The sequence below is a fragment of the Eucyclogobius newberryi genome, unplaced genomic scaffold, assembly GCF_026437365.1.
Source record: "Eucyclogobius newberryi isolate DKJ021-1_F unplaced genomic scaffold, fEucNew1.0.hap1 SCAF_2, whole genome shotgun sequence".
Classification (NCBI taxonomy): domain Eukaryota; kingdom Metazoa; phylum Chordata; class Actinopteri; order Gobiiformes; family Gobiidae; genus Eucyclogobius; species Eucyclogobius newberryi.
This window is the reverse complement of record NW_027315834.1, coordinates 36,683,590-36,971,947: the sequence shown is the minus strand read 5'-3', so window position 1 is coordinate 36,971,947 and position 288,358 is coordinate 36,683,590. Positions and strand designations below refer to the sequence as shown.

The window sequence follows — 288,358 nt, the reverse complement described above, 5'->3', positions numbered from 1 at the left end:
GTGTTTGATCTATGATTGTTATGGATTTTTATTTCAAAATAAAAACATTTTAATCGTTTTTCAATTTGTTCCCAAGTTTGAAAAAATCAATACAATTAAAATATATATATATATATATATATATATATATATATATATATATATATATATATATATATATATATATATATATATATATATATATATATATATATATATATAAATTCATATATGAAATACAGCCTCAGCGCATGGTTTTGTTTGTTTCACCTTTATTTATTTTGCAGTGGAGCGTATGTCCGTGGGCTTTTTCCCAGTCTGCTAAAACTAAACCAAGTCTAAACCAGGTCTAGAACCCAGGGGCGCTGAGCGCAGAATGACCCACAGTCCGCGCAGCACATCTCTGCTTGTAAACTTGACTTGTGATACATAAGGGCCCACAGAAGCGAATGATCCCAAAATGCCATCCCCAGACTGCTGCAATGACCTGCATTAGTCCCGGTGCCACCCTCAAGTGCAGCGATGAGTTTACAAGAGATGTCAAGCGCGGACTGCGCACACAAGTTTTGAGCCTCCCCCTTTAGGTCGGCACAACACAAATATGAAGGTAGTAAAAGGTATTTTCATAGTCTTTTTTTGCATGTGGCAACTAACCACTGGTGTAATCACAGCCAAAGTAGTTATTTGAACTAAGTTGCAGACCTACTCAAAGGACTTCTCATTATTGTCAGGAGGGAACGTTATTAATCAACTATTGAACAAGCTTTTGTTGAAGAAGCAGTCCTCTGTAAAATGGTGTAAACAAACAAAGCACACTTTTTCCAATGGTGGGCTGTCACCACAATCAAACTCTAGTCACTTTTCACCGAGTTGCCTTATCCCTAGGGAGTTTGAAAAGACGTGCTTTCCAAATACACTTTCTGCTCGGACTCATTGTCAATAAGAAGCCCAAAAGAAAAGTTGTAGCTGTGTACCGCTCTCTGCTGTTCGGTTCTGCGGGAGCACTGCAGAGACTTCCTGATTATAAGCTGTGCCTTGTACATAATTAGAATACTTTGGGATAGTGCCCGGGAGAGATCCAAGTTTACTCAAACAGTCATATATTAAATCAAGTCAGGCATGTTTCTGATGAGCATGATCTTTGGCATTCTTATCTGCATTTACCATAAAAACCCTCCTCTGGCAGCGGGCTCCCAAAGTTATTCCCAAAGTCAGGATACACAGTCCAGCGTGTGTGTGTCCTGTGTGTGTGTGTGTCCTGTATGTGTGTGTGTGTGTGTGTCCTGTGTGTGTGCGTGTGTGTGTGTCCTGTGTGCGTGTGTCCTGTGTGTGTGTGTGTGTGTGTGTGTGTGTGTGTTCTGCTTGTTTGGATCAGGCGGTTGTGTGGGAATGTTTTTAAGGCACTGTACTGCACTTTGGTGACTATTTTGCATATTACCATTTGCGCCATGACAACAAATAATGTATTTAAATTCATCATATTTTGTTTCCAGATATGTTTTTATGTCAGATACACTTACGTCACATCTGGTGCAGATTCCGTTATACTTTGTGATATTTGCATGTGTGACTTATATATTGGCTCATTATTCAATTATACTATACCAGGCCAATCTTCTTTATTTCCCTAATCCCAGCATGTGAGTGCGTCCTCACTCTGAACATACTCAAATCATTAGCATACGGCATTGGGCAGATGAATCACAGCATTGCAACAAACTCTTATTTGCGTGTACGTTTGGCTGGTAAATTACCTCAAGGGTCCAATCGTTTGTGCCAGAACGTTGATGTTATGGCTATAGATAGTTTCAAGAAGAATGCCAGACTTAAATGTCCCATAATATGCAAAATCGACTTTTCAGAGCTTTTAACCTTCTTACATTGCTATTTGTGCTTCATATATGTACCCAGAGTGTTTTTTTTTATTGATTCCCTCAGTTTTAGCTATAGTACAGACTTTCCTTTCCCTCCTTTTCTCCTTTCCTCGAATCTCCAAACTGACGGGCGGTGGGGCAAGACCGCGTCATACCCACAGGCACGCGTCATCATCCCCCCTCACCCTCCCCCCTCTCCACCCCCCTCCCGCCTGCCGCCTCCCGCCTCCCGCCCCCTTCCCCCCGGCTCCGCGCTGCTGCAGGCTGCTTCGATTCACGACGAAACACGGCTCAAAGAGGCCCAAAACGTCATTAATGATATCGCACTCTTTACTGTTATCACAATGGTGAAGGTTTATGTGGCAGTTGATGCAGCAACCGGGAAAATAAACAGAGAGAAGTTCTATCCGATTCCGAAAAACCAGGATGCGCGATGGACATAAGACTTTTTATATATATATATATATATATATATATATATATATATATAGTCTTATCTATAGATCTATATCTGTTCTGCGCACGCTGTAGAATAAGCACCAGATTTATTTAGTCTCAAAGTAGTGTTGATCTGAAGTTCTATCGTTTCTCACTCACTGGTGCGCATCGCGGAGCAGACAGCTGTGGGGCAAACACTACGTCACGGGTGGGCGGGGCACACACGCGCTCTGAGACTACGTCACGGGTTGGGCGGGGGAGCAAGATCGCTCTTCGCAAGGGTGGGGGCGAATATCAAAGTCCAAGGTCTGGGTGATATTTCTTAACTATTATGTTAAGGGTGTTGCACAACCCTTATTATTAGCAATTATACACTTAGGATAGACTACGAAACGCGAAAAAAAGCATGTTATGGCACCTTTGATATTACTATTCCACACTCGTGAATGACCCCAATGTAGAAGGGCAGATCCATGGTCACCACCAGGAAGTTTGTCACCCTCTCTACCATCTCAGAGCTGATAGAAAGGAGTCATGGACTTCCGGATGTTCAGGACCGGGTTGTTGCTGTGACACAGTGACACCGGATGTATTCTGTTGCATTGTCATTGTTGATGAGTCCAAATACTGTGGGACCGTCAGAAAATTTCATAATTCGATTTTTCAGGAGGAAGAAGCAGAACAGTCATGCAGTCATGTGTGTAGACAAGGGGCTCAGCACAACCTTTGGGGTTTGATAAAATAAGGCTGCAGTTATTTTATTACTTGGTTTATTGATTTTTAAATGAAATATATTGAACAGGCGGACAAAATATAAATATAATTTCAATTTCAAAAGATTTTTTCTTCCGGGTTTGCCCAAAACGCACCACGGGTGCGGCGCGCAGGAGCGTGTAACAGTAGATTTAGCGTGTTTTGAAACAGACAGAACTGACGTTTAAGTGTGCACCCTCCCCTACCCACCCAGTCATGGCAAAACGCGCTGAAGAAAATGTGTTAAACAGGTTTAAAATGTGTATTTGCGATATAAAGGCGCACAGCTGCAGGGAAATGGGCATGCGCGCTCTCGCCGGGGTCGCGCGCAGGGACGGCGCCGCTCCGTCACAACAATGCTTTCCAAAATAAATGACTCCCGCAGGAGTTTGCCGAGAAATTGCTTCACGCAATCTTTTGACTTAATACCGCTTTTTACATTTAATTTAATGCTATTTTGCGTTTTCGGCGGTACTTTGTAGAAATCAATAATTTAAGTGCGGCGGATCCGTAAACCAAGTAATAAAATAACTAAGGCCTAATGCTTTTAAAAAAAACATAAAGGGCTGTGGACACTCTCCATGCAATTTGTCCACAATCCAATTGCACAGCGAGATGTTTATTCCAAGACTAATTATGTTGGGGACTGAACTAAAAATCTCCTGATTCTGTCCTAAATTAAAACTACCCTTCAGTCAGATTCACTTTCAAAAAGATTGTAGCTAAATTATTCCTCCCTAACTATTCAGTAACATTCAAAAGACAGACGTTTATGTTGTTGCTAATTTGTACAATTATCTGCTGTTTTGTTCAGACTAGCTCTTAGTTCAGTTCAGTTCGGTGGTTAGATGCGGCATTTTCATTTTTCCTGGACTTGATAGTGGTAGGTTTTTCCTTCTTGAATCTATATGGATTTGTAGCTGTTAAAAGGGGAAAACAAAAAATAAAACAATTTATGGAACCTTTAAATGTTTTATAATGTATATAAATTATTCCCAGCCTAAAGAAACTAACCTATTAAACTGGTGATGATGCAGAAATTAAATACAGAAAAGTTCAAAAGTCTGCTCTCTTTTATATGCAGCATTTTGCTCTGTTTCACCACTCTAATGCGTACACTCCGCTGCAGGGGATAAGTCAGTAATATTAGAGCCAATTACACTGTGCTCGTATTTGTAAAAAATGGTACACGCAGAAATAAGCTGCTTTTAAATTACAGTACAGAATGTCCTCTGGGCAACGATTGGCACATAAACACACAATAACATACTTTAATATTTGTAAGGAAATCTCTCCTGTGGGTATTCTTAAGAGCAGGTTTGTTGTACCCGAGACAATTTAAAAAATATGACTGAAAATGTCTCAATTTACAACAAACACTGAACTCACTGCTGAATGAAGAAGGCAATAGAAATACTGAAACATACCGATGGGGAAACTAGTCATTTTTACTGTCACACACCTGAGATGCTGTTCTGAAGAAGTCTGGCTGCGGATGGCGCTCACTGCACACACACAAAAACAAAAACAACTTTCTTAAAATAAATTCATAAACTTGCATCTAATTCAGGCTGGTGTGTGTTCCATCATTGAATAATGACTCCGTTTCTGGACATCATCTGTTTTTGAAAAAACAGTGTCCAGCTGAAATCTTTTCTACGATTTACACTTAAATAGTTTTCTTCAAATTACTTTGACATTTAGATTAGTTCAAAGTAAAAGTAGAAATATTGATTCAATACTGAACTGAGTAGTGATCATCTTTAATAACCAGACCATTGGGGGAAATCTACCTCCATTTTTTGGTTGGGATAAAATTAACAAAACTGTGTTGGGTTAGCTGTATTTAACATATGGGTGAAATATATTATAATAGTTCCCTGCATCACATTTCAGGTATAAAGTCCGCCACCTGCTCGTTTAGATGTTATTACTTTACCTGGAATGTTCCACAATATGGCATTAAACTAAAATAAGCATTCTAACTTTGCAGGTTTGACTCTCCACAGATCTAATCAATAACTTGGCATAGTGTCGTCACCTGCTTGTCTCCATGGAGATATGCAAGTGTTTTGCCATAGTGTGTTACTTTCTATGCAAAGCAGTAACATCTCCATGGAATTAAGCAGATGGTAGAAACTTCTACCAGAAAAGAAAAATGTTTACCGTCAAATAATTGCAGTGTTTGGCTAATTGTGACAATTCAAATTCAAAGTGATTTTGATTTAATTTCAATCAATCTTGCACCTCTAGTGCTCATACAAACATCAAACTCTACTTTGTAACCAATTCTGCTTTTTAGCATTCATACAGTCATAAAGATGAAATGAACTTGCATACAAACATTCATCTGGAATACATGCGGAGTACCAGTAACTGCTATTTTGAATTTCCATAAGAATGCATTAGCTTAATACAGTCACTAACATCCTTGGTCAGTGCTTTTATGTCAGATTTCCTTAAAGCACACGGCTATATGTAAACAAATCATACTTTCTGTCACCGTATTGTATTGTCACTTCCCTATACATGAGCACACAGTCATATATCTGTCATTCGGTCGTCGGCTCTATCTGTCAGAACAGAATCTATACTCTGATAAAGGGCTTGATTTATGGCAAATACACAACGGAACCAGACTTAATATGCAGAACCAGTGGTGAGCCCCTCCTGCCAGGGGATTGGGAAGATTCCACCATGTCAATGTGTCAAGCCAGTTATAAATGAGAGGTCTAGGACAGAAGCCAAATCAGAAAACCAGGATGCATTCAACATTGTTGTGCAGGAATGTGTTTATTTAGCTCCCATATTAATTTGTGGAGGTTTGTGGGAGTACAATTTAATTTATAATTACTATGTTCACACTTCAAAAACATAATTAATTCATTCGTGCTTGTATTTGACAAAGAATATATGTGCCCGGCCGTATGAAACCCAGTTACATGTCTACCCGGAGACATTTTGAGTTATTCACAGATTCTGAAAGTGTGAATTCAAAGCTTTCCAATGATGTCTCACTCATGTAGATCTGATAATATTTGAGTAAGTTGTGGTCATTTGAATGTATACAAGTCTCAAACCCATTCACTGAGAAAACGGCTTCCAAAGTTTCTCACCTGAGAGAGCCCAGAGTCACAGGGGGGCTCATTTGCATCTCATTTAGATAAGCCCTCCCCCCTGTCACACTGACACCACCTTCCCCTACAGCTGTCACTGAAGACTCAAGAGGAGTGTTGTTATTGATGGTAACTGGACTTGAATCAGAATTAGAAGTTACTATATTAAAATGGAAATACTTGGATTACAAAAGGCCCTGAATAGAATCAAAGAATCAGAATGAGAATAGGGTTCATTGCATTTGTCGGTAAACATAATTCACAGGTGATTCAGTGCACCAACAACGGTGCACTGAATGATTCAACACAAACAACAAAAGATAAGATAAGATAGCCTTTAATGTTACAACGCAGTAGATACAGGGGGAAAGGACAGATAATTTATAGGAAGTTTAAAAAACACCCTCAATAGAAGAACTCTTATAAACAGATGCCAGAGCCAGGTATACGAACTGCAACATATGAGATAATAGACATCATAGGTACACCATCAGAGTCCAATTACGTCCGCAGCCTCTTTTGCACATTCGTCTTCTGTGCTGTGACTCTCGGCGCTGGGCATGTGATGTCTTTTGCCTCGTCAGCACAGAAAGGCCTGATTTTTTCATGCAGATAGGTCTGCCTGTCAATGTTCAATCCAGGTGGGACCAGGACATGGAGATTGTCAACCGGAGGCAGAACAGCTGTAGTGCGTAGTAGCTGAAATTCCACTGGTTCGGCCTTAGTCACATGGGTTGGGAGCAACTTCACATGCCAGTCCTTATGGCCAGGATGTAGACCAGGTAGCATTATGGAATGGACTTCTGCATAGTTTTTGATAAACTCTACAACGGTGTGGATGACTTCATGGCTGATGAACCTGCGTGAACGTGGCTGTGGCTGTGCACGCTTCTTCCTCAATCGTGGTGTTGCTCCATTTTCATCATAGTGTTTAATTATGTCAGTCAGGGTGTCTTTGCCAATTCTGAAAAGGGGGAAAAAAAGGATTAGGGTTGAGAGTAATATGGGAATAACACGCTTCACGTGGCTAGCTAGCTTGTGATATCATGGCTCACCAGGTTTAGACCAAAACAGGCACTCACAACACAAACACGACCACAACAGCACACCAAAACATAACTTTCAAGCGTGTTTGTGATGCCATTTATTCTGCATTATTCACATTCTGACGTTTACGTCGTATTTAAGACTTAAAACGCGGAGGAGCGGGTACGGCCGGGGCTAGCGGCGCTACGTGGCTAGCTAGCTTGTGATGGCTCAACAAAACAGGCACTCACAACACAAACACGACCACAACAGCACACCAAAACATAACTTTCAAGCGTGTTTGTGATGCCATTTATTCTGCATTATTCACATTCTGACGTTTACGTCGTATTTAAGACTTAAAACGCGGAGGAGCGGGTACGGCCGGGGCTAGCGGCGCTACGTGGCTAGCTAGCTTGTGATGGCTCAACAAAACAGGCACTCACAACACAAACACGACCACAACAGCACACCAAAACATAACTTTCAAGCGTGTTTGTGATGCCATTTATTCTGCATTATTCACATTCTGACGATTACGTCGTATTTAAGACTTAAAACGCGGAGGAGCGGGTACGGCCGGGGCTAGCGGCGCTACGTGGCTAGCTAGCTTGTGATGGCTCAACAAAACAGGCACTCACAACACAAACACGACCACAACAGCACACTAAAACATAACTTTCAATCGTGTTTGTGATGCCATTTATTCTGCATTATTCACATTCTGACGTTTACGTCGTATTTAAGACTTAAAACGCGGAGGAGCGGGTACGGCCGGGGCTAGCGGCGCTACGTGGCTAGCTAGCTTGTGATGGCTCAACAAAACAGGCACTCACAACACAAACACGACCACAACAGCACACTAAAACAGGCGTATTTAATATTAATCATTACTTACGCCATGAGGAACAGGAAAGTACTTCTGCAGACTTCCGTGCCTCCTATGAAAAAGCTTGTCCGGGCAAACTTGCGCTTCTTCTGGGGCTTTTTCGTGGACGTCGTCAGCTCAGAAGTGACGACAGAACGTCTGTTTGCTTCCATATGTCCGATAATCCTCATATCCTGCCACTCTCTTTCTGCTGCTAATGAGTCGCTCCGTAGCTTGTACATGAGTTCTGGAGAGAGTTTCCCGCTACACGATTTGCTTGAGAGTAGAGAATTTTCTTTTCTTCTTGAGTAACATTTGCAGTCAAAGTTACGGATCTTTTCCAACTCTTCGTTCTCTCCTGCAAAAGTAACCGTGGCTATAGCGTCTGTTATTTCACGCTCCAGCTCTTCGGCGTGACCGGGCGCTCCTTCCTCTGTCCAAAACCCATCTTCCTCCTCATCTAAGGTCAGCCGTAGACTAGGGATATTTTCCAGCTGGATGAAATCACGTTCGTCATCTGTGAGGTCATCTTCAGATTCAGAACTTAGATAGTCATCTGGATAAGCGGACTTTTCGCAGAAATAATCCAAAAGCGTGGAGCTGTAACAACCTCTGTTAAGCTCCGAAGCGATAGCAGAAGGATCCATTTTTCAACTGATGTTACACAGCGCGTGTTGCTCCCTGTGTTGCTGCTTATCAAGTAGCCATGCGGCTGGCGGCTCAGCCCATTGGCTGACTACAATAGCGCAGCTGTTCATATGGAAATGCGGTCACACCCCCTCTGCACGTCCAGAGAGCGCCCGAAAACACCACATTTTAAACGGCTTTATTTATGCTTTTAATGCTGCAAATACTGTTATCTGATACATCGAATGGCTGGTCCATATCTTCAACTAGCACATTCTGCAAAAAAACGAAAATCACAAATTTGGGGAAAAAAAAGTAAAATGCTGTTTTTCTCAGTTTCACCGAGGCCGACATGGTCCGACAATTCCGGTGGCGAGGCACATATTTGTTGGTGAGATGTTGATGTTGGTTATGACACTAACACACCATTTAAACATGCTCTTTTTCAAATAGAGGGCAACACAGACCTAATTCAAGAACCAGCACACAACAGTTTTTGCAAGAGATAAATCAATTGATTGACAGGGGTCCAGAAAAATCTGTTCTGTTCAAATCTTTTTATTTGCATTTGTCATTTTTTTTTTTTTTTTTAACTCACTTGTGCAGCAGGTTGGTACACACATTTCAAGTTTTAACTGTTGTCGATAGAATTGGTTAATATAAGTAACATGACGGCATGCTTGTACCCTGTCTAGGTCACAAATAACTCAAAATGAAAGTGATATTATAAAAGAGAATGTTCAGTGATGGTTCTGTGATCATGCTGTCTGTTACACCACAGTGAGATGTGAGAAAGCATTTTACTGAAGTCCCTGAAGAGCAAAGGGCAACACAGGACAATATAACAATGGGCCTTCTGAATTTCTAGCAGCTGTCCATCAACAGGGGAGTCACCCTAAACAACTTCCAACAGCAACTTATACCAATGCAGTTGAAGCGTTTTATTCATGTCCCTGAGATTTATTTCAAATGGAAAATGGTGACAGGACGTATCACCCACTTGACTGACAGGAGCTGTGATTCAGGTGCATTTACAGTTTTTTTTAGTAATTCACATTTAAATAAAACTCGGTTAAAACTTTATATTCATTATTATTTAGCCCTCCAGTCGCTCTGCTGACAACGGCAGATATGCAACTTAACACCAAACTTTGAAATATCACGAGCAATTGGGTTTTATAGATCAGATAGAGGTACCAAATTTTGAATTAACTGCCTCATTAACAAAACCCTGCAGTGGTAAAGTACAGTTTATGTTGCAATTCTTTTGGCCTCTACACTGTGTGCTTTTAAAACCCTTTAACTGTACAACAATGTCTTCACAGGAAATTTGCAAATGAATGTATGATAAATGAATGAATTGTAATTTACTTACCTCTTAACTCCAGAAGTGGACCTTAATGACGTACTGACACATATTAGTTCACCGTCCCAGATTGGTGATCCACTCTCCTCATCCATCTACATCTTACATTGCTTTTGTTTGCTTTCTGCACCATCTCCCTCTTCCCCTCCCTCACCAGTGCGCATTAAGTTAATCACTGGGATTGGATCGGTCAATATCCGGAAGCACAAGGCAACCCTGACTACCTCAGCACAAATTCTCACAAATCTAAATGAACTGATTAAACAGGGGCTGGTATAGAGTACTACAGTTTTGGTTCTGGTGGTTGGGGGTTGTAAAACATTATATTTGGAAAATTAATTTCATCTTTTTGAAAGATTACAATTGCACACATCAAACAAATCATACGTAGGGTAGAATTAACCTGTCTTATGACGGTTAATCTTTGAGACAAGCATGTGCTTGTGTTTTCCTTCTAATAAGACAGATGGTATTAAAAAAAGCTATGAAACCTTCAAAGGCGGACGTCCCACCGGCGAAACGTATCAGGTAAATGGGCTCATAAAATTGTTATAACTTCAGTCAAGAAAACAGCTGATGTTATTGTAAAACAGTAGAATTTGTGCATACAAGTACTCATGGCATTTTAAAAGATTTTCTTCCTCACATTTTCAGCCAAGAACACATTTTGTGAATGCTAAAGATATTGGTAAGAATGCCCTAAATACAAAACACATTAATGAGGCCCATTGTTCTGTGTAGATGGAGGTGCTCAAACAAACAAACATAATATCTAATCCAAACAATGCAAATCCTCAAACAATTCAAATTGATTTGTTTTTGTATAGCTCAATATGACGGCAGCAGTTGCCTCATGGTTCTTCACAAAAATGTTAATTTAACAAAAGGTGATTAGGAAAAAAACAAAAACAATTAAACAGTCACCGGTCAATAAAAGCTGAGCAAATTGAACTTGAGAACTGTGCCCCTCCTGTCATAACACCCTCTTTCTCTGCAAGAAACTACAATGAAGGAGATTTCCTCCCACTCCCACAGACAGACAGGACTGATACAGATCCATATGCTAGAGTTCAAATCTATAGAACAAAGAGTCTACTGTCCACATGTCAAGGTCAGGTCATCAGTCATCACTTTTTCATGTTATGTTTTAACATGTCTTGTCAATGTCTTAAATTATCAGCTTTTAAAAAAAAACTATTATTATTATAATTTTTGGGGCTTTAACTGTATGCTCTGGCAGATAAATGTCAAATAAATATATAATTGTGGACAGGCAGCAAATAGACTCTACCTTAAATTAGGTTTCACGTGACAGTTATTAGAATTAACAGTCCAATATAATTTTCAGGTACATATTTAACAAAGCAATTTGCAGCCTCCTCCCAGAATTGTGAGCCAAAAGCAATTAAAATACTTCAGCTGCTTGTTTGAGTCATGTGATAATCACTGCTTCTCTCCCAGGATGCTCTTGTCTGTTGCTAAGCATGTGGCTAATTTGGAGATGCCTAATCACCCTGCAGGGAGATGACTCCAGTTAGCAGAGCACATTTTATCGTCCCCGTCCTCTGGGAGAAGATAAACAAATACAATGAGCTAACCTTCCCAGGAGAGACTAGTGCTTGACTCAAGAAGGACCCCGGGAAGTCACTCTGCTCTTCAGCCATGTCTTTATGATATACTTGAAAGTTATGGCATCAACATACAATTTGCAGAATGTCGATTAATATATTTTTGTCTTATATGTAAGAAAAAGAAGTGTTCTGACAAACACTACAGCAAAGTAGTCGGTTGCTGTCGGTTAACGTTAGGTGTCAGAGCAGAAGGTTGCGGGTTCAATGACACATACTGAAGTGTTCCTGTTTAATGTGTCTTGTTGCAACAGGACGCGAAACTGGCAGTGGCATAGAACTTTGCCAAATATATTCCAAGTTGATACAAAGACTAGCATAATTGGTGATACAATTGTTTCTCATGTATGTCCCGTTCTCTCGTTTTTGAAGCAAGATTCCATGACAACTGGCTGAGAACCAATATAAACTAAGACAAACAGCATCTTGTATTATCTGCTGAATAATTTGAATCAGTTTGTATAGCACAATGGCTTCCTAAGAACGCCCTCAGTTCAAGCACTGAGTCAAAAGTGTCCGACTGCGACATCTTTTTTCTTAGTTTGTATTTTACTGAGGCCATATATAAGTGCTTACAGTTCATCCTAAAGTTTTCACTTGTTCATCATTTTATTATGTTTCAGCCTTATTCCAAAAAAATATTAAATTCATAATTTGGCTCAAACTAACAATAACCCCCAATGAAGTAGGTCGTTTGAATTCTTTGCAAATTTACTTAAAAAAACAAAACTCATGGACCTTAAAATTCACAGTGTTTGCCATGATATTCAACATTGAGCTTTCCACTGATCATCCTTGAGGGTCTTATCTGTGGTAAATGCAGTTGTTTAGCCATGATCTGAAAAATCACACGCATGTCTTTATAAGGTCCTGCAGTGATGTCAGAGCACAAACCAAGCCATGAAGTCCAAGAAACTGTCTATAGACCTCCGAGACAGCATTGTAGCACAGGCACAGATCTGTAGAAGGGGACAGAAACATGTCTGCAGCATTGAAGGTTTGTATGAGCACAGTGGTCTCCATCATGCGTAAATGGAAAAGGTTTGAAACAAAAATGTAACTCTTTGGCTTGAATAGCAAGCATCATGTCTGGAGGAAACCAGGCACCAGTCATCATCTGGCCCCTACCATCACTACTGTGAAGCGTGGTGGTAGCAGCATCAGACTGTGGGGACTGCAAAGGTTCATCTTGTAACAAGACAATGACCCTAAGCACACATCCAGGATAACAAGAGTGGTTATAAGACTTGTGAATGTCCTTAAGTGGTTCAGCCCGAGCCCAGACTTGAGCCCAAAGGCTAAGTATATTCTCTGGATGTACTGTACATGAAACACTAGTGTATATGAAGTGGTGACCTATAAATGTATTTTAAAAAACCTGCTATAATCTGAGCACATAGCAGCATTAAATACTAAGACTGTGCAGAAATAGGCCACGTGGAGGGGGCACAGCGCAGTGAAACACGGTTAGACAGCAGAATGTTCAAAATGTGATCTTATTATTATCGTGTCACTATTGCTAAATACATTCATCACACTGTCAAAATATGTTTGCTATTGCTATATTTAGTTGACACTAAGTTTGACATTTAGCATCTTACAAAATAGGCTTATGAACAAACTGAATATTCTTTACGAGAGGTGACGACACACTCCCGATCTCCATATCTGCCCAAGCAAAGTTAAAAAAAACAAAAACAAAACAAAACTACAAACTATGGCTGTGATCTCATTCCATTTAGTATCGTCACCACTGACTTTTCCCTAGACAAAGATTCAAGCAGCTTTTGATGGAAAAGTCCCCTTAGATGTGCCGGCATTGTTTGACAAAGAAATAGAAAAAACAAGAGAGTGCTTTTCTTCTGCCTGTATTTACACTCTCATTATTCCCCAGTCGAAAGGCTTTTAAGCTGAAGCGGAGGTTAAATGCAGGAGGAAGGGGATGATAGGTAGAGGGGCAGGAGAGCAGCAGAAGCAGTTTGTTGGCTTGGCTCCAGTGTGCTCATTGAAGGAGAGAGTGATGTCAGTTTGGATCATGGTGACAGACAGCTCAGTGCTACTCAGGGCTCTGCTGGCAAACACATGCACACACCCCCCAACACGCATGAGACTAACAGGAGAGGGGCCGGAATATTTAAGCACTGTCTGAGCTATACAGCCCACATTTAAAGTAGATACACTGTGTTTATAAGATGTTAGCTATTGTAAGAAAACTCACTTTCCTGCACATAGTCACCTTAAAACTGAAACTTTTCCTGTAGTTTAGTCACATACATTTAAGAACAAGTGATACATTATTAGTCACCCCTGATGTAATGTTTTCATAAAGAAATGCTAGAACATTTTATGTGTAATTTGGCCAAAATAGAACCTATTTGAAACATTTAAATCTAAAACAGAGACAGAACCAAGTTTACATTTCTTTTTTTTGTTGACATTAGATACAAACAAATATACAGAGGGGAGTTTGGATTTTGTATTTTGAGCTGACTAGAATTTGGCCTAAAATGTCAAATTTTGCCTATTAAAAATAATTTAAGATTTAAAATTAAACTTAAAACTTGAATAAATCAGACTTGGAAAAAGATATCAACAAATCCTTCAGCGTTCTGCCAAAATCCTGCTAAATACAAGTTTGGAGAGAGTTTGGTGTGTGTAGGTTCTACTTTAAGGGGTGCTCTTTATGCCCCTATGGAAAAAATATTTTTATATATATATATATATATATATATATATATATATATATATATATATATATATATATAATCTGCAACAGTTACTAATAAAATGTAGTAAGGAATTAAAAGGAGTTAAAAGTTGAAACTGAAACAAAGCCAACAATAATTGGCAAACACTCCTTGTGGCAATAGCGCACATAACCCTGGCTGTAAAGAGGAAATGCTGATGAGCCATATTATATATGGACTTTATTAAATGCATTTAGTTATAACTAGACCTCCACAAATGGTGCAGGGTAAACTGTATCAGCATTTTTAAGACTTAAACCAGTACACAAAGCCAGCTTTTAAATGTACTACTGCACGCACAACTAATGTGTCCCAATTATTCATTAAAAGGAAGTAAACAGAGTCTAACTTAAAACAAATGCTTTTTAACATCACCTCTAACAGTAGAATCAGCCATGTGTTTAGATAAGAAATATTTTTCCTCGGGCTATCTTCCACGCTCTCCTTGTTTCCACCAGCTTGAGAAAACTAACCCACAAAAGTCAGAAAAAGAGTCAAAAAGGTCTTTGTCCACAATCTTATCATTTGAAATTATCAAACTGCTGGGCTATGAAAACATCAAAAGAAAGCTGTAAAACTCTTATTTCCAGTCTAATCAAGGATTTTGGGGGGAGGAGCCAGGTTTAGTTTATACTTCAAACCAACAAATTTAAAAAATGTGACACAGAAAAGAAGAAATGACTATAAAACAACCCACACTGACACTTGACACAATTGCAAAGTCCAGTGAGTCTGATAACAACCCCACTGCTCAGCCCTGTGTAATAACATCTCATAGGATCCATCTTTCTCCTGTCGGTTACTCTGAGCCTCTTCTCCTCTCTGCTCCTTATAATGATGACACTGGTGGCCTCCCTCGCTGGTTGCTGCCCTCCTGGACCCCCATCACCAACTAAGGGGAAAATCCTGCTAAAACCCTCATCCAGTAATAAGGGAGGCCCGATGGGAACGTGCTTGAGGAGAGATGAGATCCTGATCACTTTCTGTGTAGTTTGAGTAGTAGCACAGTGAGGAGAGAGGAGAAAGAAGAGAGCATGGCTTTGTATTATGGGTGTTCGGAGAAAGCTGGAGTACCACAACCCAGCCAGGTCATTTGAAGGCTGGTTTTTTCACCTAAATCCCCCATTTTTAGGTTTTTTTAGGTTTTTTAATTCAGGGCTTAGTAGTCAAAAATAACACCCACACAGCATTTGTTATTTAGTAGAAAAAGCTTCAGTTGTGGTCATCTGGACTCAGTTTGAAAAAATAGACGTTTCGACTCTCATCCAAGAGTCATTGTCAATAACAGAATTTAGGTCGAGAACTCCGATATTAATACTGTTCTGTGGTAAGACCCGCCCATTGGGAGGAGCCTTCCTGAAGTAGAAAGAGTTGTTTGTTTCAACAGAAACTCCCCCTTGTATCTACCGAGCTAGCCTATTCAGAATCTTAATGGGCTATTAGAAACCTCTTTGTCTTTGTGAGACCCTGGCTCAACCACCCTGAGTACCTGATTAGCATCTAAATGTCCTGGTCCTGGTCCTCTACCTTTCCAGGGGTTCAGTAACCCATTATAGATACCAGGAAGATTGAATCTTGGCCCTCCATTCCTGTTTAAAGAAGGTCTTTCTTTTTTAACAAAAATAGCTTCCTTGACTCCTCTTTCAAACCATCTTTTCTCCCTGCTTAAAACCTTCACCTCACCGTCTTCAAACGAGTGATTAGAGGCTTCAAGATGGAGATGCACGGCGCTCTGAGGTCCTGAACTAGTATTTCTTCTGTGCTGATAAAGCCTCTTGTGTAGAGGCTGTTTCGTCTCACCTATGTAACGTTCTTTACAACTTTCTTCACTGCATTGGATCGAATAAACTACATTGCTCTGTTTTTGAGTCGGCAACTTGTCCTTTGGGTGAACCAGTTTTTGTCTTAAAGTGTTTCCTGGTTTAAAATAAACAGGGACTTCGTGTTGTCTAAAAATTCTCTGCAGTTTTTCCGACAGGCCAGACACATAAGGGATAGAAACACCCTTCCTTCTCTGTTCAGTTTCCCTTTTGTCCTGCTTCTTGGTTCTCTTCACTCTGTTGAGAGCCCAAGCGGGGTAACCACAGGCTGAGAGGGCATTTCGGACATGTTTTTCCTCTTTCTTCTTGCCCTCTGAGCTGGTGGGCACACCTTGAGCTCTGTGTTGTAAGGTTCTGATCACCCCCAGCTTATGCTGTAGTGGGTGGTTGGAACCAAAGAGCAAATACTGGTCCGTGTGTGTAGGTTTCCTATATACTTCTATTTGGAGTTTCCCGTCCTCTCCTCTGATCGTGGAACAATCAAGAAAGGCCAAGCGATTCTCCTTAGCGTCTTCTCTTGTAAACCTAATATGTGGGTCCACCGCATTGATGTGATCAGAGAAGGTTTCCAGCTCTTGTTTTTTGATTGTTACAAAAGTATCATCGACATAGCGGAGCCACAGTTTTGGAGCTATGCCTGAGAATGAGGACAGTGCCTTCTTCTCAAAGTGCTCCATGTACAGGTTGGCCACTATGGGAGAGACGGGCGAGCCCATGGCACAGCCATGAATCTGTCTGTAAAATTGTCCCCGGAATTGAAAGTAAGTGGTGTTCAGACAGATGTCCAACAGTTTACATATGTGTTCAGGTGTCAGTTTTGTCCTTTCCTGTAGGGTGGTGTCTTCCTGCAGTCTGGTCCTCACTGCTGCTACTGCATCAGTGGTCGGGATGCAGGTGAACAGGGACAAACCACATATTAGGTTTACAAGAGAAGACGCTAAGGAGAATCGCTTGGCCTTTCTTGATTGTTCCACGATCAGAGGAGAGGACGGAAAACTCCAAATAGAAGTATATAGGAAACCTACACACACGGACCAGTATTTGCTCTTTGGTTCCAACCACCCACTACAGCATAAGCTGGGGGTGATCAGAACCTTACAACACAGAGCTCAAGGTGTGCCCACCAGCTCAGAGGGCAAGAAGAAAGAGGAAAAACATGTCCGAAATGCCCTCTCAGCCTGTGGTTACCCCGCTTGGGCTCTCAACAGAGTGAAGAGAACCAAGAAGCAGGACAAAAGGGAAACTGAACAGAGAAGGAAGGGTGTTTCTATCCCTTATGTGTCTGGCCTGTCGGAAAAACTGCAGAGAATTTTTAGACAACACGAAGTCCCTGTTTATTTTAAACCAGGAAACACTTTAAGACAAAAACTGGTTCACCCAAAGGACAAGTTGCCGACTCAAAAACAGAGCAATGTAGTTTATTCGATCCAATGCAGTGAAGAAAGTTGTAAAGAACGTTACATAGGTGAGACGAAACAGCCTCTACACAAGAGGCTTTATCAGCACAGAAGAAATACTAGTTCAGGACCTCAGAGCGCCGTGCATCTCCATCTTGAAGCCTCTAATCACTCGTTTGAAGACGGTGAGGTGAAGGTTTTAAGCAGGGAGAAAAGATGGTTTGAAAGAGGAGTCAAGGAAGCTATTTTTGTTAAAAAAGAAAGACCTTCTTTAAACAGAAATGGAGGGCTTAGGTTTCATCTTCCTGTTATTTATAATGGGTTACTGAACCCCTGGAAAGGTAAAGGACATTCAGATGCTAATCAGGTACTCAGGGTGGTTGAGCCAGGGTCTCACAAAGACAAAGAGGTTTCTAATAGCCCATTAAGATTCTGAATAGGCTAGCTCGGTAGATACAAGGGGGAGTTTCTGTTGAAACAAACAACTCTTTCTACTTCAGGAAGGCTCCTCCCAATGGGCGGGTCTTACCACAGAACAGTATTAATATCGGAGTTCTCGACCTAAATTCTGTTATTGACAATGACTCTTGGATGAGAGTCGAAACGTCTATTTTTTCAAACTGAGTCCAGATGATCACAACTGAAGCTTTTTTTCTACTATGGAACACGCCTGGACGAATGAGGGATTACACCGACAGCATTTGTTATTGTAAAGAAATATTCATATTGAGGAACATAAAATGGAATACAAAGAGAACTCAAGTATCAATTCAAAACAAAAACGTATGCCTTACATGACCAGACTCAAAACGTTATAGAACCACCTGATGATGTGGTCTTAATGTGGCATATTGGATTCAAACTGTGCTGGGACGTGTTTCACAGCGGCTCACATTCCTGGTGTGGGTGTGTGTGTTTGTGCAACATCTGGACAGGAAGGTTAAATAGAGAGGAAATCCATTACGTTACAGAAGAGTGGATCGATTCACAAACCTTGTTAAAGATCTCCTGTGCGCCTGGATAGCTTTCTGAGCTTTCTTTTTTCACAGAGACATTTAATACAAATACAGAGCTCTCGTCCTCTGACCCAAAGTATGCCTTTAATATTGTATATGATCGAGGAATTTATTTGAGAAGCCTTTTTTTTTTGATGGGTCTTGAAAGATATATGGATTTTTAGGACAATTAAACTTCTATGATTGATTTGCTCAAAAAAATTATTGATGGCATTGACTATAGAAAAAAAAAACAACTACATTCTTATCAGTTAATCTCTTGATCTGTAGTGAGCAGGGCCCCAGACATTCCTGCCTTGACTCCGTATGTAGGAGAGGCTATGAGAAACGAGGAGTAGCACTGGGAATCGTGTCATGACCGTAAAGGATCAATCTCACAAAATCCCTCCTAAATACAATAACATAAAATGTATACTTGTAAACCAACATTCTGGAACAGTAAAGCAGCCCTCTTACCATGCTTTCGGTGATTGGACTGTCCCTCGATGCCCAGACTGATTAATAAACATGTTTTATAGGGGAGTGACGCACAGACACATGTGGACTTCCTGTTAGAGTGTTCGCCTTTCATTAAGATTGCAACTGTTTATTGCTTCTGCCTCCTCTTAAAGACACTCATGGAACATGACGCAGGTTGGACCTGTCAGCATTACTCATTGTGTATTTCAAGACCTGAAAATCAAACATTACACACAATTAGTCTCATAAAAATACAGCTTTGGGAGGTGTGTGAGAGGGGGTTCCATTATGAAACTGCCAAAATACAAAATACAAATTTTGAATAAGTCAAAATACATTATTTTATGTTTAAACATGTATCAGTCAAATGCATTTGTAGAGCACAATTAGTGCTTTAGAATGATGAAAAAGACATTAAAACCTTAATACAATACAGAAATCATCAAGGCACAGCAAAAAAAAACAGTTTTTAGCTTAGATTTAGACTTAGACCAGGGTGGGGGCCTCAACCTCGATAAGGCTATTCCAGGGTTTGGCCCCATAGAATTGGAAGGCAGATTCCCTGTGTCTGTTGCTGACTCTGGCACCAGCAGGAGGCTGGTCCCTGAGGTCCTCAGAGTCCGAGATGGTTCATATGGCACTAATATGTCCGACATGTACTTTGGTGCTAGGCCATGGAGAGACTTGTACACAAGCGGAGCTGCTTTAAAGTCTCTTCTCTGAGCCACAGGGAGCCAGTGCAGAGACCTGAGAACAGGACTAATGTGATCATACTTCCTGGTTCTGGTCAGGACCCGAGCAGCAGCGTTCTGGATGTACTGCAGCTGTTTTACAGCTCGTTTGGAGAGGCCAGTGGTCAGGCCGTCTAATCTGCTGGAGACAAACTGTAGATTTATGCCAAACACTTTAGCAATTTACTTTCAATTTCAACTCCTGGATTAGGCGCCCCATGCGGGCATGAATTGGGAGTGAATTATTTAGAAAAGGAAAATGATCAGCTCGGCTACTGAATAACCTGTTCCAATTAAATCATCTGGGGTCTCATTTATAAAGTGTTCACACGTTTACAATAGTTGCGTATGCGACTTTCCACGTTAAGTTTGTGGTCGCTGAAAAGGCAACTTAACTTCAAAATACACTGTCTGGTCTCAAAATTCAAACCAGAGGTCGATTTGAGAGAGTTTTTTGTTGATGTTGCGTTTAGTCAAAATTCCACATAAATTGTTGTACATGAGATCCCTGGGTGGTAATATGAGTACTTTCTGATTTACTTTTGAAACAAAAAATTGCCACGTTTCTTCTTTTTCCAACAAGTCTTTTTATTTATTTATTTTTTACCAGAATTAATACACAAAATTCTGCCCAAAAATGCAGGGACAATGAACATATTTCTGATCAAACATTAATTTTAGAAAACAAAAGTGTTGTCATGTTATATTAAAAAAGTAAATTAAGCAAAGTGACAGTTAAAGCACGCACATTTGAATTCATTTCAGTGATTTCCGAGGCTCAAAGCAAGAGCCTCTTTTTTTGATGAGGGAACATTGCAAGTCCTTTAAAGATTGTTTACATAAAATGCATTTTAAAAACTCATATTTAGCAAGCATAAGCAGGAATCATCTGATAAAAAATACCATTACAATCCAACAGAGACGAGCAATTGTTATATAAATATACTGTCCCCACGGAGACTTTCAGACAATAACAACTGTCCCTGACGGTGTATTGTTTTCAAGAAAGAACATCTGCTGTAAATAATAATTGGGCTGTTGTTCTACTAGTCATGTCCCCCAGTGTGCTAATCGCAATGGCAGCCTGTCAGGAAATTAACATTGGTAGACTGCACAATAAACAGGTGTATTTGTTTGGATAGATCTTTTATTCTGTGTCTTCCTGCGTTTTCGGTTTACCCCATGGACATTGTCACTGTAACTGTGGCATATGTACATGCCTGCAAATATTGCTTGCTGATTGATGTTGTGGGAGAACGTTTGAATCAGCAGAGAGCCTTTGTGAATATTATTGTTGATGGGGTGTAATTGCATTTTATAACTTATTCCTGTAAATCATGGACTGCAGAGCAGATGAAAACTAGCTGTCTAGCTATAATATGGTGCAGAACATTTCTGTTTTATGAGCTTAATGTCTCTTCAAATAAAAACTAAACCAATGTGTGATCTTGACAAATTTTACTAGATCACTATTATAACCCCATTTCCAGGGTTATGATAGTGGTTTCCAGCCAAGCAACAGATATAATTAGCTTCTTTTGTTTTTTTGCATTTCAGAACCTGAAAAGAAAACAAAATATACACAGATTTAAAGTGGACATACACTTTTTTGAAATGTGTTGTGCTTTTAGGTCCAAAAGACTCACGTTGAGCAAACTTGTCACATTGCATTGTTGTTGATGTTTTCTGGACTTAGATGTCTGATGTTTTTCCAAGGATCTGCTGTAGCCCCTCCTCCAGTTTGGGGGTCACTCCCCCGAGTGCCCCGATGACCACAGGCACCACTTTTACCTTCACCTTTCCTCTGGCTCCTCTCTGAGCACTTGGTATTTTTATACAAGCATTATTTTATGTTCTGTAACATAATCGTATATGCCAAGAAGACCAAAAGCATGGGTAAGAAAATCTGGTGAGAGTTATTATTCATGGACATGTCTATTTGCGGGTCATGAAATTTTTTTATTCTGATTCTTTGAACATCTTCACACTTCCTGGACATGTCCCCATGTGACAGGGACAGCTGTTTGGGCATCCATTATATACATGTGATAACCTAAAGCAAAGGTTTATATTTAGATATTAGAGAGTAAATGTACAAAGTAACTCATTCAGACGTGCCCTTCCTCTTTCTACTCAATGTAACATGTACTGCTTATAACGTGATATGATGTGATGTCATCCTCAAGCAGACGAGGGATTCTTAAGGCATTGAGCGTAAATGCAAAGAGAAGATAAAGACATTTGGCAGCAAGAGTCAAGTAGAGAATGATGAACCAATGATGCCACATATGTGCAACTCCTTAAACCACTACACCACCGACAGTCATTTGTGTGGAAAACATCTCAATTTGTTTGGAAGTCAAGATATTTTGTATCAGTATCATCGTAATAAATAAAGCGTCCTAAAATATGCCAGAACTTCATATTTAAGGCTTCTTGGAGTGGAATTTAAATCAAGTACCTGTTGGAAAGAATTGCGGCATAATACCATCCCCATATTATTTAATATGTTCTGGAGTGCCCGCTCCCTGCTTATCTCCATGGAGATAAAGAGATCACGCCACCAGAACAACTAACACACTCTCTCAAACCTGCTTTCTTAAATGTGACTCTCTCCTGTAGGCCATAGGCTAGCTCTCAGAAAGGGCCTAGAAAATGACTTCCGTCCAAGGGTCCTGGGTAATACTTTTTGTTATGGTTTCTATGAAGTAAAATAGTTAAACTTCTTCCACCAAAAGTTCCTCAAGCGGGAACTTTGCACTTTGTGGGAAAATCGTCTGTTGAAGTTAGGAAATGTACGAAAATATGCAAATATTAGCCTCTCATAGCATTTTTCACTGAATTTATCTCTGAAAGTAAAAAGGTCACGCTCTTCATTTTTTGCACATAGACAGACCATACAATGAATATTTGATATGTGAAATATCAGGTCGATGGGCGTGGTCGTCTTGAATTGTCATATGTTAAAAAAAACATAATTTCAAAATGATCTCATATTGAAACAAGCTCACCATTAGGGTTGTGTTCAAAATATCGATACGGCGATATGTCGTCACGGACTCCATATCAATACTGAGTCACAGTATCGAGATTTTTTTGTTGTTGTAGTTGAAGTTTTGTGGCCCGTAGGTTTTAAACAAGGTGGACTAGTTCTTTTAATATGCTGTTGTGCCGTGCTCCTCTCGGTCGAGGTGACAAGGAGCTGTGGACCTGATCAGAAGCTGATCTGTGCATGTTCAGACCATGAAACATGCAATACTTTACTAGAATATGTTCCTTATATTTCTATTTGGATCAGTTGGTTGGATGTATCAAGTTATTAGAGCAGAATGGATTTATAAATAAGTGCTTTGTGGATGAACATGAAATTTCATACATTTTTGTGTCCAGAGTAAAACCATTACCCATTTGGTACATTTTTAAGACCCTTTTTTTCAAAAATGTATCAAGATACATATCTCGGTGTAATCCCTCATTTGTCCAGGCATGTTCCATAGTAGAAAAAGCTTCAGTTGTAGTCATCTGGACTCAGTTAGATATTTTTTCTAACTGAGTCCAGATGACTACAACTGAAGCTTTTTCTACCAAGATACATATCGTAATGAGTGAATTGCATCAGAATATACAAGTATCGGGATACATATTGTATATGTATCGGGATACGTATCGCATCGCAAGGGTCTTGGCAATACCCAGCCCTACTCACCATGGGTTTTTTGACTCGCCAATTTTTCACATACTACATTTCAGATTTGACTTCATTAGGCCCCTTAACTGATACTAATAACAAAATGTTAAAATAAGTTCAAAATTCTTTATAATAAGTTCAACATTCTTTAATAATAAAAAATATCCCAATGTACACAAATTCAATAATCAAACAGTTAATATCACAAGCTCCACAATAGGCTACTAGCAGAAAATAGTTTAATTATGCATAACCATCGGCCACTATGAGGAATACTCTGGATACAAAAATGTATGAAATTTCATGTTTATCCACAAAGCACTTATTTATAAATCCATTCTGCTCTAATAACTTGATACATCCAACCAACTGATCCAAATAGAAATATAAGGAACACATTCTAGTAAAGTATTGCATGTTTCATGGTCTGAACATGCTGCAGAAGCATCTTCTGCACAGATCAGCTTCTGATCAGGTCCACAGCTCCTTCTCACCTCGACCGAGAGGAGCACGGCACAAACAGCATATTAAAAGAACTAGTCCACCTTGTTTAAAGCCTACGGGCCACAAAACTTCAAAAAAAAAAAATTACATTTTAAATTAAAAAAATATCGATACTGTGACTCAGTATTGATATGGAGTCCGTGACGACATATCGCCGTATCGATATTTTGAACACAACCCTAATGGTGAGCTTGTTTCAATATGAGATCATTTTGAAATTATGGCTTTTTTAACATATGACTAATTCAAGACGACCACTCCCATCGACCTGATATTTCACATATCAAATATTCATTGTATGGTCTGTCTATGTGCCAAAAATGAAGAGTGTGACCTTTTTACTTTCTGAGATAAATTGAGTGAAAAATGCTATGAGAGGCTAATATTTGCATATTTTTGTACAATTCCTAACTTCAACAGACGATTTACCCACTAAGTGCAAAGTTCCCGCTTGAGGAACTTTTGGTGGAAGAAGTTTAACTATTTTACTTGATAGAAACCATAACAAAAAGTATTACCCAGGACCCTGGGACGGAACGACAAGATACAGAAGCTAGCCGATGGCCTACTGTTTGAGCTCAGACTGAGACTGCATTGCATATAAATTAAATTGCCTTTTCTAGATGACTTAACGTGGAAAGTCACATATGTTACATTTTTGTACGTACGTATGCATGCACGCTTTAAAAAGGAGACCCCAGATCTGTGAGAGTCAACCCCGCTCACTGTAACCTCTAATTTACACCAAAGCAGTAACGCAGCATACGTGGTGGTATCAGCTTTAATTGTAAATTGCTCAAATTAGATTGGAGATAATTTTTGATGGAATGTAAACAGTATAATGTGAGGAAGCAAGCTATAGTTAAGCATATTTGAATTCCTCATTAAAAAAAAAGTTTTTACTTTGATTGATATCTCCTTTTTCCTTAAAATGTGTGACTAGCTTGAATTACAACCAAGCCACGATGCTTTCCTCTTTTTTCTTTTTCTTTTAACAAACAATAGCTTGTAGGGTTTCTGCCCTCGCTGTTAAACCTGTGAAATATTTTAACACACATACCCCCCCATAGCCCCTCCCCTCTGTCCTCTCTTTTTCTGCTGCTCAGTTGGCATCAAAGACGGGCAGAGAGAAGGGAGTTCTGCCCCTGAGTGCCAAGCCCGCTGGATGGTGATGAGTGATCCAGAATACGTTTGGAATATTAAATATTGCGATTTTGAGCCCACATTTGGCCTGGATTCAGAAGCGCTTGTTCAATCCATCTTGTATCTTGTTTGGTTGTTTTTACCTTGCGTCTCCATCTGCATTTGTCTTTTCTTTTGTGAATATTAGACTAGCGACCACATACACATATTTAATGAATATAGACTAATATTAACTTTATAATATTTTTTTTTAATCAGCTGCCACCCAAAACTTCCCCATACTCACTTTGAGTCCAATGGCTGCCACCCGGAAGCTATTTTCAATCTGAAGGTACTAGAATTTGTATTTGTTATCCTTTATTTAACCAGGTAAGAACACATTGTGATTGGGATCTGTTTTTCAATTACACAATTAAAAGACATTTAATGTGATAAAATGTGAATATACGAGTATATTTCTGTGTTGTATTTTATCTGCATAATAGTGATATTTTATCTGCATCATTAGTCTAAGAGAAGAACGGGTGTGTGACAAACTGCATTTGTGAAGGGGTCGTAAAGATGGGCCAAAGAATGTTTACCCGAGGAGGGGGGGTGACAGCCCAGAGGAGTTTGGGTAATGTTTACCCAAGGCTTTATCTCTACGGAAAAATACCAAGTGCCTTGATGTGAGGCTGACCAATGAGAAATGTGACCCGCCTATTCCAGAATATCTAATAAAACCAACCAGCATGGGAAAAAACGGGGTGAGACGCAGGAGGATCACGCAGGCTGCTTACCACAGCTTGCGTGATCAGTCCCCGCGTTTTCTCCCATGCATGCCATACAAATGTCTGACATTTCTGTGTCGTTTCATATTCTAAGTTGAATTGTGTTCTCTATGTGTTAAGGAATAGCATCGGTGCATGTCTCATCCCAAGGACATGTTTGTCTAATTCCATGACATTTTCTGGTCCTATCGAGCCGGACGACCAGCTGCCCTTCGTGGAGATTGACGGGTGAATCGGCGAAGTCTGTGCACAGCTAAAAGAAGTCCACTTTTCCCCGTGGCCGCCCATCACACCTCATTCTCCGCGAGGAGAGCGCGTTGTTTCGAAGCAGCAGGAGAACACAGGCGACAAAGAAGGTCAGACAAAAACATTGTGTGTGAAAAAGAGTTAGCCATGAATCGTTTTATGCATTAGTTTGATATTTACTGGAAAAATATTGAAGGCTCTTATTGAAGGCCCAGTTTAGGTGTTACTGAGGAAATACCCAGTTTAATATTACTGAGGAAATATTTTAGCTCTTATGCCCAGTTTAGGTATTACTGAGGAAATACCCAGTTTTATATTACTGAGGAAATATTGTAAGCTTATGGACGAGATAAGTTTCTCACATAAGCAAGGAGTTTGATTATTGCTGGAAAAATATTGGTTGGCGTTGTGTAGATAAGTTCTCACATAAGGGAGTTTAAATTGCTCACCACGAGTTAAGTTTCTCACCGAAAGAAAGTCATGAAGCCTTATGCCGAGTTGTTACTGACATAAAGATGTGTGAATGTAAGCGCTGTGCACGAGTGAAGTAAGTAAGAGAGAAGTGTGAATGTGTGAATGAGGATAAATAAGTGATTAACTAACAAGTGTGAATCACAATTAATCATACAAGGGTCACAAGGCGTTATTCTGAGAGATCTAAAATTTGCAGTCATGGATGAATCTTAAACACCACGTTTATGTCCGGAGGAATCTAATATGGAATTTTCTCTAGAAGCTTGACATTGACCGTGACTGTAAAGCAAGTAGCATTTCTCTCAGACGACTGAGACCACATAATATCAGAATTATCACCCCAAACTGTAAAAAGACAAAGGAAAAGTCATAAGAGGATTTTGGAGGGAGACTTCCAGTATGCTCAGATGACGCGGCAGAGAGGGGGAGATAAGGGGGGTCAACAAGGCAGGAGAATGGGGGGAAAGCAGTTCAGAGGACGCTCTGAACTGATGAAATAAGTAAACCAAACCCAGCTGGTTTTAAATATTAGTATTTGAGAGCTCTGTAGAAAAAAAATTGGGTTTTTGTTTGGATTGACGACAATCAATTATAAAGATTTTGTTAAACTTGATAAGAGATGAAGATTAATTAAGATTTTTATAGATGGCCAATATTTTGGGGAATGTGATCACAGACGAAGACAGGACACTTCCTGTCCCCGACATTGAAGACAAAAGTTGTGTTTTGTTTTTTGAGTGCACAGAACAAAGCTACATTTTGTCCTTAATGCATGACTAGATGAAAGTACAGGACGAAAAGACAGAGGTGTTTTTAAATTTAGGATCAAATACAGGCACAAGCCTGGGGAGTGATAATATGGGTAAATGGGTGACTACTGATGTTTTTGGACATAGGAGTAGAACGGGCAGTAAGTAAAGTGATAGTAAAAGTATATCAGTAACTTATTTATTTGTATTATCATGAGGAAACCTCGTATTGCATGTAGACGTAAGTGAGGGAATAAGTTAAATAGTGACGTCAAATGCCCTCCCAGTAAAGACATGACTGTGTCATTAACTAAGGCAATTGATGCAGAAGTGGGGGGACATGGGAGGATATGGGTCATAAAGATAGTCAGAGATAAGGGGCTATTGACTGGCAAAGACTCTGGAGGAGTGTAGAGCAGCGTAATGCAGGAGAAGAATAAATTGTACGAGACCCGCAGATTACCTGAAGATAGTGAAAACTATAACCAGGGGAAGGTTTAGAATCATTTTGATTTGTATACACATAGACTTGTTAGAACAAACTAATACACAATGTTTGTTAAGCACCACATGAGCAGGTGTGAGAGATTGAGTTTGAAACTCACCTGAAGCACATATTACATTAGATGGGTGACCTTATGCAGGCCACACCCACAGAGGAGATGTGAAATTCTATCTTAATTATGTGAAAGTTGTGAACTGACCCTTAAGGCCAGCTCAAAGGGGGAATTATTGAGATAATTATTATTGTTTGATGTATTTTGAATTACACACACACACACACACACACACACATACATACATACGCGCGCACACGTGGAGACCAAACATTTAGAGTTTGAGGATACGAAACATTTATAGTTTGAAACATTTAGAGTTTGAAACAAATGGTGGTAAAACAGGTTTGGCAGTATCGGATTACAGACACACAGGGGGGGCCCAGCGCCGTGGAAGGGGGGGCTCAGCCAGGGATGTGGCCACTGAACTGTGAAAGGTCAAGAGGTGACATTGCGGAGTGGAGTGACAGACGCAATTCCATCTCTTCCTTGCGTACATCCTGGATTAGTGAACGTTGTAAACTATCTGGATTATTTAATTTTGTTTAAATGTAGTAGTTTGAGAAATGGGCAAAGCCATATCTCAAAAAGGGGGGATGTGTACGTGTAAACAAATATTCCGAATCAATAATTACAAAAAAAAAAAAAAATGTAAACAAGAAAACTGTTTAAAATACACTGAACTGTCGAAAAGACTTTGTTTATCACCGCAGCGAGATCGTGTTGGAGATGTGGTGTTTACAGAGACGGAGCCACACCGTGTCGTCCTCACACCGACCATTGGAGGGACGAGAACATGGGTGCTCTCATGGGAAAGTGAGAGAAATGTCTGGACAACACAGCACCAGATCCATAAGCAATCTGCAGGACGCAGGACTTCGTTTGTATTCTTCGTTTTTGTATGCAGAGACAACAGACAGATTCTACAGTACGCAAAGTGCTATACTCTGCTACGATGAACGATAACTCTTAGTTAGTTTGCACTAACTAAGAGAGCTTTTTTATCTGCTACAACATAACTACATGCAATGTTAATGAGATTATGAATTGAGATGGAAAATGTACCAGTTCATATGTGTCATAGGTGTGACCGAAGCGAGCAGCGGAAGAAGGTCTCTTAAGAAACCAAGCGAGGACGTATGGTGGTGTGGGGACACAGTGCTGAGAGGGCACTTGGAGGGACTAGGACGTTGTGCCTATGTCTCTTTTGTGACCAGCATCACCCAGAACCATACCGCAGGGTCAAGGTCGAGAGGTTGGTGGACAATCTGGTTCCAGTAGCACCTGATACTACGTATTTGATTATATTGGGGTGTCCAGAGAGGTCCCTGACGAGTCAAACTGACTGACCAGAGAGCAGCGGGTTTTAAGGGCTTTCCGCTTATACTTCTATATTTCCCATCACACCGCACAAAATTATAGACAAGATAAATTGTCTGTTTGTCAAATTACAGAGATTGACCAATCTGACTCAACATTTAGGACAGTAATGCTGTAGAAATGTTGTGGGCCGAGAGAAAAGGAGTGTGTTCAATGTTGAGAACTGTGCATCATGTTTTGAGTGTAAAAGTGTCATTTTAACAACAATATGAAAGACATGTTGAAAACTGAAAAGAGTAATGTGTTTGGCATGTGAGACAGTAGACCAGGGGTGTCCAAACTTTTTGCAAAGAGGGCCAGATTTGGCGAGGTGAAAGTGTGTGCGGGCCGACCATTCAGCCTGACATTCCTCACATGGAACACAAATAAATTTAAACAAATTTTACCAAGTCACTCATTTCATATTTGCCTTTTTTATTTATATTTTAAGAAGCTTAAACATTCTTAGGTTCATTTGAAACATGACATATTATTGGAACTTTTAAATTCAAAAACAGAAATAGCTTATCTTATTCAGATGTGCAAACATTGACCACAAGTCTCAGTGTATATATATTTATAATTGTAGTTTTGACACAAAACAAAATGTATTCACTGAGATTTTAGAATGTAGTCGTCTCAGATGACAGAAGACTTTCCTGCACTAATGTGAAGGGTGATACTGAGATCTGGACTGCAGGTCATAGGTCAGGTCAGGCTCAAAGGCAGTGGTTTTGATGCGCAAGATGTCACGCAGGTGAGAGTCAGTTAGTCGTGTCCTCACGCGGCTCTTGTTAAAGTTCATAACCGAAAAGGTCTGCTCACACAAATATGTCGAGTCGAACAAGCTCAGCATTTTCTTAGCAAATGTTGGAATCTCTTGGAACCTGCCTTCATCCAGCTGGCGGTAAAAGTCTGCAAGAGAGAGCTGTTGGTGTCGACTGCGACACTCGGCGTCACACTGCAGCTCAATGAGCTCCAGTTGCAGGTGGTCAGGAGCAGTATCAGGGGCCACGGAGAAAGGAGAGGAAAACATCGTGATCTCCTTCTCAATAGCTGCAAAATCCCGAAAGCGATGTTGGAACTCCTCAGCCAGAGATGAGATGTCTGCTGCATACCTCCTTGTTTGTGCGTTGATATTTCTCTGTGGAAAGCTGGTCATGATTCCCTGCAGCGCCGGGAAGTGTGTGGCATTGGGCTGTGGTTGAGACAGGTGCCTTTGGAAAAGTTTCAGCTTGGTTCCAAAGGTTTGGATGTGTGAATACAGTTGGCTTATCACTGCATTTGGCCCCTGAAGGCTCGTGTTCAGCACGTTCAGGTGCTTTGTTGTGTCAACTAAAAAACCCAAATCAGCCAAACTGGGTCACTTAGTTCTGTGATTGATTGTCCCTTTTTTGCCATGAACTCTCCGATTTCCTGCCTAAGAGAGTAGAAGCGCTGCAGTGCAGAGCCCCGACTGAGCCATCTCACGTCGTTGTGATAGACAACATCTCCATATTCAGCCTGGATGTCTATTAGAAACTGTTGAAACGGTGGCACAGGGCTTTGGAGCGAATATAATTAATAGCCTTTATTACCGGTTTCATAACATGATCATATTTGAGATGTTTGGCACACAGAACTTCCAGGTGAATAATGCAATGAAGTTTTATAGCTTTACCTCCGTGTTCGACGACTTTTTCGCAAATGCGGGTTGATAATCCACTCCGTTCGCCAGCCATGGCAGGTGCGCCATCCGTAATGATCCCAGAAACTTTATTCCACGGGAGTTTCATGTCATCTACGGCCGAGCAAACAGAAACGAATAAATCTGTTCCTCTTGTTTGGTTTTTAAGGCTCTGCAGGTCAAGTAGCTCTTCAGTCACGTTCATGTCGCTGTCCACTCCTCTCAAAAAAACAAGTAATTGAGCGGTGTCAGATGCGTCCGTGCTTTCGTCGCAAGCTAAGGAAAAAAAGTCAAACTCCTTTCCTCTGGCCCCCAACTGTCTCTTAATATCTGATGACACATCTACAATTCTCCGTGCCACAGTGTTACGAGCCAGGCAAACATTGGCAAACTCTTGCTTCTTCTCAGGACAGAGTTTTTCTACCATTGTCATCACGCAGTCTTTGATAAATTCACCCTCGGTAAAGGGTTTGCTGTGCTTAGCGATCAGCGTTGCCACCTCGTAGCTCGCCTTTGTGGCATTTTCATTTGACTCTCGGGCTCTTGTGAAAAATCGCTTCCAGTTGCTTCAATTTTTCGCTGCGTTCGTTCCCCGTTAGCTTGTCATACATGTCCGCATGTTTCGTCTGATAGTGTCTCTTGACATTGTATTCCTTAAACACAGACACAGTCTCTTGGCAGATTAGGCAGACACAGTTGTTTCGTATTTCAGTGAAAAAATAGTCCAATTTCCACTTGTCCTGGAAGAGCCGACGTTCAGTGTCAACTTTCCTTTTTTTTATTTGCGGTCACCATCTCTGAAATTGTCCGGAAGGATCACACAGGTGTCACGCAGCCAGAGTTCAACCGAGTGCTGCTGCCCTCTAGTGGTTACATATAAAATAGCTTTTGTAGGTGTGCATTTTATGCGCTGGTCAACAGTGGTGGCGCGGCGGGCCACATATTATAGATTTTATGACAGAGGCTGCGGGCCTGATGAAAATTGACCAGGGGCCGCAATTGGCCCGCGGGCCGGACTTTGGACATGCCTGCAGTAGACTAATGCTTTGATAAACAGGAGGGAAATGTGATAAAATGTGAATATATGAGTATATTTCTGATGTATTTTATCTGCATAATAGTGATCTTTTATCTGCATCATTAGTCTAAGAGAAGAACGGGTGTGTGACAAACTGCATTTGTGAAGGGGTCGTAAAGATGGGCCAAAGAATGTTTACCCGAGGAGGGGGGGTGACAGCCCAGAGGAGTTTGGGTAATGTTTACCCAAGGCTTGATCTCTACGGAAAAATACCAAGTGCCTTGATGTGAAGCTGACCAATGAGAAATGTGACCCGCCTATTCTAGAATATCTAATAAAACCAACCAGCATGGGAAAAAACGGGGTGAGACGCAGGAGGATCACGCAGGCTGCTTGCCACAGCTTGCATGATCAGTCCCCGCGTTTTCTCCCATGCATGCCATACAAATGTCTGACATTTCTGTGTCGTTTCATATTCTAAGTTGAATTGTGTTCTCAATGTGTTAAGGAATAGCATCGGTGTATGTCTAATTCCATGACATTTAAGAAAACACAATCTACATTTAAAAGCACAGACATGTTTTTTTTTAAAAAGATTCACTCTCTTTGTCTTTTAAAATCAAACAAAAAAACCCTAATTGAGACCATCTAACACAATCTCAACTCCAAGCGGCAGCGGCAGTGTAGGAAAAAGTTTGTTTCCCCCAGTCAGTCCTGACATGAGGGACAGACAAACCAAACAGATCGCGTGAGCACAGGGCATAATGACCCTCCGTGCTCCTCAAGCATCCAATGTGTGAACCTCCTGGCACCCAAAGAAAGCTATTCAGCCTTGGCAGAGAGTTCACAGCGATGGGTGAGCCTCCCACAAGTTTTAGCATCAGTTTTTTTAAACAGTTTTTTTAAGTGAGCTTTAAAAGAAGAGCTCTTGGTACAAAATAAAGTCAAGGTACTTAAAATTTTAAACAAACGCAATAGGGTTTTCCTGAGAAGTCATCCTGCACAGCACGCTCAAGTGAGGAGATCATGGCTTTTGTGTTGTTTGCATCCAGTACTAGTTTTAAGAACTGCAAACGAGACTGCACTTCAACAAAGGGAGACTGTGATGTCTCATTGGCTCGTTCTAGTGATGTTGAACAACTGTAAATTACTGCATTGTCGGCATAAATATACATATGCATGACATCAGACAGCTCAGCACAAAGATTATTAACATAAATTAAGATTAAAATTGGTCCTAAAATACAACCTTGGTTATACACAAGAAAAGAAGAGGAGGGCCCTGCCAATTTCACACATTGTGAACTTATTCGGCCAACTAGTTTAAGGCCTGGCCAGAGATGCCGTGCTGCTCGGGATTCTAACTAAAAGCTGAGGATCTACACTGTCAAAAGCCTTAGAATAAGTTAATGAAAAGTGCAACACAATCTTTTTTTTTTTTTTTTTAGATCAGAGCTTGCAAGAAATCATCTAGAACCCCAAGAGTAGCTGTTACCATGCTATATTTCTTTCTTAAACTGGACTGAAAGTTAGATAAAATATCATAACCATCTGAAGAGTCTTTCAATTGGATGCTGACCAGTTTTCAAGAATTTTGGCTAAAACACAAAGTTTAGAAATAGGCCTGTAGTGGTTAACTTCACTTGGATCACCACCTTTACAAATGCAGATCTTAGGAAGTGTACTTTAAAAAGTACAAATGCAGATCTTAGGAAAAGTCGCACTATTTAAGCTTAAATTAAAACATGTGGTTAGCGGTTCAGCTGTATAATCAGCGTCCAGTTTCAAGAAAAAGGGTACGAGGTTATATGGGCCGGCCGACTTATTTGTGTCCAGGGATCTCAGCTCACCAAGAACCAAGGGACAATGAAGTAAAGTTAGAAGAGCACATAATAGTTTATTTTTTTTTTTCATTTTACTACTTTCCAAAACGTCTTAGCACCATTTAAGTTCTTGGTCATTTCTGAGAGATAATAGTCAGACCTAGCTTTATTGATAGTGGAGGTACATTTGTTTCGCAATTGTCGAAAAAGTAGCCAGTCACTCTCAGTCTTAGATTCTCTTGATTTAGACCAAGCAATATCCCTTTCCCTAAGAAGGTTTCCAATTTCAGAGGAAAACCATGGGTCTCATCCTAAACATGTGCAAGGAATGTCTTCAGTTAAAATCCTGGTCCACAGTGGGAGAGGTCACATGAGAATTCTTGCTCATTAGAGTTTTTCCGGTCAATCAAGATTTGGGGTTTTGGTTTTAGCAATTTGGCATTTCTAACTATACCAACGGTTCAGTGAACGCTCAGATCATTAGCAAAAACACCTGAATTCCTGTGGATTTTTGTTCAAGGATGGGTCAAGCACATTTAATGTTTGGTCGAGTAGGACTGTCAGTTAATTGAGACAAGTTTAAAGAGTCACAAATACATTTTGATGCTTCTGATGAAGATATCAACTGATCAAGGTTTAGGTCTCCTTCTAATATAAACTCATTAGATTTTGCCCCGACAAGCTGATTTAAGAGTGAGGTCAGAGCTTCATTACAGAGCGAGGGCGATAAAAGCCCAAGATTGGGAGTGACTGACTGACATTAAATTCAAATGTTATGCCTAAAAGTTCAAAATGTCTGGGTATGGACACCGAAGCTAAAGGAGTAACATGATAATTGTTTTTAGTAAAAATGTCCACTCCTCCACACTTTTAGGGCGATTACAGCAAAAAACATTGTAGCTCAGTATCAAAATATCATTGTCTAAGAACAACCAAGCACAGGAACATCAGTGTCAGAGTTTAAACAATGTTTTTTTCTTTTTTGGGAAACAAACATTTTATTGTCCATGGGGGTCTCAATGTCATCTAATGGGGGACCTGGATTTAGCTGGACATTGTCAAAGAGCAAAAGAAGTAGAAAGATAAAAACCCTCTGCTTGATAATTGGTTTTGTCCTATTTTCATATACACTGGCCAGAAAACGACACTTTTTCAAAAGTAGGCCGTGCTAACGGCCTCTAGGGGCACTCAAGGACAGGGGGAACAGTAGTGTTTAGAAGTGTTCTCTGTATGTTAAGCTTCAAAATGCTGCAAGTTTTATTACAATCCCACTTATAATCACTGAGAAATTAGTTTGATGAAGAACTGAATTTAGACACGTCTTAACACAAAGATAAACCTACGATATCATGGGCTGAATTTTATAGCCCACCCAGCAATGAAATGAGGTCTTGCGAGTTACCCACAGCACCTGCAGAACCAGTGAGACCCGAGGGTCAAAAGACTACCAGCGCATCACTACCATGTGCCATCTTTTTGTGTCAATATCTCATGTTACAATGTGGGCTTGTATATGTATAAAATACGCCGAGAGTCACAGCACAGAAGACGAATGTGCAAAAGAGGCTGCGGACGTAATTGGACTCTGATGGTGTACCTATGATGTCTATTATCTCATATGTTGCAGTTCGTATACCTGGCCCTGGCATCTGTTTATAAGAGTTCTTCTATTGAGGGTGTTTTTTAAACTTCCTATAAATTATCTGTCCTTTCCCCCTGTATCTACTGCGTTGTAACATTAAAGGCTATCTTATCTTATCTTTTGTTGTTTGTGTTGAATCATTCAGTGCACCATTGTTGGTGCACTGAATCACCTGTGAATTATGTTTACCGACAAATGCAATGAACCCTATTCTCATTTTGATTCTTTGATTCTATTCAGGGCCTTTTGTAATCCAAGTATTTCCATTTTAATATAGTAACTTCTAATTCTGATTCAAGTCCAGTTACCATCAATAACAACACTCCTCTTGAGTCTTCAGTGACAGCTGTAGGGGGAGGTGGTGTCAGTGTGATAGGGGGGAGGGCTTATCTCAATGAGATGCAAATGAGCCCCCCTGTGACTCTGGGCTCACGCCGGTGAGAAACTTTGGAAGCCGTTTTCTCAGTGAATGGGTCTGAGAGTTGTATACATTCAAATGACCACAACTTACTCAAATATTATCAGATCTACATGAGTGAGACATCATTGGAAAGCTTTGAATTCACAATTCAAAATGTCTCCGGGTAGACATGTAACTGGATTGGCCACGTTCAGTCACATATATTCAGGAGCGCTCTATAGCTATATTGTTATGGGGGAAACAATTGATTAAGTCTGCTCGTTCATTTAGTCTGGGCTTGCAATCTAGAGAAAGATATTACGTTGTGCATAAGAGTCAACAACTTACCAAGGCAGCAGTTAAGGCAAAAGAATGAGCTTGAAGAGACTCTTACACAAACACACCACAAATCCTGAGCATGCAGCTTTTGTAAACCAATCAATATGGCACCAGGCCATGCACATCAGTCTGATAACCCTCTTATATGACTTCCAATATCTTTTCAACCTGCTGCCATTGACTCACGATTTGACTGACAAATGCAAGAGATTAGTAAAGAAAAGAAATGCAACAAAAATGTTTATCACAAGTTCATTTACATGCACCGCTCCGACCAAATGAACGAAAAATAACAATAATGTCTTAAAAAAGAAACATACACGACAGTAAGTTTTTTGAATTCCTTCCTAAACTTAATAAGCGACACAATAATATTCTTAGGTAGCCTTAATCCCTCAGAAATGCATACACATTTACTACAACCAGAATTGACCCTGCCAAACAACACACCTGATGAATTATTTATTATTTGAAAGCTTTCCACAGTCGCTGTGGTCCACGGCGTGCAGGTGTCCAGGCTTTCCTCCTGTGTACACTGTGTGATCAGCTCTTCACTGATTGCACAAGTGATGCATGTGGTCCTCTCTACCGCAGCAAAAGTAGACGCAGCAGAATTTACAACGTGATAATTTAGTACAGCACTCCGCTAGCGCTAACAGCTGTTATGCATGTTTGTGTGGTAGAGCAAGGATGCGCCGCGCGGGGGGAGAGAGAAGTGAAGTTATTTACAGTAAAATCAAAGTGTGCTGTATTGTGCGGCAGTAGGGCACGCAGCTGCTCTGTGGCACTGCAGACTTTAACGAAACACTACCCAGATGTTCAGACAAAGTGAAGTTATACACATAAAGTGTTAGCATAAATGCTCTAAACACAAAGACTTCTGATTCTTTAATGAAAGCCAAATTCTTTGAGTCTGTTCCTTTCAACGTGTCGTTTCAACTGGCTTGGTTTTATCTATTGTCTTTAAAAATATATATATTTTAGGCAGCATATAAGAAGCAGATGTCGAAGTTTAGTCTATAACAGACTGCAGTCTGTTCTCAAGGTCTTTATTTGATGAAAACAGGGAAAAACAGGCAAAACAGTAGCATGTTGTTCATCTTCCAGCTGAGATTCAACTTTCCACAAGATTTAACTGCGTTTTATATAGCTGTTGCTTGGATCTGATAAAATGGCATGACAATGGCAAGACGTCAGCTTTAAGATTGTTTATACCAGTCTTTAAGATTGTTTAGTCTTTAAGATAAGTCCACAGATAATCAGAAAGTACACAGAAAGTTCATAGTGACGCATATGCAGTAAGATCATCGTGACCCATGATAAATAGGACACAGAAATATAATATAAATGCATGACAATGATTTGATCAATATCCACAATTCCCCCTTTTGATCACAGCCACATGTGATCACACCAAAGAGGTGCCAGACACAACCTCACAAAATAACAGATCGTAACCCCCCCCCCCCCCCCCCCCCCCCCCCCAAAATGTTTAAAAATCTAATTAAATAATGATATAATAAAGCAAATCCTTAAAAAACATTAATACAAATTGGTGTGAGACAAGGAGCATCCCCAGTTAGCGTAAACACATGGTGGGATGTAGTAATCAAATTAGTCAGATTCAGGAAAAAGTATAGGAGTCTTCTCACTATCAGAGTTAGATTTGTGTTTGGCAGAGTAATAGCGTGTGTAATCAGGGTCAGAAGATATGCAGGTTGTTTATAAGAGCAGATGCAATCTAGCATTCTATAAGTGATCTAAGACAGCACATCATCCAATCATAATCAATACACAGGCAATAACAATGATATTGGTGAAATACAGAAACAGTGCCAGCCCACGGCCCAAAGATGTGGTATAACCAGGGAGACCACAAGGGGCAAGGGTGGTGGTAGATGATCCTGTCTTGACATGGGTTGACATATATTTTCTGGAGGGAGGTTCTGTCAAATGTTTGTCTTCACAAATGATCTTGCCTGGAATGTTCCACAGTATTAAACTGATATAACAGTTTCTCCATTTCAGTTTTTTTTTAACCAAAACAACAACAACATCATCCTCATCATAGTTGTGTGTTGTTGTTTTTTGCCTGTGTTTGTTGCCAGACATGATAAGCATGCATTTAAATGGTTATTATTAAGGTATTCTGTCAAAAAACTACACATCCGTACATCCTTTCCACGCTGTCTACAGACGGATATGTTTTGGGTTTAGCGGCACGACTCTGGAAGGGATCACAAAATCAGTATGCCACTTTGAATTGTGACTTTCAACTTGATGGTTCACAGGGCAACAGCTGAACTCCCAAAGCTCTCTCTGTCTCATCAAGTCATTTTTGAACCCATCACACCCAGGATACACCCCTGGCTTTAAAACAATACCGCTCTGTCCTTGCTAATGCTTTAAAATATGTAAATGTTATACGCTGTCACATAATTTTAGGAATTGTCTCAGCAGAAACATGAAGGACACACTGAATGGTGCACATTATTGAGGTCACAGCTGCAGAGACTTCTTCTTCAGATCAGAGAAGTCTCCTTAGCGTTAATTTAAATTCATAAATGATTCAAAATATATTTAAAGATAGTTTTAGGATTTTTCAAGACTTTAACAAAAAAAAAAAGATAATGACGGTTATGAAGTAAAACAGCCTGAAACGGTTTAATTTATCATTTTATTTTTTTAACATACACATAAGCAGACACTTACTTGAACATTTAACCCAGTTGCAAAATCTTAGCTGTTATAAACGTTAGATTTGTGCAAATGTGCTATTGCTTGATTACTTGCTGTTGAGTTAAAATTACACACACACAGAGCCGAACGACAAGTGAGAAGAGGATTTCAAACAGCTGTATTTCACCCAACATGCATTTTCCAACCGAACGTTGCATTGTAAATGGACGGTGAGTTATTGTTACATATCAAAACAGACACTCCCTCCGATGTAATCATGTTTCATTCTTTCATATATCAATGACAGATAAGACGTTTATTTATCTTATTATTGTTGTATATTATTTTTTTCAATATTGCTGGTTGCTGTCAATTTACTCTAATATTATAATAAATTACTATAATATTTGTTGTTTTATGACATAAAATCTCTTTAACACTATTTGGTCTGCGGTCATAATTTGAGTGAGGTTGATTTAACCATTCTCACCATCACAAGAAGCAGAGAGTTGTAGTGACTTCAAAAATACACTGTAAATGAACATCGTCTACCGTATTTTTCCGGACTATAAGTCGCACCTTTTTTCATAGTTTTGGCCGGGATGCGACTTATATTAATACTTATATACTTATACTCCGGAGCGACTTATATGTGATATTATTTGTTATTTTCACACTTGCAACCACATTTCATACTCCAGTGCAACTTATATATGTTTTTTTCTTCTCTATTATGCATTTTTGGTGCAACTCTATACCCAGCTCCAGTCTCCCTCGCGTCCGTCTGTAGGAGTCACATCCCCCCTTCACTCTGGAACTCCTCCAGGTTTCTACTTTTTCCCAAGGAGGTTTTTTGTAGTTTTTCCTGGCCGAGAAGGAGGGTTTAAGGACAGAGGACTCTGGAACATCGTTCCTCGCCACCACAGACATTGCTTGATTCATTTTTCACTGTCGCCCTCAGAGGTAACAGTTGTTGTGATTTTGGGCGTTACAAAAATAAATTGAATTGAATTGAATTGAATACTCCGGTGAAACTTATAGTCCAGAAAATACGGTACGTGAACCCTGATAGATTATTTGGAACATTGTTCACCCCTGCATCTTTCTACTTCTACTAGGAAGTGGACTCTTGAAACTGTTTAAAGCAGGGGTCCACATCATTTTTTGCACCACAGACCGGAATAATGTAGGTTTTATTTTCACGGACCGGCCAGATAAATACGGTAAAAATAAGTGCATAAAAATTACAACTCACCACACCACTGAATCAGTGGGAGCCCTGCGTGTGTTTCTGTGCAATGAGATGCTCCCATCTAGGAGTGATGGGAGAAAATGACACCCGCAGTGTGTTTCTTAAGTCCAATCTGCTCTGTAGTCTTGTCTTTGTTACTGTCACGGCAGATACGGATAGGATGTTGCAAATGGTAGTAAGGTTTTTTGTGCTCTTGAGGCGATGTCAGGATATTCTGGGTTGATTTTCATCCAGAATGTCCGCAAAGTTGTTCCCTCAAATATACGTTTAAGATCACCGTCATTTGCAATCTCCAACAGCTGATCCTCTTGTTGCACATGCTCGATTCGCCTGGTTTACTCACAAATGGGTCGCCAATCCATTCACGCGCAGTTCGCGGATCTTTTGCGCACGGGTAGTAGCGCTCAAAGCCTTGTAAAAACAAAAACAGGTGATCGCGTAGCAGCTGGAGAATGCTGGCCCAGGAGACGTGTCCTCCAAAATCCCCACTAATGTTTGGACCATGTCATATATCAATCGATCCACTTGCCACCGCAATTTTGAAGGTTTCATTGCCTTGATGGCTAGCTTTTCCCCGCATATTATGCAAAGCAGACTCGGTGTGTGAGTGTCACCTGTATCAACAAACCTGTATTTTAAGTAGGACTCCTGGTATTGTCTATTCAATTTAGCTTTCTTTTTCTTGGAGGTTGTGAGCTCCTTGTCTGGCTCCTCACTGCTCCTCACTTGGCTTTTTCCCCTTTGCAAAATGCTCTCCAAAGACTTTTTTTTACTCATTTTCGCTGGCTTGTGGGTTTACTTTTGGGCAGCGTGTTTGATACGATGCATCTGCGTTTCATGTATAATGCACGTATCAGTTATTTTGTCATGCAGGACAAGAGCAGAGATACAATATACTCGCCATTATATCTAATGGATTTCATTGGCATTTCCTATTAGGCTTTTCATTATATATCCACAAACAAGCTTATTAGCGTGTCATGAGGGACAGGCCAAAGTTACGCCGGAGAAGATGCTGTCACTGATAAATTATTTACTGTTTTTGTGCGACCTGGTAGCAAACGCCTTACGGACCGGTACCAGTCCCAGGCCCGGTGGTTGGGGACCCCTGTTTTAAAGGAATAATAGAGGATTTGTTGGTGCCAAATCCGAGTCTCATTTCCTCGTGGCGTGGACAGCTGGGTAGTTCATTCACATGTCAATCATAGGACGCACCTACTGCTCACATGCAGTCTCGTTCTGGCTCGTCCCAGGATAGCAGCACGTTTCCCTGGCTGCACATGCGTGGTTGGTATGCCAGTGTGTGTTTAGCGAGTTCCTTCAGTGTACAGGACATAATGACGACAGAGAAAGACTATGTTTGAGCTGGTTCAAAAGAGACGAAAATGTGGTTCCGTGCTTCCGCACAAGGGTGATCCTCTATTATTCCTTTAAGTGATAGTAAAACCTGCTCAATATCCATGTCTCAAGTTGTGTTTGGGTCCAACACAGCGCTATGTTTTTAAAAATATAACTTTGTTTTATTAAACCTCGAAAGAATAGGATAAAAGCCTCCTTCCAGTAGATAAGAGTCTTTAAACAGTTCAATGTCAATAGCTCAAAGAAATATAAAACGTTTCATTTAAAAGTGCTGCTTTTGTCCTGAATAAATAAAACACTACCAATGCCACATATAAAGCAGAGATAAAGTCTCCGTGTAAACAAATGCACTGACATGATACGAGCCAAACAGAACGACTGTCACCCTTTTTTCTTAAAGCCCAGAATTGGACGAGGCGCTCTAGATGGCTTCTATTATCTGCTTTTGGCACAAGCCGCTCAGTCCGGAACCATACCTTTGGCCCTTGCCAGTGAACTCCCACAGACAGCGCCAGCCAAATCTATCAGCGCAGAGGAAACAGGCAAACATGAGTGTGACAGGCGGCGGGAAGGAGTTAACAAAGTCAGACATTAGCTAAACTTATAGTATAATTTCTCGGTATATTTTTGGATGCGTTGTTTGATTTATTTATTAACAGCTCTTACGTCTTAGGTAGGACCACATTTTTGCTTTTGTGTCAACATGCATTTTAAAATATAAACAATACATACACGATAGATAATGTGTAAAGCGTGTGTTTGTGAACCATGAAAATATATTTTAATTATAGAATAATTAAAATATATCTTGCCTTTTAACGTGAAGAAACAGAAAATGGAGGCAGGGCTGTGTCATCTATGCTATCCATTTATTTTGCTGTAAAGTCACTTTACAATTTTGTGAATTATATCACTCAATTCACAATTGCCCTCATTTATCAAACTTCAAAACTAGTTAAAATAATTTATCTTTTGAATGGTTCTCAAAATGACACCTATAAACAGGAAAATTAAAATCAACAAAATATTCATCTAAGCTACAAGCTCAAGTAGCTAAGGCTACTTTCAATTTGAACATACTTTGAAATTGAAAGTAATAATAACAAACAACTCAACAAAAACCTAAACAAGTTAACATATACATAGCCACAAATAACCTTAATCAATGGTAGACAATTCGCCTAACATTATCTGACCAACTTCCACTCTACCAAGAAGGAATTGGCTGGATACCCGTTTACTTTTGACGTAGCTGGACTTGACAGCCTTTCCTCAACCTGACAGAGTGTTACACCACGTCGTTCCCCAGACCTGACACATTCCTAACAGGGGTCCGGAAAAATAAAAGCAGTTGGAGTTGAGACTGCAGAGACAAGGACAGGATCCCTCCCCAGCACTACACCTGTCACTGTCTTAGCTTTTAATGAAGGCACTCGTTCAACAGAAAAAATATTAACACTATTTTTGTTGTTCTCATTTATGTACTGGATAGAAGTACCTAAAAGTAGGATTAGTCTACGCTACTTGGTATTAGTTGATAGGGGAAAATGTATGTGTTGCACCACTGAAAATATGGAGAAAGAATCATGAGAGGGATTTCATAGCTGTTTCTCTCTTGCAGGATTAATCGAGCCCCCGTCAGCCAAGATGGCCCCCCATTTAAGTCAATGGGAGCTGCTCAGTAGCGCATGTCGCCAGTTAGCCTTTAGCTCTTCAGGCACTGCAGCCCGGACGATACGTAGGTTTGTGTACCATGTGATCGTACTGACCAATCAGAGAGAGTTACTAGAGTAGCGCAGAGCCCAATGTGAGATAAAGCTGGTTTTAATTTTGAACCGGAAAAAAGTAAATCACCCTAGCACGGGACGAGCAGAGAGCGTGGAGCATGGGGCGAGCAGAGAGCGTGGAGCACGGGGCGAGCAGAGAGCGTGGAGCACGGGACGAGCAGAGAGCGTGGAGCACGGGACGAGCAGAGAGCGTGGAGCACGGGGTGAGCAGAGAGCGTGGAGCATGGGGCGAGCAGAGAGCGTGGAGCACGGGACGAGCAGAGAGCGTGGAGCACGGGACGAGCAGAGAGCGTGGAGCACGGGGTGAGCAGAGAGCGTGGAGCACGGGGCGAGCAGAGAGCGTGGAGCACGGGACGAGCAGAGAGCGTGGAGCACGGGACGAGCAGAGAGCGTGGAGCACGGGGTGAGCAGAGAGCGTGGAGCATGGGGCGAGCAGAGAGCGTGGAGCACGGGACGAGCAGAGAGCGTGGAGCACGGGACGAGCAGAGAGCGTGGAGCACGGGGTGAGCAGAGAGCGTGGAGCATGGGGCGAGCAGAGAGCGTGGAGCACGGGACGAGCAGAGAGCGTGGAGCACGGGACGAGCAGAGAGCGTGGAGCACGGGGTGAGCAGAGAGCGTGGAGCACGGGGCGAGCAGAGAGCGTGGAGCACGGGGTGAGCAGAGAGCGTGGAGCATGGGGCGAGCAGAGAGCGTGGAGCACGGGACGAGCAGAGAGCGTGGAGCACGGGACGAGCAGAGAGCGTGGAGCACGGGGTGAGCAGAGAGCGTGGAGCACGGGGCGAGCAGAGAGCGTGGAGCACGGGGCGAGCAGAGAGCAGCTGACACTGCGTCATCAAAATCAAGCCCTTTTCACTCATGGATCTATTCAAATATGAGTTCAGCTCATGGTCTAATACTGTTGTGCCGCTTCTTTACTTTTACAATACATCAGAACATTTGCTCATTAATGCAATTTGTTTTTATACGTCAATTTAATGATGTTATTTACATGCTAAACTGTATATTTTGTATATGTATTTACCAAAATCTATTTATTGTCATGGCTCAATATTTTAGTGTTATCATTCAGTGTTCTGTGGTCTATCGCAAATAAAATATAAAACCATAAAAAGTGACTAGTTTGTAAACTTTTTCACTGTCAATGGAAATAAATCTGGTTCTTATTAAGTACATGGAGTGTATGATCTAAAATTGATTTCTTAAATTATGGATTTTTAATCATATCATTCTACAACATGTCAAATGTATTCAGATGACATGTTTATCTACATGCAAAACATGCTAAAGTCACGATTAAGTCCGTATTTATGTTTCTTGCCTGTGTAATACAGATAACAACACTGATGGACACGAAACGTAACATCGATTAGTTTATACCTGGCAAAACATTCCATTTCCATAGCATTTATTACGTTTAGTTTTTCAGGCATAACAATTTCAAGACATCACTTCTGAGCAGTAGATCCACGGCCCTCAGATCCGTGGTGGTCATTAGTTCCATGATTTGTTCTGTTATTAAACTCATGGATCCATAGTTTTGCGCCTGTAGCTGGCATTATCGTGGCATTTGGGCTCGCCTTCACGTCACCTATGCACGCTGATTGGTCTAGACGATCACGAGCTGGGCTAGAGCGGCGCGCTAGAGCGTAGCCGAGCTGATCTAGAGCGGCGCGCTAGAGCGTAGCCGAAAACTGAAGAATCTTAAAATTAGAAAAAGTCAATGACCCATAAATAGGTAAGAATTGACGCTATATCTGACATTTTTGAAAGCTCTAGGTGCTCTTTCAGCCAAACACGAGCAGTTTTTCCTTACATTGCGCTCTAGGGAAAAAAAGCCTTCTGGGTTGCGCGATTTCTTTGACTGCAGTACCAATGGAGTGGCCACTGGGGGTTGTTTGCGACATGCTGGGGCAAGTCATACCCTATCCAGATATTATAATAGATCCATGAGTTTAATGCAATGAGGAGGAACAACGCGGAAAACCCCTAGTGGCGGGTGAAAGACATTACCAATCGATCAACAACAGGATTCAGGCATTCTGGCTGATTACTGATGATATGATCGAAATGACCTCAAACAAAATGACATAACTATTGTAACATGCTGCGACAAGTTGGCCACTGTCCAGGGTGTACCCCGCCTAAGGCCCGAAGTCACTGGGATAGGCTCCAGTCACCCGCGACCCCAAAAGGGAACAAGCGGTAGAAAATGGATGGATGGATGGATATTGTAACATGACAAATAACGTCCTTAGCCAACTTCTAACTGTATTCATATTTCTTTAGGCTTTTGTAAATTTATATTTATTGCAAACATGTTTTTAATAACTGTCTTTTTAAGCATGAAATCACATTATGAATCACATCACTGTATAAAGGCAAATATAATTGTTTTAGGGGCATACAGTACCATTCTAAGCTATCACATATGCATAAAAACTAAATATTTAAATGCACATGGAAATCAATCCCAAGACATTTTGTTGTGTAGCGAAAGGGCCAACACCACGTGCCCACCGTTAGTGGTTTTATTTATTTATCATTCAATTTATGCTCCATCAAACTGCTGTTTAACTTGACTTTTACAAAGATCAGCAGTCTTATGCTGTTCTGCCTGCCTAATGCAGGAAAACAGAAGGACTAGCTGTGGGCCCACTATAACCTATAAAGCACCAAGAGATGTTTTTTTAAATAGCACATTCATAACATGTTTTTTAGACTGATATCTAAAAGAAATTGCCTTAATTTTCAATATGTATCCAAACTAAAAAGTGTTATCTGTTTTAAGTGTTACACAGAAAGAAGAGTTTTACGGATCACATACATATGTTTCTAGAGTTGGAGATGAATCATTGTAAAAAAAAAAAAAAGTCCTGGCTTCGCTGCTGGTTTAGAGCTTTGCACATGTGTGGTTGCTGCCATCGTGGCATTGTGGGTTTGACTCCCACCTGCAACACTTGCTGACTGTCTATACCCCCACTCTACCCCTTTTATCCTACGATCCTATGATCAAATAAAACCATCGGGATGAAAAACAATCTTTAAATAAATAAATAAGTCCATACATCTTCACTGGACTGATTATGTCAGTGATCAAATTAAGTCAACAAAACATTTGATCATTTCTGACAACAGCTAAAGTGTTAGGTTTTTAAGACCTTATTCATTAATTTTATCCATCCTTCTTTGCCAATATGCAAATCGGTCAGAGGCAGAATAGTACAACACTTTGGGACTTGGCCAGTCAGAGTTTTTGCATATTGTGATAAACCGGAGTGCCCGGAGGAAAAGGGCTGAAGCATGCAAACCCGTCAGTCTTAACAACAAGCAAATGTTAAAACAAGGCATGCCCGGGAGTAGAAGTAGACGCTGCGATATTCTTGCTTTGAAGCGAGGGGTAGGGGTTAGTGCCATAACATTGTTTTTTTCTAGACTCATGCAAAAAACTTGACTTTTCAATATGCCAACAAATGTGGTAATAACACCTCTGCTAGAAATGCATTTAGACATTTCTTGCTAACGAAGATTTTGAACATACCTACTGTATACTATTTCAATTTAAAATACAATCAATATTTGAGATAAACTTTTCAACAGTGATAATGCAACAGACCTTAAATCCAATGGTTTCTTTCCTTTTGGAGTCAAGGGACTCGGATCAGCCAGGGTCGCACTGGGTGATAGCTGTAATCATGAAGACGCTTTGATGGAGAAATTTCATTAGCACTAATACCTAATAGAACAAGCATCCTTCATGGCATCTTCTTCATTACAATTGAACAGTCAGCATCAGATGAGCATGTATGCTCAAACTTTTAATGAGCTTGTAATAATAGGTTGCTTGCATCGTTAAGATTTAGAGAAGCATTGGTAGGGTGGTCATCTTCTGATCCGAAGGTTGGTGATTCACATCCTGCTCTCAACATAAACATCCTTGCAAAGACACTTAATCTGCTTCGCCTCCTGTGTCTGTGCACTGATGTGTGTGAATAGGTTCCTTGATACAAAGTACTTTACTTCATTCACTGGCCAATATAGTGTGTGAATGAGTACCGTACTTTTCAAACTTTGAGCTGCTACTTTTTTCCCACGCTTTGAACCCTGCGGCCCATACAACGGTGCGTCTAATTTATAGATTTTATTGGCTAACGGCCACCGGGGGGGGGGGGGGGGGGGGGGGGCACTATAGCAGGAAGTGCATGTGACACACTGTAGAAGAAGATGTCAGGGACACGTCATGTTCTCTGTATTCCTCAAAACGCTGTGTTTTATTACAATCAGACTCATATTCACGGAGAAATTAGTCTAATGAGGAAGTGAATCTTGACGCGGCTGAACACAAAGACTCACATGGAACGTAAATCGGTTCACACAGAGTAACCAAGGACAGAGGGGACAGTAGGGACAGTTGTGGTGTGTTTTCTGTTTGTTAAGCTTCAAAATGCGCTGTGTTTTATTACAGTCCATCTCATATTCATTGAGGGATTAGCCTAATTAGGTCAGCTGCGCTGCAGGTGTGCAGCGAGTTCAACGGACAACCAGTGCATAACTACCGTGTACTATATGTGTAAATATCTCATGTTACAACGTTGGCACCTGCAGCTTATCGAAAGTATATGTACAATGTATCTATTTTATTCAGAAGCGCTGTATAGCCCGAAAATGACGGTAAATGGTGGAGGTTGCAAAGGCCTTGTCAGCCACACCTCTGTCTAATTTATATTACCATCGAGTGTGAATGGTTCACTGTGTGTCCCAAAAGCACTACATAAATCTAATGGCTAATTATTATGTGTGTTGTAAATGAGCATATTGCAAGCCATGATAAACTCACTTGGCTCTGAGGTTTGATTCCTGGATGGCATGCAGACTTTCTTTTGGTGTTTGCTTGTTTTCCCGTGCCTGGTTAAGTTTCCTCTAACCTAAAACATAATACAAGATAATCATCAAGCTATAGCTTATCAAATATTTAGTCATGATCAGGAGAAAAGTAGATCTTTAGAGGAAAACTAAATACTTTTACACAATGTATAGGTGTGTAAATTAAAGAGCATGTGATTCAGTTTTGGAGGAATAAGATATTATTTAATTATAAGGATTTGGGGAGGCAGTGGCTCTGGTTCACAGCTTTTTGTGCAATTCCTGGTGGATCAACAGACAAGAAGCCGCTGCTATCTCCTAAACAGTTTCATGACAGTGGATTAAAGCTGAAGTGTGAACTCCTGCCGGCCCCAGTCCTGTGATTCAGATTCACTTCTACTCCTCCAAGACTCCAGTCCGTGAAACTGCAGGCGACACCACATCAGCGGGACTTTGTATTTTTTATGTTTTGAAATGTGGAATTCTGAGAGGAGAGTTCAGTTCTGGTGCATCTACAACCGTCCTTACAGGCTGAGTTCATTGTTGTTCAAATGAAATGGTGTTCGCTTGTTAATACAATACAACACAAATGTGCTCCAGAATGTTATTTTAGTGTCACCTGCTCTCCTGATGAAACCTACCGTACCCTTTGTAATCCCTAAGAAAGAAATGTAAAACAAATACATAATTGTTTATCAGTTCCATGCTATTGTTAAGACTATTAAGACTATCAAGTTGCCACTGTTGATCCTGACCCTGTAATTTAGTTTGGCCTGTTTCTCATGGTGAAAACATATTAGTTTCATGCTGTGGCATCTGATTCACTTTTGCAATTGACAGCACTTTAATTAAAACAACAATTTCACCATTAGGGAAATTGTATCTCTTTAGCAAATGATTAAAAAGAGGTGGAAATCTAATTTATGATTGTGCTCGGTCAGATCAATTTAGATTAATTCAAAATGGAATGTGGTGAAATACCGTTAATGAGCTAAAGCGACAAGAGTTATTACTGTAATGTATATTTCCTATTCATTTGGTCATAATTCAAATGTCATCTCCTATTGTGTGTGTTTATTTATAGACCTACTCTTAAGGGCTCAAGAGTCTATACTCTAAATCAGGGGTGGGCAATTATTTTCCTCCGGGGGCCATATCCGAATCCAGGCAAGTAGCGGAGGGCCGGCCCGCGTGTGAAAAAAAAAAAATCAAAAACATTAAATATCAAATAAAATATCACTTTTCTGTCAAATATAGGCTATATAATCTATTATTTAATTCATTACACGTCATATTTATTAAGGATACAAGTGCAAACAGATGCCTGAGGGCATGTAATACTACTTGGACAAGCTTGGCGGGCCGGATTGAAAGGCGCTGCGGGCCGGATGTGGCCTGCGGGCCGTAGTTTGCCCACCCCTGCTCTGAATTGATCAATACAAAGATCCAAAAGAAAAAAGGAAATATATATGAACAACATTATGATGCTTTGTAGTCTTTTGCCGTGCCAGTAAAGATGCACTAAGTAACTTTCCTGCTAGATGCCAATGCCCTGCCAAGAATGTTCCACGGACTGGCATTAAGCATACCATATCTCCATGGAGACGTCAGATCTGAGGAGACTGGAGAGAAAAAACCCACTAAGTCATTTTTCAATTTGTTTAATTTTCAAATCTTTTAAATTCTTTTTGTGACCAATGAATACATGTTTGTAGTTTAATAAATGCTCTATGTATTTCATGTCATGTATCTAGTGTCTCCACAACCAGACAAGCAGATGACCTACCCTCCCTCAGTGCACCTTTAAGATTGATTACTTTACTTGATCTTTCGGTTTCCAATTGATGCGTGGTAGATTCTTCTTCCTTCTTACCGTGACCAGCTGAGAGTGCAGATGATGCAGAGGAGCCTGAGTGAAGTGCTGCATGGTTAGTATGCAGAGGGCCGTTAGAGCTGATCCCTCACTTCTGCAGCTGTTAATCAAAGATACAGTTCTTTTTATTCGCTCATGTTGAAGTGCACAGCCTCCCCTCTCATCCTGTTAAAAGGGTTTCACTGTGGAATCATCAAGGCCATATGCAGTAATAGAGTAAACTATTTCTGTTTCGGCCATGTTTTCTTTAATGCAAAATGCTCTTTCAATAAGATCCTTTATTGCTACCAATGTTGAAAAGAATACTTACAAAATGTATTTAGTTATGAGATTGTTGAATATTTGCAATAAAATGTATATGTAACAAGTTCAATTACGTGCTCCAATCAGAAAATGCATTAAGTTACATTTTATTATAATGTAAAGGGTTAAAACTGGTTTCTTGTTTGTTTGCCACCGATTTGACATGGGAAATTGTCATATGTACTCTCATCCACATAAAAAAGTGTTTTTCTCACTAATACTGTTCAGTTTGCAGCTTACAGTAAATTGTGTGATTGAATACTGCATTTCTTTGATTGTAGTAAAGTAATGTATTCGGAATACCACCAAATGAAAGCGTTACTTCCTAAACACACAAAAAAAAAAAAAAAATTGTGTACAATCTCGGCTCAATGTCCTCATCTGGCTGCACGATCTCTCCCTATCCTAAAGGAGCCACATTCTCCCCTTCTTTACTGTTTCTGGTTCTACAACCTCTATTTGGAAATTGCAGCCTGTCCGTCCTTGGGAGTAAGAGCTCCCCGTTACTGTGGTTCTCCCTGAGGTTTGTACTTTTTAGATTTTAGATGTCTGTGCTTACCTTAAATTCCATATATTGGAAGTTATTATCTCAACTGTCATTGGCCTCTCCCAAATGTTGACTGGTTCACCATCTCTCCCAGAAATAAGACACATCAACACTTAGGAAGTTTGTAAGTCAAAGTGTGAGCTGCTGCCAAAGAGCAATGCTTAAATCAGAATCATATCTGTGCTGATGCAACACTGGAGCGCCCACCCACGCCACCAGCCATATTACACACATACAGTACACGACCTGTACGGCTCACACTTAAGACAGTAGCAATCCATCCCATACAGTGCTGCTGCGGCTGTGGTACCCTTTTAAGCTAATTGGTTCTACAGCACGATGCAGGCAAAGCTCATTACGCCACTTCCACCTCAGCCGCTTGAAAACAAGAGGCTGACTTTTCGAGTTTGTTTTCAGAAATTGGATAAGAGCAGCATTTCATCATTTGACTTGATTTTAGGACCCTTTGTATGGAGGGGGTCACTAATAAACCTTCACCGAGGTCACAGAATGTGATTGGCTGATTGGCATTACACACCTGCCTGTTGCAATGCACAGACAGCGGCATGTATGTCCTCGTTCCTCTCATTCCTCTCGTTGCTCTAATTAGTGGAATAGTTAAGTATTTCAAAGCAAACTCGCTCATCAGTCAGCACTGCGCTTCCTTTATAGACTTTGCGACTGATTTAGCTGTAAAAGCGTTGTACTGCTGTGCTGTGATCTGACGCACAATAGTGATGCGCATGCTGTCCTGACCCGTGGGTGCGGGTCAGGACAGGAATCTTCATTTCATAGGTCTTGTTTACAAGTCTGGCCATTTCAAGCTTGAGTCGTTAAGTTGAGTTCAGCCACCTCTTTTTTAGAGCTGTCAAGTACCTCATTATTAGATCATGGTTTGATTTTTGTATTATGATTATGTACAAAAAGGGCCTCCTTCACTTTAAACCATTGCTTCTCCCTGGCTAAAATATGTGCCGTGTATAGTCCTACAGCCCTAATAATAACTGTTTAGTTTTGTCCAGATAAAACTGTGATACAGATACAGTATGCTCCATGATAACAACAAAATTCACTTCTTATTTAACCAAATTTCAACTAGATCATGTAAAAAATAACAATTAAAATTTCAGAGAGGAAGAAATAGAAATAAATTGTATTTCCCGTGGCTTTAGCAGTGGCTTGTTATAGTAACATAAACAAGCCCTTTGTGATTAGCTGACATTGATTTTCTGATTATTGCTTTGAATGCATATCTTGAAGAGAGGAGGAATGAGGCCATGAGTTCAATGCATCTAGCACGCATATAAAGTTTTATTGTCTATGTCTTACGCTATTCTTTTCACTGTAAGCTGTCTATGTAAGTGATAAGAATTAATTTACAATTTGACAAAATACAACATCTCACACTACATTCCACTCTCCAGTTTACCATGTAACTTGTCAGTTGGAGGGTCTGCCATCTGCTTGTTTCCATGGAAATGGTAGTATTAATGCCATACTGTGGACGAAAGCACTATCTACATCAAAATAAGCAGGTGGCTCACCTTAAACCAAAAAGTGACATAGGGCACCTTTAATAATTCACTGAACAAATGCATTGTAAGGATTTGTCCAAACAAACAAACAAATCTAAAAGGTCAGATTGGATGTGATCCTTAAAGCCATGCAGTGTGCAATTCTTTCTAATATGTGACCAGCCGAATGAATACCAGGTACAAGTTTCCCCTGAGACATTCTGAGTTATTCACATATTCCGAAAGTGTACTTTCAGAGCTATCCAATGATGTCTCACTCATGCAGATCTGATACTATTTGAGTAAGTTGTGGTCATTTCAATGTGTGAGGCTCCTTCATAACTTCAACTTGCACATTCTGCAAAAAAACGAAAATCCCAAATTTGGGGGGAAAAAGCAGTTGGTCTGGGCCAACTTGTGGCGGTTTTAAGGATGGCAAGTTATGAATTCTGAATTCTGCTCAAGATAATTAGTCACTGGCGTGCCTTCAGGGTAATCAAGACATGCAGTGATTGACCAATAAAATGTTAAATTACCATGTGTCACAACTAGATTTTAAATACATTTTTTAAATAATCCAAATAAGCCTATTTTCCCCTCACTTCTGCTGCTGGAGCATGACTCGGAGTCACAGTGCCTTTAAGTGGCCTCTACAGGTCACTTGGCAGTACTGCAGGTCGAGAACCTCGCTTCCTCACCTTGTTCAGCGGCCGCTCTCTAACATGTGCTTTTACAAGTGCAGATGAGAGCAGCTTGTTTTGGACGTCTGCAAATGCATTCTGAGGACCACACCAGACTAATACAGTGCAGAAAAAAACATGGGAAAACCACATCGACTGTCAACAGCTTTGGCTTTGTGCACTAACTGCACAAGTGCCACAGGACAACAACAACAGCAAACTGTAAACAAGGACTAAAATAACTAGCTTTTAGCAAAAAGTCATTGTTTGTAGCTCAGGCTATGTTCACTTTTCTAATGATTAGAAGTTAGTTAGAAAAAACATGGCGATAATTGCATAGATTGTAAACGTGTGAATCTTTACGATGCAGTGTTTTAATTTATTCAAGAGTTATGAAATAACCAGGGTTACATCTGCATAAAAGTGTGTTTTTATAAACTACGGGTCAAGGCTTGTTTGTTTACTGAACTGTACTGTAAAATAAAATAAAAACTACTAAATTGCAATTTAATTTGTATACAAATACCGACTTAATATTGATGATCACCACCAAGTCTGCTTGTCTAATCATAAAAGTCACCACACGCTACTGTAATATCATAAACTGTAACCGAAACCCTTTTGGAAAATAGAATTCATGCCACATTGCTACATCTGAGCTGGTTTCTGAAGGATTACTCTAAATCCAGGATAATTAATTTTTGGAGGCCTGTGTGAATCATAACACGTCCTTTTTGAGCAGGAGGCTTTGTGAAGCGTGATTAAGATCTTGGGGAATCAATACATTTTAAAGTGGACAATTATTGTGCTTTTAAACGTATACACATTTTATGTTTGGTGTATATAGGTGTGCAATTTTTAGAGAAGCCAGAGTTAAGAAAGAGTTCAAAGGTAAATACTTATTTTTACATGGAGTTAATTGTAAACCGCAATATTATCTGGAAATACAAACATGATTCCCTGACTTTCTGTTCAAAACTTTACCAGAACAAGCAGTGTATTTTCAATTTATTTTCAGTTACGGTAGTGTTCTAAAAATAGAAAAACAATATTTTTTGAACATTTGAAAACGATTTGCAGGGAAGAACAGGGCAGTGGGCTGGAATAGGAAGTAGGTGAAAACAAAAGTCTTCAGTGAACACCTTGGATGTGGACAGCACAGGTTTGCTCACACATGCATGAATAATTTGAAAAATAACTCACTATTACAACTTGGTTTAAAGGTTATAAATGTCAAGTTTGCTTCTCCTACTATCAAATACAGGTAAATTCTAATTTTATTGATATGGGAGCTCGTTTTTTCCTACTAAACCATGAGCAAAAGCACTTGTCAACTTTGCAAAGGCTTTTATTTTTAAAACATATTTAAAACAGCAAAACACATTGATGAATAGTAATAATTCTTCATGAACAAGTTACCTCTCACAATGCATAAAACATCAAATTTAAATATTTGAATTCATTGTGATTTCCAATAAGATTGCATCGATATATCAGCCCATTATCAGTCATTAACAGACTGTAAACTTTAATCCAGTCTCTACTCTAACAATGTTCAAATCTAAGCTAAAATCTGTTTTGTTTAGCTGTGCATATGACTGAAAGGATTTGTCTTTGCACTCTTCTCTTTTATGACTTAAATTGTTTTAATTAGTTAATTTTATTGTATTTCTTGGATTTGAATGCATTTTTCCTGCTGTGTGAAGCACTTTGAATTGGAATTGTGTATGAAATGTGCTCTACAAATAAACTTGCCTTGGCTTGCCTTTATTTTGAGTCAAAAGATCCAGAAATTACAAAGTTACAGAGTTTTAGAATTCTTGACATTTGATAAAAGTGTATTATGAATGTGGACCGGACCAGCTCAGAGAATGTTGCAACTTTGGTCCCTAATCAAACCGAGTCCGCTTTAATTTGTATTCTGAATGCAACCTAAAATAACCAAACAACATAAATAAATATTAACCTAATATCGGACAGAATTGGTATCGGCCTAACCACCACTAATTTCCAATATGAACCATGATCAAATCAAATCAAATCAATTTATTTTTGTAAGGCCCAAAATCACAACAGTTGCCTCTGAGGGCCACAGGGAGAAATGAATCAACAATGTCTGTGGTGGCGATGAAATCAGACAATGTCTGTGGTGGCGAGGGAGTCAGACAATGTCTGTGGTGGCGAGGGAGTCAGAAGATGTCTGTGGTGGCGAGGGACGATGTCCCAGGGTCCTCTGTCCTTAGACTCTCCTTCTCGGCCAGGAAAAACTACAAAAAAACCCTCTTTGGGAAAAAAGCGTAGAAACCTGGAGGAGTTCCAGTGAAGGAGAGATCTGACTCTCACAGACGGACAGACGGACACGAGGGAGACTGGAGCTGGACCCACTCTTCAGGCAGATGAGGGACCGTCGGAGTCGAGCTGGACCCACTCTTCAGGCAGATGAGGGACCGTCGGAGGTGAACTGGACCCACTCTTCAGGCAGATGAGGGACCGTCGGAGGCGAACTGGACCCACTCTTCAGGCAGATGAGGGACCGTCGGAGTCAAGCTGGACCCACTCTTCAGGCAGATGAGGGACCGTCGGAGGCGAACTGGACCCACTCTTCAGGCAGATGAGGGACCGTCCACACAGGGCAGGGACCACTTCACCAGGAGAGGGTCATCTGGGTCCACAGGTCCTCAGGAGTGAGAGAAAGAAAAAGAAGGCGGTGAACAGTTTGCAAGTGGAATTTAAAAATAAATATTGTTTGATAGCATAAGTAGTCAGAAGAAGAGGATAGTGCTCAAGCTGTCATACTTCCCCCAGCATAGTTACTCCTAGGGCAGCGTAGCTAAAGCTGTGGGTTTATGTTTCTGTTCCTAACTAGTCTGACCATAAGCGATTTCGAAGAGGAACGTTTTAAGCCTGGACTTAAATGAAGAGACTGTGTCAGCATATTTAACATGGACCTGGAACTGATTCCATAACACAGGAGCTTGGTAGCTAAATGCTCTACCTCCTACAGTACTTTTAGAGACTCTTGGGACCACCAGAAGGCCGGCATTCTGAGAGCGAAGAGCTCTGTTTGGATGATATGGTTCTATAGCATCTTTGAGGTAGGATGGGGCCATGTCATTTATGGCTTTGTAGGTCAAGAGTAGAATTTTAAATTTGATTCTAAACTGGACGGGGAGCCAGTGAAGAGACTTCAGCACTGGCGTAATGTGTTCTCTTCTTTTTGTTCCTGTTAGTAATCTTGCTGCTGCATTTTGAACCAGTTGAAAGCTTTTTATGGAGCTTTTAGGACACGCTGCAAGCAGGGAGTTACAGTAGTCTAATCTAGTCGTTACAAATGCATGGATAAGTTTTTCAGCATCACTTTTAGGCAGGATTCTTCTGATTTTGGCGATGTTGCGCAAATGGAAATAGGCTGTTTTACAAGCTTGATTTATATGAGCTTTAAATGAGAGCTCCAGGTCAAATAAGACTCCAAGATTTCTTACAGTAGAACTGGAGGCTACACTGACATTGTCCAGTGTGGCTATCTGCTCAGATAGATTGTCTCGTAGATGCTTAGGGCCAAGCACAATGACCTCGTTTTTTTCAGGGTTAAGAAGCAGGTAGTTTAGTGTCATCCAGGTTTTTATCTCCTTCACACAAGCACTAAGTCTGTCTACTTGATCGCTCTGATCAGGTTTCATTGATAAATACAGCTGAGTGTCGTCTGCATAGCAGTGGAAGTTAATGCCATGTGACCTGATAATGTTGCCTAATGGCAGCATATAAAGAGTAAACAGAATTGGACCGAGTACCGAACCCTGTGGCACACCATAAATTACTTTAGAGCATGGTGAGGAGCTCTTGTTTACATTAACAAATTGGTACCTATCAGATAAATAGGATTTAAACCAGCTGAGGGCTGTTCCTCCAACACCTACATCACATTCTAACCTCTGCAGAAGAATGTTGTGGTCAATGGTGTCAAACGCTGCGCTGAGGTCCAACAGAACCAGGATTGAGACCAGTCCATCGTCAGCGGCTAATAACAAATCATTTGTGACTTTAACTAGTGCAGTTTCAGTGCTGTGGTGGGCTCTGAACCCTGACTGGAAAACTTCAAATAAGTTATTGTCCTGCAGGTGGCGACAAAGCTGTTTTACTACAACTTTTTCAAGGATTTTAGAGACGAAGGGAAGATTTGAAACAGGTCTGTAGTTTACCAATAGGTCGGGATCTAGATTAGGCTTTTTCAGAAGAGGTTTAATGACTACATGTTTGAAGGACTGTGGAACATAGCCACTTTCGAGTGAAGTATTTATTATATTAAGAATAGGGTCTATAATTAGGGGGAGAATGTCTTTGAGGAGTCTGCTTGGAATGGGGTCTAGGACACAAGTTGAGCTTTTAGAGGACATAATGGCTGAAGTTATCTCTGCTTTATCAACAGCTGTGAACCTTTCTAAGTTTACAGGTGGATTTATATGGGACGTTAGATTTACAGCTTGGGCTAGTTCAGGGCTAATAGCGGGGGTAATTTCATCTAATTTATCTCTGATTGTTTTTATTTTATTGTTAAAAAATAGGAGGAAATCATCAGAGCTGAGAGTAGCTGGGATTGAGGGCTCTACTGCGCTGTGACAGTTTGTTAGCCTAGCTACAGTGCTGAAAAGGAATTTAGTGTTACTTTTGTTGACTTCTATTAGATTTGAATAATATCTGGTTTGGGCCTTACGCAGAGCCTGCTTATAGGACAGCAGGCAACTTTTCCATGCTTTTAGGGATTCTTCTGTGTGAGAGCGACGAAATAATCCCTCTAACTTTCTAACTCTTTGTTTATGTGAACGCAGTTCTTGGTTGTACCATGCGGAGGCGCGCTTTGGTCTAATGACCTTCTGTTTTAACGGCGCTACAACGTCAAGAGCAGACTTCAGAGAATTCATGGTCAAGTCGACAAATTGATCACTTATACTGGGACTAAAACTATTCTCAGCAGGATCACATGACATGTCACTGAATATTGGCTCTATTATTTCTTTGAATTTTGAGATAGATTTTTCAGATATTGTCCTTTTCATTATAACTTTATTTTGTGGGACTGGATTATCTTTAAGAATAAACTGAAAGGTAATTAGGAAATGATCTGACAATATAGGGTTTTGAGGGAGGACAATGAGGTCACTATTCTCTGTTCCATACATTAGGACAAGATCCAGAGTGTTCTTGTGAGTGTGAGTCGGTTTATTTACATTCTGAGTGAAACCAATGCTGTCTAACAAGGCGCTGAAGGCATTACTGAGAGCGTCATCACTCATGTTCACGTGGATATTAAAGTCTCCAGCTATAACTATTTTATCCCAGGCTAACACTAAGTTTGATATAAAGTCAGAAAACTCTGTTAAAAACTCTGAATAGGGACCAGGAGGTCGGTAGATAACTATGAACAAAACTCCTTTTTGATTTTTTCATATTTGGAGATGTGATTGACAGCATAAGGCTTTCAAATGAGTGAAATGCATTGTTAGTTTTAGGGCTCATGAGTAGGCTTGAGTGTGAGATCACTGCCACACCACCACCTCGGCCTGTGCTCCTGGCGGTGATGAAATTGAACTGTGTTTTCAAGCTTAATTTTGGCATGTATGTACATTCTGCTGGCAATACAGCCAGTCATTATAAACTGGTGTATGCTAACACCATCATGTTTACTTCATCTCAGTGCTGAACTGCTCAGTGCTGGAGAATCAGTTGTGAAACAGTTCCCCACAAAACACATCATCAAAATTATTTATGCTCCTCAGAAGTAAATGAGTAATATACAATATACATAAAGTCCTCATAAAGTAATGAGGATGACTCAAAACTGTGACGAAAGGAATTCACAATGAGGGAACAGCTATCTAGAATGATTTAAAAGGTGGAGTTCCCAACTTTATCCTTGTAAATGGGTATTTTTGTTTTTGTATAATGTAGAACCAGCACTTATCAAAGCACTTGTTGAAGTTAGACAGTTGCGTCTGCATCTAATTATGTAGTATTTTATCGATCGCAAACACAGAAGAAAGAGCCGTAAGCAACAATAGGATTGTCTGCAACGTTGGAAATCTATACCTGCTTCACTCTGTGTCTGAAAAAGCTGTTCTAAAGCTGTGCGCATACACTAGTGATGTACCAAAGCTGTGATTAAATGTTTACTTGACTTTTCTCCCTTATCCTGCCATGTCTCACTCCCTGAAACACTTTTTCATGCCATGTCAAAACAACAAGACACCCCTATCCGATCCATCACGCTGTCTGTTTCTCCTTGTCTTCTGTCGTAGTTTCTGACATAAAAGCGCAGAGGTTGTACAACAAGTATCGTTGTGGAGATTAGGACTTTCTCCCAGCCTTCAATGTGACTGCTCACACCTCCGCCATTGCATCCAAAGCAGAGGCTGACAGGTTGGTGAGCGTGTCTGCAAAAAAAAAGAAGAAAAACAACTTGGCATGACAAGTGCTCCCAGACACACAGTAAGAAAGGAATATCCAAATAGTTATTTTTAGAGCACAAGTCCGAGTGGGATTTGATCACTGTGACGTGTGAGGAAAGACTACTCTGTGCCAGTAGTGGTGCAAGAGAAATTGTCTATGCCAACACAGGTGCTTGGGTGTACTGCTTTATTCAACCTTTAAATGCACAACAGACTAATCCTGTAAGCTACAACTCCTCACCACTACACAACCTGATTGCCCACTGCTTCTAATGGGTTGTTCTAGCGGGAGAAAGCAGTGGGTGAAACGCAAAGAACAAAGGTCCTTCTGGGGATGCAAAAGAGACAGCATGACTTGGTCTGTCATGTTCCACCAGAGTAAGATAATAGTTACTTCTTGATTTGACCCATTCACTGCTCCCAGAGCGGTGTCATTTCTATGTTTCTTTTTAATTTATGTATTTGAAGAATGTACAATTCTGTACATTAAGCATAAAAGCAGAGCTGATTGTGCCAGACTAGTGATGGGAAGATTAACTGATTTGCATCAATACACCAGATAAGTGCAGCCGTAATGACGAAATTATGGCGGATCTGAATTTCTATTGTTGTCTTGGTTATTATTATTACAGTGTATTTATAAAGCACCTTTCCAACTTCAAGGTTTTCAAAGCACTTTAAAGGCAATGTGGGTGAAGTGTCTTGCCTAAGGACACAACAACATTGCCTCTAGCGCCTCACTGTGGCACCTGGTGTTCCAGCGGTCTCCCATTCAAGTACTAAATAGCCCCTGTTCTGCTTAGCTCTCGAGAGCTGACAAGAAAGTGCATTAGCAAGAAGATATGACCTGTTAATCTAGATTCATCCAAAACTGATGCTGCTAATGCTATCGCTAACGCCCAGAGCAGTTGAAACCCAGACGGAAATGTCACAGAGGAGGCTATGCAATTATAACAAATAATTGAACTATTTTAAGTAGACCTATTTAATACAGTTAATCATTTACTCCAAATGCAGCCAAATTCAGCATTGCCCACCTATGTTTATAAAGGCAAGGCATCAGACTAAACTGTATAAATTGATTCAAATTGTGTTGTAGGATATAGAAAAAGGTAAAACAAATCCAGTCCACTTTATTTATAAAGCACATTTTATGAATTGAAACATTTCCAAAGTGCTGCAGCAAAGCACTAAAAACAAAGAAATAAACAATTGCTCAATCAGTGCTCATAAAAACAACAAATGATAGTATGGATAAGTATGACTTGGTTTTTCTCCATCAATCCAAAACAAACACCATATACCGTATTGTTTTTATCTTAAGCCGCAACTTTTCCCCCAGGCTTTGAACCCTGCGGCCCATCCAACGGTGAGTCAAATTTTTTTTATTTTTACTGGCTAACGGCCACCGGGGGGCACTTTAGCAGGACGCGCAAACATTTGACACACTGCAGAAGAAGACATCAGTCGTCATAGTCCAGGGGACACGTTGTGTTCTGAATTTTAAAATGCTGTGTTTCATTACACTCTGACTCATATTCACAGAGAAATTAGTCTAATGAGGAAGTGAATCTAGACACAGCAAAATGCAAAGACACACCTGGAGCGTGGACATAGGATACACGGTGGTCTGCAGTTTAGAACCTGATTCATTGAAATTAGACTTTCTTGGCCCGAGCTGACCTGCGGACAACCCGTGCATCACTACCATGGAACATATTTCTGTGTAAATATCTCAACGTAACACTCGCTAAGTACAAGCTCAGGAGCAGATGAACCAGATGTGAAAACTCAGGTAAATCATCAAGGACGGAGGGGACAGTAGGGACAGCTGTGAAGTGTTCTCTGTTTTTGTAAGCTTCAAAATTAGTTGTTGTTTCAATCCAACTTATATTCACTCAGAAATGAGTTTAATCAGACCCCCAGCGCCGCAGACCTTGGGTGCGCTGCAAGATGGTTCAAAAGAACACCGGCAGACTGGTTGCCCAAGCCGCCATTGTTTATTTTCAAGATCAAATTAACTTCAATTCACTTTTTTACATTTTCTAAACGTGGGTGTTGTTAATGTATACCATTAGAGGAAGGTGCAACAGCCGCTTCCTACGCTATTTTGTTCTGTTTTGTACTTAACTGTCATAGCGACCTCATCCTAATAATGCAATGGCCTCCACCAAACCAGACCATTATTCTTCTAACCTTTGTATCTAATTAGCCTGTGTGTATGGACCTGGCTGTATTGACTGAAAGCTGAGAGAAAACCCAATGAGAGAAGTGTCATTACTCTGCCATATTTACCCTGTCCCTGTGTGTTGTGCTGAAGAGCGTGTGAGTGTGGGGCCCTGTCGGAGTGATCGCTCATTAGATACTACAGTTTTTCTATCTGTCACACAGTCATCAGGTCGATCTCTGGCTAATCACATAATGGGTTTAAAGGTTGGCAGCAGACTGATAAAGTGAGGGAGGGAGGAAGAGAGGAGGCATGGAGTTTAATTAACCCAGAGTAAGTCATTAACATAGTATCACTGCACTGTTTTTTAACCGGTAGTGGTGATACAGTTTGTGTAGGGTGTGTATGATCTATGTTGACCTGGCTATTGATTAAGATGTCTAGATGAGGCATACATAAGCTTTTAAATGGAGACATCTACCACCGTATTTTTCGGACTATACTTTTTTTCATAGGGGTGCGACTTATACTCATACTCCACTTATATGTGATATTATTTGTTGTTTTCACACTGGCATCCGCACGAGGGCGCTCTAGGCTGTATGCGATGCAGAAGAAGAATCCTCTACCTCCGGAGTTTGTGGAGTTGTTTAGAAGTGACACAGAGGAAGAAGAATTCAATGGATTTAGTGATTTGGGGTAATACTGATGCTTTGGTAAACTTGTTAGCATGTTCTTTGTGTTATAGTTATCTGAATAACTGTTAATATGTTACGTTAACATACCAGACACTTACCACAGTTCTGTCTGTGCGTCATGTAGCTGAAGGTGTTAGCGTTAGCATGCGTACACCTATTCACCATGTTCTTTAATAAGTCATTGTTTTAGAAATTTCCCCCAAAATGCAACTTATATACATTTTTTTCTTGTGCAAATGTTTTTTGGACCCCTCAGGAGGAACCACGCTGACATTTAGCTGCACTGTGGCACTGCGGAGTCAAAAGCCACAAAGTCAAAACGTCTGTGACAGCTGTTTCTCTGACATAGTTCAACATAAGAGCGAGAAGGGACTATGAGTGGGGCTAAAATATCAAATCAAACAAAGTAAATGACTTTCAAATAACTTTTTTCGAAGTTGCAATATTAACACATAAATACGTAATAATACAGTTTCCATTTAAGCTTGTGTAAACTTTAGTGCTTGCTGATCCTTTAAGTTTGCATTCTGGGACATGGGTTGAATGTAAAATAAAAAGAGATAAAACTCTTTGGCAGAAGGCCTGTTTCAAGGGCAGTCTATCCGAATTAAATCAATGTTTTCAATTTGGTCATTACCTCTTTCCCGTCTGCACTACAGTGATCGATACTCACATGTTCTGATGTAAGGTGGACTGGCCTGTCCCTCACACAGTCTGTTTACATGACCGAGTGTCTTCATCACTTCAGGCACGACCTTGTTCTGACTCAACTTCTTGACTGGATTATTGGTGTATTAAGGACTCTTGTTATTTTGTGGGGGGGAATATGTAATAAGGGCATTTTACTACTTTTATTTGTGTCTAAACAATGAAAATAAAGGTAACTGGGAAATGACCATGACAAAGTTGAATGCAGATCTGTTTCCAGTAATCAACATGAACTTGACTACATAATTACACTGTTATGTTAATACGTGAAGAGGATTTTTGATACTTTAGGAAATTGTGAATGTTATGAACAAATTGTGTAATCATACATCATAATTACTGACATTACCAGTACACAGATGGACAATTGGCATAAAAACTGCATTAGGAGTTTTATTTTATTTTATTTTTATTTTCCCCCTCCATTCCTTAGTAAGAAATGAGAGGTTCTGTCCATAGGAGTTTTGTTTATAAGAGTTCTTCTATTAAGAGTGTTTTTTAAAACTTCCTATAAGTTATCTGTCCTTTTCCTCTGTATCTACCTGCGTTGCAACAATTAAATTTCCCCATGTGTGGACAATAAAGGAATATCTTATCTTATCTTAAATCACATCAAATGATTGCATTCTATCAAATATATAAATTAATTAACGTGGGTGAATTATTATAATGATGATTTGAATTGTCTATCTAATTCCCATGAGATTGTTTAAATATATATTAAACTGCTGACTGAAATATAACAGAAATGATGCATAGAACTGTGCCAGTTTTAGATCCAATTACAAATATGGATCTTCCTTTTTCAGAAGTTAATAATGCTGAACAATGCTATTTATAAACACAGCTTCTGGTTTCATAGTGTCATTAGTTCTACCTGGGTGGATTAAAGTAATGAAGGCAGCCTCAGAAGCCTGTGTGTTCAGCAGTGACGTGAGGATGGGCTGAATCCAGTGTGGCGCTCTCAAACTCGAGGAGATTGATTATCAGCCGAGGAGGAGGAGGAGCAGGAGGAGGAGGAGGAGCAGGAGGAGGAGGACGAGGAGCAGGAGGCAGAGCACCTCCTGACACATAACACACACGTGACCCCAGCCTGTCTGAATGGAACACAGCAGACTTCATCAGGTAAAACAACTAACATGTTTAATTCAAAAAAAAGGTTGACACTTTAAATTATTGCAGCTACTTCCATGTAAGTATGAGTAACAAGAAAGTAAATACTGGTCATTACACATGTCAGTTCCATCTCTAATAAAGATGAACCAACTAAAACAAATCTAATAACGTCCATACACATATCAAATATTCAATCAATTATGTTTATTTCTATATCATAGTTGTGTTTTTTATACTATGGCTGTTTAGGTTACACTTTTAAAAGAAGTTCCTACTAAACTATTGCTCAGACATTAATAATGGCTAATAGCGATAACTGTTAAGACGCTAATTAAACAATTTTCAATTACCAAGTGATATTTATTTATGAATTCATTAACCTTTATTTTTATCAGGTAAGAACCCATTGAGATCAAGACCGAGTTTTAAAGGGTGACCTGGGGAAAACTGAAAATTTAGAACACAAATGGTAAAAACATGCATACATTTAAATGCTTTTGAATGTTTATACACAAATAACTATTGCATATTAACACATTATACATATTTGACTGCGGAACCTATATTTTAAATGCTTTCCTCTGCCTCTCCTTGCGTGGTTAGTTTGTGCTGCATACATGTACCAGGGCGCCGAGTACGTTTATGGGATTTGGGTGATCCGAATCTCGACCCTTAGATCCACTTGCAAACATACTTTTAACAACAGTAATAATTTAAAGATACAGTTTTCAACTTTTGTATGATCAAACAACTCAACATAACTGAGCCTGAACTTAGACCTCAGGCACGAGTTCTGCTTAAAATGTCAAACTGGTTACTTAAATGCATCGTGGGAATAGCAGGAAACTGAAACACGCAGTGAGGGAAACTCTCTGAGACTGGACTGGAGGAATGAGACGGGCCATGCTATTAGACAGTCATTGGGGGAGATTGTGGGGGAGAAGGGCAGATGTGACGAGGGGGGTAGGTGCACCTGAAAATGTAAGGGACCGTCCCAGAGGAAATACAACCAGCAGAGAAATACACCGCCACATTAACCAGCACACGTTTTTCCATTTCTCTCCAGATAATAAACACATGAAGCTGCCTGGAGATAATTGCCTCATGGGAGGAAATGAGAAGAGCGAGTTGGTTTGTCAGGACAGAGGTGTGCGCGGCAGAAATGGTTCAGATAATACTATCACATTTACACATGCAGGCAGTCAAATCATGAAATTGTATTCAATGTATGAGCCCAAAAGCAACATGTGAATATTTTATCATGAATTACATCAAGAATGATTAAAAAAGAAGATCTAAAAGGCTATACAAGGAAGAAATATTTGGTATTTCTTCTCCGAGTTAAAAAAAATATTGTTATCAGGAGCCATGTATCACTTATCACATAGAATCATTATGGAAACCTGTGATTCCCTCCCCTATTTACTTTAAAGAGTATGGTGGCTGGTGATATATGATTTTAAAAAGAGAAACTCCACAAAATGTGTGATTTATTACAGGCTAATAAACAAACATATATTGTCTTGTCTCGTTCTTGTTTTGACTCTGTAGGAGACATTTCAATCAGAATGTTTTCTTTTTTTTTTAGCTTTTAACCATGTTCTCCCCTCACCAAAAACATATGCAGTTATATGTTTCTTCATTCACGCTTGTTTCATTAATCTTGTTGGGGTTGTGTCACATTATATAGTTTTATATTAGGGCTATCCATGTTAACGTGTAAAGTCAAGCAATTCATCATAGAAAATGTGCTTCTTGACGCTGAATAATCACACGGACTGTTTTGACCAAACACGGTTTTTGGATTAGGGAGGCTTTACCTGAGCCAAAGGGAAGCAGCGCTGACATCACATAGTTAAATGTTGGCCTACACATGAAATCCATCAGTCTAATCACAAACAAATGTTATTTGTATTGTCACAAAGTGCACGTTGTTCGATCCAGATTTCTGAGGGGTCTTTAGTTCATTCTGTGGAGTGACTCAAAACTGTACCTCTCGTCGCTCACTGCCCCTCACTCGTCAACAGCCGCTACTTTTTATAAGCAAACAGCAGCAGCGAGCGGCCAGGAGCGGCGGGGAGAGGCGGAGAGCGGCGGGGAGAGGCCAGGAGCAACGGGGAGAGGCCAGGAGCAACGGGGAGAGGCCAGGAGCAACGGGGAGAGGCGGAGAACGACAGAGAGCGGCAGAGAGCGGCGAGGAGCGGCGGAGAGCGGCGGGGAGCGGCAGGGACAGGCGGGGAGTGGGAGAGAGGAAAATAAAACTTGCATGTGAAAACGATTGAAATGGGCCAAACAAACCAACAGCAACATCTGTCACCACCAGAGCCAGTGACACTGTTATTATGGCTCTTTAACCCACTTAGTCATGTACATATACATCAAACATGAGGACACAGATTCAACATGAAATACAATGTCTTGTCCTTGGTTGTAGATTTTGATTTATTGATGAAATAATTAGCTGATATTATTTAAGGAGCTTATTGTACATGTCTTTAGTGGTGGGGGAAACCTTAGCAGACAGGGGTAGAACATGCAAAATCCACACACTAAAGGCCCAGTCGAACCCTGGACCTTCTTGCCCAGAGGCGAGAGCACTATCCACTGTGCCACCGTGCTGCCCGTGTATGTTTGAATCTTGTCCTAACCTTGTCAACAAGATGAATTCTGGCAATTTTTGTGAGTTCAACTGCTGTTGCATTGTGAGTCCAAAGCACCGGGAGGGCAGGACTGGACCAATCACAGGGCAGCTTTGGGACTCGAGTGGAAAAATAACCAAGTCAAAACAAACAAGGTGGCGCAGACAGATGTACTTTGGCCTCTTTTAGCAGAAATATGGACTATTTTCTTTTCATTCAGAGTGCTCCACGTAACAATCTGGTGTGAACCAGATTAATATTGTTTTGCATCTGAGATATGAGTGCTCAGGAAATGTTTGTTTCCTCCTATCCCCATCTCCACTTTGAAGTGGAGGGGCCAGCACGTTTTACATCGGTATTGCAGGTTCCAATAAATAAAATATGAAATAATGATATACATCTTCAGTAGTCTAAATACTAGACAACAAAATATCTTATTTAAACTTGTAATTATTTTGTGTAATAAATGTAAGCGGATGCAAACATACAATACTAAACTCAATAGTGCACACTGAGCTGAAGACTCTAGAGTGGTGAATATAATTGTGTCCTATAGGAGCAGTGTATGGCAAATGATGAGCTGTACACAGTGTCACATACAGAGGCTAAATGAAAACTGACACACACGAGGGACGCTCATGTGACAGAACACATGCTCAGTCCTGGAACAGACAGAAAGCACAACGTTTGAGTTGTGTGCCTCTGCAGAAAGATTTCAAACAACAAACATTAACAGTTGTTTTGCCGATATGTGCTGAATGTGTATCGTTTTTTTTTAATCTCACCAATAAAATACTTTCAGTAAGTAACTTTTTGATAGTCCATAAAGCTTACACATAGAACAACTTTTAAAAACAATTTGTCAAAATTCCATTTGGCTGCTTATGTGTCCTTGGAGAGACACGCAAAGCAAAAATCTCTAAAGCTTTCATCAGCTTTTATAACCTCAAGCTACAGTACATCTAAAAAAAAAGTCAGTACTTTTCTATCAACATTTGGTGTTGTTTAGATGCATTTGACACTGGTACAACAATGGACCATTTAGCACGCATGGGAGGGACATAGATTTACACTTATGACTTTTACAGTTAACTCTACATCTTATTTTACTTTAAAGATCCTTTATCCTTTAACTGGTTTATTTATGCAACAAAAATAATAGTGCTGTTACTGTTAGTAATAATTATGATTCAACATACCGGTTATTATTTAATTAAACATGGTTACATTAGGATACGCAAATTTACAAGTTAATGGTAAAAGTCAAAACCAACTAAAACACAAGCCGCAACTTGTGTCTATTCTAAGCTCTAATTCCAAACAGAAAGTTACTGAAGGAGGCAGCTGATGTTATGTGGAACATGGAAAAACTGCAGAAATGTGTGATTAAATTGTTAATGGGCTTAAGAAATGTGACATCAAAGTGCAATACCTTTGATTATAGTGTATTTTTGTGCTGTTACTTGAGCTCTGCTCCTTTGTCTGGAGGACTTTGGGCAAACAGAACATTACAAATAAGTTGATGGAAATACAGTCAACGTATTGGCTTGTACAATCTAGAAATGTATTTGCTGGAGAAAGACTCACAAAGAGAAAAGTGGCCTCAGTATGCAATCCCTGATAAAGGCCTGATACGGTTTAGTTTGTAGTTTAGCATAAAATATAACCTTTAAGAGTACATTTTATGCATATTTTATGCAATTTTGGACATGACTGCAATGTTGATGTTATTTCTGCAGTATTTTTTGCTGTCACAGAGGAACACATCAGTCTCACTTGGTGAGATGTATTGATCAAACGCCACAACACTAAAGACATGAGAGAAGTATGACACGTTTGGTCATCGGGGAGCATGACAGCGCCCTCATTAGACCATCATCTGCCATGCTTTTTGTGAGGGGAAGAGCAGAGGGAGGGATGACAAAAAGCCACAGACGCAAGGAAAGAGACTGGGAAAGGAAAGTGTGAAGAGGAGGAAAACAGCGGTGACAGAATGGAACTGACAGATTTACAAACACAGATGCAGAAACACCACCTCTGAGGACGGCAGGTAAGGGGGAGTTAAGAAGATAATCTGAGACAACAAAAGGACACGTCATACTTGAGTTCTGCTTTAACCGGATCAAAGTTTGGATCTATGTGAAAGAAGTATTTTTTAGAAATTCACTGTTTAAAAGGTGCTGTACTTGATTGTTACAGTCTTTACTAGTCAACTTTAAACAATTGTGCAGCAGTCCACATGTACTGCTCACTTACCTAATGCCTCCTGAGCATCCTAATTATTCACCATGATGAGTTAATAAGCACGTTTCACCCCTTTCAGAGAAGGCGAGGGAGTTTTGCTGTCACAGTGAAGCTAACAGCGCACTTCCTGCTATGCGGAAAATAGCACATTTTCATGCAAATAACTACTTTTACAATACATCTGAACAAAACAGATTTTACTTGTTATATTTTATTAAATTATTTGTGCTATTTGCTATATGTCCTCCCTTCTCTCATCCCTATTTCACGCTGAAACTGTCCTGTCTAATAAAGCCTACAGGCCAAAAGATGTCTTAAACTGTGAGCGCGCATGCAGGTGTTGTAATGACTGAGCCGACACCCTAAAGCAGACACAGAAGAATCACAGAGTTTCTTTAGTCCAAAAGGGAAACTGAAGATGGGCAGAGAAGGCGGCTGAGCTGGGATCTGGAGCTGGAACCAAGTATCAGGCAGACACACAAGGTAAACTGACAATCTGGCAAAGAGTTGAAGAATGAGCAGGTGTAGACTGGTGTGATAAGTTGCAGGTGTCACAATCAAAGCTCCAGGTCTCCACCCGGCTCCACCCAGACACACGAGGACGAGGGGGCGGGAGAAACAGACCACAAGATGGAGGAGGCACAGAACTCATGACAGCAGGGGAAAAAAGGTCCAACTTAGCACTTTTAGATGTGCAGTCGTTATTTCTGTTAAATTTCATTACAAAACAAAAAAATCTATTCATAGCATTTAGTGTTTCATCTGCAATTTTCAGTTTGACAAAGAGGCTCCCATCTTTGTAGATGAAGTCTAAGTGACTCACATTTCCATTTTAATAAATTGTTTAAACTGCATAGCCTCACGTCAGACAAAGGTTTGAATGAGAAGATATACTTTCTTTGTACTTCTTTTTTATCTCCTGTAAGGCCACAGTTATTTTATTTCTTGGTTTACGGATCCGCCGCACTTAGATTATTGATTTCTACAATATAAATGAAATAATTATTATATTTTTTTTGTTTTATAAAGTACCACCGACAACGCAAAATAGCATTAAATGAAATATAAAAAGCTGTATTAAGTCAAAAGATAAGAACGCGTGAAGCAATTTTTCCTGCTGGACTCTGTGACGGAGCAGGTCCGTCCCTGCGCGCGGCCCCGGAACAGCATCTCTAAGCTCAGGAAAATGGTGTCTCAAAATGACCTGGAAGTTATAATTCATGCATTTGTGTCTTCACGTTTAGACTATTGTAATAGCTTGTTTTCCTGTCTTAACAAGAAGGAGCTTTCTCGTCTGCAGCTGGTCCAGAACTCTGCAGCGAGGATCTTAACCCGCACAAATAGAAGGCCCCATATTTCACCCATTCTTAAAGCCCTTCACTGGCTGCCGGTTTTGTACCGGATACAGTTTAAAATTCTTGTTCTGACTTTTAGAGCTTTAAATGGTCAGGTCCCATCGTACATCAGCGATCTGATTAAACCGTACGCTCCCTCTCGCTCACTAAGGTCCTTGGACCAGAAACTGTTGTTGGTTCCTCGCACCCGTTTTCGGACCAGAGGAGACAGATCCTTCCAGGCTGTTGCCCCCAGACTCTGGAACGATCTTCCGTTCTCCTTACGGTCACTGGACTCAGTTACTGCTTTTAAGGGTCAGCTTAAAACCTTTTTATTTAGTCAAGCCTTTTAAATGCACTTGTTTTACGGACTGATTTTACTGTATATTGTTGTATATGTATTGTTCACTGTAAGTTTTTTGTGTTTTTATTGTTTTATTCTGTGTTTTGTGAAGCACTTTGTGACCTCTGTCTGTGAAAGGTGCTATATAAATAAAATGTACTTACTTACTTACTTACTTACTATGTGAAGACGCACGCGCCCGTTTCCCTGTCAACTCCTTATATCGCAAATACACATTTTAAACCCGTTTACCACATTTATTCCAGCGGGTTTTGCCGTGACACTAGCGTCGGTTCTTCCAATGCAAAACACGCTAAATGAAGCCTTTTGATATAAATTAGAAGCATTGGGCAGTAAAAAATCCTTCATTGTGAACTAGGTTAAAGGCACAATGGACAATTTTTCGGTGATTTGAGAACGCAGGCGGAAGTGCCCATGCGCATTCCCCGTGCGGACCGATACAACACACACGTGCGTTTGTTTATTAGCGCAACAGAGCGCATCGCTTGTCTCCCGAAGATTTCTGTCCACTTCTGCGTCAGCTCGAACTGTCTTTCTCCGTCTTCATTTTGCCCCGTACACTGAGGGAACTATATTATGATAGATCCATGCGCTTAGGCACGCGGAAACGTGAGGACGAGCCTGACGCGGCTGCAGGTGAGCGATGGGTGTGTTTTATGATTGATACGTGGCAGGACTAATGATTTATCCACGCCACGAGGAAATATGATAAAAAAATTTGCTGTAAAAAATCGTCCATACCACCCTTAAGTGATCATAATTATTCAGGTTGGCAAATGAAGATGAGAAATCAATACAGTTAAAGGGTATGGTAAAATGCTTTGGACATTGGTGGTTCATGTCTGGGTTGCCTGGAAAAGCCCTTTTTAAGTGAGCAAGTTTGATCCTAATTCTCTTTACGCTCTGCACTCGAGGCGACTAATTATGGAGATGCTTTTTCTGGGTTCAAATGCATGTGTTTAATTTTTGAAAAGTAAAAAAGATGAAAGAGTGAAAACAAATAATTATTGGACTGACTTAAAGTTTTTTAAGACACGTCCTCAAAGCAGGGTTGATACCAAAGGGTGTTAATGACGTGCATTGGATTGGAGAGAGTAAATTGTTTGCGTTCAAGTTATTTATTTAATTATTTTTGATATATACTGTGGCTTGATTAGACAGGAGAGGGAAGTGTGGAATGGGGGATGAGAATTTGGAGTCGGAGTCAAACTCACAACTTTCCGCTGGCAACACTAAAAGCCTGGCGTACGTGTGCTGTGCCTTAACCACTCGACCACCGGGCAGCACTCGTTCAAGTTATTTTCACCATAGTAACTGCCTCTTAATCTACAAAAGTGATGGTCCTACAGGGCACTCCCAAGCCCCCACTAAAGTATTTTAACTTCAAAATGCTCTGTGTAATGTTAGACATTTAAGGCCTGGCTTCTGCAATAACATCAGTGTCATTCAAGATTAATGTAGATCAGGATTCATTTTGTAAATTGTAAGTAAATTATTTTTGCTAAAGTCATCTCAACATAAGTCTACACAAAACCTATATGTTGCAAATTAGTCCAGTGTTAAACCAGATGAGTTCAATACTTCTACCTTCTGTGGAATTATAATTTAAAAAAAAAACGGGCAATTGCTGGTTAGAGATATGTGAAACAGAATATTGAGCATAGTCTATAATAGTACAAATTATTTTTGAAAGGTAGTGTGCAAGGCCCTTCACGTAGTATGCAAGGACAAGGTTCTCTGCAGTTCAGATTTTTGCTAAATTTACAGTAAATTGAATCAAGAGTTTGGTCCTTGGTCAGTCCTTGTTTAGAACTTGTAGAGCAAATGTGTAATCATATTTTTGACCTGGTTTAGCCCTAATTTAGACCTTGAATGGTCCTGTTTTAGACCTGGTTTGGATCTATGTGATTTACTACAAAGGCTAGAATAAAGTTGAGCCAATCCTCTGGGCCGTCAGACTGTAAGTTAGGAGGAGGAGGGCACATGTACTTTCTCACTCCTGATCCAGCTCTGGAGAAGTCTGATTACATGTACTGTTGGACACACAAAGACTGTGACAGAATCTGTTTGAATCAGCTGATTTAAATCGTCACAGCAACGTTACAAAAAATGAATCATAATTTTACAACAAAAGCAACCTCCTAAAGAAGATACGATATACTGTATATTAAAATATAGATTGGGCTATAATGTCCCACCCTCTCAAAGACGATTCTTGGTCTTCTCCGAGTCCTCTCAGAACGTTGCACAGTTGCACGTTATAATGAGTGTCATTTTCATATTCCACTGCACAGTTAATCCTCTCAGCAGGAGGCATTCTCACCTCACAGAGCTCTGCTGACACATCATACTGCAAATCCAAACAGGCGCGTGCTATGCTGCATACATTTGTATGAGAGGGGCCAATGAGAGGCTCTGAGAAGAAGACACTAGACATATAATTACATTAATTTCATTTTATTTCCCATGATGGGATATCCTCCTGCTGCTGGCATACTGAGAAGGGACGAAATTTCAATTGGGGTTTTAAAACCGACGACATATGAAAAATGTGGTGGCACAGTGGTTGGCACTCTCCACTCACTGCAAGAAGGTCCTGGTTTGACTCCCAAGCAGCGTTGGGCCTTTTCTGTGTGGAGTTTCCTCCTGCCACTAAAAACATGTACAATAGGCTCCTCCCCTTAGGGGCCAGGACTTCCCTGAAAAAGAGATTCTGAACCTGAGTGGCACTTTCCTGATTAAATAGAGATCAACAAATCTACAATCTGCATCTACAAATGATGGGCACTGAAACGTTCAGACGGTGGTGGTGTATGGACACAGAGGAGACAAAATAACATTTAAAATATAAAAACAGGATGTAACATTGGTGAGCCACCTGCTTGTCTTGTCTGTTATTGCTATGACTGGAATGTTAAACAATATGACATTATCTTGCATTTATTCAATTACAAAAAAACATGCCACTACATAGATCTGACCTGTAACTTGACACGGTGGCCTCACCTGCTTGTCTCCATAAGGATAGACAAGCTTCATGCCATAAAGTAAAATATTCTGGGCAAAAGCAATGACATCTCCATGGAGAAAATGAACAGAAAATGAACAAAAGCCTTTCTTAGCATGAGTCTAGTTTGTATCCAACCTCCTACAGATTTGACAGGAGTCACATTCACCATCTTATTTGCATTCCTATTTTTCTTCTTTCAATCATTGTTTTGACAATGACAAAAAAGCCTGTGTTTACCTCGAGCAGCAGCCATCAATATTTTCTTGTAGCATGAAAAACATGCCGGTAAATATTCCGAGGACTTTGCCAAAGGACACATGTTTATCCATCGGCACAACTGTTGTTCTTTTCATGTCTCCCACTGGCTATAATTGCTGCGCTGATACCGTACATGACCTTTATGTTCCTAATGTAATTTCATTCTCTCTCCCCAGTGATTTTCACGCTACTTAATTGAAAAATGCAATTGAATGTGCTCATTAGTGTTGCAATGTGCCCGGCCTGACTGATACGTGACTGGGAACATGATGCTCATGTTGAAATTGACGCCATCATCCATTTATCACTGTCCCCAAAAACAATGTATGCATCATTAATGTCATTGACCCAAATGATGCATCATCGACCTTTCACCAAGGAAAGTGGGCGACAAGTTTAGAGAAAAGGAAACATTGTCTGGTTTTGAGTGGTTTAGTCTGACCAGCTGAGACCACACACTTTGAAAATACTTTATGAAGACGTTTTGGTCTGAAATCGTATCCTCTCGCCCCAAATTCAAATGAGCGTGATTGACAAGTGGTTTAACTAATCAGAGAAATGCAAAGGAGGGATAACAAAGATAACTGAGAAACAGCTTTCTGGGATTTAGAACAGGGATTTCTGCAAACTCAAAGACTGAAGCACTAAACTGAGTAAATACGAGGTAAAAGAAGCAATATATTTAGTTCTGAATGTTACAATAATATTCAGAGGAGATGTCTTCTACATTTGACAGACACATGCTACAAATTATGTGATTGGACTAAGAGTTTTGTAGGTCCTTTATCGTCCAACTCCAGTCCCTTCTGCGTTCGAACAGAATGTAGGAGGAACTGGCGGGCAAGACTTTTAGACGAGTTCAGATTTATGTTGTTGGTACGGAATATTTCACTTCTTCCGACGTATTTCAAACTGGACAGGAATGTGTAGTATTATAATTATTACTAACTGATAAGGCCACCTTCAGAATCTAGTCTGATCTGGTTGATAATTACTGGTGAAACAAACCTTTGCAAAATTCAGTTGAGATAATTTTAATCCACAAAATCACAGAGCTCTTCCCGTTGCTCTTTTTTCACCAAAACAGTCTTTATTTCTGCTTAATTAGACCCAGCAGCAGAATATCTTCTCCGTCTGCATGACCATGTTTGTTCTGGTCCAAACCACTTCTCTAGGTCAGATTCCCCAGTCAATTTGATTTGTAACGAAGCGGCGAGACCAGTTCACCATGGTCACTTCAAGAATCCTTTTTGCTGCTACGCTAATTTTGCATGAAGAAGAAATAAATGCATTTAAATGTAAAAATGTATGACATAAACAATGACGTCTAAAAACAAATCCAAACATTTCAAACAAACTCACGTCATGAAGATATTCATTCTTTGCAGCATTCCTACATCTTACACTAAATAATAACCTTTTTGACAGTTTGATTGATGGGGCCAAATTAAAAATGCACCGGACCTTTATCTCAAAATTATAGCTTCTCGTCTGGGAAAATTCAACATGAATATCGGGTGATGATTGTTTCACTTTTCCAATTACAGACATAAATGATTTGTCGGAGGATGATTTGTTAGCAGCCGTCTTCGTCCAGCTGTTGCAGAGATTTAGCCGTTAGCGGTGTGGCTTGTAGACAGTGGTGATTGACCTGGCAACACGGTGAAAGAGAATCAATATCTTTGCTTGGGGAAGTCATTGCATGTCCGTGGCACCGTTTACAGGCCTTGTAAGTAAAGAGTTACATGTCAGACAGGCTTCAGGGACAGAATACGTAATGTGGAAGTAACGTCGTGAGACATGGAAATTACTGGGTTTGGTTTGATTGACACCAAATAACACACATTTAATACATTAGAATTCATATAAATCTGAAATTAAAAGTGTTGTTTGGGTATGTGTTTATCATTTGCACTTTACTTTACAAAATTGCCATGAAAATATACAAGAAAATGCCATTCAATTTCCTGAAAGCTTACACTCTTATTAATGGGTTGTATTAATCACAACCTTGAAATGAGGTGGAATGAAATATGTTTTTTATATTTCCATGAATGTTTAATTACATAATGCAAATGTACTAAACTGTGCTGTAAAGTCAAAAGCTTCCTATACGTTCGTTTGAAATGTTTGGATTTGTTTTTAGACGTCATTGTTTATGTCATACATTTTTACATTTAAATGCATTTATTTCTTCTTCATGCAAAATTAGCGTAGCAGCAAAAAGGATTCTTGAAGTGACCATGGTGAACTGGTCTCGCCGCTTCGTTACAAATCAAATTGACTGGGGAATCTGACCTAGAGAAGTGGTTTGGACCAGAACAAACATGGTCATGCAGACGGAGAAGATATTCTGCTGCTGGGTCTAATTAAGTAAATGTTATTTGGCACATTAACACATTTTAAATTTTTTTGTTTTTAGATGTTTGGAAAAGCAAAATTATTTTCAAGATGTTTATAGTGAATGTGTCGATTTGAAGACGTATGTCTCGAGTTGTAATTTAAAAAAGTCCAGCTGACTGAGATGAATTGGTAAATTATTGCAGAGTTTGACCTTCAGTTAAAATGGTCACTATGGGGGGCAGAGTATTCAGTCACTCAGCCCCCCCATAGTAACCATTTTAACTGAAGGGACCAAGAGGAGATGAGCAGATGAAGAACAGAGAGGATGGGAGGAGGTGTAAGGAGGGGGCATGTCACACAGGTATGAGGGGGGCCAAGCTGTGGAGGGACGTGAATGTCACGAGGAGGAGGAGGAGGAGGAGGAGGAGGACTTTGAACCAGATTCTGTGGGTTTTGGGAAATCAGGGAATTTGGATGAGAACCAGTGCGATGTGCAATAGATTTAGTCTGTGTGATGATCCAAGCAGCCCAGTTATGGACATTGTTATGGACATTGTTATGGACATTGTTATGGACATGGTCTTGGATTGAGTTTAATCTCCAGATCCAACTGTGATATATTATTGGTCTATACCAGACATTGGCAAACTACGGCCCGCGGGCCACATACGGCTCGTTTGTCTTTATAATCTGGCCCGCCAAACATGCCAAGTAATATTTTATGGAGTTTATGGAGCCATAGTTTAGAGTCTAAACTAGAGTCTAAACTATGGCTAAACCAGATCTCAACTCCACAATACTAGTTCTGAACACTGACTAACCCAAAGGAAGACGAAGGAAGCTTGGATTAAATTGACTTTAAATTCAGCAAATATTTGAATCCCAGAGTTATCACAATTTGAGAACTACAGTTTTTAACACTTCTGCTCAAACCAATGAAGTTGCTTTTATGGTGCATTGTGTAACTTTTCTTGTCCACCACATACTTGTCTTGGATGAGATTGCTTTGCCAGCTTGTTCAACAGTAGAGCATTAAACAGATGTATTGGCTTACATCACCTAGTGGGAAAAATTTCAAACAAAACAATAAAATCTCAATGAGACAAGAGGTATTGGACCTTCCACCAGAAGTCACATAATGCGCATAATGCACATGTGTGAAGCACTTTGAATTGCCTTCTGTACAATATTATTATTATCGTATTAATATATCAGTAGGCCAACATTCTGCTAAATGTGCATGTCCTTAAAATACTCACTACTCACTTAATTATGTTGTTGTTGTTGTTGCGTGTTTTTTTCTATCCAATATTCAATTAATGATTCTATTTATACCAATCAAGGGGAAATTAATCTTCAAAGGTAAAAACTTGTCCGTGTAGATTCCAACCATGCAGCACTCCCTTTGTTGTGAAATCCATAATTTGCCTGTGCGCGTGTTGTGTAATCAAAAGCAAATTGTGTGTTTAGTGCACGCCAAGCACAGTTACTGCAGGGAATTAACATAAATACATTCAAAAAGTATTGAGCCTAGATTTCTAGAGGGAAATGGGGTGACATGAATAATGACGTGGCCTGACCTCCTTCCTGTCCCTCTAAGGGAAATGCGACTGAGCGGTTCTCGTTCATACACTAGTATTTACTGATATCTAGTGGTCAATGTTGTCATTGCATCATGGATATTCATATTTAATATTATATTTAGAATAGTTGGGAAGTCCTTACTTGGACACCTTATACTGAAACACCTTTATTGAAAAATCTCTTGCCATTGTTTGATGTTCCATTAAGGTTCTACAGGGAAAAATAACTAGAACTAAAGAGTAACATTGTTAAAAATTAAATGCAGATACGCTCTAAAACATGTTTATGGAGTGTTTAAAAATGTAGAACAGCGGGCCTAAATACTTATTTTGAAATAATTTTCAGTTTTTGGAAGCTGATTCAGATTTACCAAATTCAGATAAAGGATTCATTCTGGATGTTTTATACCTTATGTTAAAGAAGAGGGAGAGGAAAGAACATTTTCTAAGATGCTAAGGTTTGATGTATGTGCAGAATGATGAACACAAATGTCAAGCATACAAAACCAGTGAATGCATTTTTATCTCGTTCTATTTGAACTCAATGGGAAATTGCAACACTGAGGTTTGTACTCAACAATTTCAACCACTAGAGGGCGATAGCTGCACACCCAATTCCACATAGTATCCAAGTGTAACTTACATGGTATAATATTCACCCCAAAGACTACCTCATGATTTTGAATCTCTTTTGCATCATGTTTTCACATTGATTGAAACATGTGCTTCGTTACATGATGTTGAGCTGTTAATTTGTCCTACGCTCCATTTTAATTGACTTTAGCGCTGTGAAATGAATCTGTATGTATTTGCATAAACAATGAACTGCCAAACACAACATGTATGACTTGTATATTCACCAAAGACCATCGCCTGGCCCAGTGCACCAGATCTCATTGTCAGGGCTAATTAACAGATGTAATTAGTGGTTAAGAATCGGGTTGGCCTCCTATGCACAGCTCACACGGACCTTGATTGCTATTGTCCTCTGGAGGTAAGCGCCTGTGCTATAAGGTATCCTATATATCATTTAATTATGTCAAAATCTCCCAAGAAGGGCCTATAAATAAAACATTCAAAGCCTGATGGGTCTAACAACCATAAAAAAGTGACCTTTGCGTATCCCTCCCTCACTCGCTCTCTTCAGCTTCCTGGGTGACCTCTTTCAAAATAAGTGCCGGCTGCTATTCAGAGTTGAAACGTTTGGAGTGGAGATCACTTAAAGTACAAGTGTTCACATTTTAAGTGGCTGAATGGTTTGTAGCATGTTCGCTTCAATTCAAATGTGCCCTTTAGAATTTCTTCCATTTTTACTAGAGGTGAGTTGGATTGTCGGCATGTCCTTGTTTAATGTGTAAAATGATTAGCTGTGTAATATATAAGCTATTCTTTTGTTGTGAGGTGTGTTGTAAATGTATTTCAATCTGATTGAAAATATACCATGGATAGTGCCAACACCCCGATGACAATCCGTGTATAATGCGCATCAAAGTGTATACTTGATACTGGTCTACCATTATGGATGACACAGATGGATCAGTCTAATGAACTACTGCTGAAACTGTTGGACACAAATCAATGATGTTGATAACTAATGCCTAGCCTTAACATTAAAACATAATATGCTAATAAGAATCAACACATCTCTGGGTCAATATTGATACATGAATACTTTGATATTGATGTATACCATCGGCAACAGAGTTGGTGTACTGGAGATATGGGGACATGTTTGAGCTGAGTTAAATTGAAGGAAAGTATAAATCTGATTAAAAAAAAATTATATATTAAATCACGCGTTTAAAATATATATACAAAACAAAAAAGGAAACATTTTATAGCCAATGTAAGTATTGATATGCTTCGTATGAGCATTGTTCCGACCAGTATCAACTAGTTTATATCAACTAGTAATGTACTTTACTATTAAATAGTCTATATACTGTTTCGACACAGTTAAGTGGCACATGGTCCCAAAACATTTCCCCACAATGACTCTAGTTAAAGTGTGTTCCATGAGGATAGTCACCATAAAGAGCGGTTTGAATGAAATGAAGATGGCAAAGGGGTTGATCGGGTCAAGTGATAATGAACCAGCTTAAGTGAATGTGCAGGTCAATGTAATGTGTGTTGAACAAACTACCCATATGTTGGTGGTTTCAAGTTCTATTTTAATGGCCCACTGAGATGTCCATCTGGAGGACTGACACACGAGACAGTCACATGTCAGCCAAGTAAATCTATATTGCAGTAGATTCTATCTATCTCTCTATGGCCCATTTGTGTAGACTGTGCGAAGAGGCCCCTGAGACAATCCAGCATATAAGGTGTAAGATGCTGGCGAAGAAAACATGGAACGCTATAGCCTTTTGTCAAGTGGCTGGCATAGTGTACAAGAACTGAGCAGAGTGTGGACTGGAAACCCTCAGGTCAAAGAGGGAAACACCTCCAAAGGTGGTAGAGAGTGACTGAGCCAAGATCAAGTGGGACTTCTCGATTCAGACTGACAGAATGGTAATCAACCAGACACAGAAAGCTGTAAAACAGCTGCAGTACATCCAGAACGCTGCTGCTCGGGTCCTGACTAGAACCAGGAAGTACCATCACATTAGTCCTGTTCTCAGGTCTCTGCACTGGCTCCTGTGGCTCAGAGAATAGACTTTAAAGCAGCTCTGCTTGGGTACAAGTCTCTCCATGGCCTAGCACCAAAGTACAGTACATTAGGCAAACTAATTTAAAGATTTTCAGTTTTGTCTGTATCTCCTACTCCTAGTCTAAATGCTTCAAAGTGCCAGAACATATTTTAGTTCATCCTTTTTCTACAGTTGAAAAAAAAGAAAAGAAAAGATGGATCTTATATGTAGAAATTAGGCTTTAATCATGTGCCTGGAGACACTGGATATGGGACGGAGAAATGTCTGACCCCTGGAGAGCACAATTGAAGAAAATCTGTAACAAAAGTGACCTACTAATATTCCTCTGATACGATGTGTTCTACCTGTACATGCCTGTAACCATCCTGAGGGGGCTGAGATAATTACTCTTTTACTGATGGACAAAGTGATGCACAGAAAGAGAAATCCAACCTCCCGCTGGGTATGAGGACATAATGACTACTGTGGTCACTTGGACACATATAGCCTAATAATACATTCTACCTGGGAATGAACGCACTAATCAGCCCATGATGGACTGTCACATGCACTAAAGAAGTGACCCAGAAAGACCTACACATGAGCATAATTCTTCTATAAGTTTAATAGTTGTTCAGGATCATTAAGACTTTTAGAGTGCCTTGGGGTGCGTTTACACTTGTCTTTGGTTTCCTTCGGGTTTGGTCCTAGTCTTGGCCCAGTTTGAGGTTTGATTTAGACCTGCTCCAGTCCAGAATCATTCCCGGGTTTAGTCTCAGTTTTGTGACAATTGTTCCAAGTGTGGTGATGATCCTGGTTTAGTCCTGATTTAGTCCTGCTCCAGTCCACGGTTAGTTCTGGGATAATTCACAATTTATTTCCAGTTAAGATGTGGTGAGGATTCGCTTTACATTGAACTAATTGAAATTAAGGTAATTTTCATGATTTACTATCTTAATATAAAACAAAACGTTGATTAAACCTACGTCATCAAACTCATAATGACAGTGTTTTGGTTACATGAAATGAAGCCTGCGTAAATTCAGCCTGGAAGATCTAACTCCACCCATCTACATTAAGGCCACCTGCTCCCCAGCTCAACCAACGCACCCAGTCCGGCCTGTCCGTCTGTGAGAGTTCAGATCCCTTCTTCACCACGGAACTCCTCCAGGTTTCTACTTTTTCCCATGGAGGTTTTTGTAGTTTTTTTTTTTCCTTAGACCCTCCTTCTCGGCCAGGACATCGCCCCTTGCACCTGCTCCCCATCTTCAATCAACGCACCCAAGTCACTCCTCCCCGCGGCACGTCGCACCTCTGCTCCCGATCAGCGCACAGCCGGTCCCATATTAACCCTCACTCAGTTGGCTCGGCCGCTTCAGACCGTACTACGACCCACCACCTCCCCTCCTCCTCCTCCTCTGCATCCCTTTCATCCTAATCATCTACCCTCTCACCATATCGACCGCCACCAGTCTCCAGGCTCCGGGGGAGACATCTAATACAAATAGATTATGGAGTGCCCATGATCGCGATGTCTTCCGTCGGGGTCTGAGCACCAAATAACCCACATAATAAAGCTTGCTAAACAGTCCTTTCTGTGTCGTCTGAGTCTCTCCAGGGTGAAATGACAGACGTATTACATGTAAAAACTAATCATGAAAACATCTGAGCATATACAAAATTGCCAAGAGTCAAGACTAAACATGGACCGGCCTCCTGCTGGTGCCAGAGTCAGGACTAAACATGGACCGGCCTCCTGCTGGTGCCAGAGTCAGGACTAAACATGGACCGGCCTCCTGCTGGTGCCAGAGTCAGGACTAAACATGGACCGGCCTCCTGCTGGTGCCAGAGTCAGGACTAAACATGGACCGGCCTCCTGCTGGTGCCCAGAGTCAGGACTAAACATGGACCGGCCTCCTGCTGGTGCCCAGAGTCAGGACAAAACATGGACCGGCCTCCTGCTGGTGCCAGAGTCAGGACTAAACATGGACCGGCCTCCTGCTGGTGCCAGAGTCAGGACTAAACATGGACCGGCCTCCTGCTGGTGCCCAGAGTCAGGACAAAACATGGACCGGCCTCCTGCTGGTGCCAGAGTCAGGACTAAACATGGGGAATCCGCATTTTGGTTTGATGCAGCTAAAATCTGGAACAGTCTTCCTGAAGATGTTCAAATCTAAGCTAAAACTGTTTTGTTCAGCTGTGCATACGACTGAAAGGATTTTCTTTGCACTCTTCTCTTTTAGGTCTTAAACTGTTTTGTGTCTTTGTGATTTTAATGCATATTTTTCAGTTGTGTGAAGCACTTTGAAGGGCTCTACAAATAAACTTGCCTTGCCCTTGACCAAGTTGAATCTATGCTCCGTGGTACACATGATGCGTTTGATTTATAGTTCTTCACAGGTATGTTTGAATTGTTTGGATTTATTCCCTTCTGTTCACCATCTGATAAAAGAGAACTGTCAAGCTATGGGCATGTAAAATATAAAGAGAAATATACAGAGAAAGTTTTAACTCTTTGATTTCCAGGGAAGTATATAGAGCACACAATTTAATAGGCATTATGTATTATTTTTTATTGACCATTATTTAACCAGGGAAATCCCAATGAGATTCATCATCTCTTTCCCTGGGAGTCCTGGCCACAGAGGGAGGAGCCTGTTGTACATGTTTTTAGTGGTAGAGGAAACGTACACAGGCACAGGAGTTGTTTTGTTGTGTTACGTCTGGAGACTATACTTTTTATCACGTCTCAATTCTTTTTTTTCTGAACAGTGTACGCTTCAAAGAAATTGCCACAACTCTACACTCCAATACAAGTAGGAATTGAAATCAAATTCTCTGTTCACTACTTATATGTAGAGTAAAAACTATAACGATGCAACTTCACAATGAGGCCAGCCCTTTGTTTATACTTCAAAAGGTTCAGAAACAGATTCTGTTTGAATTGGGGTCATTTTAGTCAGGTATCTTATAAAAGTGTTGTTACAATTGTGCTAACCTTGAATAATTTGAATAATTTTCATGTGCAGTTCAATGTTATATATTTTTTTAAAACATATGACCCTTTGGCAAAACCCACTCTATTGCCCTGCTTTAGTCATCATAGGTTTTTGCTGTTGCTAAGAAATCTCCCGGAGGTTTCCAGGAACGGTAAATCCACACACAAAGCATCTCATTTATTTCACATGTCAAGAGGAAACCAGCACGGGAAAGTACAATCACAGATAAGAGGGAAAAACAACAACACATGGTTTACACAGAATGCAACGTGCATTTTACCCTCATACATGTTTAGAAAAGTAATTTGGGTCATTGTTTACGTAGTACAAACATAAAGAAGAAAATAGTCAATATAGTTAAAGGATGTAAGTTACAGGATATTGAGGGGGAAATGCATTGACAATATTTAAAGATGCACTTTTTAAACACAACTTTTTCTAACAAAGAGTACACCAGCTGCTTGTTACTGTATTTTGCCGGAAATGTTTCACAGTATGACTTTAAACGTGTTGCTCTTACTGTGAGTGGGGTCGCAACTTTACAGATGTGACCTGCTTCTTGGCCGGATGACGCCACTTGCTTGTCTCCATGGAGATAGATACTTATATATATTTATTGCCATACTATGGAACATTCTAGACAAAACAATAATGTTGTTGGGGGAAATAGCATTTCCCCCCTGTGCCAGTCAAACACTGCCCCCTCAGCTCGTGTTATCTTAGCCTACGTCATCAGAGGAACATTACTCCTTACAGCGGAAGCATGGCCGGACTGGACTGGATCAGACTGGGATGCATACAGTCGCAATGTCTTAGGGTTCATGTCTCCAGGTCCCAGGTCCAGCACTTATAATACTATAATAATAAACTGCTGCCTATTCTTTCAACTCTCAGGCAACTTTCAATTATTTTACAGCGAGCTCCGTGAAGAGAACGAGGTACCACAGTAACCGTAACAGCATAGAAGATTAACGCTGTGTGGAGATTTATTCAATTATTATTCATATTAAATTAAACGCTGCTTATGCTTTTTTGAGTAGAAATAACATGCATTTAAAGTGATGTTGTTTAATCTGACAACATTTTTAATAATCTCATCCCTGTAATTATAACTCAGCATCCATGAACCTCTAATACATTTTTTAAAAAGGCGAACAGGCACCCACACCCACCAAAGCAGATAATGTGGTGGAGCATCTGTTGTTTGGCATATACCGGCCTGTTTAATGAGCATTGATCTGTGTCCAGAAGCAATTAACATGTTCCAAGTAAGGGATGAACAAAGAACCAGAGACGGGGACTGCCACTGTCGCCAAGTCCAATAGAAAGAGTCCACCTGAGACAAGGAGGGACACAGCATCCACAGGAAATGGAACATAAAAGGAAGAGGCTGAGGAATAAAAGGAAGAGGCTGAGGAATAGAAGACTAAGAATAAATTATTGAGGAAAGATACCTTGGGACTAATAAAACAAAGATGGTTTCATTTTCAGCACTGTTTAACAAGAAAATGAGTAGAAACTATACATATATTTTGGGGGTGGCAGTAATATTATGTATTGCACAATCTATTGGCGTTTTAGATCATTTTTATAAAAAACTCTTTGTTCATGGATCATTAAAAGTGGAAAATTCAATGTAATTTTTGTCCTCACATATTTTTGTTGTTTAAATGTTAAATGTCATTTGTTATTTATTAACCTTCTTTTTTACCAGGTAAGAACACATTGAGATCGAGACCTCTTTTTTCAATGATGATCTGGAGCAAAGTAAAGACATAACATCACACACATTTTAAACGTTGTATTAGAAATTATATATATATAGACACATTGAAAATATGATTGACAGTTTTAATCATGGCTTCTTGTTTTATATGGTTCTGTCTTTAGACATTTCTCGTTATACTGCAGTCTAATTTGAAATGGCTACAAACCTGTAGAGGGCAATGATGCACTGCATTCTTTCTGTTTTACCCAGTGCCAAAAAGTGACATTTTAATTTACTCTAGAGAACATGTTTATCACGTCTGCATGCACAAGTGAATACAAATCCTACTTCATATAAATGCAGTTCATACTCTATATTGTTTTAGTGTTTTATTGTTTTATTTGGAGCCACTTTAGCTGTGCATAAGATAAGATAAGCCTTTATTTGTCCAAAATGAGGAAATTCCAAGTAGGTACAGAAGTAAAAGAACAGATATCTTATAGAAATCTTTATTGCATTCAATGACCGTTGGTCTATGTACCAGATACAAGTGAGAACGTTTTTCAGGCTGTAGTGTTCGGTATCTGCTGAGTGGCGTGGAATCATTTATCAAATGTCAATTGGCCTGAAAAAATAAAATACCCATAATGCCCCCCAAAACACTACAATCATGAATCATTGTGTTATTCCTAAATATATCTCATATTTAGTGTCTGTATGTGTACTTTTGGACATTGACATTCAGTATGTTTCCCTTGTTCCCTCTGCAGCCTGAGCCTCTCTGAAGACCTGAGTATTGATAAAATATGGCAGAGTTGAGGAAAAGGTCAAGTGGGGATGAGAAAAAAGTCAATTATTGATGAGTCCAGTGTGTATGGAAATGTGCCTGGACAATGTGGGCCGTTTGAACACACAGTGTACAAAAGAATAGACACTCTTGCACACATAATGTGTCATTGATTGGTTTATTTTGATATAATGGACCTATTTTGAGGGCTACATTCGTCATTGTGTAATCCAATTTGCTTTCAATTACTGGCAAATGGCCATACGTAACATTACTTTTCAAATCTTTCAGTCCTTTATTGAGGTGCAATTTTCACTGCTAAAGCGGACAATATGAAAACTAGGATGAAAATGAGATTGAGCAGGTACTCTCTGGTTGTTGAATAACCAACACACTTTGCCACTCATTTTTTCTTTTTTTTTTTATTTATTTATTGTGGTTTGGTCAAAAACAAAACAAAAGGTGCTCAACATTCAAGCACAAAACTAAATTCAAGATACATTAATGGTTTTTGACCAGGTGTAGGCAGAAGCCAAGGCTTATTGTGCCGACCCTTCTCTCAAACGCTCAACATTTGAATCCACACATATGAATTTGTTTTTAAGGAAATGAATAACGTATTGATTAGTAATTAAAACATATTTTCCGTTCGGCCAGGGTTCAGATAAAGTTTGTATTCAAATTAAATCATTTGCAATAGCAAAGCATATTGGTCATTGGAAGTGCAATAGAAATACAGTTGTTTTTCCTGGATTGTTCCACGGTATGATATGAAGTTATCTATGGCCCACTTATTTGTAACAGGGTTTTATTGCAAAAATCATACAATAAAAGGGAAAAAGTAAACAAATTAATAATACTACATTGGGAAAAAACTGCTTTCATACTGAGAGCTGGCATGCTTCTCCACATATTTGACTTATATGTTTAACGCCATAGAAAATGTATAAATATACATCAAAGACATCCATTCCAAGACATATCCTGTGTACTGTAACCATGCAGGGTAAACCTATGAATACTGAAGCTGATGTGAATGCTCTGATGTAGTTTTAAAATGCACATATCGCGTCCTTCACTGTGATGTACTGTATCATAAAAGCCCCAGAGAGTGCGAGAGGCCATATTTGTTTATGTTGCGTAAAGGTAATATTTGTTGATCAGACAGATGGCTCCACAGCTGCTCAGACTAACATCACCAGTCTTACTCTCCTGTGGTGTAAAACTTAATTAATGACACATCACTTCACAGAAGCAAGCAGGAATGAGACAATAGAAGAGATGGAAGTAAAGGTAAACAAATGTGAAAGGCAGAACTAATGACTATTACATCATCTTAAGATACAACTTCACTGAGAAAAAGCCTTGTATTGTCCTTGTAGGGAATTCAGTCCTCTGCGTACGACCCATGTTTCAGTGCTGCCGGGGCAACTTTTCAGGAGCAGAGGGCGACCATAAGCTTGGCTTATATGTGACGCATTTGGAAGACATTTTTGCAGACACGTCCCTTTGTCCTGCATCCGGACAAATACGATCCGCAAGAAAAATGAATAGGATTTCCAGTAGCTTGCTTTCTGTTTCTTCCGTCTGCAGCTGCATGACCCGCACAGAAAATACTGCCAATGTTTTCTCTGCTTGATTCCCTGTGTCTCATTTCCATGCACAATGTACATGCAGAAGCAGGTTAGGGTATTGTCCATGGTTTTAATCTGCTTAACAAAGACTTTGACTGTCAATGACCATTCACTTATTTACGTCTAGAAAATTAACTGAACTTAAATGCTAAACTACCAAATAGTATGTTGAGTACAGGATTGTAATATCTCGTACCATGTCAAATCGAGCATCTGTGCATCACTGAAACCATACGAGAACATAAGGTGTATTTAAGGAGATGAGTATTTGGACGGGCGGGAATGTGTATTGTATGTACTATATAAATACAACTTTGTCTCCAAACCACCAGCGTCTTAAACATGTGTCTTGTTCAATATGAAAAGATTGAATGGTGCGGTGTTAACACAAAAGGACAATAAATGAAGGCAACCTTATCCATGTGATCCAGGCTTATGGAGCTAGTCTCTTCAAATCAAATCAAATCAAATCAATTTATTTTTGTAAGGCCCAAAATCACAACAACAGTTGCCTCTGAGGGCCACAGGGAGAAATGAATCAACAATGTCTGTGGTGGCGATGGAGTCAGACAATGTCTGTGGTGGCGAGGGACGATGTCCCAGGGTCCTCTGTCCTTAGACTCTCCTTCTCGGCCAGGAAAAACTACAAAAAAAACCTCTTTGGGAAAAAAGCGTAGAAACCTGGAGGAGTTCCAGTGAAGGAGAGATCCGACTCTCACAGACGGACAGACGGACACGAGGAGACTGGAGCTGGACCCACTCTTCAGGCAGAAGAGGGACCGTCTGAGTCGAGCTGGACCCACTCTTCAGGCAGAAGAGGGACCGTCTGAGTCGAGCTGGACCCACTCTTCAGGCAGAAGAGGGACCGTCTGAGTCGAGCTGGACCCACTCTTCAGGCAGATGAGGGACCGTCGGGGGCGAGCTGGACCCACTCCTCAGGCAGATGAGGGACCGTCCACACAGGGCAGGGACCACTTCACCAGGGGAGGAGCATCTGGGTCCACAGGTCCTCAGGAGTGAGAGAAAGAAAAAGAAGGCGGTGAACAGTTTGCAAGTGGAATCAAAAAATAAATATTGTTTGATAGCATAAGTAGTCAGAAGAAGAAGAGGATAGTGCTCAAGCTGCCATACTTCCCCCAGCATAGTTACTCCTAGGGCAGCGTAGCTAAAGCTGTGGGTTTATGTTTCTGTTCCTAACTAGTCTGACCATAAGCGATTTCGAAGAGGAACGTTTTAAGCCTGGACTTAAATGAAGAGACTGTGTCAGCATATTTAACATGGGTCGGGAGCTGATTCCATAACACAGGAGCTTGGTAGCTAAACGCTCTACCTCCTACAGTACTTTTAGAGACTCTTGGGACCACCAGAAGGCCAGCATTCTGAGAGCGAAGAGCTCTGTTTGGATGATATGGTTCTATAGCATCTTTGAGGTAGGATGGGGCCATGTCATTTATGGCTTTGTAGGTCAAGAGTAGAATTTTGAATTTGATTCTGGACTCGACGGGGAGCCAGTGAAGAGACTTCAGCACTGGCGTAATGTGCTCTCTTCTTTTTGTTCCTGTTAGTAATCTTGCTGCTGCATTTTGAACCAGTTGAAAGCTTTTTATGGAGCTTTTAGGACACGCTGCAAGCAGGGAGTTACAGTAGTCTAATCTAGTCGTTACAAATGCATGGATAAGTTTTTCGGCATCACTTTTAGGCAGGATTCTTCTGATTTTGGCGATGTTGCGCAAATGGAAATAGGCTGTTTTACAAGCTTGATTTATATGAGCTTTAAATGAGAGCTCCTGGTCAAATAAGACTCCAAGGTTTCTTACAGTAGAACTGGAGGCTACACTGACATTGTCCAGTGTGGCTATCTGCTCAGATAGAGAGTCTCGTAGATGCTTAGGGCCAAGCACAATGACCTCGGTTTTTTCAGGGTTAAGAAGCAGGTAGTTTAGTGTCATCCAGGTTTTTATCTCCTTCACACAAGCACTAAGTCTGTCTACTTGATCGCTCTGATCAGCTTTCATTGATAAATACAGCTGAGTGTCGTCTGCATAGCAGTGGAAGTTAATGTCATGCTTTCTGATAATGTTGCCTAATGGCAGCATATAAAGAGTAAACAGAATTGGACCGAGTACCGAACCCTGTGGCACACCGTAAATTACTTTAGAGCTTGGTGAGGAGCTCTGGTTTACATTAACAAATTGGAACCTATCAGATAGATAGGATTTAAACCAGCTGAGGGCTGTTCCTCCAACACCTACATCACATTCTAACCTCTGCAGTAGAATGTTGTGGTCAATGGTGTCAAACGCTGCGCTGAGGTCCAACAGAACCAGGATTGAGACCAGTCCATCGTCAGCGGCTAATAACAAATCATTTCACCCTGGAGAGACAAAGAGACCACGAGAATGGACTGTTTAGCAAGCTTTATTTGCGAGTTATTTGGCGCTCAGACCCCGGCGGAAGACGTTGCAATCATGGGCACTCCATGATCTATTTGTATTAGATGTCTCCCCCCGGAGCCTGGAGACTGGTGGTGGTAGATGTGAAGAGGAGGTAGAGGATGAGGGGAATGTAGAGGAGGAGCTGGGGAGGTGGTGGGTCGCAGTACGGTTTGAGCGGCCGAGCCATCTGCCTGAGGGCTTAAATGCCACCGCCTGGTGCTGATTGGAGCGGGGAGGAGTCACTTGGAGCGTTGAGCAGGTGCGGGGGCCATGATGCAGACGCCCCCTGACCTTTCACCCTACTTCTTTGGCCAGGAAAAACTGCATAACCTCTTTGGGATAAGCGCAGAAACCTGGGAGAGTCCATGGTGAAGGAGGGATCTGACTCTCACAGACGGACAGGCCACGCCCGCTTGAGTGCGATGATGGCGCTGGGGAGCAGGGTCCTTCCATGGTGGCCTTGATGTAGGAAGGAGTTAGGTCTTCCAGGCTGAATTTACGCAGGCTTCATTACTATATCACCAAAATTAGGACTGCAACTAATGATCATTTTGCTAAACAACTAGTCTAGTGATTATTCTAGTGATTATTCTTTTGATTAATCGATTAGTTATTAATAAGGCAACATGATGATTTTTATAAACTTTGACCCAGAGGAAGCTGAAGTGAAGCTGTTCTTCAAATACACATATGAATGTTCACATTTTTTGCAATTCCTCAATATCAATCATGGCTCATGGCATGTTTTGTATATGTATAGACCAGTTCACGATTATTCAAGTACTAAATTAGTTGAAGATTATTCAAATAATCAATTAATAGGATTCATCGATTAACTTGTTGAAGCCATAATCAAAATATATGAATATTTTCGATACTTCCGCACACACCTAACCTGAGCAATAGCCCACAACTCTTCCCTCACACATAAATAACTCTAAAACTGTTGAGTCCCCACATGCCTGGCTAAACACGAACACATACTCTCTCACACACATGCGAGTCCCAGACATGCTCCAAAACCTGAATAATGAGGTGTCATGTCTCTCTCTCACCCTGGCTCACCTCGCTCGCCCCATCCATTCTGGTCCCCTCAAACATCCGTCTCCCACACTGTACCACCGCACTCGCTCACACACCAGCGCACGGAGGTCAGGTCAGCGGCTCGGAGATGCCCTTTATTGAGAGTAATTACAGATGAGCATTGCTGATCCCTGGCCTCCTCAGTAACACCCGATCCGATTGGTCGGGCTGGTTGTGGCACGGCCTACCAGCTGCCTCATTTGTCCCATGTGGTAAAGGCTATTATTATGATTAATGAAGATATGATTTATCTCGCCAATAACATGACAGAGGAGCAGGGCTGGGATATGAGCAACGATGACTGCCTTTTGTTGCCGCGCTCGTAAATAATCTGTTTTGCATCTGTATGGAATTCCCGTGTCAGAATTAACAATGGCTGAAATATGCATTATTTTTTAAAGCGTTCTTACTGCAGCACGTCATTTGTTTTACAGCGCATCCGAGCAAGAGTGAACAAAGTGTTAGCAAAATTGTAATTGTGATGAATTGAGGCGTTTTTTAACATTTTAGTTGATCTTTATTTGACAAAATGCTCTTGTATGTATAAATATTTCAAAATGTGCAGATATTTCCAAACATATGGCCAAAGCACCACCAGGAGCAGTGGATATTCTGGTGTAATGTTCGGATGGTATACTTTTAAACTCCACCTCTATTTCCAGTGCAATGTGAAGCATAAATAAATGAATCCATGAGGCAACGTGACTGGCTTGCTAACGGTTCCCTGTGCGTTGATCACAATTTGACTTACACAGCTCCTTGGAAAAAATGAAACAGCATCGTCTCTGAGCCCTCAGGACGAGCGTATAGGCTTTCTGAAACCTTTTGTTATTAAGAAAAGCACAACTTCCTGTAAAGTTTTGGAAAGGTAACAACGTTATAACAAAAAAGTTGATCAAATACATTTTCTGTGCTATTTCCCCTCATGCAAAGCTCACGCACTGAGGTTCCGTGAATGGCAGCCAAAGGAATGTCTCTAATTTAAAAAAAAGTTACCATGAATACAAAATCAAAACACTAAAAACACTAAGAAAAGTTGACTCCGGGCACTTTGGTTCACCCGTTGTTAAATTTTAATGACTCCTTTGCTATTGTTTTGCTTTTAGAGCCATCACAGAGCTTTGTATAGATGTTGCGTGACTCAAAAACGTTGAAACTTTGATCCTATTTCAAGTATTAAAGTTATTTTCTGGATCTTCACCATCAGCAAAGTAAGAGAGGACATACCACACATGCATCGCTAACACACAAGGACTTTTGAGTGAGCTTCCCGCTTCTTCCCACGCATGCAAGTGAAGGATTTGAGGACACGCAAGGACCCTACATTAAGCAGAAGCGTGCATGTCATTTACTGTGTCCATGCTCATACATAAAACAGGCTGCATTTTAAAACCAGAAGATGTCCTCCCCGACGGATGCGCGTTTGCATTCCCTGATTGTTACATGCAGTTTCTCCAGAGCCTTTGTTTCTCCTTCATGCTTCTGCAGAATACTGTGAAATCCCTCATTCAGCCGGCAGCTTGGAGATCTTCAGTGTGCGTGACTCTGGGCCTGTTACCGGGTTTCAATCACTTTATATTTAATGTGTTACTATCACTACAAGTCATGAAAACGCATGATTTTGAAAATGTGTTTTTTATTCCTGGTATTTAGTAATATTCGTTAAGATTTTGTATTTATTTTTTGCACACAGCAATGCAATCTAGAAACCTATGGCTCAATTTAAGTCCAGTTACAAACCACAGATAATTTCCCCCTAACCCAACGTTATTTCAGATGTTGACATTGCCTTTATGATATGCTCTTAACTTTGTGTTTTTATTTCACAAAGAAAACAGTAAGAATGTAAGAATAAAATGTAAATAACTGAGGCAAGGGAATTCAGTGCATCTGATCTGATGTACATGCATTATGATGTTTTAGATTTAACATAGTGGATATAATCATTCTTAAACTAGTCAAAATGTCAGCTATTTAAACGTGACATTGGTTGGAAACTCGTTTCACTGGCCATAGAGGAACAGCTGAGGAGTGGCTGCAGCTTGTGTGTGCTCTCTGGCGTCTCCAGGCCTTTCCTCTCATCCTCATGTGCCTGTTTCCAGTATTGTGATGTTTTTATTGGTGGGCGATTGCTACATCTCCCTTAGCCCAAACACACATCCCTCTGTTGGCACACATGGAACCGTCTTTAGCTGTCCTCCTGGGAGCATGTTGTCAATAAAATATGAAGTAGGACATACACACAGGCTAACAGACACTAGCGCTAACCCCGTCTCTCACACACACAGAGGCCTGCCTCAGCTCGTGCCTTTACACTGCTGTGAACACCAGCGCTAAGTGGAAGTTAGCACGCAAACATGGCGGTGGTTACCTCAGGCCAGCTGCTTTGTCGTCCAACAAATCAAAGACCACTCTTTCTGGCAGCATGTTCTGATTCGATGGTTGAGCATGTTTAAGTCATGAACACAGTTAGTCGGGCCCCGTCATGAGGTGGAAGAGTGACAAAAGCGTTTGGTGGTGTCGGCCTGGGAGTGGCTGTGCGCTCGGGTTAACGTGGGAACTGTTGGCATAGCAAGGCTTGTTTGTTGATGTATCAGCTGATCACTACAAACTTCATGTGAAGTGTCTCTGAGCTGAGAGAGTTTAAAGGGGCCTCGCAGTGGAGCAGAAGTCACACCATGTACAAGTACAATATATATATATATATATATATATATATATATATATATATATATATATATATATATATATATGTATATATATATATATATATATATATATATATATATATATATATACATATATATATATATATACATATACATATACATATACATATATATATATATATATATATATATATATATATATATATATATATATATATAGCAGGCATCTGTAATTTATAATCCACTATCTTTTTGAAAAGGACTGGAAAGTAAAAAGTATTTTTAATATTTAATATAGTTTTAGGGGATTATATTTCACCACATTTATGGTGACATTCTGTCTAAAGCTTTTTGAGTTCAAGTCCTGGCCTAAAAAATACAAAAAATACAGATTGTTTGACTTGAAAAATCAAATCAACTCTTAATCATTTCACTCTTTAAAAGGTATGAAATACTTTTTACTCTACAAATAAAATGAACTTTTAGTTAAGTATATTTCTGTATGTGATTTTTTGCTCCTGTGTCTTTACTTTAAACCTAAATAACAAAATGAAGTTCTTCTGCATTCTGCACTTCTTCCACAACCGGGTCAGCCCTGTGTTCCTGTGGACCTATGTTCCCTGAGACCTGGGTTAGGGTTTTTCCTCTTGTGTGAAGCACTTTGAATTGCCTTGTGTATGAAATGTGCTCTTCAAATAAACATGCCTTGCCTAGGGTTTGGGTTTGGGTTATATGCCGCTATAATGTGCAGTAAAACCATACATTTATGCAGAATAATTGGGGATGTGGAACCTGAACAATTGGCCTATGCTAGTATTAGCGTAATTCCCCTATTGGTAGAAAAGGGGGAACATAGGTACCGGGGGACATAGGTACCAGGTAATATAGATACGCACCCTTCCACTACTGCTTTATTAGGCCCGTGAGCCACAAGCTGGCGAGAGACAGATTAGTTCCGTAAGGTTGTGCACAGCTCGCCCGCGTCCAAACACTCACTAACCTTACATACTAATTAGTGGTGGAAAAATAGAACATTATCGTTGTAAACGGACAAACCAGTGCAAAAGTATGCACAAAGTGAATTAAAAGGAGGAAGATTGGGGCGCATTAGCGGCGGCCGAGCATTGTTACTTGCGGACATATTTTTATATTATTGTTATGTTCAGATTTTAATAAGCATGACTTACTGCAGGAACATTTCAGGAGTTGCTTCAGCAAATCAAGTGCCTGCATCTTCTATCCTCTGCATTGTATTTTGATAATTTATGAAGTCTTTTACCACACATTGTTGCAGAGATTGAACAAATATTCAACCAGGGTTAGGCTAAGGTTAGGTTAAGGAACACTTTATTATCTCTGTGGGGAACTGTGTCCTCTGCAAATAAAGTGCACACAATATAATGCTGCCATGGTAAATCACTTCTTTGACCTAGAAAAGTAAAGGTATATTGAAGTAAAAGCGATTTACATTCTACTTAAAAGTTTTGTCTCGGTCCAACTTTGTTAATTAATGTTGACAATAAGAAGTGGACTTAATATTAATGAGTGTGTTATCACTTTAGATCCAGACTATTACATTTTTGTCTGGCTGGACCCAAACTTTTTGAATTGAAGATTAAGACTATTTAAACTATAGCTATGTAAATAAAGGATGCGCTGATGTAAATAATGATCAATATCATCGCTGAAAAGCCTGTTGTAGATAGACATTTTTAACCAGTTCAAATGTATTACTGCTCACACAGAGATTATCCTTGATTCTAAAGCATTTAACAGCAGTTTTTTTTTTTTTTTTTGCCTGTACCTTGCTATACTGGACAACATTATTCTGTGTAACAATAGTCTTTTCGTGCCACTTTTCAGAGGATTCCCCGGCATGTCTTTTGCACTTCTTGTGAATAAGATGGGCTGCTCATTTAGGCCACTCTTTATCATTTAATGAAGTCATTGGATTAAAGTTTGCTTTGCCGTGTAGAAGAGAGACTCAGAGGTATTCAAGGAAGTTTTAAGCAAGAGTCCACAAATGGTGACAAAATGGGAAGCACTCTGCCTTATTGTAAGAAAGTTCTGTGTTTGATTCTTGGATTGCATGTTCTCCTTAATAATAATAATAGTAATAATACACTATACAATACACTAAACCTCCAGCTATAGCTCAAGATGGAGAGGAGACATTGGATTGTTAACCCATTGTCACAGATGAAAATATTCAGGGACAATAAAGTATGCTTCGAGGCCTGGCATGTGGTTGATGGAAATATTGGATGGATAAACTAAAACTGGACAAATTCACCCATCCAATACACTACCAACTGTTGACTTAATGATGTCACCACACAAAGCCTATCTTGCCTCCTTCTGCTCTTATTATTAGAATGCAGTACTCAAGATTACCACAAAGCTATTTTTGTTATAATAGTTATAATAGCTGCAAGCGCCAATGATTGCCCCTCGACATGCTTGAGTTTAATTGGACACCTGTGGAAAGTAGGCGGGATTAAACACCGTACAGCTCAAGCGTTCAGTTCAGTTGAATCGGCTTTTGGATATGATGAAAATAAAAACGAAATAAACAGCAATTATTTGATATAAAGTGCTAGACAAGGGGATGAAGCAGACTCCTGACAGGGCAGAACTTGACAGAGCAGAACCTGACAAAGCAGAACCTGACAGGGCAGAACCTGATAGAGCAGAACCTGACAGAGCAGAACCTGACAGAGCAGAACCTTACAGAGCAGACTCCTGACAGGGCAGAACCTGACAGGGCAGAACCTGACAGGGCAGAACCTGACAGAGCAGAACCTGACAGGGCAGAACCTGACAGAGCAGAACCTGACAGAGCAGAACCTGACAGAGCAGAACTTGACAGAGAAGAACCTGACAGGGCAGAACCTGACAGGGCAGAACCTGACAGAGCAGAACCTGACAGAGCAGAACTTGACAGGGCAGAACCTGATAGAGCAGAACCTGACAGAGCAGAACCTGACAGAGCAGAACCTTACAGAGCAGACTCCTGACAGGGCAGAACCTGACAGGGCAGAACCTGACAGGGCAGAACCTGACAGGGCAGAACCTGACAGAGCAGAACCTGACAGGGCAGAACCTGACAGAGCAGAACCTGACAGAGCAGAACCTGACAGAGCAGAACTTGACAGAGAAGAACCTGACAGGGCAGAACCTGACAGGGCAGAACCTGACAGAGCAGAACCTGACAGAGCAGAACTTGACAGAGAAGAACCTGACAGGGCAGAACCTGACAGAGCAGAACCTGACAGAGCAGAACCTGACAGGGCAGAACCTGACAAAGCAGAACCTGATAGAGCAGAACCTGACAAAGCAGAACCTGATAGAGCAGAACCTTACAGAGCAGAACCTTACAGAGCAGAACCTGATATAGCAGAACCTTACAGAGCAGAACCTTACAGAGCAGAACCTGACAGAGCAGAACCTGACAGAGCAGAACTTGACAGAGAAGAACCTGACAGGGCAGAACCTGACAGAGCAGAACCTGACAGGGCAGAACCTGACAAAGCAGAACCTGACAAAGCAGAACCTGACAGAGCAGAACCTGACAGAGCAGAACCTGACAGAGCAGAACTTGACAGAGAAGAACCTGACAGAGCAGAACTTGACAGAGCAGAACCTGACAGGGCAGAACCTGACAGAGCAGAACCTGACAGGGCAGAACCTGACAGGGCAGAACCTGACAGACCGGCCCTGAGGAGTTGCACAGGTAAAATGCAGTAGAACATGAGTAAGTCTTTGCCAACTGAGGCTCCATGACAACAGTGTGCAAACTAAGGACATGTGAAATGTGCAAACCTCAATTGAGAAAATCCTCAGTATAACTGCCATGTTCTTCCAGGCTAACAGGCCCGTATTATTCTGATATCTGACTAAAGCTGTAACTTCTGCTCAGACCCTCCTCCTCCTCCTGCTGCTGCTGTAAACCTCCTCCTCCTCCTCCTCCTCCTCCTCCTCCTCCTCCTCCTCCTCCTCCTGCTGCTGTAAACCTCCTCCTCCTCCTCCTGCTGCTGCTGCTGTAAACCTCCTCCTCCTCCTCCTCCTCCTCCTGCTGCTGTAAACCTCCTCCTCCTCCTCCTGCTGCTGCTGTAAACCTCCTCCTCCTCCTCCTCCTCCTCCTCCTCCTCCTCCTCCTCCTCCTGCTGCTGCTGCTGTAAACCTCCTCAACCTCCTCCTCCTCCTGCTGCTGTAAACCTCCTCCTCACTGTGTCCCACCACAGAAGTGTAGTTTGGACAGTATGACTTTGACGCTCTGGTTTGTCGTGAGGTGCTGTTGATCAGAGCAGAGACGATCATATGTAATGTGCTGATCAGTGAGTGCTGAGGCATTAAAACATTCAAGTGCAGAGGTTTAGGGCAGTGGTCCCCAAAGAAATGAAGTCACATACAGTTAAAATACAGTAGATTCATTTATTTTATTTAGGTCTATTTAAACCTTAAATTGCATAAATGTGTAAAAATTTACCGAACGCATAATTTTTACTATTTATATCATAGTCAACATTGGAGGATTATAGTGCCAGCATTTATTTTTGTTCACTTGTATGGGATACTTAAATCTGGATTAGCTACTCTTGAAATTATTTGCTATAAGGAGGGACTGTAATCTTAAATTTAGGCCCAATCAACATTTTATCATATAGAAAGGTAAGGATAATGATTGAGCTACTAAGTACTAAAAATGTATTCTGATTTGTAAAATAATTTGATCTTGCACTGTTCTTTTGTGAACAACATTGATAAATGAAGCCAAGTCTATGAAGACATTCACGTTACAATATTTTATCATTTTATATTGAATGTAAACCAAAATACCAGTGTTGAACATACAGAATGCATCTGATTGTCCAAAATACCATCAATAGCTTGAATGAATCAGAATAGGGTTTATTGCCATTTGTCAATGAACACAATTCACAAACATAGGAACTTGTCCTGGTGATTCGATGCAACACAAACAACAAAACATTGAACAATGAATACAAAACGGCATGATATGTACATAATGAAATATAACGTTATGTAGTGCAATAAGAAGTGAACAGTGCAGTGAGTGCAATGTGCTTAGGCAGTGTTCATGAGTCCAACGGCAGAGGGAAAGAAACTGTTCTTGTCCAGGGTGAGAAGGGTCGGCTGTGATCCGACCTGCTCGTCCCAGAGCCCTGGAAACGTACAGGTCCTGCAGAGATGGAAGTTCGCGGCCGATCACCTTCTCAGCAGAGGCACAATGCGCACAATATGACTTGAGCTTTCTACTGCACTAAAACATTAATGCATAGCTTTGTTTTGGCAAAGAAACACACAAAAGTCGAGGCAGTGAACTTTATTTGACTCCTCCAGTCAAGACAAAAATTAAATCTCGATATTTTGGGGTATTTCTGTAGAAAGAATGCTGAATGAGGCAGACCATTAGAGCCATGGCAGCCATAATGCATTATACATTTAGGAGTAAATCTCATCACTGATTTAAAAGTAGCTTGTTTGAAGTTGTCTTTAGAACTCAAAGTGGTTTTCTGCAAAAACAGAGATTGGATAATTTCCAAATGAATGATGAATGATTCAAATTGCAACCAACAAGTTTGAGATTCATTTGCTGTTTCTGTGACTTTGGCTTTGTCTAGAGGATATATACAGAGATCTATAGGCTGTGTATGAAATGCTTTTAAAATTCCGGCCACACAGTAAAGTTTTGATATTCGGTTTGAAGAGGTAGTCCTGTTCTGCTGTACTTCCTGAGGAGGATGGGAACATCAATAGACATGTGTGCTTTTAAGTTGGATGCTTCAGCTCTGCCTCTGACCAAGACCTTTCTTTGTGCTTCCACCTGTGTCTGTGGATTGAGATGTTTCTGCTCCCGCTTCATCTTATTTAAGCTTTTCTATAGACTACAGTGACTTATATTCTTGCATTTATAAACACGCACACATAATATTTAGAATTGTATGCAGTACAGTTTGTGTGTTATTCATGCAGTCCAAACTTGGTGATGATAAGCTACATCGGTGGCCACAGCTGCCCTGGGGAAGATCAAATCAAATCAAATCAATTTATTTTTGTAAGGCCCAAAATCACAACAACAGTTGCCTCTGAGGGCCACAGGGAGAAATGAATCAACAATGTCTGTGGTGGCGATGAAGTCAGACAATGTCTGTGGTGGCGAGGGACGATGTCCCAGGGTCCTCTGTCCTTAGACTCTCCTTCTCGGCCAGGAAAAACTACAAAAAAAAACCTCTTTGGGAAAAAACCGTAGAAACCTGGAGGAGTTCCAGTGAAGGAGAGATCCGACTCTCACAGACGGACAGACGGACACAAGGAGACTGGAGCTGGACCCACTCTTCAGGCAGAAGAGGGACCGACTGAGGCGAACTGGACCCACTCTTCAGGCAGATGAGGGACCGTCTGAGTCGAGCTGGACCCACTCTTCAGGCAGAAGAGGGACCGTCTGAGTCGAGCTGGACCCACTCTTCAGGCAGAAGAGGGACCGTCGGAGGCGAGCTGGACCCACTCTTCAGGCAGACGAGGGACCGTCGGAGGCGAGCTGGACCCACTCTTCAGGCAGATGAGGGACCGACTGAGGCGAACTGGAGCCACTCTTCAGGCAGATGAGGGACCGTCCACACAGGGCAGGGACCACTTCACCAGGGGAGGGGCATCTGGGTCCACAGGTCCTCAGGAGTGAGAGAAAGAAAAGAAGGCGGTGAACAGTTTGCAAGTGGAATCAAAAAATAAATATTGTTTGATAGCATAAGTAGTCAGAAGAAGAAGAGGATAGTGCTCAAGCTGTCATACTTCCCCCAGCATAGTTACTCCTAGGGCAGCGTAGCTGAAGCTGTGGGTTTATCTTTCTGTTCCTAACTACTCTGACCATAAGCGATTTCGAAGAGGAACGTTTTAAGCCTGGACTTAAAAGGAAGACACTCTCTCGCCACATTCACTCTGGTTAAGTGGGCAAAATGGCTTACACAACAACAGTATGAGTATTTGGTAATCAGACTGGTAACTTTTGTGTTGATTGTTAGGGCTTTCACCACAAAAACCCTGCCTGTAAATTATTGAGACATATGCAACCATTATCCTTATTATTACTGTATGTTTTAATAGCTTTTGAAATGCATTAATCATTTGAATTATGTAACAGTAATTTTCAAAACAATCCCAGGAAGACTAGCGGCTTTTAAATGGGCAGCTATGGGATCCTAATGAAACAATTAAAAACACAACTTTAGAGAAATTGCTTTGCAGCAGATTCACATGACGGGCTTGACCTTAGCGTTGCTAAAGCTAAAGTTAACAAGACAGATACTTCCGGTGTATTGCAATATTTTTTGCATTAATTTCATTACTCTGCACCTCTCTGAATTTCACGTCGCTTTATGTCATAAAGCGATATGACATAAGCATTAGATTTGGATAGTGGTTAGATTATGAACTGGAAATACTGCACGAGTGCGGTGCCTTAAACAGGAAACAACTGATGTTTTGGTTAAATTGTCCATGTCTGATTTTGTCAGATCTCAGAAGTTAAGCAGAGATGTGCCTGGTTAGTACTTGATGGAAGACCACTGGACTGCCAGGTGCCACAGGGGGGCGGTAGTGCAGACTGTTGTTGTGTCCTTGGGCAAGAGTTATTTTGTGAGAGTGAAACCGGGACAATGGATTGAAATGAGCCCATGGCTACAGTCCAGCTACAGCATGTGTATCAAGTATATATGATACAAATAATAATGATACAAAATTATCATCACCAGAAATGAAGCCTGCGTAAATTCAGCCTGGAAGACCTAACTCCACCCATCTACGTCAAGTCCACCATGGAAGGACCCCTCTCCCCAGCGCCATCATCGCACTCGAGCGGGCGCCCGCCTGTCCGTCTGTGAGAGTCAGATCCCTCACTTCACCATGGACTCTCCCAGGTTTCTGCGCTTATCCCAAAGAGGTTATGCAGTTTTTCCCGGCCAAGAAGGAGGGTGAAAGGTCAGGGGGCGTCTGCATCATGGCCCTCGCACCTGCTCCTCATCCCCAATCAACGCTCTCAAGTGACTCCTCCCCGCTCCAATCAGCGCCCAGGCGGTCGCATTTAAACCCTCAGGCAGATGGCTCGGCCGCTCAAACCGTACTGCGACCCACCACCTCCCCAGCTTCTCCTCTGCATTCCCCTCATCCTCTACCTTCTCTCCACATCTACCACCACCAGTCTCCAGGCTCCGGGGGGAGACATCTAATACAAATAGATCATGGAGTGCCCATGATTGCAACGTCTTCCGCCGGGGTCTGAGCGCCAAATAACTCACGAATAAAGGTTGCTAAACAGTCCATTCTCGTGGTCTCTGTGTCTCTCCAGGGTGAAATACAGCAGTTTGTCAGCAGATCAAGTCAGCATTTGGTGAGGAGTGATTACCGTACTTTTTGGGCTCTACAGTGCTCCAGAATAAAAGCCGCTCCAACAAAATTTACAAAGAAAAAAAATAATTGTACATATAGACAATAAGGTGCAGGTGCCCACGTTGTAATATGAGATTTTTACACATATACTATACTAGGTCAGGTCTGTCAGGTCTGGCCAAGAAAGTGTCATTTCACTGCGGCGGGTTCTAAACTGCATACCACCGTATATTGCATGTCTGCGCTCCATGTGTGTCTTGAGTCTGATTGGAATAAAACACACCGCGTTTTGAAGATTAAAATACAGAACATGATGTGTCCCTTGGATAGTGCTTCCACTGACGTCTTCTTCTACAGTGTGTTAAATGCTTGCACGTCCTGTTAGAGTGCCCCCCTGGCTTTTAGCCAGTAAAAATCTTAGACACAGTTTCATGACACAGGTTTCAAAGCATGGGAAAAAAGTTGAGGCTCAAAGTCCAAAAAGTACTGTATATTCTGTTTAAATCCGTTTTTACAGTTTTGTTTTCACAGAAGTCTGCGTTCTCTTTTGTTCTCTCTTGTCCAATCATCTTGCATAAAACAGAACCTGAGGCCTAAATCGAGCCAGCACCCCTCCCCTCCGACCCCTCAAACAGGGCGGTACGGATCACTTTTGCACCCTGGAAACGCCATGGACCAAAAAGACTACATTTTGCTATAATGAGGATTGCACATGTACCACTTGTGCTGTAATTAGTGCCTCTCACAGCAGACTGGGATGATTGAGCCTTATGTGAGCTGCAGGTGCATGAACGACACTCCAGGCTCCAGTATGTGGACAGAAGAGAGGAGGAGGTGGTCTTCATTAGAGGACACCCAGGTGGAGAGTCTATTTGTGGAGATCTTACACCTCAACCACTGAAGAACTGAGCTGTATTTTAAGTGTTTTTGCAGCCAACACTGTAAAGAAATGACCCATCAGAGCAAGAAAGTATTTGCATTTGTGATTTAACCCCACGTTTAAAGCAATGTTGGACCCACTTAGCACAGCAGCACTTTATACTAGATTAAAAGTGAACTAGATAAGAGTGCTTTTATCTACTATGGGCCATGCAGATGGAGCAAATTGCAGCTATTACTGAAGCTTACTCAGTTTCCAGTTTGAATTGCTCAATGTGATGGTTTTAATTCATTTTAAATTACTTATTTGTATTTATTATTATTTTCTTTCCAAGCAATGTCATTTTAATTTCTTTGTATACACATATCAGGGCGCTGAAGTAAAAGAAAGCAAGACTCCAAACTAGCCTCCCTGGTTAAATAAAGGTTAATAAAAAAATGTATTAATAAAAATCGGTCAAAAACGGTGGTTACAAAACATGCTTACTTTGTTGTGCTGTCTCTTAACAATTACGGCATCATTTTCTGTTCTTATTATAACTAAAAAGATCATGTATTTCAATATATCACAGCACATTCTAGAGATTTCAAGGATGAATGTCTGAAGCTTCAAAAAGTTCACTCAAATACATGTAGACAGTCACCATGGCTGTTAAAGTTCTATGACATGATTGATTGAATTGTACACGCTTCTGCCGTCGCTGTTCCACACCAGAATCCTGTCACAGATGTTGTATCGAATATGATTCAGACGGAACATCAGCTACATCATTAGTGGAAGAAACAAGAGATAAAAATGTGTAGTATAACAGATCTGATCAAATGTGGGACGAGAGACATGACTTGCCACTTTGGATTGAACCAAAATAGAGTTGTTTTACAAATCTCGAGAAAGCCTGTTTTTACAAATGATAAAAGTGGGCAACCCAAAATAATACTAAAACTAACGCTTAATAAAAGCTAGAGCAGGGGTCCCCAACCACCGCACATAAACAAATAATCTATCAGTGACAGCATCTTCTCCGACGTAACTTTGGCCTGTCCCTCATGACACTAATAAGCTCGTCTGTGGATATATCATGAAAAGCCTTATAGGAAATTGCCAATGAAATCCATTAAATATAATGGCAAGTATATTATTATATCTCTGCTCTTGTCCTGCGTGATAACAACTGATACGTCCATTATACATAATACGTCATCGCGGATGCGTCGCATCAAACGCGCTGCCCAAAAGTAAACCCAAAAGCCAAATGAGTAAATAACAAAAGTCTTTGGAGAGCGTTTTTGCAAAGGGGAAAAGGCCAAGTGAGGAGCAGACGAGGAGCAGACGAGGAGCAGACAAGGAGCAGACGAGGAGCAGACGAGGAGCAGACAAGGAGCAGACAAGGAGTCAGCGGGGATTTTGGACACGTCTCCTGGGCCAGCATTCTGCAACTGCTACGTGATCACCTGTTTTTACTTTTACAAGAGTTTGAGCGCTACTTCCCGTGCGCAAAAGATCCATGAACTGCACGTGATGGATCCGCGACCCATTCGTGATTAAAGCGGGCGAATCGAGCATGTGCAACAAGAGGATCGCCTGTTGGAGATTGAAAATGACGGTGATCTTAAACGTATATTTGAGGGAACAACTCTGCTGACTGCCATATTTATGTGATGAGCTTCAGTCAGAAGAACAGTGAGAACACGTGGAACTGTACCTTATGTTACTCCAATTTGGATCTTTTGGAATAGAACACTTAATAATGTACAAACGCGTCTTTTGAGAACATTTCGCCTTCTGAGCTGAATCGAATGGAAGCCTAAGCCCCGCCCACTTCCGTGCAAGTTAACCTGACCGCGACATAACCTGGCACACCGGTCCGTGAAAATATAACCTACATTATTCCGGTCCGTGGTGCAAAAAAGGTTGGGGACCCCTGATCTAGAGGACTTGCAAACAAGTATCAGCAGCAATTGATTTCTTAGTTGTTTTTTGTAACTATAATATTACACATACAAGTACAATATTTTACATTATGGGCAGTTACTGAACTGAAATAAAATGTTAACCTGCTGTATATTTTTATATTAAATATGCATTTATTCTGTTTTTACCAGGGATTTAGGTGTTAGGGTTAACACATTTTATTCTGATTCCTTGCCCTTTAACATTGATAGTCTTTCATATGATTGTTTTGAGATGTTTTATTTATATTTTTACATCAAAAGAACTATAATATGCACACCTCCACCCTCAGATGAAGTGCAATACAGAGACACCGTGATCAAAGAGGGGAATTGAACCTTTGACTTTCCAGTGAATATGGATATTAGCTCAGCAGGAAAAGGTGTACAGACTAAGTCCAGCTCTATAAACTCACACAAAAGACTTGCATATTCAAAGCGAAATAAACACTTAATTGTACGTTTGGATTGTGTGTAAGGCGTCACATTAAATAAAATACACTTACTTCTAAAAATGTGGCAACACTTAACTAAACTGTTAAATTCCACTTGGGGTAATGTATCCCAGTGTGGAGTGATTAAGCTCTTTCCATGTTACTCTTCCCTCTTCTTTCTCTCTCTGTTCCCATTTTGACTGTCCCTTAGCGTCTTTCCCCCTCTGCGCTCTCTCTCTCTCTCTCTCTCTCTCTCTCTCGCTCTCTCGCTCTCTCTCTCTCTCTCTCTCTCTCTCTCTCTCTCGCTCTCTCTCTCTCTCTCCCCCTCTCTTTCTCTCTTGCTCTCTCTCTTCTTCAGCCTCCTTCAGCCCATAGGGAAACACACTGTGCAGAATTACCATGCTCTTGATCTATAATTACCTCAGCACTCTCTACCCCTGGCTGTGCTTTTTCCAGACATTGTGAGAGCGCACACCACCCATGCAGCGTGCATGTACACTGGGACACGTCTGGACTCTTACTTGGTCAATATATATAGTGACATAGGTTTAGAGTAGAATGGCACTCTATAGAATGATGACATCGTGTTCTGTGCAACTCATTCACAAGTCAAGTTGTATGTGTTTCAAAGACTTTAAGAAATCCCATTTTTCTCTTTCTCAATGTTAAGAAAGATAAAAGAAAAACGTTTGGACTCACAGACCATGCTGTGCGTCCAAACATCCAAACACTACTGTACTTGTACAACTGCATGGGTCTCATTTGTTGTTTTGTTTGTTTGTTTGTTGGTTTGTTTTTTTAATTGAAGCTGGAGCACCAAACTTTACACCATAGCAATTCACAATTTAAAACAACATTACCTTTTGAATGGTGGAAAGTCCTCAAATGTTGCATACAACAGCTACCTATGAATAGATGATATTGTCAAGGCAGCTCTGTGTGCTGTCTTTCTGATTCTAATTGCAAAACTATTTATCAAGAATAACACTTTGGGATGAGACTGACTGTCAAAAACCGATCCTTCAATGCTTGGCTGCCAGTTGTCCTGGCTGTGCCACGTGCAAACAATGGACTGGATAAAAGGACAATTAAAAGATGTGACCATTTCTGAGATTTTTTGAAACCCACAGTCTGTAACAGGAGGGTTGATCTCACCTTCAATGTAGGGGGTAAGTACAATATATTATTCTATATATATCCTGTGGGACTTCCAGATACAGACATTGTATATAATGTGTGTGTATATATATATATATATATATATATATATATATATATATATATACACACATATATACATATACATATACATATATATATATATATATATATATATATATATATATATATATATATATATGTACATACACACACATACATACATACATACATACATACATACATACATACATACATACATACATACATACATACATACATACCAGTTTGGTGGTCACTGCTCCAAGTGCTCTGATCACTACGGGCACCACCGATACCTTCACGTTTCAGGCCTTCTCTGTCTCCTCTCTGAGGCCTTGGTATTAAATAATTTGAAAAAAAAAACTTAAATGCTCTTTTGCTCGGTTTCATCTGCGCCGACTTGTTGCGGTTTTTCGTGCGGCGGGTCACATTTCTGTAGTTTCTCGTGTTCCTTTTTCTGGATGTTACCATCACATGGTACTGCAATGTCTACCACCACGGCTTTCCGTGAGTTAAGATATATATATATATATATATATATATATATATATATATATATATATATATATATATATATATGCATATATATCTTAACTCATTCATCCTTCAAGACCCTTGAGGCAACCTTCAAGAGCAGTGTGTCCCGACAGTGCAGCACCAGGGACCCATCCTCATATATTGAGCAAAGCTTAACTTGATCCGGAAGAATTTGCCCTGGGACCTTCTTGCTGTGAGACAAGAGCATTAGCAACATTCACAGCACCTTTAAAATAAGTCTATAAAAGACTGTTGCTCTTGGACGAGCCCCCAAAACAAATCTTCCTGCACCAGCTTGTCTTTTGCTCTGTGCCGCAGTTGTTTAAGTGTGGTGAAATTAATAATTCGGCCGCAGATAAGGCGGTGAGGGTAAACACAGTTTGTAACCTACACTTATATTCTCCTCTGCATCTATTATTCATCAACCACCATGACTCTTTCATGAGGCGAGCTAGTTGCACATAATTCATAACGCGGGCTGTGGAAACTAGGACAGAGTGAGATACAGGCAGTGAGAGGGGAGAGGGGGAGGGAGAGGAGAAGAAAGAGGGTGACAAAGAGGATGAGGAAGCGAGGGCTTTGAGTTCACAGGGATATACTGGGGCAAGGCGCAATGTAAAGTGTCAACGTTTGAGCTTTGCAGACAAACATGGTTTAAAAAGATACAGGAGAGACAAAAGATGAAGAAAAGGGGAGCCATGGTTTATGACGTAGAAGACGTCTCTATCAGCAAAGGAGGAGGGTTTGGAATTTGCCGTTGGTTCAGTTATTTTAGCAAAAGGAATATTGTAAGTGCATTTAGGTGGAGAAACCAATCAGAAGAATCAGACAAATTAGAATGAGATCCAAACAAACTGTAGAGACAAGACACTTCATCCATGAGTGTATGGATGTGTGCAGAGCGGCATCTACACTCTTGAGTTTGACCCAAGAGCATTTGCGGCTACAAAGGTACATTACGATGTACTCTGAGTAATCAATGGCTAATGGACAGCAGCGGTTGAGCTTGTAGAACATTCTCACACAGAGGCAGTTTTATCTCTGCTTCCAGTCATTGGGAAAGACACTTTACCTCCAAATCACACAGATGTATGATTGTAGAGTGTGAATGGGTGTTTCACTGTTAGACCTGAACTTGTGTCATTCTTCTTCATAATCATGTACAAGACTGTCATATTCATTCATATTCAATACATAATGTCAATCATCTTGGCGCAATATTCTCTGTCCATATAACAGCTGTAAATAAGAGTGTCACTATTGTTGTTATTATATAGTAGAAGAGTTTTATAAGAGCTTTTCTATAAGTTATCTGTTTTTTATTATTTACTTCTGTACCTACTTTGTGTTGCAACACTGGAATTTCCCCATTGTGGGACAAATACAGGCTTATCTCATCTTATCTTAAATGTTCCTGAATAACAAACATGTAAGTATTTGTTTAAATATAAATGTACTCTTCTTTTGTAGAATAGTTTTGTTGTTTCCTCTTTACAAATAGGTAAGACAATAGGAAAGATGTATAACAATAATTACCATGACATAATTTGAGGGTTAATTCCATCTTCGCCAGCAGCATCACACAATGATCAGTGTCATGTTTCTTCTTTGATAGTACAAAAAAAAAAGTGAGTTTGGACATTCATTGTCAAGAACATCCCGATCATGTGTGGCAGTATAGTGTCTTTTCACTCTCTCAAAATATTAATTACTATGGAAGTGTGGATTTTGGCTTCATATTACTATTATCGCGTATCTATCATTAAAAAATCCAAACTTTCTATCTTGTTTGCCTGCACTCTGAGTCATGTACGCAGAAAAAAACTCACAACCCAAAACTGCTCTCGCTTTCTGAATCCCACTGACTTTCTGCTTTCTGACTGAGATTGAGCGCCGGGCCGTGCATATTTGTGTGTGTGTGTGTGTGTGTGGTTACAAGGATGCTGGGTGCCGGCACATTCCTTTGGGAGCTGAGAGCAGGAAAAGCAGACTGCCGAACTATGACAATGACACACTGGTCCGTGCACAGAGGAGGAGGAGAGACGGCAGAATCCATTGTAGGACCAGTGTAGGGCAACACAAGGTGAGCACAAATAGAGTTGGAACCGGGCTCACCATCTTGGCACCTGGCAGCGCGGCGTGTGCCAGACGGTGGTAAAGCACAATGCGTGTTTAAAAGGTAGTCACGCAGAGGGGCATTGTTAATTTCCTGCTTTCATATGCTGCTTCACCTTGAATGGGCAAAGGCAGGGTCACCTCCAGTGTAATATGACAAAGGTTATAAAGTGTTTTATAAAGTGTTATGAAGAGTGAAGAGTGAAGTAGAAATACAAGGTGCAATTACAATATAAAATGCGATACACATTTTCTTTTCAGTTATAACAACAACGTTATTCATGTTGAAATAATGTAGTGTGAGGAAAAGGTCATTTAAATATTATATCATAATTTATTGTTAATTTTCAACATTTCAGAATATTTGAAATTCTTTAATCTTGTTGAGACAATACAGGGAAAACACATGGAAAAAATACAAATGTATGTATTATTATTATCGTTATATTTTTGTATTATTATTATTACAATTTTTATTTTATGTTTTGTTTTTGGGGAAATGACCGCCATGACCAACATGCACATTTTTGATTGATAAATGCATTGAGCTAAATTACTTTACTAAAAAATAATTGATTTATAAACAACTTTATCTAAAACAGAGCCAATGTTGACATGACCCTCAGAGGCAACCGTTGTTGTGATTTTGGGCGTTACAAAAATAACATAATGAAAAAATAAATACATCTTTTGTTGATAATTTGCATAATTTGGCAGATGGGACGGGAGTTGAAAATTAGCACTGGCTATAAACTTTGTATGCATCACATCGGCTACAAGCTTTGTTTTGTAACTATGTATGATTGCATTGTCCCTGTCAAATAAATGAATAAAATAAATAAAAGATGGTATTTTGAAGTTATTGCAAGACTCTGCTTGACTCTTTGTTGCCATGCGCTTCCATAAGTGCACACAAAGATGTTTACTGCATTTTGGCTGTAGTGTCTTGACCACCACCCCAAAATTAAAGCCACAGTTTTATTGTGTACTTTTTTATATATCACTTTATTTACGACTTTATGTATCCAGCCAACTTTGTAATAACCAAAACACAAAGGTCGAAAAGGGCTGTGCAAGAGCTGCATTTTTCACCGTGCAGAAAGTCTCACACTGACCTTGAAACGCGGTAAAATCAACATAATATGATAATGATGTCAACTTTGTAAAACTCAAATGAAGTTATCCAGTTGATTGCATCATCCTCTGACTTACATTACCTCAACTCTCCAACACAAATATGTGCTTACTAAGGATCTGTGATCGTCCGGCCTCACACACACCTTTCTGTGGTCTTTTAAAAGCTTTTTCATTGATCTGGCTTTGGTTTCACTGTCTTCCTGTTCTTTTCCCGTTTTAGGTATAAATTTATACGGGCATATGTTCAATTTTATGTCCTTAGTTTGTCTTTTCATTCTTGACATATTTATTTTCGTCAGCCATGTTTTTTGTCAACATAATTTCATAAGCCAGATACATTTATTTACTTCATAGGACTATTGTTTGTTTCCTTTTAATGTATTATTAGCTGGTTGTGTGGTTAAAGCCCTGTGGTGTGGAATAAGACAATTTGAAAAAAAAAAAATACAAATGATTTTAAAAGAAAATTAAAGAAGAACAAATACACACACCAAATACACATACCAGTGAACCAGTGACAAGGAATTATTTTAATTTTTTAATTAAGCCAATAATCTAATTTTTTTCACTGAATAATTTAATTAAGTGGGAAGCACTGAATCACTTAAGGACTAAAATCATCTCTCTCATCTTACAGTTTGAGTTACTCGTATTACTCACAGAAGCCTTACTTAGACAGTCTCTGAATAATAACACCATTACCACACAGCAATCAATAAGTACTCTGCTCCTGTATCAACCGTACTGAGTTTAAAAAGTGAGGAAAGTGGATACAGTCTGGCATTGTAGGTTAAGGCTCGGTAGAGGTCACCTAAGGTCAAAGGTTATCACTAAACTGTCAGTGTTTATGTCTCTTATTCAAGCCCTTCACACAGTCACTTCAAGTTGCAAGTTTACACCAACATCCAAGTCATTTAGCATCAATCATTTTATATATATGTTTTTTTCCCCCAAAGATTACTATTGCATTTAGTTTAGTTTTTAGTTTGAATGTAGTTAAGTGAAGAATTTTGATATACTATAGTTATTTTTTTTATTTTTTTTTTACATTTTCAAGTTTTTATTATCTTTATACCTATATTTTAACTTTTATTTTTTGGTAAGGGAGACCGTCATATTGTAATTTTGCTTTGGCCACAATAGAACAAAAAGATAACCAGATGCCCTCCTAGTCCCAAACAGATACATTTGAATTCTAGTTTTTAACAAAAATTGATGCAAATTTTATTTCTGGTACGGCAGCAGGTTTGTACTGTTGAGGTCTATAGAAGCGTATCTGAAATTTAGTCACATCTTCCAGACAAGAAATATATTGTTACAAATATATATCTGGAAAGAACAATGCAATTATTTAACCACTGTTACAACCTCAAAATATGCATCTCCCCAGACAGAATGTGGTCAAAGACATGTTTTCTACCCCCGACATGCAGCAGAGGAAGTGTAATTCTCGTTTACAGTGATGACATGGGCTGTAGAACACACTTGGCTGTTCTCCAAAACCCCACTGCTTTGGCCACGAAAGACTTCCAACGAAATCCCTGAGACTTTACATTACACGCTGTCGTAAACATGACCATCACATTTTTCATTACATTACATCATTTGTAAAGTGAACATTTCATTGGGACTCCTGCCTCTGAGTAATAGGACATTATTCAAATATAGTATACGGTAAATATAATTCTAACAGTAGTTACAGTATTCTTACTGTCTAATTGTATTATCTTAGGTGTCCACACTGTACACGCTATGAAATGTTGTTATCATAGTTATTGTAACCATGGTTAAGAAGAATGGCGATGACCCTAGCATACATTAGACTTAAATATTTCTACTTTTTGGCAATTGAACGTTGCTGTACAATTTGAAAAATGTTTAATTCATACAATGTTACGGTGTTGTGTGGCAGAAACATGACGGTCCATCTGAGTGTTTTGCCCCCCAAAAAACCTCTGAAACTACCATAAACTACCACCTGAGACACTTTAGCTGAAATTGTACTCAATTATGTATTTTTTTCCTAAATGAAATATACAAACACATTAACAAAAAACAATAGAGATACCAAAATCCAAATAAAAATCTCATGGTTCCATTGGAAGAACAATGGTCACACGACAATGGAAGCATGGAACAAATTGTGGGGGGAAAAACAACACTATTATACAAATCTACCTTTTACATAAGATATACTTTTATTCCTGTAGGTTTAGTGAAAGTTTTGAGAATCAGCTTCATTCTGTTTGCTCATCCTGCTTCACTGTGTTGTTCCCCTGATCGTGCAGCAGAAATAGGTTGACACGCCCTCCGAGACAAACTTCACGCACAATTTCAAACGGTGAGTGACTCATAAGAGAGGCTTCACTTGTGCTTTTTCTGCAGAGCTCTGTGACTTTGGAAACACGACTGACAGATGGGGCGGATGCGCTTACAACAGGGGCAGGCACAGGCTGGAAATGTATTTTGCAAACCGTCTGAGGATTTAGGATCACGTTCATATGCAATATTTTCTCCAAAAAGGGCATATTTTAAATTGCACAATCCCTCCATATTTTTTCAAAATCAGGGAAATCCCAACTGAGACGCAAATGTTTACTTTGTTGCTGTTTATTACCCGGTATCTGTGTTATATCTTAGATGGTCATGGATTTGAACTTATGATATATTATAATTACACTGTCCTAGCGCTGGTCTTGCTACTTATACTGTACTTGTACTTGTATATGGTATTTAATTTGCACATTATATATTGAATTACCCTTTTCCTGTGCGATCCTTACATTTCTGTTTCCTCCAAAAAATGACCACGAGTGGACTTTTGTTTCATTAACACATGCAATCTAGTTTAGGATTTCACCCATTACTTTAGGCTCATTGACAAATGTTGTCAAGACTGTTTCGATGTGTTGTTTTAGATTGTAAACTAAACTTTTATTTCCATATTAAGAAAATGGCAAAGACCATAAAGACAAAAATAAACTGTTTTTTACCCAAGCTGCACATGCATGCAATAATTTAAAGCCTTATGTGCGTGACACCGTTACCTATTTGGTGGCAATGTTTAAATCTACTGTCCCTGTCAAATAAATGAATAAATAAAACAAATTCAAAACAATTTTACCTGGCGCTCCTCTTGGTTTTCAAAATCTACTCACCCTCAAACTCAGACCAATCATTTCAGTGCTATCACTATGCAGCTAACTCAGCACCTGGAGTCCTTGCGCCCTCTGCTGATGTACTTTAGCTGGACAATTCAGGACATTGTGGCCTGTTGTTATTGGTTATTTCAGTTATAGTCAGGGCCAAAATCAACAGCCGTTGCCTCAATGCGCAAAAACTTTTGAAAACTGGATAAGCTTAAATGTGAGCACTAATTATTGCCCATAAGCTGAGTCACATTCTGGGACAGATAGGGAAATGTTTTGTGAAGTGAACATTTTCTACACCAGATGCCCTTCCACTCACAACACACAATCACCCACTGGGGCAAACGTCGACAGCAGCGTGCACTCACGTAACGTTTGAACATTTTAAAGTGTTTAATCAAAGCATGTGATTTCAGCAGAGTCAATCTTCCAATATTCTGCTCAGATTTGTTTAATGTAATTAGCAGTTTCCTGTGTTTGAACTGATGCCTCTGCAGTGCCAGTTCTCCAGGCTCTGACACACACACACACACACACACACGCACACGCACGCGCACACGCACGCGCACGCGCACGCACACGCACACGCACGCACGCACACACGCACACACGCACACACGCACACACGCACACACGCACACACGCACACAGTATGAGCGTGTGTCTTGTGTCTGTTAGTGGAAGTGTGACTCCACTGACTCTTTGTTTATAATGGGGTCATCACCATCACACTTCCTGCTCACCAGCGTTCCCTGTCAGCCCTCTGGCTAACGCTGTCACCAGTGTGTTCTGTCTACAGTATGTGGAGAGTGTGAGAGCGCTCAGTCTCTATGAAGCTGTCGCCACTTCACATTGTTGCGCATGTTCTCTACGCAAACATCTGCTTGCATACACTGTTTATCTGGTAAGGTATATGCTATTGTCTTTGGAAATGTGTCGTCTGTAGTGGACCCATCTCAATTATCAAACTAGATCCTTCGATTTTCTCTAGCAGACCAATGTTTTTTTTTTTTTTTTTTTTATAGTCATGTTTTGGCTGCTCAAAAGACTCTTGTGATGTTGCTGTGACGTGTCTTGTTGGCTGATTTACATAGACTTTTTTGCAGTTTTCTTTCTGGGAGTGGAAGGTATGACAACAAACAAACAAACAAACAAACAAGCACAGAAATACTGGTCTGATCGAGGAAATAGAAGTATCCAGTTTGAAGTATAAAAACAAAACAAAAACTTAGACCAAGCTTCCAAACCATGCAGCCGGCCCATAATCCCTACTACAGGGACCTGATGTAAGAATAAACATTTTTAAAAACATTTATTTTATTCTACCTAATTTCACTAAATATACAGCGTCATAGGTTTAAAATGTTATCTTCCAAGTTATCTCACAACTATTGTATTATAAAGATTAAATAAAATTTAATTCCGTCCCAACTTTACACTGTAAATATTGTCACATTACCAAAATGTCAAACTTTATTTCAATGCTAAGGAAAATGCTGGATACTCGATATTGGTTTTGATACCACATTTATATTAAAAACTCCTTTTTTAGACAATAGAATGTTAAACTAATAGTACTTTCTTTAAGTTTCCATGTGGTCTTACTAGTTCTAATAAAGCTCAGGATCATCCAAAAACTGTTGAGGAAAGTTCTTTAGTATCAATTCTTGTTCAAATTAATATTTAGTTTCAACACTAGTTTTAGTATCGCTTGGTATATGATTTTTGATACTTTTGACAACCATACATGTATCTTCAGAAATCTTCCCTCAAAACAGATCTTGGTAATAGATCAGAGCAACTATTTGGCTCAAGTGGAATTTAAACTTTACCAAACATACAGCGACTTGTTGCAAATGACACAACTTCCTGTTTTCATTTTAATAAAGTCCCTAGTTTCTATTGACTCTATTAGTCAAGAACCATACCACCAACAAGCCGTTTTAAGCCCACACAATACAGTGACACACTAAATTGTCTTGTGTTTACTTTTTCACTCTTTGTGTCCCAATTACTTCCTGATTCCCCCTCACCCATTACACCCTCTGTCAAATTCACACCCTCCTCCGCACTCTTTCTCTCAGATCCTGTTGACCTACCTTCTCTTAATCAATTTAACCTCATTCAACTCGTCTTTTCTTTCTTTCACTTTCTTCATCCCTCCATCTTCTGTCTGTACTGCCTCCTCTTCTCCCGAACATCCTAATTTGTGTCCCACGCTTTAGAAACGCTTGGATTATAGAAGCGAGTCTGAACATTGTCAGGGGTGCAGTCTATAAGTGATCCTTTGGTAAATTATGGATGTTTCCTTAAAGAGGAGAAAGCTGCATGGCCAGGATAACCAGCTGTAGCTACAAAATGGAGTCCCCACATGCAAGAAAACAAACAAAACAAAGAGACAACAACAACTGCACATGAACATCCCCACGTGAATCCTAAGAAAGCTGTCAAACGGGAGCAGCTAACGGGACGTGGCAGGCTCCATGGGGGTATCAAAGCCCAGAAGGGGGTCTCCTGTCTCTTCTGTTACCGCTCCGTGTGCGCACCACTTTGAAGTTTTAATTTTCCTCTCCTCGCAGTAAGAGGGCAGGCATGTTTTTAAAATGTGGTGAGGTTGTCACGTTTGCAGCCAGGTAATGTGGTAATCCAATAGAATGTGAGGAATGAGGGGTTGTGGTAAATACGTCTAGAAATGAATATAATACTTTACAACCAAGGCCATGCAGGGTTATTAAGGAGTGTAATTGCGTTGAATTTAACTTTTTATTTGGATAGTTAACATTTATATTTACTACTACTGCCACTGCAAAATACATTTCGCATTTCGTTTTGCCTTTTTTGAACTTGATTGCACGTTGAGCCACTCCCCTCGGTCCATTCCATTTCAGATTTTCTGGTCAAACGGTTTTATTGGACAGGACAGCTGTAGCGTGAAATAAAAGAAGAGAGGGAAGAGACATTCTGCAAACGGTTGAGGCCCGAGAAGCGAACCCATGAAGCTGAGGCGGTAGTGCACTTTGTTTTTTGTTTACGTTGCATCATACAAAAGAAATTCCTAGTTTGTGATTATTCTTCACTTATAATGACAATAATTAATTTTCTGCTTCTTTTTGGATTATTATCAGAAGTTTGAGCTGTTGTGTTGTGATAGCTCTGAATAAATCTGAATTGAATACTATTATTATCAAGCATTGTACTCAGCTGTAATTGAACAATATACTCTAATGCTTTTAATACATGTACTTTTTTCAAACGTTTCTATTATTATGCTGTCAATATTGCATTTCTAAGTGAACAAATCGTAAAATAAAAATGATCTAGTGTGACATAGACTTTAATACCAGAAAGAAAGGAAAGAATAGTTCTTATTTAAAGGTACACTATGTAACTTTTCTGGTACATGGTCCACCATCTGAAAATATTCGTGGAGGTTATTGATTTACCTGGTGCAGCATTAATCTACATAACAATGATTCAATAAATGTTTAGCTTTGGCTTTCTTACTATGACCTGGTCGTCTCTCCACAGGTCTGTAATTGGCAAAGTGGCATCATCTGCTTGTTTCTATGGAGATAGGTACATTTAATGTTACAGTGTGGAACATTCCGGGCAGAAAGAGGTGAAAGCAGGTGATAGACGATCCATCATAAAAATGACATAATGCACCTTTAAGAAATGCTTCAGCCATTGTTAGCTTCATTAGTCTCTCTTGCAGCGAGTCAGTTTGCAGACACATAAAACTTTTGTGTTTGACAGTAACTCTGATAAGAACGATTTGTGCACATTTCTTCCAAGTTTTCCCTTTGAGCTGAGCATCACAGCGTCTATAACATCACAAACAAAGATCGCATACAATTCTGGAGATGCTCGTCACCACCTGGAGATTTACCGTCTGACTTTAAATAAGCTGTATCCAAAGCAGAACAAAGGCGTCAGAGGATTACATGCAGTCTGCAATAAATAAGGAAAATAATACATTTGTTTTTGTCTGCGCTAATGATGAAGTTGTTACATTGCTTTACCTGCAATGTAAGTTTCATGTCATGGGGTGAGTTAGAGGCAGTGTTTGCTGTTATAAGAATGCATGTATTATAAACTGCACACTACATTGCATTAATGTTAAGCTTTGATTGTGGCAAGAAATAACGATTAAAATGAATAAAGCATTACTGATTAGATGGAGAGTCCCCTGGTCCCTCACACAAAGCGGAAAATTACCTTCATGTGCTATTTTGCAATGCTGTATGGGGTTTCATTGTTCATTCCTTCATTTATCAACTATAACTTACTCAGACATATACAAGTGAAACATTAATGTCTATAGTGGACAAGTTGTTCCAGGAAACGGTCACACTGATTCTTAACAGAGCCCATTTTTGTCCTGATGTGGACTTGGTTTGGTCCTGTTCCAGTCCTTGTACAGCTCCAATCTAGGCCAGGTTTTGTTTTGGGTTTGGTCCTGGTTTAGTCCTAGGTTTTATTGTGATACCGAATACAGCTGCTATTTAACATGTTATTAAAGTTATGGGTTATGTTTGTTTTTTTAAACCAATTCAAAATATTTTTTCTGTGAACACTCACTACATGTACGCCAGTGGAAACTGGATAACTGGCCTAATACAATTCAAACAAGTTCAACATGCATGTGTTTTGACTCGTATCTCAAAAACCACAATAACATCTGGAAATATCTGGAGAGCTCTTGTGTATTTACTGGAGCCGTGCTGAATGTAACAGTGAAGTCTGATGGCATAGGAGCAGACCAGGAGAGACATTCAATGAGTTTAAAAACAATAAAAAGATTTGACTGGAGCTCCAGCGCAAACTTTCTTGTGTGGGTTTGTTTTGGTCTGTTATGTTAATGTGTAAGTAAAAACTACTGGAGCTCCAAAGTGTTTGCTCTGCAGAGAGCAAATAACTTGCAGTTCCCACCATGTCTGAAAATCAAATGCTCAACGCAAATGAGTTGTCGCTTTTCTTTGTTGGCCAAAAGTGTGTGTATATGTAGTTTTTATGAGGAATTACACTTAATGCTAATGTTAAATCCCTAGCTACACCTGAATGTCTCTTGTACTTGTACTTAAACAGTACTTCTGTACTTCACAATTTGCTTTGTGGTTATTTTGTACTGGTAATGCTATTCACTCATTACATTCTCTTTCAGCTACATTTACCCTTTACTAAAGCAATACTTAAAATATGATTGTACTATACTCACAGTGTGCATCCGATGCACTTATGCTGTACTTACGCTGTAATTATACTGTACATACATTGTAATTACACTGTAATAACAGCTAAGTAAAGCCTTAATAAATGCTATACAGTACCTACAATGTTCTTCTCCAGGACTGCCTCCCATGTGTGTTCTGTGGCTGTGGCATAATTTGTGTGGTGTATGAATAACCTTTATTTGCATTGGTCACTATGAATGTTTCCTGTATCCAACATTTCCTAAATGTTGACACATTTCATATATGAGCTCTAGCACAGTGACTTGGCCACAGTTGTTCTCATACATTTTGCATGTACCTGATTCAGTTGCATCTTTGAGCTTAACCTACATTCATCGATGAACAAGTAATCAGTCGTAAACCCCAGTGCAGAGACGAGCCGTTTCAGCAGATTTGCCCCTGTGTCTCCCTGCACATAAAAAAAACATAGCGCCACACGGCTTGTTTTAATGCGTTTTCATTGTGGCCCTGTATTGTGCGTGCAAGCTGTTGGCCCACGTCTCCACAGTGAGGCCAGCTGTGCCTCTGCTCCCCTGGCAGGTAAATGATGAGGCCTGATGAGCCGTGATGGCACTGGAACATCAAGGTTTTAAGTACAAATTGCCTCTGCATCCCAATTAGCTGGATTTAGCATAAAATATGGGTGAGGTAATGTGTTATGACATATGGCAAATGCACAACATGAAAATGTGAGAATATTATCATACTGACCTTCAGGCATCCTTGATATGCAAAGCAGGTAAAGGTGAAACTGTTTTATTATAGTTTGCGAGAATTGCACCTCAAGGTATGGTTTGCTGATTGTGGATTAATGTAATTAATAATTCAAGAACATTCTTTATTTTTAAATTTCTTCAATTTGGTGTTATTATGTCCTTTTTTTAGTTGCTGGTTTGACAAATAAGTGTAAATACCCATGTATTATTAATGAGAATAAGGCATTTCACTTTTCCCCCCAATAGGCACACACAAAATTCACCTCTGCATGTCCAAGGAAAGTGGAAGGAATTGTATTATAAATGAGTCTGAGGAAACTAATCATTTGGTATTTAAGTTTAAGGCTTGGCAAATGTAGTTGTTACTAGTTAAAGGCGTAATGGACAATTTTTCGGCGATTTGAGAACTCAGGCGGAAGTGCGCATGCGCACTCCCCCGTGCGGACTGATACAACACACAAGTGCGTTTGTTTATTAGCGCAGCGGATCGCATCGCATCTCTCGTCTCCCGTAGATTTCCGTCTTCTTCTGAGCCAGCTCGAACTGTCTTTCTCCATCTTCATTTTGTCCCGTACAGTGAAGGAACTATATTATGATAGATCGATGCGCTTAGACACGCGGAAACCAGCCACACGCGGCTGCAGGTGAGCGGTAGGTGCGTTTTATGATTGATAAGTGGCAGGACTAATCGGCAGTCCACGCCACGAGGAAATAAGACTAAGATTTGGGCCAAAAAAATCGTCCATTCAACCTTTAAGTAACAATCTATTTTGGTCAGGCAGGAGTGTTTGTTTACCTGCTTTACATGTTTCAGCTTCTTCCAGTAGCTTTCGTCAGACATGTCACATGATGGTGTGTGTATGTGTATGTGTGTGTGTGTGTGTGTGTGTGTGGTGTGTGGTGTGTGGTGTGTGGTGTGTGGTGTGTGGTGTGTGGTGTGTGGTGTGTGGTGTGTGGTGTGTGGTGTGTGTGTGTGTGTGTGTGGTGTGTCTGTGTGTGTGTGTGTGGGTGTGTGTGTGTGTGTGTGGTGTGTGCAGGCTGCTTACATGGTTTAGCCAGACAGTAGATCAGGGGTGTCAAACTCATTTTGGGTCAGCGGGCCGAATTTTGATGCTCGGGCTGGGTCGCAGGCCAAACATAACGTAAAAAATAAAACTATTAAAAAGATAAGAAATGTAAATTCACAAAAAAAAATAGTTTTAGGAACTTATAATGAAGCAAAAAATGTTCTTCAGGCGGAATCCATTTAAAAGTCCTATTCATTTTTCATTTTATTTTAGGGTAATTTAGTGCTTGTGGGTTTAGAGTACAAACTGACCCTGATGCTTCAAAAATTATTGATTTGACCGGAATTAAGAGGGTTACAGCTTTATTTTTATGTACAGCATATTAAGCAGCTTGAGAGTAGTGGACAGAGACAAATGGAATTAATAAAGAAAAAGTGCAACGCACTTAGAGTAAGGGGTTAATATGTTTGGCATGCCAGATTAAAAAGTCTGGGGGGGCGGTTTCGGCCCGTGGGCCACATGTTTGACACCCCTACAGTAGAATGTCTATTGTAGGCCTATGACCTCTCTCCCCCATTTCACCCTGTCCAATAAAGCCTTTGGGCCAGAAATTATCTTAAAAAGAAAGAAAATAACATGTTATAAAAGGAAAGAGCTGGTGCAGTCAATATTAATGAATCAATATGAAATAATATTTTATCCATGATCTCAAAGCTATGTCACAAAATGTAACAGTAATTTGGATACAGCCATACATACTCTCTTCCTTGCCTCAGTGACACCCTGAATGTCTTTTTAACAGTCTATTCCACTGGAGCGCTTTCTTCGATTTAGCCCAGACTTTGGCCATTGCAATGGAATCCAAAAACATCAATGTGGAAGTAATGAAGGACCTATTGAGCGCAGCAGGCTTAATAATTCAGTTATGTGCTGCAGAGTGGGCATTCAGCACACGTATACAGGCTGTTATTAGGAACTTTAACAGTGTGTACCAGCTGTGCCAGTGCTCTCCTGGCACTCAGCTCCTCTTCTGTGACTGTAGGCACCGGCTGTATGTGTCCTGCTCCTGCAGACTGGCTCCTGCTCCTGCTTCCTCTCCCAGTCACACTGATAAGGCAAATGCTTTATTCATGGTGCTTATGAAACCAAACAACACTGTTCTACGGCCATGACGCCTTTTTTCTACATCTCTTCTCATTTTGTTTTAAGAGTTTAAGATATGAGCTAAAGCCTTTTATTTTGGTGGACAAAACCTAGAAAAGTAAATAGTATAGAAATAAGAACAGTACATAAATGGTGTCTCCCTAAATCCTTAAAGTGTATATGACAGGTTCTCATGTTTTTCTAACAATGTATTTGTTTGATGGTAAAGTACTTGTGGTAAATATTTGTCATAGTTTTTACATCAAAAATTGAAAAGTACAAGTTGAAATATACATGAAGTAGTGCTGAGTTCTAAAAAGGAATCCCGCTGTCTGTGTCATCAGTGAGCGACATTCCATCGAAAATCCAGGCACAATTAACATGCAAGAGGCAGATTTGTATCTTTTTTTAATTATTTCACAGGTTTTCAGGTATTATTATTTGTCAAAAAATTCATATTGTGTAATTTTTATGAATTTTGGCCCTTGTTTACAATATGGTTGCTAATAAACAGTTGTGAAATTACCTCAAACTCTGTCAATGCTGCTCATGTCATAACAATGAAATGACATTATAAACCACCAAAATTGTTAAACTGGGCAAAATAAGTCACATAAGTCACAAAACACAGTATTACGATGTTCTGTACGTTTTGTGAAATGTGTAGTCGAACCTGTATTATGCACTTTAAAATGGTATGACATACTAAACAGACTAAACTGTAATGTTGTTCTCCCCAGTGCTGCTTTTTTAGTCTGTTTCCCTCTTCAGATCTCTTAGGATCTCAAAGCGTTTTATACTCCAAAGGGTTTAGAAACAGCTTCAGTTTAATAGGGGTTTATTTTACTCTGACATTTTAGGAAAAATCTGAAATAAGGGGGTTTAAGTGTGGATGTTAATTGAATGTTTAAGTTTTCAGTCAACCTATAACTAACAATATACTTTTTCTGAGATGCAGATGGTGTCCCCGAGTCCTGCACCGTAACATCCGGCTGGTTCTGACACGTTGACCCGGTGACCTTGCAGAATAAGTCTAATGCAAAGGACATACACATTTTTCCAGTGCCCAATATTTAGCCAGTGGAACACTTTCTGAAATAAACACTTTCTGCTGCCAAAACGTCAAGGTTAACCATTCATACTAAACACATGATAGCAGGTAAATGTTTTTTCTTCACATGACTAATCTTTCAAATATTCTTGTTGACTTTTACTCTCATTAACAAACCCAAACAGACCTTTCCTTGAACTAGAAAAATCCGAGCTGCAATAACTCTAATGCAGCACAAAGCCAAAAAGATAATACAGTTTTAAAGCTCTAAAAGAACTGAACCTGCTGAAAATGATCTCCTCTGACCAGGCTTTAGAGATTTTAATCAGACCTATATTTTACTGTACAATGGCGTGATGAATCATTTTGCAAGGTACAGAAAAATATAACTCCCTGGTGTACAGGCGAGAACAATTCTGGATATGGAAGCGTGCTAAAGCCTCCGACTGTGGAAAATTGTGGTCCATTGTCCTCAGGAGGTGGCTGCTTTGATGTGAAGTGCACCTACACCTTTCTGGCAAATTACCCAGAGAGGATTTCATGCTTTTATTATATTATATTCAATATCCTTTTATACGATCCGAATATAGTCAACTGGACCTCACAACCACGGCGATGCTTTGAAACGAGGATGTTGATGCGCACAATATAGATACAAATCATTTTGTTTTACCTGGGTTGTCTGAGGTAGACGTTGTCAGTGTGGGAACCTGAACAAGCCTGCCTCAGTTCACCGCTCATTTCTCTTGTCCCACACGATTTAGAATTTCATTCACTGACCGTCGCCCTGACAAGCTCAATTTTACGCCTATTAAGCTGCCGGCTGGCTCAGATATCCCAAACTTGTTGGAGAAATAGGTTTATACTGCGGCCTTGTCTGACTGGTGTAAATGATTGAAGCAGGTGAAGAAAGTAGATTGAAGAAAGTTGCAATGCAGTAAGGTGAACAGCTTCAGTGGAATCTTTTTATATTGTGGAAACATAAATATCAGTTTTTAAGTTTTAAAATAAAAAATTAAGCATTTTAATAATATCTTTAGGTGCCTCATATTTCGTGCGTGTTTTATTCCTCGTTTCTGTAGCATTGGCAAACTATTATATTTGTTTGAAAAAGCATAACTTGACTTAATGTGTCCATCACACATATATCTTTTAACAATTACAGAAATATGTGCACACTTTTTCGTACCATTAGTTATATTTTCTTTGTTTTAAATGGTCTTAATCATACAATATTAAACAACAACAATACTGAAATAAATTCCATGTCTTTGTTGGTGGTTAACTAGAAGTAAACCGTGATATATGTTAAATCCCAAGAGCCCCGTGTTACTGTGATCTGCCCTTTTCCACATGCGCCCACACACCATCCAGTCTATTACTGCTCCATTGGGACGCATCTATTCTCTTTATGTTCAGTTTTGTGCGTGTGTGTTTGTGTGTGTGTTTGTGTGCGTGTGTGTTTGTGTTTATGTTTGTGTGTGTGTTTGTGTGTATGTTTGTGTGTGTGTTTGTGTGCGTGTGTGTGTGGGTGAGAGAGCATGTGCGTGGCAGGCGCTCGTATCTCAGCTGCTTCAAGAGAACAATAAAAAAATAAAGATGTGTTGTTCAAGCTTTGTAAAATCACATGGTAAGACACTGGCTGGAGGGAGAGGTCGATCGCTCACATGAGACCTCAAGCAAGACACTAAGAATAACCATTAAAACTATTACATGACGCTTTAATCCATCTTGTTGAGGAACATTTTGTGCAGACTTACTGTAAATTGCTGTAAAGTGTGTGATTCACCGCCAACATATTACAAGGATTCACAACCATTTTAGAGTTCAGTAGGTATAATTTACACTTAATGACTTCTATTCAGTACTCAGCATGATGTTGAAGAAAAAAAGTGAGGTGATTGCATGTTATTCCCGTGACATAGCTTCCATTAAACTCTACAACTTTGTGCATCATATGGGGTCGTACCAGCGTCATCGAAGGATTGGAATTCTGACGCTTCCATACTGGGACAATAAAGTAGTAAAACCTTAACAATATCTGCCTCAAACAGATACCCTGAATAGATGTAATGATTAAATTAATATTAGGCACTGAATTATTAACAAATTATGTGCAGAAACCACGTTAAAAACCACAAATTGACACTCATTCATTACATGCTTTCTAGTTAGGATGTTGGGAGCATAAACCAGCTGCTTTGAGCCACAGGCAGCACATATTTGGTCATCCTTGGCTCTCAAAGAGTCATCCAGAACAGTCACTCAAACAAATTCCCTATGAGCCATTTAGAGTCATCAGTCCACCCGAACATACCTGGAATTGATCCCACAACCATAAAGCATGATCATGTAATTGTACTGCAATGTTATGTTGTATGTGATGTGTGTTTTTTTCCCCAGATAGCAAGATTATTTTACATTAGCTGAATTTAGCACATTTCAGCATGTATTTTAGTATTTAGTATGTATTTTAATATTCAGTAATTCAGTCATTTTTGGAATTCGATACGGGAGAAGTATTTTGTGCTTATTTGTCTCAATAACTCACTTATATAGACAAAGTGAAGGGAGTCTTGCCCTAAGGCACAACCACACTCACAGCTGGGAGTGAATTGTCAGTGTTTGTGGGTGAATACTCTAAGCACCAATCTGCCCCCAAACCACTCATTAATGCACATACATTTAAGGTGACTAGATGTGTTTTTAGAGACAAGAGTGGAGCATTACTCGCAGGACACACAGACTCTGAAAAACTGTTTATTCCAGTAGTTTATGCATTCATTATAAAATTGCTAGTGATGTCTTTTGTTCCTATCATTTTGGGCTTGGATAAAATGGGGGGGATGTATGTCAATAGATGACTGCAAGGCTTCATAATCATCACAAGTCCTGTCGCAATGGCACAATGGGATGGAAACACATGCACTTGTCTCACATTGTCTGTAATGTTTGTGTTATTACATCATCGATTGCAACAACAAGAGAAAAGAGACAAAACACATTCTACAAAATAGATTTAAAAAGGTGTTTTAAAATACAAATATTACATCACTTCACAGTGATTTACATCTCTACTTTTACATCAAAGCAACGTTCTCTGCTGGTCAAATATTTTTTGCCAGTTGGTCAAAATTAAAGTCAGCATAAGCTTAAAATATGCAAGTATCTTTCAACAGCTAGAATGAAAAGTGCTACATGTAATAAATGGAAGATAACTTAAGCCATGATGATGTTGTTTAATTTGGGTTGCACCAGCTCAGTATCACTATGTAATGGGTGAAAAAAGGTTGGGGAATGGTTATTCCAATCCCATCAGATACAGTGTACAGTGTCCTTCCTTTATTTGTGTCAAAAAAAAAGTACATTATAGAAATGTGCATTTATTTGCATGTGTGTGCCGAACAGGAACAGTTGACAAATAGAGAAGATATCATAGTATCATCATCAGAAAGCATGTCATTAACTTCCACTGCTATGCAGATGACACGCTGTATTTATAAATGAAACCCGATCAGAGCGATCAAGTAGACATACCTAGTGCTTGTGTGAAGGAGATAAAAACCTGGATGACACTTAACGGTAATTATCTTCTTCTTAACTCTGAAAAAAACTGAGGTCATTGTGCTTGGCCCTAAACATCTACAAGACGCTTTATCTGAGCAGATGTCACACTGGACAATGTCGGTGTAGCCTCCAGTTCTACTGTAAGGAACCTCGGAGTCTTATTTGACCGGGAGCTCTCGTTCAAAGTTCATATAAATCAAGCTTGTAAAAGTATATTTCCATCTGCGCAATGTAGCCAAAATCAGAAGAATCCTGACTAAAAGCTGTATCGAAAAACACGTATGCATTTGTGACATCTCGGTTAGACTACTGTAACTCCCTGCTCGCCGGCTGCTCGCAGCTCTATAAAAAGCTTTCAATTGGTTCAAAATGCAGCAGCAAGATTACTAACAGGAACTAAAAGAAGAGAGCATATTACGGCAGGGTTCGAGTCTCTTCACTGGCTCCTGTCGAGTTTAGAATCAAATTTAAAATCCTCCCCCTGACTTACATGGTCATAAATGACATGGCTCCATCCTACCTCAACGATTCTATAGTGCCATATCATCCAAACAGAGCACTTTGCTCTCTAAATGCTGGCCTTCTGGTGGTCCCAAGAGTCTCTAAAAGCACAGTAGGAGGTAGAGCGTTTAGCTACCAAGCTCCTGTGTTATGGAATCAGCTCCTGTCCATGTTAAAGAGGCCGACACAGTCTCTTCATTTAAGACCAGGCTTCCTCTTTGAAATACCTGAACTTCCACTGCTATGCAGATGACACACAGCTGTATTTATCAATGAAACCCGATCAGACTGATCAAGTAGACAGACTCAGTGCTTGTGTGAAGGACATAAAAACCTGAATGACAATTATCTTCTTCTTAACTCTGAAAAAACTGAGATCCTTGTACTGGGCCCTAAACATCTATGAGACGCTTTATCTGAGCTACAGTTTCCCAGCTATTCTGCCCTAGGAGCAACTATACTGAGGGAAGTGTGGCAACTCGTGCACTATTCTCTGCTTTTGACTACTTTTCCGATAAACAATATTTAATATTGTAGTTCACCTGTAATCTGTTCATTGCTGTTCGCATCTTTTTCTCCTTCTTTCGCTCCCCTCAGTGAGTGGTACTGTTTCAGACACAGCCGATGCTGACCTGAAGATCCAGATGCTCCTTACTAGATGAACAGCTCTTCATCTGTCTGGATGAACTGTCTTGAACTCCTGAAGCGTGTCAGTCTGTCCGCCCGTGGGACTAGGATTTCTTCTTCACTGTGGTTGTCCCTGAGGTTTCTGCTTTCTTCCAAAAGGTTTTGTAGTTTTTACCGAGATGGAGGGTCTAAGGACAGGACAAGATTGTTTAATCTGTTTTTCACTGTCGCCCATTGAAACTGCTTGACAACTGCAGTTGTGATTTTGGACGTTATAAAAATTAATTGAATTGAATAGTTTGAGAGTTGTCAGCACATTTTCAACACCAGTAAAATGGACAATTGATCGGCGGCTCCAAACCCCTGGGGAGTGAGTGGCGCAAATCCAACATGATGTGAAATTTCATAATGAATAGGCAGAGAAAATACACTTGTTTGAGACAAACTGGTGCAGCACAGTGTATTATTAATAACAATTTGTGCTACGCAGGGAATGATAAGTCCAAATAATGTGGCAAACATGTCAAAATGTAGAGAGAGACAGTGTACAATATACTATTAGATATTTAATTTCCTGGAACTCTTTTACATTTTGTAAAAATACCTTTATATTATATTGTAGGATACATAATTCATATATTTACTGCTATTGAATACAGAACAATTGGCACTGCTGCAACAATTCCAAACCAAACCGTCTAATTTGAATGGTGAAAATGGGGCTAATACACAAGAAGCTGAAACCCATGAATCAGCCTCAGAATGAAAGGTTTATTGCCATTTTCAGTGAATAACTAACTAGACTACTGTAATGTTGGCTGCATTAGTCTAGTTTATTCACTGACAGTGGCACCTTTCATTCTGAGGCTTATTCTCCAGAACATAGACATGAGAGTAACAATTCAAAACAAGATAGATAAGAGCTTTTCTTGTGAGTAAAAAAACAAACCAAATGAGGTCCATGGGGTTCTTTTTAAAGAGAATATTAGGAGATGTGATTACTTTGTTGACATGTTTCGGTTGTTGGCTGAACCCTGAGACTTGAGACTAGAGCTGCCAAACATGCCAACAATATAATCTCCAAAATTGGGTTAATACAAAAATAAAACAAATGTTAGAATTGAATGTGATTTAAACTTATGAATAGGGAATACTGAATTTACCCAAACACACAACAATACAATGGGATAAGCAGAAGATGTACCCATTGACAGAAACCTGTTCACTTCTTGGTCCCATTTGCATAAAATAAGACGCCAAAGACACAACAGTGTAATGCAAGGCTCAAAAAGTCTGGATAAATGTAACTTTACTCTCATTTACAGTAGGTCATATTTTAGAACAAAGGTTGTGATAAAATAAGACTTTTTCAGAATGATGAGAAATTAGAACCGCGGCCATACAGATTAACAAGTCTAAACTAAACATCACATCTAAGGACACCAATTGGGAGCACTTTAGGGTTCAATTAAAATAGGATTACAATTAAAATGTCCACAAAAGTATACTTCAACAGTAGAAGAGTGTAAAGAGTCCGAGACAGTAACACATCCGCTTGCACTGTTATATGACTACCATCAATCTCGCCCAATCCCCACTGCATCTACACATCTTTTGGAATACAAATGCAAACAACTCATGCCACAAATATATCACAAACAACGGGGAAGAGAAGACACCTCACTGTTCATGATGAGGGAGAACAGTCGGACACAAATTCTGCAGTAATGGAAAGGAGATGATGAGACAAAGACAATAGAACAGACACAAATGCACATGTGCCATTGGGATACAGAGGCAATCAGTTGAAAATGAGGTGAGTGGGGATCGGGAGAGAGAGAGAGAGAGTTGTTATATAACTCCAAAATTTCGGTATAATAAAAATTCCGGATCGCTCTTGTTTCTCCTCCAAGTTCACTTCAGTGTAATTAGACCACAGACACTGTCTCGGGAATTTGACAAGAGCCTTTTTCTGCTGCAAGGAAGGATGGCGCACTGGCTAGATTGTTAAACAGACGCCTTTGCATAAATATGAAGTGGTAAAATGTTGAAAGGCGGTTGGCAAATTGAGGGTTTGACATGAGCCGTGTGGGAAATTTTGCTTTTTTTGTTCACCGTTCTGAATGTCTTGCTGAAGATCAAAGTTTGTATGGAGAGGGTTTGGAATAATTCAGGCCCACACACTGCCCACTGCACAGGATAATACATGCTCGGATGACATCAATAATCAGGGCGATGGTGCTGACAACTACTCATTAATGTCAAGAGTCTTGGTTGATGTTTTTGCCGTGTAAATGTTGAAAATATTGAAATGAAAAGAGAATTGTTTGTTTAGGTAGGGGTTTTGATAGTTTGTAGGCGGAATGACTATATGTATCAACCTCAAACCAATATAAGACCATTGTATTTGCATTTGTGTAATGAGGAGGGAGGGCAAAGACATGTGGCATGTGATCGAACACCATCTGTGAGCTCCCCTATACGTTTTCAGTTGCATGTTTGTTTGACATTTTAGGAGTGACACATAATCACTTAATCCATACATTCTACCAGAGAACAGTCTGAATCAGCTTTTGGGTCTGTAGAGTTATACTTAAAGGTGCAAAAGTACATTTTATGGTGGAAGGATACGTCACTAGTCTCCAAAGAGATGTTATGGCCTAGAGTATTCCACAGTAAGGTATTAAATGTATCAACCTGGCATTTATTAAACTTTTGTTAAAAACATGGAATCAAATTGTAAATCCACAGATCTGACCTGTGGCAGCACCTGCTACCACTAAACCCACTATATCTAAAAAGTTACATTATGTATCTTTAAATAACCAGGTGAGGCCAGATCTTGTTCAGTACACCAATTTAAATTTTCAGGTTGATGGGAGGAACCCAGAAAATGCAGTCCCCACATAGAAAGACTCACTGCAGAATTTGAACCATCCATGGAAATTCCATGCAACCATATCATGGACATGTATTTATTAAAATTGTTGATTCATAAGACACAATTTAGTTGTGCGCTCACACGAGAACTGTAATAGAAATGTATGAGGCCTAAGTTTAGAGTTAAGATTTTTTGAGATGGTAAGATGTTTACCCAGGGCTCATGCAGTAAGGGCTCTCACAGAGTCTGTAATGTAGAGAATGTAGTGTGGGACCACCAAGAGCGTTGTACCTACGGTTTGTGCTAAACCTCTGCCATAGAGAAAAGCAGATGATGTTAATGGGTTGTTCCAATCAAACTCAGCTCTCTCTTGTTCATTAAGAAATACAACCAATTCATAATATAATTGCGTATCCACAAATTAGTCTCAAATCCATTACCTTTGATTCGTACACCTTTTCCAGTCCCATTGTTCCAGTTTATAAAACCGTTTCCACTTGGAGACTCGGACTATTGTTTCTGACACATATCCCAGTCTTCTTTATCTCTGTGGGTTGCTCTTAAATAAGTTGTCCAGGACTTAGCATTGCAGCTTTTGGAGACATCTATCTGGTGCAGGTCCTGAGTGTGGAGATAAGTGTGTGAAAAGCGAGCCGTAGGATTTGGAGCAGCGTGCAGAGGGGTGCAGCCAAAACAGTATGAAAACGGGGCGCAGCGCCTGGCAGCCTCGCTGAGCAGCTAAGCAGGGCTTAACGATGCCCAGGGGCTGTGTGTGCGTGTGTGTGTGCAGGAGTGTGTTTTTGTGTGCCTTCTCTCAATAAGCCTAAAAACAAGAGCTCCACATTTCAGGGTCATGAAAAGGCCACTGCATTTGAAATAGAGTTTGAAGTTAATACAGCTCAAACTTTTTTTGAGAACTAATGGAGTTGATGGTAAACAATGAAAGTGGGTGAAAGGCGTTTTAATTACAGCACAAAATCCCTGCTCTACTTTGCAAAAACACTTCTGACTTGTGATAAACAGGCTGGATCGCTTCCTCATTACCCATACTTATGATGCATCGGTCTGAAATGGGGCTGGAGTTGTTTCTGCTCATGGACTCCTTAACTTGCTACAAGTTGTGGAAAGAGTCCTGGAAAATTTTACTCAAATAAAGCTAAAGTTACATGGCTAAAAATGTTGTTAAAAGTACTGCTTCCAAAATGTTTGTAAAAGTTAAAAAGGTAGTTTTTCCATAGGATTTTATAAGTCTTTTATACAACATTGTAACTGTTTGACGCTGAATTACATTTTAAACCTGAGCTAATGGTAATCAGAGCAGTAAAGTCAATGTTGCAGTGTGTTTTCTGGTATAGAAAAGAGACAGCAGTTGGACGGGTGTGGATTGAGACTATTTTTCCTAGTCCTTGGTGGCCCATTATTTCCTCATGGTCTGTATTGTCATATCATGTTTTGTTGCATTTATCTTTGGCCTCTTGCAGAGCATTAAAAAAAAAAAAAACCTTTTCGGCTTTTTTCTGTGTCATTATTTCAGGTATAAACTTGTATTTTGAATCAAATTTTGCTCGTATTATTCGTTTGCTTATTGGAATCCATCCGATTAGGGCACATTTTACTTTGGCACTCATCATCAAGGCCACTACGCCTTCACTCAATTGGTCCTTTCTTGAGGAGAAGTATCATCTCACCTATATCTGTCCGTTATGGTATCTCTCATTGTTCTTACTTTCCAGCAGCCGATGTTTGTCTGCGTTTTAGGTTAACTATGTGCCCAGTGGGTTTCCTGGTGACTTTCACCATGTTGGGCTCTATAGTTGGACTCCTGTCATTGATTGGGAAGCGAGTGTGTTTGGTTTCTGTAACATTTTCTTTTTGTGCACTTCACACCGTGAGGACCAGTATTTGATCTTAGTCTGCCTTCTCCCTCTTACCCTGTCCAGCATGGTCGACCCTGCCAGAGGTGTAAACCCCTGCCGGCAGAGCTCTTGGGATTATTGAAGGACACAAGGACTTACAAGGAGTTGTAAAGTGAAGCTGGATACTCTGATTTCCATTTTTATTTCATTTTCATATCCGACAAATGAATTCTTAAAATGCTAAACACCCGCAACTATCTTCCTGTTTCCCACATAGTTTACGCGTTATTCCTGCTCATCTATATGTTTTTATTATTATTAGTTGATCCAAAGATTAGATCCACAATTGCATGTGAAGCTTGCACATATTGTCAAACCCATCCAAGGTTATCAATGAGACAATAACATCTCTACTCATGATAGAGGCATTGTGATTTGTTGGGTTTCATCCTTAACAGCTCTGGGATATTCTACATTTTGAGATAGAGAAAGATCATAGGAAAGGTTGGACTAAGGCATCTGCTGTTACTTATGCATTGATTCTTTCTAAAATGTAATTGAAGAAAAAAATGTCCACACAATGTATTTGCACGTTACATGATTTATAGTTGTATCACTAATTAAAAAAAAACAGCACTAGTTCATTTAAACAGTTTGCTGTAAATGTATTGCTCACCGAATGCTTTCTTGACATCCAAATAATTCACCGTGACAAGTAAGCGCTTTTTACAACTTTCAGAGGTCAGTGTGAAGTTTAACAGCCCACAGTGGTCTCATTTTCACCCTATGAACTGATGTACTATTAAATACTGTACTGGGGGAAAACAGATTGTATTTGTTTGTTTTGTGTTTCTGTCTGTCTTGTACTATAGGGTCTTTGAGTGTAGGGATGCATACCTAAACCCACGTTCAGGTTCAAGTCCGGATTCGAATCCAGAGGTTTAGGTTCAGGTGACCTGAACCATGCCATATTTGCATAATGTTATAACAGCATAACAAAAGCTACTTGGCTCAATTAAGTTGAAGACACATGAACAAGGACGACTATCAAACACAAGGCTTAACTGCAGACTGAAATAAACTGAATTTATCTGGTTTATTCACTGTTTATTAACAGAAGTTACAACTTACAAATCACAAGCTACTAGCTAACACACATTCATGTGTTTTACTCTTTTACTAGAGGAACAACTCCCGAACAAGAGCAAGTTGAGTATTGGTATTAGGGCAGCTGTTTCAGCTGATACTATGTTTGTCAAGTGTTTTACTGGTTTGACTGGGCTGTTCCCCACACCTGAAGTTTAATGCCTTTAGATACATTTCCACTCTTTAATTTTGCAGATCCATTGGCATAAAAGTCATGTAAAAACCTTCAAAAACTTGCATAACTGTCAACTAGAACCACTATAAATCAATCAACTTGTAGTAGCAGTATCAAAAATAGAATATGAAAATATTTTACACAATACATCATATTAACAGCATTAAACACAAGACCATATTTAACAATTGTAGAATACAAATACTATTACAAAATATAAGCTCCAATTAATGAATCCAGCAATTAAACAATATTACTTTGACTTAGTTTTTACTTTGATGTATAAATATGTATATTGCACATTAACCCACCTAAATAAATGCTACACCACAACATAATACAGTTATTTTATTCATATTGTAGCGACCCTAGTCTCTAGTGCGCGGTCTCTGGGGCGGAGCTAAGAGCGGGCTCAGGAGACGAGGTAGTTTTTGATGTTCCTGTTCCATCACCATGGTTACGGCCAACAGTAACCAACTCTGTTCAAGAAATAAAGTGACAACTTGTGAGCACTAAACCGGCATTACTGACCTGAGCGAGAAGTTACAACATTTACACCCAAACCAAAGCACAACCCGCTCCTTTAACGTGTTAAACTAACTCACGGAGCGGCACAAGCGGTGACGCACGCGGCGGCTTCAAACGATTCAATTAAGCCAGCGATCTTCCCGAAGGTTCGGTCTCTCGCGTCTTTAAACTCATTGCGCCGGCTTCAACTTCTGCCACGGGGAAGACGTGTGCGTCGCTGATGCTCCGGGTGCGCCATTGACAGCGATATCAGTGTTTACGTCTTTTCCAGCGCGAATTTCGCGATCTATGGAAGGTTTAGGATGGTTTTGATTCTAGAACATAAAGGATATAGAATGTGAGAGGTAGATTTTTAATGAGTCCAGAACCGAATCACCGGGGTTTCGTTTTTTTTTGGACCAGAACCGAAATGTTTTTACAAGTCCGGATCGGGTCCGTCGTAGCGGTACGCATCCCTATTTGAGTGTCATGAAAAGCACTATAAAAGTGTTATTATTACTATATTACATTAACAATATCAGGTACAGACCCTTTAATATTATGGGTGAACAATAAACATTGTATACCACAAACTTGCATTTTATTCATTAGATTAAATGTTGCTATTGTGTCTGTATTGAATTGTTTACCAAAGCAGACTTCTGATAACATGCATGTGGACATTAACCTTTTCACTTTTCTGCTGAAAACCAAACATTTGTGTCTCAAAGCTCTTCCAAATGAGGCCTTTGTGTATTCACAGCCAATTATGAGAGTTCAAACCTGATTTTAACCCATTTCATAACCATCCTGTTTTGAATGTTGACATCACAGACCTGGAGGTAAAAAGGTTATTGTTTAGGGGTCGAGCTCACTGTGACCTCTGGCATTGAATTGAGAGAAATTAACAAACTGTATATCTGCATTCAAACAAGCAAGAGGCAAAATAGAGAATTGTGATTGGTTTTGCTTTAATACATGCAATGACAAATAGTTACAGTTATTCATATGTTTAGTAACAGGAACTATTGCTTAACTTCACCCATGCCTTTATGTACTTAAAATAATGCTATAGGCACTTGAATTATTTGATTTTCTATTTCTACTTCAATTTTCCTGTCCATTTTAACAACAACTCTGTTTGTTTAAGATTAACTCAAAACAATTCAATGTTTCTGTATTTTTTTCCTGCTTTTTGTCAGTTAATTATTCCCTCTAATTAGTCATGTTAATACAAGAGAAAGCTGCTATTCGGTCTTAGCCTAATAAGTACACACTGTTGTGCTCCCCAAATGCTGTCTGTCCAGTGTTCATTATCACCATGCTGCAATGCCCAGCTCCGTGTCTCAATATTGTCTGGGAATTTCGACAAATCCCAGTGTTCCTTGCAACAGCTGGATAGGCCCCAAAGCTGATTATTTTGGGAATGCGGGTAAAGTGCGTGCCTTTTGGGAGGGGTATGGTGGTTATGCTAGCCTGAGGTCATTATTCCCCAGAGGAAGCTAGGCCAGGGGCGGCAGGCAGTATTTTTGAGGTATTCGAAGCATTTAGCCTTTTTACATATCACATGCATTATACATTATGCAGCATTATGGTGCGGGGTTCTGTAATCATCATCTCTTTGTTATGTTTGCAGACAGTTTTATGTGTTTTTAAGCATGCATCAAAATGGCTACAATCAGTTTGGGGATATGTATAGAGCTGCAGAGCAAATCATTTAGTTGGTTGTCAGAAGAAAATTAATACATTTGATATACGAAAAGCCCTTCATAAATCTTTTAGATTTCTTTATACCAAAAGAAATCCAAACAAAAAAAATAATACATTGTTAAATAAACATAAATCATATTAATATATAACAATTTAACCAAAAATACACACTAATGTAGTCCAATTAATTTTCTTTTGTTTAGAATCATTTTTATGTTTCTAATGTTTCTAATATATTGATTATCATCGGTTGCTTTATTAAAGAAACAATGGTGCAACAATAAAACCTCATATAATCTAATCATAGAACAATGGACAGAGATACCAAAATGATATGTATTGATGCAGATATACTTCATTAACTCAACACAAATAGGTAAGGCACATGTGTTTAAACCCAAGAGCATATATCCGTGACCTCTGACCCTTTATGACCTCGTCTCATCTCGCTGTCATGAACGGGCTGACACCAGACCTTTGAGCAATCATCACATCTCAGACACAGCTCAGCTCTCAAATCATTTCCAAGATGAGCTGATGAGTGTAGCACAGACTTATTTTATCCTCTGCCATACAGGGCATTTCCCTGATGTCGGTGCGGCAACCATGTAGTGAGGGATGGTGCTTTTCCATGTGATCAGCCGGAAGCCTGAGATAGTTAGCACTGTTTTATGTGGCAGATCAATCAAAAGTGATGTCATAGGTCTACATGTTTTAGCTGCGGTTGAGGTTAAGCCAGCTGCTGCCCTGCCTTTTTGGGACAATTGCCATGGGTCCTTCAATTGTGAACTTGCTTTACCAGCTCTGATGAAACGTTTAAATATACTGTTAAAAAAAGGCCATCACAAAAAAATGGATGACACAAACTGCACCAATAATAAAGGACTGGACCGAAATCATGATGGACTGAACTTGGAAAAGGACAAATTCGACATAAACTGGACGAAATGGGACTCACATTATGGATCAGGTGCTTTAACCTTGTATTTTATTTTCATTTGGATGCGTTATTCTAAAAACGGTCATCTCAAACCATACACACTTTGTACTTTCTCTGGTTCCGCCCACTCCGCACTTTCTTTTCTTTTTCTTTTTTTGTTCTCTCTTTTTCTTCTTAATCTTTATTATTATATTTTTTTTTCTCTTCTTCTTTCTCTTTTTTCTTTTTTGACAATGTTATTTACACACAAGTTTTGATTGGTCTGTGTTAATTCTTTCAATAAAAAAATAATTAAAAATAAACAAATAAATATACTGTTAAAGGATTTGTCATTATAGACTATTAAATGATAAAGAACTGCAAACAAATTACTACATTCTAGCAAATAATGTAAGAATAGATAAAAATGAAAAATTGCCTGTCATTTCATTGTCATGACCTTACCTATGTACCTTGTGTTTTAATAAAGTTGCATTGTTTATAACGAACGATGTAACCCTCTCCATGCCACACTGGTATCAAATCTTACAGCTGTCTGAGGAGCTCCTGCTATCATTACATTTGACTTCACTATGGGCAAATATGTGTCATTTTGCATGCTTTTGAGCTATGGACAGTTTGTGGCATCCCAGAACCACCCCCATACGCGCTGTCAGACTCGTATACATCTATATGTGACTCGCCACCGAAATTGTCGGACCATGTCGGCCTCGGTGAAACTGAGAAAAACAGCATTTTACTTTTTTTTCCCCAAATTTGTGATTTTCGTTTTTTTGCAGAATGTGCTAGTTGAAGTCATGAATAAGCCCCTGTGTGCTTCAGATAACACTATTGGTTGTCTTAAACGTATACATTAAGCTGTTAAAAATGTGGAGTTTTCGGGTCTTTTTCCTGCTCTCCTGGGGGGCGTCACCTTTCACGTAGGTGTGTTGCCAGAGCGGTTGATACCATATTATGGTATCAACCGCTCTGGCAACACACCTACGACTTTGACTGCAAATGTTGTTGAAAAGTAGGTAGAATCGTCCAATTCCACAGTGCCAAAGTGTGAACATGGATCTTTTCTGGGAGGCTGGAATGAAATTGGGAGTTGGACGAGTATGTTTTGAATCAATCTATTTGTGTATAAGTGTACATGAGTAGTGTGGGAGGTGACGACATGGTAGAGCCACAGGAATAACACCTTAGCAACCCTGCGTGATCAAAGAATCTAAATGCACCATGCAGCGAGAGGCAGAAAATAGCGCCAAGACAAAATGCATGCGTTTTCAATGTAACAGGAAACCAATGGGGAGTGAAGGGAGAGACAACAGGGCGGCTACTGACAATATTTTGTGTGAATATGGTGACAGTGGCTCACCATCACAAAGTTACAGTGCTAATTCCAGTAACTTCTGCTATACTTCTGTGTACTTACATTGAAGATCTAAAGTAATTAAATTATTTGCTTTTGTGGTACTTCCGAGGTACTTCCCAGATAAGTGCTTTGTCCTCACAAAGGAAATCCCTATAATTCTATAATAACGCTATAGTTTCATATAAACAGACCTGTTTTTATCATACCATGACACTCTGCAGTCTTCTTCTGTCATGTGATATTGCAATAATCTGTTTGACCAACTGATTTAAACTATAAACTATATGTCCTAGATGGACATACAGGCAGAGGTGGTCAAAGTAAAGTTTTTAATTACTTGAGTAGACGTATACACCTGGTCAAATAATACTCAAAAACAAGTAAATAAGTAAAAGTTAAATAGGTAAAGTAGGCTTCCTCTCTTCTGGGGCCAAAACTCCCCTCCAAAAGAGATGCAACACCTCAGGGGGACTTTCCTGTTTAAAAAAGATCAATAATATTAGTATTGGATAAAGGATTTCAATTAGCAGATATTTTGTATATTTACTATTTCCAAACCAAAACTCGAAGTTTGCTAGAACTGTCAATATTGTAAAAAACTTTCAATATTTATTAAAGCCCAAGATACAACAAACTGTTGGGTAAGTAACATTGCACAACACGTACATGGGAAAAGCTTCTGTGTCATGACTGTGTAACAACACTTCTACACAAGTCAAGTCTCTGCAGTGATCTTCACATAATAATAGGAAATAAATATGTGCCAAACTCTTCTAATAAAAGTACTTTGTACTTGGAGCCTTTTTAAGACATTTAGTAGAGTTGAAAGTATTATCTGTCTTTCAAATGTAATGGAGTCACTGTAATAAGCACTCGGCTAAAATAATACTCAAGTAAAGTACAGATCCTCAAAAAGTACAGTACATTTACTTTGTTACTGACAACTTCTGCAATTAGGTCAACTGAGCTGCCTCATCCCAATCCCTACTTGATGCGATGCCATACACATTGTTCCCTCATCCAAAAGATACATGGAGTTGTATTTAGCTTCAGTCACATGTTTGAAGTGTCCTCCCCTCTGAGCCTCACAGAACACATGTAGAGCTCTGGGGGTCTCAGGCGCTGTTCGTTGTATCTGTGTTCCTACATTAGCATGTTAAAGCTAAAAATGTTGTTTGTTTACCCATAGCAATTCCCTCTGTGGTCAGTAGATGGAGTGCTGACACAAATCCTGATGAGAGAACGCCTCACATACATAAAGTCATGTAAACTTTCAGTATACATTATTTTAACACAAAGATGTCAAAGCAGAGGTTCTCAAGAGCACATTTAATGGACAATCTATTTAAGCATAATACTCCTTACCCAGACACCCACCCAGACACGGGGAGAACATGCAGACACATTCAGCCATAAAGATTTGAGGATCTCTAGGCTACTTTACACCCTATAGATGTTGTAGCTGTACTTCCTGTTATAATTTATTCATTTTATGTTAATTGCAGCAATAAACAGTCTGCTAACTGCTTCACAATCCCCTTCTTCCTTTTGGAGTGAATTTGAACCCATCCATATAAAGTCACAGAAACATTATTTCATATCTCTCATTCACATTGCACAGTGGAAGTGTCTCTAAGGATTACCCTCAAAACTGCAGTACTGTATGGCGCTCCAGTAGTGAGATGCCTTAGGTTTCCTCTGGCTCTCTGTACACTCTGTTCTCACTTATGCTTTGGTCTCGCCTCTGCGGTTTTGACTACTGTGCGGCAAAAATACAAAATGTGAAGAAATGGTAAGAGAAAATGTTTGGTCAAGATTTCAAAAAACAATCTCGTCGTTAAAGAATCAATGACGAGAAAATCTAGCTTTCTTTTTTGAGGTTTGTAAAATAAATGTAATAAACGGTACACAGTGTATCGTTCCAGTTGGTTAGGTTGTCTTTTTTTATCATTTGAAAAAAGATTTCAGCTTTTTTTTGTTTACATTCTCTTTTATAATTGCATCAAAGGCTGTTTCTTTTCTTCTTCTTTATAATGTAATCAGTTGAAAGTAGAACGTTTTGATTTCAACTGAACCCAAAATTGCCTTGATTTATAATATTATGAGCAATTTCCCCAAATTATATTAGAAATCAAAAATGGACAAAGTAAAGCTAAAATAAATATACATGAAAAAATTAAATCACCAAAATAAAGTAGTTTTCCTTGAATAATTATGTAGATGTTGTACTGACTCAAGCCCAGTGTGGCAAAGACAAAGATAAAATTATGTTTCACAGCTCAAGACTGGATTGGCACAGTATCGACAGTACATTGACAGTACACGCCAGATTGAGCACAAAGAGGGGGTGTCGATATGATAGTCTTCACACCCCGAAAATAACACCGAACAGGGGATCTCAGGCAAACAGCCTGGTGGTCACCTTCGGAAAAAGCAGAGCGCGTTTCACTTTGTGCCAAGATGTTTTCAGACTTTCCTGGAGCATTTTCATTTTCATTTTAGTCAGAGCAGGACGCCCACACTGAGGTTGACCCTTTTCCTTAACTTTCTCCAAATAATATTCAGCAAAAGTATGATGAAAAAAGCTGTTTTATATTCTGTACCTTTGATTCTGCCTGGGACCCCTTCTCTTAAAGTCAGTGCGATCGGGACAAACTCGCTGGAGGATTAGCCAACATGCACCAGGGAAACTTTGAAGTGCGATGTAAGTATCGATAAATATGAGGTTTACCAATCTTTGCATGTCTTTGTGTCGATGGGACCCTGATGGTGAAACTGCAGTAATGGAACATCTAAAGTATAAAATATTTTAAATAAATGAAAACGATTAAAACTACTGTTTGACAAAATAAACCAATAATTAATACAGTATATAAAATAGAATAAACATATACTCTGAGTAGAATAAAAGTATAATGCTTTAATCTTACACACTTTTATGAATAAGTGACAAAGAGTGAGGAGGACACTGTTTATATGATGATAAAAGGATGTTGTCCATGCACAAGAGTTAGTCTGAGGCAGAAACTAACTGATCTAATGGTTACAACTTTGGGATGAGGTGTCTATTTAGTTCAGTTTTAAAGCCTTCGTTTCACCACCATCTTCTTGTTCTTCCTTGCTTTTTAAACCTGTATTTTACGCTTTGTCAGTTGAACAATCATTCAGTATGAGCGGGGAACACATTCAGCAGACGTCAACACCCAGAGACCGTACTTTAGGTGTGAATTATCAAATCCCCTAATGGTGGAATGGCTGACCAAAACCTACACACAGTCCAAGATTCCAACCTGTGTTTTGCTGTGAGGAAATACTGAATTCAAGATGCATTTTAGCGTGGTCAGTGAGGACAGATGCACCGACATGAAAGTAAAGCACCCCAGAATTAGACAATAACACCTATGGAGAGGCAGCCCGGTTATACATATGCTGTCACCTCAATAAACAGGAACAAATGGCTGGACAGCTGTGCCAGACATAAGATATTGTCCTCTGTTTATGAATGCATTAAAAACAGACCGTGTTTATGTAATGTACCCTAGAAGTGAAAACAAGAAAATGCAACCATAAAATAACACGATATATTTTACATTTGACTAATACATGTATAATATCTGATCTGGAATTATATATATTTTGATAATCCTTTACGATAGTTAGGCTATTTTACTGTTGCGGTTGTTATTTGCACATAAGCCATGTTGCCACTGGTTCACTGTGAAGCAGATTCCTTTTTAATCAAGGCGGTTTAATCCAAAACAGACTCTGAAATGTAGTAACTTCCAAAGAGGTCTGTTCATCTTTTGCTCCGTGCCCGCTTTAGCTCAGAAGGAGCTACACACTAAACCAAGATGAATGGATAATAGAGAACGCAGACTCAGGCGGAAAAAAGAGACGGCAAAAAGCAGAAAATAATCATCTCTCACCAAACGCTGACTTTATCTTATGATCAATTTAAAAGTGGGCTATGATTGAGATATGAATTAGACGTCACTTGCTTGCGTAGCAGACCCCTGCCTCGGGACCCAGAGTCAGAGCCAGAGCCAGAGTCAGAGTCAGAGTCAGAGCCAGAGCCAGAGTCAGAACCAGAGTCAGAACCAGAGTCAGTCAGAGCCAGAGTCAGAGCCAGAGCCAGAGTCAGAACCAGAGCCAGAGCCAGAGCCAGAGCCAGAGCCAGAGCCAGAGCCAGAGCCAGAGCCAGAGCCAGAGTCAGAACCAGAGTCAGAACCAGAGTCAGAGTCAGAGCCAGAGCCAGAGCCAGAGTCAGAACCAGAGTCAGAGTCAGAGCCAGAGCCAGAGCCAGAGTCAGAACCAGAGCCAGAGCCAGAGCCAGAGCCAGAGCCAGAGCCAGAGCCAGAGTCAGAACCAGAGTCAGAACCAGAGTCAGAGTCAGAGCCAGAGCCAGAGCCAGAGTCAGAACCAGAGTCAGAGTCAGAGCCAGAGCCAGAGTCAGAACCAGAACCAGAGCCAGAGTCAGAGTCAGAGTCAGAGCCAGAGCCAGAGCCAGAACCAGAACCAGAACCAGAACCAGAACCAGAGTCAGAACCAGAGTCAGAGTCAGAGTCAGAGCCAGAACCAGAACCAGAAGCAGAACCAGAACCAGAACCCTCAAAACGTAAAGTTTTTTCTATATTTATGATACATTTCTCTTTTTCATAGGATCATCTCCTCGGCCATTTGCAAACACGCTCTCCAGTTAAAGTGAAAGCTAATTCACTCATAATAACAGAACCTGCTCCAGACTCCATTTAAACGGGTTTACTCAAAGAAAACGCAATAATGTTCTATGTGTTAGTAATCTGATGCCCACAGGAGCAAACAGCTGTGTGACAGGAGTTCATTGCGGTGCGTGGCATCTGGAACCAGCGGCTCGGTGACAGGCGCAGTGCTCTCTCCATCACAAATCCTATTAGCCCGTCTCACCGGCGCAGACATGAAACGCGCTGCTCTTAATGGCCACCGCGCGATAATGACGTTACACGTAAAACTCAGGAGCAATAGCTTTTCTTCAGGACAAAGCGGACTTGACGGGCAGAGAGTGGGCTTCACCTGTAGACGCTCTCCAATTGGACGGACTCCTCACTTGACACCGCCCACGCGCCCCCCGCGCGCCGCCCGCCACGCGCCGCGCGCCTCCCCAAATGTGGAGCGGCTCATTCTGTGCTGGACCCGCAGCAGACGATGAGCTCCCGTCCCTCCGCGCGCACCTGCAGAGATCCACATGGCACCACGGCACACGGCTTTGCGCTGACCCACACTACGGCTCTTTAGGACGTCCCTGGCCCGTGACCGGTGCTGTTTGACCGGAGGCACCATGTGTTCCCGTTCATGGAGTTGCGCTGTTGCACTGGTGGCGTGGATTTGGAGTCTGGCGGCGCTCGGCGCGTGGGGCATCCCCGCGAATGAAGGTGAGGGACGCGCGCTGGCACTTACAGGATTTTTTAATGACAGGTTGTTCTTTTGACTGTCGCGGGTCTGTTTTATTCACTGGTTGCTCTTCCATGGCTCCAGTGAAAACGGTTAAAATGAATAAAGGAGATTATATATTGTATGACAGTTGTGCCCAGTGTCTAATACAAATGTAGGCTAAAGAGGGCTTCAAAGAGAAGCGCGTCTGTCCACAGCGGTTCTCTGAGGACTTGGATGCGCACACAGACGCGCAATGCGCTGCAATCATCCTGAACCTCTCCACTTGTCCTCATGTGGAGCGTCCTGTGGTGACCACATGGCACTGACCGATGCTGGGAGAGAGTGAGGAAACTAATGTCGGACAAATCTACTTTATATTTGAAGCCAGCCATACCAACCGTCCTCCTCCAAGTGAAAGCATATGCTGATCTGATCCTCTTTGTGTCTTCACATAGCCTTCTATGCTATTGTTGCAGCTGGGATGCATTCCCCTCAAACATGACCGTAACCTATGGTTGGTCGAATATGGATGGAAATGAAATTATACATATTTAGATTTGTCAAGAAAACTGTGTCTTTTATTCAAGGACATTGATAATAACACATTTATACTTGGAAGAGAGGAAAAAAAGAATCAGATCACAAATTCAAACATTAAAATGCCAAAAGTTACCACTAACACATGGCACTGCTTGTGTGAAACAAATGGGACCCGACCCTATAGTTTAATGATTATTCTTGATGTGAGAGATAGTCGGGATTCTTTACACTGTACGTTGAAAATCTTAGAATGAGTAGCACTTGCCTGAGCTGATTGTTAAAATATATTAGTACACTTTATGTTTCTCAAATTGTGGTATTGCCAATTGTTAATTTTAATCCAGCAAAAGTGTTGTATTAATGTTATAATCCCACAGTGCTCGACAGTTTTATTATTTATTATCCATCTACAAGTCAGCCTGTTACCGAACTTTGCGAAACGTTCAAGAACAGGTGTATTGTTTTCATCATAAAACTGCAGGTTTTTCAAATGGTGGGTCGTGGGCCAACGTTGGGCCCCTGAAAGATTGATTATGGACATTCTGAATCTTACTTGTTCTAATGTTATTTCCACTGTAAATTAGCCTACACTGGTTTGCTTTAGATACATAATTTTAGAGTGAGGTTTCAGAGCAGGTTTCCCACGCCATTGTCCACACCCGGACAAGCATTTTAATAGCCACGATGAATGCCATTGTCGGGGCTATTAGACAACGCTGCACAGGGAAGAGAAGACATTTATCAACCCGAGCTTTCTCCAGTTGGCAGGTTTATCCCTAAAGTTTAGATTCAGTCGCAGACGTCCCAGTGTGTGGTCTGCAGGTCTGAGAGGAGTGCGTGCCAACATGTGCGGAGAGGGAAAGCGGCTTTGCCAGAGTGCAGTGCATTTTGTGTGGAGCGCTGCGCATCCAGTTCTGTGATGCATACTGGCGGTAGTCATGCAGTATCGACCCCATGAAGTATAATAGGCTCCATATTATTCAGGTGAGGTGGCGATTTACATGCTGATGTGTGGTGTGGTGGTACAAATGTGAAGGATGTCAATAATATGAATGATAAGGGCCAATATTTGTGTAATTTTTCTCATTAAAATGTACTATGCAGAGTCAACTTTCAAGAGCTTTTACCCATGTTATCATTGTTTTCCATACTCATGTATCCACCCAAAGTATTTAGAGTGATTCAGGCATGTTTGAGTCATCTTTATGCCTACTTGGAATATTCCTGTTTTCCCCTATCCCTCATGGACACTAATCTTTATTTGCCGCGTTCTCAGATATTGTTAAATAATTTTCCTAATCTGTGATAGGATTTAGGATTAGGGTTTAAAATGTATTAATTAATTAAATCCTCTGCTTGCAATCGTCGACTGTAGCCAAGTTGACCCGACAGAATTGTCCAGCAATAAGTTTATTGATGATGTTTACAATGACGTATCATAAAGGGGCAGGTGGAAATCAGCACAGCAGTTTTGAAGCGGACATCAGCAAACAACTTTTATTATGTGCTTTTAAATCAATATTGCGATTTAAAAGTCAAAGATATAAAATAATGATCCATGGGGTGATGTCAAACTACCAAATAGTCCTTTTACACGATTTAGTTTATTCCTTAGTAATGACTGAACTTAACTGACATAACCATTTTTCGATCGGTGAAAAATATGCAAATGTTTTTCCTCACAATTTAATACACTTTTCCATGCAATTGCACAAATACATTGAATCAAATTGACAGAAAAATGCAAACGTTACGCCAAACAAGAAATGTGTTTCTTTACTCTTCGAATGCATGATTTGTCACAGCTTAACTTGGCTCAAACTGTGTAAGTTGTGTAAATGGCTCACGGGGTAAAGCAGTGAAGTCATTTAGAAACTGCACATGAATCAGCTCTGTACACTACATGCATTTAAACATGCTTTAGCCTCCTGTGTTTTTCTAAATTGACCAAAAAAGGGCAAAGTTATAGTTAGTTATAACTTAACTTTTCTTCAAAGGGTCACCCACATCAGTCCAAAATCTGTTCCTTGTGAGGTCAATTATCTTTACTAAGGTCTGTGACGTGCACTGCAAATAATACATTATCAACACTGTTTACGGTTCAACTCCAGTCTTTATATTTATCAAGTTGACTTATTATACTTATTATACACTACAAATTACACTCAAACACTACTTCATGGTCATTAACCTCGACTAAAAACCTATGAACTTCTCACAAAAGAATCTAACAGCCATCAGATTCATTTGCAGCGCTCGACAAAATGGCATGATTGTTCTGATCATTGCAAAAGAGACCGATGACCATAATTAAAATGGGCTTTATTCTCTTGTTGGCCTATTGTAATTGAAACTATTGACCCATTTTTCATAATTTTCCGAGGCACCGCTAAGAGTCCATATCTCAGCAAGACAGAATTGGTTTGGATAAGAGAGAGTGGAAGAGTGAAGTGTCAGAGGACAGAGGAAGGAGCGTGATGACCAAGAGGAGTTTTATAATGAAAGATTTGAAAAGGCAGTTTACAGGCTGGGCGATATGGTATGAATCGATGAGAATTGCTTTACCCATCGATTACTCATTTCAATTTGATTTAATTTCTTCAGTCTTAGAATAACAAATAAAAGTGGCGTTCAACGTAGAAAATAAATAAAGAAATTGAGACTTTTAATCATTGCCATTTACACACACAAAACTTTTCTAACAGGGGGATAATTGTGGACCTCTTGATTAAAATGATGCCAAGGTTAATTTTTGACAATTAAAAATGACTGATTTATTGTACAGCTCTAACAGGATTAACAGGATAATTGTTGTTTGTAAATCAGAATTATTTTTGTTTTGTTTTATTTTGTCATTTGTCAAACCTAATCTTCCAAACACGGGTATGAAAGGATATTAGAACCTCAAACAAGACATTTACAGACAAGAGCTTATCGATGTTATGTCCTTAAATGTAGAAGCATTGGTTTTGTCAATGTCGCCCATCCATTTGAAAAAGGGCATAAGTTAGATTGCAATGATTTAAATATTTACATGAAATTCAAGTATTATATTTGACATCCCTTCTGATCCCATTCCCAAGTGTTAAAGAATCCTAGTTTATGTTTATGTCTGTCTAGGTCCAGGCAATATTGACCAAAATGTCTTTCAAATGTAGTATTAAATGTATTTATTGTTTTATTCTGTGTTTTTGTGAAGCACTTTGTGACTTCTGTCTGTGAAAGGTGCTATACAAATAAAATGTACTTACTTACTTACTTACCTTTTTTCATAGTTTTGGCCAGGGTGCGACTTATACTTATATTTATACTTATATACTTATACTCCGGAGCGACTTATATGTGATATTATTTGTTATTTTCACACTTGCAACCGCATTTCATACTCCAGTGCAACCTATATATGTTTTTTTCTTTTCTATTATGCATTTTTTGGCTGCAACTTATACTCCAGTGCGACTAATAGTCCAGAAAATACAGCAGTTGAGGTTTACGTGTCAGACTGAAATAACTGTAAACTTTTACAGTACCAACCTCCCTGACGCTGCTTCCCCTGTAAATATGTTTTTCTCTTCATGTAAAATTACCCATAATTGAAGAGATATATCACTTTACACCCTTATTTTGGAAGTGTTTTTACATATCTTCATTACAACATTCACAATATTATCAATATTTTGGTGATATTCCCACCTTCAAAGTGCCAGGAGCAGTGAACAACCGCAGGGAAACAATGACGGACCCACCCAGACACAAGAAAACCTTTGCTAAAATAACCATAAAATGCGTGCGATATTACATTGCATCTGACTATAAATGACTTACAAAACTGGATTAACTTTGCACAAACTTTATAATCAGGAAAAACAAAAAGAAAGTCCATCCCCGAGTCACCTTTCCGAGGACAAGACGCACATTATATTTGATGAATCCCCTCTCTCCAAGCTCATCTATTCTTATTCAAATCCATCAGTTTTTGTGCGTATCACCGCCGCGCCAGATGTCCCGCAATTGTTTTAGCAGTTGTTATTTTATTTGATTAATAATGGCGGTAATGAGGAGTTTATGCTGCCAAAGAGTTCCAAATCCCATTTATTTTCGCCAAGACGGAATGATTGTAGATTTGCCACGTTGGATAAATGACACTAAATGACGGTAGTTGTGCATTCGAAGGAGGCTATTATGCCCAGAGTGAATCATTTCAACTCTATAATCAGTTCTCGTGGTGCAGATACAATGGGACTAAAGAGGGGGTTGAAAATGCCATGTTTTATGTTGGAACTTACCGGAGCACGAGGTAGATGCTTCATGTCTTAGATTATATTATAGGGACAGTGAGGTCAATCTGCCCCTTAATCCTATTAGGACTGTAGAATGACCAAAGCGTGCAACAGAGGTCCAAGAAAATACCACGGAATGTATTATGTATTCATAGTGTATTAGTCATGTATTACTCAAGTGTATGGCTTTGAAAATATACACTCAAACCCTGACCAAAGATGCAAGTTTGCTTCCTAAACATATACATTTGAACCTAAAGATGTTTTATCATTTCATTTAATCCACTTGTTTCAATTTATATATGGCACTGTTTTCACTCATGAATCATAAAGATTATCCCTTTATAGCACCTGCAAACATCAAAGTTCAGAGGGATTTATTGATATCTAACTTTTATTATTTAGTTCCGTTTTAATGCGGGAAAAAAGTAATTATTTTTTTCTGAAAGATCTATCTAGAAATTTAAACCTGGTTCTATCCATGTTTCAGATTCATAAGCTTCAAATATGGGCAAATTGGGCATTTTTACACCATTTATATGAAGACATTATATTAATTCATTTTTTACTTCCATTTAACTCTAAATTTAAAATGTTTTCCACTACAGTGTCTTTCACTCGTGGATTTGTTGTTTTAAATGCACTAATTCTGTAATTAATCCTACTGTGCGATAATGAATTGTGTAAGGATCTTGGCTTGTAACTTGGACACTTTCCTGCAATGCACAGAATGCACAGAAGACAAGGGACACTTACATTGTTCGTGTCTGTCACATTTTAAGGCTCAGACAGTTGTTGTCTCTGGCTGAGCGGACACAGTGTTTGTACAGTATGAGATACTGTGGGCAGGGAGCACAATACAAGTTCCTCCTTCGGCACAATAATGTTATTTTCTTATTCTATTCTAGTTTAGTCTAGTCTTGCCCTAATACAATCGTTTTGTGAATTTTGCAGAAGTTGTAAGGACATTTGCTACCTGGATTTCCACTTTGAGAGTTAGTTCTCCCTTTGCTTGGGTTAGTCTTGTATTCCATGACCAATATGGCACCTCAGTCTGTTCAAGAGAGTTTGAGAAGCCTGTTTTTCAGTGCTATCCTAAACATGACATGATTACACTCCTGGGCCCCTCTTGAATAATAGTCCTGATGCGTGTGATTGAAAGTCAGGCTGGAACAAGCAAGTCTGATCCTTGGAGAGAGCGCGCTACTCTCTATGTCGTGTGATCTAGTTCAGCTTCACTTATCTGTGCTTTATGGCCTAATTAGCCGTCTAATCGCCTCCTAGGAACATCTTTTATTATTCTCAGCAGAGCAAAGCAGACGGTGAAGCTTGTGAAGAGAGGAGGACTGTCTCTGATTTACCGCACGGATCCGGCACTGTACTGTTTGAATACTGCTATCAATGTTCAAAATGCATTCGTTTGTGTAACATTATAAACACAACGTTACCATGGTTTCCTTGTGTTGATGATCATGATGTACAATAGAGAAACTACGAATGCCATTTTTTCTACATGGTTTGTTTGATCATAAAACACTAACCTTTAAGTTCCATTGAGACTTGTCAACTGAAATAGAAGAACTAAAGTGGTTATGTTTATGACAAAATACATCATATATTAAAGGGAGGGTGAGAAATTGTCCATTCAGCTGGTTCTGTAGGTGTTTTCTGTTCTTGTGCATGAAGGAAAAAGTTATAACTTTGATGGCGATGCAAGTAGGCCCATGGACAGTAACTGCAATGAGGTCATCATGCAGTTATATCTCTATAAATACTTTAAAACATACGGGTCTATACATGAATTATGTCATCAACCATAATATATTACAATTAGTAATAGTACAAATTAAAAAACAGATTTTTTTTCTTCAAAAGTGACCACATTATTTATCAAAATGTAGATTGATTCTCGCCATGTCATGATTATGTTATCATTTGAGAGATGATTTGACAATACCGCAAGACTTAACCTGAGTCTTAACCAGGAAGTGACCATAACTACCATAATCTCTGGAACTCTGGTGCGCTTCATTTCAGGTGAGCGTAGTATCAAACCAGATCTGCACCAAGCAAGCGCACATCTGGTCCATTTGAAATCAGATGTCTATCAAACACAAAGAAACGTGCACATGTAACAAGGGAAATTAAGCCACAGACAAGAAGACAGTTGAGGGAACATGTATTGTATTTTCTGGACTATAAGTCGCAGCGGAGAATAAGTCGTACCAGCCAAAAATGCATAATAGAGAATAAAAAAATGTATAAGTTGCACTGGAGTATGAAATGCGGTTGCGAGTGTGAAAATAACAAATAATAAGATAAGATAAGATATTCCTTTATTGTCCACACATGGAGAAATTTCATTGATGCAACACAGGTAGATACAGAGGTAGATACAGAAGAAAAGAACAGATCACTTATAGGAAGTTTGATCTCCTATAAACAAAAACTCCCATAGACAAAACCTCCCATTACCCAACAAGGGATGTGGGGAAATAAATAAATAAATAAATAAATAAGTTGCTCTGGAGTATAAGTATATAGGTATAAATATAAGTATAAGTTGCGCCCCGGTCAAAACTATGAAAAAAGGTGCGACTTATAGTCCAGAAAATACGGTATTTACATTTGGTGCTCACATATCAAACAAAATAACCTGTCAATTTGAAATCAGTCAATGTCGCTGCTCCAAAGTCAGTAAAAGTTGTTGCTCCAAACTTGAAATGTGATTAAATATTTATACAAATCTGCCATCATTTAATTGTTTCTATCCAAAGTGCTTTCTCCTGAAGTACACAGCGTCCTCCAGACCAATCAGCCTGAACGAACACGCCCTATATCAGGACTAAACTGGGATCAAACCAGGACAAGTGTGAATGCGGCCTTAAAGCTGGCCAACAACATCATTCAGACTATCACGTTTATTGTTTTATGCCGTCTCCACTGATATCCTTGTGAGCCAAACAACTGTGTAGATAAGATTAATGCTAGTGAACTCTGGCACTGACAAAAGAACAGTTCAGGTTTATGACCGAGCCAACTGTCAGATGTGTACGCAGTCAACGGCTCATAATTGGAAAACGCTGCGTCTTTGATATCACATTCTGCTGACACCACCATATGTCTGAATCTTTCTGGAACCACCATGTTGAGAGCAACCTGGTTTATTACAGCGGTACACTATTTCTTTCGCATTCTACAATACAATTCTTGCGTTTTTTGGGTTGATGTGGATAATTTTGGATCTTAGTTTTAGAGACGTTCTGACCCACTTTTGCAAATCTCCTGCAGCGTTTCAGGATAACTGTGGGACAATTGACATCAGGAACAAAACTAACATCACTTTTTCTAGGCTGATTGATTATACATTCATCTAAAAAAAACAAAAAAAACTTTACTATTATGATTAGTATTTAGTTGTTGTTATTATTATTTTATTTTATTAAGACTTTAAGAGTTTTTATAAGAGCTTTTCTATAAAAAAGTGTTTTTTTTAAAAGTTATCTGTTCTTCGTTGTTTACTTCTGTACCTACTCAGTGTTGCAACATTGAAATTTCCCCATTGTGGGACAAATAAAGGCATATCTTACTTTAACACAAATTTGCAATACTTAGAGTGCTCTGATTTGATTTGCTGTGTCATTTGCTTTTCACACTAAAACAAAAGCAACAAACTGCTGTGGTTGTATTGACAGCATAGAAAAGGTTTGAAATGGATTGCAGTTTACCTACAAGAGACATTTATTGCCATAACTGTCAGACACAATGGTTTAAGCTGTGAGTGTCCGTGTGTGGTTTGTGCTGGCGCAGGCGGCAGAAGCGTGTGGTTCTTTGCACCGGTCAGGTAATAGAACTTGGCAGCCTTTAGCCGACAGACTGAGAGAAATGGCTTGTAATAGATCTGAAATAGCTCTTAATGCTGGACCGAGGAGGGAAAGGTGCACTTGAGATTGTGGTGCAACAATTTCGTTTTGGAGGAAAATACAAATGTTGGAAAAAATACCTTTGATATTGTTGAAATGCGTGAACAAATGTCACTGTGGAATACATTAAATGGATGGGAGAGTTCATCTGAAAAGTACAGTGAAACATAATACAAATCATAATTGAATGCGTATAATTGCTGACTTTACAAGGTATAAAAGAGAAAACTTAATTACAAAAAAGTTGTTTTTTGCATGTAGTATTGACGTAAATGGAAACGCCAAGTCCAAATAATGTCAAGATTGACCAAAGACCATGGAGATTCAATCCAACATTATTTATACTCAAAGCAAAATACAAAACAGAAAGGCAAACATAGTTAAAAAACACTGCACTCTATGAAAGTCAAAATTTCAATGAAAACCAAGGAAAAAAGTGACTGGGCCTGTGCCAAGGGCAGCGCGTTCCACAGCTTGTGGAGTTGCGATGGTGCAGAGTGAAAAGAGACAGAAAGTGGCATACTCTGGAAGAATCTCCATGGAGAGGCCAAATTAAAAGGCAGAGTTTTGTTTTGCAAATGCATGTTTTTTGGGGGTTTTCTTTTAGGGTTTTAGAGCATTCCGAAATGAAAACACTGTAAATGGCTTCATTTCGGAATCATTTTTGAGCTGAGAAGTTACACGGTTGGACTTTTTGAGATCTTTAACTTGTGTATTTTCCTTATGCATCTTTCTTACAAAAATATATATAATCAATACAATTTCTTTGCTGTAAGGCATTTAAAAAGTCTGTCCATATGAGAGAAAACCTTATTCTATAGTCACTGTATTTGTCATTCTAAACACTAAGTTGTTGCCATTTTTCTCTGCTTACAGTGAACCTCCTGGACTCGCGGTCTGTGATTGGAGACCCTGGGTGGGTGGCTTATCCAAAGAATGGGGTAAGTACCATCCGAACGCACATGAGCCAGTTCATTCATAACTCATAATATAACCTTTCTCACTGCACAGCCAAGAAGGCAAGTAACATACGCTGGGCCCATGATAAATCACTCCCCTGGTCAAGTGCAGGTTCCTCATTTGTTTTATCAAGGTTAAAGGTCTTTACATTTTCAGGAAGCTCCAGTTCATTATCAAGGTAAATTGAATTCATGAATAAGACATTGAAAGTCACTGTGGAATATATTACGCTCAGGCCAAAAATTTAATTCTGCGGTTTTCCCAAGGTGACAGCTAATTAGGAACTAAAGAATGACTTCAGATTGATCCTTCACGAAGTGTATTTTAAGATAAAGAATTGAAATAGTCTACTTTTCATTATATCTTTAGACAATTTGCACATTTGTTGAAGGGCTGAACATTTGTGAAAAAGTTAAATATACTCTTCTTATACTGTTTTTAAATTTAAAAAACAGTGCACATTTTAAACACTTCCATAAGCATTAGATAGAAGACTGGAATGAACTGCTAAACCAATAGGGATGTAACAATATGTAAATCTCACAGTACGATAACACCACAATCTTAAATCCATGAAGGCTATAACAGAATTGTATACATGTAAATACTACCTTTTCCTTTAAAAGGCCTTGACAAGCATTTGTGTGAATCCTTATGGTATATACCAAAATAAATTAGATATAAAAGTGCTGAAACAGTTATTTCTTCGGGTTTTCTGCACTGAAATGTAGCAAAGAATCATGGTAGTTCCTTATCTTTTATCAGTTTTTAGCCGTTGCTGCAACTAAAAAAATGAATGTAAACAAAGGATCTTATGACAGGTTATATTGTGATCGCCCACGATATTATTGTGAGACTTGTGACAAGACGATATCATGATTATTGTTACATCCCTATAAACTAATACAAGAATGACATGCATTTTGGAACATGTTTGTAAAGGTCTAAACCACAGGGTAAGCCTTTTTTCACACATCCAAAACTGACTATTGTATTTGAAGAGAAAATACTACTTTAAATAATTGCAATATTGCCATTTTATAATTCATGCTATTCATATTGCAACTTCTATTCACATTTGATGAATCTTGCAACTCTACCCATAATTATAAATAAAAATGCAAATCATTGAAATAGTCTTGTTTCCATAATTCCTATATAACCTAATGTGTACCTTTTGAAGAACTGTTTGACCTCTGTGAAGCTGATAATGCATTTGCGTCAGGTTTTCCATTTGCAGATCCATTTGATGCACTTGGAAATAAAAAATCTCTTAGAGTAACAACTTGTGTAGGCAAATATGCAAATAGACACATCGGACCCGTTTGTGCTGACCACGGCGGTTTTCAGCGCAGTGTATTCAAATCATTCCCATTGTAGTGGTGCGTGGAGATGGGCCGATAGTGCTGACAAAAGCATTCATACGTGCAATCATATTAATGAAGACGTGATTATGTGCGTGGCAGCGGCATAAATAACACGTTCGGAATAAAAGAACGTGATAACACTGTAAGGACCTCATTACGACCTTGCGTCTGATTAACAGTTAACAGCTACGGTTAATCTAAATGATAAATTCCCATTCAGGATGCCAAACGGCAAAATGAAAAGTCTATTATTACGGGTTTTAAATAAGAGATGCTGTCGTTACTGGTTATTAAAATTCTTTGCAACATCCTCATCACTACCATTGTTAACACCAAGAATGATATACCCATGTCTGGTTGTCTGCCCACTTGGTAATTTACTGGTGCCAAAGTCTGCATTTATTACTGTTTAACAACCTCCGTCCTTATTGTTGGATATTCAGTGCGACAAAGAGAGGGATGGTTTGTCCTAGGTTTTCAATGGTCTGAATTAAAAGGTGGATGGACAGACACCGTTCAAAAGTACATTTGTGAATATAGTGTGAAAATAAAGATGATGAACAGAGGGAAAGAAGAGGAAAACAGCTCAGAAGGAAGCAGACAAGGTTATTCGATTTTTCATGGTAGAGCGATGATTTTGCTTATTAAAACTTTTTGAACAAACACAATGATTGCTTGCGTGGATAGTGAGCCATAACATTATATCTTTATTCTTTATATCCAAGTTCTTCTTACTGTACAACAAACTGCAGAAAGTTACATACTTTGAATCTACTGTGGAACTAGATATTGTCCAAGATATCATTCCAAAACAGTCTGTAATCTTAAATGCAAGTTTCCTTTCACCGATTTATCATAATCCCTGACAAAATCCACGTTTACAAGTGCATTTTTGCTGCAGTTTGTTGGTGAATTGTTCCAGTGACAAGAACAATTTAGTCTTGTTGACTTCCCAGCTCCACTATTCATTGTTTTACTGTGATTCAAGTTGATGTTTTCTTCCTGACATCATGTTCCATATGGCTTGTTTACATTTTCCTCCCCCAGCCTCCTCCCTTACTCTCTCCGTCTCATCTACACCCCCTGCTCCCCCATCCCCATTTTACCTTGTCCCATGTAACATCTGTCTAACTCCTCATTCTCTCTTCACGTCTCATCTATTCCGTGTTTCATCTGACAATCGTCGCTTCCTTTGGATCCCCTGTAGATGCCATATGTTTTGAACTTCCAAACTCAACTCACAGCATTTAATTAGCTGTGAAATCTGATGGATGACCTTGAGATTTGTCCCCAAGCACAACAAAATAAGACAATTCTGCAACATATTCTCTGGAAACGAATATACATTTATAGTTTGACAAAGTTTCCACTGTCAGGGAGTTTTATTGTTGTTTTTCTTACTTTGCAATCTACAGCTGTTGCCAAGTGCTGCGGTTGGAGTGTTTCTTGTAATCATTTCCAGTTGATTGAAAGCTAAAAAAAAACAACACTTCTGTGACCTGAAGAATCCTGTCACCTCATGTTGTGCAGTGAAATAGACAAAAAGTAGACAAGGAAAAACATGTATTTGTGTCCGAACTGTTGTTGTTGATTTTTTTGAGCAGTTAAATCCATGACATGCACTGCTGGCGGTTATGTTACCTGTTTGTCTCTATGGTGATGTTATTGCCTTGCCTAATATGTTCCACAATATAGCATTAGACTCATTTCACTCCATGGAGACAAGCAGGTCAGATGTGCAGAATGAAATTGATTGAAATATACAGCCAAGATTTACAGCAATTGCAATGTGGCATCTGAAGGATTTTCTCCAGCTATTGAAGCAGGATTTTGATCAGGAGTATGTAGTTGGAGTATGTGGTTGTGATTTAGGTGACGTGGAAATCGTGCAAGCTTAAAAGCCACCTCCACACAGAAAGGCTTATTGCATCCCAGAAGAAAACCCACATCAAATCATCAAATTAGTTTTATATTCCAAAATGTTAAAACAATGATATAATAATAATCAGCATATCTTTCAAATCATGGACCAGTTTGTGACATTTGTTTAATTGATATTCTCTCCCTTCTGTCATCATGAGGACGTTTGGCAAAACATCGCCGTCCAAATGGCACTGCTGCTTATTGTCGTCATAGAAAGTTCAGACAAGATCATTTTGAGTCATTATTTTATCATTATAACATTATGTTTATTATGTCGTTTGTATTTTGATTATGTCTGCAGCAATGTACAGTAAGTATTTTGATCTGCAGATAATGACAAGACAATTACATTAGGAGATGCAATTCATTTTTTCGCACTCTTTCATTTCAAACACTGGAATCTAGAAGCTATTGTTATTTAACTGTATTGTCTTTAATTTGATCGATTTGTACACCAACCCTCAAATTAAACTCTAGTGTTTTAGGAAAGAATAAGCCCTCATGGTAAGGCTTTAAAGGTGCACTATTTAACTTTGTTCTGGTGGAGGTTCCACCACTTGCATATGTCCGTAGATACTGTATGTTATTGTATTATATGTCCATAGACACTGTATGTTATTGTATTGTCTATAATGTTCCACTTGGTCTGGTGGCATCACCTGCTTTTGAGGCAAAAATAATCAAACCTCCAAGGAGAAAATGTGGTGGCAGGACACTCCACCTGAAAAAAACAACCAGAGCACCTTAAAATGACATGCAGTATAAGGTTGATAAAGCAGAATTTGTTGGTACCATTGAGGTGGGAGGAGTTTAAATCTAGCAATCGAAATCAAGGGCATTGGGTGGAGTAAATGGGGGAGGGGTTGAGAGGATAGATGAAAGCAGGAGAAGTGCTGGAGTTTTCTAGGTTAGGAGACAAACCTGGATAATTACTGTATGGAGGACACACAATGTGGGATTGGAAGTGTATAGGAACCGGGAATGTGGAACACTGATAAAAAAAAAAAAATCTTCAAGAATGACTTACCTTGAGTTAAATTAATCAGTTTAGATTTATTTACTCGATGAGCCTTGATTTACTTTTTTCAGTGGGAAAATGCACATTGGCACGTATCAAACCAAACTGTAAAATTAGAATTACCCTTGATGTAACCGCTCACATTAAGATCCTGTTCTGACCTGTAAACAATTGTAATTTTGTGTAAACTTGTTTTATTATTGTCTGTCAAATTATTGTCACATAGAAAAACTAATAATTTTACTCATCATAATGTAAATCAATATTAATATTCATCAAATCAAAACATATATTCAGGCATTTAATCAAATAACATCGGGCTAACATATAATTTGACATGCGCTAATGTATGTTATCATTTTAAGCTACAGTAGTAATGGTCATGAAACAAGTTAAAATCTATAGGTCCTCAAACTATTTATTTATTCTGAATGTGTATCTGCAAATCCTGTAAAAGTGTATTTCTTGTTTTTGCCGTGAAGTTGGGGTATAGGTGAGCGTAGATAGGGAAGGAGGGGCGGTGGGCCCCTGTTGGGCTAAGGGGCAGAGAAGGACAGTTCTATTACAGTGTCATGTCGGTCAGCGATAATGGCTGGTAATAATAAGTTGGAGACAGCTTTATAGAGTTAGAGCCAGAAGGGCACTCAGCAGAGCCACAGGGGGTGCACCGACGGCGGTGACAAATGTGGAGCTGTACGCCGACTGGTTTTCTATCGTCCACCTCTTTCTCTCATCTTTCTCTTGCCCTCTCTATGTCTCTCTCCCCTTCTCCCTCTCATACACAGACATAGAACAGCAGGGGGAGAACAAATGCAGTGTAACGAGCAGCCATAAGGATGCCCAGGATGCCGGTTCAGCAAAGTTCATATTGGGGAAGCCGGGGTTGAGCTGTGTTGAGTTTTAGCAAGAGAAAACAACAGGGCAGTTGTATTATTACATTTAGTTCAGTTGTACATTGATAAGGTATGTACAGGACACAAGGTACATGTTTATATGAAAGACATTTGCAACTTCATCACCTCTGGGAGATTTAGATATATAAACGAAGACAAGAAAACACAACATGTGACAAATTCAAGTTTACTCATCAAGTACAGTCAGTTTGGTTTCACAAGCAGTTTCTGTCAAAACTAAAAAGAAATGGTCAAACATGTGAAATTCTGACTAATTCTCCATATTTACATCAATAAGAAAATCATTGACAGAAGATTGCTTTCAAAATACAAGCCTCACATTTGTTTAAATTCGCAGTTATCTGTAGAGACATCCGTGATCGTATTTTCAGAGCAGAACAGTAGACTGACATTTGAAAAAAACGGAAACGGGATGGCACGGTGTACAAGGAAGTCCAAATTATAGTCTTGTCTCGTGCTGTTGACCTTTTCCATCGGGATCTTGGTTTTAGTTGCATTTGACTGTATACAGCCTACAACAAGAACGTTTGCTTCCAGCACAGTTTGTATTCTGTTCACAATTGTTGGTATGGTATGTACCTTAGCAAATCAATATATCGTCATTTAACCACATTTCCAAAAAATGAAATTAATACAATCTGAATATTGTTGTTGTATGACATTGTTACAATACTATGTTTGCTTGGCATTCACTATTGTGTCCTTGCAGTGCTCTGTAAACTCCACATACTTTATACCATGTCTAACGTCCCATGAAACAGGCATTTAAACTGCTGGGGATTCTAGGAAAGCTGTTATACAAACCCCTTGTCACACTGGTGAGTCAAACTAATAAGTTTACTCAATACACTCCATAATCCAGTCAGATGATGCTGCTTTTTTGACCTGTTGTTCCTTTCTCAATCACTTTTTCTATTATAAAGAAAATCTAATGAAAATCCAACTGTTGTCGACTGTTTGTTTGGCATTACGCAAATAAAACTTGGTGCGTCTCGAAACTGTGCTTGTATTTCGCACCATTTGGTCCCATGCAAAAGCAAAGAGGGTCGTCTGTTGAAAGTTCACAGTCATGGAGTGTGTGGGTGTGCGCTGTTTAAGCTGAGTAAAGCTGGAGCCGGCTGTTGGATCTGTGTGATCTAACCAATAAGAGGCTTACTGTCTGCACTGGGACTGACTGGGCTCGGGTCTGGGAATCATCACAAGTCATAGGAACCAAGAACATTTACTTGTCATGAGTATTGCAGATATGCTTTAAAGTTCATCTGGTTAAGTGACTCATTTACATTGAATACATATGTAGATCTATTTGAAGGTTCCACTTATCAGATTTATCTTATTTGTAAGATACAGCCTCCTTACAGGCTGATATACAGTGATTTATTGTCAAACACATGTTCAATGAAGTTATGCCGAAAATGCAAACTCCATTGATCTTGTTCAATCTAGGAATCAAACCCAGGACCTTCTTACTATTGTGGTATAAGCGCTCACCACTTAGTCACCATTGAGCCGTGGCCAATTCATTTACAATTATTTTAGTTTGTTTTTGTGTATTTTTTTGTTAAACTGCAAGAATTGTTAATTTTGTTTTGTCACTGGCAGGGTCACCTCACCTGCCATATACTGTCCTATTGGTTAAGTGGTTTGAATATACAAGTTGGATGCTCAACTCCAGTCCAACCTTGGATGTAGAAAAAGATTCAGCCCACTGGGCGGGACCTCCAAATAAAGGGTGTTTACAGTTTCACTTGAGACTATGTTTCTTTGTATCTTTGTAACAGCCCTTTAATGGGCTATCAAATCCTGTTGTAAACTAACTTTCACTCCCTCCTCACTGAGTACCTGGTTAACATCAAAGTGTCTCTCGCTTCATGGCTTCAAAACACTATTATACACGACCGGTAGGTTGTACCTTAAACCTCCATTTCTTTTTAAAGTCGGGTTCTCTTTTTTAACTCTCTCTTTGTAGGCAGGGCCTACTCAGAGTAGGATACTCAGAGTAGGATACTCAGAGTAGGATACTCAGAGTAGTTCCCAGACTCTATGCGCATATTGAGAATGACACTTGGATGAGAGTCCAAAACGGGATGTCCAGATGACTACAACTGAATTTTTTTCTACAGTGGAACACTCCTGGAGAAATGGGGGATTACCCCGAATTCTTTCTTAAGTTTGATTAAAACAAAAAAAAAAAAAAAAATCCCATCTCATACATTAATACAGACTGCAGACTTTATAAATCAAACCAAAACAAGCAAGGAATAGTCACCGGTTTCCTTGCACCCTTATGGCCATAACAAAACCCAAAGTAACCCTCTCTACTTTCAAGTCAGAATTTGAATTGAAGCTATACTGCCTCCGTATGAAGTCCTTCAATGCCGTTGGGGAAACCTGTCAGGAGCAGAGGCTGAGAGTAGTGCAGAACCTTATCCAGTTCTTGAACCATAATCTTGGTCAGGAGCTGGGAATTTTACCTTTTATGTCAGTTTTACATTTTTCGGGTAAACTGGACCCATGTCTGCTGTGGCACCATTAAATAAAATTTATTTGATATGAATTTACGCCATTACAGTGGTACATTTCAGAAACAATACAATGTGGAACTGCAAACAGGCAACAATAGGCTGGAATCAGTTGATAAGTTTTAACCATTTTGTACTTGGAACAAAATGCAGGCTTGCTGACATAAACTTCGCATTAACTGTTGACAAAACAGCTTTGATTCCCAAGTGCACCCAAAACGTTGCGATAACCCTTTAAACAAAAGCCTCCGACAAAGGCAGAGACAAACAAGTGGAAAGGGGGCCAGGACAAAAGAAACAGATGGGGAAAAAGACAGAAAAGAAGCTCCGAAAAGACTAAGACAAAAGCTTGTGCACAACGGCCACGGCTTGATTAATATGAGCTATTAAGCTGTAACACCAGATCATAGTCTGCTCCCTGTGGCCATATTAGGATGACATGATGAAGTGCCTGTATTAGCCATGGGAGAGTGCTAGTGATGCAGATAATAGCCACATCCCGTGAGACCTGCGGAGGGAATTAATGCTGCTGTCTAACTCACACACGACTATTGGAACACACTAACCTGGCTGCATCATTTACATATATGCACAACCGAGAAAAAAGATGGCCGGCTTATTTCCGACATGTTGGCATCCGCTGATAACACACAAGTGCACACTAATCCTTTTCTTCCGCAGACAAGTACACCAACCCTCACTCACACTAAATACAAATATGGCGTTTAACAATATGGCATTCCTTTTGTGCCTGTTGCTGTAGGAGGAAATAAAGTGGAAGTGAAAAGGGATTATTCTGCTATCTGTAGCCACACATACGTAGGTGCCAGTGTTAAGCTGTTTAAAATGTCTTGCTGGAGCTCATTCGCACCAGATTTCCACGCTTCTTACTTCTTATAGAGAAGGGTGTTATGGGTGGTGTGATGATGCTCTGGCAGATACAAGAGCTGGGTTAGTTTTGATGACAAACTACGAAGCTTTATGTTGATTGGAAGTTTCATGTCAAGATATGTGTGGGTTTGTCTGGTATTTACTATTTTGTTATTGGCGTATTACAACTTAAATTCTTCTTCTATTGGTGAATAAGTGATTGGAAATGTCGGAGTAAAATGTGTGTAATTATATTGTTAATATACCTTTCCTAAAGCTAAGTGAACAGGAGACATATTTCTCAGGCTGCAGCTCAGTCCTCTGAATTTCAGCTCACACTATAAGCCTGGCAGAAAATGTAGGTTTCATTAAAAATATTCAAAAAACATTGTCAAACTGATGTCATTCAGAATCACGTTAGCAGAAACATATGTTTACATGTCCTCAGTGTGTGTGTTCTCAGTGTGGAAGGTTATTTTCTGCCATCAGTCTGCTTCATCTCTACATACAGCACTTTAGATGAAGTGACCATATCATAATCCGGGAAGAAAAGAGGTGGAGGTCTGGCGGTGTATGTGAACACGAGCTGGTCCAAACCCGAACACTGCACAGTGAGGGAGCAGCTATGTAGCAAGGATATTGAACTATTGGCTATTGGCATGAGGCCATATTATCTGCCCCGGGAGTTCTCACATGTGATTTTGATCGCAGTCTATGTGGCCCCGTCTGCCAATGCTGAAAATGCTTGTGAAGCACTGCTCTCCTGCACTTGTAGGCTGCAAACACAGCATCCACAGGCTCTCTTCCTCATCTCTGGTGACTTTAACCACGCTTCTCCCTCTTCTGTTCTACCAACATACACCCAGTATGTTACCTGCCCCACCAGAGAGAATAGAACATTGGACTTGTTTTTTGCCAACACCAAGGAGGCTTATTCTTCTTCCCCCCTCCCTCCCCTGGGCAGCTCGGACCACAACCTTGTACATCTGAGGCCTGTGTATGAACCCATCGTGCGCAGGCAGCCTGTGGTGTCCCGTGAGGTGAGGATGTGGTCTGCTGAGAGCGAGGACGCTCTGAGGGACTGCTTCAGCACCACTGTCTGGACTGAGCTTTATGACCCACATGGGGAGGACATCAACACCATCACAGAGTGCATCACGGACTACATCAACTTCTGTTTTGAGAACATTGTTCCCTCCCGGACGGTGCGGTGTTTTCCAAACAACAAGCCATGGATTAACCGTGAACTGAAGGCTCTGCTGAAGGAGAAGAAGAGAGCCTTCAGGTCAGGGAACAAGGAGGAGCTGAGGACTGGGCAGGCTGAGGCCGGCTACAGGAGGAGGATGGAGGAGCAGCTGCAGCAAAAGAACATTCAGGGAGTGTGGAGGAGCCTGAAAACCATCTCGGGCTTCAAAATCCCCCCTGCCCAGACAGAGGGGGATCTACAGTGGGTGAATGATTTAAATGCTCACTTCTTGAGGTTTGATCGGTCACCCGCCCCTCCCCCTGCACAGCTGCACACAGCTGGACAATGCCCTGCATCTGTTCCTCTTCGCTTATCTGCCCCGGACCATCAGCTCCCCACTTCGCCTGGACTCACCCATCCCCCCAGCACACGGTCCCCCTGCCAACCACTGATTGTCACAGCAGCACAGGTGAGGAGTGAGCTGAAGAGGATTAAAGTGAGGAAGGCAGCAGGACCTGATGGCATCAGCCCCAGGCTCCTTAAGTCCTGCGCAGATGAACTGTGTGGAGTGATGGAGCATGTCTTCAACATGAGCCTGAAGCTGAGGGTGGTACCACAGGTCTGGAAGACCTCCTGTCTGGTACCTGTGCCTAAGACACCGCGCCCCAAAGACCTCAACAGCTTCAGGCCAGTGGCTCTCACGTCCCACCTGATGAAGACACTGGAGCGGCTGGTCCTGGACCACCTCCGCTCCACCGTGAGCTCAGCCATGGACCCGCTGCAGTTTGCATATCGGTCTGGCATCGGAGTGGAGGACGCCGTCATCTCCCTGCTGCACCGCTCTCTCTCTCACCTGGAAAAGCCTGGCAACTCTGTGAGGATCCTGTTCTTCGATCTCTCCAGTGCCTTCAACACCATCCAGCCGCTGCTCCTGAGGGACAAGCTGGAGACGGCTGGTGTGCAGAGTGGATCCTGGACTACCTCACAGACCGACCCCAGTTTGTGAGAGCCCGGAACTGTGTGTCTGACACTCGGACCTGCAGTGTGGGGGCGCCCCAGGGCACTGTCCTCGCGCCCTTTCTCTTCACCCTTTACACTGCAGACTTCAGACATGACACGGACAGCTGTGTCCTGCAGAAGTTCTCTGACGACTCTGCCATCATCGGACTCATCACGGACGACGATGACGCGGCGTACAGAGGACTGGCGCAGGACTTTGTGGACTGGTGTCAGCGGAACCACCTCCTCATCAACGTGGGGAAGACCAAGGAGATGGTGGTGGATTTCCACAGACGCCACTCCACTGCCCCCTCACCAGTGAACATCCAGGGACGGGACATTGAGAGAGTGGACTCATACAAGTACCTGGGTGTTCATCTGAACCACAAACTGGACTGGACTCATAACACAGACGCACTGTACAGGAAGAGCCAGAGTCGGCTCTACCTCCTGAGGAGACTCAGGTCTTTTGGAGTGACAGGGCCACTCCTGAAGACCTTCTACGACTCTGTGGTGGCATCAGCCCTCCTGTACGGTGTGGCCTGCTGGAGCAGCAGCATCACAGAGAGGGAGAGGAAGAGGCTGGACAGAGTCATCAAGAAGTCCAGCTCCGTCCTGGGCTGTGCTCTGGACTCGGTGCAGGAGGTGGGGGACAGGAGGGTCCTGGCTAGATTCACATCTATGCTGGACCATGAGTGTCACCCCCTGCAGGACACTCTCTCCGCTCTGGAGAGCAGCTTCAGTGAGAGACTGATCCACCCTCGATGTGTGGAGGAAAGGTTCCGTAGGTCTTTCCTTCCTGCTGCTGTCAGACTTTATAACAAAAACTGTTAGTACTGAACACCCGCAATACTGACCTAACCTAATACTGATGTGCAATTCTGTCATATGTGCAATTGCTGTTGGAATTCATGTGCAATTACTGTGAAATTCATGTGCAATCTATGTGCTGTCGTGACACATATTCATGTGCAATTACTGTCGTGATCACATGCAATGGTATTTATGTATTTATTTATTTATTTATTTATTTGTCTATGGGAGTTTTTATTTATTTATAGGAGATCTTCTACTGAAAGTGTTTTTCAGACTTCCTATAAGTGATCTGTTCTTCTGTATCTACCTCTGTATCTACCTGCGTTGCACCAATGAAATTTCCCCATGTGGGACAATAAAGGAATATCTTATCTTATCTTATCTAAGATCCAAAGCACATGAGCTGAATCCAGTGCTGATGGTGTTTTGTCCCGCCTACTGTCTACGGATCAAATACAAGCACAAGACAAAGTAACCAATGACAGGCCTAGGGAAGCAGGACTTGTGAACCAAGATCCATCAGAGACAGAGGAATGTGTTTCTGACAGACAGTCAGAGCAGCCAATCAGTGAAGAAAACAGGAGAAGGTGCAGGTCACAGAAAGAGCGTTGTGTGTGTAAAGTGCAACATTCAGACGCACTGTTATACTGTGCCTTTACTGTTAAAGGCCTGACTGCTGAGATAAGTGGTCTTACTCAAAAGGGGCATTTTTAGAAGTGGTGGAACTGAGTACTGGTGCATCCCGGCTGCAATGCACCTTCACGTTACTCTTAAAGTAATACATTTCAGCTTACTTGTTTGTTTATCTGGACCAACTTCTTATGAACATTATGAAAAAGTGACTGCCTCTTCAACTTTCAGAGTCTTGCAGATAAATAGTAAAAATAACCAATCTTAAATGTCAGATAATAAACAGAATCATTGAATTTACTTAAATGTGCTGTAACTGATTTTTACCTTCTTAAAGATGTGGAAAATAATTGGTTCATTTTAAATATTTGTTTACAGTGGTTTACAGAGTTATTCCTCACTTTTTCAGAGCAGAACATTCTGAGCATCCTAATTATACAACACAATTATTTGATGTGCTTCTCACAAGTTTCAGTTGTCAGAGCTGTGTTTTGCACTTAACAATAACTAAAATGCCAATAGCGTACTTCCTGGTCCAGGGACAATAAATGAGTTGTAATAGGATGCAAACAGCACACAGTGGTCTCATTTTGACCCAAAGAGCGTTTTTTATGATGTCTGTACATGGACAAAAAATTGAGTACAGCCACTTTTTGTTGCAGTAAGAACACAGACAGCCATGCTTGCTTTTTCCATGCTTGCTTTTTTTGGACATTCATCATTTGAGCTCATTACTGTCGTGATCACATGCAATGGTATTTATGTATTTATTCATTTGTCTATGGGAGTTTTTGTTTATAGGAGATCTTCTACTGAAAGTGTTTTTCAGACTTCCTATAAGTGATCTGTTCTTTTCCTCTGTATCTACCTCTGTATCTTCTTGCGTTGCACCAATGAAATTTCCCCACGTGGGACAATAAAGGAATATCTTATCTTATCTTATCATTATAAAGTACTTGTTTACTAGATTTACTGTTCTTAAGGGATGAAATATACACCCTTGCTGCCTTAAGACAATGTTCCACAATAAAGCTTTAACCAAACCGCTGACTCTCTACTCTCTTCTCACTTTCCACAGTGGGAGGAGATCGGCGAGGTGGACGAGGACTACGCTCCCATCCACACGTACCAAGTGTGCCGCGTCATGGAGCAGAACCAGAACAACTGGCTCCACACCAACTGGATCCTGACCGAGGGGGCCCAAAGAGTCTTCATAGAGCTCAAGTTCACCCTGAGAGACTGCAACAGCTTACCAGGCGGCGTGGGAACCTGCAAAGAAACGTTCAACATGTACTACTATGAGACGAACGGCGACGATGACGAGGAGGGTGCGTTGCGAGACGGGGTCGGGATAACGGACGAAGAAGATTGGGTTCTAAAGGAAAGTCGATATATCAAGATAGACACCATAGCAGCGGATGAGAGCTTCACCGAGCTAGACCTTGGCGATCGCGTGATGAAACTGAACACGGAAGTTCGAGATCTCGGCCCGCTGACAAAGAAAGGGGTCTACCTAGCGTTCCAGGATTTGGGAGCGTGCATAGCGCTGGTGTCCGTGAGAGTGTTCTATAAGCGGTGTCCATTTTTGGTGAAGAGTTTGGCGGAGTTTCCGGACACCATCCCCGGCTCTGAGGCGTCGCAGCTGGTGGAGGTGGTGGGGCACTGTGTCAATAACTCACTGCCGCTGTACGAGCCTCCCAGAATGCACTGCAGCACGGAGGGGGAGTGGCTCGTGCCCATCGGGAAGTGTGTGTGCCAGCCCGGATTCGAGGAGATCAAAGGGTTATGTTACGGTAAGGTGTTTTCTGTCAGTAATGTTACACGTAGTACACTAACAGATTACATGTAGTACACTAACAGATTACATGTAGTACACTAACAGATTACATGTAGTACACTAACAGATTAAGGACAAGCACTTTTTTCCATTCGATCAAAAACAAAAATGCATTTGTTTTATCACATCCAGAAAAAATGTTAAATGTATTTTGAATGTTTTCACACAATCAATCTATAGTGCAAAATAGCAAGTAATACAAAAATAACACTTAAATAAATACATATTTAATGTTTGAAATTACTTGAGTAGACACATATGCAGTACAACTAAATATAGAAATGCAATTTTAAAATTAAAATGTCCTTGTGTGAACTATTTTTCTTTTTTTGGCCCATTTGACAGGACAGTGTAACATCCTGTGGTATTCAGTGATCATTTGTTACACACCGAGCTCATTATTTTACTATTTTTTTTATTACAAGTATGCCTTAAAACCACTTAATACAACTTACATCCATCTTGTATTTTTTTAAGTATTTTCTTTAGCTTATTTTAACAAACTTTTCAAGTCATAGAACTTCAATAAATTGGTTACACATGTTATTGTGGAAAAAATATCCTTAAAAGCTAAAAGCCTTTACAATGGAGTCCACCACCAACATGCCACTACAGTGCAACTATAAAACAACAATCTGTAGCGGTAAATATTACTTTTTTCAATAACAACAATTATACTAGCATTAGCACTTTAAATGTCCACATGATTGCACAAGTACACATAGTATGTATTCTCCCTATGGTCCTATCGTTACTTTCAGTAGACTTTGCATTCTTGTGATGTGGGAGACTGGGCTGCTTTTCCTGTACTTTGCTTTGACTTTCCTCTCTGCACACATCCACGTTTGCCTCTCACTTCCTGCGCCTGTCTTGTTTATTTTGGTATAGCAGTGTGTTTGTTTTTAGTGCTGCGTGCTTGAGTGCGCTGCTGCCTCCTGTTTATTCCCTTTGTAAAAGTAACTCAGTGGGCGCCTGTGTTTTTAGCCTTGTAGCGGATTTTCCCCGCGGGCCCTGCAGCACTTTGCCACTCTGAAGCTAGCCGAGTCCTCTGGCCCGAGCATATTCTCATATCGCCACCATGGGCAATGCCAGCGCTCTCCTCTCCAGTCTGCCTCTAAATTACCTCATTTCTAGTCTGTGTTTGTGCAACCCATACAAGCTTTGAGTGGCATTTGAAAGAGAGCGGAGGTTTTGCAGCGAGATTGATCCGCTGCATGCAAAAATGAATGATTATTTGCAAGCTCTTGAATCTTTGGTGTCATTTGAAGGCGAAGTCTGATCTTCTGGCTACCGTTAATCAAGTGTCACTCCACATGGGTAAACAGATATGAAGGCCTTCTTCACACGACTGGATGTATGCGCATGAATAATGTTGCTCGTAAGAAATATGACTTTACTGACCACTGATAGTACATGTAGGGGATGTGTCAATGCGTTAGATCGTCTCGCCAAGACATTTTTTAATTTGTTGTGTACATGGATTTCACTTGAATCGTAAAAACAGACTAGAAATATAGAAGGAAATGGCCCTATTTGTTGCTTAGCTTACTTTGTGCTTCCCTTGTGCCCTTTAAGTAAGACGTTTCACCCACTTACCACACACACAGCCTGGCCAAATTTGGATTAAAGGATGTGTTAATCTTAGGTTGGCATTAGCTGGCATTAGTTACTGGGCGTAGCTGAAGATTTGATTCAGAACGGGTTGAGTTCTACTGTAGTTCTGTTCCATGTTCTTGTTTCTGTCCTTGTCCGGAACTGATTAGGGTTTTAAGTTAGGGGCTATTTACACGGCCACGAGTTCTCACAAATCCGCCATGTTTCATAATTGGATTGGCCTCTTTCACACAACTACAAACAACGTGGTCATTGAATACAGTCCGTGCTCTGCTGAAGATGGTGGAAGAGGTCGTTTCTTTGGGGACGGGACGCCATCTTGACCTCATAAACGCTGGAGAAACCGGTTCATCCACCAAGAAATTACAGCATAGCCCAATTTTGTACAGTGATCAGCTGTCTGCAGGGGGCTAAAATCATAATAATGGCTTACTTTAACTTAAGCGTGCAGCAGCCATGCCCCATAACATCACACAATTTAAAACTTATCTCCAAGTTGTAAACAGAATGTAAAATTCCTTCTGCAGTGTAGTGCAGTGTGTCAATTTCACCAGACAATGTGTAGTGCAGCTTCTTACACCTTAAAGAGTTCATCTTCACACCTTATAATTTACATCTAAATGCAGTTAATTAGCAGTGAATGGTACGTTTTCCTGACCACAGTTGCCGTGTAAACAGGGCCATAGTTTTTTTTTTTTACCATAAACTTTATTTTTGTACAGTTTATTCAGTATTTGGAGTCCTTGGAGCTCCTTTAAATCTTTTCCACTGTGTGACAAGGGTTGACAATCTCTGTATTAGACACTATATTACTCCTCTTGTCCCCAAAATCATCATCCACCCTCAGATCTCCCGCAGCCGTCTTCACTGTTATTACATGGTTTTAATCAGCGACACAGCAGTGTGGTTAGACACCGAGCATGAAGCCTGAGCAGTCTGTACCCATCACCAGGACATCCTCTGCAGGGACATCATTAGCAGATGTGTGTCGGAGGGCCAGTGACCTGCCTCCAGTCACTGCCATCATCACTGCGCCATCACCCACGCTGCTTCACTGAGAGAGTCGGAGCTGACAGGGCACAAGGAGCTGACAACTTACTCTGGACTTTACTTTACTGTATTGTCTTCCGTCATGGAGAATGGAAATGTCAGCTTTGTGACACTTGGTCTATGGCAGATTCTGTAGAGTGGATATGGCGTACACTGCTAAAATGGCTTATGTTAAAACGGCTTGCTTTGACTTGATCCACCAACTGGTTTCGATGTATTTAAGTCACTACTAAGAAAACACACTTGTTAGGCCCGAGCCCCAGCAGGGCGGAGGGCCTATTGCTCCCGCAACGCTGCCGAAGGCAGCGTTGCAACTGTCTGACCAAACATGCGGGCGCAGCCCGCATGTTTGGTGCCCCGTCGCCCCTGGCAAGTACAGTGAACTAGCCCATGCCGAAGGCATGGATCATGCATACTTACTCCTGCTATGACAGAAATAGTCAACAATTAGTGAATGGGTGTAGCCCATTCACTAATTGTTGACAACAGCAGCGCGAAGCGCTGCATTCCTCCAAAAACCCTCCTGGCATCGTCCCGTACGCGAGAATCCATGCCGCAGGCATGGGCCATGCTTGTATCTGCTCAAATCAATGGAAGTCTATGGGGAGTGGGCGGGGCATCCCGACGGAATAGGGAGTGACGAGCGCGTAAGCGCTCGTAATGATGATTCCACCCCATGGCGGCATGGGGAAGGCTTAGAGCTTTCAAACGATGTATAATTTGTTGTTATAGTGGAAACGGCTATATTGTTTTTGCTAAAAATATTATTATTAGGCCCGAGCCCCAGCAGGGCGGAGGGCCTATTGCAGCGTTGCAACTGTCTTACCAAACATGCCCCTGGCAAGTACAGTGAACTAGCCCATGCCGAAGGCATGGATCATGCATACTTACTCCTGCTATGACAGAAATAGTCAACAATTAGTGAATGGGCGTAGCCCATTCACTAATTGTTGACAACAGAAGCGCGAAGCGCTGCATTCCTTCAAAAACCCTCCTGGCATCGTCCCGTATGCGAGAATCCATGCCGAAGGCATGGGCCATGCTTGTATCTGCTCAAATCAATGGAAGTCTATGGGGAGTGGGCGGGGCATCCCGACGGAATAGGGAGTGACGAGCGCGTAAGCGCTCGTAATGATGATTCCACCCCATGGCGGCATCGGGAAGGCTTAGAGCTTTCAAACGATGTATAATTTGTTGTTATAGTGGAAACGGCTATATTGTTTTTGCTAAAAATATTATTATTATTTTTAGGCCCGAGCCCCAGCAGGGCGGAGGGCCTATTGCTCCCGCAACGCTGCCGAAGGCAGCGTTGCAACTGTTCGACCAAACATGCGGGCGCAGCCCGCATGTTTGGTACCCCGTCGCCCCTGGCAAGTACAGTGAACTAGCCCATGCCGAAGGCATGGATCATGCATACTTACTCCTGCTATGACAGAAATAGTCAACAATTAGTGAATGGGCGTAGCCCATTCACTAATTGTTGACAACAGCAGCGCGAAGCGCTGCATTCCTCCAAAAACCCTCCTGACATCGTCCCGTACGCGAGAATCCATGCCGCAGGCATGGGCCATGCTTGTATCTGCTCAAATCAATGGAAGTCTATGGGGAGTGGGCGGGGCATCCCGACGGAATAGGGAGTGACGAGCGCGTAAGCGCTCGTAATGATGATTCCACCCCATGGCGGCATGGGGAAGGCTTAGAGCTTTCAAACGATGTATAATTTGTTGTTATAGTGGAAACGGCTATATTGTTTTTGCTAAAAATATTATTATTAGGCCCGAGCCCCAGCAGGGCGGAGGGCCTATTGCAGCGTTGCAACTGTCTTACCAAACATGCCCCTGGCAAGTACAGTGAACTAGCCCATGCCGAAGGCATGGATCATGCATACTTACTCCTGCTATGACAGAAATAGTCAACAATTAGTGAATGGGCGTAGCCCATTCACTAATTGCCCCTGGCAAGTACAGTGAACTAGCCCATGCCGAAGGCATGGATCATGCATACTTACTCCTGCTATGACAGAAATAGTCAACAATTAGTGAATGGGCGTAGCCCATTCACTAATTGTTGACAACAGCAGCGCGAAGCGCTGCATTCCTCCAAAAACCCTCCTGACATCGTCCCGTACGCGAGAATCCATGCCGCAGGCATGGGCCATGCTTGTATCTGCTCAAATCAATGGAAGTCTATGGGGAGTGGGCGGGGCATCCCTACGGAATAGGGAGTGACGAGCGCGTAAGCGCTCGTAATGATGATTCCACCCCATGGCGGCATCGGGAAGGCTTAGAGCTTTCAAACGATGTATAATTTGTTGTTATAATGAAAACGGCTATATTGTTTTTGCTAAAAATATTATTATTAGGCCCGAGCGCCACAAGCTGGCGAGAGGCCTATTAATCTCGTAAGGCCGTGCGAAGCACGGCTCCGAAAGTGCGCACGTAGTGCGCACAAAATCGAGCGCGAAGCGCTCGCCCACTTCCAAACACTCACTAACGCACTCCTCCACTCATGCACGCCCCGTGCATACTAATTAGTTGTAGGAAAATGGAACATTACCGTTGTAAACGGGCGAAGCCCGTGCAAAAGTTCGCACTAAACGAGCACTTTACATTGGAATGACGACCGCGAAGCGGTCGTCATCCCCATATAAAGCACTCATTTGCGCTAAGTAGCTCACGAATACGTTCCCCATCTCTTGCATGTTCCGTGCATATAAGCATGTAAGGCAAAAATTGAACATTATTACTGTATAGAGGGCCAAAAACACAAAGTGGGCGGAGCCCACTCAAAATTATCGAAAGTACCCGTCAGTGACCAGGGACCCACACCATGAGGTAGGAAAGCGCGAGCGCTTTCCGAAAATGTATAGTTTATGATATTTGAAAAATGGGAAACATTGTTTTCGCATCGGAATATTATTCTTTCTTTCTTTCTTCTTCTTCTTCTTCTTCTCGGGACCAACCCCCCTATTTTTCACCCAGTGAACATTGACGAAAAGTCACAAAAATTTGCACGCCTCTAAAAATCGTGCCTCTCTACATTCTGGCTATTTCCCTTTTCTAAAATTAAAAAAATTGGCGCGTCAGCGCCCCCAAATGTACCAAAAATGCATTGAGAGATGGGAAATGACCCAAAAAAAATCTGATCGTAGAATCATGAAATTTGGCGCAGAGGTAGATGGTGACAAGAGAAGTAAAAAATATTATTACGGCAACGCCGTCCGCCCAACCAAATGTCGGCCATATTGCTTCAAAAATGGCTAAACCTGACTTTGGAGTTTTTCCAAACGTCGTACTTTTACGAACTCCTCCCAGGGCGTTGGCCCTAAAAAGCTGAAATTTGGTGAAAATGCTACTGAGGAGTGGGACATCAAAAGTTATCCAAATTACATTGATACCTCTCACGGTCTCTGTGCGGCGAAGCCGCAAACTGTAGCTAGAATTTCAGAAATCTCCCATATTTAAAATTTCTGCCGTTTGCGCAGATAAAGTCCGAATTGCGTCAAATTAGAATCAGTTGTTAAACTCTTTGCCCTAAACCTACTTGAAGTGAAATAAATTCATTTGGCGCCACAGCGCCCCCTACAGATTTTATATGGAGGTTAAATGTTTAGTTTTGCGAAATTATATGAAATTTGACACACAACTCAATTTTAGCATCCCCATCAAAAAAGTCAATGACTCATGTCATAATTGTTATGGCGTTGCCGTAACGATGACCGAAACCTTTCATGTTATTCCAATGGGGAAATCGCCAGAACATGTTTACACTTTAGACTTTCACAAACTCCTCCCAGGGCGTCAGCCCTATTAACCTGAAATTTGGTGAGACTCATCTTCAAGACCATCAAAAGTTATCCACATTTTCATTCAAAGAGTCACGGTGTCTGTGCGGCAAAGCCGCACATTTTGCCAAGAATTCAAAATAAAATTGCTTTTTGATGGTAAAACAAAGGGGAGAAGATGTGACAGCGTCACAGATTCAGCAGTAGGCGTAATAAAAGGACAATTGGGGCGCGTTAGCGCCCCCTCCTCTTGCGGCGTGGCGGCGGTGTGGCGGCGGCGTGGCGGCGGCGTGGCGAGGGCCGATCATTGCCGCTTGCGGCTATATTTATTTTTCTTGTTCTTCATCGCTTTGATCTCTAATTTGACCCCCTGAACATGCTCAAAAACTCACCAAACTTTGCCCAAAATTCAGAATCGGCGAAAAATTTTATTTTTTCTGGGCCATTTTTTTTTTCGTTAAAAAATGGCGCGACAGCGCCACCGACAAAAGTCAAAATACATTGCGCCTATGGGAGACGCCCCGAGGTCAACTTTGGCGTAAAGCTACGAAATTCGGGACACGCATTCCTCTCGTGAGGACGAACAAAAAAAATCATTGTGGCCACGCCCCCAGACTTACCCTATGGCCGCCATCTTCCTTTGAAAATGAAAATACGCTGTGTTAGTCATTTTGTTCACGTCAAACTTTGACGAACTCCTCCTAGGGCGTTTTGCCCACCGACTTCAAAATCGGCGGACGTCCTCTGGACAAGTGGGGCATCTAAAGTTATCCAAATTTTAAGGATAACTTTTACGGTCTCTGTGCGACGGAGCCGCAAACGTTTCCCAGAATTCTGACTATTTGGCCTTCAGAGTGGCCTATAAACAATAGAGTTTTTCCAAATGACATGACATTTTGCACTAAATTCTAATTTGCCATCCTGATCATACAAGTATGAGAGCCAAAGTCATATTTTGTACGGCGTAACCGTAGCGTTGACAGAAACATCCCATGTTATCCTTATGGGAAAATCGTAGAATCGCTCAAATCACCACATTTTTACACTTCACACTTTAACAAACTCCTCCTAGGGCGATTGTCCGATCAAGCTCATATTTGGGGAAAATCATCTACACAAGCGGGCCATCAAAAGGTATCCATATTTTGATTCTAAGTGCTACAGTCTCTGTGTGGCGGACCCGCAAATATATGTCAGAAATGGGAAAACAGTGAAATCTCTAAAATGACCACATTTTCACGCTTCACACTTTCACCAACTCCTCCTAGGCCGATTGCCCGATCAAGCTCATATTTGGTGAAATCATCTACACAAACGGGGCATCAAAAGTTATCAATATTTTGATTTTAAGTGCTACGGTCTCTGTGCCGTGGAGCTGCAAATATACTGTCACAAATGGGAAAAACGCCAAATCCTTGAAATGTTCACATTTACGCTTCACACTTTAACAAACTCCTCCTAGTGCGTTTGGCTCACCAATCTCAAAATCGGTGTACCTCCTCTAGACAAGTGGGGCATCTAAAGTTATTCAAATTTTATGGATAACATTTACGGTCTCTGTGCAGCTGAGCCGCAAACTTTTCGCAGAATTTGGACTATTTGGCCTTCAGAGTGGCCTATAAACAAGAGTTTTTCCAAATGACATGACATTTTGCACACAATTCTCATTTGCCATCCCCAAAATAAAAGTATGGGAGCCGAAGTCATATTTGGTAAAGCGTAGCCGTAGCGATGACAGAAACATCCCATGTTATCCCTATGGGGAAACCGCAAAATCTCTCAAATGACCACATTTTTACACTTCACACTTTAATAAACTCCTCCTAGGGCGATTACCCGATCAAGTTCATATTTGGAGAATATCATCTACACAAGCGGGGCATCAAAAGTTATCCATATTTTGATTCTAAGTGCTACGGTCTCTGTGCGGTAGAGCCGCAAATATATGTCACAAATGGGAAAAACGCCAAATCCTTGAAATGTTCACATTTACGCTTCACACTTTAATGAACTCCTCTGTGGGCAATAGCTCGATCAAGTTCATATTTGGGGAAAATAATCTACACAAGCGGAGCATCAAAAGTTATCCATATTTTTATTCCAAGTGTCACGGTCTCTGTGCGCTGGAGCTGCACATTTGACCAACATTTGTGTTCATTTGCACTGGTTAAGCACAGGATTGTACATGTCCAATGTGTCGCTGTCTTAGTTCTTAGACAATTACGTTAGCGCCAACTCTGTAAAATGCAGAGAGCAGAGTCGGAAGGCCGGCGGCCCGCGAGGGCCGTTGGATGCCGCTTGCGGCTTTAATTAGGCCCGAGCGCCACAAGCTGGCGAGAGGCCTATTAATCTCGTAAGGCCGTGCGAAGCACGGCTGCGAAAGTGCGCACGTAGTGCGCACGAAATCGAGCGCGAAGCGCTCGCCCACTTCCAAACACTCACTAACGCACTCCTTCACTCATGCACGCCCCGTGCATACTAATTAGTAGTAGGAAAATGGAACATTACCGTTGTAAACGGGGGAAGCCCGTGCAAAAGTGCGCACTAAACGAGCACTTTACATTGAGATGACGACCGCATATAAAGCACTCATTTGCATGTTCCGTGCATGTTCCGTGCATATAAGCATGTAATGCAAAAATGAACATTATTACTGTATAGAGGGCCAAAAACACAAAGTGGGCGGAGCCCACCCAAAATTAACGAAAGTACCCGTCAGTGACCAGGGACCCACACCATGAGGTAGGAAAGCGCGAGCGCTTTCCGAAAATGTATAGTTTATGATATTTGGAAAATGGGAAACATTGTTTTCGTATCGGAATATTATTCTTTCTTTCTTTCTTCTTCTCGGGACCAACCCCCCTATTTTTCACCCAGTGAACATTGACGAAAAGTCACAAAAATTTGCACACCTCTAAAAATCATGCCTCTCTACATTCTGGCTATTTCCCTTTTCTAAAATAAAAAAAATTGGCGCGTCAGCGCCCCCAAATATACCAAAAATGCATTGAGAGATGGGAAATGACCCAAAAAAAATCTGATCGTAGAATCATGAAATTTGGCGCAGAGGTAGATGGTGACAAGAGAAGTAAAAAATATTATTACGGCAACGCCGTCCGCCCAACCAAATGTCGACCATATTGCTTCAAAAATGGCTAAACATGACTTCGGAGTTTTTCCAAACGTCGTACTTTTACGAACTCCTCCCAGGGCGTTGGCCCTAAAAAGCTGAAATTTGGTGAAAATGCTACTGAGGAGTGGGACATCAAAAGTTATCCAAATTACATTGATACCTGTCACGGTCTCTGTGCGGCGAAGCCGCAAACTGTAGCAAGAATTTCAGAAATCTCCCAAATTTAACATTTCTGCCGTTTGCGCAGATAAAGTCCGAATTGCGTCAAATTAGAATCAGTTGTTAAACTCTTTGCCCTAAACTAACTTGAAGTGAAATAAATTAATTTGGAGCCACAGCGCCCCCTACAGATTTTATATGGAGGTTAAATGTTTAGTTTTGCCAAATTATATGAAATTTGACACACAACTCAATTTTAGAATCCCCATCAAAAAAGTCAATGAGACCCATGTCATAATTGTTATGGCTTTGCCGTAACGATGACCGAAACCTTCCATGTTATTCCAATGGGGAAATCGCCAGAACATGTTTACACTTTAGACTTTCACAAACTCCTCTTAGGGCGTCAGCCCTATTAACCTGAAATTTGGTGAGACTCATCTTCAGGGGTGGACCATCAAAAGTTATCCACATTTTTATTCTAAGAGTCACGGTGTCTGTGCGGCAAAGCCGCACATTTTGCCAAGAATTCAAAATAAAATTGCTTTTTGATGGTAAAACAAAGGGGAGAAGATGTGACAGCGTCACAGATTCAGCAGTAGGCGTAATAAAAGGACAATTGGGGCGCGTTAGCGCCCCCTCCTCTTGCGGCGTGGCGGCGGCGTAGCGAGGGCCGATCATTGCCGCTTGCGGCTATATTTAGGCCCGAGCCCCAGCAGGGGGAGGGCCTATTGCTCCCGCAACGCTGCCGAAGGCAGCCGTCGCCCCTGGCAAGTACAGTGAACTAGCCCATGCCGAAGGCATGGATCATGCATACTTACTCCTGCTATGACAGAAATAGTCAACAATTAGTGAATGGGCGTAGCCCATTCACTAATTGTTGACAACAGCAGCGCGAAGCGCTGCATTCCTCCAAAAACCCTCCTGGCATCGTCCCGTACGCGAGAATCCATGCCGCAGGCATGGGCCATGCTTGTATCTGCTCAAATCAATGGAAGTCTATGGGGAGTGGGCGGGGCATCCCGACGGAATAGGGAGTGACGAGCGCGTAAGCGCTCGTAATGATGATTCCACCCCATGGCGGCATCGGGAAGGCTTAGAGCTTTCAAACGATGTATAATTTGTTGTTATAGTGGAAACGGCTATATTGTTTTTGCTAAAAATATTATTATTTTTATTTTTATTATTTTTCTTGTTCTTCTGCTTTTTGAGCTCTAATTTGACCCCCTGAACATGCTCAAAAACTCACCAAACTTTGCCCAAAATTCAGAATCGGCGAAAAATTAGATTTTTTCAGGGCCATTTTTTTTTTCGTCAAAAAATGGCGCGACAGCGCCACCGACAAAAGTCAAAATACATTGCGCCTATGGGAGACGCCCCGAGGTCAACTTTGTCGTAAAGCTACGAAATTCGGGACACGCATTCCTCTCGTGAGGACAAAAAAAATAAATCATTGTGACCACGCCCCCAGACTTACCCTATGGCCGCCATCTTCCTTTGAAAATGAAACTTTGACGAACTCCTCCTAGGGCGTTTTGCCCACCAACTTCAAAATCGGCGGACGTCCTCTGGACAAGTGGGGCATCTAAAGTTATCCAATTTTTGGAGATACCCTTTACGGTCTGTGTGCGGCGCAGCCGCAAAGTTGGACAACTTATTTTGGAATATTGCAGGTCTAAAAATTGCTCCCATTTGATCAAAACCAGTCCGATTATGACCAAATTTGAATCAGTTGTTCAACTTTCTAGTTTGGACCAGTTTATGATGACAAAATTTAAATGGGCGCGATAGCGCCCCCTACAGAGTGACCTTTAAATTAACATTGAAGGTCAAAAATTAGTTTTACCAAAATTGTCTAAACTTTACCCAAAATTCTATTTTGCCGTCCCGATCACAAAAGCCAATCACAAAAATGCCTAAATTTTTACGCCGTAGTCGTAGCGATGACAGAAACCTCCCATGTTATCCCTATGGGAAAACCACAAAATCTCTCAAATTAACACATTTTTATGTTTTACACTTTAACAAAGTCCTCCAAGTGCGTTTTGCCCACCAACCTCAAAATCGGTGTACGTCCTCTAGACAAGTGGTGTATCTAAAGTTATCCAAATTTTAAGGATAACTTTTACGGTCTTTGTGCGACGGAGCCGCAAACGTTTCCCAGAATTCTGACTATTTGGCCTTCAGAGTGGCCTATAAACAATAGAGTTTTTCCAAATGACATGATATTTTGAACAAAATTCTAATTTGCCATCCTGATCATACAAGTATGAGAGCCAAAGTCATATTTTGTACGGCGTAACCGTAGCGTTGACAGAAACATCCCATGTTATCCTTATGGGAAAATCGTAGAATCGCTCAAATCACCACATTTTTACGCTTCACACTTTAACACACTCCTCCTAGGGCGATTGTCCGATCAAGTTCATATTTGGAGAATATCATCTACACAAGCGGGGCATCAAAACTTACCCATATTTTGATTCTAAGTGCTACGGTCTCTGTGTGGCGGACCCGCAAATATATGTCAGAAATGGGAAAACAGCGAAATCTCTAAAATCACCACATTTTTACGCTTCACACTTTAACGAACTCCTCCTAGGCCGATTGCCCGATCAAGCTCATATTTGGGGAAAATCCTCTACACAAACGGGGCATCAAAAATTATCCATATTTTGATTTTAAGTGGTACGGTCTCTGTGCCGTGGAGCTGCAAATATACTGTCACAAATGGGAAAAACGCCAAATCCTTGAAATGTTCACATTTACGCTTCACACTTTAACAAACTCCTCCGTGGGCAATAGCTCGATCAAGCTTTACTTTGGGAAAAATCATCTACACAAGCGGCATCAAAAGTTATCCATATTTTTATTCCAAGTGCTACGGTCTCTGTGCGGCGGCGCAGCAAATTTGACTGACACTTGTGTTCATTTGCACTGGATTGGCCATGTCCAATGTGTCGCCGTCTGTCAAGTTCTTTTTTTATTCAACACACAATAAGGGCGCCATCTTTATCAAGTCAAAAGCGCAGAGTCGGAAGGCCGGCGGCCCGCGAGGGCCGTTGGATGCCGCTTGCGGCTTTAATTTTTATTATTTTTCTTGTTCTTCTGCTTTTTGAGCTCTAATTTGACCCCCTGAACATGCTCAAAAACTCACCAAACTTTGCCCAAAATTCAGAATCGGCGAAAAATTGGATTTTTTCTGGGCCATTTTTTTTTTCGTTAAAAAATGGCGCGACAGCGCCACCGACAAAAGTCAAAATACATTGCGCCTATGGGAGACGCCCCGAGGTCAACTTTGTTGTAGAGCTACGAAATTCGGGACACGCATTCCTCTCTTGAGGACAAAAAAAAAATATTACTGTGGCCACGCCCCCGGACTTACCCTATGGCTGCCATCTTCCTTTGAAAATGAAAATACGCTGTGTTAGCCATTTTGTTCACGTCAAACTTTGACGAACTCCTCCTAGGGCGTTTTGCCCACCGACTTCAAAATCGGCGTACGTCCTCTGGACAAGTGGGGCATCTAAAGTTATCCAATTTTTTGAGATACCTTTTACGGTCTGTGTGCAGCGCAGCCGCAAAGTTGGACAACTTATTTTGGAATATTGCAGATCTAAAAATTGCTCCCATTTGATCAAAACCAGTCCGATTAGGACCAAATTTGAATCAGTTGTTAAACTTTCTAGTTTGGACCAGTTTAGGCTGACAAAATTGAAATGGCCGCGATAGCGCCCCCTACAGAGTGACCTTTAAATTAACATTGAAGGTCAAAAATTAGTTTTACCAAAATTGTCTAAACTTTACCCAAAATTCTATTTTGCCGTCCCAATCACAAAAGCCAATCACAAAAATGCCTAAATTTTTACGGCAGGGTCGTAGCGATGACAGAAACCTCCCATGTTATCCCTATGGGAAAACCGCAAAATCTCTCAAATATCCACATTTTTATGTTTTACACTTTAACGAACTCCTCCTAGTGCGTTTTGCCCACCAACCTCAAAATCGGTGTACGTCCTCTAGACAAGTGGGGCATCTAAAGTTATCCAAATTTTAAGGATAGCTTTTACGGTCTCTGTGCGACGGAGCCGCAAACGTTTCCCAGAATTCTGACTATTTGGCCTTCAGAGTGGCCTATAAACAATAGAGTTTTTCCAAATGACATGATATTTTGCACAAAATTCTAATTTGCCATCCTGATCATACAAGTATGAGAGCCAGAGTCATATTTTGTACGGCGTAACCGTAGCGATGACAGAAACATCCCATATTATCCTTATGGGAAAATCGCTCAAATCACCACATTTTTACGCTTCACACTTTAACAAACTCCTCCTAGGGCGATTGGCCGATCAAACTCATATTTGGGGAAAATCATCTACACAAGCGGGGCATCAAAAGGTATCCATATTTTGATTCTAAGTGCTACGGTCTCTGTGTGGCGGACCCGCAAATATATGTCAGAAATGGGAAAACAGCGAAATCTCTAAAATGACCACATTTTTACGCTTCACACTTTAACGAACTCCTCCCAGGGCGATAGCTCGATCAAGTTCATATTTGGGGAAATCATCTACACAAACGGGGCATCAAAAGTTATCCATATTTTGATTTTAAGTGCTACACGGCACAGAGACCTCTGTGCCGTGGAGCTGCAAATACACTGTCACAAATGGGAAAAACGCCAAATCCTTGAAATGTTCACATTTACGCTTCACACTTTAACAAAGTCCTCCTAGTGCGTTTGGCCCACCGATCTCAAAATCGGTGTACCTCCTCTAGACAAGTGGGGCATCTAAAGTTATTCAAATTTTATGGATAACATTTACGGTCTCTGTGCAGCTGAGCCGCAAACTTTTCGCAGAATTTGGACTATTTGGCCTTCAGAGTGGCCTATAAACAAGAGTTTTTCCAAATGACATGACATTTTGCACACAATTCTCATTTGCCATCCCCAAATTAAAAGTATGGGAGCCAAAGTCATATTTGGTAAAGCGTAGCCGTAGCGCTGACAGAAACATCCCATGTTATCCCTATGGGGAAACCGCAAAATCTCTAAAATGACCACATTTTTACATTTCACACTTTAACAAACTCCTCCTAGGGCGATTATCCGATCAAGTTCATATTTGGGGAGAATCATCTACACAAGCGGGGCATCAAAAGTTATCCATATTTTGATTTTAAATACTACGGTCTCTGTGCGGTAGAGCCGCAAATATATGTCACAAATGGGAAAAACGCCAAATCCTTGAAATGTTCACATTTATGCTTCACACTTTAATGAACTCCTCTGTGGGCAATAGCTCGATCAAGCTCATATTTGGGGAAAATCATCTACACAAGCGGAGCATCAAAAGTTATCCATATTTTTATTCCAAGTGCTACGGTCTCTGTGCGGCGGCGCAGCAAATTTGACTGACAGTTGTGTTCATTTGCACTGGATTGGCCATGTCCAATGTGTCGCCGTCTGTCAAGTTCTTTTTTTATTCAACACACAATAAGGGCGCCATCTTTATCAAGTCGAAAGCGCAGAGTCGGAAGGCCGGCGGCCCGCGAGGGCCGTTGGATGCCGCTTGCGGCTATATTTAGGCCCGAGCCCCAGCAGGGCGGAGGGCCTATTGCTCCTGCAACGCTGCCGAAGGCAGCGTTGCAACTGTCTTACCAAACATGCGGGCGCAGCCCGCATGTTTGGTGCCCCGTCGCCCCTGGCAAGTACAGTGAACTAGCCCATGCCGAAGGCATGGATCATGCATACTTACTCCTGCTATGACAGAAATAGTCAACAATTAGTGAATGGGCGTAGCCCATTCACTAATTGTTGACAACAGCAGCGCGAAGCGCTGCATTCCTCCAAAAACCCTCCTGGCATCGTCCCGTACGCGAGAATCCATGCCGCAGGCACGGGCCATGCTTGTATCTGCTCAAATCAATGGAAGTCTATGGGGAGTGGGCGGGGCATCTCGACGGAATAGGGACTGACGAGCGCGTAAGCGCTCGTAATGATGATTCCACCCCATGGCGGCATCGGGAAGGCTTAGAGCTTTCAAACGATGTATCATTTGTTGTTATAGTAAAAACGGCTATATTGTTTTTGCTAAAAATATTATTATTATTATTATTATTATTATTTTTCTTGTTCTTCTTCAGCGCTTTGATCTCTAATTTGACCCCCTGAACATGCTCAAAAACTCACCAAACTTTGCCCAAAATTCAGAATCGGCGAAAAATTTTATTTTTTCTGGGCCATTTTTTTTTTCGTTAAAAAATGGCGCGACAGCGCCACCGACAAAAGTCAAAATACAATGCGCCTATGGGAGACGCCCCGAGGTCAACTTTGGCGTAAAGCTACGAAATTCGGGACACGCATTCCTCTCGTGAGGATAAACAAAAAAAATCATTGTGGCCACGCCCCCAAACTTACCCTATGGCCGCCATCTTCCTTTGAAAATGAAAACAAGCTGAGTTAGCCATTTTGTTTACGTCAAACTTTGACGAACTCCTCCTAGGGCGTTTTGCCCACCGACTTCAAAATCGGCGTACGTCCTCTGGACAAGTGGGGCATCTAAAGTTATTCAATTTTTTGATATACCTTTTACGGTCTGTGTGCGGCGCAGCCGCAAAGTTGGACAACTTATTTTGGAATATTGCAGGTCTAAAAATTGCTCCCATTTGATCAAAACCAGTCCGATTAGGACCAAATTTGAATCAGTTGTTAAACTTTCTAGTTTGGACCAGTTTATGATGACAAAATTGAAATGGCAGTGATAGCGCCCCCTACAGAGTGACCTTTAAATTAACATTGAAGGTCAAAAATTAGTTTTACCAAAATTGTCTAAACTTTACCCAAAATTCTATTTTGCCGTCCCGATCACAAAAGCCAATCACAAAAATGCCTAATTTTTTACGCCGTAGTCGTAGCGATGACAGAAACCTCCCATGTTATCCCTATGGGAAAACCACAAAATCTCTCAAATTACCACATTTTTATGTTTTACACTTTAACGAAGTCCTCCTAGTGCGTTTTGCCCACCAACCTCAAAATCGGTGTACGTCCTCTAGACAAGTGGTGTATCTAAAGTTATCCAAATTTTAAGGATAACTTTTACGGTCTTTGTGCGACGGAGCCGCAAACGTTTCCCAGAATTCTGACTATTTGGCCTTCAGAGTGGCCTATAAACAATAGAGTTTTTCCAAATGACATGATATTTTGAACAAAATTCTAATTTGCCATCCTGATCATAAAAGTATGAGAGCCAAAGTCATATTTTGTACGGCGTAACCGTAGCGATGACAGAAACATCCCATGTTATCCTTATGGGAAAATCGTAGAATCGCTCAAATCACCACATTTTTACGCTTCACACTTTAACGAACTCCTCCTAGGGCGATTGTCCGATCAAGCTCATATTTGGGGGAAATCATCTACACAAGCGGGCCATCCAAAGGTATCCATATTTTGATTCTAAGTGCTACGGTCTCTGTGTGGCGGACCCGCAAATATATGTCAGAAATGGGAAAACAGCGAAATCTCTAAAATGACCACATTTTCACGCTTCACACTTTAACAAACTCCTCCTAGGCCGATTGCCCGATCAAGCTCATATTTGGGGAAATCATCTACACAAATGGGGCATCAAAAGTTATCCATATTTTGATTTTAAGTGGTACGGTCTCTGTGCCGTGGAGCTGCAAATATACTGTCACAAATGGGAAAAACGCCAAATCCTTGAAATGTTCACATTTACGCTTCACACTTTAATGAAGTCCTCTGTGGGCAATAGCTCGATCAAGCTCATATTTGGGAAAAATAATCTACACAAGCGGAGCATCAAAAGTTATCCATATTTTTATTCCAAGTGTCACGGTCTCTGTGCGCTGGAGCTGCACATTTGACCGACATTTGTGTTCATTTGCACTGGTTAAGCACAGCATTGTACATGTCCAATGTGTCGCTGTCTTAGTTCTTAGACAATTGCGTTAGCGCCATCTCTGTAAAATGCAGAGAGCAGAGTCGTAAGGCCGGCGGCCCGCGAGGGCCGTTGGATGCCGCTTGCGGCTTTAATTATTATTATTTTTCTTGTTCTTCTTCAGCGCTTTGAACTCTAATTTGACCCCCTGAACATGCTCAAAAACTCACCAAACTTTGCCCAAAATTCAGAATCGGCGAAAAATTTTGTTTTTTCTGGGCCATTTTTTTTTTCGGTAAAAAATGGCGCGCCACCGACAAAAGTCAAAATACATTGCGCCTATGGGAGACGCCCCGAGGTCAACTTTGTCGTAAAGCTACGAAATTCGGGACACGCATTCCTCTCGTGAGGACAAAAAAAAAAAATCACTGTGGCCACGCCCCCAGACTTACCCTATGGCCGCCATCTTCCTTTGAAAATGAAAACACGCTGTGTTAGCCATTTTGTTCACGTCAAACTTTGACGAACTCCTCCTAGGGCGTTTTGCCCACCGACTTCAAAATCGGCGGACGTCCTCTGGACAAGTGGGGCATCTAAAGTTATCCAATTTTTTGAGATACCTTTTACGGTCTGTGTGCGGCGCAGCCGTAAAGTTGGACAACTTATTTTGGAATATTGCAGATCTAAAAATTGCTCCCATTTGATCAAAACGAGTCCGATTAGGACCAAATTTAAATCAGTTGTTAAACTTTCTAGTTTGGACCAGTTTATGATGACAAAATTCAAATGGGCGCGATAGCGCCCCCTACAGAGTGACCTTTAAATTAACATTGAAGGTCAAAAATTAGTTTTACCAAAATGTTCTAAACTTTACCCAAAATTCTATTTTGGCGTCCCGATCAAAAAAGCCAATCAGACAAATGCCTTATTTTTTACGGCGTAGTCGTAGCGATGACAGAAACCTCCCATGTTATCCCTATGGGAAAACCGCAACATCGCTCAAATCACCACATTTTTACGCTTCACACTTTAACAAACTCCTCCTAGGGCGATTGTCCGATCAAACTCATATTTGGGGAAAATCATCTACACAAGCGGGGCATCAAAAGTTATCCATATTTTGATTCTAAGTGCTATGGTCTCTGTGTGGCGGACCCGCAAATATATGTCACAAATGGGAAAAACGCCAAATCCTTGAAATGTTCACATTTATGCTTCACACTTTAATGAACTCCTCTGTGGGCAATAGCTCGATCAAGCTCATAAGATAAGATAAGATATTCCTTTATTGTCCCACATGGGGAAATTTCATTGGTGCAACGCAGGTAGATACAGAGGTAGATACAGAAGAACAGATCACTTATAGGAAGTCTGAAAAACACTTCAGTAGAAGATCTCCTATAAATAAATAAAAACTCCCATAGACAAATAAATAAATAAATACCATTTCATGTGATCCCGACAGTAATTGCACATGAATATGTGTCTCGACGGCACATAGATTGCACATGAATGTCACAGTAATTGCACATGAATTCCAACAGCAATTGCACATACGACAGAATTGCACATCAGTATTAGGTTAGGTCAGTATTGCGACGGGATAACGTGACGATCTCCGGGTAAGACGACAGTTCTCCGCAGTTTCATGAGTTCCTCCTTTGTGTAAACGCGGTACGGCGCCGGCCGGGGGGCGGGGCCGGAGCCGGGGGGCGGGGCCGGAGCCGGAGGACTCAGAGCCAAGGCACATAGCAACGACACGACGAAAACACTCAATCCAGCCGAATAAAGTCAAAACAAGTTAATTTAAAGCGATTCCAGTGCGTGTCCCGATCGTTCGTGAAGTTCCTCTTTCATATAAACGTGTATATAAACGTGTACCGACGACACGCCGTACTTTAGCGCGGCCGGAGGGCGCGGGGGGGGGGGGGGGCTGGTGGGCTCGCTCGGAGCTAGCTCACGTCACAACAACACAACGAACGCAACGAAAAACGCTCAAATCCAGCCGAAAAAAGTCAAAAACAGTTGAATTAAAAAACTATTCCAGCGCGTGTCCCTATCGTACAGAAAAATAGAAAAAATATACTAACTATATTTACAAAATATAGGAGATAAAGCACAATAAGTGTGAGAAAGAAGAGAGAGCGTTTACACCGGGCTGCCAGCTGTACCAGCGCCTTATGACGTATGAAAAGTCCAAGTGTCACGGTCTCTGTGCGCTGGAGCTGCACATTTGACCGACATTTGTGTTCATTTGCACTGGTTAAGCACAGCTTTGTACATGTCCAATGTGTCGCTGTCTTAGTTCTTAGACAATTGCGTTAGCGCCAACTCTGTAAAATGCAGAGAGCAGAGTCGGAAGGCCGGCGGCCCGCGAGGGCCGTTGGATGCCGCTTGCGGCTTTAATTTAATTTGTTTTTTGTCACAGTTTGAGTAGTTGACATCATTCGACATTATTGCCTATTCTGTATTTACATTGTTTTATTTTACCGTTTAATCCCGTGGTGCAGTTTCAGTTATAGTATTGGGGCAGTTCAGCATTTATGTTTGTTTGTTTGTTTGTTTGTTTGATTTGACCAGAAAATTGGTGTTAGTTGGGACTGATTATTTGTAGAGAGAGTAAAACCCCCCCTTTTTTATATATGTTCAGCGTCTTTGGGTCACTGAAAAGCGCTATATAAATAAAAGTTATTATTATTATTATTAAGGCAATTCAAAGTGCTTCACACAGCAGGAAAAATGCAATCAAATCACAAAGAAATTACAGAAACAGAAATACAATAAAATTAACTAAAAAAAAACAAAAAAAAAAAACACCAAATCCAAATGTATCGGACCACATTGGCAGGCATTCCACATTAACACAGTTTCCAGCTTAAACACAACAGAATGCATAATGTCACTGTGTCCTTGAGCCGACGCACGCTTCGACGCTTCGACGCACAGCGAAAAAAGCACCCTGCATTACATTCTGTGGGCACGGTCCTCTGCGACTGCTGTAAAGTTTGAGGAAAGGGATGAGATGCTGCAGCGGAGTCAGAGAATGCACCGGCTCCTCTCCTGCTTCTCTCAGTGAACTCATTAATAACCTGCTTAAACCGCCGCTTTTTCCTCCCCTCACGCAGCATCGCGCTCGGGCTGTCACTTTTGTCAGTAATCTGCAGAGTAAACTCACATTTCTATTTCTCCCAAACGTTGTGTCAGAGTCCTTTTGAGCCGTGATTCTGGTGTGCGTCGTCCTTGACCCACCTTTTCGTTGTGTATGTCGCGAGTGAGCCGCGGTTAAGGCGTTGGAGCAGATTGGCAACCGCATTTCAATCAGTGTCATGTTAGTTTCTGTAATAGAATACATGCAAAAGAGACAAATTTAATGTCACGCTGCAGAAAATTCCAGGCAAAGCAATTACATAACCATGAAGACAAGTAGGTAGCAGACCAACACAAGAAAAGTATAGCAGACCTTTAATCAGAGCCTAATCTTCGTTGCACCTTCAAAAAGTGAAATGTTCTTCCTGGTTGTTGTCTGCCCTGGTGACATCTTTCAAACCATTGTTGACAACGACCAGGAAGAACATTTCACTCGGTTGCTTCCTGTCCGCCTTAGCAACACTCACTAAATACCTTCTGTAGCAGGGAAAAGGGCAAATGCCATTCTGCACTAAATTTGTAGTGCACTCCCAGGGCAGTATGTGTCGTGCTAAAGCGTTTGTATCTGTTGGACCCAAGGAGCAAATTCAACAAAAAAACACTGCTTAGAATTAGCTTGAACAACATGATCTTACCCAAGGCGTTCAGAGCGTACCTTTGTCCCAGTATTGACAAAAGGCTGCTATTACACCAGTGACACGGTAATAAAACTTGACCAGGTCACACTGTCTCACAAAGGGGTGACTAATGGTCTATTTATATGCAAAACAGCTACAAATGAAAGCGTATTTAAGGCTAGACACTACTGCACAAAAGCATCTTTTTTGTACATTATTACACATCTCATCATTACACTGTCTGATATATACAACAAATTATAAAACAAACTATAATTTATTTATTATCAATGTGATCAAGCCAACTGGTACAACATAGTAAATACATAGATAAATAAATAAATATAAAGAGAAAGGAACGAAAACATATGTAGTGTCTCTGCTTAAATCCGACACGTTTCAAACCTCAGAAAAACACGGATTTGATTGAATGCACGCCAGCAATTAAAATCGCAGGAAGATGGTTTTTCCCTTTGCAAATGCAGATGAGCCTTCTTAACTGACAACGCTTTGAAACAGTGTACACAGGGCTTCCTCTCTCCGCTTTGGAACCATATGTGCTCTCTGCAAACACTTCCTCATGTGGAGTGTTCAAAATGTGCTTCCGAGCAGCAGAAAAAAGGAGGTCTGGTGCCGCATTACGCATTCAGTGTCTCTACTTTAGTGTTGCTCGCCATTCCCATTTGAAAGTGTGCCATTAAAACATCTGACTAGGAGGATTTAATAACCTTCTTCGCTGCTGCTGAAGTTTAGTTCAATTACAAGCGCAGTCTCGGTCTCTGCCATTTGCCAGTGTGGAACGCATACAAGTAAATGGGTTTTTGTCCCAAGATAGGAGTATACACGTACAGCGTATTTACCGTGGTTATGGATGTGTGCTGTTTATGCAAGGTTGATAATTATGTTAAGGGAGAAGGAGATGAAAACCGTCTACAGCTATTTGTAACATTACGAGTTAAGCAAATGCTCTAGATAGGGATGTCAAGTTGTTGTTCGGGGCACAATATAATCGTACGAGCTAAAAAATAATACTCTGGACATTTTTAGAAGCAAAATGTTGTCTTTTTAATTGAATGTACTGTACAGAAATGTAAAGAGCTTCATGCATCTGGTTGTTTTTGTCACATTATTTTGTCATTCAGAAAATTCTATTTCATAAAGCTGTTGACAAACTTGAAGAATCCTATCAGTATTGTATTGTTTTGTCATGATCTCAGTAATAGTGAAAAATCATTCAATCGTGGTGTGACTGTAAAATGTTATACCCCGACTCCTGACCAACACTCAAAATATGACATGCCGACCCTATTTAATATGTCATATGTAAATGTTTTTAAATTTCAATATTTTATTTTAGATTAACACATTTTAATAATAAAATGTAATTATTTTCTTTGGATGAACATATGATAATTGCATAATTATTGTATTTGTTTATTTATTTAATTTAATTTATGCATGTAATTGATTGGCTTAAAATGTGGAGGACTCCTATTCTATACCCCTCAGATATTAATACAATTCAAATCTACATTCAAGGTCAAGATGAAGGTTTTGAGACATCATAGTCACAATGTCACAATTTGAAATGGTATAAAAATGTATAAAATCTCTATGATCCTTAGATAATTTCTGTTGGAATACATGCTATAACATACTGCTCTTCTAGTCTGGTTGGGTCTGACAAAGTTGGTGCAGTTTGCAAACTGCTAGAGCATGATTTAACCCAGTCTTTGTGAATGTAGGACAGTTTTTTTTCTGGACGGCTCTTTCTTCTTTGTCTTTGAGCTTCCCTCACATTTGTACATCACTGCGCCTCCTCAATCGTTTCTACTGCTTTGTCTGCCGTCCCCAGTCTTCCCTCGTTTCTCCCATTTTCCATCCGCTTTTTTTTGTGTACCACTTTCTATTCCCTTTACTGTCATTCCCTTTTTAACAGTTAGAACAAGCCAGAATTGAGTGTTTAGTGCACACTTGAGCTGAGACGTCCAACGGTGTGACTGTGGGAGGCACATTTATTCCTGGTCATTTCATTGTGACCCACTTTAGTGCAAGAGACGTTTTTTGAATTGATTTTGTTATGACATGTTTTGTGTGGTTTGCTGTTGTTTTATTACAACATTCGTTAAAGCCAAAGCCATTGTGTGTCAATTGTTGATTTTCTATTAGTCAAATGAACATAAAAGATTTTAAACTTTGAAATCATGCAACATCCTCACCACCACCTTGTTTTGGTACTTGTTCACCAACATTGGAAGGAATTGAAGGATTTGTATATTAAATGACACTCAGTCTGTTGAGAATTCTTGGTTTTGACAAAAAAGGCCCTCTGCAGGTTAAGAAAATGTTTCATATATAGTCAGATCTATTAATTTGTCAGCATGGTGGCAGAGTGGTTAGCATTCTGGCCTCACATTAAGAAGGTCAGGTTCGACTCCCGGGCCAGACAGGACCTTTCTGTGGGGAGTTTGCATATTTATCCTGGTGTCTGAGTGGGTCCAGCAATATTGAAGGATGGATCAAATGCAGAGGACACATTTATGTCTTTATTTTGTATTTATAACTAGCTTATCCATGGTTTAGTTATTTTTTTTGACACAATGATAAGCCATTTTGGCCTGATATAGTTTAGTTTGGATCTGGTTGTACTTGGTGTGAAACGTTTGCTGAACCACTGCTCAGCATTTAATTATAAAATGTTTCTAAAAAAAAATGTCAGAATTGAAAACTGCAACTTATATATATATTTTTTTCCATTAAATCTAAATTTAGATTGGCAGTAGCTCAGTAGATAATTTCACCATTAACTCACAGGTTGATGAATCAATCTCTGTATCCATCATTGCAAACTGCCATTGTGTCCTTCAACCAGTCACTGTAAGCCAATTGTCTGTATAAAAAGTAGTCAGAAAGTCAAAATGTACAGAATGGAAGCCACTTTTGTGAGGCTACATTAGGACACATAAACCTACAGAGTCATATTTTCACCCTTTTATATGTTTGACTGCAAACTTAAAATAATTGTCGTCAGCTTGCCACAACGTTAGCTTCAATACTCCAGAGTAAAGAGAGTGCAGGGAGGCGCAGAATTCAGAGAAGAATGGATAAATGGATAGATTAGAGGAAAGAGGAGTGATGGAGCAAGTACAGAAGACTAAAGACAAATTGAACGGTTGACGCGGCAGTTGTGAGGGAAGGAGACAGGGAGATGGATGTGTGTTGTTCCAGGGCAGTGATAGCGATCGGAGGAGATGTGAGAGCGGCCTGTGGGCAGATGGATGGAGAGCTGTACATGGGAGTGGGGAGGAGGGGATTAGCGGCAGATGTGACCCCAAAATGAATGGTTTCACAAAATAAATCGACTGGAACATTAGCGTTAGACCTGAGTTGAATGGGGGATTGACAAAGCGGGGGAGCTGGTAATTTGTGTTTGTTTTAGTGTACAATAGAATAGAATAGTGTTTAACCATTTTATTTTTGAATAATTGCATCGAGAGGGGGTGGTGCCGCTTGGCAAATACAATCCCGCAGGAGTCGCACGTTTATTCTGCTTAGGCCAGAGAACTGGAAGAGTGTTGGCACAGAAAAGAAATGTGGTTTGATGGGGGGGAAAAAAGTTTGAGAAATCACCATGATAGTTGCTCCCCACACTCTATAACAGAGGTATTCAATTAAAAGTCAGTTATTACATTTTGTTCAAATAGAAGGTCCGAACCGAAGTCCAGCTTGTGTCGACATTTTCATCTGGTTTCAACAATACTTGGGTTCCAATGCAGGAAATGAACTGGGTGCATAACTATCTCTTTTACCATAAATAAAGTAGTCCCAGGCAAATAAATTCAAGGCCTTTATTTCAGATTAAAGAAAACAGAAACCTCAGAATAAAAACTAATTGTTCTCTTAAATAACTTATAAAAACTAAAATGTGCAAACAGAGCATTGACTTAACATTCTCTCATCTTTGTTCTTAAAATAAAGAGGTCCCAGCCCCAAACAATGAAGGCCTACGTTTCCAGAAAAAAAGTCCACATCTTCAGAAAACAAATGGCTTTTTAGGGGGAGAAATGCAAACAGTCTTTTCTCTGAACTTTTCTCTTTGAATTATTTTTCTTTTACTTTTCTCATAGGGTCCTGGACCTTTAATGGACCTTTAATGAGGAAAATGTGGCTGACCTGCCAGTCATTTAAATCTTGGTTGGAATGAAGTTAGTGCCATTCTCAGTCACACATCTAGGTGTTCTTTGTTGAGCCTAGAACGGTACGTCGATCCAAACATAGTCAAGGTGTTAGACCAGGGAACACACTCTCAGAAACAGTCTGTAACCAGAAAGTAGCAGGTCAGTTGTCTCAAAATGCTCTTAATGCAGTATTTCCCTCAGATCAATGAGCTCAAGCTGTAGAGATCCTGCATGTGCCACTTGAATGTCTGAGTCGCTTCATTCGAAAATCCTCTGACTTCTCTGATGAGGAAAGGATTCTGAATTAACAGGAGGAGCTGCTGCCCAAAACTTCATTAATGATATTGTACGCTTTACAATAATCAAAATGGTGAAGGTATATGTGGCAGTTCAGTGCAGCAACCGGGAAGATAAACGGAGAGAAGTTCTATCGGAAACCGAGAAACCCGGAAAGAAGAGCGCGGTGGACATACATAAATATATGTAAGTCTATCTGTTCTGCGCACGCTGTAGAATTAACATCAGTTTTATTAAGGCGTAGACCCTTTGTTGATCTGAAGTTTTACCGTTAACGTGCTCCTCTCATGGGGACGAGCCCACCAGGCTGCAGGTGAGCAGTAGGTGCGTTTTATGATTGATATGTGGCAGGACTAATCGGCCGTCCACGCCACGAGGAAACAAGACTCAGATTTGGTGCAAAATGCACCAAATCTGAGTCTTGGTATATGGTAAGAGTCTATAAAGTAAGAGTCTATAAGTTAAGGGTCTATAAGGTAAGAGTCTATAAAGTAAGAGTCTATAAGTTAAGGGTCTATAAGGTAAGAGTCTATAAGGTAAGAGTCTATAAGTTAAGGGTCTATAAGGTAAGAGTCTATAAGGTAAGAGTCTATAAGTTAAGGGTCTATAAGGTAAGAGTCTATAAGGTAAGAATCTATAAGTTAAGGGTCTATAAGTTAAGGGTCTATAAGGTAAGAGTCTATAAGGTAAGAATCTATAAGTTAAGGGTCTATAAGGTAAGAGTCTATAAGGTAAGAGTCTATAAGTTAAGGGTCTATAAGTTAAGGGTCTATAAGGTAAGAGTCTATAAGGTAAGAGTCTATAAGTTAAGGGTCTATAAGGTAAGAGTCTATAAGGTAAGAGTCTATAAAGTAAGTCTATAAGTTAAGGGTCTATAAGGTAAGAGTCTATAAGTTAAGGGTCTATAAGGTAAGAGTCTATAAGGTAAGAGTCTATAAGGTAAGAGTCTATAAGTTAAGGGTCTATAAGGTAAGAGTCTATAAGTTAAGGGTCTATAAGGTAAGAGTCTATAAAGTAAGTCTATAAGTTAAGGGTCTATAAGGTAAGAGTCTATAAGTTAAGGGTCTATAAGGTAAGAGTCTATAAGTTAAGGGTCTATAAGGTAAGAGTCTATAAGTTAAGGGTCTATAAGGTAAGAGTCTATAAGGTAAGAGTCTATAAGGTAAGAGTCTATAAAGTAAGAGTCTATAAGGTAAGAGTCTGACGTAGCATTGAAAGAGTTAAGCCAGATCAAAGAAGTTTTCCACATTAATATATCACTATTTGCTGAGCTTGACTGTTGTAAAAAAAAAAAGAAAATCTGACTAGAAACCCATTTGAGAGAAGACTGATATATGAACTGATAAACATGTTCTGAAATGCATATTTCAAGGTTAAGTTCACAGTTAAGGCACTCATTATTGTCCGCGTAGGGAAATGTGTCCTATTCATTTGACCCATCCTTCAACAAAGAGCCTCTCCTGAGGAGCAGTGGGCTCCACAGTGCAGTGCCTGGGGCTGGGCTTGTTCAGAACAGCCTGTTTGTAAAGGCTAAACTACATTTTCTATACAAATACATGATTTTTTGTTTTTTTACAGAGAAAATTCTATTATGTTAATAATTTGTGATACTGTGCACAGTTAATCAAGCGTTTGTATTTATTTTTTTCTGAACTTTACTGTAAGGAAATGTGTCCTCAGAATTGAACCAATTCTTCATCAGTGGGCAACCTCTTGTTTCATGCTTATTTTAGTTTTACCCAGAGGAATTCAGACATCAATCATATCAATCATATCCAAACCCACTTTCTGTCCCCATCTTTCTTTGCAAATGCTCATTCAATTGTCTGCCAAGAATAAATGTGCAACTTCTGTTTCCATGGAAATGTGTCCGGATTAATACACTTCCATTTATTAACTGCATCCACATAGTACACGTTCTTCAGCGGCTGCCCAAATACTGCAGTGATGTAATGCCCGCTTAAGTGATGTGGGTCACAGGCTTACTTCTGCAGGAGGAAAAGGCTGAGCACATGGTTAAAAGCATAAATAGTGTAAATAATGGATGCAGTGGTGGCTGGGATGGGTACCGCCGCGAATATAACGACCACTGCATATGAGCTGAGTGCACTGTAGTGACAAAAGCATGAGAATCTTAGAATGAGGACTCTACATTGTTCTTCAGTGAGCAAATAGGTTTCAATTCACCACACAATAAAAAGGGAATTGGCTAACTGGGATGAAGTGTTGATGGAATTGTAGGTAAATGGGACGTTGAAATGATGGGCTAAATGCCATGTGAGGGAGATTGAATAATGGGGGATAATGGGGGCGGATGAGAGCGGCTCGAGCGCTTTGAAGTAGAGTTCGTCGGGCTGCGATGAATGCACATGACTCAAGAAAGGACTTGGGGAGATGGGCTGTAGAGGGGTGAATGGAAAAAAGGGATGAGCTGAGAACATAAAGTCATAAACCTATACAATCCTAGCTGTTGATGTACATGAACATGAAAAACATGGCATAATTAAAAGCACTCAGAAGACCACTGTAAGTAAGCACTTTTGTTTTGTGACATTCTTTAGATTGCTATGCACATTACAGCCATTATAACTATTGTGGCTCTAATGAGGCTCTACTGGTAGTAACACAGAGGATTGCTATGCTGGCCCTGTATTTAAGTACCGTATGTGCCATAAATGTCAGTAAAGTGTCCAACAACCTACAATATACAGTTTTAATCAATATGAAAAATGGTTGGCTTTTTACTGCTAATTATCTCACTTATGAGACTGTAAAATTACTATTTACATATTTGGGTAAAGATGTCTCAAAGGAATATCTATAATTTAGAGATGGGCAACACCACATCAAATTATCAATATCAATGTTCATTTGAAGATAAAAAAAATTACAAAAAAAAAGACAAAAAGAGCAGATTAAAGGCGCAATGGACAATTTTTCGGCGATTTGAGAACGCAGGCGGAAGTGCCCATGCGCATTCCCCGTGTGGACTGATACAACACACACGTGCGTTTGTTTATAAGCGCAACAGAGCGCATCGCATATCTCGTCTCCCGAAGATTTCTGTCCACTTCTGCGTCAGCTCGAACTATCTTTCTCCGTCTTCCTTTTACCCCGTACACTGAGGGAACTATGTTATGATAGATCCATGCGCTTAGGCACGCGGAAACGTGGGGACGAACCGCACGCGGCTGCAGGTGAGCGATAGGTGTGTTTTATGATTGATACGTGGCAGGACTAATGATTTATCCACGCCACGAGGAAATATGATTAAAAAAATTGCTGAAAAAAATTGTCCATTCCACCTTTAAAAAGAAAATGAAACAAAAAAAATGCACATTTAATACATTAAAATACACATTCCAGCATAATTTTGTTGGACTGCCAAAAAAGAAATACATATATAAATATAAATATAGAATTTCAGTCAGAAATATATATGCATTTTTTAAACTTCCTTTAACATCTTCATTGAAAGAACCATTTTATGCCTCTGTAAAAGAACATAAAAAATGACAACAGCGCACAATAGAAATGGAAATTAGATTGTCAAATTGAACGACAATCAGTGTCGTCACTTAACCCAGCGGTAATGAAGTGTCTCTGGGCTGAAGGACGCTCCACTGGGCTGCTGTCATCCGAGCATGCCCAGGGAGCGCTTGGATCTCCCCTGATGATGCTCTGTTTCGGTGGCCCGGTTCCCTTGATGTTCATGTGTGTGTTTGGCTGCCTGTCACACGTCACTGCAGCATATGTCAAACTCGATCTGGTCACAGGGCTGCGGAAGCCATCACGAAGTGCCTCCGTGCGGCATGGTAAAGTGAAGAAGAGCTCTCTCCAGTCCAGCCCACAGGGGAGTGAGGGCTTGTGAGTGGCAGAGGGAGGCTGGTGGGCTGATGGTGTGGTGACAAGGGCGATAAAGTCACTGGCATGGATGCATGGACATGTCTCAATGTGGATGAAAGCAGGATTGCAAACATTTAGGGGTCACAAGCCCTGGGTGTAAACATGTTTATAGTAGTATTCCTGGGATAACATTTGACTTAATTTGAACTTTAGCTGGGGGCCTGAGATCCAGAATACACACTTATTTAGTGAGCGTGAGTCTGGTTACCATGCCGTCCGTTGCATCTCAAAGAGTACCGTGCAATCAGATTTATTTCCGTGACTCATATGAAACAAATGAGCTCTTTAGTCATCTATCATTTAGAACAAAATCGCTCTCTCCTCACACCAACCGCGCTTTGTGCTTCACTCATAGTTTCTGCATAAATTGGCGATATTTTGTCAGTTCATGTGACAGTTTTCCTTTTCTTTATTTCTCGTAAGCAGACCATGCGTGTCCCTGATTGACTAATCCGCCTGTCAATCACTCCCATCAGAACTCAGAGGTGGTAATGGTGACCACACGGATATAAATCTCTACAAAAATACAGAGCGCTATCATTCTAGACCTTGCAGGCTACTACAGCACTACTTAAAGCTGTTCAGAATACACACCCCAATCGTTTAATGTGAAAATGACATTTTAATGTTCTGAATGTATTTTTCCAGAGCTCTTAAAAGTATACCAGCACACCTGCATTTCCCAAAGAATACATGGATGACTAACCTCCACAAGCTGCAAATTTAGTCTACTTCTTCTCATACTTTCACTGTAATATTACATATTTATTAAAAAAAAAAAAATACATGTACCTACTTCCTATATTAAATGGAAATTGATTTTCATCCTTGCTGTGCTACTTTGCAGTGGGGTAAATGTAATGTTCTGGGATTATTAAAATATGATTTTGCATCGTTGTAACTTCTTAAAATGAGCGCAGCCTAACCATTTGAGAGCTCCATATTAGAATTCAGCCAACCCACAAGATCTAATATTAATCTGTGCTTCTTGCAACTGTTATCTTTTAAGGTTTAACAGCATTAAATAAATCCTTACAGAAATAGAAGATCTGTCATCCTTGGATTGCCCAGGAGACGGCGGGCTGTAAGGAGCAGGGAGCCGTTCTGTTTCCATCTTGTGCTGAAATATGAATTGACTGGATTTAGTTTGAAAATTGGGACCACCATTCATCTTTCTTGGTCTTTTCCAGGGCGCTGACAGCTTCCATTGCTACTGCTACTAGCTTAATTTGTTTGAACAGCTTCTACTCTATTCCTGGTCAAACCTGATGTCTCTAGTTATATAAAGCATAACTACCAGTATTTATGATGGGTGCTCTGGTCGCATTAACATTCTATTTGAACACTATTTAATCTTTATTCTATTTTTTTGTATTATCATTATTATTACTATTATGTAATACTGACAAATATAGAAATATATAAGTTAATAAACAATTTTGATCATTCCAGTTTTATTTCTGCTAAGTTGTGCTAGTTGTGCCTGTCGGCCAGGATCAAGGATATATATATATATATATATATATATATATATATATATATATATATAAAGATCTCTTAAAGCCCTGAGTTTTTGGGAGAAATCAATGCATCAAAAGCTAAAATGACAAAACATTACTGACAGCAACCTTTCTTAAAAGTCATTTATTTAGTAAGCTCATTCACTCCTTCTTACCGCTATGCCAATCTAACCTCCTCTCTCCGTCTCCCCTGCATCCCCTTATGACAGTACTGTCATGACACCTAAAGTGCTTCCTGAGGGCTTGTTGGGTAAACAGACTTTCCCAGAAGTGCTCCCTTCCTTGCACCCCATATCCCACCTCTTGCTAACACATACCCGCTAGCAGAGTCCCTCCTTGAGCCTATAGATATTATATGTCTTGCAACCTCTTAATGCTAAAAACCCCCAAAACAGCACTTAAATGCTCCCATCGACCTCTGTTTTGACGTAATGACCAGATTTTGCGCAGAAAGCATGCAGACGCACACTCATGCCTGCAGTTTGTAAAATATTCATCAAGTGTTTCATACAACGCTACATGAAAGCCTGATGGTCTCCCGAGGGCAGGCGGCTGGGAAGGGGCATTCTGCAACTGGGTACTTCAGATGCATTAAGGTCACATGATAGTGCTCTTGGATGAGATAATTTACCAATATTTGCACTGATACAAGACATGCTTCTGAAGAATGAATGGCTACCTTCAAATTAACCTGTAAAGCTATTATTTTTTCTTGACCTCAATGTCTCTACTGGAGATGAAGGTGTTGATTGCTCTCTGATTGATTTTGAAGCAAGGAAAATATGATCAATAGGAACCAGACGGTTTGCCACCATATAAAAATCAACAGATTTAAAATTATATACTGATAGTAAAAGTTTTAACTTGTCTGGAATCGTTCTACCTGCGATTTACCACCACTGACCTATTTACACATTATATAAAACAGATTTCTCCTAATATTTTGCAGATTACTATGATGCTGATGATGTTTTCTGCCCTATCTTCCGTTCCATAGACTCAAATATAACTCAAATTGACTGGTATGTAAGTCTCATTTATGGGACTATAGGGAACGGTATAGAATTGGTAATGCTTGGGAGACTTTCTGTCTTTGATCTGAAATGGGTGATGTAACCATACATGTCTGCCATGACTGCGGGAATGTAGGTCAACGCTGCTGCTGCTGCTTTATTGTGGGTGTCTACAGAATAAAATGTGCAAATCCATATGCCCGGTGATGATGTGTTTGGCTACCATTGCGCCAGAGGTTCCAGAACAATTGAGACATATGCTTTATTATTCATTGCAATTCAATACATGTGTTTGACGTCTCTTGTCGTTTATTCCATTGTGTAAAACCTCACACATGCAGCCTTTTAAGTTTTTTTTTAGAGAGTTGACTATTGCACCATTCTTTATCTTTAGTTATCCATTCATTAATAAAATGACACCAATAACAGTCATGAAGTATTGTGTTTTATCTTTGAAGTCCAGGAAGTGGATACATTGGGCACCGATTCAAGTGTCAAGAGTCTAAAGTCCAGATCACAATTACAAACACACAATGAAGCTGCTCCTGGTTTGAACCCAGTTTAGTCTTGATGTAAACTTTTGGCCCTGTTGTAGTCCTGGTTTAGTCCAGTCATGGTTTGATGTTTGATGTCCAAATTTGACACAGAAATAAATAGTCAAAAGGGAAACCATGCTCGTCTTAATGCTTATTTATTAATGCTTTTACTGATAGGGCAGCCCGGTGGTTGAGTAGTTAAGGCCTGTGAGTTAAACTCTACCGCATGTCCTCCCTTCTCTCTCATTGCCATTTCACACTAAGCGGTCCTGTCTAATAACGCCTACTGGCAAAAAAAATAAATAATAACATAGAAACAAATTATTATTATTTTACTGATAACACCAAGTCATTTGCCAGTATTGCTTGCGGCAACAAAATAAGCTAAAACAATTTGACACTGTTATAAAACGATCATATCAGAAACCCCACACCTCTTCATATATATTCCCAGCCACATTTGCTGTAGTTGCACTTTTTCAATTGCACTGATGTCCTGGGATTTCCTCATAGCTGCAGTATGCACTAAGCTATCTGAATTCTGTGACCACCAGCATAAACCAATAAACTAAAACCCATTTCATTTAAATGTGCCGCAGGCTTCCGATCAACACATTGTGAATCATTTCTATTTTGCTTGTATAGACTTCAAGCTTTGGTTCGATTGTGAGAATATTTGAACAATGAGCTTCCCTGTCATCCAGCAGACAGGAAAACCCCATTGAGCCGATTGTATATATTGCTTCTGCTTGTGTTTGCATTCACACAAAACTGTAGCCAAATACCAACCAGCTCGTACAATTGGCTTCATCTATGCAGAACACAAGTAAATGAAAATAAAAATGAACAACAACGCAGGAAGTTTAACATGGGTCAAACACATCCAAATTTACACACACTTCCCAACCAGTGCAGCGCAGTGGGACAAATACAGGAACAGGATATTTACTGCATTGCCTTGCCTGGTTTATTAGCTCACAACGGTATCTATTAACAACACAAGCATTGTATTGAAACGCAGACCTAGTATTTGTGGGTTTCTCCTGTTAATGTTTATTTTCATGAGAACTTGGACAGATAAATGAGTGAGAGAGGGGGGATTTAGAGAGTATTGTTAGGGACGGGATTTGGGGAAATTGGGAAGGTTGCTTGTCCCGAGTTGCTCTGTACAAAAGAAAAACACGAGTGTCTGTAGTGATATAAAACCAATTATTTAGTTGAGCAACACCATTATTTATTTATGTATTTGTGGATTTTACTTGGGGAAAATTGAAATTACTCCATGACGTCTGCAAATTCACCTTTTAATTCATCAAAGTGGCGAGCAAAGCAAGTTTAGGCTTGTTTTTAGCGTTATGTAGTGTTATCTGTGCTGTTGAATGAGATGTCATTCTTTACCACGTTGTTGTGATCAGAACATCCTCAGCTTCACTCCCTTCAGTTGCCACAATAACGCAGTTGTTTTCTGTGTTTTTTACAAGTGGGTTGGCGACGTTTCCGTGGTGAATTTAATTTTATCATGATTTCAAATTTGTACCTAAAATGGATGTAGAGATATTTTTAATAGTTATAAGCTTCAACGCGCGGACGGGCACATTCTAAGGGATATTTTCACAGAAATGGACGACTAGAAACACAGTTCAGAATTATTGCAATTTACCTGATGTCCCTAGATAAAAATGATCTTGTCCGAATAGGATTTAATAGCCCATATTGGCTTCAAAAAGAAAAACATATATTTATTCTATCTAAAGTATTTATTATGTCTGGGAATTGCACACAAGTAGTTGTAGTTGTAGCAGTAGTTTTTTTACTCGTGGCTATACCTTGTCAATGTCCAAGCTTGTATGATCTCGTAAACTAAGTAGAGTCTACTGTTGTGTCCTTGGGCCTAGTATGAAGTAGCAGTAGTGTGATGGCCACAGACTTCTTTCTTGAGTATGCGCGAAATAAGACTGATGTATTAGTATTATGACTCTATTTGAATAGCCGCTGCCTTTTTCCATCAAATATATTCAAATTGCTGGTCAAGAAAACATGACCTATGTATAAATGATGCACCCTTTTATTCATTCTGGTGCTGGGCATTGATAGCATATCCTTAAAATGTTTCACCTCCCTCCTTTTCTCATTTCCTTTGACACGTTTCTATGCTTTAGTCATTAGCCTCCCTAATCCCACCAAATGACAGCCAGTTATATAAATCAACATGTTTACAATGAAATGTTTCCAATTAAAAAGCGTGCTCATTAGGCTGCATTGGCGGACACCTCTGCATCCGTAATTGCCTGGGACACCATGTGTGCGCTGCATATTAATTACCTATTAACCCTACACACAGACGCTCAGATAGCCGGGCATATTACTGAGTATTGCATATTAATTACCTATTAGCCTTTGTGCGGCGCGTTAAGAGGCGCGTGGCATCAGAAAGACAGCCTCGCCCAAGGGCAGCTATTGCACACACCCACACACTCGTAATGTCTAGTACCACCAACTGCACATACAAACGTACAGGCTGCGTGCACAATGACAAATGAAGTGTTTTACTGGGCTCGCTAACAATTACAAATTGCACTGCAGTAAAAGTGTGCACCGCTCTAAAACAATTAGACACCCGTAGCACCTGATCCAGCAGAGGAGTTTGAAGGGATTGGATTTTGATTTATTATTCATAAAAGCACAAGAACAGCTACAAACACTGGCAACAATATTCCCAAGCAGGTAGAAATTTCAAGTCAGAAGAAAATTACCACCTGCAAAAAGATAGACGAAAAAAAAAAGTTTGAATATATTAAAATATTTGTTGTTCATGGATGGCTTGCAGTGTTTTTAAATTGCTTATAAACTCGATTCAAGAGTACTGCTCTACTCAAGAGAGAGTAATAATTGAGTCTTGTATCATGCAATTAATCACAATCTTGATGTAATTTTCTTAGTGGTCTTAAATGTCACATTATTATATGCCTCAAGGTGCAGTACCCTTTAGATTATTTTTTCATGCCAGATGCATTTTCTCATCCATTTATGCAATCTTTAGAATAATAGACATGCAAATATGTTTTTCTATATGTCAAGTGCTCTAACGTGAAGGGCTGTCATGTTACCAATGCGTCTCCAGATTGTCATACATTATTGTGTGTTATTGATTTGTGTTAACAAGCGACTGTAGTGTACACTGGTGTATGAAAGGCTGTGTGGAAGGATGAAATTGACCAAATTTGCCTTGAATTGACTAAATATAACTTTTTGATAAGCCAACAGACAGAAATCCATGGCAAATGTTACACAATTAATTATACATGTTCTTGATTTACTACGTATTCATCAGAACAAAAGTGAATTTGATATTTGGTTAAAACATTTTTTCATAGCTAAATGTTCATAATGTTTCATTCATGATTTTTATAGTTTATATTCTGGCTTCCGTTGGTCCAGGCTGGTGCGGTCTAGTAACTGACCAATGGGCTGGCTGGTTACTCCATTACCAGACGGCCTCCTCAAAGTCATTCTAAAACGCTGAGCACCAGCTCTTTCTTTGTGTCTGGTTAAGGACCTTGTTCAAAGTCAACCACAAACGTCCCTTTGTGCTTCAGAAGATTTATGAAAATGGGAAACCCTCACCACAACTTACATTCTACAGATCTTTATTTCCATCAGGGGTTTGATAAACATTGTAAAGATAGACTTATATTTGTGCATCATAACTTCAAGTCATTTTAAAGCTTATATGTAATACAAAGGAGGACAAATATGAATATATCTTTATTGTTTTCTATAACAATATTCAGATGGTATTTTAACAAAGCATATGATGTGTGCCAAAATTTACCTGTAAATGTCTTGATTCAGCACAAAACCTGAACCGACAAAAACATGAACAATAAAAGTTTTTTTTTTTTTTCTCAGTCTCTCTTTGAGGCCATTTCTAAGAATTTTATATTTAGACTACTATACTATATTTTATATTCAAATATTCCATATCTCCAAAAATAATAGGGGCATCGATTTTTGATAGATAATTGGGGTTTTGTTTAAATAGACTAAAAACAAAGTTGCATTGTTCACATAATTGCCTTTATGCTCTTCTAAACCATAACAACATGAGTAATTTATCAAAGACATTACAGCTCAGTAAATGGCCATAGCAAGATTTTAAAGCCCACTGGTCAACTGGTTTGCTATTGCATTTTTTCAAGTTTTTCCTTGCCAAAGAAGGGTTGAAGGACGCTCTGGGACAGCTCTATATTTGCTTAACGTCTGTGAACGTTGGTAAAAACTGCTTTTATGTTATTGATCGATGACCGCTTCATTGTTTGATATTCTTACTCTCTGCTGGTAAAACCAACACTTTTGGACATACATTAAATGGAACTACTGTAAAAGCATAGTAGAACAGTTTGTTTATGGAAGTTTGTTCGTTCGAAGTTGCTTCTGGTATTGGACTTTGGCAGATACACAAAATCCAAGTATAATGTCGGAGCATGATCTATACATAGGATTTACATTCAGGTTTATGGTATGGAAAGCGTGTATCACATTTTCACATATGCCTACTTGTAATTTCAACCCTGTTTGACTACAATATATATTACTTAGGCAAGTCCAGTCAGCTCTGATCACCATCCAAGCATAATACTTAGTTACTTGTTGTCATTTCCTCCCTGCTTCAGCCTTATTAAGGTATCTCCGCTGCCTCCTTGGAACCCTCTGACCTCCTTGCCCTTATCAGCCTGAACACGGTGACATCTTTGGACCCATAATTAACGGCATACCCTCGTGCATACCGCATGATGTAGCCATTTAGTCATTAGTAGTCATAACGCCATGTCACTTCTCACAATACATGCATCTAATTTGCAAACGTAATCTTGTATTTGCTGCGTCTATGCTCCGTGGATAATCTATATAAGTGGAAATGAGGCCGAATGAATGATGATAAATATTGAACATCTGTGTTGGGGCTTATTAGTGGGTGACTTGTGTTGAGGTGACATCTGAGGGATTTCTTTCCACACCAATTTACACTTTTTTAATTACAGATGCTTAAAATGGGCTTTTGATTTGCGACTTCCAGAAGAAAAGTGTCACCTAGTACTGAATAAAAACATGTCATCCGCTTGCAAATGGAATGTGTTTGGATGTGTTTCTTATTCAACATCCTCAGGAATGGAAAAAAGGCATTTGTCAAATGCATGCCACAATAAATAGGGATATATCCCATATATTAAGTAATCATTCCAGCTTTTATTGTAAATGTAATACCTCATTCATCCAGGAGTGGTCCATTGTATCATTAGTTTCAAAAGTCTTCTGTACATTTCTGACATTTGGACTCGTTCCAAGCGTCATTCTCTTAATTCCTTCTACTTTTATTTTTATCTTGCTAACTATAAAAACCAAAAAAGAGCAAAAGTGTTGAGATTTGACTAGATTCATGTTATTATTCCCTTATTGCTATAGATCCCCAGAAAGCCGTGTTGCTTGGTTTTGGTTTTATTGCCAATATTTTGAGTTAATGATTACATAATCAGTTAATCATGATATAATTATTTATAGTCTTGTATGTTAGGAACATTTCTTTGAAATGACAACTTTTAAATATTTATGACATTAATATGAATCAATACAATAAAACATGGTCCTGTGGAACAAAACAATTTAAGGTGTAATTGTGACAAAATGAAAACTTCCAGACTTGCCGTCCTTACTAAACAGTAAAAAGTATCTGAAGATATTACTCAGTAAATATAAATCATGATTAGTAAATAAAAATGTAGATCATCACCGTCATAAAACTTTGTTGTATAATCATAATAAACATAATTGTATAAGTTTTATGTCATTTTATTTATATAAGCTTCTGTATTTAAAACATGAAAAATAAATAAATACAAAGTATGTGTATTATAGTCTGTAATATTGCAGTTTAAGTTCCATTGAGGGGTGTTTCATTCGTCAGGGCAGGACACCAGGATAATGTCAGAGCTGGAGGGGCCCTTGGTGCAGGGCGTTAACCAGTTTGTCTTGTCTATTAATTGGTGAGTTTTGTTCCATTTCCCAATCTTGTGATCACTACCTTCAGAATCAGAATCAGAATCTTGCTGAAACATCCAACAACATAGACTTGCAATGTCTGTCTTGAACTCAATCGTCCCCGTTCTGATGTGCATTCCCACTCATGTTCTACATCTGAACCGGCCGTGGACTTACCAAGAGCAGCAAGAGCAGTAACATCAAACCAGTGCGACCCGGGCCTACGGTGTCCCACAGACAGGGAGCCACACTAACAGGCTGTCATGGTGTCCCTCTCGGCCCACACTGCTGTGATGGACGGGGGTCTACAGGGAACCAGCAGAGTCCAGCTGCATGACTATAAATAAAACACAAGTGCACTGCATCCAGCCTACAAGCTCTAGTGGGCACAATCAAAAACATCTCGTTATGAGACGTTGGCGTCGAGTAGAGCAAAAAATGTTGAATTTACTGACGACAACAGAATTAAAACATAATTCAAATTGTTCTGTCTGTTGTATAATAACGATTCATTTAATTTAGATTGTACTTTTTGGACACTCAAAGATGTTTTATATACATCATTATTCCTGGAGTGACCCATCGCAGAAAACATTATCTGGACAAAGTTTTACAAATCAAGATGTGTCAACTTCCATCCAAAGTCAGATTCCATATAAGGAGCTGGTCAGACAAAATTGCCCTCATGCTGCTCTGAGCTGACTAAGCCCCGCCCTCAGGGAGGAGTCTCACCTGAAACGTATCTGCAGATAAACAAAGGCAGGTTCAAAACTGTATATTGCATCATTAATTCACTCTATATCAGATGATGGTTTCTTATTTTGTGAGGACTCATTATGCTTTGTTGGAGCTGAAATTGAACCACCAACTTTGAAGGAATTCTTATAACTCATACGTAATTTTATCAATAGATGCAATATTGTTCTGAACAAGGATGGAAAAATAACAAATGATAAATAAGTATCTCATAATTTATCTCCTAAAGTGTATATTTTGTTATTTCCTGTAAAACAAATAGTCCCAGGTCCTTTACAGCTTCCTTTTTGTCTAAAGGTTGCTGAAGAGCTGAGCGTAACAAAGGAGTGATTCGAGTCTCATTCCAGAGAACATAAAATTAAAAATAATGTATCTCTAGCTCATTCAAGAAATGTTGTGCAGGTGAGCATCTGAGTGTGTAATGGTATGCCATCCAATTTTTATTGATTCGACCGTGGGGGGTTAGAAGGCTGAGGTAGACACCAGACAAGGCCATAAATCTATATGCAAGCACACGCGCCGCAGACAAAGAGCAGACAAAGGAATAGGTCAGGTATGTCCTACTAACCTTTTTTATTCACATATAGAAGGACATCATACTATATAATTCAGTAGATTGTTTTGTAGCTTGTGTACATGGAAAGCAAAAACATGGAAAATGGTTCAATAATGCACAAGTACTTTCCAAATCCAACCAATTACGTGAAATAATATTGTATTCTTCGGCAAGACTCCAAGCAGAGATTTGTTGACACGGTGCAGAATTTGAAAATGTGTTTTGCCGAACCATGTATTTGTTTTTGTTTTGTTGGTTTCACCGTTGCATTTGATTTCAGCCATTACACAAACATGCAGCAACAGACATTATAAAAATATGAGGTTTCAGGCATGCAATAAGAAACCAAGTGAAGTGAAAAGACCCTCCAATACGAACACGAGTAAACCAAAATTCAATCCAAGCAAATCAATGTGTAACGTTTCCCCAAAAGTTATTTATGAATGCATTCTGTTTTCACTCTGAATGTGTATTGAAAAGGCTACATTATTTGTACAAATCTGTCTTTTTGCCTATAATTGTGCTGATAGTTTGAGTTATAAACTTGCCCTGGAGGCTAACATGGGTGTATGTGCTTGGTTGAGCAAGAATGATATTATGAACTGTATTAGCATCCGCAATATCTGGACATTGTCTCAAAAGATATGGTTGAACACATAATTAGAGTCATGCTTTAGTGTAGGAAATGTACCAGTAATAAGGTTTTCTTTTTATTTATTATCTTGTTTATTATCTTATGTTCTTTCTGTTCTGTATGTTTATTTTGGACCATCTCCTAATGATCTAATGGCTTTTGCACGGATAGAATAACAAATACATTCAATATGGTCAAACACTGATAGTACTCAACTAAATTATTCTACTCGAGTAACATCCTGTCATAATTTTGTGTTAATATTTCACTCTTTTCAGTCTGTGTGAGAATGTCGTGACTTCTCCCCCTACAAAGTCAAAGTAATTAGGTCCGTGTGGCTTCCTACGGTGAACATAGCTCATAAACCGCTCCGTCTGTATGGGGCAGGGGCGAGGCGCATGGATCCAGGGCAGAGGGGGCATTTTTCAAACCTAATGTTGCATGACAGAGGACCAAGGTTCTGTCAAGGTGAATCAAAGCCACCACGGACCGAGACTTAAACACGCTAACACTCCTTCCCCCGTCTGTGGCCGTCTCTCCTTTAGTTTTATTATGGCAATATTTACAGCAACAGAAATGTCAAGAAGTGAGCAATGATCAATATCCAAATGCAATGTTTTTTTGTAACTCTACATAAGCATTGGTCCCAAATTAGTCATGTGTTTATCCATCAATCACTGCGTAAACACATGCCAGGAAATCTATAATTGATCTACCGTATTTTCCGGACTATAAGTTGCACCTTTTTTCATAGTTTTGGCCGGAGTGTGACTTATACTTATATTTATACTTATATACTTATACTCCGGAGCGACTTATATGTGATATTATTTGTTATTTTCACACCTGCAACCGCATTTCATACTCCACTGCAACTTATATATGTTTTTTTCTTCTCTATTATGCATTTTTTTTGGCTGGAGCGACTCATAGTCCGGAAAATACGGTATCCAATTTAAGAAGATTTTTCAAAATGCATTTCAACCCGGCAACTACGGTTGAGGAGTTTTGTGTCAAACCTTTAAAGATCCCAATAACACATCTGGAGTCTGTGTGTTCTTGTATTTATGCTGCATGTAAGAATGTAGTCAGATAAAGACTACGAGCAGACTTGGAGAAGCATTCAACTGTTCGAGGTGAGAAACAGACAGGAAAATATTAGACATGTGTTTGAACGTGTGCTCTAGAATGTGTGTTGTAGCCCCTCGTCCGCACATAATTGATTCTTTGACATGCGAGTAGACTGGGACAGGGGTGGTCTGACAGGTTTGAGGGAAAAAATGGTTTGAGTTCAGGTATTTAGCGCACTATGAGTTATCTGTGGGTCAGAAAGGCGCTAAAATATATAAGATATGCCTTTATTTGTCCACACATGGGGAAATTCCGGTGTTGCAACGCAAGGAGATACAGAAGAAAAGAACAGATAACTTATATAAAACTTTTAAAAAACACTCTTAATAGAAAAACTCTTATAAACAAAAACTCTTATAAACAAAACTGCTATTCTTAATAAGGAATAGAGGGAAAGATAAAATAGAATAAAAATAAAAATAGCTAGCATAAGACAAAATAATACTAATAATAGTGGTAAAGTAAACATAATGCCAAAGCAATACAGGTTGGAAGCTCATCCCAGAGTCAAGATGTGATTAAAATGTTGGCGTATTAACCTCACGCCGGAAGTTGCCGCGGGCGCCGCAATGAATTGTGTCTTGCCTTCCGCTTGTATTAGTTTACGTAAAACTGCCAATCTCGACAGAAAATATGTTGTACACAGACACAAATCGATTTTCGGAACCCCCAGAAAAACGTCAACAAGGTGCATTGTTGACTTGTTGGTGCACATGAACATATTACACAGATTCTCCACTTAAGTCAAATCAAATCAAATCAATTTATTTTTGTAAGGCCCAAAATCACAACAACAGTTGCCTCTGAGTGAACAGAATGAACCTGAAATGCTAACACAATGGAAGTGCCAATTCGTAGCAAAAAGAGGAAAAATGAGTGAATTGAGATTGGGATCAAACCTCAAAAAACATAATTTTTTGATTAAAGCCACCATGTTGTTCTAATTTAAAGAACAAAAGTCAACAAAGAACCCATAAACACAACTGGGAAATACATGTATTATCATATTATTTACACTCATTACATGAATAAAATCACCTTATTATTGGTTACTTACTGAGTCTTCTATAACGTGTATGGACACAACCCGATCTCCTATGTCTGTATGCCAGTCCAATCTTCCAATCATCCATTTTGATAACTAATAACTATATCGCTTTTTATTGTTTTGTTTTTTCTGTACAAAACCAAATCTCTAAATGAAGGGTCAATAACTGTACACGTATATGCGTAAAGTGTATGAAAAACATTACCGTATTTTCCGGACTATAAGTTGCGGAGTATAAGTCGGACCAGCCAAAAAATGTATAATAGAGAAGAAAAAAACAAATAATATCACATATAAGTCGCTCCAGAGTATAAGAATAAGTATATAAGTATAAATGTAAGTATAAGTCGCACCCTGGCCAAAACTATGAAAGACTTATAGTCCGGTATAAGGTAAATCTATTGATATTCCTTTGCCCGCTCTCTCTCATTTATAGTTCCTTTCATTTTCCAGATTTTCCTCTGGTCCATTCCCCTGCACACCTGCCCTTCAATCACCGTGCCACCAGGCCTCCATTTGTCTTTTTATCTCCCTCCTTCCCCTCCATCCATTGTGCGCACGTTCTCATAGGTGAACTTTAATTGTTGGGTGTAAATCACATCTGTAGTCGAATCACGTTTTTTTACTGCCACATTAAAAAATGCCAGTGCACAGCTTTACATCCTCAAGAGGACATTGCCACTAAACGCTTCCCTCTTTTTCACATCCTCCCAAAGCCCATCCTGTCCTTCCCCTGACTATTGTATAACGTATTCTATATCAGTCGTCTCGTTATCATTCTCAGTTTATTGTATAAGATATGTTTGAGTGCAGAGTCACAATCCGGAGGAAAATGAAACCATGATAATATGACAATGATTGGTTGGCTTGGGGCCGTTGTCATGACGATAGCGATGGCTGGTGTGTTAGCATGCGGAGTGTGTCACCTGCTGTCTGCCTTCCTCCTCAGTTCAGATGTCTGCATAGGGCTGTGTGGGTGGAGAGAGGCAGGTTTGGAACACCATGGTTAGCAACTCCACGGAACTGAATACATCTCAAGGGATTAAGGCTTAGGTAAAGGTGGCTGTTCCATGCTAGGAATTCAAATGTTAAGGAGTTAAAGATGCATTAGGTCACTTATTTGGGTCTGCTACCTGCTTTTCTTCATGGGGGTGTGTTCCATTATATAACTTCTCTATTTTGCCTTCCTTTTGTTTAGTTTTGTTCAGTATTTATCTGAGTGTAAAGACATAGTGATCTTGTAAAAGAGAAGCTTCTTAGCAAAGAGCTACTTTCCATCTGTTCTAGTGCACACACACAGTAAAAACATGTACAACATTGTATACAAAGGTTTTTATCATATTAGCTGATAGTGAAGCTCATAGTGAAAAAAACATGAACAGATGCTTTTTTTTTGTCTTCGTGGAGATGGAACAGGTTTAACACACGAGGCAAAATCAATAACATATCAAAGGAGAGACAAAGGCGGCAGAGTCTGCAGAAAAGTGACATAGTGTATCTTTAAACTGAGTTCCAGTTGAGGTAATAACTCAGACCTCAAAGTGAGGTTTTCTCCAAGTTATTGCACTCCACATTTTGAATGTACAATTAGGACCATTAAAAAAAGAATAAAAGTAAGATGCTATAGAAATCTGTCAAGATGTAGATCTAATGATTTTCCTTTAGTAAATTGTGATGGATAATGTTTTGGTAAGCTAGTTTTAGTAGATGCAAGCAAGATTGACATAATAAAATAAGTGAAAAATAGTGGGAAAATAACACATGTCTTTTTTTAAATTACTTTTCTCTAAAAAGAGTACAACCATGATCCATTTCTGAAGTCGGGTTCAGAATTATTTGCATAGAAATTGTTATATTATTTTTCTTATTTCGTTAAGCCCTCGCACTATCTTCGGGTCTGGATGACTCACAGGGGTCTATAGTAAAACGCCTCCCCCCTTGTGATGAAAATGAACACATCACATCACAAATCTTTGAGGGTAACACAAGTGTTAAGGATTATTTGGCCCAATCGATCTCTTGAGGCCAGCTGCATAGAGCCTGGCATAAGTGCTTTTGCATAAACCACCATCATAGCCTGATTGACTGGAGTTGATTTCAAGTTCTCTCTTTATTTCTAAGGGAAAATTTCTACTGTTTTATGAGTTTTAGTATTAGTAAAATGCCTTTGGGGAGAACCGATTATTCCATTGCTTTCCTCTGAGCAATATAAAGTCTCTGTAATCTTAAGAAAACAAAGCAAAGAACAATTTCCCAAAATGTCCATCACGACAAAGCACACACTTGTTTGCCTTTAGATAAAATGAATTGAATAAACAGTGGCTTGCACAGGTGGTAATCCCTGGAGCGAGACAGAATCAGACTTGAAAAGCGCCAGAGAGATAACATGTAAAATTGCTATCCTGTAATAGATGACAAATGCTTTTCCTCCAAGAACTACAGCAGCATCTCTGATTAGAAGGCTCCAAACAACCACAAACACCCAGGGAATACTCCGCCGCAAGGAACATGACCTGTTTTTATTTCATTTTTTTTTCAAAGACTCCATGCTGTCCTGTTTTTCCTCTCTCCCCATGCCCTGTGTCCACTTACCGTGATGGTCTCCTCGTGAGTTACAAAATGGTTGTTGTTTCAATGTCAGCTATAACATAAAATCCATTGTGTGTGGCTTTTCATCAAAATTACATGTATTTTTTCTACGCAAGGTTAAAATACATGTTCGACAACTTGGGAGGATGTGTTTTCCCCATAAGATAAGATAAGATAATCCTTTATTGTCCACACATGGGGAAATTTCATTGTTGCAACGCAGGTAGATACAGTAGATAACGTGGGCGACATGCGATTATTTTAATAACTGTACATTTTTAGTCAAGGGCTCTTTTTAATGGTATTATGTGTAATTTTTTGATCAGCAGTGGGGCATTTTCAAATAGTTTTTTTATATACTCTAAGATCTTAAGTCTGTTTTCATTCTCTGTATAATGTAATTGTAGAAGCCATCTGTAACTGCAAACTGCAAATTATATCTGTGGGTATATTTACATTTATCCATCCATTTTCTACCGCTTGTTCCCTTTCGGGGTCACAGGTGACTGGAGCCTATCCCAGTGACGGGCCTTAGGCGGGGTACACCCTGGACAGTGGCCAACTCGTCGCAGGGCCAAGATATATTATATTTACATTTACCTGGTCTTTAATAGCTCTAAATGAAATCAAAATAAAGCTTTGTTCTGGTCTAGCCAAAAGTCTGACAAGATAATACTTTAGTCATTAAAGGGCATTCTTATTGTTGAAAAGATTTATTCTTGCAAGCGGACTTGACCTTCTACAGACCTTTTTATGTCATTAAGATAAGATAAGATAAGATACTGTGTCAAAACGGTGCATCGCAAATTAAGATAAGATAAGATATTCCTTTATTGTCCCACATGGGGAAATTTCATTGGTGCAACGCAGGTAGATACAGAGATAGATACAGAAGAACAGATCACTTATAGGAAGTCTGAAAAACACTTTCAGTAGAAGATCTCCTATAAATAAATAAAAACTCCCATAGACAAATAAATACATAAATACCATTTCATGTGATCCCGACAGTAATTGCACATGAATATGTGTCACGACAGCACATAGATTGCACATGAATTTCACAGTAATTGCACATATGACAGAATTGCACATCAGTATTAGGTTAGGTCAGTATTGCGCCGGGATAACGTGACGATCTCCGGTAAGACGACTGTTCTCCGCAGTTTCATGAGTTCCTCCTTTGTGGAAACGCGGTACGGCGCCGGCCGGGGGGCGGGGCCGGCCGGGGGGCGGGGCCGGAGCCGGGGGACTCAGAGCCAAGACACATAGCAACGACACGACGAAAACACTCAATCCAGCCGAATAAAGTCAAAACAAGTTAATTTAAAGCGATTCCAGCGCGTGTCCCGATCGTTCGTGAAGTTCCTCTTTCATATAAACGTGTATATAAACGTGTACCGACGACACGCCGTACTTTAGCGCGGCCGGAGGGCGCGGGGGGGGCTGGTGGGCTCGCTCGGAGCTAGCTCACGTCACAACAACACAACGAACGCAACGAAAAACGCTCAAATCCAGCCGAAAAAGTCAAAAACAGTTGAATTAAAAAACTATTCCAGCGCGTGTCCCTATCGTACAGTAAAATAGAAAAAATATACTAACTATATTTACAAAATATAGGAGATAAAGCACAATAAGTGTGAGAAAGACGAGAGAGCGTTTACACCGGGCTGCCAGCTGTACCAGCGCCTTATGACGTAATTACGTCTTCATGTTTATTTTCTTAATAAACATGTTAACAAACTTAGCTTTTTCATTATTCTGTATCCAACTCCAAAGTGCCCATGGCCAACCCCTCACCTCTCTTTTCTCTCTGTTTTCAGTGTGTAAGCCTGGATTCTACCGCTCGGTGCTGGAGGCCCTGGTGTGCAGTAAGTGTCCACCCCACAGTGTGGCCAGGCAGCCCGGGGCCATCTCCTGCAGCTGTGAGGATGGATACCACAAGATAGAGTCAGACCCACCCTCTATGGCCTGCACACGTAAGGGGAAATAACATATTATCTCGTTATTCATTTATTTCTTATGCTTAGTCAATTTATTTTGAAAAATCTGTGATATTAAGGCTTTAATATTAAATTATATGGTGGGATTTGTCTTTTTATTGTACAAAATACAGATGTTTGGACCTGGTTTGTTATAACATATCTGTATATACTGGGCCTAACCACATGAAACAAACTCTGGCACACAGTTTAAAGTCTTCTCTGTCAGTAAATAATAAAAAAAAAATCTACATATAAACATTAAACACATTTTGGTGGTAAATTTCAATCCCCAATTTGTGTCAGTTAAATAATCTATAATAATAATATATAGCAAATATTTGGACATAACCCCTAACAAAGTTTTTGAGCTTCCTGTTTATTGTTAACATTTTGATACTTTAATTGTTTATTGCTATGGAAACTGTGCTGTTTTGCCAGTGGATAGGGACTGCAAGGATCCGTCTAAAGCCTCTAGTTGCTGGGAGAGGATCTAGTCACTTGCAACATCTAATGACAACAAGAGGAAGATGAACAGCAGAACTGCAAATTGTAAAGCTTAAATTCACTTGTAAAAAGGCAAACTGGCACCACACAATGGGTTTGTGGGAGGACGGCACAGTTGCGGGCACAGTATGACACCACACGCAGATTTGGCTGCCGAAGAAATGTGTCAATTTGCGAAGGCTGCAGCTTTTTGTGCTACCAAATATACAACCACATTTCATTTTATGTTAGAAAAGTCAGATTTATGTGGACAAAAATGGCATGTAATAAAAACTGATTTACCATATTTCTTTTGTTGACAATAATCTCTCATTAGTCAATGCAGTCAGAGTGATTGGTGAGTTTTCAATAGCCATATCTCTCTTTAAGACCATAATGCTTTTAAGTATTATAATTGGGCTAGCAGCAGATGGACTGTAAGTCTATTGAAACACACAGAAAGCCTCAAACAGTAACAGATTTGCCCTCAATTCTAGGTATGTGGGTATATTTAATGGTCATATATTCTGTTGAACTGACCTTTTGAATATTTTAACCATAATGTGACATCCTTATCAAAATCCCCAGAAATGTTGGCTTGTTCCGCTTGTGCATGTTTGACTAATCCTGCATATTTAGGCTGTGTCCTTCTCAAATAATGTCATCAAGTGCTAATCCAGGAAGTGTTAAAATCGCTTTAATCCACTTTGGTACAAGTAGCAATTGTTTTTAGCTTAAATTTACTTTTTAAATAATTGATAATGAAAGGACTTTTAATGTCTGAAATATAAATCCTAAAAAGTAGTGGTGCACTCTCGAGCTAAAGACTGCAGGAATCAATCAAAAAAACACTTTGGGCACATAAGAGGGGAACATTAGCACTGTAAGAAGGTTAAAAGCTCTGAAAAGTTGATTGTGCACTCTTACATTACTAATCATATTTTGACATTTTTAATTTAACATATTGGGTACATGACATGACTTTTGTTTTGTTTTTCTCACTATCTAACATCTCTGTCCAGGCCCTCCATCAGCCCCCCGCAACGCCATCTCCAACGTCAACGAGACCAGCGTCTTCCTGGAGTGGTCCGTCCCCATGGAGACCGGAGGCAGGAAGGACGTGCGCTACAACATCTTGTGCAGGCGGGTGCTACCGGAGGGGCGGGGCTTGGAGGAGTGCGGGCCCAACGTGCGCTTCCTGCCTCGACGCTTGGGCCTGTCCAACACCTCGGTCATGGTGGCCGATCTGCAGTCGCACACCAACTACAGCTTCCTTCTGGAGGCTGTCAACGGCGTGACGGACCTGGCCAAAGATCACGCCCGGCAGTATGTGACGCTCAACGTGACAACCAACCAGGCAGGTAGGGATTACGGAGTTGCACCTGCCAGTACACATTGTCATAAGCAGTGCTGTTGTGTTTTCATTTGCCAAGTGTTGATGATTCATTATTCATTGTACTGCAAAGTAGAAAACGTCATCATTACCGCTTACCGAATTCAAAAAGTAACTCTCCTGGTGCACGGTCCGCCATCAGCTTCACTTAATGGAGATGCTTTGGCTGAAATGTTCCACAATATGACATTAAACATGTTTTCAGTTGTTCAATGCGTTTGGGTTAGGGTCCCTTCTCTACTTATCTGTCCTGCAACTAGGCCTGGTGGCATTACCCGTTTGTCTAGAGATGAATACTGTGTGAAATTTAAGTAGTCGTTGCCCCAGGGTGTTTACTGTCTCTGGGTAAGTTTACAGAGTTTCTTTAAAATTCTGAAGTCAAATAATCAAAGCTATTGTAAAAATAATAATAAGCTAGACCTTCAAATAGTTTGGTAGAGATGTTCACCATCCCCCAGTGGTTCACTACCAGCACTGGATGTCGTTTTGCCTGTACAAATGTGTCGGTGTGTGAACAAGTAGTGGTCAGGTCGAACGAGTAGTACACCAAGCCGTTTATTTTCATACTACAAAGCTAATGCTAATTGCTATTATTAGACAAAACAACACTAAATTAATTAATTTGTGCAGTTATGACGTGCTTTTCATTCTGTCATGCTTGTCAGTTTCTTATTGAAACTGGCTTAGACAACCATTCGTGTCATATTGCTGGTGTGTATATAATAGTTTAGTTACAAAGACGCCAGATGATCATATTATCATCAAGAATTTGTCCAACAAATCTGTCGCTGTATTAATTTTCACTCAAGCACCATCCTCACAGTGAGGGGGGGAGACGTGTAGTGAAAGACTCTTTTGTTTAAGCATGGAGATATTTTCATTGAAAAAGCAGCTTGGGCTCCTCAATTAGACGGCACATTTGGATCAACATGGTAAGCGGGAAATAAACTAACGCTGATGATTTGGAGATAGTGTGCGTGCGAGTGGCAGCAGGTGCTATTCTGCAGGCCTGTCAACAGTGATTAATGGGACAAGTGTTTTTGCATTGGCTGGAGAGGAGCTATTTGTAGCAGATTTGGGTAAAATGAAACTTCTGAGGTGGCATTTGCAGCAGTGGTCAGATGGATTAATTGAGAATGTTGGATAAAACAGCATCAGTTATTTAGACGTGTGTGAGTTTTTCATTGGTCGTTCAGTTACTTTATGCCTCGCAGCATTAAGGTGCTGGTTCTATTCCTGAGAAGGCTTGGACCTTTTTGTGCGGATTAGGCTTGTCAAAAGTATCAAAAATCACATAGTAATTGTTAATAAAACTAGTATCAAAACTAGATACACTAAACTAGATCTATAAGACACATGAACAGAACAAAAGTTGCCCTTTCATAAACAGTTATACGATTATCTTGGGCTTTATCAGAACTTGTTTAATAAAGAAAGTTCTATTATTTTGTGTTGAAAATGTCAGTCAATTGTCTAAACCCTTAACCTAAAAACAGCATTTTAATCATCAATATAATTATCAAGATTCAAGCATCAAAATTGAGTTTAAAATGTTAGTATGGTGACACTATGTTATCCCTGTGTGTGGGTGAGCTTCCTACAGTTTCCTCCAGCCGAAGATAGTCCTTGTCAAATCTGGCTCAAGATCTGGAAATGGGTCCTTGGTTACCGCAATTGTTTCGTGTGAGAGGTTTCATCATTCAGGACCCAAAAGGAATCGAAGGATGAGTGAAATACAGAGGTTTGATGTACAATGAAGTGTCATGGAATTAGACATACGCCGATGCTATTCCTTAACACATTGAGAACACAATTCAACTTAGAATATGAAACGACACAGAAAGATCAGACATTTGTATGGCATGCATGGGAGAAAACGCGGGGACTGTGTCAGCCAAGCCGTTGTAAGGAGCCTGGCTGACCCTCCTGCGTCTCACCCCCGCGTCTCACCTCGTTTTTTCCCATGCTGGTTGGTTTTATTAGATATTCTGGAATAGGCGGGTCACATTTCTCATTGGTCAGCCTCACATCAAGGCACTTGGTATTTTTCCGTAGAGATCAAGCCTTGGGTAAACATTACCCAGACTCCTCTGGGTTATCACCCCCCCTCGGGTAAACATCCTTTGGCCATCTTTATGATACCTTCACAAACAAATGCAGTTTGTCACACACCCGTTCTTCTCTTAGACTAATGATGCAGATAAAATATCACTATTATGCAGATAAAATACATCACAGAAATATACTCATATATTCACATTTTATCACATTTCCCTCCTGTTTATCAAAGCATTAGTCTACTGTATCATATGCCAAACACATTATTCTTTTCAGTTTTCAACATGTCTTTCATATTGGTGTTAAAATGACACTTTTACACACAAAAGGTTATGCACAATCTTCAAACATTGAACACATTTCTTTTCTCTCGGCCCACAACATGTCTACAGCATTACTGTCCTAAATTTTGAGTCAGATTGGTCAATCTCTGTAATTTGACGAACAGACAATTTGTCTTGTCTATATTTTGTGCGGTGTGATGGGAAATATAGAAGTACAAGCGGAAAGCCCTTAAAACCCGCTGCTCTCTGGTCAGTCAGTTCTCGTCAGGGACCTCTCTGGACACCCCAATAGAATCAAATACGTAGTATCAGGTGCTACTGGAACCAGATTGTCCACTAACCTCTCAACCTTGACCCTGCGGTATGGTTCTGGGTGATGCTGGTCTTTGTTATGACCATGGCTGGCCACAAAAGGGATACATAGGCACAACGTCCCACAAGTGTCCCCACACCACCATAAGTCCTCTCTTGGTTCCTTAAGAGACCTCCTCCCGCTGCTCGCTTCGGTCACACCTATGACACATATGAACTGGTACATTTCCCATCTCAATTCATAATCTCATTAACATTACATGTAGTTATGTTGTAGCAGATAAAAAAACTCTCTTAGTTAGTGCAAACAACTGTGGCTGTGGTGTAATATGCCATTGTGTTTCTTCAGCCTCTGTCATGTCAATTGTACATTATACATTATACATTTCATAACCTTCCTTCAAGTTGATCACTTATTTTCTTCCCTCTATTCCATGTCTGTGTATGTTGATCGATTGTCCCGATTGTCCCGATTGTATAATACAGGTGTTCAGCACCCATATTACCGTCATCGCTTGTGATGATGATAACTGTTGATTCTTTTTCACAGAGTATGGTACTCTGCGCACCGTAGCCTCTGGCTCTCGTTCATCGTAGCAGAGTATCGTACTCTACCGTACTGTAGAATCTGTTTGTTGTCTCTGCATACAAAAACGAAGAATACAAACGAAGTCCTGCGTCTGCGATGTTATGGATCTGCCGCTGTGTTGTCCAGACATTTCTCTCACTTTCCCATGAGAGCACCCATGTTCTCGTCCCTCCAATGGTCGGTGTGTGGACGACACGGTGTGGCTCTGTCCACTTTGTTGTTCCACTTGGATCGTCTCTGTAAACACCACATCTCCAACACGTTCTGCTGTGGTGATAAACAAAGTCTTTTCGACAGTTCAGTGTATTACAAACAGTTTTCTTGTTTACAAATGTTTTTTGAATTTTTTTTTTTTGTAATCATTGATTCGGAATATTTGTTTACACGTATATCCCTCCATTTGATAAATGGCTTTGCCCATTTCTCAAACTTCTACATAATTCTACATTTAAACTAAATTCAATAATCCAGATAGTTTACAACGTTCACTAATCCAGGATGTAATCAAGGAAGAGATGGAATTGCGTCTGTCTTCCACTCCGCAATGGCACCTCTCGACCTTTCACAGTTCAGTGGTCACATCCCTGGCTGAGCCCCCCCTTCCACGGCGCTGGGCTCCCACCCTGTGTGTCTGTAATCCGACACTGCCTCTGCGATCTGTAACTTGTAAATCTGTTTTACCACCATTTGTTTCAAACTCCAAATGTTTCAAACTCTAAATGTTTCAAACTCTAAATGTTTCAAACTCTAAAAGTTTCAAACTCTAAAAGTTTCAAACTCTAAATGTTTGGTCTCCACGTGTGCGCGCGTATGTATGTATGTATGTATGTATGTATGTGCAATACAAATACATCAAACTATAATAATTATCTCAATAATTCCCCCGTTGAGCTGGCCATAAGGGTCAGTTCACAACTTAGAATTCTTCACATAATTAATAATTTCACATCTCCTCTGTTTGTGTGGCCTGCATAAAGTCACACATCTAATGTAATATGTGCTAATCTTCTATATGTGCTTCAGGTGAGTTTCAAACTCAATCTCTCACACCTGCTCATGTGGTGCTTTACAAACATTGTGTATTAGTTTGTTCTAGCAAGTCTATATGTGTATTAACAAATCAAAACGATCCTAAACCTTCCCCTTGGTTATAAGGCACATCATTTTGTATCAACCCTTTTTTCCCCTTGTCTCTGTCTTCCTCTCGCAACGGAGGAAACACCCATTTCCAAATTTCTAAACCTGCTTTTTCTTTCTCTTTGCTGCTGATATAAGTATCAGACGCTGCATCCCCTGGGATTCCAGTTAGTTATCTTTAAAATATCCCTGTCATTCTGCTTCTAAACTCATGTATTGATTACCCATCCCCCTGTTTAGTTTTCACTATCTTCAGGTAATCTGCAGGTCTCATAAAATGTATTCTTCTGCATTACACTCCTCCCCCCGGGTCCGTCCTGACTCCGTCCTGAGTCCTGTAATGTTAAGTTCCTGTTATCACTGGTTTTCATAACTTCTATAGCGTCTAAATTTAGATGATATTGTCTTATTTAAATCTATTAAATTCTTGATTGAATCTCCACAATCCTTCAGGTATTTACTTTAGAATGTCAAATTCTTTCCCTGTTAATTTTAACTCTTCTCCCTATTACTCATCACGTCAACCCCCCCTGAGGTGTAACCTCTTGGTGTCCCTGTGATCCGTAAAGTTAACGGACATCTGCTCCATCCTGAGTCCTCCAGATTCTTTGCCAGTCAATAGCCCCTTATCTCTGACTATCTTTATGACTTGGTGTCCTGTTGTCTTTAGTTAATAAACACATGTATGTCCCATGTCCCCCCACTTCTGCAGCAATTGCCCTAGTTAATGACCCATTCATGAGAGGGCATTGGACGTCACTATTTAACTTATTCCCTCACTTACGTCTACATGCAATACGAGGTTTCCTCATGATAATACAAATAAATAAGTTACTGATATAACTTTTACTATCACTTTACTTACTACTCATTCTATGTCCAAAAACTTCAGTAGTCACTCATTTAACCATATTATCACTTCCCAGGCCTGTGCCTGCATTTGATCCTCAATTTAAAAACCCTTCTGTCTTTTCGTCCTGTACTTTCATCTAGTCATGCATTAAGTCCAAAAAGATAATTTTCGTCAAGTCCAAAAATAAAACAAAACAAAACGTGGCTTTGTTTGGTGCACACAAAAAACACAATACCGTAAAAACACAACTTTTGTCTTCTATGTCGGGGACAGGAAGTGTCCTGTCTGTGATCACATTCCCCAAAATATTGGCCATCTATAAAAATCTGAATTCATCTTCATCTCTTATCAAGTTTAATAAAATCTTTATAATTGACTGTTGTCAATCAAACAAAACCCTTAAATTTGTTCTACAGAGCTCTCAAATACTAATATTTAAAACCAGCTGAGTTTAGTTTTACTTATTTCATCAGTTCAGAGCGTCCTCTGAACTGCTTTCCCCCCATTCTCCTGTCTTGTTGACCCCCCTTATCTCCCCCTCTCTGCCACGTCATCTGAGCACGCTGGAAGTCTCCCTCCAAAATCCTCTTATGACTTTTCCTTTGTCTTTTTACAGTTTGGGGTGATAATTTTGGCATTATTTGGTCTCGGTCGTCTGAGAGAAATGCTACTTGCTTTACAGTCACGGTTAATGTCAAGCTTCTAGGGAAAATTCCATATTAGATTCCTCCGGACATAAACGTGGTGTTTAAGATTCACCCGTGACTGCAAATTTTAGATCTCTCAGAATAACGCCTTGTGACCCTTGTATGATTAATTGTGATTCTCACTTAGTGTTAGTTAATCACTTATTAATCCTCATTCACACATTCACACTTCTCTCTTACTTACTTCGCTCGTGCACAGCGCTTACATTCACACATATTTCCTCAGTAATATTAAACTGGGTATTTCCTCAGTAATACCTAACTGCCTTGCTTATGTGAGAAACTTATCTCGTCCATAAGCCTACAATATTTCCTCAGTAATATGAAACTGGGTATTTCCTCAGTAATACCTAACTGCCTTGCTTATGTGAGAAACTTATCTCGTTCATAAGTCTACAATATTTTTCCAGTAAATATCAAACTAATGCATAAAACGTTTTATGGCTAACTCTTTTTCACACACAAAATTTTGTCTGACCTTCTTTGTCGCCTGTGTTCTCCTGCTGCTTCGAAACGACGCGCTCTCCTCGCGGAGACTGAGGTGCGATGGGCGGCCACGGGAAAAGTGGACTTCTTTCAGCTTTGCACAGACTTCACCGATTCACCCGTCAATCTCCGCGAAGGGGCTGCTTGTCATCCGGCTCGAAGGACCAGAAAATGTCATGGAATTAGACATACGCCGATGCTATTCCTTAACACATTGAGAACACAATTCAACTTAGAATATGAAACGACACAGAAACATCAGACATTTGTGTGGCATGCATGGGAGAAAACGCGGGGACTGTGTCAGCCAAGCCGTTGTAAGGAGCCTGGCTGACCCTCCTGCGTCTCACCCCCGCGTCTCACCTCGTTTTTTCCCATGCTGGTTGGTTTTATTAGATATTCTGGAATAGGCGGGTCACATTTCTCATTGGTCAGCCTCACATCAAGGCACTTGGTATTTTTCCGTAGAGATCAAGCCTTGGGTAAACATTACCCAGACTCCTCTGGGTTATCACCCCCCCTCGGGTAAACATCCTTTGGCCATCTTTATGATACCTTCACAAACAAATGCAGTTTGTCACACACCCGTTCTTCTCTTAGACTAATGATGCAGATAAAATATCACTATTATGCAGATAAAATACATCACAGAAATATACTCATATATTCACATTTTATCACATGAAGTATACATTATACACTGTATTGTTGGCCAATGGAACTCTAGTACACTTCTGCCCGTTGGTTCATACTCAGCTGATTCATCCTATAGGTTTGTTTATGACGAACTCAAATATAGTTATATGCCCTTCATTCCAAATAAGCCTTTTCAAATACAAATATGGTCCTACAAAGAAATTCATAACTCTCATGTACCATCTCTTAAACGCAATAAGACACTTTCATTTGTTAATTACACAATAAGGAACTACATACTGAATTAAAACACAGGTCTGCGAACACCAAACTCCACTTAATACATTCACTTTTGCATTTCACATTTCATTTCACCTGGAATTTATTAAATTGAGCACATTTTAGTTAAAAGAAAGCATAGTTTGTGTCATTGGACTGTTTACTTTCTAAACACAGTTAACAATAGCCCTAAACAGTACTTGAAATCTCATCACTCAGCTGCCTGGTGGCTATTAAAAATAGCAGTGAACTTGGGAGACTCTACTCCCCATAGCTGTAAATAATGAATACTTAGTGGGATGGGTCATAATGGAGATAGAAATGCACGCGTATCTTGGGAGACTGTTTTATGTTTACTACAGTGTGTTTTATTTTATGTGCGCGTAATGAAATGGGAAGCCCACAGTGCAGTAAAATGAGAAAAATATGAGATTAACGTCCTTCTCCCCGAGGCTTGGAGGTTAGAGGGAAAACAATATTCGAGAAAAGTGGGTGTTACTGGTAGACAAACGGATGGGTAAATGGATATTTGGAAAGAGAGTCATTATATTGGGAGTAGAAGTGGTAATAACAGCAGCAGTAGCAAACAGTGTTGTAGTGATAGCAGCAAACTCATTATTATTATTATTAGTTGTAGTAGTAATAGTATCTGAAGTAATAGTTGCAGGAATAACAGTATTAGGAGTAAAAATAGATATCGGTACTTTACTTAAGTCATTTTTATACTTTTACTTCACTACTTTTGAGAGCAAGTATCTCTGCTTTCTATCTCACTGCATTTCATTTATTAACCAAACTGAAAAGTGGACAGTACTTTTTATATGGTTTGAGGGGTTATTTTTTGCACCTTCATGGCCAAAAACTGCGTACATGTTTTTAATTCAAGCTCCAGCTTTGGGCAAACAAAAAACATACATATTTTAAGAAATTGCTACGGTTGACCAAAGATCAGCATAACTACATGTAACGCTTCAAGAGTTCTCAAAATATGTCTGAAATATTTAAATGTTTTGACTCCTTAAGGACATTTTTTTATAGGAACATCAATACTTTTATTTAAGTAGTAATTTGTATGTGCTACTTTTACTCAAGCCATATTTTTAATAGTAATAGTTCAGTAGTAGTAGTAGTAGTAGTAGTAGTAGTAGTAGTAGTAGTAGTAGTAGTAACAGTCTTCCTGAAGATGTCAGACAGGTGATTTTAATGCATTTTTCCTGCTGTGTGAAGCACTTTTAATTGCATTGTGTATGAAATGTGCTCTCCAAATAAACTAAATTTGCCTTGCCTAGTAGTAGTAGTAGTAGTAGTAGTAGTAGTAGTAGCAGTAGTAGTAGTAGTAGTAGTATTAGTAGTAGCAGTAGTAGTAGTAGTCTTAGGTGTTAAATGTAAGGTCTATTTAGACTTCATTAGTGTGTGTACTGCAGGCAGATGGCGTCTGACAGTGCACATCGCGGCTAGTGTTGTGGCTGTATCTGTCACCAGACTGAGTGGATTAGCCCAGACTACACCACTCACGTCAGGTTTACTGTAGTTAGAACGGGATTAAAATAGACCAGTCAGTGGACCAAGTGGAGATTAGGATTAGGTTAGATTACATGGATTGAAAGAGTCAGACAGTAAGTGTTCTTTACAAACTGGCACTGGTATCTTACTCTACTTAACATCGATGTTCAACAATCTTGCATACTTGATGTGTCTAAGGGGCTAGCAATGGAGGACAATGTTAGCTTGGTTCATTTGAATTATTATATCCACATGGCACAGCAACTAAAAGTTAAAATATACCCTTGGACAGAATCACAATTTCATAGTCATAACAAGCTCAAAACAGAAAACAGATGGAATAAATGGGGACCCAAGTTAATTAAAAAATTGTTAACAATGTTCTATGACGTAATGCCGAAGTTACACGGAACACAGAAGTACGACATCATTGCGTATGAACTCAATTGTGTTGTTAAAATGTTATTAGGATGAGTGACCTAAACGCATTATGTCAGCACCACAACCAAACAGTTATAATGCTAGTCTAAACAAAGAATCTCTATATGCTGCTTATAGTTATTTTCCCCAACAATGTATAGAACCTGACCCCTGCCAACCCTGCCAAACATCCCGCTGCAACATTACAGCCTCCAGCATGTTTTGACAGACCAAAGAAAAACAGAGTCAGAATGAACTCAGGCTAAAGGTCAGCATAGCTTCATAAACGCTCTGTAAGTGGAAATACAATAATCCAGGTAGACACTGCCAGCTACATGTGACCGTTATATTCCCCAAAGTTTACTTTGTTGTCAATCTATGTCCATAGAGACTATTATTTAGACACTAAATCACCCAAATGGAATGAGAAAATTTGTAACAAGGATAAGTTAACTTCATATGTGTTTTTCCATACAGTTTCATTCTTCATTTACAGTTTCATTCTTTCATTTGGCCGTACTCAGAATACTTTTCTAAAACCACAGTATTTGATCATGCCATTTAGGCTTCAAACTGCAAGGAATTAATGGGAAGTACTGATCTTTCCCTAGGTGCATGTACAATTTGTCTTTCCTCAAGCAGTGATGAATAAATGCAGAACAAAAAACAAATATAAAAAATTAAACCTGTTTTTTATACTATAATAAGTTACAATTTAGAAATCAGAATCCAGTAAGCTATTTATTTAGTTGTTACATATAATACACATTAGAACAGTAACATGAAACACACACAACATTAGATAAAATACTTGACCTGGCATATTGGCCAGTGGTTCTCAAGCTTTTCACAGTACAAAAATATTTGTACCAGGATTATACCAGGTCTAATCTAAGACTAAACCAGGATAAGTCAACTTCTATAGTTCTAAACAAGGATTAACTAATTAAAAATGTGAATCAAAATGACTGTAAATCACACAATACAAGATCTACAGAGAAATGTGCGTATTACTCCAAAAAGCTCACGCACCACCAGCGGTACCTGGACCACAGTTTGAATGCCACTAATGCAGAGCTTGTTTTGCACCATGGCTATAACCTCTATCCTTGTTGGTTAACTTGACCTATGCTGTGATTAAACTTTACTGTTCTCCTGCCCTATCGGAGACATTGCTCTCAAAGTAATCACACTAATGATTTTAATCCATAATCCTGCCTCCATAAAGTGTAATGAGCGATATTACAAGGCCTTTATATTACGGCACTTGCAATCACCAGAGGAGGACCTTGAGCACCCTTCTAAGCATCCTTCATTCCTATTTTATGTTTGAGGCAATTAAATTCCTATTTTTTGTCTTGTCTAGAGTAGCCAAAGGGTTCAGACATAAAATAGAGAAACTTTAGAAGTGGACAAGGCGAGAAGAGACGACTTGTAGCGTGCAACTTTTTGATGTGTAGGAAATGTCACTGATGATAAGGGAGCTGTGAAATAGGTGATTTCACAGCGTCCGCGTGAAGCCTGGGCTGAATAATAAGAATGTGCAGCGGGAAAAACAGAAATAGAGGTGTGGGGAGAGGGATGAGCTATTGATGCTGAGAATGTGATAGAGGCAATGATAGAAGGAGTGCCAAAAAATTGATATATCGATATATTGTCATACTAAATTTGGTGATACAGTATCGATATCGTGGGCTGCTGTATTGCTATATCACCGTGAGTAATTTTTTGCTATGATTTCCCATATGATTTTGTGACCACACTACTAATACTGCTACTAATTGTATTGCTTGTTTAAAGAAAGTAAACATTTGACATTTTAACTGTTTTGATTATTGAAATTGGTGTATTTCATTTTGTGTTTGTGCAGGTCGTGGTTTAACAAAGAAAATGTTGTTCAAATGTATTGGGTTCTTCAAAAACGAATAGTATATTGTAGAATATCATGTGCAATATATCGCAAAATCGTGATATTGTCGTATCGCGAGCCGTGTATCGTGTATCGCTTGAATCGTGAGGGACCCTGTGATTCCCAGCCCGAGAGTGCAGTTGTAATTGCAGTATTTTGTAATAGCATTTGAATATTTATCTCTTTGACCTTGCTGTAATGTTGCTCCACCACAAATGTATGTCCACTGAAAAACATTGTAAGAGTTACTTTTTGTTTCGTTCCTTTATAATCACTTCACCATAAGCTCCAGAGCTCAAAACAATCGGTTCCACCTTCTGATGTCATCAACTGGTTCCCCTTTTTTTCTCCAGGAAACACATCTGTTTGTAAAATCCACAAACTTTTACCTGGAAATTTTCGGGATGACATTACTATCACTGCCAAGCATAAATTGCTAATTTGTTGCTATTGTTTAAGCTTTATTTGAACTGCTTCACTGAAGTCCATGCACTGTCCGTCCCCCAGCTACAACAGTGTTTAGTATTAAACAGGAAGAAATGTGTTGTTTTTATTGCCCTTTCTAATGAACTAATGTGTGTCTGGTGCCTTCTTTTGAAGACTAGGCCATTCTGAAATGAAAGATTTGTGTATAGCTTTTGTCAACATGATGCTAACAGAATTTGACCTGCTGAAATAGGGAAAAGCCAAAGCGTTCACACCTCTCACTCTAAACATACTTACATGTGGCTGAATGAAAAGGGGGAAAAAAGTCAATTTGACTGAATATGTATCCATTAAATTCAAATTTAGCTTGGCCATAATGTCAGATCTGATTTATATTTTTGTTGAAGCAAAAACGTTATGTGTGGACTAAAACAAAACTATCCAAACACTTTATCAGGATTGTCAGTGAACAAAATCCAAAAATGGCAAATGTGTTTCAGCCAAGTCTTCTAGTTTTATTACAGTACACTTTACTTTTGATGAAATAGTCACACTAGTGCATATTGGACACATAATATTACAGAATGTGATGAAATTTCAATCCCCTTCTCTGCTGCAATAACAGCTCTATTATCTCTGCATGTTTGCTCATTTGCCGTGCATAATAAATGTACCATAAATGTACGTCTTGCTGGCCATTAATCAAATGAATCATGATAGATTAGTTTACGGATTATTAGACTAAGTGGCTAGTTATCTCCTGTTTGGGGAAACTATGCAAACTTTTAAAAATAACTGTGTTGAATGGCATTGGAGAGGATGTGAAAGGAGCAGAGACGGTGTTAATGGTGCGCACAATAGTAGGAGGTGGGCGGCTCTATATTTGGCTATTGAAAGAAAACATCATAATCATCCAGGTGTAAGAGGGAGAATAGACGGAGAAGGGTCCTGAATATAATTTTCCAGACTGTGGACTTTCAGGAATCCATTGGCCCTGTAATTTTTGTTGTTGCAAATGTGTGAGATGAAATGGAATGTTTGTGGAACATTTTAAAGGCAAGAATAGCACAGCACTGGCAACTACAACAAAACTATTACTGGCAGGCCAATACGTTTATGGTGATTGATAATGTTCAAACTAAACAGTATTTTTCATTCTATAAGTACTTTCATGTAGTATTCCCATGCACTCATACTTGGAAACACACTACTTCAAAATAGCCACAAAACAGGGACTAGATTTATAACAAAATCTGAAGTAGAAAAGGATCAAATCAACTTTACATCAGGAATAAACTCTGCTCGTGTTAGCTTAGATTAGCCTTTATTGTCTCATTAGGCAGAAAGGGATTTTGGACAAGCAATGGACACAAAGACACATATTCCACTCACAACACAAGTACTTTCAATATCAACCCAGCAGTGGCAGTTACCAATATAACATAAAAGTATTAACGCAGCCGTATGTACTTAGTTATGGTGCAGTTACATCGTAATTGACTGTAATGTGTCGGAACCTGGGAAATGATGTTGATTTGGTGGAATAAATGTGTAATGATCATGATTTATTGCTTTCATGCACAAAAGTAGTTAGTTTTTTGTTGTTGTTTTCTTGTTTTTAGTTTACTTTTACTTTTAAGTCCAAACAGGAAAGACTGACTGGAAAAATAGTCAAAAAAGTCGCACACATAATCGTTAAATACCCACAATAAGTGCAGTAATTGTAATCGTAATATTGTACCTTTTTTACTTTATTAACTCTATTCTCAACTATATTCTAAAGTATGTTCTGATATTCTAGTTTAATTATTATTTAATAGTTAATAAGTACTTAGGCTACCCCAAATAAATTGTCTGTTTGCTGTAACCCGAGTCAACATTTTTCAAGTGGGTCGGTCGGTAGGCAAATTCTTATTTTTTTTACTTTGAAGGCAAAAAAAAATATCAAAATGTTGTCATTTTTTGAGTTGGAGTGACCACCAGGGGTCAGGCTTCAACAGTCAATGACAGAAAACGTCTTTATCAATCCGATCGGGAGACTAACTCTCACGATTTTAAGATTTTTCAATCGACCTTTTGTACGCCGTATGTTTGTTGTGATGACGCTGCTGGACGTGTTTCAATCCCAGAATGCATTTGCGTAAGTCAAATTTCACACCCTGACAGAGGGTGACATTACTATGGAGATGTCAGTGGCGCCGACAAGGGCGAACCAACTTGTTAAAGACAATATGACGACTTCCACGCACGTTCTGAAAAATAAAATATTTTGACGTTTTTTCAACAAAATGCTGATATTTTTTTAGTTTTTTAGGTTAGTTTCATAGCGGGTCGGTCGGGTTACGGCAAACAGATACATATTATTTTGCCTAGCCTTATTTATCTTTATTTTTTTATTGTATATTTTTTTCATTCTTTTCATTTTTCATTCTTACTTACTACTCTTACACAAAGTACAGTTTATCACGCCACCACTTGAAATGGGGAAATTTATATACATATTTTTCTTATCAAATATGACCAAAAACACACAGAAACATATGGAATGTAACATCACGATTGCAAAAAAAGAGCAGCGCTTGTGAGTGGTTAGTTTGAGTTGCAATCCGAGTGTTTGAAAGCCCTTGCTCTGCTATGTTACAACTTTAATAAAGCAATCTCTCTTAGCGTCTCTTATCTCCCCTCCATCGTGCCTCCGAGCGCTGCGTCTGTCATTCTCCGGGGATAGTTAAATGATAATAAAGCAGATATTGGAACGTGGTATTGATTTGGCTGATGGTGCCGACAGATACTGGCTCGAGCAGCTTATGTTAGTCATTGTTACGAGGTTGTTCTTATCAGGGGCCAGTGCCGCCGCAGACGGCCATTCTGTTTTCACAACCTCTCCATACATGAAATAGATCATCTTGTGCTCGCAGATTAATGGAGAAGAAAAGAACAAAAAGAGCCTGCAGGCGAAATCCATTCACTTTATGATATTGATGGACGCCGTCTCTGTGTTGGAATATGAATCTACTTTATCTTGATTGCCCCCCAGCTCCGCGGCATAAGACTTACAATGTTATCTTATGAGACAAGCTATACACCTGAAAGATAAATTACTATATTTGTATAATTCAACATGTGTAGATTTCATCTTAGTAAACCGCTTATTTCCATCAAAACTGCACCAGGCAAGTCAGGTCAAAAATGTATTTCAAAGAAGGGATGTGAACAAAACAAGCAACCTGTAGTCTAGACTAAGAGGTGGGCAATATTGAGAAAAAATGTAATCTATATATTTTTTTCAATGATTTTGATGACAATTATTATGAAAAACCATCAGAAATATGTCAGCAAATGTCTTGATTAAGGTTCAAGTTCTACACAAAACACAAAAGGACTCTAAAACTAACAGCGGAAAGTGCCAAAATGTCACTTTTTTTTTTTTTTTTTTTAAATTTCAAAAAACAACAATGTTATCTCCATTTTACAGTATATACAGTAAGTGATTATTTTATTATTTAAATTAAATCTTCTGGTATGCTTTAAGGTGTGTCTGTGTCTCTTAGTTATCACTTCATTTAAGATAAATACCGTATTTTCCGGACTATAAGTCGCACCAGCCCAAAAATGCATAATAGAGAAGAAAAAAAAACATATATAAGTCGCACTGGAGTATGAAATGCAGTTGCAAGTGTGAAAATAACAAATAATATCACATATAAGTCGCTCCGGAGTATAAGTATAAGTATAAATATAAGTATAAGTCGCACTCCGGCCAAAATTAAAAGGCAAACATTTTCAATTCAAAGCATATACATACATAATTCTTCAATTTCCTTCTGAATCTCATTGATCAAATAATACATTTTGCACTATTTTCAACAGCAAATAATTGAATCGTATTTTCTACCAATAAATACATTATAAATCCACAAATACCTATTATTGTATCCCATTGTTTTTCATTAACAGATACAGTACAGCACATACTAAAAACGTCTGAGCCAAAGTGTTATTGTCGACACCACGCTTCTAAACCCAGAGTGTTGCTGGTGTCGCGTCTCCTTCTTCCCTCGCTCTCACTTTGTCTTTATGTCGAAAAGCCCACTCGTGGTTTCCCCTCCCATCCCTCCGTCACCTCCCCTTCTCACAGCGGGCGGACGTCTTCAGTCTGTCGGAGTTTTGAAAGAGAGCTTTTGTTTGGAGCGAGGAGGGACGTGCGGGAGGAGAGGTGCGCCCGGCTGCGCTCCTTTAGGTGTCGCGCGGAGACAAGTGAAAAAGACAACTCCAAAAGAAGTGATGAATATATTAATGGGCTTTTAGGGCTCTGAGAAAGTTGCACAAAGGGAAGAGGTGGCGCGCTCGAGGTGATATTTGTCTTGTCTGTCAAACCAGTGTTAATGCTTTTAAACGGGAGCGAGGGCGGATTCCGTCTAATGCAACATCACGAGGGTATTAGCGACAAAGAGGGCTGAAACTTTTACCGGCGAAACGTGTCAGCAGTAGTAAAAAGAACGGAATGGTAATGGTGTTCATAAATGTCAACAGGAAAAACACATGTGACATTGAAATTGTGTTGTTGTCGAGTCACCAGATTTGCAGTAAATGGAATGTTGGAGAGATTGGTTTAAAGTAATGCCGAGTGATTAAAAGTTGAGTGATGGTTTCAAGTGTGATTTCAGTGTCAGTCTAATGCTAATGTTTGACCGATTGTGAGAAGAAATGGCTGTTTTTAAATGAAAAAATAACATCATTACCGACAAAAACCTTTAGTGATTCTTTGTGTTTGTTGTTTCAATCGGATCTTTGTTGTTTAGTATTTGTGTTGTCTTATTTTAAACAATGTATTATCCTGGTTTTGACCATTTCAGTCTGGATTTAGTCTTGATCCTTGTAGCATTTGGAAAACGAAATACTTGTTGATGTGTTATGGTGATCAGAACTGAAGACGTGACTTCTAAATCTATTCACGTTTTTTCTAAAATTATTCTCTACTCAACTGTAAGTTTGAAGACATTTCAAATTGACCATGAATACATTTAAGTCCAAATTGAGTCACCAAATCTTCAATACTTAAAATGATCAATGGAATATTGGTTATTATGTATTGGCAAGTTACATAATAACTTGGCGGCAAGTTGTATCATGACTTAAATATATGTAGCAATATATTAACCATCAAAATACGTACATAAGAATACAAATAATTAAAGAAGCGAAAATAGCAAGGTTTTTCAAATGAGGTAAAAATAAGTGTATGTATAAGTAGAATCCAAAGGTCGGCGGTTCGACTCCCCGCTCGGTCAGAGGGATCAGATTCACTGGCCCGCAGGTTGGCCTCATGTGAATACTGCCGTTGTGTCCTTGGGCAAGACACTTAACCCAACTCGCTCCCAGTGTCTGCGTACATCTGGGGTGTGAATGTGTGTGTGAATGGGTGACTGGTTCCTTGATGTAAAGCGCTTTGAGTGCCTTGACGGGAGAAAAGCGCTATATAAATATGACCATTTACCATTTAGAATAGAATAGAATAGAAGTTTAAAAAAAAAAAGTCAATATATATACAAGAAGGAAATACAGTGCAAAGATGTAAATGGAGTTGGGTCGCAAAGTGTTGGGTAGCAAAGAAAATAAAAAATAAAATTTGTATGTGACATTTCACAGGCTTGACAAGCGTCTCAAAGAACTATACTGTGCGTTTACTCCACACTCAGAGGCGGAAATAAATCTGCCAATCTGCTCCATCAGCTCCACCGTTCACCACACACAATTTTGAAACTATGCCTCAAAACTGCCGTCAATTTCCCGTCCTTTACCCACCATTGTTGTGTGGGTCCCCTTGCCACACGATCCTTGGATTACTTTCAGAATTTTTGATTCCACTTCTCACGCTGCACTGGGTCCATTCTGGGAGGATTTGATGGATAAACCTTGCAGCTCTTATGCTCTTGCGCTGGTGTTTTGTTACCTGTTAAGCTGCTGGGAAAAAGGCCCTTTTCTGGTCAGTGCCACCATTCTCTCCTTCGCTTTAACATTGAGTGTGATTGGGTGTCTGCTTTCAGGCTTTTAAGATGTCGCGGATAACACTTTCTGCACGGCCCGCCACTCAGGATACTGTTACTGTGTTTGGAAGCCGTGATTTATTCCCCGTAGTCCGCTGCTGAGCCTATTGAAACCCAAACTGTGATGGTGGATACACGAGTGCGCGGGGGGAAGATGGTGCCTGGGGGAGCGTTTTGCCTGGTTAAAAGCTCTTTATGTGTCAGGGACTATTCAATCGTCCCGTTGAGAGATGGGCAAACAGTTTGACTTACAACAATGCGGGAAGAAATGAAGGCGCATTTACAGAGTGCACGACTTCAGAACTTCAATGATTTACCGTTAGAGAAAAAGTCAAAACGGCAGTGATTTTGGAGACATTGAAAAAGAGGAGGTAAACACTTAATTTTCATTTAATTTTCAGACCCATGTCATTGCAAATCGTCAATAAAATGCTGTGTAACATTTGGAGGAAGAATTTTGTCTATTTTTTATGTTAAATAGCACTGACTGAGTTAATTTTGTGATTTTTTTTCTCCTTTCCTAATTAATTTCACTGTTTTAATAATTGTATTCTGTACTGTAACCGCTTGTGTGTATGAATAACTACACTTCTGTACTGTAGTATGAATAACTACACACAAAACATGGGTTGGCACTGGGGCGCTGTAATACATCTACATTTTATTGAGATCAATACTCAGTCGTTTTGAATTGTCAATAATCAGCTCTTTTTAATCATCAAGAACTAAAGAAGTATGTGGTTTGGAGCAGATTTTTTACTTTCTTTGGAGGAATAAAGTTGACTATTTATAGTTAATTAAATGGCAACAATATAAAGTTCATGAAATCCATTAATCCAAGGCCTTTTAATACTACAAACTAACAATTTATTAGACATTGAGATTGAAAAAAACACTACTTAGCGCTTTGCTTTACACTTTTCTTGTTTAGATGACATGTTTTAGCATATTGTGGAAGTAATTGCTCCAGTGGAGTTAGCACACTTTTATAATTTGCTATATTAATAACAGGTTTGCAAAGGTCTTGGGGGGGCAATTAGAACATGTAAATATAAAATGTGAGTGTGCATTTCTTAGTAATTATTGAAATACTTGTACAACATTGTGCAGCTTTAACATAAACTATGAGCTGACAGTTTTGTTTTTCACTTGGTTTTGTCACTGACACCATGGGATTCTGTGCCAACCGTGACTCAGTGGCAAATGTGTAAAGCACGGTTTAATTAGACACAGGCACATTCAGAGGTTTTAAGCAAAGTTTGGGGGATTAAAAAGCATAACATTTACATTGATTTAATAATTTTATTATAATGAAGTACATTCGCACTCAAAAAATCTAATGCTATTTTAATATATTGTGTATATTACCGGTACGTTGATCCAATGCAATTAAATAGCTGCATTAATTGAACATAAAATATTTAAATAAAAAAAGGTGATAAAATATGCAGGGTCAATATTGTGTAAGATTGAGTAATGTATTGTGTCTTGAAAATCTTGCATCATACCTTCGAAATAATTATACTGTAACACAGAAAAGCACACTGAAAAATGTATGTAAAGTTTTATTTCTTATAACACATTGGCAAACATACAACTTAACGTCTTAATATTAGCAAGAGCCAACAGTGGAACACTCAAAGCAGCCTCATTACCAATAATATTATCATTATTCATTTTGGACATGTCTTCCATTGTTATTACACACTATGTTATTAAAATTGCATCTCCAGTCTGTGATCAAAACAGGATATTAACCAAGGAAACCAAAACATTTGGTCGCTCTTAATAATAGATTATGATTACAGCGTACCACGATACCCTTCTGCAAATTTCATATCCAACCCAAGTTCCAGATGTTACAGTTTTTGTCATTTCTGTCACTGCGAGGCACAATAATAACTTGAATATTTCATACACAAACATCAGACTCATTTCGACAAACAATTAGCTGCCTGTGTGTACTCATCAAAGCTAGAGGTGTCGTCGATCCGGGGCCCCCACTGCGTTTACAACTCCCCACGTTTCTCCTGTTTAATCACAGCTAACGAGGATGTTATGTAAGTTGTAAAATGGCATAATTTAACAGATTTTTGCTGTAACAGGCTTTGAAAATGATGCATAAATGTAACCGGGAAGACTGTTTGTCCTTGTTGTTCCTGCATTTAGTCACCTGTCTTATGTTGTGAGCCAATTTCCTCTCGAGCGACACTGCAGTCCACAGTAGATTTGAGAAAGACATAAAGTATATTGTGTATCTGGGACAAGTACATAATGTAGTTGCGTCATTGGACTTAACCCACAATGCCTATGTAAGGATGTGAAGGGACGAATATCTATATTAATCCAAGTCATTGTTCATTTTCTATTCACTTTTAATGTCCTTGTTGAACCTCTACCACATCATTTACCGGCACGTTTTGTAGACGTGTAGACATTATTTTCTCCTCCGTCCACCACTGCAAAAACAACCCTCTTTTTATATGTTCCTGTTGTTCTGCAAATGTTCCTAATTCATCACGTAATCTCTTTCGCAATTTCAGTTGTGAGATCTCATCCCTCTGAAAGTTAATTCAAGCGATATAAGTCATTTTGAGTTGAAAACGAACTAACAAAGGTAACACAAGTTATTGCAATTGAGTAAATATTTGGGGTGATTTTACTTTTCTGACTGTACTTGTAATTCAGTACAATTCTAGCCATTTAATTAGGCCCGAGCGCCACAAGCTGGCGAGAGGCCTATTAATCTCGTAAGGCTGCGAAAGTGCGCACGTAGTGCGCACGAAATCGAGCGTGAAGCGCTCGCCCACTTCCAAACACTCACTAACGCACTCCTTCACTCATGCACGCCCCGTGCAGACTAAGCCGCAAACTTTATCTGGGCAAACGGCAGAAATGTTAAATTTGGGAGATTTCTGAAATTCTAGATAAAGTCCGAATTGCGTCAAATTAGAATCAGTTGTTAAACTCTTTGCCCTAAACCTACACGAAGTGAAATAAATTAATTTGGCGCCACAGCGCCCCCTACAGATTTTATATGGAGGTTAAATGTCTAGTTTTGCGAAATTATATGAAATTTGACACACAACTCAATTTTAGCATCCCCATCAAAAAAGTCAAAGAGACCCATGTCATAATTGTTATGGCGTTGCCGTAGCGATGACCAAAACCTCCCATGTTATTCCAACGGGAAAATCGCCAGAACATGTTTACACTTTAGACTTTCACAAACTCCTCCCAGGGCGTCAGCCCTATTAACTTGAAATTTGGTGAGACTCATCTTCAGGGGTGGACCATCAAAAGTTATCCACATTTTTATTCAAAGAGTCACGGTCTCTGTGCGGCAAAGCCGCACATTTTGCCAAGAATTCAAAATAAAATTGCTTTTTGATGGTAAAACAAAGGGGAGAAGATGTGACAGCGTCACACAGATTCAGCAGTAGGCGTGATAAAAGGACCATTGGGGCGCGTTAGCGCCCCCTCCTCTTGCGGCATGGCGGCGTAGCGGCGGCGGCGTGGCGAGGGCCGATCATTGCCACTTGCGGCTTTAATTGTAGTTATTTTTAAAAATCTAAACCTACAAACACACGTAAGAGTATTGCATCACCTGCTTTGATTGGCCAAAGCTCACAGAGGATACAGATTTTAGTTTAAAAACAACTTAATTTAGTATTTGATTTAGTCAAGTTTTGTATAAACGACTAAGCTAAAATGCCACTGAAATGCCACTAAAATGCCACTAAAATGCCACTAAAATGTAGTTGTGCCAGTGTAATTTTCCCTTTTAGGCCTAATTAAACACTTTTTTCAGTTCTCTTTTCACCACTGCTCATTTGTCATGTTGCTCGTTCATATCTCTTTTAGTTGAGTGATGTTGTATCTGCAGTGATTGTGTGTATGTGTGTTGCAGCTCCGTCTCCAGTGAGTGTGGTGCGGAAGGGCCACACCGGGAAAAGCAGCATCTCTCTGTCCTGGGCCGAGCCGGACCGGCCCAACGGCATCATCCTCGAGTACGAGATCAAGTACTTTGAAAAGGTAAAGTGTTAACATCACTTAAGCACATGTTTACAAGCTAAATCACATAAGTTAAAATGTTTTCCTTGTAAAGTCTTGCCTTGCCTTTATAGAGTCTGTTTTGTAATTGCGAAGTATTCTTTGTTTTATTTTTCAGACACATTGTATTTTTGTGGAAGTAACTCGCCGTGCTTTTTTGCATACTGTACCATTTCATTTCTTTCACTCATTTAATTCCATTGATCACTTTTAGGTTACATGAAAGTTGTGTAAAAATACAGCACTGATAAACCTCAATGGAATGAACCATTTAAAAAACTTAAAGACATACATGTCCCTTTAATTAGAAATATGTTCCCTCAGGGCTACCATAGCTGCTTTCATGTTCTAATTAGAACTATATTGTTTCAATGCTAAATGGGCCCAAATTATGTTCTGTACAAGACATAATTTGACGTAACTTTAGACCTTCACTGAAAAATACAACTTAAATTGACTTTATTTCACACATTGCACAAATATCAATGAAGAAGTAAGTGTTTATAGATTGCTTTCTGCACCAAATGTTGCCAGAAATACTCATATATACTAATATCTCACTTTGGCACTAAACAGAATAACCTCTTGAGGAAAATGTAAAAGTAAAAACAATTTTATCGTAAAAACATGGGCTTTTGAACTTCTTGAATAGTGTACAGTATGCAAACTACTACATTTCCCCCAACCTGCTGACCGTGCATATTGCCTTTATTTTACTCACTGTATATGTGTTACGAACTTTATCTATTTTAAATTGTGCAGGGGAGAGTAATAAGACCGCACATTCTGCCCCTGAAATAAAGACCATTCAAACCAAATCCGTAGAGGAAAAACTACACCTCCTAATGACTATTTGATGCACTAGTTATTTTCTAATCCATTCTTTAAAAGCAGAGCCGGCAATTTGATTCTTTTGAGCTCACGCTTTTCCGGCGCCCTTCCCTTTCATACCCTGACATGTTCTTTTTCGGGGGAAGGTCAGAATAAAGGTATCCAAAGCAGAAGAGAGGTTTTGTGGTCAGTGGTTAGCTAATGGCTCCAGGCTAATGGAGGGACATTTAGCTGCGTTTAAACCTCATGTGGTTACTGTCTGGAAGATGATACCGAGACACACAAAGACTCAAAAGCACGTGCACGTACCCTGCAGGTAAAGCAGATAGAAATGTATTCTGCGCTGAAACAATGTGTGCTATATCCCTTCTGTATCGTCTTCCCGCAGGAACAGGACTCCAGCTACACCATAATTAAATCGAAGGAGACGGAGATGGTGGTGGAAGGCCTCAAGCCCTCCTCTGTTTACATCTTCCAGGTGAGCTTTGGTACAATGGATTTCTTTGGACTGTCTAGGCAGGTTTTGTTGGTCAAAATGGGTGAAAAACTCTTCTTAAAAAAGGAATTGGTAACAGTTTATGGTTAGAAAGTCTTCATTCATTCATCTCAGTCTTTTTCCATTTAGCAGTCTTGAAGCAACTAGAGGCTTTAAGCAAGTTATATCTTCAAAGTGTCTTTTTGTCTCAAACAGATAGCAGTAGTAGTAGTAGTAGTAGTAGTAGTAGTAGTAGTAGTAGTAGTAGTAGTAGTAGTAGTGGTAATAGTAGTAGTGGGAGTAGTAGTAGTTGTAGTAGTAGTAGTGGGAGTAGTAGTAGTTGTAGTAGTAGTAGTGGGAGTAGTAGTGGGAGTAGTAGTAGTGGGAGTAGTAGTGGGAATAGTAGTGGGAGTAGTAGTATAGTGGTAGTAGTAGTAGTAGTAGTAGTGGGAGTAGTAGTGGGAGTAGTAGTGGGAGTAGTAGTGGGATTAGTAGTAGTAGTGGTATCAAGATAAATCATTATTAAAATCAGACTTAAATCTAACACAGACAGAGATGAATCACAATATTTGTTCAGTACTGGACATGATTATTAAGAAGGTAACTGACACTAAATCAATGTGAGACGCTATTGCTATACAATAGTAAAGTATACATTTTAGGTGAGCTATGCAATGTAAATGTTGATCAGATCATTTTAAGGGGAAGTGAACAGAGATGCAAGTCTCCACACACGGGAATCCAAGTAGACTTGTAGTATTGCGGTAACATATTCAAACACTGATTCCAAGGCAGAGTTAACAGATGAGTTTGGGCGAGTGATACAGCTCACATTTCTGACTTCACTGACAACTGTCTGTGTATTTGATTGTGATATTTACTTCATTACAGGTGCGAGCCAGGACCTCAGCAGGCTATGGTGCATTTAGTCGACGTTTTGAATTCCAGACCAGCCCTTACTGTGAGTAATAAAACTGGAAAAGGGAGAGGAAGAGGGAGGATGATGGAGGAGGAGAGAGTTTCATGGAGCAATAAAGCCTTGTTTGTGAATATAGCATCTTTAGACCTGGTATTTTCTCATATACTCACAATTGAACCAACACAATACAAACGATAGGATTTAATCATGTTGAAGTGTGCAATAAATGTTGATTTTATTCTTGTCACTGTTGTAAAACTAACAAAATCTACTTTACTGATCATTTAATCATCAAAACAAGTGAAATAAAATGCTAACCTTGCGGGAAAAGGGAAGCGTTACATAACAATACAGCTCAAACTTGTGACTCCCACCTGTCTCTGGTCCGCACTACTCGCCAGGTGTGCCCAGTGTCTCTGTCGTATTATTATCTCAAAGTGTGTGCGCTTGTTTTCTTGGCAGTGACAGCCACCAGCGAGCGCGCCCAGGCCTCTATCGTCGCTGTGGCCATCACACTGGCTCTGGTCCTCCTGGCAGTGGTGGCTGGCTTCCTGCTCAGTGGACGGTAAGTCAGTAAATACACACATCATCCATAAACAGGAGCTGCGGAGGAGGTCTGTGTGTTTGAATGGGCAGGTGGAGAGCGTGGAGGGATGCCAACGCACAGAATGGTCATTGGAAAACACAGATGGTTTGGATTTAATGCTGAAAATATTTAATTGTGCATGAATTGGATTGAGAAAAAAAAAGAAAGTCGGTTCTTCTGTGTGTGTGTTATACCTGTGGCTCAGTTGGTGTGACTGCAGGATGAATTGCTAGAATGGCAATTTAATTCAAATTTAATACATAAGGAGGAGAAAAGTATAATTAACTGTACCATAATAGATCCTCAGCCTTATAGTTTAACAATAATACAATAATTTTGGTCTGTATCACACCTCAATGTTTGTTATTGAGGGTTTGATGGTAGATTATAAAAGAACAGTTTATGCTTATGTGGGCTGACAATAATCTGTCTGAGGACTAGTGTCAAGATACTAACATTTTAAACTCGATTTCAAGTCAAAGGAAAATACTCAATTCAAGATATAAATGTCTAAAATGTATCTTATTTAGTAAATGTTTAAAACAGACTGACATTTTCAACACTAATAATAGGGCTTTGTGTTCTAGTTCTGGTAAGACTCAAGATTTTTTACTTCAAGTATCTAGTTTTGATACTAGATTTAGTATCAATTAGTATCTGATTTATGATACTTTTGACCACCCCACTGAGGGCTGCATTTGGCCATAGTTTTAACCCCCCTGTCCTATACAACATTAATCACCCAGGAGTGATTCTGATAAACCAAATACATTTTACTTTCGCTGCAGTTTTAGAAGTTGAATCAAGAGAGCATGACAGGCTAATTCCACCTTTGATCAGATCATTAGAAATCATTAGGCATTACAGCAAAGATGAAGATAAGCCGTTAATTGTGCCTTCTATAATTGAACCAACATTTATAGTTAGCCTCCTTTATTTATGAACTCGTCTCCTCTATAGCAATTATCTCACTTTCACTTTAGCTTTCTTGAATAATGCATTGCCTGTAATAGTGAATACGCACTTCTGGAGCTGCATAACCATATAAAGAGCTAACCGCGGAGAGAGGAGCTAACCGCGGAGAGAGGAGCAGAATCCAGCTTAACCAGTCACTGTTTCAGCTGTGCAGGGGGAGGAGTGATCTCGCAAAAGCCAAATTTTCCAGTGAAGGATTTAGGACACAGACCCCCACTACTCCCTTCCCCCATAGCCCAAATCCAGTGTACCACCACCCCCTCAGAATCTACCCACGCATGCATACACTTCCAAAAACAGCCCTCTGGAACAACTCATGTGCGAGGGTGAGCAGGAAGTCGGACGGTCGGCAACGCGGCTACCGATCTGAAAAGCCCTTGACTCGACAGATCCGGTAAATTGAATACCTCCCGGCAACGGCAGCCACACACATAGGAACAGAAACCCCACCCAGTTGCCCAGATTTTACACCCTCTAGCCATTATTCTGAAAACACAGACATGGACTAGACTCTGACATGACCTCTACATAGGTGGGAGGATTTTTATTTGCGAATAGGATCAAGTGTAAAAATCAATCCCGCTGTTTAATCGGGGTTATCTGTGATTATCGCTGATGCGGCCCGTCTAAATATTGACATCGGGCAGTGTTTGCGGAACACGCACACAAACAGCCATGACTTTCCAGCAAGTTGTGGTTGGGCTGTGGCCTCTGGGATACACAGCCTCCCGGAATGATTGTATTTATGTGTGCTGGTTCTAGAAATATTATGGCTGGAATTGAGTAGATACAGGGAAATAGCCGGGGGTTTTGGTAACAGGACTTTCGCTTTTGACTATCCAAAACATAGCATATATAGCATTAATAGCGTATTTTGTTTGGAATTGTTAAATGCTATTGAACTGGTCTTAATTTTGTCAATATTTGAAACCTGTAGTTGTTATTTGGTATATTCAGTGTTGTCACATCAATTAGTGATGATGTTTTGATTTTTTTCTTTTTTAGGGTCGGAGACCATTTTGTTTCATTTGGCAATTTCCTACCCTGTAATTTTCAAAATAAAAATATCCTCGAAAAACATCCTAGAACCAGGTTATCATTTTTTCATGAATGTATTATGTAGTATTCTTCCAAATAGAGTTACTGCGTTAGCAAAATACAGAACAACCATATGAAATTATTCTGATAGATTCGTTTCCCCCTGTAGAGACATGCAACGAGCAAATCAGAACAAAAGGAAGTACATAGCCTTTGGAAAATATAATTCATGATAAACAATATACTTTTCTAGCTTTGACTTTTTTCGTTTTTCGTCTGTAGTTTACTTTCCACAAAACAGAGCAGAAATCAATACTGAACACATTGGCTTTATTGAAAAAACAAACAGTCTCTTGTGTCTTAAAGGTTAGCTAAATGCTTAAGGCAGGGACTGTTGTATTGTTGGAAACTGAATTGAAGCTTTGAGGCTGGAATTTTGCTTTACAAAAACATAAATATCAAGTGTATAAGTCATTAAATATTAAAAATGCTTGAACTGTATTGTCAGATGTATTAATTACCGCTGTGGTAAAGTGAAAAACTTTATTTGTAGAAAAAAACAAAAACATATTATTAGTATTAACGGTAAATTTACATGTATAATGTGTATATGACTCATGTTTCTCAAGACTTTGAGAAAGGGTTATCGTGTGTTTTGAAAATGTCCTGCGGTTCAGTAGAATTGGACTGAGATTAACAGAAAACTGTTTTCAGTACTGGTATTCCACTTCAGAACTTTCCATCTGAGCCTCAAAACACCTGTTATGGACACAACAAATGGATGCCTTTGGATTAATCGTCTGGCTACAGGAAACAAGACCATTATGAAACAAATGGATGACACAAACTGATCCCACAATCAAGGACTAATAATTTAAAAAATGCACACAGGTTTGAACTGAGTACATTTGACAGATTTTGGACTAATTGGGACAAAATATGCCGGACTCAATATTTAGGACTATGTTTTGATGCCATTTGCATAATTTGAATCTTCTTTCTCTGTGTCATGTATTTTTGATCATTTTGATCTCACTAAACAGAAAAGCATTGGAGCAAAAAGCTGATGATCATCTAAATAGCATTTCGTCACAGGATCAGATCAGATTTGTTTCTTTTTGCCAAACCGCCCTTCCCATACTGCTGTTCTTTCTGGTTGCTTTGAGAGGTTTTGTAGGCAGTGTCGTTAATGTACAAAGCGTTTCAAAATATGCAAACTAGAACCAGACTGTTTATAGCGTAACATCTCCCCGTTTGTGTGTCTGTCCTCCAGGCGCTGTGGATATAGCAAAGCCAAGCAGGACCCCGACGAGGAGAAGATGCACTTCCACAACGGTCACAGTAAGTTTCCAAACCGATTTCACCCATAAAGTTCACTTCAAGTTCACACCACTTTCCGGGTTCACTTAGCGGCCACGTCTTTGTCAATTTGTTCAAACCTCACCTGTGCGTGTCGCTAACAATGTCCCATACTCAGAGCCATTTATTTTGAATGACACAGCTACAGATCGGCTTCTCGGCAGACATTTTGGCAAAAGGCGCACAAAGCAATGAAGATTTATAGGCCGTGACAGCTTAATATATTTGGCCACACGGTTTGGCTTTGTGTCCTGCTTCCCATCTGTTGGCACCAGGGTTGGCTGTGCGGGACGGCTGCATTTGTTTCACACCAGTTGTGAAAAATGATTTATGTCATGATTCATGGCACCAAAGAACATTTTTATGAGAGACATAAAAGGTGATGTGAATGATGTCTTCCATTTGGGGTAATTAGCTTGATGAATCAGTTTGAGACAAAAAGAAATCCATCTGAGGTGGAAACTGATTTGTGTTAAAGGTAATCTTGCATTGATGTCTATATTATAGCTAGACATGGACTGTAATAAGGTGTTTTTGCACCAAGAACCATATCCCTATAATCCCACAGTCCCTGTTAAGTCAGAGAAACATCCCTGTCCCACTTGCTCGCATTCACACAGCAACAGAGGCTGAAACAGGGTTTAACTGGCTTTAACATTAGTATCTGTATAGTGTGGAACATTTAAATATTGAATTCAATATTGGATAAAAAAATGTTTTTTTATTTTTTTTTTTAGTCCATGAACATAAACCTGTGATGGACAAAAACCTCAAACCAACCATAACATTGACACAATGATTTACAATTAGCTAGTGCATCAAAATAATGTATCTTGTGGGTTAGGGTCAGTTTTGGAGGGTTAGCTGTTATTTGACAGAACAGCTGAGTATGAAATGGGGATGAGAGCGAAGGGAGGAGATGCAGAGCCAGGATTTTAACAACACTGTGGCTGGCTGCACATGGAGCCTGGCATATGTGCTGCCGCCTTAACTACTCGACCACCGTGCAGCACTATTCTGAAAATTAACAAAAAACTATTTTCCAACAAAGTCAGTGTTGTACATGGGCTTGTGACCGACAGGAAAAGTACCTGCCCCAGAACAGGAGCTAAAAAAGTCCCCTAAGTGAGGCTCTAGTCCCTTGTTCCTACTATGTGCGAACATGTACCAAATACGGAGTGAAACTTAAAAAAAAAGAAGTGAAAAAAGGTTTCTAGGACTCAAATCAGAACTCTTATAGTACAATCTGTGTATGGCCCAGAGTCTGAATTTTCAAAGAATTGCAAGTAACTACTGAGCAGTGGGCGGGGATAGGGGGTAGGTGAAGACATGAATTTTCTGAGCGCTTTGACTGCTACACAATACTCAAGTTTACTCAACATACATTCATCAATCAATCAATCAATCAATCAATCAAAATACAACTCTGAATAGGCTAAAAATATGTCTCCTTTAACACCACTTGACAAGGAACAAAATGACAACTAACTTCAGACACTGATCCCGCATTCGTGCAGATCTCAGCCTAATTACCATTCACAAATACCACTCATCCACCACCTAATCTTTATTTAATTCCTCGGCAAATGCTATCTTAACACCATCTTAATGCCATTGACATTTTTGTGCGTGTCTCATCAGTTAAATTCCCCGGGGTGCGCACCTACATCGACCCACTGACTTACGAAGACCCAAACCAGGCAGTGCACGAGTTCGCGCAGGAGATCGACGTTTCCTTCATCTCCATAGAGCGCATCATCGGGGCAGGTGAGTGGGCTCATTATGCGAGTGTGGCTCTCATAGAGATAGAGACGCTGATCCCAGAGTGTTCACGTGTTAGATGTGCCACGCATAATGTCTCACAGAATACATTATCGTTTGTTCCAATGCGTTGAAATGTGGCTGTTCCGACAGGCAGGTTCTTACATATAACGTGGCAATATGGAGGTGCCACGCCATTTGCCCGTAATTGCGTTCATCATCTAGCTTATTCTCTTGTTCTTTTTCTCAGTAAAATAAAATTGCTACATTTCTGTGTCACATACTTGAAGGACGTATTCAGTCAAACAATGAAAAAATATGGTGATATGTCAAGTCAAATAAAGTCTAAACCTGTAAAAAGTCAGTAAAACACTTCACTGTAACGTGATTTCTATGTATATTAATGAACAGGCTGAACCATAATGTTAAGTAACAAAATCCAAGCTATTAAATCTAAAAAAATGAAAAAAAAAAAAATCGTATGACTGCACAAAACAAAACATATCAAATAGAATTGTCTATATATTATGTGAACTAGCAAAGCAGAGACCAGCTAACAAAACAGATTAATGCAATAGCAAAGACGTTTTTCAGTTTGACATGAAAAGAAGTTACAGATGCGCGTCTTAAAATCAGGTATAGGAGAAAAACTAAACTTTTGTAAGTGACTATTACTATCTGTACTATCTGTGCTGAAACGCTACCTCTTATTTGTTTAGGTGAATTTGGCGAGGTGTGCTGCGGACCGCTGAGGCTGCCTGGGAAAAGAGAGATCCAGGTGGCCATCAAGACTCTGAAGGCAGGATACACCGAGCAGCAAAGGCGGGACTTCTTGTGGGAGGCGTCAATCATGGGCCAGTTCAACCACCCCAACATCATCCGACTGGAGGGAGTGGTCACCAAGAGTAAGGCTTTTTCAACTGATTCTTGATGCCTTTTGATGAAGTTTGAGTCTAACTTGTATATTGCTCATTAGTTAATTAATTAAAATAAGCTACAAAGTAATGTTTCAGTGTTGTGAATTAAGGACCAGTAAAGTCAAGTGCTTTATTTGTCATTATACATTCAAATCATACAACAAAATTATCCAGATCAGATGGATATAGTTATATTCAAACTATAAGAACAGAAAAACGATGTCTAGTCTGAGAATCTAACTCAGGACCATCTTTCTGAAGGGAAGAGTCTTAAACACTGTTCCACTATAAAGTTTATAAATATAGCATGTTGACTGAATTGTCAGGGCCTGATAATAATACATTTTATTTGTAATGCACTTGACTTAAAAATGATCAAAGTGCTACAGTTTAAAAATGCTAAAACCAAACTAAGAAGTAAGTAAATTAATAATCCTGCATTGAAGTACAAGTGAAATAATGTTATAAATAATAATTTGTTTTATGTACCGTTTGGTAATTTTCTAATACTTTTTTTCCCTCTCAGGCAAGCCAGTGATGATCATTACAGAATACATGGAGAATGGATCACTGGACACTTTTCTGAAGGTACTGCCATCTTTTATTAGCCATGAACACACTCAAAACAGGTTTTTACTAAACAATACCCTGCAAACTTAAATAACACTAAGGGAAAACGTCAAACTAGCATAAATAATATTGTCATGGCATATATTTTGATTGCTCAAGGCACCTGGATTGGACCTGTATCACTTCCAAAACAACATGCTTGCCAAGTATTTCACCAATGTCCTCCTTGTGTGTAGGTTCACCGGTTCAAATGAAATTAAATGTGTTGGTGACTAAATCCAACCTGAAAAATAACATAAGGATGACTCAATCCTCTACAGGACACAGTAGCGCACAGCAAATGAAGAGATGACGTCAATAAGCTGCTACGATACAAGCAATAGTCAGAAAACTCAATTACATGATGAAAACCATAAGAAACATTGCATTGGAAAGGTGAGTGTAAAATAACAATATGGTATGAGCTTATGAAATGTTATGATATCCATTTATTCTAAAAGCAGGTAATCTTAACATGAAACACAGCCTCGCATAAAAAAATGTCCTTTTATCTGTAAGTATAAAATAATGCTATCGAATTTTCCTTAGGCTACATCTACCACATATTAAGATATTCCTTTATTGTCCCACATGGGGAAATTATGAAATTTCCCCATGTGGGAATTACATATTACTGTTAAATGCAAGTATGGTTGACATTTCAATACTTACACCTACACTATAATTCACTATAGAGAGTTATTAGACTCGACAACAAATACAATGGTTTCAGATCAAACATTCCTCATTCGTTTTTCTCAAAAACACTTTGCCACTGTGCACTTTGTTACAATTATCCTCGTGCTACAAGGTGCACCAGAACATTGAAAACAAAATAAATGCATCTAAGAACAACAGTGTAGTTTATCAGCTTTATTCTAATGATTCTTGTTTGCAATGTTTATTATGCACTTATTTTTGCACTCAAGGCCAGTTTATTTGGCAGCTATTATTGTTCATTTCATAATCATGGCTAAACACCTGCTCAAAATGACAACACCAACCAAAGCGAGAACAGCGCTATGAAGTCTTAAACGGCACTAGAAAATACCCTGAAGACAGTAGAAAAGGTTTCAAAGGAAGTGAGAGTTGTTTGTTTACAAGCTTGGGTCATTGAGGCTTAGGTATGTAAGAAAGAAAAACTATTTGAGCTGAGGGAAGTATAGATGCTAGCTGTACAAACCATCAGATTGAAAATGACTTTTGGATGGAAGTCAAAAACGTCTTGATCTTTCAACCCTTTTCTTTTCTTTTCTTTTTATTATTGCTATCAATTATAGACAAAAACACATTTACCCCTGGGGATCTCAGCAATGAAATGTGTACCGTATTTTCCGGACTATAAGTCGCACCAGCCAAAAAATGCATAATAGAGAAGAATGATATCACATATAAGTCGCTCCGGAGTATAAGTATATAAGTTTAAATATAAGTATAAGTCGTACCCCGGCCAAAACTATGAAAAAAGGTCCTTCTTATAGTCCGTAAAATACGGTAAATAAACCTTTTCTACCACTGACCACTCCTAAACGAGTGATTACTTCAACTTCCGCTGTAAACATCACTTTCTTCCAGTTTGTCTTTGAACTCTTGCATGAATTGTCCGCTACCCTGGAATATACATGTGTTCACAAATATCCTGTAGCGGATCGTTCAGTGAATGTGGACAGATCTTTGCCAAAATAGAATAAGTGTCCAGAACCAGATTTGCTTGGCCTGTGGTTGGCTGCTGCTGCTGCTGCTGCTGACTTGTCAATATTTTTTAGCCCAGGGGGAGTAATCCTGTACCATGGCCTAGGAGGGACACCAGCAGGCGGGGTAGGACAGGGCAGGACAGCAGACTAAAGCAATTACATGGATGACTGGTGTACTGGGGCCAGGATAAATGACGCAGCCTTGAGAGGAGGACAGAAGCCGGGCTGGTAGATTAGCTGTCACTGCTCTGGACAGTGCACTTAAAGGCACGCTCATCACTTATACCTGAGGCTGAACATTTCACTTGTAAGAGGCCTTGGAGTGTGTGCTGCTGATGCAATCTCACTTGTACAAGATATCACTGTTCAAGTGGTTTGCATGGGCGACATATACAGAACTAAGAAAAAACATGAACATTTTCAGAAAAAGGGATTCTATAAATGTGCCGTGTCTTGTGAATGTAATTTACTTTAGCTAAAACACAGAGCAACAAATAGCAAATGGAAAGGTAGTAAATGGTAGTTGTGAAAAAAGAAACCAAACATAGTAAAGGAAAAACTATAAAATCAAAATAAGGAGTTGATAAAAGGCTAAGGAAAAAATACTGTATAAAAGCTATTTATTTATTTATTTATTCATCTTTATTTAAACAGGTAAAAAGCGAAACTTAACACGCACATAACTATAAAAAAAGACATTTAAGAAACTACATTTAAAAGCACAGACCATTTGATTCTCACTCTTTGTTTTTACAGTGAAACCAGCTCACACATTCTATAATGAAGTACAAAACTATGATGATATATTAAAAAAGTAAAACTAAAAAACACCCCAAATCCACGACAATGTATTTATTATATATTTATATATATTTGTGTCATGGAATCAGAAAATGTCCTTGGGAGGAGACATACACCGATGCTATTCCGTAACACATCGAGAACACAATTCAACTTAGAATATGAAAGGACACAGAAATATCAGACATTTGTATGGCAAGCTTGGGAGAAAACACTGGGCTGTGTCAGCCAGGCCGTTGTAAGGAGCCTGGCTGACCCTCCTGCGTCTCACCTCGTTTTTTCCCATGCTGGTTGGTTTTATTAGATATTCTAGAATAGGCGGGTCACATTTCTCATTGGTCAGCCTCACATCAAGGCACTTGGTATTTTTCCGTAGAGATCAAGCCTTGGGTAAACATTACCCAAACTCCTCTGGGCTGTCACCCCCCCTCCTGGGGCAACATTCTTTGGCCCATCTTTACGACCCCTTCACAAATGCAGTTTGTCACACACCCGTTCTTCTCTTAGACTAATGATGCAGATAAAATATCACTATTATGCAGAAAAAATACATCACAGAAATATACTCATATATTCACATTTTATCACAATTTGATTTTGGACAGTGCATATTAATCAATGTGTCAGCAGCAGCTTCAACATAAACATGCAGCGTTAGCATGAGTTAGCATAATAGCTAAATTGTAACTGTTAACTAAATAAACGTATATATTTTGTATGTTGTGTATTTGCTTGTGTTTCTCACTGGTAATTTGCCGTACACAATTACTCCTATATCTGTAGAATTTGCCTGAAAGTGAAAGCCAAATGTTGCAAACAGTATAATTATGAGATCCCATCAGAGGAGTTGGTGTTATCTCTGACGGTATTGTTCAAATCTTTGTGAAGAAATTGCATGAATTCAGCACGTTCTATTGTTACAACTGGCGCTGGCGTTGTCTTTCCTGTGCGCTGGCAGTGCAGGGAGCTGAGGCTTGAAGGTTAAGTCTGGTCTTGAGTAGTGTGGAATGAGGAGGCGGGTGCGCTTGCTCCAGGGGGTTTGGCTGACTTGGCTGCACTCTCCACCAGAGACCAGCGTTTTGTGAAATGGTGTAAAGCTCACGGCAGCGCAGGGGCAATGAACCGGCCCTGGGCAGGATTTGAGGAGTTCTTTATCCTGGTTTGGGGATTCCCTGACTGCTCCGCTGTGAGCAGGGAGCGCCGACAAGCACTCATGTGGACATAAAAATGAGACATGACCGCAGGAGCATTTCTAGAGCGTGCAGGGGAGTTAGAGGAAAGCAATGAGCAATACCAGAGGAACTCGGACAGAACAAAAGATAGTGGAAATAATGGGTATTTTTGGTTGCATGTTTTTGTTTGATTCTTTAAAAAAACGCAGATTATGAAAAGCCAACGGGATCAATACGCTTGGCATTTTGTTGTTTTGCGTGTTGCATATATTATTTGACAGTAATTAAATGCATTTCAATATAATCCAGATCAAATTATCAAATCAAGTCAGTTTAGCAGTGAGGACTTTTTATCCCAGCCCTAAATCTGGTTATTGCGTCTTTTTTTTTGGACAACATGACCACCATAAACATTTCAGAACATCACTTTAATTCCTTAGGTTTAGTTACACATTTCACTTTGTGTTTGCTATTTTTCTATGTTGAAGACTTATTCGAAACAGCTTTTTCAACAGATATAATGATCTTGCAGGAATTATTACATTTCTGTTACACTTTATGTTCAAAATTATAAATGGAACATGACAAAAACATTTGATTTTGCTTATTATATTGTACAAATGCGTGTCTCTTTTCAGCAGGACTAACTCTTCTGTTCTTGTCCTTGTTAGAAAAATGACGCACAGTTTACGGTGATCCAGCTGGTGGGGATGATGCGTGGTATTGCATCTGGAATGAGGTATGTGTACAAGCTTCCAGCCTGTGTTTAAACGCACCATCAAGACATCAGCTGTTAGCTAACGCTGTTCTCTTTATGGAACCTGCAGGTACCTGTCGGACATGGGCTACGTGCACCGCGATCTTGCTGCGCGGAACATCCTGGTCAATGGGAACCTAGTCTGTAAAGTGTCCGATTTTGGACTGTCTCGAGTCCTGGAGGATGATGCGGAGGCAGCGTACACTACAAGGGTAAGACATACGCAGTTTAAATTGAAATCATGTGTGAGCTTTTTATTTTGTGATTGATATGACACCTTGTTTTATTTTGGTAATGATTTATGACTTTAGTTTGAGTCAGATGGGATAAGTAGGATAGTAACTGTCCTCACCACATACACGCCTAACAAATTGACACCTACATTAATCTAGACATTATTCCATGGCAAGTGTGTGCGTCGTGGGACATTTGTGATCGCACATATGGAGACACCTCCATAGTGTGAAAATACACCCTGGGGGACTGTACATTTACTCGCTGTGGAGATAGAATCAGACCATAAGAGCTATTTTGAAATAATGTAGTAGTCCAGAGTTGAAATCAGTCTAAAATTTTCTCATTATGAAAATATTAGTCTTTCCAAGAACCACAAAGTCCAGAGTCTCATTTATAAAGCGTGCATTTGTGCAAAAAATGGTACGTTCATGATTTTCCATGTTAAGTTTGCGATCTATAAAAAGACAACTTGACGTGGAAATAAGCAGTCCAGTTCAAAAGACAATCAGTGCTCAGAGGGACGAGAGGTTTGTGGAAGATTGTGTTTTGTCAGTACAAGTACTTTTAGTAAGAATTTCACGCACGGTTTTAGAAATCAGGAGTTTACATTTGTATTAAACAGGATTAACTGAACTCTTAAATGACTGCAATCTGGTGCTGTGCTTAAAAATAAAACAGAACAAAGCATGACTCGATTAGTTAAATAAAGGTGTAATGGACGATTTTTTGGCACTAAATCTGAGTCTCATTTCCTCGTGGCGTGGACGACCGATTAGTCCTGCCACGTATCATCATAGAACGCACCTACCGCTCACCTGCAGCCGCGTTCTGGCTCGTCCCCAGGAGAGCAGCATGTTTCACTGTGTCTAAGCGCATTGATCGATCATAATATACAGTTCGAGCTAACTCAGAAGAGACGGAAATCTACGGGAGACGAGCTAATAAACACACGCACTTTGCTTTTTTGTCCGTCACGCGGCACGGGGGGAGTGCGCACTTCTGCCTGAGTTCTCGAATCGGCGAAAAATCCTCCATTACGCCTTTAAATAAGGACTAGCCCAAAGAAGCCGTGAACATGAAGATTGCACTCAAATCAAACTAAATAAAGTACAACTGTTCTTCACTGTAAATGTGAACACTGCACATTGCCTCTGCTTGTTACCATTTCGAGCACCAGTGGAACCATAGAAAACTGTGGTATAAGAGCTCATAACTTTCACAGTTTTAGCTTTGTTTTGACAAGAACTACACTTGGTATGGAAATAAAATGTTACCAAAAACCGTGTCGGCAATTTGGCTGTCTATTTTCTGTGCGCTACTTATCAAATTCTGCAGGGGGAAAAGACACAAGCCCAGCGCAGCAGCAGCAGCAGCAGCAGCAGCAGCAGTAGGTTTTTAAATGAAGTTGCTTCCTGGGCTGAGAGTCATCCTGTCAACCCCTCTCTTCCAACTGGAGACGGTCCAATTAGCAGTCCGTTCAGTCTCCACAACATTCAATTAGCACCCGGGCGAGCTCTGTCTTGACGCTGGAGGAGTTGTCAGTCACCCTTCACGCTTCTTCCCTTTCCTCCCCGACTCGCTCCTCCTCGACGTAGCAGTCATTCTCACCCTTCAAATAATCAAGGCCTAAGATATCCTGCCACCTATTTCCATCAATATGGCATCAAGCTAATTCCACCACTCATTCACGGAAACCGCAGGTTGCTTCCAAGCTCAGCAGTCGTCGCGTGAACTGGTTCTGTCTTTTGAAATGAAAGCTTGATTATGAAGGCGAGGCAAAAGACGTAGGGGATTTGCAGCCCCCCGACAGTTAGGACAGGGGGGTTGGTGGCTGGTGAAAGAAAGTAGAATTTGCCGTCATTAATGTGCTGCTGAATTGGTCCTCATTAGTGTCATTGTGCATGAGGAAGTATATGTCATATTTCTGCCACGTATAAAGACTGTTAATGTTTCACAATAAAAGCGGTGCGCATGCGTTTTTTCCCCCCTTTTTGTCATGTGAAGCTTGCCGTACGTTGAATCCAGGACTATTTCTAGCTTTGTGGGGTCAATGTTTTAGGCTTTTTTCAGGTCCTTAACTGGAGACTGTTTTATATTGTCACACTTATTATTACATTAAATTACAGTACCATATACTATTAGACTCAATATGTTAGACTAAGTTCAAACATTCAACTTTTTAAAATTAAATCACTTAGCTTTTCAAACCCATGACATTCATATTATTTTATTAGATGTTAAGCATGTTCAAATATTTAACAGAAAAGGGTATTACGATGACTTTTGTTCTTATCCAAATGGTCTATGCCTCAGTCTGAATCTATAGCCATGGTTCTTAAGCCTTTCACACCAAGTACAACCAAAGATACTAGTTGGACTCTATAAGGCCTAAATAAACTGCAAAAAATAAGACTGAAAAGGGCCAAAAATATATTTTGTACTTTTTCCACTATATTTCTACTACGGGTGTCTTAAAGTATTTAAAGAGTATTGACTATTGCTAAAAAAAAAAGTCAAATGCAAGCCAAATACTCATTTAAGTTATATTCAAAATGTCCACGACGTCCTGCCATTTGAAGACTGCCAACTTTTAAAACAAAGTTTGCAGAAACTTCAGAAATACAACAAATACAATTTTAACAACTACACAAAACTAAAACCAAACTCAAAAAGTGTGACAGAAAAGGAATACAAAAAACATGAATAACAAACCCACTCTTCCGTCATTATTATTATGGCTAATTATTCAAGCACTGTAATTCTAGCTAATTAATGAACAGCACTCCAATACATATATATATGTTCCACTTATTAGTATTTTTTTTCACAGGGTGGAAAGATCCCCATCCGCTGGACCGCTCCTGAAGCCATCGCGTACCGAAAGTTCACCTCTGCCAGTGACGTGTGGAGTTACGGCATCGTCATGTGGGAGGTGATGTCCTACGGGGAGCGGCCCTACTGGGAGATGTCCAACCAGGACGTAAGTTGGAAATGGCTTTGTATCAAGATCACTCACACACTTCTGCTCAAAGAGTAAAACCAGCCCAGAAGTGCAGCCAGCGGTTCATTAGTCTAATTGTTGGAAGGTCACGTGCTGTGTGGATCTGAGATGGTGGTGGCTGTTTGCAGAAGTTGGACTCGGAGTTGGATTAAGTATGTGTTAATTATTGCATACTCACCAGGAATAGGAATACGTTTGCCTCTGAAAAGACCAAGTTCTTTGTGGTGTAAAGTAAAATGTAACTCTCTCATCATTTCAATAAGCAACACATTTTAATATAGTCAATGCAATTCATGAACATGTAAATAGTACTTTTTGATGATGATGATGATGATGATGATGATGATGATGATGATGATAAGAATATGTAATTTTTTTTTTCAATTCCATTTAGAAAAGGGGGTGTTAAACATAAGGCCCTCTTGTGGACATACTGTATTTACATTTTATTTTACTTTTAACAATGACATAATGTTATTTTTTATCTAGTCATCTGGTGGAAATGCGATAGTGCTCTGTAATGTTTTAATATGTTTTCCTCCAAATTCAATTATTGATATGTTTATTGTATTGATCTTTATTTAATCAGGTAAAAACACATTGACATCGGAACTTGTTTTTCAAGGGCGAGCTGAGCCAAAATTTAAAATTGCAGCACACATCATCAACATTTACATTTAATACGAGTAATTTAAGAAAGATTAAAACAGGACTTAATTTCAAAGCACAGACAATTTTCATATTTTGTTTTGCCTCAGCTGCTTCAGTCCTCCGTGTCACACCTTGGCAATTTTTTGCTCTGCATTTGATCCGTCCTTCACTGCTGCTGGAGCAACCGGTCAGGAGCAGATCTTTGTGCGAGGCTTGGTCAGGACCTTGGCCTGAAGATTTTACAGTCAAATCCTCCAGCTGAGGTGCCCAGAGTAAAGCCACCCTGACACGCTGAGGAACATGCTGTGAGGAACACGCAGTACAGCACTACATCTTCTACACTATTACAGACAAGCTTACCATTTGCTTTCAGGCTGAATAGAGTTTTAGGAAATTCAATAGAGCTGTAAAAAAGTGTCACACTATGTAAACATAAGACATCAGTTAATTTGGTTGTCTTTTAATTGCCTGAATCTGCATTATTTAGTTTATGCCTTGTTTTTTCTCTTGTTTTTACTTTGTTAGGCATTCCTAGCAAAATGTGTGAAAAACCAAAAGCAATATGTCAAAAATAGACTCAGCTGACTTAAAAATGTTGATTCTTGGAAGATGTCATATTTATAATTGTGCGGCGCAGCGTGATGTAAACAAGTTGACTTCAGAACAAATATTTCAGTCGTCAAAAATCAAGCATTAACACTAGTAATCTACTTAAAAGTGCCATCTTGCCTTCAAATTGCATTAGCAGTCCCCACTGAAGCCAAGAATGATGACTTACTTTCTTACTTCCTTGCCCTTAACACTGTGAAATGGAGTTGAAGTTTGGTTTGGCGTGACACTGGAGCTTTCCCACCCACAGACACATGCACATATGCACACTCAGCCCAGCACTGACCCCGGCGCCCCCCCACGCCCCTCTCCCCCCGCCCCCTCTCCTGCCTGTGGTTATTAGGCAGTCTGTCTCGCAGCAGTCTGGAGATGAGCAGGCGGAGGATGAGAGGAAAGAGGAGAGCTGGCGTTTGATGTTTAAATGAAAGCGTTATGCTGGATTTTCTCTGATCTGTGCAGAGCAGAGCCAGTGCACCGGCTCACCCTGCCTCGCTCTAAGCCCCCCCCCCCCCTCCTGCTCTGAGCTTAAGTTTGCTCTTAATTGTTTCGCAAAATGTCTTCTTCTCGTTTTATGCAAGCTCATTCACTTAGGAGTCAATGGCTGTAATATTGAATGGCTTGAGTCATTGTAGTAAAGCGTGAAGTGCATTTCCTCTGCTCTACTGCCGTATAGAGGGACGTATTCTGATCACACAGAATACTACTCATACCGGGGGTCACTTATTAACTTTCACGTCCAGAATGTCACAGGGTTTCTTTTATGCCACTTTTACATTGTAATGTATGTTAATATATTATAACTTAAATAAAGAGTATTAGAAAAGGCATTTTTAGACTTTACCAATTAATCATATTTTATAACAAATTGGGTAAGGATGTTTTTAAAATAAATTTAAATGTTTTATTTTTCTTTAAAAGTTGATTTAAGGTAGAATATAAAGCGGACATGAGATGTGCTGATCAGAACACCACACACTGGACAGCGCAAAACAATGCAGCGATGTGATTGGCTGATTGGCGTTGCATGAACAATCATTGACGTTTCTCTCGTTGCTCTAAAGAGCAGAAAGGTTAAATGTTGCAAAGCAAACTCATCCTGCGCAGCGCTTCTTCACAACTGATCTCCCGCAATGTAAAAGCGTTCTCACGCCACGCTGCGCTCAGCGCACGGTGGTGCGTGGGCTTGGCAGCGCTTGTGGGTGCAGGTCGGGCCCTTGAGCGAGAGAGAGAGCGAGGGAACACAAAGGAAGAGACTCAAACTCTCAGTTCATTTGAAACAATGTCAGCTGCTCATCTCGATCACGAGGAGGCTTCGCCGCTCGTTCTCTGTGAATGAGGGGCTTATGCTGTTCACTCCAAAGTTTGTGTCAGAGGTTCGGGTCGAGACAAGACTGCGCTCGAGTCCAGATCCGGGCTGCAGTTCGCCTATTAGTGACCTGGGACTTGTACTAAAATATTTGAATTGTTAGTTAGATAAGTGTTTGCCCAAACATTTGGGAACTTGCAGTGTTTCTACAAAACGGTAATAAAATAAAGCCAAAAAGAACAAAATACAACCGCTGTCACCTCTCATGTGCCGGATTCTGAATCCACTATGTTTGACATAATATATAATTAAATGAATATGAAATGAATGTTATGAATTCCTAAAACTAGAATCTAACCTGACTAAATGGCTAGTTTATGATTTATATAAAGCAGAACATACTGGTACTATATAAAAAAAAAAGGAAAGTCATGCAAAGATTAGTTTGAAGCTACAATAAGAATGAAAAGTTGATTAAAAAGCCATATCTATTTTAATCCACTGTGAGCGTATCCACCCAAGTTTACTTTCATTGATAATAACTGCTGTTGTGTCATTTTCTTTTTCCAAACAGTTATCCGTTTTCGCAAATTAACTCGCCATGTCTCAACAGCCACTTTGCAAAGATTCCTGCTCTGTCAATCATTTTGCTCTTGCAGTCTGCAGTACTATAATCATTCAGCTCTCTTAGATGCATATATACATTACAGACAATTATCTTTAGCCATTTTTCAAGATGTATACAATTTACTCATTTAACATTAGGAAATATTTGCATCTCTTTGATAAAATGATATTTGTCGTAAGCAATCTTTTTTTCAAGTTCTTTATTATGCTCAGAGAAAAAAAAACACGCAGGTATTTTGATTTGAACAAGGATTTACTCTCCAACAAACAGAAAGCCACAATCATGCAATATTAAACGTTTTGTTGTTGTTGTTATTTTATTTATATCGAGAAAAAATGTACTCACACAAACTGAAAGCAAACATTGGAAAAGCTTGCGGAGTTATAAATGATTTGATTATCAGACAATGGACCACACACGGTCTTTTCAGTGCCAAATAGTTTGACACTCCGGACCCTTCTATAACAAAACACGCTCATCCCTTGCCAATCTTTTTGAGACAAGTCCTGAACCTCTTCCTCCACCTTCTGCTCCTCTTGTGATCTCCGCTCCCGCCGCCTTCTCCAACTCATCGCAGCAGTAATTTGATTTGCCGTCTTTCCCCTCCCTCTTTGGGTGTGAGTTGCATTGCGCATTCTGTCTTTTGTGTGGATTTTGACACAAGTAAAGCTGTCATGAACTCAACAAATCAATTCCCTTCTGTGTCTCGCACTGGCAGAACTAGGCTGGGACCGGGGAGCTTGCAGGATTTAAACTCAGCGACCCGAGATTTATTCATTATTCATCTAACAATTTTCACAGTGCCAATAAGAAGCGTTTCTGTTTTAGTCGCGGCGATGATTAAAAGAGCACTGCGGCAGAGCAAATGAACGGATTAAGCATCGGGATATGTTTTGATGAGTTGGGTAATTTTGGTTTAGTCTTGCTGAGTTGACGGTTGGAGGTTGGGGTCAGATAGAGAACAACTGCCCGGAGGCTGCTCAACCACCACAATTCAGAGTTCTCCTGCAGGCACTTGACTCTGGCAGATGCTGACAATCCCAGTGGTGTTGAAGAGCTGAGAATGTGACAAACAAAAACGTCTTCTGTACAAACCTGCAAACAGCTTCACACGACCGATCTCTCAAGATTCTGGATAGATATACTACTTTCCAGTACAACAAAGACTAATCTACCATATTTCACAAATGAGTGGCATGACGATAAATGGGTCTTCAATGTGTATTTGTTCTGTTTGTACCAGGAAATTGACCTGATAAAATACAGATTTATAGTAGTTCTTACTGTGATAGTGGCATTATCACATTGTCAATGTTGCTGAAGGATTACATGTCTGTAGCAAAATAATTTTTCCTTGAATGAATAAAAGTACCGTACTTTTCCGGCTTTACAGCGCTCCTGAATAAAAAACGTGCACATAAAATGTACTAATAAAATAGGAAATGTACATATACGGGCCACACCTATCAATAAATCGCAGGTGCCCACGTTGTAACATGAGATATTTACACATAAAAAACCGGTAGTGATGCGTCTTTTGAACCGGTGTTCTCGCGGTGCACCTGCCGTCCGCTGCGCTGCGGGACTAATTACTCAGTATATTTTCTCAGTGAATATGAGTTGGATTGTAATGAAACACATCATTTTGAAGCTTAACAAACAGAAAACACATCACAACTGTCCCTACTGTCCCCTCTGTCCTTGATGACTCTGTGTGAACGTATTTACCCGTGTCTCTGTCTTCACATCTGGTTCATCTGCTCCTGAACTCGTAGTTATCGAGTGAGTGCTGCATTGTAACATGAGATATTTACACAGAAATATGCTCCATGGTAATGATGCACATATTGTCTTTTGGCTCGTGGGGCTTCTAAACTGCAGACCGCCGTATATCGCATGTCCGCGCTCCTCGTGTATCTTTAAGTTCAATCGCGTCTAGATTCACTTCCTCATTAGACTAATTTCTCGCATTTTGAAGCTTAATATATAAAAAAACATGATGTGTCTCCTGGACAGTGCTTCAGTCCTGGCCGTCAGTCCTTGCAAGCAATATCTCTTTAATATTTTTGTTACCAATTAATGCTACGTGTACTCCTTTTGACCTTGCCAGGGTTAGTATCTAGACTTAAGGAGATAAACCAACCACCTCACCCTTATTAACAGTAAATATAGCTTGCCCATTTACTACTGATAAAACCAAGCTATTCCTCTCCTCTTCGAACTGTTTTTTCCTGAAGATGGATGAAGTTACAGCTTCTCTCTGAGAGGTACTTAGTCCAGTTTATGTCCAGCTCTCACCTGTGTTTGTCTGTTGTATTTTTCTCTGTGTGGCTGGCAGGTCATAAAGGCAGTGGAGGAGAGCTACCGTTTGCCCGGGCCCATGGACTGCCCCGAAGCTCTGTACCATCTCATGATGGATTGTTGGCAGCGCGAACGCACCAACCGGCCCAAGTTTGATGAGATAGTCTGCCTGTTGGACAAGTTCATCCGCAACCCCAGTTCATTAAAGAAGCTGGTCAACTCATCACACAGGTAACGTTGACAAGATTTGAATTCACACACATGTGAAGTAGATGTTGTTTTTGTTTGGTAAAAGTGTATTATGATGTTGTATAGGCCTTAGAGCAAAAGGATAGGTGACATTTTGAGGTCTTTTGGCTTATGTTTTCAATATATAATTGCATGGCAACAATAATAATAACACTTTTATAGCATTTTTCATGACACTCAAAGACACTTCGCTCTTCAGGACAGACAAATGTGGATTTTATCAGTCTGAAACTCATGGCTACTTATTGTAACTGTTGCCTACTTAAAGGTGATTTTTTTTTCAGCAATTTTTTTAATCATATTTCCTCGTGGCGTGGATAAATCATTTGTCCTGCCACGTATCAATCATAAAACACACCTATCGCTCACCTGCAGCCGCGTGCGGTTCGTCCCCACGTTTCCGCGTGCCTAAGCGCATGGATCTATCATAATATAGTTCCCTCAGTGTACGGGGCAAAATGAAGACGGAGAAAGACAGTTCGAGCTGACGCAGAAGTGGACAGAAATCTACGGGAGACGAGAGATGTGATGCGATCCGTTGCGCTAATAAACAAACGCACGTGTGTGTTGTATCGGTCCACACAGGGGAGTGCGCATACGCACTTCCGCCTGCGTTCTCAAATCGCCGAAAAATCGTCCATTGCGCCTTTAATAAAATAGTAGCAGCGGTGAAAATAAGAAATACACATTTAGCCACAAATAGTTCTGTTTTGCTTTTGTCTGCTATATAGTTCTAATCTACAACACCTGTGGATCATGTTTTTGTTTTTTTTACATTTTAAATTGTAGAAAAAGCTTCAGTTGTAGTCATCTGGACTCAGTTAGAAAAAATAGACGTTTCGACTCTGTCTGAGAGTCGAAACGTCTATTTTTTCTAACTGAGTCCAGATGACTACAACTGAAGCTTTTTCTACTATGGAACACGCCTGGACGAATGAGGGATTACACCGACATACATTTTAAATTGTTGTCTCAAGCACGTCTCAACCTCCTACTCCTCCTCCAGCAACCACCCCTCCACTCTTTAACCACACCTCTAATTACCCAGAAGCCCTCTGTACACAGGCTTATCCCAGCATCTCTGGTCGCCTCTGCCCTCTCGACCCCACCCTCCCACCCCATGTCTCTAGATAGTTATTGTAGCAGTAATTGTTGAAGTAATAGGTTGATCCAGTGGTGTCCCTGAAACAAAAACCTCACAATAGTATTAGTCATCATGGCCCTATTTAGTAACAACGTTGAAGAATTGTGTAGTGTTGTGAACACAATGGGTTCTGAAGGCGTTGTAATAATATTTGTTCATGTTTTTGTGGTTTGCAGGGTGTCTAACCTGTTAGTGGAGCATGCCAGCGTAGAAGGAGACTGCTCGAGCAGGACCCAAACAGTGGGCGACTGGCTGGACTCTATAAAGATGGGCCGATACACAGAGCTCTTTGAGGAGGGAGGCTACTCATCACTGGAAACTGTGGCCCAGATGACATCAGAGTAAGTAGACAAATATAATGTTAGTTAGAATCATAGTAGTAGTTGAAATGTAAAGCTTTCACCTCTAACTCAACCATGGCAAACTGCGGTTTAGGCATGACAATGAATTGATTAAGCAGATCACCAGCTGTTTGTTTATAATGAGTGTAATTCGCATGACTTTGCAATTGATAAAATGTACTATCGTTTCAGATTTGTCTTAAATTCCAAAAATATTTAACAAATGAACATGAAACTGAACTGAAGCAGGCTCTATGGAGGCATATGTCCTCCCCCATCACTAAAATGGCCCCAAAAGTAACATGTTTATCTCTTGTTCTTTTGCTTAAAACAGTTTAGCCCTGTAGTTTTGATTGATCTTTTTCATTTAAGAAACTGCAGTACAACTTTGGCTATTGAACGCCCGCCAAAAGCTCTAGAAACAGCTCTAGACTATGAATTCTTATTTTGCATTTGACTGCTACTCTAACCTAAAATGATTGACCCCCCTGTTTTCTTTTGTAGGGATTTACGGCGGGTCGGGGTAAACCTCGCTGGGCATCAGAAGAAAATCATCAATAGCATCCAAGAAATGAGAGTCCATATGAACAGTGCCAGCTCAACTGTCAAGATCTGCCCATAATATTCTATTGTACAGACACCCACAAACACACGTATAGAATGGACCTACGAGACACGGAATCTGCTGTTGGACCTAGAGCGGCTTAGCAAGCACTTTCTATGGACACGGAAATCCAATGTTGTGGTCGCTGATTGTGGAGGCCAGCATTTGGTTGGTTTGGTTGATTTGTTGGTCGGTCTATGGAACTACGGAACATTGAAGCACTTAAACCAAACATGTTGGTGCTATTGAAGGCAAGACGACGGTGGATAAAATCATGAAAACTTAAGACATTTCTGTCATTCATATTGTTGCATTTTGTGTACTTTTCTGAGATCTTTGCGTCTCTGCACTGATGAGATTCTATTCAAACAAAGTCCAAACACTGAATTTTGATAGTTCCAGCGTTTTTTTCGGCTGGAACACAAACAGGAGGTCCGCGCAGCAGGCTGAATGAACTGTGAACGCCTGCCTCAGGATGTTAAAACCGCTGCACGGACACCTTTCTCAGGCAGGGTATTCATCTCATCCCAGACCACAATAAAACATATTGATAGCATAATTTATGTTCAGGTTTTTTCAATATTTCTTCATACTATGTTGCAACAGTAAGGCTTGTAATATGATGCAGTGGAACATACAATACATTTATCGGATATATAGTATGTCATTTTGTTCATCGTCGTATGGGCTGGAGCTTAACTTGTTTATAATGAGCACATTCTTCTAAAGCTGCAATCACACACACCATATCCAAATTTGGAGTAAAATGCAACTATACCCGGACTTAGACCTTAACTAGAATGGACCAAACCAAGTCTACATCGGGACTAAACTGTAATCAAGCCAGAACCAAACAAGGAAGGGTCAGGTGGGAAGCTTGGGACTCCAGACCATGAACCTAGCAAACATTTGGAGAAAGGTCCCTGGGCACTGCACTGAGCGACCACTACCACTGACTGGCTGCTCTGGTAGCACAGAAGGATGGGTCAAATGCAGAGGGAACATTTCCCACTTGAATATACCTTACCAGAAGTTGGAAATCCAAATAATAGAGATTTATTTCAATTTGCAATCAAAAATCTGTTTAAATTAATCAAAAAATGTCAAAATGCAGCAATAAAAACATGATTATAGCAAGAGACTGTTGTGATATTGCATAGGTCACCACGGAAAAAGTCCCATACATGAGTTAATAGGCAAGTTTGAGCACTTCATACAATTACAATATAACAATTTGTTCAAGAGTTGAAACAGCAATGTTGGATTATAATTTTAATCCAAGACTACGCAACTGAGAAATGAAAGGCATTTTACCAATACCAGCTACACAATTAAAAATAAATGTGTGTCGTCAGTTTTGAAGCAGCTACAAGCCGCATACCATATTTCCTTTTTTCTTGAATGTATTGTGGAACATGTAAAATAATGCCTACATATCCCATCTGCCTTCACATACTCAAAGTCAGTCACATTAGAATAATCTCTGCCCGGTGGGTGAGTGGTTAAGGCGTAGCACATGTATGCCAGGTTCCATTAGAAAAAAAAAAAAGACCAATCTCCGAATGTGACAGGAACCGACTCTGATTTTCCAGACTGTAGAAAACATCCAACCACATCCGATGTACAGTAAACGCTTCAAAAAGAGGAATTCCCCCAACGCAATGCTTCATATGGATTTCAAACCTCCACACTATAAAAAGACCACGCTAGCATCTGAAGTCATCTCACTCGGCAAGACGCTTCCTGGCACCGCCATAACCTAGATCCAACCAGAGCACTCATTACCCAACAGACTTTTCATTTTCGGGGAATGTCAAATGACATCACGACGCTGCATAGTCCCAGTGGTAAACTCTGAGCGTAATGTTTGGCCACGAGATACTACCACATACATCGTAATGGAAGGACTGGTTCTGTTATAATGGATTAGAACAGACTAAAGGACACCAATGCAGCCTTCATCCATATGTGCACTAGAATCTTCATAGTGAATTCACAAACTTCAGGTATTTCAAAACACCAACAACTATGTCCAACCCACCAACACTTTTGCCACAACCCAAAAAACCTCACTCTTTCTTCAAGCTGCTGGAAAACATGAAGGCAATATCAACTTGATAATCATTCATTTATTTGTACTACTTTTGAAAATGGGTGATGTGAAGTGTTTCTGTTGAATCATACTATTATCTCAGACTACTGAGCAGCTCGGCATATATGTCTTTTGTGTATATAGTGTAATATATATTTAAAGCAGGGAGCATTCTTTATTCCTTTAGACCATTTGCTTAGCCATCTCAGAGCTTAACACAATGGTGAATAATAATCTAAAAGATATTTCATGTACCTTGGCAATTTGCAATTTCAGGGCAAGGGATCCTGGCGTTTTGTGATAGACGCTATAGTTACATCCACACATATTTTTATCTATAAAAACTTACTCCAAATCACGTTTTTTCTTTCAAATTGGCCACATTCATGCAAAGCTGGAACAAAGAAATGCACTATTTTAAAATGTGTTATATTGCCTCTTCTCTCTTGTGACATTTGGCCAAAAAGCAATACAGCAATTTGGTCTCTTAGTAACATAATGTCACTTTTATTTTAATTTGTATAAGATTTTCCTTTTAAGTGACTTGTGTGGATGTCACCAAAAATAATCTAAGTGGATTTATCAACTTTGAATCATATAAAGCAAGGTATACAATGATGTCAACAAGCTTACCCTGCTTAACTTTTGTAACTTTCTGTATATTGCTATTTAAACTGAACTAGCCATGTTCACTACTTTCATCACATTGCCGAACATGACGATAGAGACGTACATATATAAGATTAATTTCAAATGGCATTTATTCCTTTTCCACATTATTCTCCTACAGCCAGAAGTACTGAGATTGTACAGTTAGTTTTGTAAGGAAAAGAGGGACAGATGGACCAGGACATGACTGTACGAAAGCACGAATAGCACACTTGAGGAATGTAAGGTTAAATGGGGTTGGAGAGATGTGTTGCACTTTTAAATACTCAGACTGTTAAATATTTAAATGTGTACTTTCAATTATACAATTCGGAAATAGTTGATCTAATTGGTTCTGTGTTTTTAAACGTTGCAACCTCAATGTCCTTGAGACGTACAATGTGAAGGGAAAATATCACTAACGAAGAAAAAGAGCGTGCGTGGAAATGAAATATTAGAATCGAGATACAGTTTTTGCAAGAATTTTGGGCACAAAAACTGACAAAAAATACTAGTCATTTGAGCTTCAACTAGTGATTGCATTGTTTTGTGTAGATTTTTGAGGGAATCTACTTAATTGGCTTTTGAGAATAACGTTGTGTAACCAGGACCTAAATGAACTTTGTGTCTGAATGAGTTTTATTCTACACATTGGAAGATTAAAGGGTCTGTTCTCTGTACTCGCTTTTAACCATAAGTGAAGAGCAAGTTTATGAATCAACCAATAGCCCCGCCCACTTAATCCCTTTTGTCACGTGGTTGAACGTTACGAGCATTTGTTTCCACGTGCTTCTCGACCAACAACATCTCAGATTGGATTCAATTGTTTGTCCCTGGTAGCTGCTTCCTCGTGGTTCTCATCCAACAAAATGTATAGGCAATATCATTCAAGTCCTATTTATATACTTGTTAAATAGTAGCTGCTTTTACATTATCCCACGAGTCAGGTGCAGACCCTTTATACTTCGTACTGAATTGTGGAAATGGGAATATCAAGTCATAATGAATGAACGGGCAGAGCACCTTCTACGAGAACATGGGAAGTTGGACGGCTTTTACTGGGCGCTTTCATTTGCTCATGTTTGTAATCAAGAATATCACTGATGTTCGATGAAGTTTATAATAGTTTGAAATCCTTCCCAGATTTTGTGATATCGGCGTTTTCCTTTTTAGACCAACTTTATCTCGTAACCGAGGCCTGTGCGATCGGTTTTACGAGTACACGCTTAAAGTGCCTCTCGTGAGCACCTCAACTTCCTCCCCTGCCAAAATTCTACACCCCAATTGTGCCCCAAACTTTAAATGTATCATTTTGTTTGCCTGCGATACCTTGGGGCACTAACAAGAATGTCAGACAATGTTGGAACTATTTTAATTTGCACTTTACGAGAAATAAGTCGCCCTTTTATTTGACGAAACTGTCTTAAAAACAGGCTGTGTTTCTTTCTATGAATTGTTTTTGCAGTGTAATTATTCGTGGTCTGTAACAAGTCACGTTTTGACAAGCTAAGCACAAGCATCTGAAAATTTTGGGTATATCATTCATTGAAAGCAAATAAAGAGCACAGCTTCATGTGGCACAAATACAAGAATTCTGAAGGTGAGCACAGGGTTTGACAAATAAATGACGTTAAAAAGACAGTATACTGCAGTTTTTGTACTGGTTAAAGCTTTTCAGACCATTTCAAGTATTGCGGTCAAACTGCAGCGAAAGAGCACAACAAACCAGCAAAGACATGTACTCTGTCTTATCTCCTGACCATCACTACGGCAACACTGGAGTTCCATCAAACTTGCAGTCAAGTTTTTAATTGTAAAGCGTTTGTAGAACCAAAAGAAGACAAATAACACGGACAAACACAGAAGATTTCATGTTATACTTGCTTAGTACTTGCTTGCAGGTTTGACAGAACTCTAGTAATTGTATAAAGCAATATTTCTGAGCAAAAAAGATGGGTACAAGTTTGGTACGCGCATGCATGAACATCAACAAGAAAATAGACTTACGAGAGGGGATTTTAGACATTTCACAATAATGTTAGGAAATAAATACAAGAAATGCACCATGGAAACAACTCATGACAAATAACTCATCGATAACCTATCTTTCAAAAAAATGTGCAGCTTCCGTCGCTATTATTTCCATGTAAAGTTCTATTCAGCATTTTCGGCTTCTCCCAGCTCAAAGGCATTCTATGGGCTGATCACACATAACGTTTTGGAGATAAACTGTTTTGTGATTTCATCAAAAGCACTGGAAATACATAACTATTGATGTGCTATTGGTTTGTCTTTGAGACTGTCACGTATTATGTTTGTGTTGATGTTTTTGTAGCGTGTTAATGAAGATTTATATTTTTGTAATAAAATATTTAAAAGGAGTTTATTTGGAGTGATTATTCAATTGGATGTTGAAAAGACACCAAATGTGGACGGTGTTACAGGCGTACACTTGTCTCTTAAATGGTTGTTCAATTCAATTTTTAGGGAATTTTACACTTAAAATAATATGTATTTTTGCTTAATCTTTTAACCTGCATCATAATGAGAAGAAAATATGCATGGAGTTGTGTTTTATTTTATTTTTCTGACAGCTTTTCTATGCACCTTGTTCTGATTAATTTGGTGTTTTCTTTCAGTCATACAATGGGGAAATTCCATTATTTTGTATTTATTAGCATTTTTTATGATAAGTACCATTGTTATTAGCTGCATAATGGCTTTTGTTATAACTTCTTGGCGTTGAGCTATTTCCAAGGCACATTTCTACACATGCACGGTGTCTAAACAAGTCTAAATAATGGACAATAAAGGATCCACAATCGTCTAAAGATTGAACAAGACGGTGTGTTCCATTTGCACATAAACTACACACTGCCATTCGTTCTTGGTGTTTCCGATCACGTAAGGAATAGGCTTTGGTTTATAGATCTAAGTTGGCAGCTTGAACTTCTGTAGCAGCCTTTAACACAACAACACACAACACTAAAGGCGCATCAGTTTTGTGGTCTGATGGATTTCATTATTTTCTCTGCCGCGGCTTCAATTGCAAACATTAAATTCTTAATAGTAACGGCAACTAGCTCTATTTGTAGTTAAAGGAGACTGTGTGATTAGTTATCGATCCACAGGAATTACCTAATGTTTTGTAGTTTCCACGTTAACTTGAGCAGGAAGGTTAGCCACAAAAAAGAACGCATGCTACAAAGTGTAGCAGTGATGGGAAAATGCACTTTGGATAAACTGTCCATAAAACAATTGAAGTACGGTGTTTGAATGGCATGTTTACCAGGTTAAAATGCTGAATACAATTGCAATCTAAAAGTAAAAAAAAAGAGGTTTGGACCTATGGAAGAGCAGGTGGTAAAGAACATAACCTTATTTATTTATATTTGTTTGCGCTCTCAAAATATGAGCTTTAATGTAGAAACAACTAAAGAGTCCAATCTACTTCTAATTTGTTATTATTTCATTTAATACACTTACATCCCTTTATGGGACAATTGTATATTCAAAAGCTGTATTCAAAAGGAACGTCAAGATCTCCAGTAGCACCTGCTCACACCAAACTTTCTAATTGTGTACAAGATTTTGACGGATGTACAGAAGAATGATCTATTACAGTTTTAAGTCTAAAAAATTAGGCAACATTTTAATGTTTACACAAATTTTCAATCAAATGTCAACTTTTCAGATGTTTAAGTCCCAAATATGTGCAATGTTTGCCGTTTTTAACACATAAAATGCCTTATTTCTATCTGAAAATATGGCATACAACTTGTAATACAGTTTGTTCTGACATGTGATAAAGAATATGGTGGAAAACAGCTTAAAAAAAAAAACTAAATAAACGTCTAGTCTTAGAAACAGGTCTTTATCCTCACTCATTCACAATAACCATGTCTCTATTTAGCGCTTTCGGTTACAGTGGCAGAGCATTCATTTTTGTGTTGTGCAGATAACAAGATGCGAGGCCTGTAAAAAGCGCTGTTACAGAAGTTGATGATGCAAGCCCTGGCAATGATTGGTCTGTCAGACACAGTGAAATCTGCTGCTGATGTCAGCAGTCTGTGCTATTGTGTGATCTCTTGTCTTCTTTAGTGCCCAAAATGTGCTAGATCTGCAGACTGGGACAGCCGGTAATTAAATCTGACTGTTAATTTACTGGCCTGTATAATGTACGGAGGATTTTTAAATATTCATTGCGCATTCGATAATATGGCTTTTTGGAATGGGTTTTTGTCCTTAGTGCTATTGCTAAGTGGCTTTTGAAGATAAAGTGACAATGAGAAGAACTGGTTTAACGGTTTCTTAAAATGGTTCTCTTATACTGGTACGTTTTTAGGATAGGCCAACTATTCCATTCCTTCCTCTCGTGGCTGATTTGTTTCTTCAAATAATTCACCTGGCTGGCTCGCCATTTGTTTGGCTCATTTTATTAAGAGAAAAGTCCACTAATAAAGTTAAAATGGTTCATCCTAAATGTGTGTGTTTCTGTGTGGGGCAGGGACTAAAGCTGATCTAATGTCTATATTATCATGTTGTTATTATTCAGAAGCTTTAAAACCCCAACATAACATTAACATTTGCAGTAGATTGAGGAAGTGCATAAAACGTTCTTGCATGCGCCTGCAAAAACGTGACAGGTTTGTAATGTTTCCCTTATTTGTTCCTTCCTTACTGTTTGCTTCACCAAATAAATATATGAATATGCACGACAGTTTTTTTGTTGTTCAGTTAACATGCTTGAAAATGTTACTTTGTTGGTTCTTGAAATTAATACATTTGTTTTTTTCTTTTTATTCAATGATCTGGTACACTTTATTAAGCATGTGAGAAAGTTGGTGTTGTGTTAGTTCATGTAAAGGTTCACTAGCCCGTATGTATTATTTGACTGCTTCTCATACCAGTCAAACACCTCAGTCGCCCTGTAACTCTTGTGAAGGTTATTTTATCTTTTTATTACCAAAGCTATTAATTTCCACTGACATTTTTTGCATTTGAATTATTTAAAAATAAGTTGTTTTTTAACATCCAATCAAGAAAAAATATAATTATTAATAATCATTGAACATGGATGTAAATGTTTCATTTATTTTTTTTAAATACAATGTTTGAAAAATCAATGGGAAATAATACGATGCTTTAATATTCAGTTTGCACAGTGTTTTAAATTGAATTGTATGAAAATCCAATGTTTTAAAATTCACTTTGTTAAAATACTACAGTTGCTGTTTTTTAATTCAGTGCAAAAAAAAATGCGGTGCAGCGTGGAGCCAAAACCGTCTTGTCTAGCACACAACTAGACAGAACAGAACACAACTTGACCCACTGCGCTCTGCTTGGCCTTTTCCCTGCTCAGATGGAACAGCTGCACGAGGAGATGAGGGTGAGTGGATGTATGATCACACATAACCAAACCCCAACGCACAACCCTCTCCGGTTCCATCGTCTTCCATAGATCCAGGCACCATAACCTTCCATCTTCTCACGCACATGCATCGTTGTTACGTAAAGGTTCTACGCAAGACGGACCCCTGCTCGTCCTCAAACGCTGAATGCATACTACTCAACGTACCAATCAAGTGCATGTTCTCGCTTGACGCCTTTGGGTTCTTCTAGCGTTCAGAATTTGCTCCTTCGAGATAATCAGACCCATTCGTTCATTCCACATTATTGGAGCCTGTTCCACACACTCACTCATATTCACACCACGGAGAATCAGCAGATCGGTGAACTTTCCTTTATTAATTCCACTTGGAATCCTCACGCCGAGCCTTCAATTCAATGCCAACGATTTCATCTTCCTGATTGCAACAAGCAATGCTAATGTTTACCCTTCTCTGGCATATCATCAAGACACTATTCGATTCAGTCTTTTGCATCGGTGCCACTTCCACCTGATCAAGCTGGGCATTCCAGTCCACGGTGCTCGGTCCTATTGGACTACTTGTGTCACAACATCAGCGCTGTCCTTTGAGGGTCCTTTACCGGCTCAGAAGATTGCAAAGACGGATGCCCCACCCTGAGTTCATCCCACATAATGGAATAATTGTTATTTACATATTTTGTAATTGCGTGGTCTTTGCTAACGAACCTCATTTGCTCCATTTTTCTTTGTCAAAAAATGAAATAAATCAATAAGTAACTGTAATATGCCTACAGTATAGTTTTTGCTCCAATATTGCAAAAAAAACATCATGTGCTTGAACCATCTTGTCCTTTTTACCCTTTGGCATAGCACACCACTAACGCTAAATGTCCTTCCAAGTTTCACATAACCTTGAATCAGAAGGAAGGTGAACCTCTTCAGGCATTGCTACATTATTTATATGTAAATATCATAACCGGACCGTAAAGCTGTATTTGATTGTTATGTAGAATCAAATCGTGCAGCTCTATGGGGGATTCCTCTGCCAGAATTGCTCAAGGTGATTATTGAAAACACATTCTGGTGCAAACTGTAAGAAGATGAAAACCCATCACAATGGTTATTATCAAAAGTCTTGTATCGATAGATAGATGGATATTACGGGCCCCAAGCTCCGGAACTGCCGTAGCAGCAATTGTGCAATCTGAAAATATAGTAAAAAGCAAAAGCAATGACAAACCGAAGCATTACCTTTCATGCCCAGATTGCATTTTTTAATTGTTCTCAAATGATAATACAGTGTACAATTAAAGTGCATTAGTCCACAAATACATTGCCACACATAGTTTCCCTGCAAAAGTGACAAACTTTTTCCACTCACTCTTCCAAAAAAACAAAGACCACTGTTTTAGTGCAATAACAGGAACTGAACCTTACAATATAACTCACTCATATGACTGAAAAGAAAATAGCCAAGCACAGCATACAAGCAGTCTAGTAAACACAAGTCGTCAAAACTGCCAATGGACAATAGTGAATGGCTGTATTTAGTATTGTAAAACCTTATTTTTTTCTTACATTAACAATATTTCTTAGCCTTTTTATTTTTGTAATATTTGCAATCTGAGTAATTTCTTTTCTTAAACAAATATTATTTATATTTTTTTTAGCCTGTAGGCTTTATTTGACTGGGCAGGACAGTGTGGTGTGAAATGAGGATAAGACAGCAAATAGTTGAAGCGCTGTGACCCGCTCCTCATGGCACATGTGCTGGACCACGAGCAGCCCCAGAGCAATTACAATTACATGAAAGTAAAAATGCCACTAACAACTTATTGATATTTTGTGACTGAATTGAATTTCCCTATCTGGTTTTGCTGTCTGGCTCTCTGCACTTAACTGTCTGGCCCTCCACAAATGCATCCCTGTGTCAGCCTGAGTCAAATGTCCCAAGGCACAATAAACTAATTTTCTTCTGAAAGGTGTCAGTGGTCCCTGTGTCCCGGGGGTCATTCTTAATTCATTGCAGATATGGCTTCTTAATCATTGCGATGACCTTCATGGAAACCTGAACTGTCAGTGTTGGTGCCTGAATCCATACGTCTCTGACTGCATATTAGTTTATGAAAATATAGGTGCGCATCAGTTCACGTTATATCAACAAGGTATTACAGTATGTTTTACATGGATTTTAAGGTATTTTTTTTGTCTTATAGTTAAGATGTGAATTATTTTCTTTGTGTATGTGCATTTGTATTGGTAGATGGACTTGTTTGTAATATTTAGTAAGAAAAAAATTAAATAAAACATGTTTTTTTTTTAATTTCCCCATTGGACATTGCAGATGACTAAATAAATAACATCAGACAGAATACCTTGAAATGCCTATTATTTAATATACTGAATATAAAATATATAGACAGTTTTGCAAATTTATCATTTCATATTAACATTGATCATAAAACAATCACCAAACAGCTCCTTTCAGCACTTAAACAATGGATTGCAAATGTCCAGGTTTACAGTTTGGTCATGACCCAACCCATTAACCATAAAAAACAGATGTTTTCTGTCGCTGCAATTAAACCAACTTCATTCCCCTATAGTCGGTAGTGCAAAGGTAGCTATTAAAAGCACACTCCACCTGCTCCTGGAGGCCCAGTGACAGTTACAAGGTAATTACAGTCTTCATGAGGTCACCCTCCCCTCCCACTTGATTGTTTTGTTCTAATTTGTTAGCCTCCTCGGAGATACCATAACCTGTGTGTTGTTTCTTTTTATTCACATTCAAAACTATATTTGCATTATTCATTTAGGCGTAAAATGTTAAATAATCCATTACATTGGCTGTTCTGTTAAATCCCAGTGGTATTATTTTGGGAAGTAATATGCTCAATGTAGCATGTACAATCATCTGAATGAGGAAATAAATTAATGCTCGTGGCTGCCTGCTGTTGCCAGTATTTGCCAGAAACAACATACTTTTAGAGAATTTGCAACACACACAACACACATCTGCGTGTTAAAAAAGCACCACCAGTCTCATATTATTCCACTTTATTGCAGCGTTTCAGATGACACTGGCACATGATTCACCATAACATACATGTGGGATAGGGATAGAAGGTACAATGATTACAACAAATAATAAACTCAATTGTCAGATTTTGTGGTTATACAGGTGGATATTGGTCATTGTAACTCACATAATCCAGTGGTTCTCAAACTGTGGTGGGAGGTCATCTGCAATACTGTTGGCTTAATTCAAGTCAATTGCATATGTTTGTCCTCCTTGGGTTGTACTATGTTATGAACTTTGGTAACAATGGAACAGTCCCATTTTAGACCAGTTTTCACCTGGAATATGCCTGTTGTAAACCTGGTTGGGATCTAGTGGTGGTAGAGGTGGCCTTTAAATATCTAGCGTCTCAAAATAAAGTAAAAAAACAAACAAAAAACTTCACGTCAATCTGACTTTTCAAACACTAGGGTTCCATCTACAGGCTGCAGAAGGAATTAGACAGCCACACGATCGCCATGATCATGATTTGACGATGGAAATGCTCAGAAAGAGCCTAGCGATGATTTATGGATTTAAAAATTGTGCAGAAGACTGCTGTGCTGTCACAAAGGGAGTGTTTTTCACACTCAGGGGAGAAGACTTTCTGAACAGGATTCATCAAACTAGTGTGAATGAAGGTAAATGCAACGCCAGGTATGTTTTTGATGAGGGAACAATGATATGACATGGTTAAGACACATATAATGCAAAAAAATAAGTTGATTTTGCATCATATGTGTCCTTTAAGTTCAACATTGTGCAGTTTATTTTGGGTATTTCTCTTGAAAACAGCACATAACTGATACAGGAAGACTAGCTCCTGCTCCTTTTTCATGCATTAGCACCTTCTGCCTTCTGACAACTACAAATATCACTTTTTGCAAATAATTCATTATACATTTGTAAATCTATACTTCAACATACTTTACTATATTTACTATACTTCTGCATATTTTCTAGCAGTCTATGTAGCCTCCCCAAATTAATTTGGCATGCAGATGTGGACTCAAGGTGCATTGGGGGTAAATAAGTAGCAGCCTCTCTTAGCCTCCATTAAAACCATGACTGCAGGTCTGACCCGGACCACATAAGCTGCTGGTAAATAGTCTTATCCATTTTGCTTTGATCCAGGAGGTCTTCTATGAGAGGTGCTTGGAGAAAAGACATATTAGTCCAGGGCTATACCATCTGGAGTGTCATTGTGTGAGTTTTGGACACTCTATCTGTCTCCCTCCTACAAAGAAACGAGCCGGGGGGCGAGCGTGTCACTGCCCAGATGTTGTTCCAAGGTCCTTTATTCCATGCGCTCAATCATACGAACTGGAATGTCCCTAATGTGAAATCCCACTGGAGCAATGGCATGTGTGTGTGTGTGTTATGTGTGCATGAATGTGTGTCCAAGGTCGGTCAAGGTGAGGAGAGCAGTTAACCCTAGACACAATGGAATAATAGTGGATATTAATGTGAAATATATAGGGCCTTGTGCACATTGTGGACTCCAGCTGCCATTTCTCAAGTATAATGACTTATGTCAGGCTACAAACGGTCCAGTTGGTTTTCTTTCTTATTTCAAAGCAATATCATAGTATCCCATTTCTCATTCTGATATTTGTTTTGTCAAGACATTTTTATTTAGTTCTATTTAGTGTATTTTTAGTTCTAGTTTCAGATTGTGTCAATAGTGCATTGATCAACTGTTTTAGCTGACAGAATTAACACAGGTCTGAAAAGGTAGTGTTCACATTCTAAATTATGATCATAATTACAAATGTGAAAGGGCCTATATGGGCGTGCCACTGTTTTTAAAAGAAATACATCCAATCCACAAATGTACATGTCATTTTTTTTGTTTTTGTTTGTTTGTAGCTTCACAAAATGCCGCATAAAACTTACCATTTGCAGTACTTTAATTTCATTACAGTTCTGCCTTAGTGAAGGAAGGATGGTGCAGTACTTTAATTTCATTACAGTTCTGCCTTAGTGAAGGAAGGATGGCACCACTTTTTGGAGCAATAGTTAACAAAAACTTGTTAGATCCATAAGTTTTTATGGATCTAACAGTCTCTTCCACGAAATGATGCCGTTCAGGCCATTAACAATGTTGCGTCATTTGAACCCGACAGTTATACTCTGTAGCAGATAAATCATGGTACGACAGAGCCTGAGGTCAGGGTTAGTATTTGTTTCGTTGTGGTTGTTGTTTTATGGCGGTTGGCATCCAAGTGTTGCATTACCGCCAGACTCCATTCCTCAGACGTTGTCCTATTCTTTAGAAGTTCTTCTTCCATTACTTTGGTGTTACAAAGCCCATGAGGTCATGAGATGTCGTTGTTGTTGTACCCTTTAGAAGTTATTCTTCTATTACTTTGAGGAATAAAGTCTGGCGGTAATGCAACAATTGGATGCCAACCGCCATAAAACAACAACAACAACAACAACTATTCTAGTCACAAAGACATATCATGACCTCATGGGCTTTGTAACACCAAAGCAATGGAAGGAGTACTTTTACGGACTACGACAGAGTCTGAGGACTACGACAAAGTCTGAGGAATAAAGTCTGGCGGTAATGCAACACTTGGATGCCAACCGCCATAAAACAACAACAACAACAACAACATTACTTTGGTGTTTCAAAGCCCATGAGTTCAAAGCACGTTAGAAGATCCTCTTGCTCCTCATCCTCGGCACAGTTGTTGTTGTTGTTGTTGTTGTTGTTGTTGTTTTATGGCGGTTGGCATCCAATTGTTGCATTACCGCCAGACTTTATTCCTCAGACTTTTCGTAGTCCTCAGACTGCCGTAGTCCGTAAAAGTACTCCTTCCATTGCTTTGGTGTTACAAAGCCCATGAGGTCATGATATGTCTTTGTGACTAGAATAGTTGTTGTTGTTGTCGTCGTCGTCGTCGTCGTCGTCGTCGTCGTTGTTGTTGTTTTATGGCGGTTGGCATCCGAGTGTTGCATTACCGCCAGACTTTATTCCTCAGACGTTTCGTAGTCCTCAGACTCTGTCGTAGTCCGTAAAAGTACTCCTCCCATTGCTTTGGCGTTACAAAGCCCATGAGGTCATGATGTGTTTTTGTGACTAGAATAGTTGTTGTGTCAGAGACCAACCGGCTTTATTCCAGGGAGACTCTTCTTCACCTTCCTCGCTCTCTTTGACGTTCGGTGCTTTGGAAGTACAAAGCCCATGAGATCATGGGACGTCTTTGTTGTTTTACAAAGCCCATGAGGTCATGGAACGTCTTTGTCGTTTTATCCTTTAGAAGTCCTTCTTCCATCACTTTGGCGTTTCTAGGCCCATGAAGTCCAAGCGCGTTAGAACATCCTCTTGCTCCTCATCCTCGGCTCAGTCTCCAACACCCCCCACCTCTATAAACGTTTACCCAGCCCTGTGCTACATAAGTAAGCAACCACAGCCTGACACAAACCCTGTGACTGGATCGCCAGAACGTTCCGCAGATTGAACTCCCGCCCATTATTCCGAAACCACAAGGCCAACCCGGCCCTTTCCCTATCATAAGCCTTACAGCAAATCAGCACATGCTCGACAGTCTCTGGCACCCGACAGTGACCACACAGACCGGTCAGATGTTTGCCTATCCTACTCAGTGACCAATTGAGTCCAGTATGGCCAATCCTCATGCGGGCGAAGGCCCTTTCCTCCCACGCGTTCCTGCCCATAGACCCGCAAGGACCCACACTACCCTGTATGTGATAGAGATGCCGTCCAGTAACACAGTGGCTCCAAAATTCCTGCCAAAGTTCAGAGACCGACCGGCTTTATTCCAGGGAGACTCTTCTTCATCTTCCTCTCCTTCTTTGACGTTCGGTGCTTCCACCGTACAGCTTTATTCTTTAGGCTTCATTCTATAGGCTTTAATATTTCCACTGATGTCGCTGCTTGGTAGCCGTGCGTCTACGAGACTGGACGAGGACAGGAGACCACCCCCACCCCCATCTCGTCACTCTGATCACTCTGACTCCCCAAAAGCAGACCCCGATCACTCCGACTCCCATTTAGCGCCTTTAGCCTGTTTTCTATATCTGCCCAATCAAGCTCCTTTGTTCCAAGGAATCTCCCTGCAGCTTTAGCAATGATCCTGATCCTTTCAGTTCTGCTTTGAGCCTGAGCAGCACAGTTTACAACATCCACCATAAAGAGTACAAAATCCTCTCTATCCACAACCAGGGTATTTTCATTAATTCTGGAACCTGCACACTTGGGACCTCCACTCTTGAAACCTTCACACTTCTTGGGAGCCACGCTGGCCTTTCTCATTTCGCCCTGGCTGGGAGCAGCGCTGCCTCCTCTCTCTGTATTTACTCTAAACTCGTTACTTGAAACTTTCTTGACTGCATCTGCATAGGATATACCTTGAGAGACCTTTATTTTCTGCACCTCAGCAGCTCTTTTGCTAAACCTGCATCCCCCGTAGGCAGAGCTATGTTCTTCCCCACAGTTACTGCACTTCAGTTTTGCTCCCACGTCACACTTCCCATACTCGTGATCTCCTGCACATTTACCACATCTTTGCCTCCCTCTACAGACCGCTGCAATATGCCCAAAGCGCTGGCACTTAAAGCAACGCAGGGGCGGTGGAACATATGGCCTAACGTCATGGCACATGAACCCAATGAACACCTTACTAGGCAGGCACCTCCCTTCAAGTGTTACCATTACCGACAAGCTGTCATCTTACCCCAGACCGGGTCACCTTCAACCGCCTAGCGTCCACCACCGTAGCTCCAGTCAAATTCTCCTTAACTTCATCCACAGACGTCGCCGTAGGGACACCTACGATAACTCCTCTGACCGTGTTTCTTTCAGCATCAGACACAAGAATGTCCTTTCCACCCAGACGTTTAGTTCCAATCGCCTTCCGTTGCTGAGCCGCGTCCTTGCACACAACCAGCAGCGAGCCATCTCTAAGGACACTCGCACTCTTGATCACTCCCACAGCTACAGTTAGGCTCTTTGACAATGCCACTGAATTCCACTCCTTAAAGGATGCACTATCCTGTGCAAGCTTTATGATCACCTTACAGTCTCTGCTCTCACTCCGGATATCAATAGCTTCAGCCTCATCCTGCTGCTCATTCCCAGAACCCTCGGACGAGCTAAGGGACTTTTTACGTTTCCGGGCACGTGCAGCCAGAAAAGGCTGCTCCTCCACGCCGTCCAGAACGTCTTCGACCACCGATCCACTCTCCTCCGCCATCTCCCGTCTCTCCAGACCGGAGACTAGCTCTTCACTCCCCAACTCTTTAAACGTTCTTTCTGTTTGTCACTTTATTATAGCTCTCGTTTTCTGATGTAATAAAAGAAAACATTCTACAGTAATGACCAAACTTGCATAAGCATTCTTCATACATAAGCGGTGGTAGTTTACATACATAGGGTCAGTGGTAAATGCAAAAGGGTGAATAACTTGCTTCGTTGTCTATCCGGCCAGGACTGGGGGGCCAGCAGAAGGTCGCTCCTGGGTATTTATCGGGCCGTCATGAGGGCGGCTATTGATTATGGCTGTATAGCCTACATGTCTGCGGCTGAGACTAACTTAAAGAAGCTTGATGTGGAGCAAGCCCAGGCCTTGCGCATCTGCTGTAGGGCTTTTAGGACCTCCCCTGTCTCGGCGCTGCAGGTTGAGTTGGGGGAATTGCCGTTACGGCTCCGGAGGCTAGAACTTCTGTTGGCTTACTGGGTGAATGTGCAAGGTCATACGAGCTCTCACCCGGTGAGGGACTTTCTCAGGGTTGATGGGGGGCAGAGTGAGGCTGGCGGTATGATTTTCAGCCAGGTAGGAAATGCGAAGGCGCGGCTTGCGGGGGTTGGTGATCTGCGTGTGAGCCCGTCGGTGGCTTTGTCTGCTATAGCTCCGTGGAAGTTTGTCCCGGCTCCTGTTGATGTTAGCTTGCATGGCAAGCTTAGAGGAGTCGCTGGGAGGGCACCGCAGTTTGCCGTTCAAGCGCTCATCGATAAGCACTCAGGTGATGTGTTTATTTATACCGACGGGTCTAGGGATCCTGAGAGTGGGCGTACTGGCGCCGCTTATTTTGTGCCTGACCTGGGGCTAGCGGTCAAGAAGAGGTTGACAGATCGCCTTTCTGTTTTCACGTCGGAACTTATAGCGATACGGTTGGCGTTGGAATGGGCGGAATCTGCTTTGCAGTGTTGCGGCATTGTGGTGGCCTCTGACAGCCTTTCTGCATTGCAAAGCATTAAATCTGGGAAATCGGATTGCAGACAGGATGTGTTGAATGGCATCTTCTGTCTGATGCTCTCCCTGTCCAGGAAGGATGTGAGGGTTTCCTTCATTTGGGTCCCTGCGCATGTGGGGGTGGATGGTAACGAAATGGCTGATGCACTGGCTAAACGTTCCCTTCGGCGGCCATCAATTGATGTGGCGGTTGAGTTAAGCAAATCTGAAATCAAGCCTGTTATCAAGAGTCATGTGGTCGGCCTTTGGCAGGAGGAGCCACTGTGTTACTGGACGGCATCTCTATCACATACAGGGTAGTGTGGGTCCTTGCGGGTCTATGGGCAGGAACGCGTGGGAGGAAAGGGCCTTCGCCCGCATGAGGATTGGCCATACTGGACTCAATTGGTCACTGAGTAGGATAGGCAAACATCCGACCGGTCTGTGTGGTCACTGTCGGGTGCCAGAGACTGTCGAGCATGTGCTGATTTGCTGTGAGGCTTATGATAGGGAAAGGGCCGGGTTGGCCTTGTGGTTTCGGAATAATGGGCGGGAGTTCAATCTGCGGAACGTTCTGGCGATCCAGTCACAGGGTTTGTGTCAGGCTGTGGTTGCTTACTTATGTAGCACAGGGCTGGGTAAACGTTTATAGAGGTGGGGGGTGTTGGAGACTGAGCCGAGGATGAGGAGCAAGAGGATGTTCTAACGCGCTTGGACTTCATGGGCCTAGAAACGCCAAAGTGATGGAAGAAGGACTTCTAAAGGATAAAACGACAAAGACGTCCCATGACCTCATGGGCTTTGTAAAACAACAAAGACGTCCCATGATCTCATGGGCTTTGTACTTCCAAAGCACCGAACGTCAAAGAGGGCGAGGAAGGCGAAGAAGAGTCTCCCTGGAATAAAGCCGGTTGGTCTCTGACACAACAACTATTCTAGTCACAAAAACACATCATGACCTCATGGGCTTTGTAACGCCAAAGCGATGGGAGGAGTACTTTTACGGACTACGACAGAGTCTGAGGACTACGAAACGTCTGAGGAATAAAGTCTGGCGGTAATGCAACACTCGGATGCCAACCGCCATAAAACAACAACAACAACAACAACAACAACATACATAGGATACTCTCTTTTTTTTTTTTTACGGTATAGCGTAAAACACATTTTTAAGACTCCCAACTGCAGTAGGTGAAATGCACCTTTTCAGTTGAAAAGTCTCAGCAACACAACAAAAACAATAGGAGACTAACGGATATTTCACTTATTTCCAAAAAACACGCTATTACTAGGATTGTCTAATTTATTGAAACCCACATACTGTTTGCTTATAAAACTAGTATACTGGGGGGTAATTAGAGGAGTGGTTAATGGGAGGAGGAGTGGTTAATGGGAGGAGGAGTAGGACATTGAGGCATGGTCCACCTCCTGAAGTCAATCAATGATCAACAATCAATAACTACATTTTTGGGAAAACAGCACCATCTATAAATCCTTGCAATTGGCCTATTTATGATAGCATATTTTTGGTGTTTTGTGCCACTAAAATCTCAAAAACATGACTTGTAGGGCATGTTTTCTATGTTCATATATGAAATCACTCCACGAATGACACATATCTTTCTCAAAGTTATCAACATGAACTATTTCTGTTCCCACTATAACTCCCTTGAAGGAGCTCAAGCGATAACAAAGAATTGTGTGGGATTTTTATCACAAAAATATTTAATCAATTACGCCCCACTTTTTTGAGCGTATATGCTGTTTCACCATGACGATGTGCTGGGAAAACCCCTTCTCTTTCTCTGCCGGCACCATCAAAAGGCAGTATTTCTTACACACTGGGTCACACTGCCCTCATAGCACAGTCGTTAGAGCTAATGGACAGTCCAAAGTGTTTAATAAGTGCAGAAATATTACATAGAAAGCCAAAGGTGCAGATGATTTGAAGGGGACCAATGTCAAAGCTGCATTTGGAGTTGTATAGGCTTCTCACCGTTGCTACATAATGAAGAGGTGCTGCTGCCCACTGCGCTGTCTGCTCACATAATTATTTTGCCATTACCCGTAGAAGGATGAGTTGTGGAGGGTGGGGGGTGTTAGCCTGCAGTCTCCTGTGCATACTTCATAATCAGCGCCGTCATGCATGAACAGCTCTGTGCACTGGGAGAGAATATATATGTAGCGGCGTGTTGGGTAGACCGTGTTCCAAATGGGCCTAAGTCACACATGTTGTTATGATAGTGGGAATCAGGTTGACAGAAATGGCTTGTAATGGCATTCTTCAAGCTGACTGTGTGGCAAATCTGCAAACAAAGAGATGGTTAGAGTAAAAAATAGTAAAAAAAAAGTTAAAAAAAAAAAAAAAGTAAAGGTTCTTTGGTAGAAATAATTGTAAGACACAAAAACACATTTGGCAGATATTACTTTACATTTGCCTTATTCACATGGATCATTATGTTGAATCAAAGCCATCCATCATAACAAGTGTATGTATATGAAAAAGTGGAATACCTACTGATTTGCCTTATTAGAGTACTTAAGGTTGTTACCAACATCTATTCGGGAAGTGTTCAAATGTTTTATTTTATTATTCATTGGACAACGTTATTTTAAAATAATTAAAAATGTAAAACCACTTATGGTAACGATTGGTCAATGTCGCTTTATTTTTTGTTTCTTTACTTTTAACTGTAAATGAAAATAAACTTGTTGGGGAACAGAAGGTTTGCCTTTCGGTTTCCATAATCTAGTAGTATAATAGTCTTTTAATTGTTATAAATTTAGTTGTAGCATGAATGAGAATGTAAGTCCTATCACTTTAGTCAAAATAAGGATGCCATAACTCTTCTTGCAGAGTCCCCGCAAAGAAACAGCCTTGTCTCTGAACTAAATATCTAAATCTAGATTAAGTAACATCCTTGGTGTTGTTATTTAAATTTGGGGTGTATTTATCTGATCACTCTAATCACAAGGCAGAAGTCTTCAATCAAGGACTATGCAAAAGAAACATATTAACTCAAGGATTTAACCTGCACAACAAATCGAGGCAAAACAGTGCTGTGCAGTTATAATTAGAGTTGCATTTATACTTCTATTGAATCACACATCTTCTACTTGCACTTGAGTTACAGTAAATGTGGCATGTGGATCTTTATCTTTGTCCTGAGTGGTTTTGTCTACATATTTAGTGCCGTGGTGAGCCGGTTGGCCCACGATGAAGCTCCAAAGACTCTGCTGGCTGGTTATCTGCAGTTTAGGAGTTTGCACACCGTCAAGGCCCCGCACCATGTGTCAGTGCCCTGCCTGGGAAGTAGTAGGAGAGCAGCCTGGGTCTGGGGTTTACTTTGAAGTTGGGTTAATGTTACTCACACACTGCATTTTATAGGTCTAGCTGAAGCTGCTTTGGAGCTGTAGATAGAGGCTGTCTGTCTTGTCTCACCGATTGTTTTGTTTTACTCAATCTCCCCGTGTCTTGTTCCTTCTGTTTTATGAACTGTAAAGATTTCTCAGGCATCTGGGATGGACTCCAACAAATTCTGCTGCAACAAACAACAAACTGTCTTTGAATGTGCCGAATAAAACTAAAGGCAAGGCAAGTTTATTTGTAGAGCACATTTCATACACAAGGCAATAAAAAGTGCTTCACACAGCAGGAAAAATGCATTCAAATCACAAAGAAATTACAGAAACAGAAATACAATAAAATTGACTAAATTAAAAATTATCAATCCAACTGATTTTCTAAACTAATAAAATCACAAACAAAAGAGAAGAGTGCAAAGAAAAAATCCTTTCAGTCATATGCGCAGCTAAACAAAACTGTTTTTAGCTTAGATTTGAACATTGTCAGAGTAGAAGCCTGTCTCACATCTTCAGGAAGATTGTTCCAGATTTTAGCTGCATAAAACTGAAACGCAGATTCCCCATGTTTTGTCCTGACTCTGGGCAGCAGCAGGAGGCCGGTCCCTGAGGTCCTCAGAGTCCGAGATGGTTCATATGGCACTAACATATCCAAGATGTACTTTGGTGCTAGGCCATGGAGAGACTTGTACACAAGCAGAGCTGCTTTAAAGTCTATTCTCTGAGCCGCAGGGAGCCAGTGCAGAGACCTGAGAACAGGACTAATGTGATGGTACTTCCTGGTTCTAGTCAAGACCCGAGCAGCAGCATTCTGGATGTACTGCAGCTGTTTTACAGCTCGTTTGAAGAGGCCAGTGAGCAGGCCGTTACAGTAGTCTAATCTACTGGAGACAAACGCATGGATAAGTCTCTCTAAATCTGGTTTTGACACCATATTTTTGATTTTGGCAATATTTTTTAGATGGTAAAAAGCTGCTGATGGTATTGATTTGACGTGGCTATTAAAGTTCAAGTCTGAGTCCATTATTACCCCCAGATTTCTAATTTGGTTTGTAGGTTTTAGAGCGAGACTCTGGAGGTGACCGCTAACACTTTCTCTTTGTTTCTGTGGGCCAAAAACGATTATTTCAGTCTTGTCTGAGTTCAGCTGGAGAAAGTTGTTTTGCATCCACACACTGATCTGTTGGATGCAGTGACAGAGTGAATCTACTGGTCCATAGTCACCTGCCGACAGTGAAACATAGATCTGAGTGTCGTCTGCATAATTGTGATAGGACACATTTTCACTGCGTATCAACTGACCTAACGGCAGCATGTAGAGGTTGAACAGAAGGGGACCCAGGACTGACCCTTGGGGCACTCCACAGGTCAGGGTCATGTGGTCTGAGACACAGCTACCAATTTCAACAAAGTACTTCCTGTCTTCCAGATAGGACCTTAACCAGTTTAGGGCAGTGCCAGTGATGCCCACCCAGTCCTTTAGTCTCTGTAAGAGGATCCCATGATCGACAGTGTCAAAAGCAGCACTCAGATCTAACAGAATTAAGACTGAGGCTTTGCCCGTGTCAGTGTTCAGGCGGATGTCATTTGTCACCTTGACAAGAACAGTCTCAGTGCTGTGATGAAGTCTAAAACCTGACTGAAAAACATCAAATGAGTTGTTTATTAACAGGAAATCTGTGAGCTGTTGGTAAACAACCTTTTCAAAGACTTTGCCCCAAAATGGTAGATTAGAGATGGGCCGGTAATGACTCAGTACTGCGGCATCAAGACTGCTCTTCTTTAGGAGAGGCTTTATGACCGCAGTTTTCAAAGACATTGGGAATGTTCCAGATTGAAGCGACATGTTAACTATGTGAGTGAATGGTGCTAACAAACTGTTCAGCACAGACTTTAGAAATCTGGTGGGTAACACATCAAGGCAGCATGTAGATGAACTCAGACTGGTGATGATCTCATGGACAGTTTTGTCAGTTACTGGTGCAAAGTGAGTTAGCTCTAAGTGTCTTGGTGGTTTTAGGGTAATTTTTGCATTGTGGGATTTATAGCATTTTTAATGCCCTGAACTTTGTCATTAAAGAATAATGCAAACTCATTACACTTGGATGTAGAAATGAGTTCTAACGGCAGCTGAGCTGGAGGGTTTGTTAATCTGTTTACTGTGGCAAACAGGACACGTGAGTTGTTACTGCAGCTTCCAATTATTTCAGAAAAATATCTTTCCCTAGTTCTACATACGATTAGGTTGTACATGTTCAGCTTTTCTTTGTAAATCTCTTTTTGAACCTGGAGCTTTGACTTGCGCCATTTCCGTTCGGCCCTGCGGCACTCCCTTTTCTGTGCCCTGACCGAATCATCATTTCTCCACGGCGCTTTCTGCTTATTTTTAACCATTTTAGCCTTTATAGGGGCGATGGTGTCCAGAACATTCAAAACACTAGATGTAACAGAGTTCAACAAATCATTTACATTAGAACATGAGACATTTTCAAAGTTTATCATTTCCATAAACAGTGCACCTGTGCCATTACTTATGTGTCTCCTCTGAACAACTGCAGGACCAACCAGAGGTTTGGGAGAAACAGACAGGTCAAAGAAGACACAGAAATGATCAGACAGAGCAACATCGATCACATTAACATTTTAAATATTTACCCCCTTTGTAATTATGAGATCTAGAGTGTGTCCTTTGCTGTGGGTGGGGCCTCTCACATGCTGAGTAAGACTGAAGGTTTCAAGGACAGCATCAAGCTCTTTAGCGTTTCTGTCACAAATATTATCAACATGCACATTGAAATCACCTGTAATGACCAAACCATCAAAGTCTGTGCATACGACTGAAAGCATCTCAGTAAAATCATCAATAAAACTTTGGCAGTGCTGGGGAGGCTTGTATAAAACAATGAAGAGAATGGATGGAGACCGTTTTAGCTCCATTTTAAAGGATACATACTCAAATGATGAAAACACCCCAAAAGACAACCTGCGGGTAATTATTTCATCTCTAAAGACAGCACAGACTCCACCCCCTTTTTTGTTTTCTCGTGTTTCAGATTCAAACTTAAAGTTGGGTGGAGCAGATTCTATCAGAACTACATTTCCTGTGTAAACAATGAACTACTTATAAACTAAATAGTTAAATTAAACTAATGTTATAAACATACTCCTTTCTAATACTGGAACTGGCCTGTTTGTCATATCGTACATGTGCGCCTTATTTAGCTCGAGCTATGAAATAGCAAGAGCTGTTGGTCTTGCGCCATCTCTCAAGTGACGTCCTTAGTTTTAAAATAATCATAAGAGCACTGCCGCTCAGTTACATAATAATATGTGTACTATTGACTTATTTTATGTTTTACTGTAGTGCACGGTGGCAGAGCGGTTAGCGCTCTTGTCTCCCAAGAAGGAGATCATGGGTCTCTCCAGGTTCTCTGGCTTCCTTCTACTGTCCAAACACATGCATGTGTTAGGCAAAATTGGCAGCTCAAGTGAATGAGCTGGCCCCTGTCCAGGGTGTCCTGGGATCACTGGGATAGGCTCCAGTCACCCGCAACGGAAACAAACGGTAGAAAATAAATGAACGAATGAGTGAATGAATGTTTTATTGTCTTTAAATCATAAAATATTTACAATGATAACAAAAGGATGAGGAATGATGAAGAAGTGCAAGTGTACTGTCTTGGTCAATGTCCAACAAAACAGTCCTAACGTTCTCACGTCTGTAGGTTTGCTTTTTGACAGGACATTGCGGTTACCCAGCCTCTACATCCTTATATTCACAAACGACATCCTGGTGAATACTCTTTCAATGTTCTGATATATAGGCAAATGTAATCCTTAGAACACCATGCAAAACACATTCCAATTTACAACTTGATGTATGCCTCCAACGTCCTTGCCGTGTGTACTAGATGTCCTATAATTCCCACAGCACGCCTGGCAGTAAACGATATGGAAATGCCTCGCGCACATTTGTATAATCCATAGTTAATGACTGTGAATTTGGTTCTGGAAACTGCCCCATTCGTCTTAATACCCACAATCCTTTACACAGACCTCCTAATGACTGCAATAGATCACCTGTGTGTGCGTGGAAAATGACATGTGTATTAAATATATTCCTCTTTCTCAGC

At 40.0% G+C, this 288,358-nt stretch overlaps 1 protein-coding gene across 1 annotated transcript; it reads left to right on the top strand.

The window, feature by feature from the left end:
• Window positions 1-143,332: 143,332 nt before the first annotated feature.
• On the top strand, window positions 143,333-263,888 carry LOC140368254 (ephrin type-A receptor 5). The gene is made up of 19 exons (XM_072455216.1): window positions 143,333-143,565; window positions 153,186-153,250; window positions 166,593-167,307; window positions 214,789-214,944; window positions 216,456-216,794; window positions 238,383-238,507; window positions 239,745-239,834; window positions 240,723-240,792; window positions 241,213-241,315; window positions 244,623-244,690; window positions 246,350-246,475; window positions 247,189-247,374; window positions 247,913-247,974; window positions 252,334-252,401; window positions 252,490-252,631; window positions 255,487-255,636; window positions 261,190-261,383; window positions 262,722-262,886; window positions 263,391-263,888. Exons 1-19 carry the CDS (start codon window positions 143,472-143,474, stop codon window positions 263,506-263,508), a joined length of 3,036 nt encoding a protein of 1,011 aa, XP_072311317.1. The 5' UTR covers window positions 143,333-143,471; the 3' UTR covers window positions 263,509-263,888.
• Window positions 263,889-288,358: the final 24,470 nt, after the last annotated feature.

What these genes read in the sequence shown, in the direction of transcription:
- LOC140368254 (XM_072455216.1), top strand. Translation starts at nt 143,472, where the DNA reads ATGTGTTCCCGTTCATGGAGTTGCGCTGTTGCACTGGTGGCGTGGATT. An exon ending in GGGCATCCCCGCGAATGAAG is followed by an intron (nt 143,566 to 153,185) that starts GTGAGGGACGCG and finishes CTCTGCTTACAG; the next exon opens with TGAACCTCCTGGACTCGCGG. An exon ending in GTGGCCCAGATGACATCAGA is followed by an intron (nt 262,887 to 263,390) that starts GTAAGTAGACAA and finishes TTTCTTTTGTAG; the next exon opens with GGATTTACGGCGGGTCGGGG.